This window comes from Suncus etruscus, chromosome 4, assembly GCF_024139225.1.
Source record: "Suncus etruscus isolate mSunEtr1 chromosome 4, mSunEtr1.pri.cur, whole genome shotgun sequence".
In the NCBI taxonomy this organism is placed as follows: Eukaryota; Metazoa; Chordata; class Mammalia; order Eulipotyphla; family Soricidae; genus Suncus; species Suncus etruscus.
The window spans coordinates 150,933,135-151,221,492 of NC_064851.1; the positions used below are offsets into that span (position 1 = coordinate 150,933,135).

A 288,358-nucleotide genomic window follows, 5' to 3' on the forward strand; every position below is an offset into this window, starting at 1 on the left:
GAACAAGAACTGGGTGCTGAAAGGAGATCAAGTGATAGGCACAATATCCTTTTAGTAATTGCACTGAAACAACAGTGTCTAAAAGGGAAAAAAGGAGGCAGGGTTGGGGTCAGGAGGAAAACTGGGACATTAGTGGAGGAAAGTGGAGACTGATGAAGGAATGGGGTATTGTATAACTGCAGACTAAGACTGAATCATGAACAACTTTGTAACTCTGTAACAATGACTCAAATTAAAAAGAGAATTTGTGATATATTTACATAATGGAATATTACACAGGTATAAGAAAGGATAAATGATGTCATTAATTACAACATGACTAGAACTGGAGGGTATCTGGTTGAACAAAGTAAGTCGAGTGAAGAATGTCACATACCTGATCATCTCACTCATCTGGATAGTTAGTAGTACAAAACAAGGAGGCAGGCAGCATATAATAATGAAAAACCCTTGGCCTTGAATTATAAAACACAAATTACCGAACAGTGAGAGGAGGGAGGAGAAATGAAGATCAGATCAGAGGTAACATAGGACAATGGTAAAACAAGGTCGAGGAACTTTGGTGGTGATGGTGGTGGTATGCGGTAATTTTGTACATCAGTGTTGTGAACTTTTTTTTTTTTTTTTTTTGGTTTTTGGGCCACACCCGGCGGTGCTCAGGGGTTACTCCTGGCTGTCTGCTCAGAAATAGCTCCTGCCAGGCACGGGGGACCATATGGGAACAGGGATTCGAACCAACCACCTTTGGTCCTGGATCGGCTGCTTGCAAGGCAAGCGCCGCTGTGCTATCTCTCCGGGCCCAGTGTTGTGAACTTTTAACATTTTTGTAAACATGTTACCTAAACTATAGTAGTTTTAAAATAAATAAAAATATTATATCAATAATCAGTATTTTTATCAATAGTAAGTAGTCACTTACCTACCTTTGAGGAAATTGGTAAGAAAAGCAAATTAGAGGAAGGTTCTGAGGTAGGGAAGGGGCATGGAGGACACAAGATAGAAGTTCACAAAGTTGAGAGTTCTGAAATCTAGGTCATTGAGCATGAAAAAGGGACTGGTCCATGCTACCTGGGTACCAGATGGGAAGGTGATGGGCAGCAGGTTGGCATAAAAGTAGGCAAATGTGTCACTTGGGTCTCACTACGAACTTCTCCTTCCACTGTAAGAGACAGCTTACTGACCATGGAATATGCTCTGCAGCTCCTTGAAAGAAGTATTGCCTTTTCTAGACAAAGAGCAGCACAAAATAAAGGTAGAAACAAATAGGAGCTACCAAAGAAAAATCTAAAAGACCATAAGATTTTTCAGTTTGGTCCAGCAGACCCTGCCCCTCACTAACTGTAAGTACTGGCAACTGAGCTGTTTGCCCAGTACCATCTAGTTTCATTTATCTTCAGCAGCTTTGAAGGCTAAGCTTTCATTTAGATTTGAGGAACTGCAGTGCAGTGAGACCCAATGACGTTTTTATGTATTCACAGAGGTAGAAGCCAAAGTCAGACCAGTCTGGCCCTAAAGCTATCATCTCAAGTAATTCAATGATCTAGAATGCTTAGAATGTGTAAGCAGGGCATCTCAAATCCAGTCACTGGTGCTAGCACATATGCCAATCATATTCCAGGCAGCTATGCTCTCTGAGTCAGGCAGCTCTGTGATTCTAGTGCCCAAAACAATTTCTGGCCATGTTGCATCTATATGTCAGTGCACCACAGAGTGAGAACCTATGTGGGCACTGCAGTTACTCCTGGTAGTGCTACAACCAGCATATACACAAGTACCACAAATAAGAAGAATGACCCCCAGGGAGGACACATGTAGCCACTCAAGTGAAGAGGAGCAGTCCTCAGGCGGCGTTTTAGCTGAATGAACACCAAAACTTGATGTGGACTCCTGGGAGCATCAAAGTTATAAATGGACAAGTAGCACAGTCCATTTGCTCAGCCCCTGGGCATTGCAACAACAACAACAACACCAAAGAGATGACAGTGGGATTGAGAAGAGCCATAATTTTCTTGTTCCTTGAGCCCATGCTGTCATAATAAGCTGGTCTGTCTAGTACACAACAGTCTACCAAGGTTTCCTACAATTTTCTTGACTTTTCCAGAACTTGTCCTTGGCTCCACAGACAGCAATGAAAACAAATGTTCATACTTTTTTCTCCTCATTAGGTAGTTGCTGTTTTATACAGATTAAATAGACCAAGCCCTACATTTAGAAAAAATTTAAGGTACTACAACAATAGAACAATGTATAGGGCATTTTCCTTGCAAACAACAGCCTACCTGAGTTTAATACTCAATATTCAATAATATACCCTGAACCTGTCAAGAGTAATTTCTGAGCACAGAGGCAGGAGTCACCCCTGAGTACTATCAGGAATGGCCCCCAAAACAACAATAATAAAACAAAAAAAAAAAAAAAGAAAAAGAAAAAATTTAAATTGCAAACCAAGAGCAAGGGGATTTTTTTGTTTACCTGAAAGTCGTCTTTGTTTTCATGGAATTCTCCTAGTGCATTCAAAAATAACATTCAATTTACAAAATGCATTTAACACTCAACTTTTTAGGAATATGATACTGTCAATTTATAAGTGTACAAAACTTTTTTTTTCTTGGCTTTCCTCCTGTTAGTGATATGCCAACGAAGATCAGGGTTTGCTGAAAGTTATGGATTCTACAAAAAGGCCCTGGCAACTTTGTTCACAGTGTATCTAGCATCGTGTTTAAATTAATTTCTGGAATTTCTACATAAAGGCAAAATAGAGGGAAAGAAACAGCAAATTTACAAATGTGCTGACAGGTGAAATATTGTTTAGATTTTTCCTCTGGTGTTAAGGACTGGAAAGACCGGCTTACATTACTGTTAGGGAAATAACCACACTAACAACCAGCATGACAATGTTAATGAATGAGATAAGTAGAATGCCTGGTGCGAATACATGCAGGGGTGGGGGAGTAGAGTAGGGGGCATTGGTGGTGGTAAGGATGCACTGGTGAAGGGGGGTGTTCTGTTTATGACTGAAACCCAACTATAATCATGCCTGTAATTATGGTGCTTAAATAAAATTTTATAAATAAGAAAAAGAAGAAAGAAAAGAAAAAAACCTGTTTAAAATACAACTTTGGGGCCCGGAGAGATAGTACAGCAGTGTTTGCCTTGCAAGCAGCCGATCCAGGACCAAAGGTGGTTGGTTCGAATCCCGGTGTCCCATATGGTCCCCCGTGCCTGCCAGGAGCTATTTCTGAGCAGACAGCCAGGAGTAACCCCTGAGCACCGCCGGGTGTGGCCCAAAAACCAAAAACCAAAAAAAAAAAAAAAATACAACTTTGATTCTTTTTTATAATTGAAACCCAATAAGGATATTAATTTTTAAAAAGAGAAAACAAAAAAATAAAAATATTATGTACATATAAATTGTAAAAAGTAAAATAAAATACGACTTTGGGAAGATTTTTTTCTCTAGTACCTAAACGCAGTGTTTTTCTTCCATAGGTCAATTTTTCAATTTGAAATTTTAGTATTGATTTTGCTCTAGCCTTTAATAATGTACTTTTTAAAATCCAAATTTATTTTAATGATTCTATCTTAAAGATAATAAAATAAGAGGAGACTAGAATAAACTCTTATCTTCTCTACATTTAGTGACCTCACACCTCTACCCTACCGCCTTGTAGCAGACATTATATTGACTGATGAATCAGCCTCGGCTTACATGAGACAAAGAGACAACATGATTGTTTCCCAGAAAGGTCAGTAATGCTTTCTCCTTATCAGGCTAACGTAATATCTAAGCACTAATTAAGTGTGGTTTAAGTACTTGTATATTTATTATGGCTTTCAATTTATCCATCTTGCTGCATCTCACTGCAGAGGAGAAAGGACTGTGGATAAATTCAATATAAAATAGGAAAGAAGGAAAAAAGAGGGGGAAATGTAGCTTGTATAATTGCCTGTTCTAATTTGGATTAAAATTCAAATCCTCTGGTATCCACATACTTCAGCTTGGGCCCCAATTCCAACGAACCAACTAGGTGTCTAGAGACCATATCACATGTCTCACAGAATCAACATGTGGCCTCATTGCCTAGAATTTCAGGAAAGAAGTGCTGCATAGCTTCTCTTTGCAATTCTAGGCTAATAAGAACAATATTCTACTTGATAAGTAGGTTTTTTTTTTCCTTACATACCATTAAATACATTAATCCATAGGATCCTCACAAAAATGTTGAGAAGATGGGACCAGGCGGTGGCGCAAGAGGTAAGGTGCCTGCCTTGCCTGCGCTAGCCTTGGACGGACCGCGGTTTGATCCCCCGGTGTCCCATATGGTCCCCCAAGCCAGGAACAACTTCTGAGCGCATAGCCAGGAGTAACCCCTGAGCTTCAACGGGTGTGGCCCAAAAACCAAAAAAAAAAAAAATGTTGAGAAGATAAGGGACCATGCTAAGAACATTTGACCCATATACTCTTCAAAGCATGGTGTTGGTCACAATAGCATCTGTTGGTATCATTTTAAACATATATCAGTCCAGGTTCTATCCGAAATCTACAACTCAGACTGTGCTCCTTAACAAAATTCTCAGATATTCTTATGCACTTTAATATTAAAAAAAACATTGCTCTGGTATCTAGAGCTAAAAGACAGTGTCTTATTCAACCTAGTTGCAATGTCAGTTACATATCTGATATTAAAGATATTTTAACTCTACAGATGATAGATACATAGATGAGCATAGAAACAAATACAGGAAAATGTATGAACAAATGAATGAGACCCCTTGTTATGGGATACAAAAAAGCTAAATGGCCAGTCATAAAGATATGAGAATTAAAGAGAATCCAGATCATCTTTAAACTCATTTTGCTTTCTTTTATTTTTTATTTCCAGGTGAATATAATGGGCTGTGGTATTAGTCCTCTCTTTAAGAACATGAAGGAGTGGAAAATCCTATATAACCACCACATGATGCAGAAGCATTTTACCTCTTGGGTCAACCTTTCAGATCAGTAGGCCATGTTTAGAGAGTCATGTGTGCAGTGACCAATAGATTTACTGTGATATGTTTTTCAATCACATTGGAAGTCAAATAATTCTAAGCATGAAAAATCAGAAAAAAAAAATTCTCCTCCTACTCAAGAAATTAGATTCTGTTTACATGCAAGTGAGCAACACCATACTGGGTGCATATGAAGCTGAAACTGGCTGAGTGCTTTCTGTACTTGGACATCATTTTCCTTTGGCAAGAACACCAGAATGTATTAACCCAAAAGGGCAGAGTTTCACTCAGACCAAACCCTTGTCAAATGAAAAATCTTACAGCTCCTTGTTCCTATGCCACACATATTCTGACATATCCAATTCATCACTAACTTAGGACAAGCTTGAAAAATTCAGTACCCACAGATATGAAGTCTTGACATTCTGAATCTAGAGTTTTAAGGGGACTTTGAGAGATTTTTTTTAAATTATTTTAACACCATGGTGGGTTGTTAATAATACAGTTGTTGGGCTTTTTTTTCACAATTACAAAGTGGTTCATGATTGAGTTTTAGTCATCAATGTACAATACTATTCACCAGTGCACATTTTCCACTACCAAATGTCCCCAGTTTCCCTTTTGGTCTCCATCCTGCCCTCTCCCCTGCCTGACTCTGGGGTAGAAATATTTCTTCCCCCCCTCCTCCCCTCCCTGTGGTTTGCAATATTGTTGTTGAAGGTGTATTATGCACATCATTTTATCTCCTTTCTGCACCCAGTTCTTGTCCATAGTGGTCATTTCCAACTGTCAATGTAATAGTGATCTCTTCTCTACCCTAACTGCATTCCATGGCTATTTGTGACAAGCTTTCTACAATGGACTTGTTCTGCTGGCCCTTCCAGAGATCTTTAGACCTTGCCTTCTCCTAAAAGCATATTAAATTCTAATGTTCAGGATAAATTCTCTCTGTCAGAAGACCATTAATAAAATTCACTTTGGAATATGCTTTTCTTTTCAAGAAAGTGGAAACAAAGATAAACAAATGGGACTATATTAAACTGAGAGGCTTCTGCACCTCAAAGGAAATCATAACTAGGATAAAAAGACTACCCACAGAATGATAGATACTATTCATCCAATACCCATCAGTTAAGGAGTTATATATCTAAGATATACAAGGCACTGGTAGTACTCAGCAAGAAAAAAAATCTAACCCCATCCAAAATTGTGATGAAGAAATGAAAAGACATTTCCTCAAAGAAGAAATATAGATAGCCAAAGATACATGAAAATTGTTCCACATCAATAAACATCAGGAAGATGCCAATTAAAACAACAATGAGGTGTCATCTCACACCACAGAAAATGACACATCACATAGAGAACAAAAACAACTGGTGCTATTATGGATGTGGGGAGAAAGGGACTCACCTTAACTGATCTTGGAAATTCTGGTTAGTTCATCCTTTTTAGAAAACTACATGGATATTCCTCAAAAAAACTAAAAATTGAGTTGATAGATTCATATGATTTGGATACTACTCCAAGGGATTTATCTTAGGAACCAAAAACACAATATAAAATGATTTCTGTACATAATTGAAAATGCCATAATTGAAAATGACCCAAGTGTCCAGAATCAGATGAGTGGCTATAAAGAAACTATGGTACATCTCCAGGGGTCCTCAAACATTTTAAACAGGGGGCCACTTCACTGTCCCTCAGACCATTGGAGGGTCTAAATATAGTAAAAACAAAACTTATGAACGAATTCTTATGCACACTGCATATATCTTATTTTGCAATGAAGAAACAAAACAGATACAAATACAACATGTGGCCCTCGGGCCATAGTTTGAAGACCACTGATACACAATGGGAAAAAATTAAGTCATAAAATTTGCTTATAAATGAATGGATATGGAAAGTATTATGCTGAGTTAAATGAGTCAGAGGGAGAGGGATATAGAATAATCTCACTCATTTGTGGGATAAAATAAAAATAAAAGAGTATGGTAATAATATTTAGAGACAATAGAAATGAGGATTGGGAGGACCAGTCCACAGTAGGAAGCTAGCCACAAATAGTGGAGCAATGCACTCAGAGTAGAGAAAGGACCACTATAACAATGACAATTGAAATTGATCACTCTGGACAAGAACTAGGTGTTGGATGGAGATATATAATATGCATGGTACCTCTTAATTAACAACAGTGCAGACCAAAGTGACTAAAAGGGAAAAAAGGAAGAGAGAGAGAAGTAAAATGTCTTCCCCAGAGATAAGCAGGGGTGATGGTGAAAGGGAAACTAAGGACACTGGTGGTAGGAAATGTTCATGGATGAAGGATGGTGTACATTGTAAGACTGAAACTCAATTATGAACAACTTTGTAATTGCAGTGTTTAACTATAAAGGAAGAAAAATGCTCCATGTCACTAATCATTAAGGAGATGCAAATCAAAACAACAATGTGGTATTATTTCACATCATAGAGACTGTCACACACACACACAAACACACACACACACACAAACAACCAGTACAAAGATGGATGTTGGGAGAAAGGAACTTTCATTCACTGATGGTGGCAATGTCAACTGGTCCAACCTTTTTCGAAAAGAATATGGATGTTCCTCAAAAAACTAGAAATTGAGCTTCTAAATGGCCCAGCAATACCATTCCTGGGAATATATCCTAGGAGCCCAAAACATGATAAACAGAAAAGTCCTCTGCATACCTATATTCATTGCAACACTAAAAAAATAGCCAGAAATAACCCAAGTGACTGAAAACAAATGAATGGATAAAGAAACTATGGTATATGGAAACAATGGAACAATACACAGCTGTTAGGAAAAATGTAGCCATGAAACTTGTTTATGCATGAGTAGACATGAAGAGTAGACAGGGAGAGGAACAGACATAGAATGATCACACTCATTTGTGAGATATTAAAAAATAAAAAGTATAGTAATAATACCCAAAGACAATAGAAATTAGAACCAGGAGGATTAGTCAATGGTATAAGCTTGCCACAAAGACGGAGGGACCACAGTGAAGGCCACTATGACAATGATATTTGGAAAGTATCACTCTGGACAAGAATTGGATACCGAAAGTAGGTGAAGTGATATATGTGATACTTTTTCAGTAAGAGTATATAGCAAGCCTATGTCTGTAAGAAAAAAAGAAAGGGCGGGAGAGAAGAAAAATGTCTGTATAGAGGCAAGTTGGTGGATGTAGAGCCAAGAGAGAAACTGGGGACATTGGTGGGGGTGGAGGAAAGCTGACTAGTGAAGGAATGGGGGCTAGAACACTGCATGACTGAAACTCAATTATAAACAACATTGTAACTGTATCTCACAGTAATTCAATTAAATTTTTTTAAAATAAAGCTACTTCACAGATTATTCTGAAGTTACATGAGATACTTATGGAAAATGTCTAGCATAGGTATGACAAAGCTATAACTTAGTAGATCATAACCAGTCTCATTGTGTGAGGCATGGCTGACAAAGAAGGTTGGGATGACTAATGAACACTGTCTATACAAATGAAAAACATAAAATAAAGTGGAAATGAGCACAAAAACAGAAATGGACGATCTCCCTCCAACCCTGTTCAGTGATATCACTGCCATCACCATCCACAGAGGGTCCCCCAGGGAACAATTCTAAGAGTTAAAACACTAATCGATGATCAATGGAATCAGATCCCAATAGTCATCCATCCAAAAAGGGCAGGTTTAGGGGTGGGGTGGGCACCCCACATGAAAATCTGTGACCCCAGAGAGTAAAGCTGGGTGTGCAGTGCATGAATAAAAGAGCCCAAAATACCTTCAGAAAGTTTCTCAAGGATTGGTCCACTGACAAGAACCGAGTTTCTTAAATCTATATTGCTTTAGTGACTACTTTTTTCTGGACAGTTATAGACTGTGCTCAATAAATACGTATTCATTGATAGATTTCTTCCTCGTTAATGTTACCAGAAATAACATTATTTGTGATCCATCTCCACACAGGGTTATGAACTTTCTTACCCTTGACCTTTAAGGACTTGGAGCATAAAGCATCCAAGTGGAACTGATGGTCTTTGCTTGATAAGTGACTCTGGTCCCAGCCAGCTAAAAGATTCGATGCAACCACAATCCGGGTTCTTTAGAAAATCCTTTGATTGGCCAATTCTCTGATTGACCAAAGATTTTCTCAGTAAAGAAGCTAAAATAAGAGACCTTAGACATGGTCAGTGAAAAAGACATAGAGCAAGGACACTCCCTCCTTCCTGATCTGTGCCATCAGAAAAATGATAAGACAGATAGAATCTGTTCAAACATTTATGACATGAAAAAAAGAGAAGACAAGTGGGGAAGAACACGCCAATGTTCTCAATGTGGACACTTTAAAATTCTGCCTCCTATCCAAAGCCTGAGGAGCCAAATCATTAAAATCTTGTCTCTGTGGACCAAGAATAGCTCAAGATTTATGCCCCCCGTTGCACAGCCTGCTGGCCTAGATGCCGGCTCTAAGCCAGTGGTGCAGTCTCTCGTGGCCTAGACTAGCTCTATCAGTGGCAAAGGCACACCAGGCCAGAGAAAGGAGCAGATCAGGAGCCAGGAAAGGGTTCAAAGGACTGGAACACATACTTGTGGGCAGGAGCCCAGGCACCACATGACATCCTGAACACCACCAAAGAGCAATCCTGACAGAAAGCCCAAAAAGGGAAAAAAAAATCAAGAACAGATATAACACATTTTATTAAAACAAAACTAGTACCAAAAAATGAAACTTATGAGTGCTGGTTGCAAGTGAAACTGGTTTTTGAACCTCTCTGACTCTCAGGTCTCTGATATGAAAAACAGGAGAAATAAAATTACCTCCCTCATAGGACTATTGTGAGTATATGTACTGTATATAGGGAATGGAGTTAGGGTGATAGTACAGCATATAGGACACATGGGGTTTTCGTTGTTGATTGGTTTATGTTTTTGTTTTTGTTTGCTTTTTGGGCCACATCCGGTGATGCTCAGGAATTACTCCTGGCTATGTACTCAGAAATTGCTCCTGGCTTAGGGTACCATATAGGATGCCGGGGATTGAACTGTGATCTGTCCTAGGTTAGCACGTGCAAGGCAAATGCTCTACCGCTTGCTCCACCGCTCAGGCCCCAGCACACATGTTTTGTATGTGGCTAATCCAAGTTTGATCCCCAGCATCACATATGGTCATGAAACACCACCAGGAGTGATCTGTGAGCACAGAGGCCAGAATAATTGCTGTTTATCAGGTAGTCACCTGTCTTGAATATTGGCAAAATCAAGAGTTTACATATAAGTATAAATACTGTTTCAGAGGTGGCCTTCTCAGTGGTGTTGAGAGAGAGAGAGAGAAGACAAAGGGTTTGTGAAAGTGGGCTCCAAAGCTGGAGTGGCACCAAGCTGGATTATACATTTATTTTTAAATTAATGGCAATGTTGCCCACAAAAACTAGACATCAGAGGTTGAATATTCCCCCACTAGCTTGTGGAAACAGTGACATTTGGACCAGAACCCACTTCAGAGCCAAGGCTTTTATGTGATTGAGGAGAGATGTCCTGAATATCACCAAGAGACTGACACCTAGAAAGAGGTTCAAGTTTCTGCATAAAGAAACTTACACCGAGGCATCCAAAAACTACAGAGGCTCGGCTGGGTCCAGAACACTCCGAATGCCAGGATTTCTTGGTGTGTTTGCCTGGTATGTTGGGGGCTCTGGGCAGGACAGCTAGCCATAGGACCCCTGGGCTGACCACTTAGTCCAGGCGAGCATGATTCCCCCCACACCAGGCGGGTCTTCAGGGCCACGCCTGGTTAATCGGGCCCTGGGGGGAGGGGTGAGAAATTCCTCCCTAGGCATCCAAAAACTACAGAGGCTCGGCTGGGCCCAGAACACTCCGAATGCCAGGATTTCTTGGTGTGTTTGCCTAGTATGTTGGGGGCTCTGGGCAGGACAGCTAGCCATAGGACCCCTGGGCTGACCACTTAGTCCAGGGGAACAAGATTCCCCCCACACCAGGCGGGTCTTCAGGGCCACGCCTGGTTAATCAGGCCCTGGGGGGAGGGGTGAGATATTCCTCCCTAGGCATCCTAAAACTACAGAACCGCGCGGGGGCTCATGCCCCCGCGCGTACTTCATGTACTTAATGTATTCAGAATATTCCTTATTCTTATGTTATGTTTTCTGTATACAGAATGTTTATTTTGTATTCTCCCCTTTCCCACACCCCTACAAAGCTCTTTTTTACTCCTTAACTCTCTAACCCCCTCTAAAACATCACTACCCTAGTTTACTCTTTTTAACTTCAGTAGTGTACAATCCTAATCACAATCCAAAACTGTGCATTGTGTGACAACCCCAAACTGTTTCAAGATACATAAAATTGTCATGTATTTCTTTAGAATATTTTGTGTTTTTTCTCTGACAGCTATAATTCTTACTAAATGTTGTCTTATACAGTGATGATTTTAACCACTTTTTATCGTCTCTTTTTGAGCTGTTTAACAAGGAATTTTGGTGGAAGAGTCCCCCAGTTTAATGCTTATGATTGAACCATGTCATGGGAATCATTGTAATTGTTCTTATGGCCCCCATATGCGCCAATAACACCATGTGGCATTGCTTCTTATTTGCATAGGCACATTAAAATGGGAAAATAGTATAAATACAAATAAGATCCTATCTAATAGAGATTGGAACACACAAATCTTGTAGTGCAAAGGGACCTTACACCCTGAACATTGACATAACGACCTGGCAAAGACCTCAGAAAAAAGGGCATATTCCATTCTCCCCTGAACCAGGAAAACCATCCACGAAACATCCAGGCTGGTCTATAACATCACCTGGAAGCAATCCTCTACCATGGAAGACCACACTGCTCAGACTTCGACCTGCTCAAAAGAGACTTCCCTTAACACTGAGAAGACTTAACAACAACAACGACCTGCTTACAGGACAGGGCTCCCTGCATTGCCCTTTGATTGTGAGGTGAAAGGAGAGGATGCTCCACGTCCTGACTTTAATGTAAGATATGCAGATTTCAGGATCTTTAATACAGAAACATGATACCAACAACAGAGACTGTGTGAAAAATAAAAGTGTGTTGGCACTACAGACAATGTATTGGATTGGACGATCTAGCTTGCCTGGAGCCTAGACTTGGTCTTGTGCCAGGAAACTTCAGTGGTCTGGTCTCTTTGTACTTAGGCCAAGGTTATTTCTTTCCATGTCCCTCATATTTTGGTGGGCCTATGCAAACAACAATTGCCACTCTAACACCATTCTTACTGTGCTCCTTTGACTCTAATCCTTAAAAAGAACTCACTTAAAATTTGAGGTTAACTTAAGCTAATATGCATGTATATGGAAATGTAAGAAAATACTATGCCTGTAATGTTTAAGGAGTTATGTAAGTTTTATGGCTTTAGATTGCCTTGTGTACTGTTAAGAAATATTATAATGTGTTACAATCTGGGGACTTGAGGGACAAAGTAATTGTACATGGATTCTGTCTTATTTATCTTAATGTTCTTTGGCTGAAATTTCAAAGTTAAGATATCAGCAAGGGGACTTCTGAGAATTATGTTATGGGTGATTGTCCTTCAACTGTAACTTTACCTTGTCCTCTTTCTTTGCACCCTTGTTCTCATAAATTAAAAATAAAAATTAAAAAAAAAAAGAAACTTACACCAAAAAAAATTTTTTTTGAAGAGAAACAGATGGACAAGACACTGCCCTCGGCTGGAGTTAACTCTCAAGAAGCAAAGCAAATAATGATGCATACTGTACAAAGCCCACAGTACATTTAATAGAAAGCAGTGTTTCACTGGCTTTCACATAATCCTAGAGAACAGCATTTCCTCCTTATCCGTGGGAACTGGCCCTCTATAGTTGTTGAATGGCTCCATCCTCAAAGTGTTGGAGAACACTGCAGAATTTTGTAAATGTGCCACACACACAATACAAGGTATGAAGAGCTCTGAAGGTAAGAAAGGCCAAGCATGTCTGAGCATGGATTGGATTTTGTTTTTTGGTAGAAACTTTAGCAACCCTGCTGGAGAGTTTTGACAGAAGCTCAGAGCCTCCACTCTGCTGTTCACTCAATTGCTTCTTCCTCCTTAGTGCCTTCATTTCCTGTCTATGGAACTCAGTGAGCTCATTCTTCTATGGAATCCCTCCCAGACTATCAGAGAGGATGCAGCCTGCACACCCAAACGACAGATCACAGGATTAACTGCAGCCCTCTTACCACAAGGAAGAGATGCTTATAAATAAGTGGAACAGAGAGAAAGCCAGCTACTTGACCTCAGTCCGATTTGCTGCTTCTCTTGTAAAGTCTTTAAGTCACATAATTTTCTGAGAAGACACTGCTGCTCCTAAATCTTTAGATGCACGTGCTCTCAGAAAAATAATCATACCCTCAAGAGCAAAAGGTAATTTCAAAACTATATTCACATTGGTGACTGCTCAGGCAGACATTTTTTGTACGCAAATACTTCTAAAAAAGATATAAAACAAAATATACATATATAATACATATCACAATAAGCAAAAGATAATTTAGGGTGGCCCTATATTAATATGTTAATATTGGTTACAAATGAATGCATTAACATGAATATTGCCCATTTATAAACGTGTTTATGGAATCTTACTTTTTGGTGGTTTAGGGCCTGGGTGGACTAGTTGAAAAATATTCCGAGTATCACCCCTGTTAATGAGGTATTACATTTCCAGTTAAAGCAACTGACATTCAGAAAGAAGATGTCCCAAGACCTGGATAAAGCAGCCGACACTCAGAAACATGCTTTTTGTATATTCTATCCGGTGTAATTAGGGCTGGGGTCCGAGGTTTCCCACCTCTGGGAATAGTAGACATATGTTACCCTTCCCCCAACTTCCTACCTATCTTACCTGGATAGAGAGACCCTCCCATATCTGGGAGGGGTTTGTGATTGGTCATTGTAGTCATCTGGAGAGGAGTTAAAGAAAAGCAGCAGAAAAAGAGACTCAGGGGGAAGAGAGAGATCAGAGATAGCATGGATGCAGAGGAGCAAGAAAGATGCTGTTTAGTTTAGAAATCATGTGAAATATGCACATGGTGGTTAGGGCCTTGTAAATAAAGCTGGATGTCTCCTGAAATCTGACTGCTATGGGTCATTTCCTGGCCACAGACCCACCAGGCCATATAAAGGCCTCACCATCTTCCATCCATCCATCCATGTACCACTAGGACTGTATAATTAATTAATAATTAATGTAACAGACATATAAGCAGATGAGTTCCCCTTTATCCATGGGGACACATTTCACAACTCCCCAGTTGTGAAACTGTGCCTGAAACTTCAGAAAAGTATTAAAATTATATATATATATATATATATATATATACACATATATATAATTGTTTCTGATTTGTACTTACCTATGATAAATTTAAAAATTAGGGACAGAAATAAAATAGTAACAATAACTGACAATAAAATAGAAAATTATAACAATAATGCTGTGTGGTCCCTCTTATAAAATATCTTACTCTACTTCATTTGTTTCAGATTCCAGTTCCCAATGGTAACTGAAAATGCTTTCTTTCCTTTGTCTATCTGAAAACTATACTATATTCTTGCCTTTAGATCTATTCCTACAGGTCTCAAGACCAAAAATTCTCAATACCAAGAAAATAAAGACCCCCAAAAAGTGAAAGAACAATTCTCATTTTTCCTTATTATGTGACATTAGTTGCTATGCCCGTTTACTTTATGTTAAGTGCTTTCTTTAAATGTTAAAGAGGACAATTCTCCAGGACTCAACATATTGCCTAATAGATTATAATTCCTCCCTTTGGATTAGATATGAAAACCCCACAGTAAAATGGATTTTGTAAGTACTGTGATAGCAGCCTGACCATGTGGAAGCACTAGCCCCAGTCCTGCAGGGAACCTGCAGTGCCTGTGCTAGATTCACTTGCAGATGGTTAAGGCTGGGTGTGTCCTCTGGAGACACCTCCTTCACTGCCCTTTCTACCCACTCTTCCTTTTTACATATGTGGTCACCTATATCATAGCCAGGTTTACTATCTGATAACCACTCTCAAGCGATGTTATAAACAGCAGCTCACAGCAACTGCGCCTGCTACAGTTATTGCCTAAAAGTCAAAATAATAGGGGATGTGAAGGAAAAAATAAAAAGGTCCACAGAGAGATCAGCACAGAGACAATAAAGCAGAGGGGGGAAATCATCATCTCCATCACCTTGGCAACAAAAACTGGTGTTGGCCATTAACACTATGGTGAAATGTGTGTAGAATCAATTAAACTAGAACTTCAGAATACTGTTCTCTGTTTTGGGGATTTACCTGGCATCAAACTGTGTGCACATGATGTCAAACTTATACATTTTTGGAAAATGTTTTCTAACAAACCTTCTAAAATTTAGGTAACTCAGTTTATCCTTTTTAAGCTTAGACCAGAAAGATCCATCTCTGTGGGAAAATGTTGGCTCAAAAAACAAGGTATAAGAAAGGAATACAGCAGGAACTAGGAACCTTTTTCAATCTGGAAGCCCTTTTAGAATGTCTTGCACCCTCAGGAAATTGGGAAATCATCTCTCAATCCTGCCAGCTCAGTCACAACCTGTTTTGAGTTTCTACATATATTCAGTGACTGGCTTGACCAGGGCTATGTTCCTTAAATCCTATGGTCTCCCAAAGACTCTAGGAACTTCAGATCAATGAACACATGTAGTCTAATCATCTAGTTTGGATTCCTAGACACAACCTCTAAGTTCAAGGTAGGTGGGCAAGCTACATTGGTCTTAGCAAAAAAGACTACCTTAGTCTTGGCAAAAAACACAAAAATTGAGAAGCAACTGAATACTGTACTTGTAAGGATAAGTATATTTTATTCTTGTAGATTAAAACTTGGCCAAGATCTCATAGGGTTTTTACTCTTTTAAAAGCATGGGAATTTATGGAGACCAGTAATACATTCAATAATACATCAGATAGGGCATTTGCCTTGCATTTGGCTGACCCAAGTTCAATCCACAGCACATCATATGGTCCTGGGATCCAGGAGTAATTCCTGAGCACAGAGCTAGGAGTAAACTCTGAACACACATTGAATGTGACACCTCCCCACAAAGAATAAGTAATTAGAATAACTAGATAATGAAATACATTATTTTAAGGGGGTGCCTAGATTACTTTTGGCTCCAGAATATTGAGAAGAAAAAAAATCAAGTGGAAAGGGGAAGATGAGACAGATAAGAAGCAACAGTGAATAAAAGTCAAGGGGATTCAGGTCCATCAATAGTGTTAAGTGATGATAGAGTTAAATATCTAAACCACAGAGTTAACAACACTGAAATTATAAGACCCAAACTTTAACAACCAAACTTAAAAAGGTGCCTGTCAAAGTGGCAGGTTGGAGAGGGATTGCTGGTATGGGAGGGAACCTGGGAACACTGGTGGAAGGAAGCTGAGACTAGTGTTGGGGTCAGTGCTAGAACAGTGTATGTCTTAACCTAACCAGGGATAACTTCGTAAATTATGGTGCTTTAGTAAAATTAATTACTTTAAAATAAAATATTTTGGATATAGAAACCATTATATGAACCTCATATTTCAGGGCTCCATTAATATTGGAGGTTCCCCATGCCTACATTACCCAAGCAAGTCTGAGGAAGAGCTTAATAGCTAAAATCGATGGTCTCCCTGATGTATGGCTTTTACAGGATCTGTTCTAAACTGAGTCTTTCTCCCAATTGTATTGCTTGGAAGGTGCCCTATACTATAGGAGACACTCAGCCATCTCACCTAGGCATGTTACTGAATTAAATCTTCCTACCTAGCAGTCTAGAGTCTAGATTTATTAATAGCTGAGACTTAACTACTCAATTTAGTCTAGATTTATCCACTCAAGAAGTAAATACTTATTGAATTAACAAATAACTTAGCATCTAGCTGGTATATGTGCTTCACATCTTACACATCTATTTCTCTGGCCTTGCCCTTTTTCTTTGGAGACAATTCCAAATGTCTCAGACATTATATGATCCTGGGGCACCATAAGCTGGACACATTTAAAAGGAAACTTATAAGCCTTTGCTCCACTACCTACCTGTTCCCCTCCTGCTTATGCATGACTTCCAACTCAACCCACACTCCTTTCTGTTTTTGTGCTCCCAAGGCAGTTGCATGTATGTCCTCAAAAATATTTCAGGGATCAATTCCTACCTCTCATTCACCTACACTACTTCCCATTGACTTCCACCATCTCTTAGCTGGATCATCTAGCCCTTACTAATTGCCTCATGATCTTTCCCATCACCATGATTTTCCTGTCTTTACAACAATCTCCCAAAGCCATTCTCTAAAGGAATTCCAGAAAATCTTTCTAAATGCAAGTGTGACTGCTACTATGTGCTCTCTACCTCCAGTTCTCATCTCTCTTGTGCAGAACTCTGGTTTTTGTGGGTTGACAACATGCTGCAGATGGAATCAGTGGAGAGGTTTCCTTCTGCTTTATGTTAAATATACAGGGTCACTGATAAACAGCCTGTATTCTCAAAAGTAATTTTCTTCTTCCTTTTTTTTTTTTTTTTTTGGTAAAGTTGTCTTCTTAGCCAATTTTAACTGGTAAATAAATTGAAAATCTGTCTCCATAAAACAATATTTCCCCCTTCTCTCAGCTGCTGGCTACTTCTATTTTACTTTCTGTTTCCATGAATTTTAGTCCTCTGCTTATAACATAAAATCATATAGTGCATGTCCTTATATATTTGCTTATTTCATGTAGCATGATGTCCTCAAGGTTCATCCATGTGGTGTCATGTGTCAGAAATTCATTCTTTTTTTTGGGGGGGGGTCGCACTCGGCAGCACTCAGGGGTTACTCCTGGCTCTTCGCTCAGAAATAGCTCCTGGCAGGCACCAGAGACCATATGGGATGCCGGGATTCAAACCACCATCCTTCTGCAAGCAAGGCAAACGCCTTACCTCCATGCTATCTTTCCAGCCCCAGATCTTCATTCCTTTTTAAGAATAAATATTTCACTAAATTTTTACACCAGAAATTGTTTAGCAATTCATTTGTTAATGATCCTGAGCACAAGGAAGAATGATCCCAACCCTAGATTTGGTAGCTGTAGTACAAATTGCTACAAGTCATGAAGGGGTCTTGGGAAGAGACTTCTCAGGACAAGGGTCTCTAGAAGGGCAAGTGCCAGGCTTGCCTCCATATCTGTTCTGTTGTCTGATGTCAATCTTGTTCAAGTGTTGAAGGTGGCAAATACTAGAAGTAGCTGTGAAATACTGCAAAGGAAGGGGACATTTTTCATACATCGAGGCTAAGGAGTGGAAGTTCATACCTTGTTTCCAAGTGCTTCATATATGCTATCATACCACCAATAAAAATCTCATATTGTGCTGTAAGATAGGCCTCTGGCAGCTTCTGAAAATAACATCTCCCTAGGTGTCCTCTGTTCCAGCCACAGTAAATGACTCATAAAACCTCAAAATACCAAGTTCTCCAGTCAGGACTTTGCATGAACTACTCTCTCCCTCCCTAGGTTCTAAAGCACCTCCTTCACCATGAAGTCATCTATAGATCTCTTGCTTCTCCATTACAATGCTCATGCCTGGATGTCACCTGGAAGCCTTCCTGGCCACAGGGCAAAATTAAGCCTTCCTCTGTGGTCTAAGAAAGGACACTTCTCTTTTGCTATGTTCTTGGTTTTCTTTTTCACACTCCCCTAAACTGTTTATTCCTATTGAAATGACGATGTTTTTGTCTCTGTGCACCCAATACAAGCATATAGTTGAATGTCTGAAAGTATTTGGGAATGACTAAAAATTTCTAAAACAGGTTTTGATGACAATAGTATTGGTGTCAGTATAAGGATAGGGTTTCTTCAACTCAGCACTATTAACATATGGGGTCAGATAATTCTGTGCTGGAGGAGGTCACTTTCTGTGTTGTAGGGTGTTTAGAAGAATCCCTGCCTCTAGACTCACTAGATACCACTTCTGAGTGAGACAACCTAAAGGTATATAGATTGTCCAAATTTCCCTGGGGTGGGAGGCACTAACAGAGGGGCAGGCCAAATAACTCCCAGTTTAGAAGTACTGCACCAGGATAAATTATGATTACTCAAGCAGGATTTGTCCTCTCAGGGACCTTCTGAAAGTACAAGGGATGAATGCAGATTTGAGACAATGTATGAATTCTCATCAGAAATATTCACATCTATTTCTATCTCCTGAATGATTTATAACTTTATATATCTTTTAAATAATTAAAAATGTGCCTGAGAACCTTGTCCAACGAGATCATCTAGTAGGAACCATAAATCATTTGTCATAAGATATTGACCCTGGTCTGTTTCATTATTTACAAACCTCACTAAACCCTGGGATAAGAAAATGCATCATCAAAACGGTCCCATTCAAAATCATTTCTTAAAAAGTTTTGGAGCAAAGAGAGAGCACAGGAGTTAAGGTACTTGCCTATATGTTGGCCAACCCTGGTTCAATCCGCAGCACAGCATATGGCTCCTGAGCACCACTAGGAGTGAGCACAGAGCTAGAATAAAGCCCTAAGCCTCCAAGTTTTATCTAAACCCATCCATAAAACGGGTTTAGATAGTTTGTAGGGAGAGAAGAGTAAAGACCCTGGAACAAAGTTGAAAATAATCATTAGTGGAGCTAGAGAGTTAGGACAGTGGGGAAGGTGCTTGGCTTGCATGCAACCAAACACTGGCATACTATATAGTTCCCCAAACCCCTGCAGGATGAGCCATAAGCATGACAGGTGTGGACCTCTTCCTCTAAAAAGTTAGTCATTCAAACGTTCACATGGAAGAAATCCAAATCTATGTAACAAAAAGCAAAAGTAAAAAAGAGAGAAAGAACAGGATTTCCAGCACCAGGTAAAGTGTCCTAATCAGAAAGGGCAGGAGGAATAATCATAAGTATATACATATACTTAGAAAAATTAAGTAAAATGTAAGGAGCAAAGTGAAGACTGGAGAGAGTACAATGGATAGAGTGTTTGCCTTGCACATGCCAACCTATGTTCGATCCCTGGCATCTTATATGGTCCCCTGAGCATAGCCAGAAATAATTTCTGAGTGCAGAACCAGGAGTAACTCCAGAGCAATGCTAGGATAGGTCAAACACCCTCCTCCCAAAAAAAAGGAGGAAAGTGCTGACACAGACACAACATGTAGTAGAATCTCAAGCATAATTGCCTCTCTCCTTTTATAAAGCTCCCTGGGCTGAGAAAACTAGAGGAAAAAATAAACCTCCTGTATCCAGAGTAATGATATTGTTCCTAATTGCTAAAATTGTTTAACTGCAGAAATGGGGAATGTAAAAGACAATTTAAAATAATAATCATATTGGGCCAGAGAGATAGCATGGAGGTAGGGCATTTGCCTTGCCTGCAGAAGGACGATGGTTCGAATCCCAGAATTCCATATGGTCTCCTGAGCCTGCCAGGAGTGATTTCTGAGTGTAGAGCCAGAAGTAACCCCTGAGCACTGCCAGGTGTGATACAGAAACCAAATAAATAAATAAATAAAATAACAATCATAAAGGGCAGAGACAGTGCAGCATGTATGGTACTTGCATGTGGCAGGCCCTGGTTCAATCCTTGTAGCCTATATGGTTCTTCAAGCACCATCAAGAGGTTCTTTAAGCATAGCTATGTGTGAACACAAAACAAAAATAAATAAATAACAATTACAAATAATATTGATAAAATGTATAAAAATACTAATATAAAATATTAACAACAAAAAGAAGAAAATTCATGGGGAATTCATTACCAAGGAAGTTGAATACATTGAAAAAGTTCTAAAAAATATTTATAAGAAAAACATAATGAATGAAATGAAAATCTCCATGGAAAGCACAAAATACTTTGTGAAGTCAGAGAGATAATCCAGGGGTAAGACACTTATCTTGTATGTTATCAAGTCCAGTTTGACTCCTGTGGTGCTCCAATGACAACCAAGAGTGATCCCAAATCACAGATCCAGGTTTATCTCCTGAATACTGTAGGATGTGGCCCATGCATACACACCAAATAATAATAATTATAATAATAAGGTGAGGATTTTTCTAAAACAGACAACTCCACTCAGAAAATGGACAAAGGAGAGGCAAGACCAATATATTGTAAGAGAAGCTGGCTATGAGTTAATTAGGGGTTTTACCCATGAGACAAAGGAGGTGAGACCAGCATACCATGAAAAGAACTAGCCCCAAGAAAAAAATGGAAGCTCAGCAGAAAGTGAAAGAGGACAGTCTATAGCACAGTAATGAGTTCAACACAACACATAAAAATACCACCACACTGCAAAGATCGCAATCAGAAAACAAAGCAGAACTCCATCGTGCTTAATGGATGAAGATGGTAATTCTGAAGACCAAACTAGTACCAGCCAACTCTACTAAGGATTTTAGAGGAAAATGTTGAGGATATTAAACAAATTCAAAGAAGCCATGGAACAGACATCCAACAAGATCCAAGAGGATATGAGAGGAGAAATGAGAAAACTTCAAAAAGAAATGATAGAACTGAAAACTTGATATAAAAAATGAAAAATTCATTGGGAAGGTCTCACCAGCAGAGGAAATGCTGCAAGGATAGAAATAGTAAGCTGGCAGTTGAGCTGTATAACACCTCTGTACAACAAAGAGATCAGAAAAGAACCTTAAATGATGAAAAAGGATCCTCAAAATAAGCAAACAGTTGACAGAAGAACTCTAGGATAAATGCAACAGAAACAAAATAAGAATCACAGGAGTACCAGAGACTAGGAAGAAAAGTCCCATGAGGAATTAACAGTCAAGGGCATTATTGAGCATGTGGTCCCACAACAAGGTCTTAGAGCATTGTTCCCAAAACCTGGATATCTGAAGAGCACCAGCTAAAAGAGATTCAACTACAAGCACTCCAAGGCTCATGATAGTCATAATAATGAAAGCCACAAAAAGAGATAAAATACTGAAAGCAGCAAGATCAAAAAGAAAAATTACAAGCTGGAGTGATAGCACAGCAGTAGGGCATTTGCTTTGCATGCAGCCAACTCAGGACAAGACTGAGTTTGATCGCCAGCATTCTGTATGTCCCCTGATCCTTCCAAGAGTGTTTTCTAAGCACAAAGCCAGAATGAACCCCTGAGCACCACCAGGTGTGACCCTAAAACCAAAAAAAAGGAAATTACATACAAAGAAGCATCCTTTATACATTTATAGTAGATTTATCACAAACAACCCACCAGGAAAAGGCAGCAGCATGATATAGTGACAAAACTCAATGAAATGAATGCTTCACTAAGAATAGTTCACCCAGCCAGGCTTACATACAGGTTTGAAGACAGGATACACAGTTTGATAGATAAACAACAACTCAGAAACTTTACAGACTCACAGGCAAAATTAAAAGAACTAAAGGGTCTACCTTAAGGAAAACAAACCCCACAAGAACACAAACTTCTATAAAAAGATGACACAAAATCCAATGACAATAATCTCTCTAAATGTCAATGGACTAAATAAACCAATTAAGAGACACAGAGTGACAGAATTATCAGAAATTGAATTCAACATTTTGCTGCCTGCAAGAAAGATATCTGAATAGTCATAGCAAACAAACTCAAAGTCAAAGGCTAGAGGACAATCTTTCAATAAAACCACTCCCGTACTAATATCAGACAACATAGACTTCAGGCTTACAAAGGTTATAAGAAATGGTCATTACTTAATAATTAAGGGATATGTACAACAAGAAGAAATCACATTCCTAACATGTATGCACTCAATGAGGGGTTATAAGAAATGGTCATTACTTAATAATTAAGGGATATGTACAACAAGAAGAAATCACATTCCTAACATGTATGCACTCAATGAGGGTCCATCAACATACTTAAAACAATGCTAATAGAAAAAAGACATCATTAGCAACACTGAGAGAACTCAACATTGTCCTGTCACCTTCATAAATCAACGAGGCTAACTCTTAACAAGTATATATGGGCTTTGAAGGAATAAATAAAAAAGAATGCCTTAGGAAATATATAGGGGGCCCGGAGAGATAGCACAGCAGTGTTTGCCTTGCAAGCAGCCGATCCAGGACCAAAGGTGTTTGGTTCGAATCCCGGTGTCCCATATGGTCCCCCGTGCCTGCCAGGAGCTATTTCTGAGCAGACAGCCAGGAGTAACCCCTGAGCACTGCCGGGTGTGACCCAAAAACCAAAAAAAAAAAAAAAAAAAAAAAGGAAATATATAGGTAGAGCTTTTATATCCCCAGAAAGTTGGATACACATTCTTCTTCAATGCACATGGGAAATTCTCCAAGATAGGCCACATGTTGAACTATAAAAAAAATGCCACTATAAAATTAAGAGGATAGAAATTGTATCAATTATCTTCTCAGATCATAATGCACTGAAAATAGAAGAGAATTACAAACAGAAATGGGAAATACTTTTATACCTGAAAATTAAACGACTCACTACTGAACAACCAGTAGGTCTGAGAGAAAAATAAAGAGGAACTTAAAAGATTCCTGGAAACAAATGAGAATAAAGACACAGTTTTTATAATTTCTGGGACACAGAAAATGCAGTATTAAGTAGAAAATTTCTAGCTTTGCAAGCATTCATCAGGAAGAAGAAAGGGCCTACATAAATAACATTGGCACGGGTTTAAGAAACTGTAAAATGACCCACAAAATGAGCAAAAAAGTAGGCAGTTGGAAGGAAATAATAAAACTTAGAGCAGAAATTAATGAGCAGGATACCCAAAAATCAATCCAAAAGATCAATGAAAGCCATAGTAGATTCTTTGAAAAAACAATCAAGATTGACATCCAGGATTATTCCAAATGGGGCCCAGAGACCATTCTGGGTACAGGGAATCAAATCTGGGTCAGCTGCTTGCAAGCTAAATGCCTTACCCACAGTACTATCTCTCTAGCATCCTTTTTTTTTTTTTTTACAATTGAATGTAGTTTTGTTTTTATATACTAGAAATGTAGAGAATTATTGATCATTTTGCACTGGGTAAAATATAAACTCTTTTTTGTTTGTTTGTTTGTTTGTTTTTGTTTTTTTGTTTTTAGGTCACACCCAACAGCGCTCTGCGCTTAGAATACTCCCCTGGCAGGCACGGGGGGGGGGGGGGGGAGGGGGAGGGGGCATATGGGATGCCGATTCAAACCACCGTCCTTCTGGATGAAAGGCACACGCCTTACCTCTAGGCTATCTCTCCGGCCCCTAGACTCTTTACTTTTCTAAATAGATAAAAATTTTTCATGATCCTCTAACATGATTTCACTCATTTTTGTTAATAAAGTAGAATGACCCCAAAAAAATAATCAAGATTAATAAACCACTAGTAAGACTCAAAAGAGAGGGAGAAACTCAATAAACCAAATCAGAAAAGAAAAGTGGGGTGTAACTACAGATAAAACAGAAAGTCAAAGGGTAATCTCAAAGTAATCTCATTTTTTTATTATTTTTTGTTATTTTGAGAATCTTTATGCCACAGAACAAGAAACCTGGAAGAAATGGATAATTATTGAATTCCTATAACCTCACAGGTTGAACCAAAATTATCTGAAATATCTGAACAGACCTATCATTGAGGAAATTGAAATAGTAATCAAAAGGTTTTCCAAAAATAAAAGCCCTAATCCAGATGAATTCAAAAGTAAATTATTTCAAACACTTAAAGAAACTTACAGCCAATCCTTTCAGGCTCTTTCAGAAAATTGAAGAAATAAAAACACTCCCAAATAGTTTGTATGAAACTAACATCACCCTGATGCCTACTGTAGACAAAGACAACACAAAAGAAACATTTATAGGTCAAAACAGATGCAGCAGTCCTCAACAAAATACTAGCAAATAGAATCCAACAGCTCATCAAGAAGTGTATTTACCATAACCAAGTAGGATTCATTCCAGAGAATCAAGGATGGTGTAATATAGACAAGTCAATAAATATAATAAATCATATATAAACAAAAGAAAAATAACAATTATATGATCATAGTGGTAGATGCAGAGAAAGCATTTGACAAAGTCCAGCACCCAGTCATGATAAAAACTCTCAACAAGATGTGTATTATATAATCAAAGCCATTGACAACTATCCCATTGCAAATATCATGGCCAATGGTGAAAAACCAAGTCTTTCCTCTAAAATCTGGCATGAGACAAAAATATTCCCTCTTATCACTTCTATTCAATATATTACTAGAAGTACTTGCCATAGCAATTAGACAAGAAAAATGATATCAAGGGTATACATATAGGAAAGGAAGAAGTCAAGCACTCACTATTTGTTTTCACTATTTAGAAAATCCCAAAGAACATCTATAAACAATAGATTTGCATAGTAGAGTGGCAGACTACAAAATTAATATGAAAAATACATGGCTTTTCTATATACAAATAATAAAAGTAAAAAAAGATATATTAAAGAAAATAAAACTATTCAAAAGTATGCCTCAGAAAATCAAGTACATCAGACTCAACATAAATAAAGAGGTGAAAGACCTATACAAAGAAAACTACAAAACACTGCTTCAAGAAATAAAAGAGGACACAAGAAAATGAAGACATATAACTTTGCTCATGGATAGTGAAAATTACATCATTAAAATGGCAATACTTCCCAAAGTATTGTACAGATTTAGTGCAATTCCTATAAGAATACCCATAACATTTTTCAAAGAATTGGATAAAACACTTTTGAAATTCAATTGAAACAATAAGTGTTTCAACAATAAGCAATCTTTAGGAAAAAGAAGATAGGAGGCATCACTTTCCCCAACTTTGAACTGTACTATATAGAACTAGTCATTAAAACAAAATGGTACTGGAATAAATTGAGAGTCTTATATGAATGAAATGGACCTGTCTATTCTTAGACTGACATATTATATTATCAATTATTTTTGATAAAGGATCAAGAAATACAAAGTGGAGCAAGGAACACCTTTTAAACAGTTGGTGTTGGGAAAACTGGTTAACTAAATTCCAAAAAAAGTGAACACAGACCTCTTTTAACAGTGTGCACAAATCTAAAATAAAAATGGTTTATGAACTCTATGTTGGACATGAAACTATAAGGAACATGGAGGTAAACATAGGCAAAACACTCCATGATACTAAAGCTAAAGGCCTCTTTAAACATGAAACACACTGTCCAAGCAAGTGGAAGCAAAGATAAACAAATGGTACATTATACTTAGAAGCTTCTACACCTCAAAGGAAACAGTGACTATGATACAAAGTCTACTCACAGAATAGGAGAAACTATTCACTCAACACCCATCAGTTAAGGGGTTAATATTTAGGATATACCAGGACTGATATCACTTAGCAAGAATAAAAGATCTAACCTCATCCAAAAGTGGGAAGAAGAAATAAACAGACATTTCTTCAAAGAAGAAATACAGATTGCAAAAAGGCATATGAAAATATGCTCCACAAAACTAACCATCAGGGAGATGCAAATCAAAACAACAATGAGATGGCATGTCATATCACAGAGACTGGCACACATCACAAAGAACAAGAAAAACCAATGCTGGTGTGAATGCAGGGAGAAAGGGCCTGGTGGGATTGTAGGCTGGCCCAGCATTTATTTATGGAAAACTACATGTAAATTCCTTAAAAAACACTAAAAACCGAGCTTCCATCTGATCCAACAATTCTACTCCTAGGGATATAACCTAGGAACCCAAAGCACAACTCATTTCCATGTTTGTTGCATTACTATTTACAATAGCCAGAATCTGGAAACAGCCCAAGCGCCTAAAAACCCATGAGTGGTTAAAGAAACTGTGGTACACAGACACACTGGAATACTATGCAGCCTTTAGGGAAAATGAAGTCATGAAATTTGCTTACACATGGATGGATATAGAGAGTATTATGCTGAATAAAATGAGTCAGAAAGAGAGGGATAGACATAGAATAATCTCACTCATTTGTGGGATATAAGTAAAATAAAAGATAGTATTGCAATAATATTCATAGACAATTAAGATGAGGAAATTTGCACTGGTGAATGGTGGTGTACATTGTATGATTGGAACTCAATAATGAACCATTTTGTAATTGTAGTATTTAAATAAAGTAATTTAAAAAATGAAATGAGCAAAGTACTTAAACAAACACCAAAGAAGGTACATAAATGGTCAATAAGTACATGGAAAGATGTTCATCATCACTAAGGAGGATAATGAAAAACAAAAACAAAAAAAAGTCAAATAAAAAAAAAAAGTCAATGAGAATCACCATTAGGAAAGGTCCTCTAAAAGTACAGAAAAAAAGACAAATGCAGTGAAAATGCAGAGGAACTAGGAACTGTGTGAAATATTGGTAGGAATGTAACCTGAGAAAAATAAGTCAGTTCCTAAAAATATAAAATAATGTAATCCAACAATAATATAATCCAGCAATCCTACATTTGCTATTTAGAGTTTAAAAGAGATATTAACAACAGCCCAGTAAATCTTTAGACAATGACTTTAGTAATACCAGTTATCTCAAATTGATTCTTGTTGATTTAAATTTTGATTATTTCATCTGCCTTTGTCTTGTAACAAACAATATGAAGTAAATTTGTTTGTGCCTGCAAGGAGACAGGATATGGCGCTGGGTAGAAAACTGGGGACACTGGTAAAGGGAAGATCACACTGGTGTCTGTACATTTAATGCCTGATATGACTATATTATGAATAACTTGTTAAATCACTGTGTTATAATACAAATATTTTAAGAGATATCAAGATCTATATTAGCTTTATTCACAGTAGCTAAAATGCAGAAGTAACAAAAGTGTCCATCAACATTAACAGTTGAAAAATAAAATGGAGAGCCTGTTTAGAGTACAGGCGGGGGTCTGGTGGGGAGGAGGGAGACTTGGGACATTGGTGATGGGAATGTTGCACTGGTGATGGGGGGTGTTCTTTACATGACTGAAACCCAAACACAATCATGTATGTAATCAAGGTGTTTAAATAAAATTAAAAAATAAAACAGTTGAAAAATAAGCAAAACTAAGTATCCACACACAATGGAATACTGACCTTTAAAAAGAAGTTAAGTTCTGACATGTAACACAAGTGTCATATGGGTTAACCTTGAAAAAATTATGTCTAGTGAAATAAGTTAGCAACAAAAAGACAAGTGTGGCATATTCTTATGAGTTGTTCAGAGAAGTCATAGAGAATGAAAATGATGGGGCTTCCGGAGGGAGAAATGAAGTTTTATTATGTGAAGGGAGCAGAGGTCCTTCTCATTGTGCGTGATCTAGGGATGGATGTTAGTCATGTCTGCACTATGTGAATGCACTCAATGCCACTGTAGCTGCATACTTCAAGGTGGTTATGATTTTGTGCTTTTATCACAATCAGAAAAAAAAACTGTAGTGGTCCTATCCAGATTAGATATTCTCACAAAAATTATATATGACATGACAGTATCTAATACACTAAAATGCCTTCTTCTTTTCCTCCAGTCATAGAACTCGCTGCACTTGGCACTTAATACAACGGCACAGGAGGCAGCATGTGGTGGCAATCTTATAGCTAAGGATGCAAACTTCTGTCCCCAAGGCTTCCCATCTCAGAACTTGTTTTCATGAGGATAAATAAGAGGAGGTCCATACCAGCACTGGGGCAAAAAAATTCCAGAGCATAAAGCTTTCCTCTGATGACAGTCAAGGATTTCTAGATGATTCTCTGTGGCACATAAGTTTGACACATGCCTACTTACAGATTGAACTGTGTCCCTACTTCAAATATATGTTGATTTTTTAATTCCTAGCATCATGACAAGTAGACTTATTTGGAAATGGGGTCTTCAGAGGCAAACAAGTTTTATTTGCTATCACTAACTTAGGTCCTAACCCAATATGATTGGTGTTTCTATACAAAGGAATGAATGGAAACATAGAGACATATACAGAAGGAGAATGCCATATGCACCCAGGCACAAATCAACTATAAGCATCATCTTGGTATCTGAAATTCAGGGAACAAAAAGCCACCAAACCACCAGAAGTCAAGAAAAATATCTGGAATGGATTCACTCACAGCCCTTAGAAGGAACCAACTCTTGCTTCCACCTCTCTTGTTGGCTTGTTTCTAGTCCCAGGATTGAAAGACACACATTGTTAAAACTGGAGTCACTCATTGGGTGAATATGAACAGCAACCTCAGAAAGATGATGTGCCAAGAGGCAGTAAAAGGACACAGGTTTAAAATCAGAGCTGCTCCTAGAGCTTAAGGATAGAGGTCATGGGCTTACCACGGGCTACTGATCTCACACAACCCTATGAGCCCTAGAACCCCACCCAAGGATCCCAGCTAGAAGGAGAGCACCCTGAGGGAGGAGAGGGGAGGACTCAGGAGAAGCAGGGCCTCTGCAGATGACAGGGCATCTGCAGCCCCTAATGAATTTATTATTTATAAGCTGCTGTCATCACTTGGCCCAGTCTAGCTCACTTCAAAGAGCTTTAATATTTCAGAAACAGACAAGCTTAGCATTGCCCAAACTGATTTGTGGTCTTAGTCATAGAGCTCCAAAAGGAAACTGCAGATAACTTTGAGTTCAACATCTCATCCACTGTGTAAGCAGCAGCAGCTGGCCCCCAGAGCTATACCATATCAGTCTGTGGGACACAGCCAAAAAGCCTGGCCTCAATGAGACCAGACATTGACCCTTATCTGTCCCCACCTGCCCTATCTGTCAGGGCTGCTTGTTCTCTTGTCACTTCATGTGTCACTGAATGAGGCCTTTCATGCACCCTAAATCATGAATCCCTCAATGTTGTTAGTCTTCCAGTTCAGTGAAAAGAAACTTGATCCTCAGAAATTTATGTGCCATTAATTTCAAAGGCACTATTCAGCAGCTGGGTTTGAATCAAGCTTGAATCCTCCACCCTCAGCTTTTCCCTATGAGACTATATTTCGACAAGGTCTTTACAGGTGAAGGTGAGAGTGAGAATCAAGCCAACATCAAGGAGCAGAAGGGGCACAGCCAGTTGTCCATGTGTGAGCAGGAGTACACCTGGCATGTGCCAAGTATGGAGGGGGGTCCTTAATTTAATCTGTATTAGAGTTAGAGATTTTGTTTGTTTTTAAAAATGATCTAGCTGCAGAGCTTTAAAGTCTCAAAGATGGGTGGTTTGTCACAAAATTTTCCTGGAATGAACATTAAGAGATTTGCTAGGGTCCTACTGGCCTGGCCTGAGAAACACTGAACCTTCCCCACACCCCACCTCAGCATAGTGAGGCTCAAAGCAATCTTCCTGACCCAGCTCCCAAAGGCAGGGAGTCTACTAGGGAACAACTATATGAGATAATAGAACTACCAGGTTTAAGGCAATCTACATAAACTCACAAGGCTTATGATGGCACAATATTTCACTGTCAGTCCTTCCCACTAAATAGAAACCTAGAGGTGGGCACAGCAGAGAGTGCAGCGTGCAGACATCCATCTTCTACCTGGGCACACACCGTGTGTGTGTGTGTGTGTGTGTGTGTGTGTGTGTGTGTGTGTGTGTCTTTTTTTTGGGGGGGGCCACACCAGCCAGTGCTCAGAAGTTACTTCTGGCTCTAAACTTAAAAATTAACCCTGGTAATAGGGCAGTGGTAGGGCTTTTGCCTTGCACATGGCTGACCCAGGATGGACGCTGGTTCAATCCCCAGCGTCCCATAATGATTCCCCCAAGCCAGGAGCAATTTCTGAGCTCATAGCCAGGAGTAACCACTGGGTGTGTCCCAAAAACAAACAAAAATATTAACCCTGGTAGATTCAGAGGACCATATTGGATGAGAAGAGTCAAACCTGGATCTGCCACATGCAAGACAAATGCCCTATCCACTGTGCTATCTCTCAGGCCCCTGTCCCTTTTCTTAGAGAAATTGCTATATTTTAAATGCACTTGATTGAATCTGTAAAGAAACAAGTGACTAAATTTTCTTCCCTGTTGCCTCTGAGTCATGTTTAATATCATTATCTCAATCCATGGATTTGGCACCTCCCTTTCACAACTTGATCCATCACAGCCTGGCAGCATCACTTTCTCTTTGGGAGAGCTCCTTGCCAGCTCTGCTGAGACTTCTAGTCTGCACACCAATGACAGACCTTGACATTCATGATCTCACAAACACCCACAACCACTCTACAGTGTGACTGGCTTCATTCCACAAGGGCTGAAAGTCTTGGAGTTGTTTTCTTTGCCAGACCCTCCATGTGAGATAACTATGTGATAGATAACCAAATTTTCCTTGATTATAGGCCAAGAAAGACAAGACACAGAGAGATGAACTGGCTAGTGGTAAGAGGTGACAACATAGGATTTGTAGCTAAGCTTGCCCTATACTTAAACCCAATCAGTATTTACAATGCACCCCATGAGGATTAAATAAGTAACTCAGAAAGACCAGGACACTATAAATTGGCAGTTGTTGGGCAGAGGTCTGCTGAAATTTTTGAGAGTGGTGTGGGGAGGGGAATGGGGAAGGGATTCCTGGAGCCAGATAGCACTGGATCATTGAGACCCGATCCTGTGGCCCTTCTCTTCCTTGAGATCTTTTGCCTCTCAGGGCAACAAGCAACAAGCACAGTTGTGGCAATGTCTCTGCCTCCTCTTGAGGCAAGTGCATCAGAAATAGATGACTGATGTACCTTGGCTGGAGAAGTTATTCCAGGAACCAAACTGATCTCTCTCTCTCTCTCTCTCTCTTGCATACACACACCACATATCCACATATTCACACCACACAAATATCCCCCTCTGTCTGTCTGTCTCACTCACTCCAAAAGAGGTAGGTTCCAAATTTTGGACATCCTATTAGTAGGAGATAAAATAGTAGAATATCACACTTAGAATATCAGCAGACCTTTCACTTTGGGGTGGAACAGGAATGGGAATTGTACCCTAAACTGTCTAAGTGAGACCACACTAAACTACAACTAGAACAGAAACAGCACCTCTTGTAGTTACATTAGACAAACTTAGCATCAAAAAATGTGGAGAAGAAATGAACAGACAATTTCTCAAAGAAGAAATACAAATGGCCAAAAGGCACATAAAAATGCTCCACATTAATAAATCCTCAGGGAGATGCAAACAAACAACAGTGAGGTACTATCTCATGCCACAGATATTGACACACATCACAGAGAACAAGAACAATAAGTACTGGCAGGGATGTGAAGAGAAAGGAACTCTCATTCACTGCTGGTGGGAATGCCGTCTCGGAAAACAATACAGAGATTCCTCAAAAGACTGGAAATTGAGCTCCCATATGATCCAACTATACCACTCCTAGAAATATACCCTAGGAACACAAAAACACACGTTCCTCACATCTATATTCATTGAAGCACTATTTACAATAGCCAGACTCTGAAAACAACCAAGATGCCCTTCAATAGATAAATGGCTAAAACTGTGGTACCTATACACAATGGAATATTATGTAGCTATCAGGAAAGATGAAGTCACAAAATTTATCTATGCATGGATGCACGTGAAATCTATTATGCTGAGTGAAATAAGTCAGAGGGAGAGAGATTGATGCAGAATAGTTTCACTCATCTATGGGTTTTAAGAAAAACAAAAGACATTATTGTAATAATGCCCAGAGATGAGGGCTGAAAGGACTGGCTCTTGATGTGAAACTCACCATGTACAGTGATGAGTTTAGTTAGAGAGATGACTACACTAACTATCATCACAATGTTAGTGAGTGAGAGAAGTAGAATGCCTGGGCCTGGAGAGATAGCACAGTGGCGTTTGCCTTGCAAGCAGCCAATCCAGGACCAAAGGTGGTTAATTCGAATCCCGGTGTCCCATATGGTCCCTTGTGCCTGCCAGGAGCTATTTCTGAGCAGACAACCAGGAGTAACCCCTGAGCACCGCCAGGTGTGACCCAAAAACCAAAAAAAAAAAAAAAAGAAGAAGAAGAAGTAGAATGCCTGTCTATACAGGCAGGGGGTGGGAAAGGAGGGAGATGGGGCTTTAGTGGTGGGAAAGTTGTACTGGTAAAGGGGAGGGGTTCTTTTTATGACTGAAACCCAACTACAATCATATATGTAACCATCATGCTTAAATAAAGAAGAATAAAATAAAGGAAAAACTTAGCATATGACATTTACAAAATATATTTCAGATCTTATTGTGTTCTTTTTTTATAATATCTTTATTTAAGTACCATGATTACAAACATATTTGTAGTTGGGTTTCAGTTATAAAAAAGGACACCTCCTCTTCAGTGATACCCAGAGACAATAGAGATGAGGGTTGGAAGGACAGGCCCATAATATGAAGCTTACCACAGAGTGATGAATGCAGTTAGAGAAATAATTATACTAACAACTATCATGACAATGGTAATGAGTAAGAGAAATAGAATGCCTGTCTAGAATACAGGCAGGGGTGGGGGAGGAGGGAGATATGGAGCACTGGTTATCTTATTTTGTTCTGATATCTGTTTGTTGTTTATTTCTACAGAATTGATTTTAATTTTTAAAGGTTCTTCTAGAAATGGACACTGTTAGAGTATGAACTGTGTGGCTGCTGGGTGCTTTCTGCCAGGCCCTTTGTCAGGAATAGCATTAAATGAATGGCTGTTTCCTAGAGTGCCCTTTTGAGGGGGCATTTCCTCAGCCTTTCCTGCTACCTGGGTACTACATACAGAAAGAAATTGGCACTTAAACCTCTAAGGCTACTGGGGGTGGAAAGAAGAGGGCTATAAGCACAAAAGCCCTGCTATGCGCCTCACATCTATCCTACGTCCTACTCAAATTCTGGCCAAAAAGAACAATTCTAATTCCCTGATGCCATTCCTTCAGGTCTGAGTTGCCCAGAAGATGGGAGTGCTACAGCCCTTGAGTATTCAGTCAGCCATGTCAGAATCTCAGCACTCAAGCCTAGAGAGAAGCTGGCAGACAGCTTCTTCTCATAGAAGAATATGGGGCAGGGAGGGTGAAGAGGACTTATCCATACAATGAGCCTAACTAGAAATAGGATTCCTTCGTCTAAGGCATCCTGAAGTCCCTGCAGGTAACTAGTGAACTATCTGCACAACATGATAAAGGTGATCTCTAAATATTAAAACTGAACAACTAAGAGGAGCCCTACAAGTGATCTTGTGGGGCCTAAGTGCCTACAACTCCAAAATCTAGCCCTTTCCATGGGCCTTCAAATGCCAAAGTTTGAACCTTCAAACACACACTATGTATACAGAATAGGGAGACACTGCCATGGTTCTGTTCACTTTAATTTTTGTGTCCAGTGTTCAGTAGCCTGACAGTGGATCTCACCATGAAAAAGGGCTAATCTTGCCAGATCACTGGCTGAAGGAAGTGTTGAAGGTTCCCTTTCATTCTCAAGAAGATATCTAGGGCTTAGCCTTACTAGACAAGCAAGAGATCTAATTCAGACCCCATCCCAGTTCTATTCCCAAACTTGGGTGCCTTCCTTGACATAAACAAAGCTATTGAAACCCAATATAGTACTTTTATGGATTGTTCCATTGTGGGCAGAGAGTGGTGGCAACACACTGAGGTGCTCAGGGCTTACTTCTGGAGATGCTTGAAGACTCGTTTGTGTTATGGGGGATTGAACCCATATTGGTATTTTCAAGACAAGTGCCTTTGCCATTTACTATTTTTCTGACTATTTCACTTTATTAAAAAATAAGTCAAAATGACAAGTTGGTTGGATAATAGTTAAATAATGGTAATAAATAATAGTTAATAATAATTAAACCTAGGTTTAATTCCTAGGTTACATGGGGTCCCCCAAATACAGCAAGGAGTGATCCCTAAATACAGTGCCAGGAGTAAGCCCTAACTATCACTAGTTGTGGCCAGAGGGAAAGGAAAGAAAAGGAAGAAAATTAAATAATGATAAAATAGTGGGCTGACTGCTTTGAGGTTGAGTTGAGAATAGGGTTAGCACTTCAAGATAGTCTTTTCTTAAGAAGTGACATTTGTACTGAGACCATGAAGAAAAGGAACCACACCTAGCTCTGGAATAAGCATTGAATACAGAATTTTTTAGCCCATAAGTCACCAAAGGAAAGCAAGTTATTCTGTCAGAGGCTGGTCAATTGATCCATCCAACTAGGGGTCATGACAATAATACTTCACATCCAATCAATGAGCAGTGATTTGGTGGCTTTTGTTACTCCTAGAGGAGCATAACCAATTAAACAAACACATTCTGAAGGTTCCAATTCCAACAGCCATAGTGATGCCCACTCTCTTCAAAACAGTAATGAGACCTATAACATATTTGCAAGTGCTCACTGCAGCAATGAAGTGAGTCTGCCCTACCCTGAAAAGAAAGGTGGATCTGAACACTTGCCTACTGGAAGGGAGTACCAAAAGGCTTTTTTAACTTCTAGCCTGGTTCCAGAGCCAGACAGGCAGGGGTTCTTCTTGCACCTTCAGCCTATGCAATGAGAAACAGTCCAGCAGTCCAGAGTCCATGGTCAAAAAGAGTAGGAAGAGTTGACCTCATGTTAGTTCACCAGAAGAGACATAAGAATCTCACCCTAGAGGATTTTATAAAAAGTGTGGGTTATTTATAAAAATAAAATAAAAGCTCAGTTGGCCCAACCAAGATAAAATAATATTCAAAGTTAATTTGGGGGGCGGGAGGGCGCGCATGGGGGACAAATTTAATCGTGTTTAGGGCTTACTCCAAGCTTTGATCTCAGGAATCATTTTTAAAAGGGCTTAGGGGTGCAAGTATCAAACACAGGTCAGCAGAGTGAAAGGCAAGCACCCTACCTTCTTTGGCCCCTCAACGTTAATATAGAAAGAAAAACACAGGTTCTGGCAGCCAAAGGATGAGCTATAGTGATTAAAACACGAGTATAAAGTGCCAATGCTCCAAGCATGATTGTGACAGACAAGCATATGTCAAGGACTAGCTACATATTATGTCTGGTTCAATACAAAATAAAAATATGAGTCCTTGCTTAGAAAGTGAAAAATTCCTTCAGAATGGTCACAGAAGAGCCAAGTAAAGGGTCATTCTAACACAGTTCTGCTGTTGCTAAAGCATAAAGTTTACCTCCTCTACAGATTTTTAAAATGTTCTTTTAAAATATATTTTAAAAAGATGGGCCAGAAAGATAGCATGGAGGTGAGGCGTTTGCCTTAGATGCAGAAGGACAGTGGTTCAAATCCCGGCATCCCATATGGTCCCCTGAGCCTGCCAGGAGCAATTTCTGAGCATAGAGCCAGGAGTAACCACCGAGCATGCTGGGTGTGACCCAAAAAACAAAACAAACAAACAAAAAATATTTTTTTAAAGAGATGAGATTTTAAAATCATAGCATTAGTAGAATAGAACCACGTGAAAAACAGTTCCTGTCTCAGCTCAGCCCCAAATGACTTGGGAAATGCCATCTTCCCTCCCCCACCTGACCTCCAGGGCTACCCTCCTGAGTTTGTTGTGAGAGATTAAATGTGATAATGAAGGTGGCAGTGCTGGGAATGGTGAGGCACTATCCAAATATAAGGGATTACTATTATTCACCAAGACGGCAGAGAGCTTGAATTTCTGAAGAACATTTGACATTCCCCAGCAATTAAGTCAAATTAACATAATTCAAACAAAACATCTAATTTTAGCTATGTGTAACAATTCCCCCTCAACAGAACAGACACGACTGCCTCTCATTCCAGGAGCTAGATGCCAGAGATGCAGGAAGGAAACCAAACCATTCTGACACAGGCCTATTATCCAGGCAAGCACCAGATTGTTTCTATTTTCACAACTGAAAGACTTGCTCCTGGATGCTTCCAGTACGTACACCCACTGCCAAGCAGACTGTGGACCCAACTCCTCAGAGCTTCCTCTAGTGACAGAAAAGGTTCAGCCACCAGATCAGACCCCACCAGGACCAAAGACACAACGACCTCAGTCTCCTGTCCTGGGGAACTGAAGTGATAATGCTTATCTAGTGCCTCATCCCTGGAAGGATTGCTTAAAACTTAGCGATCATTTTAAATTATATTAATTGCCAATGGTACAGATTTATGATATCAGAAATGCTGTGTTCAATGGAAGCACAGCCTCATTTATTTGGCAAACATGTTTTTTTTTTTGTTTTTGTTTTTTTTGTTTTTTGGGCCACACCCGGCATTGCTCAGGGGTTACTCCTGGCTGTCTGCTCAGAAATAGCTCCTGGCAGGCACGGGGGACCATATGGGACACCGGGATTTGAACCAACCACCTTTGGTCCTGGATCGGCTGCTTGCAAGGCAAACGCCGCTGTGCTATCTCTCCGGGCCCAGCAAACATGTTTTAATGGGGAAGAAAGAGTCAAGGCACAGCCTCTCTGCTGATAACAAGCACTTAACCCCAATGTTGCTGTCTGCACTCAAGGCTCAGATCTAGTCCACAGCCAGTTCTTATACCGCATATAAGTTGGATGTTGTTATTTTTTTTTTATAATCTTAAATGCTTGAAGGAGAAAAGAGTGATATCTTGTTACATGTGGAAATGAAATGAAATTCACATGTCAGAGTTGGTAAATCATGTCTTATTGGGATAGTGCTCTCTTTGCCTTGTCTGCAGCTGTTTTCATTATCATCTATTCCTTTATAATAAAATAAACACTCTGGTTTCAAACAAATAACGAGTGCTACAATTGTAAGACTAGTTGGCTCTACTAGAATACAACAGGGCAATTATTTTTGTTATTAAAAAGAGGAGAAGCCTTCCCAGAAGAAGAGATTTTCCTGAACTGTCAAAGGCGATTGGGCCTTGGCTGGGTCACCCAAGGGAGAAGGCTTTCAAATTCATACAGCACTGCCATCATGAATAAGGCATGATGGGCATAGCAGCATGTAGGAAATGATCTGGCATATAATTAGAGGTGAAGAGGAAGAAGGATAAAAGGGAAGATGGTAACACTGACAAAATAGGCTTAGGGAGTTCTGAAGAACGCAATGTATAGCAAAGAAGCTTTTCATCAGACCCTTTTCCCAAAAGGAAGCACAATAATAAGGTGATTATGAGGCTAGATAAATAGATACATGGAATAAAATAGGAGAATAGGTTAAAGATGGTTAGATAGATGGATAGAGAGATAGATAGAGAGATAGAGAGAGACAGACATTGATGAATACATAGATACATAGATGTATAGACTCACAGAAAGAGGGTAGATGGTGGATGGATAGATGGTTATATTCAGACTGTTTCAATAACTCAAAAGGCAACCAAACATTGCTTCCAAATAGTAATAGAGGTTTTAGGTTCTGGCCCTGCTTAGCAACACAAGTCTTAGGAAAAAAAAATCCTCCAATCTAGGACTCAGTTGTGCTACAGAATAGGCAGGTTGAACTTGATGAATGTTCCAGAGATTCACAGAACAGAGTTCACAGTCGGCCATGGCTAGCAATGTTTTAGGTCTTGGATGTGCCTGAGATGCAATTGATATCAAAGTGTGTGAAATAGGGCAGTGAGGAGAGGACTTATATAAAATAAATTCTTATTTATTAAAATAAATAAAATAATTTATTCAGCACAGGTCTCCTCCCTTTAAATTTTGGAGAGAGATCAAGCTTCTGCATCCAAACTCCAGCACTCTGGCAGCCTCCTTGGGCATCTGCTGGGCAGTCCTAAATAATATAACCCCTCCATCTCTAGGACAGAAGGGTATTAAGATCACCATTCTGGTGCCTTTCTGGAGAACTGTTTCCACATAGAACAAAAAGAACCAGTCCCTATTTTCTTCTTATAGTTCTTCTACCATGTTAAATACAAAGCTTGTAGGGGGATGAAACTTCTCTCCTGAGCTCTTAAGAGGCAAGTCTGATACCAGTTTCTAGTGTTTGATTGGCCTCTAAAATGTGTATCTGGGGCTGGAGAGATAGCATGGATGTAAGGTGTTTGCCTTTCATGAAGAAGGATGGTGGTTCAAATCCCAGAATCCCATATGGTCCCCTGAGCCTGCCAAGAGCGATTTCTTTTTTTTTTTTAATGATTTTATTTAAACACCTTGATTACATACATGATTGTGTTTGGGTTTCAGTCATCACCAGTGCAACACCACCCATCACCAGTGCAACATTCCCATCACCAATGTCCCAAATCTCCCTCCTCAAACCCTGCCTGTATTCTAGACAGGCTTTCCATTTCCCTCATACATTCTCATTATTAGGAGAGTTCAAAATGTAGTTATTTCTCTAACTAAACTCATCACTCTTAGTGGTGAGCTTCATGAGGTGAACTGTAACTTCCAGCCCTTCTCTCTTTTGTGTCTGAAAATTATTATTGCAAGAATGTCTTTCATTTTTCTTAAAACCCATAGATGAGTGAGACCACTCTGCGTTTTTTTCTCTCTCTCTGACTTATTTCACTCAGCATAATAGATTCCATGTACATCCATGTACAGGAAAATTTCATGACTTCATCTCTCCTGACAGCTGCATAATATTCCATTGTGTATATGTACCACAGTTTCTTTAGCCATTTGTCTGTTGAGGGGCATCTTGGTTGTTTCCAGAGTCTTGCTATGGTAAATAGTGCTGCAATGAATTTAGGTGTAAGGCAGGGATTTTTGTATTGTATTTTTGTGCAGGAGCGATTTCTTTTTTTTTTTTTTTTGGGTTTTGGGCCACACCCTGTGATGCTCAGGGGTTACTCCTGGCTATGCGCTCAGAAGTTGCTCCTGGCTTCTTGGGGGACCATATGGGACGCCGGGGGATGGAACCGTGATCCGTCCTAGGCTAGCGCAGGCACCTTACCTCCAGCGCCACCGCCCGGCCCCCCTCAGGAGCGATTTCTGAGCATAGAGACAGGAGTAATCCATGACTGCTGCCAGGTGTAGCCCAAAAACCAGATAGATAGATAGATAGATAGATAGATAGATAGATAGATAGATAGATAGATAGATAGATAGATAGATAGATAGATAGATAGATAGATAGATATGTATCTGAACTCATCGCTTCTTTTCTCTCAAATGCAGCTTTAGTATATAGAGAAGGGAGCAGAAGAGTTGCAGAACTGCTTCCATGATCTGATGTCAGCAAGCCTACTGGAGGCCATTCTAAGTGTGGAATATTAAGGCTCAGAGAGATGAAGAATTTTTCCCAGAATTACCCAGCTACTTCCTGCTGAGCAGTCAGGACCAGCATTCTCTGCTCCAAATGCTCCCATTATAATGTCCTTATCATAGCTTAATGTATGTCTTTATCTTTATACCTCTTTGTCTGGGCCTGGTATCTATATGAATGTGTTGGGTCTATCTATGACTAGGTCTGATGTCTATATGAGTGTCTATATCTGGGTCTATATCTCAATGTCTACATCTATCTCTGTGTCTATCTGTCTGTATCTGTCAATGTCTTTACATATATATTTATGTCTAACTTTATGTAGGTATAAATTTAGACATAAATATTAGTCTGTATAAAGTTATATATATATATAAAACTAAGTTTATTTGTCTATCTCTGCCTTTGTCTCTTTAAATACATATATATGATGCTGATTCTCTTTGCTGGAAACTGAACTGGTTGGATTTTTCTCTCAAGTGGATGGAGGTCCATACAGGATAGGGAAGATGTGGTACCTTGTATTTCAGTCAAGGTAACAGATATATAGATTTATCACCTAGCTCAACACTATGTGTATAGTGCTTTTAAAATAGTCTTTATTTTCTATTCTTCCTCTGCCCCTCTCCCCCTGAGGCACTTTATTTCATTTTATTCATCTCTACCAGAGCACCAGAAACAGTAGGTGACAGTTTTCAATGCTAGTTTGTGCTCTGATGGACAAGTAATTCAGCCTGTCTGAGACCTATAAGGGCACTATATGAGAAAGAGACTGTTCTCATGTCTGCCTTGGGCTCAGTGGACTGGAGTGAAGTGTATGACCAGGAGTCCTGGTTTTCCCTTCTTTCGTTCTGCCACCAACAACTAAGCTCCATTAAGAAGCTCCATTTCTACTAGGAGATGGGTAGGCAGTTGGTAGGAAATGACACACATTTCTGTCCACCACACTCTGCATCCACTAGTTCATAGTTGTTATTAAAAGGTAAATAGGTAAAGACTTCGTGGAGAGAAAGCATCCAAGGTTTCCTGCCCAGTGTGAACACTTAGTAGTGGTGTGAAATGCAGGAATCTTCAGAGCCTTCCTGGCCTTTGATATAGAAACCTGATCCATGCACCACAAAAGACTGTCAGGACACTTTTAGAGTTGAGCATTGCCTAGGCCCCATGGAATGCCAGGTGTTGTGCACTTGGTCTCCTCCTACTACACTCAGGTGTTCCTCCTCTTAGAAATGTCACCACTTGGGGCTGGAGAGATAGCATGGAGGTAAGGCGTTTGCCTTTCATGCAGAAGGTCATCGGTTCAAATCCCAGCGTCCCATATGGTCTCCCGTGCTTGCCAGGAGCAATTTCTGAGCATGGAGCCAGGAATAACCTCTGAGCACTGTCAGGTGTGACCCAAAAACCAAAAAAAAAAAAATGTCACCACTTTAGAAATGTCTAGTTCATATCCTAACAATGAGAATGTATGAGGGAAATAGAAAGCCTGTGTAGAGTACAGGCAGGGGTGGGGTGGGGAGGAGGGAGATTTGGGACACTGGTGATGGGAACGTTGTACTGGTGATGGGTGGTGTTCTTTACATGACTGAAACCCAAACACAATCATGTATATAATCAAGGTGTTTAAATAAAATATAAAAAAAAGAAATGTCTAGTTCAACTAGTCTGGTGGCACCCTTTTGGGGACAGTCTCCCTGCATCAGCTGAGAACCCACAGGGTAACAACACACTGGGTTTCCAGCATGTAAGATTTTCATTCAAACCAAGCATTGTGCATGCTTGAGAAGACAGGGCCTCTGAGCAGAGATTGATCTCAAAATTGAAAAAAAAAAAACTATTTTGCTAAGCTAAAGTGCCAACCTCTTTAGAATCAGTAAGTGAAAAACTGGCATTAAAAATATGTCATTCCTCCCTAGGCTAGGCGGGTCTGATAGCCATACTTCACATCATCTGTGAATCTGTGTCTCTTTGGGCCTGGGGCTGGTCAGCTTACCAGAAAAAAATGGGCAATGAGGGCTGCAGAGCCCCTTACTCAAGCTCTTTCAGGTTTCCTTGAATGAATGTTCGCTCTGCTCCTGACCTTGAAAGCAGTTCAGTGTATGACAGTCCCAGCCACCTGGCACTGAAAATAGAAGGCTCTTGCCTCCTGTCTCTCTGCTCACCTGCAGCAGGTGCTCCCTGCCCAGAGGAGGTTATTCTTTGTTAGGAATAATAAAGGTGGAGCTATTTTGGCCTTAGCTGAAGGTGCAGAGTCATGAGGGAACCGAACACAGCTTCTCCAAAAACATGCACTGAGAGGATGCTGCTGACCTCCAGTGACCTTTATGGTTCTTGGGTTCTTTATTAACACACTCCATTTTCCTTGATGCCAGTGCCCTGGAAGAGGCATGAAATGTGGTCTGGGACCAAGGAGTTAAACTGGAGCCTATGCTTGAAGGTCTTTATACTCTGTCCCCATTCTCATCAGAGCTCGCCCTCAGCCCAATATGACTTCATCTATCCAGGTTTCTCTTCTTGCACACCTTATGCTAAGAGAGCCAGCTGGCATCTAGGAACCATTTTGTCCTGTGATATTGTAAATTGACAGCATTATAGAATTATGGATTTCCCAAAAGGTACCTCAAAGCCTCTAAGCCATTACCTTTCTTCATGAAAAGTTGAATTTAGTGAAGTGTCCAAAGCTACAGAAAAGGAACAAGAAGGATTTAATCACTTCCACCTTGACTCTTAAGTCTGTTCTTTTTATCCATAGCAGGTGCCAAGATCCATAATTCTGGAAATGGTTCGGGAAGACAAGGCCCTTCCTGAGTTACAGTCAGCCTCCATGAAGTGAGAGGTACAGGGTCAGGAACTGGCATTCTCTCTGGACTGGCCCACACTACAGTTTCCTAATAGTTTCTGTTTGATACTCCACCATTTTAGGTAAGACTTTTCTCCAGCTGACATTATTTGGCTTCCAGAATGGAATCAGAGCCTCTTCTTTCCAGATAGGTCTCAGCAGCCTCCGTACACAAACTGTGCTATATTAAGGACACAGCTCTTATAGACAGATCTACTCAGCAAATTTTGCACTGTTCACAGTTATACTTCCTATCATCAGCAAGGACAGGCAGAAAAGAAGTAAAAATTCTCAACCTAATTCTTCAGTATCTTCCAGGTAGTCTAAAGTACAAAAAGTCATCCCCAGCACAGAAAAAAACCCACTAGAAAACCAATAGGGAAAACATATAGAAGCTCATCAAGCTCAATAACAGAAATGAAGATAGGTAGATAGTGATATAGTGATAGGAAGTGATAGGAAGGTAGATAGTAAGACAGGTAGGTGATAGTAAAAACTCAATAGTGGGACTATCCTATACAATGTATAGGATGCTTGCCTTGCATGTGACCAAATTGGGTTTGGTCCCTGACACCTCATATGATCCCCCGAGCTCTCCAGGAGTAATTCCTGAGTATTAAGCCAAGAGTCACCCCTGAGCACTGCTGGCCCAACATCCTAAAAGAAAATCCCAACCCAATAAAAAGCCCTTCCAAGATGAGAAGGAGGAAACCACTAGAAAACAACAGAAGGTGGAAAATAGTTGAATTAAAAAACTAGAAATTGAGCTCTCATATTATCCAGCAACACCACTTCTAGGGATACACACCTAGGGATCCGAAAATCACCATGCAGAAAAGTCCTCTTGCATTCCTTGCATTCCTGTGTTTGTCCCAGTATTATTGACAATAGTCAGAATCTGGAAACAATCCAAGTGCCCATAAACAGGTGAGTAGCTAAAGAAATTATTGTACATGTACACACTGGAAAACTACACAGCCTTTAAAAAATTAAGTCATGAAATTTGCTTATATGTGGATGGATAAGAAGACTATCATTTTGAGTGAAATGAGTCAGAGAGAAGGATAGACATAGAATAATCTCACACATTTGTGAAATCTAAGAAAATATGCAGTATAGTCATAATATCCAGAGACAAATGTGATAAGGGCAGGTGAACCAATTCATGGTAGGAAGATTGTCACAAGAGTGGTGAGTGCAGTTATGGTAGAGAAGGGTCTACTATGATAATGATAGTTGGAACTGATCACTTTGGACAAAAATTAGTTGCCGAAAGTGGATAAAGTGCATGCATGGTATCCCTTCATTAACAATAGTGCAAACTACAGTGTCAAAAAGGAAAGAGGAAAACAAAATGCCTGCCCCAGAAACAGGCGGGGGTGGATGAAAAATTTCATAATCACAATACTTAAGTTAATTATTTTTAAAAAGAAAATAGTTGAATGAGACTCTACAAATCAGGAGAGTATGGAAGAATTTAGTATAAAACTCATCCAAATGAACACCTCACTGAGAGTACTCTATCTATATTATAATTCATATTTAAAGTAACAATGCTAAACTTCATAGACAAGCAACAGTTTTGGTTTTGGGACCACACCCAGTGATACTCAGAGATTACTCCTGGCTTCTGCACTTACAAATCACCAGTGGCAGGCTGGGGGACCATATAGGATGCCAGGAATTGAACCAGATTCCTCCTGGGTCGGCCGCATGCCAGGCAAATGCCCAATCACTGTGCTATCTCTCCAGCCCCTGACAAGCAACAATTTTGGGAATACATAGTCTTGAATACATAGTCCTATTTTATAAGAACCCTTAAAATAACTCCAGAAAATGACAGCAAATATTCCCCAACATGTGGCATTGAATTTGGCACTCACTAATAGTGCGTATGGTTGTCCTCTACTAGATTAAGGTCAAAAACATAGCAACCAATCATCACAATTGACATTTATTGATTTATTTTTTGATAATTCCATTTGCTATTTAAGTTTTGCTGGAGTAAGTAATATGAAATAAATTGGCTTATAACATGAAAAAATTGGCTTATTTGTCTGCCAAAGAAGCAAAATGGGGGTTGGAAAGGAACCTAGGGGCCTTGGGGGAGGGAAGGGGATATTGGTAGTGGGACTGGTGTTAGATCACTGTATACCTGAAACAACTCTACTATGAACAACTTTTTAAATTATGGTATCTCTTTTAATATGTATAATTACTTTGTTTAAGCACTACGGTTACAAAATTGCTCATGGTTGAATTTGTCATAAAATATAGCCACCACCCTTCTCCAATGCATTTCCCACCACCAATGTCCCAGTTTCCCTCCCATCCACCCTGCCTACCTGCCTCTGGAGCAGCCATTCTCTCTCTCTCTCTCTCTCTCTCTCTCTCTCTCTCTCTCTCTCTCTCTCTCTCTCTCTTTTATTTTTTGACACTGTGGTTTACACTACAGATAATGAAAGAGTACCATGCATTTGTTCCCTTCCAGCAAAAACCATGGTGTCTTAATAAAAATAATTTGTTTTCTATTTGTGTTTTTAAGTCTTGAAACATTGATGTGTAGGTTTACAGTGCTAACATTCAACCTGTTTCCTATGATGTTCTTTTTAAATGCAGATACATTCTAGAAGGTAAAGGGCTATGATATATAACAAGCAAGAAGACCATGATTAAAGAAAGTCGGACTTCATTGTGGCTACTTGGTCTGAAGCAGAAAGTATAGCTCTTCCACAGGGGAATTCCAAACATGTTATGCACCTACCACAGGCTGAGTATCAGAAATGGGCCTGGAATCCTGCCCTAGTCTGCTAAGATTTCTAAATAGGGTCTCTCCTATAAAATCTTACATACCAGATCCAGAATGAACTGTGAAAGGATCCTACTTCATCTACTAGCACCACAGAGCCAAAGGTCAGCAATGCAGCCTTCTCATTTCCAGGCTGGCAAAGTTGTTTTTTTTTTTTCTGAAAACCATTCAAATGAATTTTCCAGTCTCTGCTTCAAATGAAAATCTTATGTCTCCATAAATCCAGTATAACTCTATAGTCACTTAAAACTTTAAAGCTATTCTAAGAAGCCAGTTCTGATTTAACGTAACTACAGTTTTAGATCAGGTTCACAATTCTCCAGTCTTTCCTAATTTAAGAATTTGGCAGTAATACTAAGTGAATATTAGAAAACTTGCCATGTAATCTTGATGAGAATGTCTGAAAGACTCATTATATCTAAATTACATACAAGGCGAGCATTTAACTAAGTAGGATCAGACTTTCACCTCTTCTGACATCCTCCTTAGGATTCAAAAGGAAAATCATGGTGTCATGTTTATGTGGAAATCATCATCGAGCCATTCAGCAATATTGGTATTGACATTCTTTTCTCTATCACCCCACCCTCTTCCCCCTGTTCTACTGGTTGCACTAGGCATGAGTGGGAACTGAGTCACTGGAAGAGGCAATTCTGGGACTTTACAAATATTAACTGCTTTAGTCCTAATATTCTAGCAAGGTAGCAATAGATACTACACTCTCTAATTTACAAATGACAAAAATAAGGCTTAAGTATGATTATTAATCCACATGTTTAAAAACACCCAGCTAGCAAACATCTGAGCCAGGATACTACCACAGTAGCAGACACCATTTAGCCCCCAAATCTACTTTATGGCTGCCAAAACATGTGCTTCAAAAATGGCCTCTTGGGCATACCTTCAATGCCTAGTCACCTTCTGCCTATTTTTTTGTTTTTTGTTTTGGTTTTTGGGCCACACCGGTGAGGCTCAGGGGTTACTCCTGGCTATGTACTCAGAAATAGCTCCTTGGCTTGGGGAACCATATGGGATGCCGGGGGATCAAACTGCAGCCTGTCCTAGGCTAGCACAGGCAAGGCAGACTCCTTACCACTTGCGCCACCACTCTGGCCCAGGAAGACTGTCTTAACTTGTTCTGACAAAGGGCTTGGCTTGGACATCAGAGATGCAGAAAACAGAATGATGTAAAGACATAGGGAAGTAAATATATTGAAGTTTTAGAAATTAAGACAACAACTGGTTGCAGCATGTGGGAAAGAAAGAGACAAGAAAGGCAACAATGGGATATATTTGAAGGCTAAGAAATCAGGTAAAAAGAAAAGACTATACTGGGGCCAGAGTGATAGTAGGGCATTTGCCATGCACTCATCTGACCCGAGATGGACCTAGATTTGATTCCTGGCATCCCATATGGTCCCCTGAGCCTGACAGGGGCGATTTCTGAGTGCAGATCCAGAAGTAACCTCAGCACTGCTGCTGAGTGTGGCCCAAGCCCTCCCATCCCCCTGCCAAAAAAGGCTGTACTAAACTCTAAAGGCATTTAAAACCTATCAAAATTCTGATATTGTTCTTTAAGGACTTAGGACAAACATTAATAAAATTTGTTTGGAATCATAAAAATCCCCAAATAGTCAAAGCCATTCTGAGAAAAAATAAGTTAGGAAGTACTGTATTTCCTGACTGTAAATCATATTATGAAATGATAATGATACTAATCAAAACACCAGACTACAAGAAAATCTACTATCTAGCCAATGAATTAAACTAAGAGCCCCAAAATAAAGAGTCAGATCTATAGACAGTCAATCTGTGACAAAGCAACTTGGTGGAACAAGAAAAGCCTTTTTTATAAACAGAGCTGGGAACACTGAACAATCACATGCAAATGAAATTTGACTTATTTGTACACCACATAAAAAGTGAATTCAATGTAGATTAAAGTATTTTAAGCTAGACTAGAATCTATAAAACACACTGAGGAAAATGATAGAACACTCCAAGATCTAAACCTCAAAGGTACTTCCAATGAATTGATACCATTGGCAAAAATAAGAAAAACAAAGTAAACAGATGTAACTATACTAAAATAAAAAGTTGGGGCTTGGGGCCGGGTAGGTGGCGCTGGAGGTAAGGTGTCTGCCTTGCAAGCGCTAGCCAAGGAAGGACCGCGGTTCGATCCCCCAGCGTCCCATATGGTCCCCCCAAGCCAGGGGCGATTTCTGAGCACATAGCCAGGAGTAACCCCTGAGCGTCAAACGGGTGTGGCCCAAAAACCAAAAAAAAAAAAAAAGTTGGGGCTAGAGCAGTGGTACTGTGGTAGGGCATCTGCCTTGCACACTGCTGACCTAGGACGGACCACGATTAAATACCCCCACATCCCATATGATCTCCCAAGTCAGGATTTCTGGCTTGGAATAACCCCTGAGCGTCACTGGGTGTGGCCCAAAAACAAAACAAAAAAATAAATCAAAAAATAAAATAAAAAGTTGCTATCATAGCAAAAGAAACTTAGGCTAAAATAAAAAAGCACACCTTAAGGTCGGAGTAATAGCACAGTGGTAGGACATTTGCCTCATGCAGCCAACTTGGAATAAACCCTGGTTTTATTTCTGGCATCCTATCTGGTCCCCCTAGTCTGCCAGAAGAGATTTCTGAGTGCAAAAAGTATCGCAAGAGTAACCCCTGTGCGCCACTGGGTGTGGCAAAAAAAAAAAAAAAACCAAATGAACAAAAAAAGCACACCATTGAATGGACAGTTCAACAGCAAATAAACTTCTTTGTCCATCAAAAAATGGGGAGAAAGGAAAAGTCCCACTGGTGAAAGGTGGTGTACATTCTGTGACTGAAACCCAACTATGAATATTTTTGCAACCATGGTGCTTAAACAATTACTTACAAAAACATGAGAGGATATAAAAGAGACACTTCCATGAAAAGGACATGTGGATGGAAAATAAATATATTCCCTCACTTATTCTCAGGGAAATACAAGTCAAAACAATGATGAGTTTCATTAGGTAGACCAATCCAGGCTAAAATCTTCGGAGCCTTCTCAGAATGGAGGTGGTCACTGTCCCCTGCCTATTTTTCTGCACAGCATGGTTCTACATCATGTTACTACACAGAGGTGTTGGGTGTGGCTTTCTGCATAGCAACCCAAAGCCACACTCAACACCCTTTGAGGTGAAATGGTCCAGCTCCACAACTGAACCTTATCAAGCTGACAAGTCACCAAATCATTCCAGCTGCATAGATTCTGGACTCTGCAACGCGTACAAATTTAGTACTGTCAGCCCAGTAGGAACACAGCAAATCTGATAGGAAAGTTGCAGAGAAGACCATCAGGCTCACTGAGCAAAAAGAATAACACGAGGCTCAACTAGCACTGACCTGCCCAGTAAATCCTCAGACATGAATTCAGTAACATTGCAGCTATAACAGTTATCACAAATTTATCTAAATTGATCTCAGTTTTAGTAATTCCATTTGCCTTTGTGTTTAACAAGCAATATAAAGTAAATCTGTTTGTGGCAGCTAAGGGAGTAGAATGGATGGTGGGTGGAAAATTAGGGACATTGACGGAAGGAAGGTTACACTAGTGGTACAATTGGTGTTGGAACATTAAATGCCTAAAACAACTATATTACGAACAATTTTATAGATCACAATGTTACAATAAGCTGAAAATATATACGTAGTGGGACGGAGCAATAGCACAGTGATAGGGTGTTTGTCTTGCACGTGGACGTCCTGGGACATTCCTGGCATTCCTGGCATCGATTCCTGGCATCCCATATTGTCCCCCCAAGCCTGCCAAGGGTGATTTCTGAGTGCAGAGCAGGAGTAACCTCTGAGCACCACTTGGTGTGACTCAAAATCCCAATAAATAAATAAATAAATATAAAATAAAAAATATATATTTCTTCTAGTTTAAGCATTTAAAAAATAAAGGCCAGAGATAGTACAGAGGGTCGAGCCTTGCATAAGGTCATTCTGGGTTCGATCCCCAGTATGGTCCCTGAGCACTGCAAGGAGCAACTCCTGAGTGCAGATCCAGGAATATTCCTTGAGCATTGCCAGGTGTGGCCCCCAAAATAAACAAAATGAATAAATAAAACCAGTAATTAGATATTATTCACACCAGTGAAAGTGGCATATATCAAGAAGACAAGAGGCAATCAGGTTTTGGGGTAGAGAAGATGGAGGAAGAAATTTAACGCACTATTTGTGAGAATGTTTGTCTGATTCAACCCCTATTAAAAAAAAACCAGAGACTTCTCAAACACCTAAAATTAGAGCTCTTAGAAAGCTCAGTGATTCCAGTATTTGTCACCTATAATACAAAAACAAAACATTAATTAAAATATATATGTACACCTATGTTCATTGTACAACATCCAGGACACAGAATTAATTCAAATACACACAATGGAATACCATGCAGTCATAAGAAAACATGAAATCATGTAGCTCACTGCAACTGAATGAAACTGGAGGATATCATAGTAAGTAACATCAGAGGAAGAAAGACACATACTGGAATTTTTTTTTACTGACATGTAGTATACAGAATAATAAGAAAAGAGAAAGAATGTTATCAAATTATGGCAAAACCATAGTCTTAGATTATAGAAATGAGAATGCCAAGGAGGAGGATAGGGAGGTAGAGAAGGGATGAAGAAGACACATGATATTGGCCAAGGATCTTGGACATTTCAGTGATATGGAGAAGAAGTAACTATGTACATCAAAATCACAAAAGTTAAAGTTAGTGTAAACAGGTAGGTAGAAACTAGTAGCACTGGCAGAGGTAAGTGGGCACTGGGAAAGGGATTAGTTTGGGGAACATTGTACTCCTGAAACTTAATACTGAATAACTTTATAACACTGTAATTTATGGTGACTAAATTAAAAAATGGTGCAAGCATGTGACTAAAAGCATAATAAGCAATAAATATTTTCCCTAATGAGTTCTCTAAGGAAGTGGGGTTATTGGTAGAGGGATACTGACACTGGTGGCAGATTTGGAGAGGGAATATTGAATACCTGAAACTCTGTTATCGATAGCTTTGTATATGACAGTGAATAAATAACAAATTCATTTAAAAATTCCTGCAGGCTTTAAATGAGGGACTGTGAAAATCATATTTGCATTTCTGGAAGCTTGCTCTGGCTACAGCATGGAGTATTCGACTCAATACACTCATTTTCAAGTTGATTTTCAATGGACAGACTCACATGCCAAGACCCAACTGCCCAGCCTTTTGGGACCACACTCCAGCTCCACTCTGAGCCAATACATTCTGCTACCTACTTGGCTCTAGTCCATATTACCTTGGATTCTTTAGGAGGAGTGTGATAACACCTATATGGCACAGAGGCACATAGGCAAAGAGGCCTGGTTATTCTATTATATAATCTTCTCTTGGTCTTTCTTTTAATTTCATTTATTTCTAATAACATTAGATTTAAAACAATTTTTAATTAGAAAGATTGTCTTAAGAACATCTTTAAGCACTTTTTTCAGTGAATGCAGAGCACTTTAGTAATAGGTAATGATGCCAAAGTTACATCTTTAAGAGTATTTTTGTCCTGCTTCCCTCAGCCCACCTCAGGCCCTGGGGTTGCTTTCCCTGATGCCTCGTGCTCCCTCAAGTCAGGTTTTTTATTTTTCAGTTACTACAAGGCCCTATTTTCTTGTCACTGTTAACACAGATAAAATGTTAACACGTAAAATGGAACCCTGGACTATTTACAATACCTAGTTTACTTGGTGAGTACCAAGGCCAACTTTTTCTACCACACAAAGTCTCTATTTCCTTGTATACACCCCATTATCAGTCTCTGCTTGGGCCAGACCCTCCCTCAGCATTTAGTCATGTGTTAAGTCTAATTCTTTACTGAAGGCACAGTACCCTTTCACAGTTATTCCTGGAGGCCCTCAAAACTTGTCCTGCCCATGGACCTTGTCACAGTCCTTCCCCAGCAATTCCTGTTCTCTCTCATTCTCTTTGGTCCTATTTGGTCACCAAGAATAAACATCTCCTCCTCTATGCCCTGCTTGCAAACCATACATAATACTCTGCTGAGCAACTTGCCCCTATTCTGCCAATTCAGTTCACTAAGCTAACTCTCTATGAAGGCTTAGCCATCATCCCTAAATCCTCCCTGTTCCCTTCTTCCTTCCAGCTCAGTCTGCCTTATCCAGACTTGCTGGCTTGCTTGCTTCCTAGCCACAGTGTAAGGAAAGTTTTTGCTTTGGGGAACTGGATACAGAACAAATAACAGTAAATGAAACACCCTGCTCCTTTACCTCTCTTCTCACTTCCTGGTTTTATCCTATGTTAAGTCTTGCCACATTCTCCAGGGTGTTTCTGTCACTGGGATAGAACAGAATTGAGAGGGTGGGAGAGGTTAAGTCTCTAAGCACCCCAGAAGGAAACTATGAGGCTATGCTAGTAGCATCTGGCCCCACCCACCATAGGACTCAGTAGAAGGGTCATGGGGCAGGTCACGAAGGCCCTTTCCCTCCAGGTGATTCCTCCAGCTAAATGGAGGGCCACTGGAGCCATTTCTTCCTTCAGTTTTTTGGTCAATGTCAGCTTGAATATTTGGGCTCTTAGAATGGGTTTTAAGAGTTCTATAGTGTGAGTCAAGAACAAAAATACCTTCTCTGACACTTCCCCATAGTAATGCTTCCTCCCACTTTGATCCCTCTTTCACAATTTACTTAATGGTCTTCTGTATCTTCTCTCCTTTTCTTTTTATTCTGGGTCTCACAGAAGTTTTCTATCACTGTGCCAAATCCCTGGCCTTGGCCTAGTACTTCTTTGAGCCTGCTCTGTGTTAAATGACAAGAGATTAAATTGCCTTCCTTGAGTCTCATTTTGCAACAGGTTAGCAGACAAGACCAATCAGGAAATAAAGTCACAGAGAGCAAGACAAGGTGCAAAAACCATGGAAAAGGGCCTGGTATGCTCATTTATATTCTCACCTATCCAGATCACAACAAAAACACAGGTCTAGCCCCTGACAAGTGTTTTCTCTGGGAGAAAAAAAAGAGAATACCAGGGACTCCTCTGTGCACCTACATAAAAAATCAAGTATTCTAGATGACTGGGAGTAATGAATAGATGTTTATGGCAGAATACTCTCACTCTGTGTTTTCATGGGTAAGCGCATAAAAATTATGTGAAGAAGATGCTTACTATGTGGTAGAAAAAGAAATCTCAAGAAGAGAAAGGGAAGCTGAGTGGTAACAGGTAGGGTGTTTGCTTTGCACACAGCCCACCCGGGTTCAGTCGATCCCCAGCATCCCATATGGTCTTCCAAACCTACCAGGAGTGATTTATGAGTGCAGACCCAGGAGTATCCCTTGAGCATCACCAAGTGTGGCCCAAAAATTTAAGAGAGAGGGAGAGGGAGAGAGAAAGAAGGGGGGGAGGGAGAGAGAGAAAAGGGTAAAGGAGGAAATAACCATTAATGAGAGTAAAGAGAGTAGTAAATCTGTCCTTCTGTTTATCCTTTCTTTTTTTGGCTCCTTATCTCAACCCAAGTACCTGACATGGTTGGGTTTTTTTTGGGGTGGTTGGTTTTTGGGTTGCACCCGGCAGGTTCAGGGGTTACTCCTGGCTTCATGCTCAGAAATCGTTCCTGGCATGCTCAGGGGACCATATGGGACGCCGGGATTCGAACCATAATCCTTCTGCATGAAAGGCAAACGCCTTACCTCCATGGTATCTCTCCGGCCCCTATTACATGGTTCTTAATATCAATGCACAGATTGCTCCCGAGATGGTAAGAGGATCCTTTGCACACCAGGTTCATCCAGAATTGAGAGGCATCATTTCTGTCCTAAGCCAAGCACCTGCCATATTTCTTTGCCTTAACTTTTTCTCCTCTGACAGCTTTCCCCTCATTTCTAAGTAATACATTTGAAAGCTAAGAATAGCATGTCCTTTCAGAACTGAGCACAGGCTTAAACATCCCTCAGGTCTGACATTCCTGAGAAGGTATCAGTATAATGGTCTGTGGGTCAGTCTGAGAGTCAGGTCTGGGTGTAAGTCCCTGTTCTGTGGTACCATCCTCAAGACAATTTTGGCAAAACCATGGAGAAATTTTCTCTGTGGAGAACTATACACAGTACACTGGTAGCAAAAGAGGCAAGGTGGTTTTATCTTTATTTTGCTGGCCAAGATTTTTGCTTTTATTTTGATAATCCAAAATGCAAATTTTCTTAGAGGATATTTATGTTTGAATACCAAGCATGTTCCATAGAGGGGCTGGCCTCTAATTCCATGGATTCCATTAGCGCTGATATTTTTGGACTCCCCATATTTGGTAGCCATGGCCTAACAGAGCTGGAATTCTTAGAAAATGCAATCACCGCTTTTATATTCCTCCTTCGATATACAGCAATAGCTTCTTGTATATCAACTCTGAATGAATGTATTGGTAAATATTTGGCTAGTTTGGCTTTGCCTTCAAGGAGCTATAATTTAGTAGAAGGAATAAAATAAGAATGTGGTTCATACATACATACATACCTGAAGACATTTGCTTTTGCATGTACATGCACAGACTGCAAGCTTGTACCAACACAAGGGCACAAGTTAGGAATGCAGAGGAGTGATTGAGGTGGGGCTAGAGATGTGGGTTTGGTGGTAGACAATATGCCTAGCATGCTAGAGGCCCTGAATTTGACCCCTGGCACTGCATGACTCCCTGAGCATTGCCCGGCATAGTCCTTGTGGCTTCTGAACAGGCCATACGTGGCCCTAGCGGACCCTTCAGTACCAAACCTAGCACACCACCAATCCAAGTATCATGTATATCCCTGGTTGATCATTTCCTGGAGTGGGTCTTATAATAAAGGAGTTCTTTACAAAAAAAAAAGTAATGGGATAAAGGGGAGCATCAAGAAGATTTCTTGGGTTGGAAAAATGACTCCAAAGATTGAGCACATGGTTTTCATGTGGAAGAGAGGGGTGGGTCCCTAAAATTGTACAGTTCCCTAAGCACCATTGGAAGTGGCCTGAGCACTGAACTAGGAGTAGCCTATAAGCACCACCAGGTGTGGCCAAAACCATGCCCCTCTAAAGAAAAGAAAAGGAAGGCTTTCTTTTTATGGTATTTTTTGTTCATTTATTTTTGGGTCACAATGGTTATGCCCAGAGATAACTTCTGGATTTGTCTCAAAAATCGCTTTTGGAAGTGTTTGGAGCACCATAAGCGCACTAGGTTTGAATCCGAGTTGGTCATATGTAAGGCTTCATCCACTTACTGCCTCTCTGGCCCAAGAAAGGTTTCTCAGAGGCATCAATGGGATTTTACAATGGAGGATAAATAAATGGTTAAAGAAGAGCTTGTAAAAGGCATTATGGAACAAAACACGGGATGATCCCATCTACTTGTGTAGAAATTCCAAGAAGCACTAATTATCATTCACTAATACTTACTCATTGTTATTAAGTGAAGAAGAGGTGTGAAGTTTGGGGTTTTTTCTTTGTTGGGGGACACATCTGGTGGTACTCAGGACTTACTCCTGGCTCTGCATTCAGGAATTACACCTGGAGGTGCTCAGGAGACCATATGGGATGCCAGAGATTGCAGCTATGCACAATGCAAATGCCTAACCCACAGCACTATCACTCTGGCCCAAAGTTGTGCTTTTTAAGTACTGCCATTACTGAGAAGAGGAGAATGTGTACTCTGTGGTGAGCAAGGGAAAATGAGTCCAGAGAGTTGGTTCAAGAAATCCCATTTCAGAAAGGCCACTTGCTTCAGTCTCTAAATTTTGGCCACTGTTCCCACTCCTTTGAGCAGGGGCTGTGAAGGACAATGATGTGCAAATCTTACAGAGTGAGACACGGCAGGACAAATAATATCTTCTCTGCCCATCGGATCTTGCTCTCCTGGTCTAAAATTGGTTGATGTGCAAGGACACCTGGGAACAATCCCATCACCACTCCTTGGCATCAGAAAAGGAGGAGCTGGGGCAAAGATGGCTACAGAGCAGGCTGTAAAAATTTCATATTTTGAGTTACTAGTATCTCCTAAGGGCAGGCCATTTTCATTTTTGAGGCTCTTGAATTACTAAAATAAGAAACAATGCCAAGGCAGGGTTACCAATATTGTGGGGGTATTTTAAAGGTTTGCAACTTTTTATTAATATTAGTATTTTATTAATATTGCATGTTAACCAGCATGCAGTACAATATAATCATGCAATTCTAAAGCCAAAATAGAAACTTTATCAAAAAATTATAATTCAAACTGCAACATACCCTCATGATAAGATTGAGCAATAGGACCAAGATTTCAATTTGGGTGAAGAAACACATTTCCTTTTGGTACTGTAAGTAACTCTTGAAGTGAATTAATTTGTAAGCTTACTTTTCTTGGAGATTGCAGCAGCTAATACCTAAGACTCTTTACAAATGGGAGTTGTGGGCCCTCATGATGCTCTTGCCTTCTCTTTCCCTTTCTTCCCCAATGCCCATCTTTCTAGCTCTAAGCCTTGACTGTCGTGATGACTATTCCACTCAGAAATATGCTCTGTAATTTTAATCACTTGACCAATCAAAGACATGTCTGCAGTTGAGCTGTGAAGAGAGGCTGAGGTGCTCAGGGAATCACAGAACCAAGAAAGGCAGCTGGCAGCACCTGTGCGTCAAAACAGGGAGGCCTCTATCCACTCCTAAACTGACTGGACTTCTTTTTCTTTCTGTACCCACCTCAAACCCCTGAGCAAACGCAGTTGTTGTTCCAAATTACTGAAACCACTTGACATTTAGTGCAGTAGGGCCTTGCAAAGAAACAAACTACACATATAGTGGTGGAATTCACTGCACCAAAAAATTATGTGGTTCCACTGCCTGCCTCCAAAGCTCTGTTGCTTTACAAATGACAAGAAAATAAGTAAATATCATGCTATCTTCTCATTCCCCGTTAAGACAGTCATTCAAAGAGCATATATATTGTTCACCTGAATACATGCCTAAGACCAAAACAACATCTAGTCAAGGCAAAATTAAAACATGAATCCACTCATTTTACATTGACTGCATGGTCGTGTGTGTCAGGTACTGAGAAAACTGTTGTGTTCACAGTTACAAATTACACATGATCTTTTTCTCAATCAGCATCCTAGAATGGAATAGGTAGCCAGAATCAAGGACAGGTAGTGAGGCCAGCACACCCCATTCTGAGGCACTTCCAGGCACTGCAGGTAGCAGACTCGGTGTAACCCCTTACAGTCAGGTTGAGACGCAATCTCCTCTCCACCTCTTTGCCTCCCTCCCTTTCTTTAATTCTGCCCCTCTTTCTCCTCACCCATTCCTAGCCTCACTTGGACTCCAAGTGTCTTGTCCTCCTTTCCAAAAACAAGCACATTTTTTATGCCCAAAGCTTCCACAGCCCTAGAAAGCTTTTGCTCTTAATTCAAATGCCTACTTTAAAAAAAATGCCTTGTAATTTAATTCTTTCTATTCTTGCTTTCAGAAGCAGGAGCCGGGGAGACATCAGTGAAAGTCATAAATACAGGATTTTATTTTTTGTGAAGCTGTAGCACTAACAGCAAGCATCTTATGAGGAGAGGATGTGTGTTATACCAACAGAAAAACTGAATGAAGTCCCAGAAGAATGCAGGCAATTTTAAAGCCCAGAGTTTTAGCTCAATTCCCTGTGTCGAGGTGGTTTCTATCTGTGTCAGTCAGTGCGTCACAACATCAGCCTCCATCCCCTGAGCACAGCACCCTCTTAGCGAGTGCCTTCCCACACAATAGCATCAACTGTAAAAACTGCAACCACCACTGAAGTTACAACTGCGATGATTTCTACAAACGGGGAAGGATGCAGTGCTGCTCAATCAGTCCTGTTAAGTAGGTTAGCAGGAGGGACAAACACCTTTTATATCGTTCAATCAGAAGGCCCTGGGTTCAACTCCACACTCACCTGAATAACAAAACCTACCAGAAGAAAATGTTATTTCATGAATTTCTTTCAATCTACAATAGTGGCCCACTGGAATATCCTCTGCTGCTTGATTTTATTATGACTTGTCTTGAGAAATAACTTTCTTAGTTAGACTTTACCTTATCTGAACCTTCAAACACCCCCTCCATTTGGACTAGTGTTTTCCTGTCCCTCTGTGAACTTACCCTGCAATTTCTCTTACAATTTCTGCTGCATTGCTGGCCTCCCCCTGGCCTCCCCCTGTCCCCTCTGAGACCTCTATCTGCTACACTTGATCTTAGCCAAAAGGCTGAGAAGTGATGGAACTTCTGCCTTCCACAATTTTGTATTTTGCTATAAATTCTGTTAATTATGTTCTCTGAAAGGGAGCTAGCTCAATTATGTAAATTGTCATGATATGCAAAACTGTCCCATACCCTCTACTATGCCTCTCCTCCAAAGGAACAACTCTTAGAGTTTATGTCATCACTCTCATTTTGAATGAAAAATTTTAATTTTGTTGTATCAACTATAGCACCCAAAGACACTGCATAAATCAGTATGATGTATTTTTAATGCTTGCTGATGCAGTGTGCAGCAACCAGAACACAATTCAAAGGAAGGTTAATATCTTCTACAAAATGGAATAAAGTTTACTAAGGAAGTCATGACTAAAACTACAGAAATAAAAAGAATGTTGAGACTGACACTTCTATATGTGTGCATTACCATCAAAATTCAGTTACATGGAAACACCAGGAAAAATGGAAATAAACCGAAGAAGGAAGACTTAATTTGACTCAAAAAAATATGGTATTTGCAGAGTCAAGGTAAAAGATCCAGATCAAGAAGACGGATAAAAACATTTTGTGAGCCATTGGGGAAAGGTAGGTTTTCCCCATTGGCTTAAGCAAATGCAATAGACCTAGATGGACTGACAGACTATGCCTTCCTAACAATTCCTATCATGCCAAGAAAGTGGGTGAATACCGTCAGATATCACCAGACTTCCCCTTGTGTGATTCATCGGATGGGCTCTGATATTTCAGACCCCAGCAGAAGGAACTGATGAGATTTCCTCCCGGAGTGACACCCACCCAAACTCTGAATCACCATCGGTTTGAGAAAGGCCTCTTTTTCTGTGCTGCTGAAGGGGTGTTACCTTATGAGACTACTATTTACACTCAAGACAGCAATCTCTTATAGGAGAGGTGGCCTTCCCATCTTTAGATGGGAACGGGGAAGCCTGGAGCAAGTTGATGACTTCAGTTAAGTCACAGGCCAAGTAGATCCCTAGATCTTATCTTTAGGAAAAGGCTTGAGGTTGTCTTGCTGAGCCACTGGGGAGTGTCACCAGCAAGCAACTTGCCCCTGTCACACTCTGTTGTCAGCCACAAGCTCCAAACTTCTTTCCCAGAGGAAGTAATTGGGGGTTGGGGGGCAAGGAATGTTTGCTACTCAACTAAAACCACCCTGGCTGGTTGGCATGCTGAAGGGCTGTTTCCTGAGAAGGTCACTAGCAGGCCATGCCCCACAACACCTCCTCAGGCTAAAATGGCCTGAGGCTGAGTTCAGTTCAGTCTCCAGTTCCCAGAAATGACTGCTGGCCTGCTCCACGGGGGGCTCTAAAACACTTCAGCCCCATGCCCAGAATTGGCCCCTGCCTTTACACGCGAAGGTGATAAGGACGTCAAGGAGTTTCCTACCTAAGGGATATTTCTAAAGATGCTTAGAAGAACCCAGTCTCAGGAAGGAAATGCTGAACCCAGCGTGGTGTTTGAGTCACTGTGGGGATGTGGGGAAGATGTGGTTCTGCGCTCCTCTGCAAAAAAGGCCTGGACCTGGGACCGGACTAGACAGCCCCCATGCCTGGCCTGGAGCCTCTAACGGAACCCCTTCTCTTGGGCAGAGGTCTTGAGAGGGGGGAACCTGGGACGGTGCTGAATGCCCCTGAGCCAGCACCCTCTCCCCCAAAATCCCTGGCCCAAAGGCTCCAGAACACTACGGAAGGAAACTGAGCCCTCTTAGATCGGGGACCCCGCGTTGAAGAGTGGGTCACCGGGAGGGCTGGGTTTCCCCCAAACCATCTTCTGCGGAGAGCCGGGAGGGGCGAAGTGAAGAGAGGAGCGGCCCCCAATTTAGCCGGCCGGCGGGCCAGAGGCCAGAAAAGTTGCTCCCGGAGCCGCGAGGGCCTGGATCTGTCCGAGGTGCTGAAAGGGCCGGGCAGGCGCGCGCTTCGGGGCGCACTCCTGGCCGCTGCCCGCGCCGCCCCCTGTGCCCTTCGAGCTCCTGCGGGGTCCCCCCTTCGCTTCCCCGCCGCACCCACCAGCCCATCGCCCTTCTCCTCCGGGCCGCGGCCGCCCGGGATCCGCCGGCTCCGGGGGCCCTCGCAGCCCGGCCGGCCGGCCATGCCATGCCATGTTCCTCCAGCCAGGCCTGCGCGGGCAGGCACGCGTCCCGGGGGGTGGGGGGAGCCCGCGCCCCTCTTTCTTCCTTTCTTACCTTCTTCTTGCGGTCGCGGGAGCGGTTGCGGCGCTTCCTGTTGGACTCCTCCTTCTCCTTCTCCTGCAGGGCCTGCGCCTCGGTGTCTTTGATCTTCTTGAGCTGCTTGGCCGCTTGCGCCATGGCCGGTCACTCCGTCCACTCCACTCCAGTCCAGTCCACTCCCGCGCGCTCGGGTCCCCGCCTCCAGGACCGGACCCCACCACGCTCCGGGCGATGATGATGATGCGGGGGGCGTGGGTGGGGGTGACACCCCAGGAGAGGGCCGTGGGGGCCCAGAGGCGTCTCCGCAGGGCCGAGGGCGGGGAGGATGCGGCGGCGGGGACGCGGCTTGGCGAAGGCACGCGGGGCCACGCCACGGCTCGGCTCGCTCGCACGGCGGGGCGCGGGCTTCTGCTGCCCCTCAAGGCCAGAGCTCGCTCCTGGCGCTTGGACGGGCTCTGGCAGGCAGGCTTCGGCTCGCTCCGTCCCTCTGTCCGTCCGTCCCTCCCTCCGATCGCTTGGCTTGGGCTGCGGCGCGGGCGGCGGGGGCGGGAGGTGGCGGTTCCGCAGCGCGCGGGCCTTCAGCGCCGCCGGGGTCCCCGAGGGAGGCTCAGCCGGGGTCCGAGGAGGCTCGGCTGGCCCGGGCGGCGGGATCCGGAGCGCGATCTCCCTCCGCCGCAGCGAGCCGAGCCGAGCAGTCCGTCGGGCTGCGGGGGGACAAAGCCGGCCGCGCGTCCAGGGCGAGCGCTAGCGGGGCGCCGCGCGCGGAGCACCAGGGTGCGGGAGTGACACTGGCTGGGCAGGCTGCGGCGGCAGGCCCCGCAGCGGGCGCAGCGCGGAGCAGAGGCTCGGCCCCGAGGCCGGAGGGATGGGGGCTGGGCGCGACCGGGCTCCCCAGGGACTCGAACCTCCGAAGCTAGCGGGCCTGGCATGCAGCCCCCCCGGGAGGAGACGTTTCCCCGCGATCGCTGGTCCACAGCAGCTGTTTTTTTTTTTTTTTTTTTTTGGCCCCCCGCAGACCGGCAGCTAAAGGTGGGAAACGTGTCCAAGATGGAGCACTTTTCCCCTGAGCCTTTCTTGGACACACGGGAGTAGAACTAGGTCTTCGCCCCGCGGACCACCCAATCCCCCTTCCCGGCATTCACTCTCTTTGGTTCCACCTGCTTTACCTGGTTCGACTGGACAGAGTCACACATCTGACCGGGTCACAAAGACACATACATACGGGCTGTGACAAGGGGGAAAGGGATTCGTTCTAACCATCTATCTCTTCCATTGACAGGTGGGGAAACTAAGGTCTGGACTTGAGGTCTCCAGTATGATGCTTCTCCCAGTCCAGCCCTGAATTCACCATCCATGGGGACAAAATGTTTGCTGCTGACCAAGTCATCAGAAGGAGTTTTGGAAAAACACATTTTAGAACTGGAATGGTTATTATGAAATAAATGTTCTATTTTCTTCAGCCCTCTCTGAATTGAGAGCTTCAGCTAAACCGAATAAGAGGCTGAAAACGGGGAACTATTAATTAGGGGAAGTGACCCCTAAAAGGCTCTGCATGCCAGCTCCCCATCACCATTCAGTGCAGTCTTTGGGGGGTTGCTGCATCACCCCCTACCCTTTCAGCCTCCACACTTTGCTCCTTACTAGAACCTTCCTGTCAACTGCCTCCATTCCAATTCCAGCCGCAACCCTCTCCACCTGGGTGTTTGCAGATAATTAAGGTGCAATGTAAGCCTGAACTTAACATATGGGAGCCCCAAATCCCAATCTCAAGATGTAATTACATTTTGAAATAACCACATTTTTTAAAGCAAATAAAATGGTTACAAACTTAATTTTGAGAGAGAAATAGGGAGTAGGCTGGGGATGGAGGAGAGAATGGAAGGGAAACTGGGGAAATTAGTTTCAGGAAATGAACATTGGTGAAGGGCTGGGTGTTGAAACATGGTATGATTGAAGCTTAACTATCGACAACTTTTAACTCTCATGGCAATTTACTTAAAATATTTTAATAATTCAGTTCATTAATATCTACAATATTTCATCGTGTAACTAATACTAAATTGTTGAGTTACTCAGCATTTCTTAAGGTTGCAAAATTCAGTGTTTTTTTTTTTTTTTAATTTTTTGTGTCACACCCGGCAGCGCTCAGGGGTTATTCCTGGCTCTACGCTCAGAAATCCTCCTGGAAGGCTCGGGGGGCCATATGGGACGCCGGGATTCAAACCAATGACCTGCATGAAAGACAAACGCCTTACCTCCATGCTATCTCTTTGGCCCCCAAAATTCAGTGTTTATCTTATGAGCTTAGAGCACAGGTATATTCAGTTCAAACGCATCTTTGTTACTTGAGAGCAGAGTCCTATAGGCTAGCTCACCATTGCCAATTAGGCGCAGATTTCATGTCCTGCACAGATCCCTCCTCTGAGAACCAACCCCCTGTACCTGCACCCCATCTACCCATTGAACCACATACACACACTTAAGCTGGACTGAATTCCTTGCCTCCTGCCAATCTGTGTCCCTACACACACCCCAGCAGTCACATCAACACGGGTATAATTATTGTCTTCTCAGGTTACTGTCTTTTATATAGAATTCTAGACAAATCTTTTCTATGGTTTATAAGGTCAGTCCCTCCTCCCTCTAGCTTGTCTTCTCATGTATCTGTACAGTGCACCAGCTTCTACAGCCTTTGAATGTGTCAGTGTTGTCACCCCCTAAAGACTTATCCCTCCTGTCCCCTCCCCATATTTTTCTGTTCCTACTCAACACCACACCACAAACTAACCAATTCAAACTCACTCATCAGTCCTCCGTTTAGTCGTCATTTCCTCAGGTAACCCCTATGGAACCCAAAGTTCTACCTTATTCTAATAACCTTTTTCTTAGAGGGTCACACCTGGAAATGTTCAAAGGAAACTCCTGGCTTTACACTTAGGAATTACTCCTGGTGGTACTTGGGAGACCATATTAAATGCCAGATATTGAACCTGGGTTGGCTGTGTGCAAAGCAAGTGCCCTACCCACTATACAGACTATCTCTCCAGCCCCTGATAACCTCCATTAAAACACCAAATCTAAGTGATTGATTCCAGTCTTCTCCCAAAAGTCTTTGGCTCCAGAGCAAAGGACAGTGTCTGGTTTAACTTACCGTTGTATGTTCAGTACCTTCCATGGTACTTGATACCAAGTAGATGCACAATAAACATATGATAAAGAAGCTAACAAGTCTACTCTGTGTTGACTCAAAAACCAGCAATAAAAGTTATTGTATTGATGATTCTACCATCTTAAAGTGCAGCACAGAGATGTTAAGAAACTTGCAGAAGGTTACACAGTTAGCAAATAGTAGAATTTGAGCACTAGCAGTGAGCTCCAAAGTGCATATTGTTTATTGTGCATAAACAATTAGCAATAGTTACCATGCTGTATAGTCTATTTATCTATTAACAAGGGTGCTGATAATACATCCCATAAGGGAGAGTTGGGAGGAGGGCGAGGGAGTGAGTGAGCATGGCATGATCCTGAGTGATGTCAAGTGTTGTATTGACTTCAGTTTCTTGATGTGGAGGTGAAAAGTTTGGACAAATTGCTGCTTGAGGCCTCTTGCAGCTCCAGGATCTTGACATCTTCTAAATATCTAAACCCTTATAATAGCAATTTTTGAAGATTAAAGGAAAGAAAGAAAAGGGGAAATATTATCACTCATAGATGATAGGGTGTGGGCTGAATGGCCCTGACTCTACTTCCCTTCAGTCACCACTTGAAAGTAGCTCTGGCCCTGAATTTCCAAAGAACTTGCTAAGGGTCAGATGAAAATATGATCTCTGCCCCAGGATTCACTAGTGAGCTAGCTGTCTTGGTAATTATGCCAACAGACAATAATAACAATCACTACCATTTATTGACAGTTTACTATGCCCCAGGCACTGACCATCATTTTTTCTTGCCCTAAGAGTACTGCCATCCCTTTTTTTCCCATGGAAGGAAGCCAGATGTGTTTTTATGACTTCCCTGAGGTCACAGAAGAGAAAGAATGCAGAAGAGTCATAATTCAGACTCAAGTGATCAAACTCTCAGTCTGACCGAAAAGAAGTTTCTTTCGCTTCAGTAATTCAGCCTTCCCTGTCAGTGAAAAGTAAGAGTGGTCATTTGAGTTAGACACAAACAATAATACCTCAAGGCGGGCAACCACTGGCCACTCTGAGTGACATAGTTGGAGAGACTGCCCCTCAATGGTCAGCAAGGTTGCCTCTTCACTGCTTCCCAGTTATATCTCTTCACAGTTATATCTGCCCTGAGGGTGAGGGTGTCTAGGCACATGCTTCCTTCAGAAGACTAGACCTATAAAGCCCTGAGTGCACCCTTAGTGAAGATGTGTTGCTTACTCAGGTGAACAGGATATACATAGAGGAAGCAAGTTGAACACTCAGTGCACTCAGGAGATAATCCTAAAAGCGACTTTCGTTCTCTCAGGGACAATTATTATGTAAATAACTATCATATTAAGGCAGTAGATCTTTTTATTTAGTTGCTGAGTAGAGAGTAAAAATCTCTTTAAAAATTTTTTTAAGTTTGGGGCCATAGCAATAGCACAGTGGAGAAGGAATCTGCCTTCCATGCAACTGATTTTGGTTTGATCCCTGGCATCCCATATGGTCCCCCAAGCCTGTGATGAGTATTTCCTGAGCAAAAAGTCAGGAGAAGTAACCCCTGAGCAAGCCAGTTGTGGCCAAAAATTTTTATTAACTTTTTTAATTTGTTATTTGAAGCCACATCCAGTGGTGCTCAGTGCTACTCCTATCTGTGTTAAGGGATTGTTCCTGGGGTACTCAGGGGCCATATGTGGTGCTGGGGATTGAACCCAGGTTGTCGACTCTCAAGAGAAGTACTCTACCCACTGTACTATCTCTCCATCCAAAAGATATATTTTTACATTAAATTTAATGTATGGAGAGCACACTGAGTGGTGCAGAGTTGACTCCAGATGGTGCTCATGAGTCTATGAAACGCTGGCTTAAACTTAGAAATCCACAATTCTAAATACAAGCTCTAGTCCTTTGAGTCATCTCCCAAGGCCCAGATTAGTTTCATATTTTTGCTCTCCACTCTAAGATTTCCAACTGGTTCCTCCAACTCTAATATGTTATTATACATTTATATAACTAGATCTATTTGAGTCCTTAAAAGAAACATTATTAATGATTAATAAAACTTTCCGAGCTGAAAGCTGCCTCCTGTCCTAAATAATGTATATAGTTAAAATATATCAAGTGTACCAGACCTTAAGCATATTAAACCCTAATGATATGGGTGCCATTATGTATTTTATGAGTGAGAAAACTGAGGCATCAAGAATGAATCACTTATTCAAGATTAAAGACTAGTAAGTCACGGAACTTAGAATTTGAGCCTCTTTCTTAGACGATGGGCCACAACTGACTATGCTCAGGGGTTACTCCAGGTTCTGTGCCAAGAATTAATCCTAGTAGTGCAAGGGCACTGTATGAGAGGTTCTAGAGACTGAACTCCAGCTGGCCTCATGCAAGGCAAGTGCTTCATTCTTGTACTGTGTCTCTAGCCCAATATATACCTGTAGTATGTACTTTTACTATAATGCTAGAGGTAATGTTCTAGATTATGGATGGGGATTTAGGCATTCTCTCCTCTCTTGGGCCTGCACTCTAACTTCTTTTAGGCAAAAAGCCAACAGGTATTGTCCAACTGGCCATTTAACTCTACAACTGTTCAAGTTTGAGTCAGGAAGGGCCAGTTAGTCATGTGGAAGAGTATAAGAAAGTCAGAAAAGGTCCAAATCTGGAGGATGGCCTTCTCATTTCCCAATCAAGAAGATAATTAGGCTCCTTGGCTCACTCTCATTTTCTCTGACCAAAACTCTTCAGGAAACCTACTCAACAGGATGGATTTGGTGCTCTACTTGGAGTCCAACACATTTTCCTGGAGTATACATACCTCATACCACACCATGCTTTGCCTTCTAGTGAATGAGTAGACACTAGAAACTTATTCTTGTCCTCCATAGAATTTTTAGGCCTGTGTTCCTGCCTTTCATATTGAGAAATGTTCCTGTTTTCAGTGTTAAACTAGGTGCAAATCTCAGATAAGAGGACAAGAACAAACACTGAAATACAATCCCTGATGACATCACAGAGACCACAGAAAGCATCATGACATGGTAGTCTTAACTCATATAAATAACAGGCCAGCATGTCCTAGTGATGGCATCAGACCACTGTTGTTACTAGCCCACTGATATTGCATGACTAAACCCCTGTTCTCCACAGGCCATGCCCCTTTTCTGTGTTCTTACTTTCCTAAATACCAAGCCACAGTCGGAGAATAAGATGGGTTGGAGGACTTCTTGGGTTGCTAGAACTGACTAAACTCGTTTTTCTCACATCAATCCATGTCTCTCAAGAATTGACCTTCAGGTAGTAAGCAACCAGACATTGGCAAAACATAAAAATTACTCAAATGCTTTTCTTGTTAGATATGTCTCACCTATTTGAGGAGATATTTTACTCCCCCATACTGGTCTAAATTAATGTCAAAAGTTCACAGAGAGAGTTGGGGAGGTGGCACTAGAGGTAAGGTGTCTGCCTTGCAAGTGCTAGCCAAGGAAGGACTGAGATTCGATCCCCTGGTGTCCCACATGGTCCCCCCAAGCCAGGGGCAATTTCTGAGAGCTTAGCCAGGAGTAACCCCTTTGCATTAAACCAGTGTGGCCCAAAAAAACAAAACAAAACAAAAAGTTCACAGCAAATGTGAATATTGAGCTCAAGGATTCTTTATTTCCTTACCCATAGTTTATAAATGAAGATAGCATATTTTTTAATAATAATTACATTTTCTGGGATGGAATTTAAAGAGATAAAGTATATAAGCTAAAAATTGTTCTCTCCTCTTCCTGGAGCAGTCTGAATTCTTCTTCACAGCACAGAACCTATAGTTTGTTACACTCTGGTTTGAATTTTATTACCCACACATTTGATCTGTTGCATGCCACCATAGTTTCTAAGATACCACTCCTCCTTTTTATTCTTTTATCTCCTGAATGTTCTTTCTAGGGCTATTTGATCAAAGCCTCTGGCCTCATACATATGTCATATCCTTTTCCATGATCTTTGGCCTCAACTAGCATCTACATGCCAGTGACACTGAATGTGTAGTTTCAGATTCCATTGCTCTCCTCACACTACACCAATCAGTCATGATAACTTCTCCTAGCATTTCAATCCCTGGTTAATGACACTATCATTCACTCAGGCAGAGATATGTAGTTCTGGAATAGTTTTCCTTCCTTCCTTCCTTCCTTCCTTCCTTCCTTCCTTCCTTCCTTCCTTCCTTCCTTCCTTCCTTCCTTCCTTCCTTCCTTCCTTCCTTCCTTCCTTCTTTCTTTCTTTTTCTTCTTTCTTTTTCTTTTGGGGAGGTTGGACCTTCTCCTGGCTATGTGCTCAGGAATCGCTCCTGGCTTGGGGAACAATATGGAATGCCGGGGATTAAACCAAGGTTTGTCCTGGGTTAGCCTCGTGCAAGGCAAATGCCCTACCACGGCACTATAGCTTCAGCCCTGTTTTTCTTTTGTTAAAAACATTTCCTATCCTACTGTCTGCTAGATTCCAGTTTTTTTCGTAACTGTTTTTTAATTCGACAGTGTATACAATGTGAATGTTCTGATCACCGGGGGTTTTCTTAAATTTCCAGTTCTGATTTGGTGGGCATGGACAAGTGAAAACAATGGGCTTAATCCCATTAATCCTAATCCCATCAGTGGACAGCAACCATTTAGATGTGGACATCTTATGTAATAACACTTAAGCTAAAACAAGTAACTTTTTATTTAAAGAAAATGTATCACATAGTTGACATAGTTGATCATATGCATTTGTTTCCAATGAAACACTTTTACTGGAAATGAAAGGAAAGTTATTGAAAAATGGAAAGAAAAAATAAAATGAAAGAGAAGAGAAAAAAGAGGGAAAAAAAGATGAAGTACAGCAGTAAGCTCATTTGTGAAAATTATTGTATCACCAATGAACTCATTAGTACTGTGGCAGGTTTAGTAAACTCTTCTTGTTATATGTCTGTTAGATTGGAGATGTTCCTTTAGGGATGATAGCATCAAACAAATGGATGTGTTAAAAAAAAAACTCAAAGCTACAATACAACGAATTTTAGGGGGATATATTCAGCTGTAGAGCCTCTGAAAAAAGGCCTGTTTCGAACATGGTGACTGCATTTGTGGGCGTGGTTACTGCTGCCAAGCTTTCTCTCGAGAAGGAAGACACAAGGGAGGGTGCCGGTACTCGGTCCCAAAAAAGCCCTGGTGATATCAACCCACAAACCAGTCTATCTGAAGTGTGGTCAGAGGAGAGTCTCCACAGGGAATTGTAGAGGGTCAATGATGAGGCAGGCCATCATGAAGATGGTGATTCTGGGTGATGGAGGAAGCAAGCGTGGCTTAGGCATGTGGGAGGCTGACGCACCTTCTTCTCCTGAGATGGTCAAGTAATGTTTTCTAACAGCTCAGAATGTTGCCGTACATTCCTCTCTTAAAAGTAAACACCCTTGGGGCCGGGCGGTGGCGCTGGAGGTAAGGTGCCTGCCTTGTCTGCGCTAGCCTAGGACGGACCGAGGTTCGATCCCCCGGCATCCCATATGGTCCCCCAAGAAGCCAGGAGCAACTTCTGAGCGCATAGCCAGGAGTAACCCCTGAGCGTCACAGGGTGTGGCCCAAAAACCAAAAAAAAAAAAAAAAAAAAAAGTAAACACCCTTAATTCCTCTACTACATTTGATTGATTTTCCTAGGCTTAAAATACAATGAGATGGGCAATTATGAACAACTTTATAACTATGAAAAAATACAGTTATAATACGAACAACCTTGTAACCATGGTGTTTAAATAGTCACTAAAGAAAGAAAAATAGGGTCGGAGAGATAGCAAAGCGGTAGGGTGTTTGCCTTGCAAGCGCCGACCCAAGACCAACGGTGGTTCGAATCCCGGCATCCCATTGGTCCCCCGTGCCTGCCAGGAGCGATTTCTGAGCACAGAGCCAGGAGCAACCCCTGAGCGCTGCTGGGTGTGGCCCAAAAACAAAAAAATGAGAAAGAAAAAGAAAAGAAAAATACTGGGAATTTTTTTTTTTATGTTTTTTGGGCCACACCCGTTGACACTCAGAGGTTACTCCTGGCTATGCACTCAGAAATCGCTCCTGGCTTGGGGGACCATATGGGACGCTGGGGGATCGAACTGCCATCTGTCCCAGGCTAGCTAGCGCTGGCAAAGCAGACACCTTACCTCTAGCGCCACCACGCCTGCCACCCTGGGAAAATTTTTTAAAGAGAATGAAACATACTAGATATATCCTTTTGTATAGGACTTCTTTTACTCCACAGTGTTGGATATGTTTGTTCTTTTCCATTACCATGATATGAAATTACAACTTATTTTCCCATTCTCATACTGATGGCTGATAGGCATTTAAGTTGTCACTATGGTTAAATTTTTTATGACTATAGCTGTTATGTATATAGCATTTTTTGGTAGACAGAAGCATTCATTTTTATGGTGTAGCTATCTGTCCAGCAGTGATATGGCTGGGTCATAAGCATATACATACAACATTTTAGAAATGCTTATATATGTAGTTCCAACAAGAAATGAGATATAGTGTAAGCATATAACAGTCTATGACATCCAGGCTTGTGTAACTATAATTTTACACAATGACAAAAATCACAAATATAGCAATACAATTCTCAGAATGGGTCTGTCATTAGGGGACATATGGCTGTTTTTATTATAGTAGATACTGCCAACTATTTTTACAAAGTGCTTTGCTGATTTTTATTTCCACTAGCAATAAATGAAAACTCCAGTTGCTCCAGTCCTCCCAGTGATGAATGTTGTCTTACTTTTGGTTTGGGACATGCTTGACTGTTCTCAATGCTTATTTTTGAGTCTGCACTCAAGAATTACTCCTAGTCAGGCTCAGGGGATTATATGTGGTCTGAGAAACCAAATCAGGGTCAGCTATGTGCAGGACAAGTGCCTCAACCCTTGTATTATCTCTTTATGGATGTCATTAGTTTTTTTGTTTTGGTCTTTCCAGTAAATAAGCAATCCTAAGCTATGTTGACTTCCAATTTATTTTCTAATAAAGAAGTATGTACCCTTTTACGTACTGACTGGTCAGTTCACTATTTCTCTTCCATGAAGTATATTTAAACCTGTGTTCATGTTTTGACTGAATTGGAGGTCTTTTTCTTTTCACCCTCAGTCCATTGAGTGCCTTTGTATTCAGTTCTCATCTAGTTCCTTTCCAGAAGCTCCTGCAAAATTCTAGATTGTTGCAGGCTATTTCCCCAATATGCCTGCCATCAAAACTCCTCTTATGGCCCAGTGTGAACCTCTCACTGTACTCACTTGCTGTGGTATTTTCCAGAGCTGCCAAAATGTGGTGCTACAGATTGTGTGGCAGCCTCCACAATAGAAACATGAGTGGAAGCTGTTAGCCCAACATCAGTGTTGCCAGTTGGTTCCCTCCGAGGACAGTGAAAGGGTTCCAGATCTCCCTCCCGGTTTCTTGGAGCTTAAGCATCTTGACTTGAAGGCAGTGTCACCATTCATCTTTATATCTTTTTCCCTGATGCATATCTGTCTCTGAACCTACATTCTTCCCACACATACACTTTTTAATTTTTGAGTCACACTTGGCAGTGCTCATGTCTTACTTCATGCTCTGTGTTCAAGGATCACCCCTGGTGGGCATCAGGGTACTATATGGGATGTGGGGTACCAAACCTGTGTCAGATGCTTACAAGGCAAATACCCTAACCCACTATATGATCACTGGCACCTATATTTTTTCCTTTTTTATAAGGACTCCAAACAAACTGGAGTAGTGTCCACTCTAATGGGATGCAATTTAACCTAACATTCATTTCTCTCCTTTATTAAAAACCTTTAGCACTTTCTTCCCATCACCTTACCAGTGAAAGGGTTCTTTAAGGAGATTTCTTTGGCTTCCCATGGTTTGGAGGATCTTTCTCTTCTTCCAGTGTATTAACTTATTCCTCCCTATTCTAGACTAGGCAGAAATCTTTTTGTCCCAAAACCTTCTAGCTTTTGGTATGCTCTGCTGGAATGGACCTGCTCTGCCCCTGCACTTTCCTAGCTTGTCCTTTCACTGTAGTTCTATCCAACTATTCATGCAAAGGTTCAGAAAGACCTTCCCTCGACAGATCCATCTGTATGACTTACTTGTTGATCCTCTGTCACAAAAGTTAAGTCTTATGCTCACCAGATCTACTTTCTCCACTGCACTGCTCACCCTTAGTAAAGCTCAAGAACATTTGCATCCACTCCCTTTTGCCCACAAAGCAAAACTGAGGCCCTGTTAGGGACCAGTTTGGGGTTGCGTGTGATGGTTATTCAATTTCATAACCATCCACATTACCAGAAGCTGTGATACTAGTATCAGCTTCACTTGAGTTAGTGGAACCACCAAGTAGGATTCTGCAGGTTTGTCTGTGTTACACGTCCAATTGTATGTAATTGTGTAGACGAGGGGTGGCGAACAGGATTTTTACCCTCACTCAAAATGGCAAAATGCAACATGTGTTTAATATATTATTGTTAAAATTATATGCTTTTGTGTGAGTGTTTGTCTGTTTTGGCGTGGTGTGGCTCTCTGACTCTCACAGTTTAAAATTTTGGCTCTTTGTGTCGAACATGTTTGCCACCCCTGGACTGTAGACTCTGAACCCACCAAAGAATCTGAGATACCGTTTTTTTTTGGGGGGGGGGCCACTCCTAGTGGCTCTGCTCTCAGAAATTGCTCCTGGCAGGCTCGGGGGAACAAATGGGATGCTGGGGATTGAACCCGGGTCTGTCCTGAGTTGGCCGCATACAAGGCAAATGCTCTACCACTGTGCTAACATTTCAGCCCCAAGATTCTGAGATATTTTGAAGTAAGGCAGAGGAAAGAACCCCGAGAACACAGCAGTCAGAGAGGAACAATGACATTTATTTAGCAAAATGACTGAGAAGGGCTGCACAGACTAAACTACAAAGGAGTCAAGTGGCTCAATGGACAAAAAAGGATATGGGATCAGTTAGGCAGGGGGAATTGTTCATCTGCGTCTCCTGAAGCTTGAAACACTTTATCTGGCTGGAGAATGTATCAATCCTGATTGACCAGCACCTGCTGATTAAGAAAAGGTGGGGAGAGGCTGGAACAATGGCGCAGCAGTAGGGCGTTTGCCTTGCACGCAGCTGACCCAGGACGAACTGCGGGTTGACCCCCCAGCATCCTATTAGGTTCCCCAATCCAGGAGTGACTTCTGAGCGCATAGCCAGGAGTAACCCCTGAGCATCACTGGGTGTGGGCACGAACCGCCTCCCCCCAAAAAAATATTTCAAATTTCTAGTTTGAATTTCTAATTCAAAGGAACATTCTCCTATTTAAAAAAACCTTCGTAAGTTTTCAGCATTACTTACCATAACTTCTAATATTAGTCCCCCACAGATCCTCCTGCAGTTCTCTCCTAGCCTGCTCTACTGGTCTTTGCCCTATAGCTTAAGTTAATTTTTGGTCCTTTGATTTGGTCACCAGCAACATTCCATGCAGCCTATCAGTTCACTTTCTGAAAGCATTGACCTCTCTTGAGTTTTAAAATATCCTTTAGCCTGGTTCTTTCCCAATTCTTCTGTTTCTGTTCATTGCCTCCCACCTTTGAACTCTGGGTGTCTTCAAGTCTTCCTCCAGGATCATTTTCCTTCCTTCTCCACATCTACAGCTGCATAGGCCAGTGGGTTTACTTTTAAAAGCCTGAAGTCTACCTTTTCAGGCTCATTCTTCCCTGAATGTAACTCCAGTAATCCAGCTACGGACATCGCTTATCTAGTTAACTTCCAGGCATCCATTCTGAACCCAAGACTTTTAACTTGCCCAGAGCTCCTGCTATTTTCCCACAAACTGTTCCTTCTGATTTTTACACTGTTTTGCCCGCTCCATTAGAGGAAAATTCAGTAGCATTAAGCTTCCCTTGGATCTTCTAACTCATTCCATGTTTGGTTTGCCTGCCAATATTCCTGCTGCTCCTTCAAGATATATCTAGATAAATTGTACCTTACCCATCTCCTTCCATATTCAAACTACCATCAAAAATCATTCAAAAAACTTATCAGTCTCCCAATTCCACTCCCCACTTTACTCCCTGTATATCCTATAGACAAATTAGCTGCCAGAATGATTCTAGTAAACACAAATTCAACCAGGAACAATCCAAGGTGCTCTTCCAGCAGTTTCCTGTCTCAGAGTAAAAGCCAAAGTTGTTCCCCAAATTGTATTATTTTCTGACCTCTCCTGCTACTCGATTCCCCCAGTCTACCTCAAAGACTTTCACTGACATGAACTCCTTGCTAATACCAATGTTCAGTTCATTCTTACAACTTCTCATCCTTATTCAAAAGTTATTTTTTATAATGTCTTTGTATTGATTTCTTGAAGTTCCCAAAGTACCACAGAATGAATGATTTAAACAAGAGGCATTTACATTCTTACACAGCAGTTGCACAGTAGAAATCCTAGATCATTGTATTTGTAGGATACTTTTCTTCAGAGACCTCTGTGCTGGGTCTAAACAAGGCCACTATCCCGTGCCCTCTCTCACCTTTCTTTGCCTGCCTTTTTCCTATCTCTTCTTCACATAATACACCAGTCAGACTGGAATAGGGAACACACTATCTCATTTTAAAACAATACTTTCTTAAAAGGTCCTGTCTCCTAAGAAGTCACTTTCTGAGGCAATGGGAGTGAGAACTTCAATACATAATTTCCCAAATGTAGGTGACCAGACCAATCCAGACTAGTGTGCCCCAACCCACTTTGTCTAAAATTCAATTTCTCTCCCCTTTCTGGCTTACATTTTGCACCTCACATTTATCACTATCAGTCACATTGTGTCATTTTTTTCTCATCTGTATTCCCCATTGGGATGGAAGTCTATGAGAGCAGAGATGTGAATCTATTTTAAGCATCAATAGACCCTGGACAGAGCAGATACTGTGTTAATAGAAACCACATAATTAACATGCCTGTTTGTACAAGGCTACCAGAGCTTGCTAGTGCTCAAATTTCTTTTTTTTTAATATTTTTATTAAAGATTCTTAATGAGTTTTGAAAATGAATTCATCATCCCAAACAGTTGACATCACCCATTAATGGCATGCTTTTGCTCATTTATGAGCAGACTGTTTTCTCCCTAGAACATTTTTCTCAATCCAACTGCAGATAAGATTCTCATTTCTTAACCTCTTTTTGGCACTAAAAGGCATCAGATTTTTTCCCATTCATGCCCTTATGTTTTTTACTTTAAAACATAGCTCATGAGGGGCCAGGGCAGTGGCATAAACAGTAAGACATCTTCCTTGCCCGCGCTAGCCTAAGATGGACTGCGGTTCAATCCTTCAGTGTCCCATATGGTCCCCCCAAATCTGGAGCGATTTCTGAGCTCATAGCCAGGAGTAACCCCTGAGCATCATTGGGTATGACCCGAAAAACAACAATAACAACAACAAAAATAGTCCATGATGCATAAATGAAGCTTTCCCCCCTCTAGTGAATTGTCTGTAATAGTGAGATTTGTTTTAAAAAGATCATATATGAAGTCTAAAATGTCAAAAATATCAACTAAATGAAGGTAAAGGGGAAAGAGAAAGATGACTTACTAAAACATCCTTTTATTTTAATGATTATTATTGAGGCGACATACATAAGTTGCAATATTTATGATTTAGACATACAATGTTACTGCACCATTCCTATCACCAAAGTACTGATATCTCTTCACCACTGTCCCCAGGTCCTTTACCTGTTTCTTTTATTGGCCATTTTCTATTACTTTGTTTTGTTTCTAATTATAGCACATATGAATGAGAAAAATCTAGTTTTGTTCTTTCTTTACTGATTTATATCATTTAACATAATACTGTCTCATTCAAGTTGAAGCAGAATGCAAGGTTTTGTCTTTACTCATAGTTGAGTAGTATTTCCACTGTGGAATACTATAATTTCTTTCTTTTTTTTGTTTTGTTTTGTTTTTTTGGGTCACACACGGCAGTGCTCAGGGGTTACCCCTGACTCTATGCTCAGAAATCGCTCCTGGTAGGCTCAGGGGACCATATGGGATGCTGGGATTCAAACCATTGACCTTCTGCATGCAAAGCAAATGCCTTAGCTCCTCTCTGGCTTCTTTTTTTTTTTAGTTAAAAAATTTCCCATCACTAATGTCTCAAGTGTCCCTCCTACCCACCCCACCCTGGCCTATGCTCTAGAAGGCTTTCTACTTCCCTCACTCATTCACATTGTTATGATAGTTCTCAGTGTAATTATTTCTCTAACTGCACTCATCACTCTTTGTGGTGAGCTTCTTGTCGTGAGCTGGACCTTCCAGCCCTCCTCTTTTGTCTCTGAGAATTATTGCAAAAATGTCTTTTATTTTTCTTAAAACCCATAGATGAGTGAGACTATTCTGCATCTATCTCTCTCCTTCTGACTTATTTCACTCAGCATAATAGATTCCATATACATTCATGTATTGGAAAATTTCATGACTTCATCTCTTCTGACAGTTGAATATTTCCATTGTATATATGTACCACAGTTTCTTTAACCGTTCATCTATTGAGGGGCATCTAGGTTGTTTCCAGAGTCTGGCTATTGTAAACAGCAACTGTGATCCCCCCCAAGCCAGGGTATTAGCTAGGAGTAACCCGTGAGCGTCAAATGGGTGTGCCCCCCCCAAAAAAAAAACAAAAAAAAAATTTTAAAAAGAAATAAAATTTCAAGTCATTAAAAAGTCTTGGAGGAAACTTAGATGCCTATTATTAAGAGAAAGGAACCCATATGAAAAGTGAATAATACTGTAGGATTCCAGCAATATTACATTCTGGATGAGTCAAACTATGGAGGGATTAAAACAATCAGTGGTTGACAAGAGTTAGGGAAGTGAATATGAATAGCAGAAAACAGAGGATCTGTGGGGCAGTGAAACTTTTATGTGTAACACTACAATGGTGAACATATCATTCCATAGTTTTCAAAACCCATAATGTGTAACAACAGGAATCTATTATGAATACAAGTTGTAAGTGCTGATATGTCAAGACAAGTTCAGATCGTCTAGCATAGAGAAGAATGTGCATGTGGGGTGATGAAAGGGAATATGGAAGCTTACTATACATTTTATTCAATTCTGCAGTGAATCTTAAATTGTTCTAATAAACAAAGTATGGTAATTTAAAAAGAAATCACACTATGACTATAATTCTTTTAATTTTCCATAATTATGCCTTTTACATGTTTTGGAACAACTTATATTTATAAGCATGTTATTTAAAATTTTAATATTTTACTAGTGAATTAAACGTGCATCATTATTGAGCTGGAGAGACAGCTCAAAGGACCGGAGTACATCTTTTCATTCAATTTGACTCCCAAGCATCAGAGAAAGACACTGAGAGTATCCTACCAGCTTCTAACACCAATGTGTGTAACCCCAAGATAAACAAAAAAAATTAAGTAACCCTATTTGGTAACTCTTTTTGCCTTAAATTCTATTTTTGCTTTGATTAGCAATTTTTTTTAGGTGTCAGGTGATGTCAGTCCAAATACCTGCATACCTATAGTTTAGTCAGATTGGTGTCTCTGCAGAGAGCTGTAGATGAGTGGTGAAGATGGATCATTGTCAAAGCAGTGGTTGTGGGTGGTGAGAGCAGCTGGTGTGGCTTTGGCAGAACAGGGTCTTGGCTTGCTTTCTCCTTCCAAGATTTCCTTTTTCAGTTGTACAGCCTGTGTACCCATGGTTTTTTATGACATGGTATACATCTCTTTTGAGAAAAGAATCTGGCCAAATACAGACATGGTGACCTCATTGGCATGGTTTCAGCTGCCAGGGCCTTCAGGAGTACATGAGGGCAGAAGGGAAGGTGTGCACTCTCTGAAGGTATCAGGATTAAACTCAAGATCTTGGGATATGTTCATTTCATCCTGTATATTTTGTTTTGGGACCATCGAGAAATGCTTGGAATACTCCTGGAGGTGCTCTGGGGATCATATAGGTTATCAGGGATTGAATTTGGGTCAGCTACGTGCAAGGCAAGCACTCTATCCCCTGTAAGTATTCTCTCTACTCCTCCCCACTTTTTTTCTCATAAATTTCTACCAGTGGCTTAAATTTTTTTTGGATATTATGCCTGTCAAAGGAGTGGTGGAAAATAATTCACTCCCAGTCTGTGGAGTGTCTTTTTAGCCATCATTTCTTGTGTAATGCAGAAGCTTTTTGGTTTGTGTAGTCTCATTTACCTGTTTGTTTCCTTGATCAATAATACTGAATCAGTGTAGATAGCTCTCTGCCTATGCTTTTCTCCATTTAGTTAATATATTTGGGTCTTGGGCCCGGAGAGATAGCACAGCGCTGTTTGCCTTGCAAACAGCCGATCCAGGACCTAAGGTGGTTGGTTCGAATCCCGGTGTCCCATATGGTCCCCCATGCCTGCCAGGAGCTATTTCTGAGCAGATAGCCAGGAGTAACCCCTGAGCACCGCTGGGTGTGGCCCCCCCAAAAATATTTGGGTCTTATATGGAGGCTTTTAATCAATTTTTATTTGACTTTAGTGCATCATGTTAGAAAGGGATTTGATTTTTTTTTTGCATGTGACTGACAAGTTCCCAGCACCATTATAATTTCCATTCTCCACTTCATGTATTTTGTTCTTTTATCAAAAATTAAATGTTCATATTCTTGGGGGTCTGTATCTGGGTTCTCAATTTTATTATATTGATCTGAGACCTTGTCCTTCCTTATTCAAAAGTATCATATTCTTTGTTACTACAGCTTTATAGTATAGTTTAAAGTTGAGGAAACAGAAGCTCCCCATCTTCTTTCCCAGGATTGCATTGGCTATTTGGGGGTTATTAACCCATATAAAATTTAATAATATTTGACATCTGTCTTTAAAAACTGTCAGGGTTATCTTTATAGTATAAATTCCTAATACTTTGGGTAAGACTGTAATTTGTAATATTGATCCTTGTAATCCATGAACAAGAGATGGGTTTACATTTCCTTGTATTCCTTTTATTTTTTAGTGGTGTTGATCATTTTCTCTGTATAAATTTTTTTCATTGTACAGTTTTTTTTTGGTTAAGCTTCTTCTCAGTTGTTTTAATGTAGACAATTGTGAGTGGCATTACTTTTTATTTTTCCCTTCAATTGCATTATTGGTATATAGAAAGTCATAAATTCCTGTTGTTTCTAGCTTTTTTTTTTTTTTTTTTTTTTGGGTTTTTGGTTTTTGGGCCACCCCGGCATTGCTCAGGTGTTACTCCTGGCTGTCTGCTCAGAAATAGCTCCTGGCAGACACGGGGGACCATATGAAATGCCGGATTTGAACCAACCACCTTTGGTCCTGGATCAGCTGCTTGTAAGGCAAACACCGCTGTGCTATCTCTCCGGGCCCCATTTCTAGAAGGTTTTTAAAGGAGCTTTTAGGACATTCTAAGTATATTAACATGTCTTCAGTACACAGCAAGAATTTGGCTTATTTTTTTTCAGATCTGAATGCCTTTAATATCTTACTTGTGTTATTGCTATAGTAAGGACTTCTACTACCATATTGAATAGTAGTGGTATGAATATCCTTGTCTTGCACCTGATCTTGGAGGGAAGGCTTTCAGTTTTTCACTAATGAGATATTTAGCTGTGATTTTGTGGTAAATGGATTTACAATGAAGAAAGATCCTTTTACCCCTATTTTATTGTTTTTAAAATTGCATGTGGGTATTGGATCTTGTCAATGCTTTCTATGCACTTTTTGATATGATCATATGATTTTAACTTTTTCTCGATATGAGCACTATGTTGATTACTTTGCATATATTTAACTATCCTTGTATCCTCGGGATGGACCCTGACTAGTCATTGTATATGACTGTTTTGACGTGTTGGGTTAAGTTTGCTAATATTTTGAAGATCTTTACATTTATGACCATCAGGTTTTCTTATTTTGTGATGTTTTTGCCTACTTTTAGTATCAGGGTAATGTTTGCCTCATAGAAACGGTGTTGGAGGATTGTTTAACTTTTTTTTTTTTTTAAAGGCTGGAAATTACTTATAGTTAAGTCCTCTTTAAAGGTTTGGAAGAACTCACTAGTAAATTCATGTGTTGCTTTTGTTTGGGGGAGATTTTGGATTATCATTTTGGGTTCCCTGATAGTAATTGGCTGGCTCAGGTCCTCTTTCCTCTTGATCCAACCTTGGAAAGTTATAATCCAAACATTTATCCATTTCTTCTAGGTTCTCTAGTTTCATGGCATAAACATTTTCAAAATCACCACCAATGATCCTTTGACTTGATGTGGCATTTGTTGTGGCATCTCCTCTTTCACCTATTATTAAGTTTACTAGGATTTTTCTCTTCCTTTGTAAGTGTAATGACTTGTCAACTTTGTGTATTCAAATAATCAGATCATAATTTTGTTGATCTTTTGAAATGTGTTTCAATTTTGTTAATTTCTGCTCTAAGCTTTATCATGTTATTGCCTTCAGTGCTTTGGGCTCTTTCTGGTGGTCTTTATGTGCTTAAGCTGTTAAATTATTTTTGTTTCTTTTAATGAACATATGAATTGCTGTAAACTTTCCTCAACATTGCTTTTGCAGTGTCCTATATGTTCTCATAGTTTGTATCTTCATTCTTGTTTCCAGAAATATTTTGATTTCTTACCCTAATTTCCTCCATCGCCTACTGGTTGGTCAGTAGTGAAGTGTTTACTTCCCAAGTGTTTGAGTATTTTTCTTATATTTGTGATTAACTTCCATTTTCAGAACATCGTGAGAATGTCCCATGTGCATTGGAGAAGAATGTCTTTTTGACTTTTGGGGGATGTATCGCCCAACATGTGTCTGCTAATCTCATCTCTCCCATTTCTCTTGCAAAGCCAGGATTTCCTTGTTTAATTATAGTTTAATAGATCTACCCAGTGACAAAGTGCTGAGGTTCTACTGTTACCATAAATATCTTCGTTCACGTTTGCAGTCTTTTTAAAAAGTGTTTTGATGGTCCATTACTAAGTACATGTGTTTAGGATCATGTGCTCTTTGTGTATAAACTCTTTTGGCCATTAAGAAAATGACCACCCCTATCCTTTACAGCTTTTTTTAAACGTGTAATCTATGTTGTCTGATATGAATGGGCATTCTGAACTTTGTGAGGGGATTGTTTAAAACTGTTTGCCTTTGAGATCCTGTGTCTGCCTTAAGTTCTCAAATGTGCCTCTTTTAAGCAGCAGAAAGTTGGGTTCAGTTTTTGATCTATCTCTTGATTAGTGCATTTAGGCCACTGGCTTAGAGTGAGATTAACATTAGATTTTTTTCTTGCCATCATTCTGTGGAAGTTGTTAAGTTTTGAAATATCTCTTCTTAAAGAAGCCCTTTAAGAGCTAGAACAGGTATCGCAGGTAGGGCAGTTGGCTCTGCATGCCACCAACCTGGGTTTGATCCCTGGCATCCCATATGGTCCTTGGAGAAATGCCTGAATGCAGTCAGGAATAACCCCTAGGTTTACTCTGGAGTAAACCATGAGCCTAAACGCTGAATATTCTTGGTGTTCACTGAGATTTGGGGGAGGGGGGCAAGCCAGGTGACACTCAGGGGTTACTCCTGGCTATGTGCTCAGAAATCGCTCCTGGCTTGGGAGACCATATGGGATGCCAGGGATCGAACCGTGGTCCGTCCTGGGTCAGGTATGTGCAAGGCAAAAGCCCCTACCACTGCGCCATGGCTCCAGCCCCAAGTGTTCACTGAGTTTTAAAAACACACAAAACACACACAAAATATCTCACCATTTTATTCTGGCCTGTAGAATCTCATTTGATAAGTCCTATTGTGAATCTTCAGATAATTTCTTTACATGTAATTTCATTCTTTGATATTACTTTCAATATATTTATTTGGCATTTTGTATTCTGATGTGCGTTGGATAAATTGTATTTGGGACTCTTATGGTTGGAACCTTTCAGGCCTCTTGAATCTGTCTGCCTTTACACCTACGCCTTGAAACTCTTTAATCATGAAATTATTTTATTTTGCAAGAGGTCCCTTCATTAAGTAAAGCTGTATCGTTGATTAATATACAAGGTTTTTCTTTTCTTTTGAAAACTATGATAGTTAAATTATTTTGATATATTAACTACAATAGCTTTTTTAACCTAAAAAGAAAGAAAATTAGAGCCAGAGTTATAGTATAGTTGGTAGTATAGATAATACAGTTGCCTTGCCGAGTCAATCCAGGGTCAATCCCCTCACCTCTGGGCCTGCCCAGCAATGTCAAAAATGACTCCTGAATAGAGCCAGAGGTAAGCTCTGTCAGGTATATGTATACATATATTTATGTATATGTTTATATATACACATAGGAGATGTATATAAATTTAAAAAGAAAATGAAATAAGCCACTCCATTAGAAAGGGCAGTCTTATTTATAGCACAGAAAATTTTGATATGGGTTTTTCTTTTTACAAGAGATTTAAAACTTCAGATGCCAGTTAAGATATTTTCTGTGATATTTTGGGGGGAGAGATGGCATGGAGGTAAGGCGTTTGCCTTGCATGCAGAAGGACGGTGGTTCGAATCTCAGCATCCCATATGGTCCCCTGAGCCTGCCAGGAGCGATTTCTGAGCATAGAGCCAGGAGGAACCCAAGCACTGCCGGGTGTGACCCAAAACCAAAACAAAATTTTGTGTGTGATATTTTAAAAAATGGAAAATTTTGTGGCTCAAAAGCTTTCAGACCAATTTGAATAACCTACGAGGCAATATGTTGGCTTTTCTCCCAACATTAAACAAAAGGCAGTTCTTCAATGTATAGTCAATGAAATTCCACAAATTCCAAGAAGCTATGCAAGCACCCGTAGTTCTATTCTTTAAGGATAAGTGATCCAATATTATCAACTTATTGTTAATCTGTTTCATCTTCAACTCAAGAGGTCTGGAACTAAGAGCATAAAACACATGACACATACTCTGAATTTAATCCCCAGCACTGTTTTATTTCTTCCCCAGCCCACATAGCCCCCATAACCACTAGGACCGAGATAAATTGCATTGTTAAGGCTCAACGCTGAACACACCAACATGCAAACATTGCTAAGTAGCAAAAGTGGCTTCTCGACCACATTGAGAAATACATCTGATTAGGGGTACGGCTCAAGTAGGACACATACCTGACATACACAAGGTGCTGGACTAGGTCTCTGTCGCTGTATGGCCTTCCTCCCTGAACACTGCTGGAAGTAGCCCCATGATAAAATAAAAAAAGCACATCCAAAGGATAGCTTTCTCCTTTAAATGTTGCTATGTGCCTTTCAGAAATGTCTTTTTAGGGGCTGGAGTGAGAGCACAGCAGTAGGGCATTTGCCTTGCACACGGTCAACCTGGGTTTGATTCCCAGCATTCCATAAGGTCCCCCGAGCCTTCCAGGGGCAATTTCTGAGCACAGAGCCAAGAGTAACTCCTAAGCGCTGCTGGGTGTGGGCCCCACTCCAAACATGTCTTTTTAGTAGTTAAATGTTAAAACATTTTTTTTCTTACTAAAAAGAAAGCACATTTCACCAAAGCAATTCATTGTAGTCACAGGAAAGCAATTCCTTATGACTACCTCTGCTTAAGTGTTCTATTATTTATTATATGGGGGTTACTGAACCACCCTCCAGTAGTGTTCAGGAATGAACCATTTGTGATTTGTTGGATCATATGTGGTGCTGGGAGCAAACGAGGGTCTGCCAGATATGCAAGAAAAGCACCATAACCCTGTATTTTTTCTGGTTCTGTGCACAGAAGTACTTTTTCCTTTTCTTTTTAAAATCTTTCTTTAAACACCGTGATTACAAGCATGATCATAGTTGGGTTTCAGTCATAAAAATAACCCCCTTCTCCTGTGCAACCTTCCCATCACCAATGCCCCATCTCCTTCCTCCCCTACCCCCTGTCTGTATTTGAGACAGGCTTTTTTTTTTTTTTTTTTTGGTCCTAGCACTGGCAAGGCTTACCACTCCTCACCACCCCTCTAGTCCCAGGCTTTCTACATCCCTCACTCACTGACATTGTTATAATAGTTTTCAGGGTAGTTATTTCTATTTCACTCTTTGTGGTAAGCTTCATATCTTGATCCAGTCCACAAAAGTATTTTAAAAGATATCAAAAAAAAATGTCCAAGGACTTTTATTTCAGGCAAAAGTGATCCCCATAATATTTTTAATGTTTCAGGTATCAGTACTTAAATAAAATGAGGAATCTCAATTAAGCCCAACCTTTCCTTTTTGGTTTTTGGACCACACCTGGTGATGCTCAGGAGTTACTCCTGGCTATGCGCTCAGAAATTGCTCCTGACTTGGGGGACCATATAGGTCGCTCGAGATTGCATGGAGGTCCGTCCTGGATCAGGTGCGTGCAAGGCAAACACCCTACTGCTGTACTATTGCTTCGGCCCCCAGCCCAACATTTATAAAGAAATCCATGGGGCTGTAATAAATTAATTAGGTAACTATACCAACTATTTTTATATAAAGTCCATCCTATTCATTATCAGAAATTAATACAATAATTGGACTTTGTAGGTATAATATAGGGTAAGGTGGTTGTCTTGGTACATAACCAACTTGGGTTAAATCCCTACACCCTACCTTGTCCTTAGCTCCACCAGGAGTGATTTGTGAGTACAAAGCCAGGAAAAAAGCAAGGTGTGGTTCAAAAAGTAACAAATTAAAAAAACATTTTATTTTGCTTTGGGAACAAGCTTTTATTTGAGTACTCAATAATTCTATACGGGGGCACAGTGGGGAGTGTATGCCTTGCAGGTGGCCAACCTGGGTTCGACCCCCAGCATCCCATATGGTTCCTAGAGGACTAACTGCCAGTTGTAATTCCCAAGTACAGAGTCAGAAGTAACTGAAAAATGAACAAAAGAATTCTATAATTTTTGTCTTAAATTAATCTGCAGACATGTTATGTTGTTATGCATGTTTCTTTCTTAAAATGTCTCCGCCATCCCCTACATAGATAGTAATTCTGCTTAATCTATTCTATCAGCAAAAAGTTACTTGCTGAGGCCAGATAGTGCAGGGGATTTGCATGCACATGGCTGGGTCTGATTCCAGTATCCCATATGGTTCTAAGAGCCACGAGGGTGAGCACAAAGCCAGTAGTAACCTATGAGCACCCCTTGGTGTGGCCTACAAACAAAATAAAAAGTTACCTGTTTCATTATGCTTTCTCATCATCACCTTGGACACTAATCGACTAGAGGATAAACCAAACAGACAACATACTGCCCAGTTTGCAATTTGAAGAATCTGAAATAATCATGCCTAAAGAACTTGAATTTTCTATTTGACTCAACCACCTCAAATGCTTAGCAAATCCTCTAGGAATAATTCCTGGAAGCCTGTTACTGAACTCATGGCAATACATTCAAACTCTCTACAATATTTTTGATTCTGGGCCACACCCGGTGATGCTCAGGGGTTACTCCTGACTATGCACTCAGAAATTGCACATGGCTTGGGGGATCATATGGAATACTGGGGGATCGAACTGCAGTCTGTCCTGGTCAGCCACTTGTAGGGCAAACGCCCTACCCCAGCGCCATCGCTATGGCCCCATACATTAAGGTATCATATTTTTATGTCATTTTTGTTTTGTTTTAGGATCACACCCGGAAGCGCTCAGGGGTTACCTCTGGCTCTTGTGCTCAGAAGTTGTTCCTGGAAGGCTTGGGTGACCATATGAGATGCCAGGATTCGAACTGAGGTCTGTCCTGTATTGGCCAAGTGCAAGGCAAATGCCCTAATGCTGTGCTATCTCTCCGGCCCCACACTATCATTTTTAATTCTATGGTGCTTTATGCTTACTGAAGTTTTATAATGCCACTTCTTTGGAGCCCATTTTTACACACACACAAATGAAAACTGTAAATTCAAAGCAAAGACTGTCAACTTATACTAGTGACATAAAGAGGAACATGACAGGCTAATATTTCTAAGTCTGTGTGTGTAGCTGAATTTGAAAAACTTGTAGTAGGATTTGGAAAAATTTCACATGCAAGACAGACATCCAAAATGGCTCAACATAATTTATTTTTTATGTTAAAATGTACAGAGTTCTTTTGAAAGTACTTGCTAGAAAGGGGGAAAAAAGGTGATATTACATACAAGGAGAGGAAGGGAGACCAACTGGCCCAGGAGCGCATGACATGAAGAAATACAAAGGCATCTAGGCACCCCTTCCCCTTAGCTTACAAGTCACCATGAACAAAGTACAAAGAAGTTACAAAACAGGAAAAGCAAATATAAACAGACAGGAATAGACTTAGCTTCATTTGTACATGCGGCTTTTAGAGGCATCTGGAGCTCTATTCACACACTCTAGAGATCTCTTTAAAGAGAATTTTTATCTTTCTTAAAATAGTTTTTAATATTCTACAACAAAGATAAAAAATTTTAAAGATGGAATGAAATGAAAAAGCTCTTATTTTAAAAGGCATCAAAGTCACTAACAGTGAGTTTTTAAATTTCTTTTTTAGAAGATTACCCAAGTTGTCTTGCTAAAAATACATTTTTTTAAAACAGAAGTGAAAAAATGACAGGTACCAATATTACTGTGTTGGATAATTTCTTTTATAATATAGAAAAGAACATTTTTCTCTACAATAGTTCTACAGTCACAAAAAGGCTTGTGAAAAAGGGAGCTGCCCGATTGAAAAAAATTTTTTCCAAAGAAACAAAAATAACCAAACACAACCGCAAATCAACAGAAATTGAATTCACGGCCCTCATTTCAACAGCTTCTCCTTCTGCCTTGACCCACCCTCCTCCCAATATACCGCCCTCCCAACCCACCCCATCCCTACCCCAACCAGGAAGCAATGACATAGCTGAAGATGTAGGGGAGAGGGCAGAACAGTGCACTTTCTACATAGATGACTGGGAACTGGAATAGTATATACAGAGAAACTGGGTCCTACGCAGCCGGCACATGCTCAGAATTGGTAGCGGTAAGATGTGAAATCCTGCCTTTTTCTAACTAGTACATTTAGTTGAGAAAGTCAATTAAAGTGTATAAAAAAACAACAAACCTGTGCATTTAAAAAAATTTAATGCCTAATTAGTACTTCAAAAATTTATCTATATAAAATGTACAAATAAAGGAGAGAATTTAATGCTTACAGGTATTTCTTTAAGCAGTACTTCCCCCTTTTGGATATTTGACTGCACATACCAAGTGGTATAATAGATAGTTTCCATCTTCTAATGATGGAACATATATATATATATATATAGATATATATATAAGATATATATAGATTTTTTTTACCTATCCCTGGAGCAAGTAATAGGAAGAAAATGGATGAACTGGCTATATAAGAGAAAAGAGAATGAGTTGGGAGCAACATAGAAGCCTGCTAAAACCCTGCTGTCCAGATTTGTCCTACTATGCTGGTGGTTAGTTTATCTTCTCTTCTCTTTAGCCACTCACAGGAGAGGGGCTGGTGCACTCTGATTCACAGGGGGGAGAAACTCAGGTTCTCAAGACAAACAAAAATGAGAGGTATGTATCATTTAAGTAGTTATAAAATTCACACCATGATCTTCCTTATGACACACATTTGGCATCAACTTTTCCAATATAAAATAACCAGTGTCAAAAGTTTGTCAAATAATTTTCAAATCATATCATGTACAGTCATTCACCAACACTTTATGAAAGAATGTAAGAGGTTAATCACTGGGGACTGCTATTTGAGTTTAATCAGAGTCAAAGGCTCAAGAATCAAGACCCTTAGCATCTCAAAGTACATACTAAAATCAAGAGGCTGCATGGAATATGTGCATTATGGCTGATTTACCAGGTGGTAAAAAAAAAAAAAAGAGGTTCATTTCCTCTTTTTGATTGTAAATTGACTATTTCTATTCCTCCAAGGCTGGATTAGGAATGCAAACAGCGTTCCACTGAGATACTGCTGTTAAGTGAGACTTACAGTATTTTTGTGTCTCTGAGTGCTGAGTGGGAATAGTAGAAACAAATTAAATTACACTTGATTTAAGAAAAACAACACTTCAATGAAGTCCATCTATAATGAAACATTCTTGGGGAAAGGTTTCAAGAGTTGTATGACTGTGTTTGTGTGTATATATATGTGTGTGTGTGTAGGGAGTGGAGGGGATTTTAAAAGGAGAAGCATTTTCCTGCCTCACTTTAATAATAATAATAATAATAACAATAATAATAATAATAATATTAACAATAAGTTTAAGGAGCTTGGGTTGTTCTCCATGTCCCCATCCTAGTCTCCCATAAGTGCCTCCTGCTGGAATGAAGTAGAAAATGAAAGGTTGGTTTTGGAGGAAGGTAAGGGTGTGGTTAACCCTTGAGATGTATATATAACATTTAAAAATGACAAAACTGGGAGCTTCAAACAAGGAGGGGAAACATACATTTTAAAATAAAATAAAGGTAATTCACTTGTACATAGATTCTGTCCATGTGGTGTATAAAGAAAGTAAGGCTCTTTTTAATTATGAAAAGATTGTGTGCATGTTTCCCCATCCCCAAATCCATTTTCAGATGAGTTCTATTGTAAAATGTTCAAGATTGTGAAGAAAACCAAAACCCAGAACAAAATGAACCCCCCCCCCAAAAAAAAGACCAGATTTTCTAAAAAATAAAATAAACCAAAGAAAAATTCCTCTAAATCTACAGCAATATTTTAACTGGAAAAAAAGGTCCATTTTTCTCTGGTTTGTCAGTATAAAAGGTTCCTTTATTTATATATATTTGAGTTTTTAATCGCAAGTCCATCTTGCTCATCTTCTCATGTAAGGTCCATTGAGTGACTGCTTCGGCACACCAGCAGCATTCATGTAACTGTGATGGGAGGGGCCAGTGTACATCATGTTTCCATGAGGGTTTGGCTGCATAGGCTGCTGGGTATAGGCCTGGCTCCCCATCATCCCCATCTGCATCTGCATAGGATACTGTGCTGTCTGGTTCATGTAGGCAGGGTTACTATGGTAACTGCTGTTCATCATCGGCTGTGTCATTCGATAGCTGTTCATGGCATTCAAAGTGTTCATATTCATGGAATTAACATTATAGGCAGGGGTTGGCATCAAATTGACCCCCATGTTCATCCCACGCTGAACAGCCAATGCACGAGGACCAGCCTGCATGGCAACTGCTGGTGTGCTGCGGCCATAAAGCTGCTGCTGGTGAGCAGCTGCAGAGGGCAGTGGTGCGGATTTGGAGCGAATGGAAATGTGCCCCTTGACTGGCATCTGCCCTTGCAACCTCTGAGTGTGTGGAATGCCAATGTTAGTGGCAGACATGTTGCACTGCAGCAGAGGTGATGTGAGATTCATGGTGGTGGATGCCAAATTTGGGGGAGGTGTCATGGTGGCTTGTGCTTGAGGTGTCCCAGCTAATGGATGAGATGGAGCTAGCTGAGCCAGTCCTGTATTCGACAAAGAAACACTGGTTGCATAGGAAGTCACAGCAGGAGAATGGCTATAAGGCATGGCATGAGGGTCCATAATGGTGTTAGTTAGCTGCTGCAACTTAGCTAAACTGAAAGTGGCTGATGGTTGAGAATAGCTGCCGGCACCAAAATCCCCTGGAATCCTCTCATAGATACTTATGTTCCCAGTGCTTCCGGATTCTGGTATCTCCATGATCATAGGAGCTGGAGTGAAACTGTTATTCATACTACACTGCGACAGGGGGGGCTGCTGTTGTGGTGGGGGTGGGGGCTGAGGTTGCTGGGGCTGAGGTGGTGGAGGTTGCTGCTGCTGTGGTGTCGGTTGCTGCTGTGGTGGCTGCTGCTGCTGTGGTGGTGGCTGTGATGGTGTTGGCTGTGGTTGTGGCTGTGGCTGCTGCTGCTGCTGTGGCTGCTGCTGCTGCTGCTGTGGTGGTGGCTGTGGTGCTGGTTGCTGTTGCTGCTGCTGTTGCTGCTGCTGTTGCTGCTGCTGCTGTTGCTGCTGGGGTGGTGGTGGAGGTGGCTGCTGCTGGTTACTGGGAGGCCTCTCCACTACACAACTTTGAGGTGATTTGATGTTGCAGTTGGCAGCAGCCTGAACATTATTTTGCTGCATCATGCTGCAGCTATTTCCCATGTTTGCCATTTGCTGAGTGACAACACAACTGTTCTGGGTGAGGCTGCTGGAGGATGACAACCCACCATAGGAGCAGCTACTTTGAGAAGAGTTATTGCCACAAATGCTACTACCCATTGTGGAATCGTAACTGCTCGGGTTCTCATAGTTCTCTGTGGTACTCTCAATGCTGCCCAGGTCACTGAAGCCACTGTCCACCACCTGCTGAGAGTGGTCTGATACAGAAGGCACATCCATCATGGGGCTGGTCTCCATGTTCTGCATAGAAGGTGCGGACAGGGATCCTTGTTCTGAGCTGATCTGGGTGTAACCACTTTCAAGGGCAGGCACACTGGGACTGCTGACAGAACGGACTGACTGGCTGGGATGAGAATGAACAGAAGATATTGGGCTATTATGTTCTGAAGCATGGCAGTCTTCAACCATTGACATTTGAGGGTCTTCATCAGCTTGAGTGTAACTCTGCAAGGTTTGACAAGCTGCAAGAGTTTCTTCGCAATCCTGATACGCTCCCTCATGTTCGCTGCTTTCCTCTTGAGTCAAAGACTGCACTGCTTGTACTGTTTCCAGGTCGAGTTCACTATGAGGAATCTCTTCTTCCTCTTTCAATTCAATTAATCCTTCTTTAGAGTTTGAGTCTTCCTCATGATCATCCTCAGAGCCTGGTATATGCTCTGATACCACAGACGTTTCGTGAGAAGTCTGCTCCTCTTCAGAATCTGGTTCTGTTTCATCTTTATCCTTTATAGTCTCCCTACTATTCTGCATGTTAGTATCTAAAAAAGAGTCCTGGCCACCAGGTGGTTCTTCCTTGACATCCTCTCTAATGGGCTGTTCCTCTAGTTCGTTTTTCCTTGTGGATTCTAGGTGACCATCATCTTCGTCATCTGCATCATGATCTTCATTTTGGTTGTTCTCTTCAGTCACTTCATCCTCTTCCTCTGGTTCATGCTCTTCTAGTTCCTGTTGCTCTTCCTCTGACTGCCTCTGCTCTTCTGAGACACGGGGTTTCTCTTCTTCCTCTTCTACCTCAGGTTCTTTTGTTTCTGTCTCGGGACTATTGGTGCTATCCACTGGAGAAGCTGCTCGAACTTCACTGCTCATTGTGTCTTCTTCTTCCCCATCTTCAATCTCTTCTGCTTCCAAATGCATTTCCTCCACTTCTTTCCTTTCCTCAGTGAAAGTTAAGTCTTCTTTTGGTTCAACAGTTTCTTCACTCTCTTGAATTTTGAGTTTACGTGTAGGTTTAGGAATGGAGATAATGGGCTCAATGATGCATTCTTGAGTAGAAACAGGCAGAATCTCCCGATTCAACTTATATCCTGGTTTGCGACCAGGTCTTTTCTTCCAGTGGATTGGTTTGCGACTTTTGCCTTTGGGCCACCCCTTTTTCTTTTTCATCGGTGTGGATGTATCAGGCTCAAGTGGAGAATCCTTCACCTCACATTTCCTCAAGAGAGATACTGGCTTTAAGATAGGAGTGTCTGTACAGGGGGAATTAAAAATAAAAAAAGTTATAAGACCTTATATTTTACAGTACTGTTTGCTGAAAAATGATTAATATTTAGTCATCAAAACTTCTAATATCTTCAAGTTATGGATTTGAAAAAGTCTTAATTAATGGCATCTTCAAATACATCACAGTAAATTACTTTGCAGGACAATGAAAGGACACTTGGCATTAGTTAATTAAAACCAGTTCATCATCCAATCTGTATGGTTTTGGGAAATTATTCTAAGGTTCAGTTTTATTATTAGTAGAATGGAGATAAACTATGCAGAGATACAAATAATAGTTTTATAACTTTTACAGTTAAATTGTCTTTATTGTGTAAATTACAAATCTTTTCCCCCCTTGTAATTTCTATTACTTCAAGTACTATCATAAAAACCAATTACTCCAGGCCACAATAGACCAATACTACATAAAATAATTCAATCAATATATATGCATGGGAATCATTCTAAGACATATACTAAACAAATACTGGCCTAAAAAATGAACATTTTTCTTTTGAGAAGGAAAACATCTTAAGGAAATAGAGGGGCCACTCAAAGCAATTTTGGCCCAACTGAACAATTGTTCAATAAAAGAAGTGAAACATCTGATACTGTTTAGGTCAGGAGTTACCTGAACACTCTAACATTGTCTGGGGAATTTTCTAGGGCTGCATACAGCAATGCTTGGGGGCTGTTATTCTGAGGATCAAACTCAGGCTGGATGCAAGCAAATAAGTTTGCCTTTTAGTTTTGTTTTGGGGCCAGACCTGGAAGTGCCCAGGGGTTGCTTATGGCTCCTGGCTGGCTTGGGAGATCTTATGAGATACCAGGGATTAAACCCAGATACATTACCTGTTGTACTATTGCTCTAGCCTTGCAAGGAGCCATATTATATCTTTTGGAGCCCAAGAAAAATTTAAGCACCAATATATAATAATTAGAAAATATAAAATTAAGATTCTTTTCTAATCATTACCTCAAATACTATCATAAAAACCAATTACGCCAGGTCACTATAGACCAATATTACATAAAATAATTCAATCAATATATATTCATGGGAATCATTCTAATTTGTGTAATCTTTTATGTTCAATGTAGACTTTTAATTTGTAGTAAAATGTATAGAGTAAAAATTTTTTACCATTATAAACAAACATTTTTCTTTTTTTGGGCCACACCTGGTGATGCATAGGAGTTATTCCGTGCTCTGCATTCAGAAATCGCTCCTGGTAGGCTCAGGGGACCATACGGAACGCCGGGGACCGAATCAGGTCCTTCCTGGATTGGCTGCATGCAAGGCAAATGCCCTACCACTGTGCTATCACTCTGGCCCCTTAAACAAACATTTTTAAATGTACAGTTTTTCTTTCTCTCTCTTGGGTCTCCCATTAGTTTTTTTTTTTGGGGGGAGGGGGGTTTTGGGTCACACCCAGCAGTGCTCAGAGGCTACTCCTGGCTGGGGGACCATATGGGACACCGGGGGACCATATGGGACACCAGGATTCGAACCAACCACCTTTGGTCCTGGATCGGCTGCTTGCAAGGCAAACGCCGCTGTGCTATCTCTCCGGGCCCTCCCATTAGTTTTTAAAGGCAAGAAAAAAATTTAAAGGCAAGTACAGGAATTTAGGAAGCAAAAATTTTTTAAAGGCTACAGGTATGGCTTAACAGTTGAGTACTTTCTTTGCATGTGTGAAGTCAAGTTCAAACCCTGGTTCGAATTCTTTTAAGAAGAATTTTAAAAGTATATTTAGTGGCAATAACTTGAATAAAAGAATGAGTACAACAGCAAAAATTTGTTCATGGAAACAGGGACTAAATAAAGGTACTATTTCAGTTTGCAATGATCCAAGATAGCAGTACCGCACCGATACAGATTTAAATTTACTAAATGAGGCCACTGATCACCACTTCAAGCGTCTGCAGCTGAACATCACTGTGGATGCTGGGACCAACTCCTGCTCAGAAGCCCTTACTTTGCGGCAGCACACATCTCCAACCCCATGAACCCCACCACACATGCAATAAAAACCACACTACAAGAATGTCAATGGGGAAACAACGCAGGGCAATAGCATGTATAAAGAATGAAGATGGCAGCTGATAACCCAAAAAGTATTAACTACATAGTTAGCCTCCCCGATTAAGGAGTTTAGAGTACAAATATGGAGGATGCTCATACAAGTCAAAGAAAGCATTGATCAAGCTGAACAGAACAGAAAGGTAGAAATCATAAAAATTCAAGCTGAAATAACAGGACTGAAAAACTCAGTAGATGAAATTAAAAACTCAATAGAAAGCCTCTCCAACAGAATAATAGCAGCTGAGGACAGAATGAGCAAGCTGGAAGATGAGATGCAGAACAACTCCATATAGCAGAACAGACTGGAAAAGAACCTTAAAGCAAATGATCAGATAATGGAAAAAATACTCAAAGAATGTGAACAGATGAAAATAGAAGTTCTTGACAAATTCAGTAGAAACAACATAAGAATCACTGGAGTCCCAGAGACCCAGGAAGAAAATCCCCAGGAAGCATGTCAAGGACATCATTACAGAGCTAAAGACAGAATGGAACCAAATCCTGCATGCCTGAAGAGACCTGAAGAAAAGCGTCCCCAGACACATCCTTGTTACAATGATGAATCCCACAGACAGAGATAGAATACTGAAAATAGCAAGATCAAAAAGGGAAATTAAAATCAAAGGAGCATCCTTAAGATTTACAGCAGACCTGTTACAAAGCCAATTACAAAAGAACTGATACCCAATCTACAACAAGCTAGACACAGAGGGCAGCCCAGGGGGCAAAGGAAGGGAATATGGGATGCATACTGGGAACGGGGGCAGAGGGAGGACAACATTGGTGATGGAAATGCCCGATTCAATGTCACTATGTACCTAAAATATTACTGTGAAAGATTTGTAATCCACTTTGGTCAAAATAAAAATTATTTTTTTAAAAATGGGGAGAATAAATGGACACTTCCTCAAAAAGAAATATTAATGCCCAAAGGTAACATGAAAAAATGTTCCACAATATTAATTAACAGGGAGATGCAAATCAAAACAACAATGAGGTACGATCTCACACCACAGAGTCTGGCACACATCACGAAGAACAAGAACAGTAAGTGATGGTGGGGATGTGGGGAGAAAGGAACTCTCACTGCTGGTGGGAATGCCATCTAGTCCAGCCTTTATGAATAACAATATGGAGATTCCTCAAAAAACTGGAAATTGAGCTCCCATATGATCCAGTTATACCAATCCTAGGGATATACCCTAGGAACACAAAAATGCAATACAAAAATCCCTTCCTCACATCTATATTCATCACAGCACTATTTACTATAGCCAGACTCTGGAAACAACCAAGATGCCCTTCAACAGATGAATGGCTAAAGAAACTGTGGTACATATACATAATGGAATATTATGCAGCCATCAGGAGAGATGAAGTCATGAAATAAGTCAGAAGGAGAGAGACACAGAATATTCTCACTTATCTATGGGTTTTAAGAAATATACAAGACATTATTGTAATAATGCCCAGAGATGAGGGCCAGAAGGACCGACTCACGATATGATTTATCTCAAGGAGGGATGAGTACAGTTAGAACACTAACAACTACCATGACAATGTTAATGAGTGGGAGAAGTAGATGCCTGTCTCGAATATAGGCAGGGGTGTGGGTAGAGGGAGATGGGTGTATTGGTGTTGGGAATTTTGCACTGCTAAAGGGAGGTATTCTTTTTGTGACTAAAACTCAACAATAGTCATGTTTGTAATCATGGCATTTAAAGATATAAAAAAATAAACTTACTAAATGAAATGATAGTTTCTTAAATCATAAACCTCGGAGGCAGGAAAGATAGTACACAGAGTAGGGAACTTGTTTTGCATGTGACTCACCTGGATTCAATCCCTAGCACACTTATACTATCCACCACCAGGAGTGAGTTCTGAGTGCAGAGCCAGGAGTAACCCCTGAGCACTACTGGATGAGGCAGAATCAAACAAAACAAAATCCCACAAAACAAAATTATATACACATAGTGGTGCTTAGCAACTACTCTTAGCTCTGTGCTCTGGGGTCACTCACAACAGTATTCAGGTGGTACAATACCTCACTACCACCAAAGTGGCCAATACTTTCCATCAATGTCCTTATGCTATTGTTTTTGTTTTGAGGCCATACCTGGTGGTGCTCACCTGGCTCTGCACTTAGGGATCATTCCTGGCAGGAATTAAGGGACCATAATGGAAGCCAGAGATGGTGCCTGGGTTGGCCATGTGCAAAGCAACTCAAAACTACCTATTTCTCTGGAACCTCACCATCTCAACCTGTTTTTTTTTTTTTGGGGGGGGGGAGTGGAGGTTGGGGAGCCACACCTGGCAGTGCCCAGGAGTTACTCCTGGCTCTGCACTCAGAAATCACTCCTGGCAGGCTCAGGAGACCATATGGGATGCCAGGAATTGAACGCGTGTTCGTCCTGGGTCAGTCTCATGCAAGGCAAATGCCCTACTGCTGTGCTATCTCTCCAGCCCCCTCGACCTGTTATTTCTAATCTAATTCTTTGGTCCTCCATGCCCCTTCCCTACTGCTTGATAATCTCAATTTTGTTATCCAGGAATAGGTCCTTAGTTGATACTGTTTATTCCCTTTCTTTACCTTCCTCTATGTTAGGCTAAGTAAAATCATTTGGTATTTGTCATTTTACTCTACCTTGCTTAACATAATATCCAAGTTGAAACAAAATACAAGATTTCATCTTTTCTTCCAGCTGTTGAGTGTTCCACTGTGTATGTATACCACAATTTCTTGAGCCATTTATCTATCATTGGATAACTGGGTTGCTTCCATAACTGCTATTGCACTAAGCACTACTATGAATCTAGAGAACACATGTTTTTTTTCTAGCTAATTAGGTTTTTAACTGTGCCAAAAATTTAACTTATTTTTAGGCACTGTTACTTTGGGGGTTGGGGAGCTACAGTGCTCAGGGATATCTTCTGGGTCTACTCTTAGAAATCATTCCTGAGGGACCGGAGAGATAGCATGGAGGTAAGGCATTTGCCTTTCATGCAGAAGGTCGTTGGTTCAAATCCCGGCATCCCATATGGTCCCCTGTGCCTGCTGGGGGTGATTTCTGAGCATAGAGCCATGAGCAACCCCTGAGCACTGACGGGTGTGACTCAAAAACCAAAAAAAAAAAAAAAAAAAAAAAAAAAAAAAAAAAAAAAGAAATCATTCCTGAAAGGCCTGGGGGATCATATATGATCTATATAATCATATAGATTATAGGGTGTCAGGGATTGATTGATCATGGGTCAGCTGTTTGCAAGGCAAGTGCTGGCCCCAACATTGTTAGCATTTTTATTTAAAAACTTAGTACCAATTGAAGAAGGTATATTTAACAAAAGATTAATAAGGATTCTTGAACAAATCCAAAGTCCTCTTACAAAATGTAATCTTATTTAAGAGCCTCCAGGTTAGGAATGTATCTTTGTAGTAAAGTACTTGGCCACAGGTTCAATTCTTGGAATAACCAATAAAATATTGAATAAAGCATTTTCTTAGCATACATTCATTTAACAAATATTTGAGTGTCTATTTTAAGTAGTTAGCAGACAGAAATTAGTGAAACATACTTAAATCTACAAAGGAGAATTAAATATCTTCAATTTATTCATGGAAGATTCAGATTAAGGCTGAAAAGGAATAGGTTAAAAAAAATTCCTGCCTCCATTTGCTGCTTCACCATTCCAGGTGAGGTCTGCTCCAGGTGATATCACTGGCCTTGTTACTGAGCAGTAGGCAGAGCCCCTACCTATCTGGTGGGTCCCAGCAGCCTTCACAATGGACCTGTGCCTTATTAAGAATCTATATCACGGCTCCTGAAGTGCATAGCTGCTTATGCAGTTGCACAACAGATCTGTTCAGCAAATTACATGCTTCTGACTGTTATTCTTCCTGTCATCATATGAGAATGGGCAGAGAAGTCAAGAGTTTTAGTAACTTTCACCATATCATCTTCTGGGGGACTACTAAAAAAAAACACCCCTTGGAGACAGCAAGAGCACTAAAAAAACTATGGGGAAAACAAAATTCAATGAGTGAAAATATTATCACTGAAGACATAAATAACAGTAAATGCTCAGACAACATCTTTAGTAACAATCTGCTAATACCATTCAATGAATTCAAAGAAACGATAGCACAGGTAGTCAGCAAAGCACAAGTATAAAAGTTGGAATAAAAAATTACTAATTAACTAAAGGCATCTTTAAGGAGGAGACAGCACTTTTCAAACAAGTGGAAGCAGAGATAAACAGATGGGACTATATTAAGCTGAAAAGCTTCTGTATCTCAAAGGAAATAGTGCTCAGAATACAAAGGCCACCCACTGAGTGGGAGAAATTATTTACCCAATACTCATCAGATAAAGGACTAATATCCAAAATTTACAAGGTACTGACAGAACTATACAAGAAAAAAACAACTAACTCCATCAAAAAATGGGGAGAAGAAATGAACAGACACTTTGAAAAAGAAGAAAGGCAAATGGCCAAAAGGCACATGAAAAGATGCTCAACACCACTAATTGTCAGGGAGATGCAAATCAAAACTACTATGAGGTACCACCTCATGCCACTGAGATCGGCACACATCACAAAAAAGGAAAACAAGCAGTGCTGGGGGGATGTGGAGAGAAACTCTTTTTCACTGCTGGTGGGAATGCCATCTAGTACAACCTTTATGGAAAGTGATATGGAGATTCCTTCACAAACTGGAAATTGAGCTTCCATACAATCCAACTATACCACTCCTAGGAATATACCCGAGGAACACAAAAATACAATACAAAAATCCTTTCCTTACACCTATATTCATTGCAGCGCTATTTACAATAGCCAGACTCTGGAAACAACCAAGATGCCCTTCAACAGATGAGTGACTAAAGAAACTGTGGTACATATACACAATGGAATACTATGCAGCCGTCAGGAGAGATGAAGTCATGAAATTTTCCTATACATGGATGTACATGGAATCTATTATGCTGAGTGAAGTAAGTCAGAGGGAGAGAGAAAGATGCAGAATGGTTTCACTCATCTATGGGCTTTAAGAAAAATGAAAGACATTTTAACAGTATCTCAGAGACAAGAGAGATGAGGGCTGGTAGGTGCAGCTCATGACATGAAGCTCATCACATAGAGTGATGAGTGCAGGTGGAGAGATGACTACACTGAAAACTATCATAACAATGTGAATGAATGAGGGAAGTAGAAAGCCTGTCTCGAGTACAGGTTTGGGGGGGTGAGGAGGGGGGAGATCTGGGAAATTGGTGGTGGGAATGTTGCACTGGTGAAGGGGGGCGTTCTTTACATGACTGTAATCATACAACTACAATCATTTGTAATCACGGTGTTTAAATAAAGATAATTATAAAAAAATTACTTATTAGAGGCCAGAGTAATAGTGTAGTGGTAGGGCGCTTGCCTTGCATGTAGCTGACACAGGGCGGACCTCGGTTCAATCCCTGGCATCGAAGCCAGGAGCAATTTATTTATTTATCTTCCTTTTTTATCTTCCTTCCTTCCTTCCTTCCTCCTTCCTTCCTTCCTTCCTTCCTTCCTCCCCCTCCCTCCCTCCCTCCCTCCCTCCCTCCCTCCCTCCCTTCCTTCCTTCCTTCCTTCCTTCCTTCCTTCCTTCCTTCCTTCCTTCCTTCCTTCCTTCCTTCCTTTTCCTTCCTTCCTCCCTCCCTCCCTCCTTCCCTTCCCTCCCTCCCCCTCCTCTCCCGCCCCTCTTGATTTTTGGGCCAGGCCTGGTGACACTCAGGGGTTACTCCTGGCTATGCGCTCAGAAATCACTCCTGGACCATATGGGACGCCGAGGGATCAAACGACAGTCTGTCCTAGGCTAGTGCATGCAAGGCAGATGCCTTACGCCCTGCACCATTGCTCCAGGAGCGATTTCTGAGGTCATAGCCAGGAGTGAACCCTGAGCATCATCCTTTTTTTGGGTGTGCCCCCCAAAAAAACTACTATAGTTAGAAATAAAAGAAATGAAGAACATGATAGGTGATACTAAAAAACTAAATAAAAGCTCTGAATAGCAGAATGAAGCTGATCAAAAGATCAAGCAGCTCCAAGATGATAAGGAAACCACTAGAAAACAGCAGAAGGTGAAAAATAATCTGCAATGAACAGCATATCACAAAACTATGGAACGAATTCAAGAAAAACACTGTAAGAATCAGCCGTGCTTGAAGAACAGGTAGACAATATGAAAAGGAACAACAGTTAAAGAAATTATTGATAAGAACTTCCCAGAGTTGAGGATTACAGGCACAGAGATCCAAGAGGCCTGAAGGGTCCGAAAGCCAATTAGGAAAACTCTAAAACACATTATACTCAAAATGATAAAATCCAAAGACAGAGACAGAATACTAAAACAGCAAGAATAAAAAAGAAATTTACATATGCTGAGAGTCCATAAGATAAACAGTAGAGTTTTACCAAATGAGACTCTTTGAGTCAGAAGAATAGGGAAGGATAAAATGCAAAAACTCAATGCAATGATACCACCAAATTTATTCTTTTTTTTTTTTTCACCAAATTTATTCTATCCAGCTAAATTATCATTTAGAGTTGAAGAAATTTTACAAAACTTCATGGACATGGAACAATTTAAGGGAATTCGTAGCCCTGAAAACAGTTTTGTGAGGAGCATTCAAAGAGCCCTTTTAAAGGACAGGAGAAACTTCTATCATGTGGCACTCATTAATGGAGCATATGATTGTACTCTACTAGATTAAGGAGGTTAAAAACATATACAAAAAATCATCACAAATTGCCTTTGATTTATTTCTTTATAATTCTATTGGCCTTTCCTCTAAGTTTTATTGGACAAAGTAACATAAAATAAATTTGTTATATGCCTGCCAAGGGGACAGGCTGAGGGTGGGAGGGAACCTGGGTATACTTGGTGGAAGAAAGGAAATATTGTGGGTGGGATTGGTATTAGAACACTGTATGCCTGAAACAACCCTACTATAAACTTTGTAAATCAAGGTCTCTGAATAAACATTCCTGAAAAGCAAAACAAAATAATTTCCTCACAGTAAGAAACTAGACTAGAGAAATAGTATTGCAGATAGGGAGCTTGCCAGGTAGAGGGCCAACCTGGGTTCAATCCCTAAACACAGAGGCAAGAGTAAGTCCTGAGCACTGATGAACATGGCCTCACTTTCAAACATATATGTACTATATATGTACATGTATTAAAATGTATAAATAAAAGAGGAGAGAGAGAGTAAGAGGGAGGGAGGGAGGGAGGGAGAGAGAGTAAGAGGGAGGGAGGGAGAGGGAGAGGGAGAGGGAGAGAGAGAGAGAGAGAGAGAGAGAGAGAGAGAGAGAGAGAGAGAGGAGAGAGAGAGAGAGAGAGAGAGAGAGAGAGAGAGAGAGAGAGAGAGAGAGAGAGAGAGAGAGAGAGAGAGAGAGAGAGAAGGTTGGACTTGTATGCCAACAACCTGTGTTCAATCTCAATCCTGGGTACCATATATAGTCACCAGTGCACCGTCAGGAGAGTCCTCAAGCATAGAACCAGCAGTAAGCCCTAAGCACTATGCTGGTTGTAGCCCAAGCTCCCCTTCTTCCCCCCCCAAGAAGACAAAACTAATGAAAAGATGAATATATTTGTATCGTTTTAGAGATTTCCAGGTAATCCCTTTTGTCAGTGGGTTATGTTGATTTTTTTCAGCCTTTTCCTTGAAGTCTTTGATATTATTCCTGAGGTAAAAAACAAAAAAACATACATACCATCAGCATCATCTGACTCTTCATCTTCTTCATCTTTAGATTTTCTTTTGGAAGAAGACTGACACCTGAGAACATCTTGTGAGGACAACCGATGGAAATACCCTCTAGGGAAAAGTTCGTTTTCATCTTCTTCCTCCTCTTCTTCATCAATTTCAAATGTGGGTTCCAATCTTGGCATAGGCCTCTCAGAGTCAGAGTCTTCAAAAGGTTCATCCAATACCTCAGTAGTCTCAGAAATCGTCTCTGTGACTACACTGCTATTGTGGTGTTTGCGTTTTCGGACTTTCCTCCTTCTGTGAAGAATTGGTTTCTATTCAAAACAAAGTATTTACTGTAATGAGTTCTGTTAGTGACATGATTAATAGTTTTTAAGTATAAAAGTATTAGCACATATAAAAGAAGCTGCTTTCCAAAATACGTTCTGATTATTATTTCAAAATATTATATAGTAAGATTATTTTATAGATAAAAGATACTAGATAATTGAATCCAAGTTTGTAAAACATCAAATGAGAATTCTAATTTGACATGTTTAAAGAACACGGATTATAATTCCCTTATTAACAGTTCAGTTAAATTTGACACACTAGAAAGTTGCCTAATTTAATTTTCCAATAAGAGAAGTTAGTCTTTTAACTTCTCCTTTCCTAGAGAAAAAGAGAAACAAAATCATATTCTATTTTGTCTCCTAGCTTTACTCTAACAATCAGAAGAACTATTAGTAAAGCTTTTTGTGAGCTATCTAAAAGTTGTAATGGAAAATAGAAACATGGAACAAATATGTATTTATCAATTGTTAGTGAGGCATTTCAAAAGTAAAACAAATCTACAACTAGAATTTGACACGCTAGACAGAATACTATAATAGGGTTGGCGTAATTAATACCTGAAATAAAAAATAAAATGGTGGTGCCAGAGAGATAGCATGAAGGTAAGGGTTTGCCTTGCATGCATAAGGACGATGGTTCGAATCCTGGCATCCCATATGGTCCCCCAAGCCTGCCAGGAGTGACCCCTGAGCACTGCCAGATGTGACCCAAAAACCAAAAAAATAAATAAATAAATAAAATGGTGTACCAAAGTTGATCCAATTCCTTCTGTTTACAAAAATTAGAAAGGTTAAGGACTTGCTCAAGTTTTTTTCAAGAACTTCAAAAGCACTTTGTATTTATCTCACTGCTTGTCGTAAAAACAAAAAAACATAATCAGCGGCCAGAGCAATAGTATAGCGAGTAGGATGCTTGCCTTGCATGCAGCTGACTTGGATTCAATTCCTGGTATCCCATACAGTCTCCTGAGCTTACCAGGAGTAATTCCTAAGGGTAGAACCAGAAGTAACCCTTAAACACTGCTGTGAGTGACCCCAAAACAAAAACCCATCCACCAAAATAGGAAAACTTAAGTCATCTAGTACAGAAAAGCTGTATTCTTCATAGTCATGTAATGAATAGTTAAGTTACGCAATGTTTATTTATTACTCAATTCAAATTTATTAGCTCTTCCAGTTAAGAGTGCAACTTAAAAAGTAGATAAAACTACTCTAAAAAATTGGTTGACTCTAGAAATGGGGCAAGAAATTATGTAAGAGAAAACTTGAACATTGTGTAATAAAAGTAAGGAAGTTTTAAAAACCAAATAAACTAAAAAAAAAAAAAAACCTCAATAAAAAGTATAAATTTAAGGGACTAAGGAGTGAATCTGAAGGAACTTCTAGTGATCAAAAACTGGAACCTAAGTAACAAATTAAATTATCTCAAACTACAAAGTAAAAAATTCTATATTCCATATTGATGTTAATGAATGCTTGAATAGATGGGGAGGAGTGGCAAAAATCTCCTAATTATTCTAAATAATTCACACGGAAAAAACTAATTAGTAACTAATAAATAACTAACAGAAGAAATTGTTTTTAAGGAGTAGAGCATAGCTGCCCATATCATTTTTTTGTTTGTTTGTTTTTGGTTTTGGTTTTTGGGTCACCCCAGCAGTGCTCAGGGGTTACCACTGGCTCTACGCTCAGAAATCACTCCTGGCAGGCTTGGGGGACCATCTGGGATGCCGGGATTCGAACTACCGTCCTCCTGCATGCAAGGCAAACGCCCTAACTCCATGCTATCTCTCCAGCCCTAGATGCCCATATCTTAACATGAACAGTGAACACTGACTTCCTTCCACATATCAGAAAAGAAAAAATAGGACTAACTCTATAGTGGAGAAATGTGACAAAATATGACACCGAAGCCATAATTAAGCTTAACATTACAGAGGTTAAGACACCTGCCTTTTACATGCCTGACTCCTTTCAATCCCTGGTACTGCACATGGTATCCCCAGAAAGCTGCTAGGCATGATCTTGAGCACAGAGCCAGGACTAAGTTCTAAGCACAGCCAGGTGTGGCCACAAAACAAAAACAACCAATCAACTTTGTTTAATTTTATAAACAGCTTGTTCTCTCTCTCTTTTTAAAAAGAACTTGCTATTGAAAAGTTATTTCCTTTATGTTGACAGACACTGCTAATCCAGTAATACAGGTTAACTTGACTCATTCGGGGTTCTTAGAAACACAAGGCTGTTTCTTCCAAGTCTGCCTGGCTTGTTGGCAGTGCTTAAATTAAAGTTCAGTGAGTGTTTAGTCAGGGGTATTTCTGGTAAGCAGTTGAATAGAATTATCATTATTATATTAATAAACTCAAATTTTGTATGAAGTATTGTTTGTAAATAGTTTTTTGTTTGGTTTTGGTTTTTGGGACACACCTGGGGCACTAAAGAATTACTCCTGATTCTGTGCACAGAAGTTACTCCTGGCAGGCTCGGGGGTTCATATGGAATGCCAGGGATAAAACCTAGATGGGTTGCAAAAAGGTAAAATGCCCTACCCACTTTGTTATTTATCGCTCCAGCCTTGTATTTCTTTTAATAGGGGTCATACCTAGTGATACTTGGGAGAACCCAGGGCCATTCCCAGCAATGTTTGGCCCAATGATATGATGCTTTGGTCTGGTAGAGCTCGGGTGCCAACAGGGCTATATTTGCAATGCTCAAGGGCCCAGGATTGAATCCACACCCTGGTACTTGACAATCATGTTCTGTATCACTTGAACTATCCCTCCAGCCTTAAAAGTATTTCTAGAGTAAAGTTAAATCAAACAACAGAAGGGGTATGGGGTAAAGTAGACAAAATAACATTTCTCAGGGTAAAATGAATGACCTACTTTGAGCACTCTGTTGGAACACCACCGTGTCTTTTCATTAAGGAGTATGAATAGTTTCCTTTCTAATATAAACATTTTTATTCTTAGTATACACTAAAATAAAGTATTTAACCCAAGAATGATTCACAGACCTGAATTTCAAGGGCAGAGGGTGTAGGAACTAAGACCATAGTAAAGTGAAGTGGATACTGGTGGAAGACCTGGTGAAATCCTATCATTAACCATAAGTATTGTAAATCATGATGCTTTAAATTAAAAAATATTAAAAATAAAAAAAAGGGAGTGCCCTTTAATAATGCTCTAGGTGGAAATTTTGGCAAATAAATACATTTATTTTTGTTTTCAATTAAAAAATTAAAATAATTGTTTTGTTTTGAGGTCACATCTGGTGATGCTCGGGGGTTACTCCTGGCAATGCCAGAGGTACGTACCATATGGAATGCAGAAGATTAAACCCCGGACGCCTGCATGCAAGGCAAGCTTATTACCTGCTGTACTATTTCTCTGGCCCTAAAATTAGAATAATTTAATTCCCTAATAGTTATCATGTATAGTATAACAGACTGTAATTGAAGAAAAAAAAGTCACATCCAAGAAATGCTTTACCTTTCGCTTCAATGTGGGCTTTGTAAGAATTGGTGGTGAATTGGACCGAGGACTTTCTGGCTCCTCTTCCTCTTCACTACTCTCACTGAAACCCTTAAAGAGAGCCCTGTCACCATCACTGTAGCGACGAGGCAATCTATTATTGCCTTCAGTTAATCGACATTTCAGAGTCTCAGGACTTTTCTTCAGCTGTCCTCGCCATCGCTCAACCCCTTCACTTAGTCTGCGTTTGGGAATGTCTGTTCTTCCATCCTGGACTGGCTGACCCTGAGAGGCTGCCAACTGTTCCTCATTTTCAGTGTACTGTTCTTGGGAGTATTCTGATTTTTCCACACATTCTCCATATTGATCCTGAGGAGCTGATGTCTCCTCCAAGAGCAGTTTAGAATCTTTATCACTAAAACGTTCCTGGGTTTTTTTGTTCTTTCTCCCCCAGCGACCTCTCCGAGACGGTTGATTATTTGTAGGAAGACTATCACCAGGAAGAACTTGTTTGTTGTTCGTACGTGCAGAACTGGCTGGCACCGTAACTTCTGGTTTCTTTTCACTTTCTACTGAGGAATAAGAATCTTGGTCTTTGCTTTCCCGGGACGCAGACTTTCCTACCTAATTTTAAAAAATAAAGCCATTATTAGTTGATTTTTCAGCTTTTAGTTCTAATACTTATTCTGAACTTTGAATACTGAGACAGAAAATTAGTTTTAAAAATATTAATTTAGTAGTTAACATGAATAGTTCCAGCTAGACATTATAAATTTTTAACTGTACATTTAATCCTTATAACAACCTTTTATTAAGCAGCACTGTTATCATTAAATTATTACTGTTCCTGAAAATATTAAATACTTTAATTTTTTCCACAAAATAAAAAATTATAAACAGAAAATTAATTTTGCAGTGGGACTACCAAAAGGGGTATTTGAAAAAATAAAAAATAAGTAACTGAGTAGCAGACATAGCTCAATGGACTGAAGTGCAGTAAGCCTGGGTTTAATCCCTTGTACCACATAATCCTTCAGGCAACTGCAGGAGTACCCTCCTAAAAAAAGAAAAAAGAAAAAACCAAATACATACATGAAAACAAAATGTAACTAATTTTCATCCTGAATGTAATTTCATATTATAAATCATACTTAACAGGAAGGAGCATGAGTGGGATTATGTTTATTCAAGGATACAGGTTTAAGAATAAAAACACTAGGGCCAGAGCAATAGCACAGTGGTCAACACAGGACGGACTGCAGTTCAAATCCTGGCATCCCGTATGGTCCCGAGCCTGCCAGGAGCGACTTCTGAGAGAAGAGCCAGGAGTAACCCCTGAGCACAGCCAGGTGTGACCCCCCAAAAAGAAAACAAAAGCACTGCTTAAAAAAAGAGGGGCTAGAAAGACAGTACAGTTGGTAGGGTGCTTGCTATGCATGTGGCAAGCCATCCTATATAGTCCCCCAAGCTTTGTCAGTAGTAACCCCTAAGCACCACCATGTGTAGCCCCTCTCCAAAACAACAAAAACAAAAAAAGGAAGTATACATGAAGAAAAATATTTAACATCATAAAATACACTGAGCTTTTCTTGAATCTACTAAAGATACCCATTAAACTCTATCAGAAAACATCCATGTTTATATTATTTCCTCAAGGTATTGTACATTTTATTAATTTTCAAACAATGATGAGATTTATATTCAATTCTGATTTCTCAGTTATTATATAGCTTAAAATTTAGCTGCTCTGGGGGTTTGGAGATAGTTCAAAGAGCTAGTGAACAGTGATTGGCACATGGAAGGGCTAGATCTGATTCCCAGCACGGCATGGTCTCTTGAACATACTGTGAAAAACACCAGAGCATCGAGTGCCTCAACAGGTATGGCCTCAAAAGATGAAACAATGGCAAACTTTTTAAACAGGGGCCAGTTCACTGTCCCTCAGACCATGGAGGGTCTGACTATAGTAAAAACAAAACTTAAGAACAAATTCTTATGCACACTGCATATATCTTATTTTGCAATGAAGAACCAAAACAGATACAAATACAATATGTGGCCCGCGGGCCATAGTTTGAGGACCACTGATTTAGATGATCTGATGAGAAATAGTCCAAAAGAACAATAAATTTGGATCTCCTAATGATTCAAAGTTCAAAATATACAAATAAATAGAAGTGTTCCTGAAGTTTCTATCACTAAAATAAGCTAAGATAATGTGAATTTAATTAGATGGTGTATGTTATCACTATATAATGAAAACCAAGTATCTAATACTAATAAAAAGTGTCAGTTTGTCTTAAAAAAACAAAAACAAAAAATTCATGCCCTTACATTAGTCTCTAACTCTCTTTCTTGAAACTGTGGCTCTTCATTTTCTCCCTCCTCAGCCTCCTCTTCCTCCTCCTCTGAGACAACAGAATTACAAACAATAACAGGAGTCCAGCGCAAACATTCTGGATCTACATCTACAGGTCGCAAATTCAGCTGGAGCTTTGCCATGTGATCCTGGATAAGTTTTTCCCGGCGGATAATCACAAATCTGGAACCAGAGAAAAGTTTATAGCAATCAACAATGTATGACGAGTACCCAGAAATGACTATGTAGCTATAAAATCCAGAAACCCAGGAGGATGATAATAAGTGCTTCAAAGATAGCCCGTGAGGGATGGTTAAAATACAGAAATTAGGTATTTAAGAAATACGAAGTCAGACAAAAGTCACACTGAAGGATAGCAATGAATAAAATTATTTTATTTATCATCTCGTTTTTCTCATCTTTAAGTCATTGCTCTTCTCCTATTCCCCCATCAATACAGCTGAAATTACTATTTTCCTTCTGACCTTTCTCTGGATAGTGGAACACTGCTTTTTCTTTACCCAGTATTTCACATAATAGCATTATATATTAAATGGGTACATTTTACTTAACATTATTTCTATTATTGCTCCTTTGGAGATTGCAGAGAAGGTGCCAGTAACAGAAAATTAAAAATTTAGTAGTTAATTAGGCAGAAGATCAGAAAAAGTTAAAGAAATATATAAGTACTATCTATAAAATATCTTAGAAAAGAAGTTGATGTCTCAGGATCACATATAACATCCGTCAATAATCAGTAAGTTGTATTGTGCTCGTTTCGGCAGCACATATACTAAAATTGGAACAATACAGAGATTAGCATGGCCCTTGCTCAAGGATGACATGCAAATTCGTTAAGTGCTCCATATTAAAAAAATAATAACTTGGTTGTCTAACTAAAAAACATGTACCTTGGGAACATGTACAAAGGTATGTAATACTCACTGGTCACTACGAAAGTCCAACATACGGAGGTGATGGAGTGTAGAAGTAATATCTTGAGGACAGATTCCAGTCAACTTGCTTAACTTTTTAATGCTGATTTGCTTATCATTTTGGTGATAAAGGCACTCCAGTATTACACTTTTCCAATACGCCATGTAGGAAAGACGACCTAAATCAGATAATGGTTTCTCTGGAGATCCTGCTTGGCCTTCACGTTTTGATAACAAATAACCTAAAGAAACCCCCAAATTACAAATATGTCAGAGATAAGAAAGCAAGCTAACGCATAATAACAACAATATTCTTTGCCAAAACCAATCCAACTATTTTGCAAATTCCTTTAAGAACAAAATTACAATATTTTTTTAAAATGTAATTTTTATCTCTGAACATCAGGTTAATATAACTTTGCAGTTATTATAAACTACATTATTAAAATAGTTAAAATTGTTAGAAATCAGGACTTCATATTAAAAGGCTGTATTATTATGATTAAGGCAATAATGCTTTTCTAAACGTGCTGGGGGAAGGACTATTGTACTTGCATTATTTTTTGGGCCACTAGATGGCAAGAGTTACCTAGGAATTGAACAATAAAAAATGCCATTTTATGTCACATTAAAAGAAAGTAAGAATCTTTCATAAATAGAATTTGTAATGTGGCAAATTGTAGTAAATTAAGTAAACAAAATGAAAATAAGTATTATAATATTACAAATACTTTGACCTCTGCTTTGCTATTTAATGGAAAACATTATTTAATGGAAAACATAATTAGTTTAAATTCAAAACAACATATTGGTATTAAAGAAAATATTTTACTTAGAAGACCAAGAAAATATATAAAATAACAAATAGCATCTATTTCTAAAAATATGGTCAGGGCTATGGTTTGAGACTAAGTAGAAAACAGTCTTGTTGATCCATCACTCTAACAGTGAGTGATATAAGTATTTAATGCTTATATTAAAAAAAAATAACTTAGTTTGGACTTTTATTTCTGCCTCTCTTCCTTTAAATATTTTTAGCAATATCTAAAAAGTATTTTCTCAAATAGTGCTATTTTATAAATTACATAACATTTACTGCAAACTTAATTCATTTTCTAAGATTTTCAATGTTAATTAAAAACAAATATTTTTGCCTATTTAATTGTGGGCCACACCCATCTCTGGCTCTACACTAAAAAGGGTTCAATATGGTTGGCTGAGAAACCACTCGCAGTGCCAGTGATCAAATGGGTCAGCTGCAAGCAAGGCTAAGTGCATTATCTACTATATCTGGCCCACAGCAACTTCTTTAAAGTATTAAGGGTTCTAACAAGTTTTGTTGTGTTCTTAATATAGAGACCATACTCAGCAGTGACGGGGACCTGGGCATTGGCCCAGCATGTGTCAGTGGTGCATGACCCCAAGTGCTAGGGTCACACTGGTTCCTACCTAGTGGTATGAACTCAGAGCTTTTCACATTCCAAACATGTGCTAAACGCGTGAATTACCTTATTTTATTACTAACTGGCAAATTATTTTTGTGATAAACTCTTTTGTTTTGTTGAAAAGTTAGGCATGATAATTATGTAAGGGAGTGGGTTTCCTGGACCATATCTGGTGGCACTCAAAATATGGAGTGTGTTGAGTAAGGAGTGTTAAAATCATGAAGTTTCAGAGTATCAAATTAGGTTCGGCATCAAGCAAGCCGCTTGCCTTAACCTCTATACCAGGAGTGGGCAACCTGTGGCTCCAGAGCCACATGCGCTCTTTTGAAGCTTTGCAGTGGCTCGGACATCAGGGCTGATGGGGGGGGAGGGGTTTGGGGGGCAAGGAGCAGTATCACTTAAATATTTTAATTGGCTATTAATTTGCACAAATATATTTTACATTGTTAAGTGAAAAGGTTCTTTTTTTTTTTCTTCAGATCAACAGCTAACTTCACAATCCTGTACATAGCAAAGATAAGAGACAAAATATATGCAGTGCTATATTTGTTTTAAATGTCAGGATGGTTTTGCAGCTCCCAGGCTTTTTTTTCCTTTGGTTGTGACTCCCAGGTTTTTTCTTCCTTCAGAAAAGAATCTAAGTGGCTCTTTATGTCTTAAAAGTTGCAGAGCTCTCTGCTCTATACTAGATCTTTGTCCTAACTTTCAAATTTTTAACTCGGACTAGTTCCTACAACCTATATCCTCTACTCTTAATATTTTAAAAGCATAATGCATGTTTTTAATTGAGATGAATTTGTAGTTATAAGTTATGCACATTATAAATAAGAGTCATAAGGCACTGCTTTTCAGATAATTGGTGACAAAAGTAGAATATGTGTGGTGTAATTCTCTATTAAGTTATTCAATGTGCTTAAAATTATTAGGATTACTACATAAATTAAATTCTGTTACAAAGTAACAGTGGAAAATTATAGGCAATTGCTATGTATCACACTGTTGTTTAATATTAGCTATTTAATATTTTACATCCAGTCAAAAGATGAAAGGCTGTTGTGTTTTTCAGTGCCATGTGACATGACAAAAATACAAGCATGTGTCACTGGGAAAACATTAAAAAATCTACAGAAGGTCCAGAGAAAGAGATTAGAAATGATGCTATTATAACCCTTACTGAAATCGATGAGAAACCGGCCATAGCCCTTACGCTGGTACTGGGGAAGTATCATTATACAGGAAACATTGTATTTCTGCTGGCAGTGTTTTTCCTGGCAAAGAAAATGGAAATGGAAGTCAAATTTTAAAATACCAACAACTAAGACTAAACAGCAATGCTCATTTTTAAGAAACAAAGGCTAGCAAAAACAGTTGAAACTAGTACTCTGGCCCTTTTGGGAATACAATGCACATCAAGAAATAAATACCCACTGGGAGGAGAAAGACAATGTTAAGTTGCTGCAATTGCTCACAAAGAAATCAGTACTAGGGGAAAAAATAAAACAAGATGAGGCCATCTGACATATTCTGCAACTGGCAAACAGCATGTCAAGGAGCAAAGGCATCTGAGTCCCAGTCTATGTGAAAAAAATTACAAAATGTAAGTCAGTATGAGAGTAGAGATTGGGGAAGACTCAGCAATTAATTTGAAGTTTCTTTTATTTTCTGCTCTGATGTACATAGGGCAGAATTCCACCTCCCCGACGCATTGTACCAAACTACAAGTCTCAAAATGTTAGTGTAATACATTTAATATACTTGGTAAAATAAGTTATTTTATTAAAATGAAAGTATCATACTTATAAGATACTTATGAAAATTATCTTTGCAATTCTTAGGATTCTAGCAAGTTCCACAGATAAATTACATAATTAAATTTTATTGTGAATTCATTTGAATAAAGTACATATCTTAAATAATTTGCCTAGAAAAAAAAACTTTTCTCCATAAAAATAAAGAATAAAGAAAATAAGAAGATAACCTTTAAAAAATGCTTCTTTCTTTTTTTTTTAATTTCTATAACCTAACTTTCAAGTTAGGAAAGGAGAAGATTTAAACAGAAAATTTGAGTGAGGTAACGGCTGTTTATTTCACAGGTTCTATCAATAATCACCAGGGGAACAGAAGTCATTTAAAAATGTTTCCTCTGGAGTATAATAAGCCATTCATTTTCCTAGGAGAGCAGAGCCTCTCCTAGGTACTAGGTACCTTTCACTCTTGGTACATATCTGCAATGTTCTATTTTTCATTCCAAAAAGCTGATGAAACTTAGTATTTGTTGTACACTTTAATGCCTCCTCAGGAATGCCAGTGAGAACTTTGTTAGTGAGAGCCTGCAAAACTGTTTCAGAGTTCTATATGAATTCAAACAATTGTTAAGATGATATACTTACTTTAGAGAAGTATCCAACAAGGTGGCAACCCTTGACATCATTCTGTGTTAGTACATAAAAAAGAAATGGCTCCACATCGTAATAGAGTGTTTTGTGGTCAAGGAACAACTTAGCCAAGAGACACAGGTTCTGACAATAAATGGTACTCACATTCCCATCAACCTAGTAGAAAACAAAACAAACAAATAACAAAATGTTCAGTAGAATATCTAATCTTACAACATTGTGTTTAGGTCACATTCACCACTGGGTAGCTCTAAAGAGAAGCCGCCGATAATCAAAATATACTCTAAGACATAACTCTTGTAAGGATAAAATCATGATGATTAGTGCTTTCAAACAAAATATTTAAAATGTAATACTTCAATAAAGTGTGACTATGTCGATACGGAGGTGATGACCATTTAAAAATTAGCATTTTCTGGACCAGAGAAATAGTACAGGGGTTAAGGTCTTTGCCTTGCCCATGGCTGACCCTATTCTACATACGGTATCCCTAGCACTGTCAGAAATGATCTCTGAGAACTGCAGGATGTGACCCAAACTACTTCTTTCCTTCCCAAAAGTTCCATCTACATTTTTATTTGAATATGCCATACCTACTCAGGGCTTGTTGTATTAAGGGCTTATAACTGGCTCTGTGCTCTCCTTGCAGATCTTAGAGAAACTTTATAGTGCCAGGGATTGAACTTGGATTGATCACATCTGAGGAAAGATCCCTATCTAACATAGTGCCTCTCTGCCACCACTTTATAACACGTTTGAGTGCAGAAATTATACAGATGGGAGGTTGTTCTTATTCTTCTTTATAAATATAAAACTGAGTTGGGGCCTTAGAGAAAGTACAGTAGGCAGGGCACTTGTGTTGCAGACTGCCAACCCAGGTTTGATCTCGGGAAGCATATATGGCTCCATGAGCCTACCAGGAGTGGTCCTTGAGTGCAGAGCCAGGAGTAAGCCCTGAGTTAGTCAGGTATGGCCCCCAAACAAAACAAAAGTAACTAAATGAAAGATCTAAGTGAAAATTCATGGAACAAGACAGTTTGAAGGGCTGCAAAATTACAAATGAGAAGCTGATCTGATTATTCATTTAAAAAATTCAATGAAAGATATGAAAACTCATGTACCAGGAAGACTGCTAAAAGGGCCTGAGTGCATACTTTAAATGCAGGAGGTGTGGTCAGAGAGATAGCATGGAGGTAAGGCATTTTTGCCTTGCATGCAGAAGGACAGTGGTTCAAATCCTGGCATCCCATGTGGTCCCCTGAGCCCTGCCGGGTGTGACCCAAAAACCAAAAAATAAAATAAAATAAAATAAAATAAAATAAAATAAAATAAAATAAAATAAAATAAAATAAAATAAATGCAGGAGGCCCAGGTACTTGGCAATGCCAGGGTTGACCACATCACAGTGCTGAATATAGTCCCTAAATACTGCTAGAAAGAAAAGAAATAGAAAAGATAAAAATGGTCTAAAATACATTTGTAAAGCAAGTTGTAAATATACTCCAGAATATGCCAGCATTCAGAAACAATGTAGTTTAAATGTCAGGATCAGACTTATATCCATGTAAATCTACTTATAATAGTATTAACAATTCTTACATGCACCAACTAGACTACTATAGATTTACAGCCCTTATGATGGCCTTGGATGGTAGAGATGGGCCTTTGTTCTTAGGCCCCTGCCGGCCACGAGACTCCAGAAAAACCACAGGTATAGAACTCACTCACAGGCAGGCTTCCAGAGAGATAGCATCTTTATTGAGCCCTAGCCAACAGATGTGGCTGCTAACCATTTATGCATGCCATTCTTAGCTAGCCCTGCATCTTACTTCTTTCATCCATGTCACCTCCAACCTCCATCCTGGCAAAAGACCAAAAGGCCAAAAGACCTTAATTCCCTGGGTCAAAGGCCTTATATAACCTTCCCAAGACCCCTCCCAAGAATGTGCGAGTCTCAGGTAGATACACCTAAATCCAGGGGGGAGTCACAGACTACCTAGATACCAACCTGGCAAATTAGGTTTTCTTGGGATTCCAGTGGCTAATGAGAATTATGATGAGCATTATGCATTGGAGGATATGTCCTGTTATCACTACATTTTTAAGAGTTGCAAAAGCTTGCTTTTAGGAAAATGCCAATGGATACCCATGTTAAACCCCAAATCGTTATATTTCAAAACTGAAACTTCCTCAACATTTTAAGTAATTTAATATTATTATTTTAATAGAACATATGCATAAGTTGAGAAGCTTATGCCAAATACCACATGCTGCCCTCTCTTACTCTCTATTCCTCACCTAAAACAAAAATCTAAGAAAAGACAAAGAAAGTAAGAAATTGATAATCTAAAAGTCTTCCATTGTAGCAACCAATAAAACTGACAGATCTGAGCAAGAACCCATTCAATACTTAGCAATTAAGCAAAAGAATTGAGAAGCATGAAATTAAAAACCACTAATAACAATACAAAATCATAAACAGAACAGGTTTTATCATAATGAAATCAGGTAAAAACACTAAGTTTATCACATTATTAAATAAAACCTATAAAACCATTCCTTTTAAACTGAGCAACAGAATTATTTCTTTTCATGTTAACATTTCATATATTCTCAATTTAATACATGTAAACATATAAAATCAGTTGGTAGTTTATAATAAATCATTATGAATTGTAATTAGCAATAACTTGTTTTTCTTGGTGATAAAATAAAATACAATCACTATCTTTGACCTAATGAAATACAGAAGTTAATCTGTTATCAAGTTTGTAAACTTGGTTTCATTTAGATTTATTTAATTTGCTTCTCTTAGAAGTTTAATTGCCTGACTTAACAGTGAGAAAAAAAATAGTAAAACATTTTTTCAAGAAATCAAGTTGCACAATAAGCTACTTTATTGGTAGCACTGCACTTGAAATGGTTATAAACAAATCTACCAAACATCTTCTACCTTACCTCAAAAACAGAAATATTGTTTTTTCTGTAAATCTCATTGGCAGGAGGATGGAACCAACCACATTTCTTCATGTGCTGCTGTAGAATAGTTCTACTTTTCATATATTTTAGGCAGAATTCACAAAGATACAATTTAGGCAACCTATAAATTATTTTTAAAAAGACAGATGTTATTAAATTATTGAAATATTAAATTAAAATCATATTGTATAAGATTTGAAACCTTCACATCATTTTTATTTACTCATATAAACATAAAAATGCATCAATATCTCCATTAATCAAATGAATGATTAATAAAATTAAACAAATTTGAGTAAAAGATCCAAACGAAGGAGAAAAAAAATAAAGACTTCCACATCAGTGTTCTTCTTATTAGCTGAAGACGTCCTGTTCCTGAACTTTTAAAAGTTCCTGTTTGACAAACATAAAAGCCTCCTATTCTCTCCTCCTTTATAATCACCATTAGTAGAAAATATTGTCTTCAGAACACACAAATAAGCAAAGATTTTGTCAATCCGTATTTATTCTTTCTTATATTCGCCACTCATTAATTTTAGAGAATAAATATTTACTGAATACTTACTGTGCTAGATATATATTGCTGAGTAAAATGGATATAGAGTAAATAATGTAAAAGCAGGTTATACTTTTTAAAAATATAAAATTATAATACTAAGTAGATTTTCCAATTTAAGACATATACTATGTTCTTCCCTTCACTCCTAAATTCTTGATTTCCTCTAGTTAAATATCATATTAAATCCCAAAGTTATACTATTTAACAGTGGTTCAAGATAGCTTTTAGATGTTTCCTGTTATTAAATTGTATGTAATCAAAGTCTTGCTTTTTTAGCCAGACTAACAGGACCTCTTCATTATAATGTCCCTTTCTTAAAGTGCTAAACAATAAAGTAACATGATTAGATCAGTTTGTGAAGTAATAAAGGAACAAAAATTAAAAACCAGAATTTTTTATCCCTATACTAGTCTGAATTCAGAAAGTCACAGGGCTCTTGTATTATAAACTCCATACATCATCACATATCAATAGCACAATATTTTCCTACATCCTCAACTGTGTCAAGAACAGGTATACTTTGGTAATCTGAGATCTGACACTATTATCATTATATTGCATGAGAAATATATGTGCATCTCCCAAGCATATTAATATTGCATGAGAAATGGGAGATTATACAGTGGTTAGAGCATATGCCTAGCATGCATCTGACATAGATCAATTCCTGGCACTGTATGATTCCAAGAATCACAGGATATTTGTGCTCTGGAGGCACCCAGCATTGCTGGGGTAGCCCAGATATTCCCAGCACAGGATCCAAACAGTATCTCCTTCTTGGGCTTTGTGCTGACTTTGGCTAGGAAAAACTGGTAGGCCTCAAGACTTCTGACTAATACTTGGAAGACTAAACAACAAAAAAATGCATGAAAAAATTACAATCCAAAATATTATTGTATTCTTCCTCACGTAAATAAGTATCAAAGGTAATGGGTAGGGCTATAGTACACTAGGTAAAGCATTTGCCTTTCTTCAGCTGATGGGGGCTCAATGCCTCACACCACAAGTCCTAACCTCCAGTAGGACTGATTCCTAAGCATAGAGCCAGGAGAATATAAGCCCTACAACAATCAAGATGTGGCCCAAAAGCAAGCCATCTCCCCACAAAAAAAGCAATGGGAAAATATCTGAAGACTTTTAATACACTGGTGTTAACATTCCCACCCCTGCTCCATATCTCTGTAAATTCCAAAGTAATAATGATAAATCAAACATGACATAATAAAAATGCACAGCATAAATACCTAAGATAGGCAAGACTGAATGCTGTTTGACTTTCTTTTTGCAGGGAGGGGTGGGTGGGAAGGATTTACACCTGGCAGCACTCAGGAATTACTCCTAGTTATGTGCTCAAGTTTACCCCTGGCAGGGATTTGGATCACATGGGGTGCAGGGACTCGAACTTGGATCAGTGCATGCAACCAAATACCCTACCTGCTGTACTATCACTCTAGTCCCTACTGTCTGACTTTTAGCATATAGAAACTGTGGTCATGATTGTACTGAGGAAGGAAAGGAGGAAGGTTGGGGAGGATGGAAGAGGGAGAGAGAGGAAGAAAGAAGGAAAGTAAGAAAATGAAAAATAAGAAAGTAAGAAAAAGAATTTACTATCTTTTCTTTCTCCCTTCAGGATTCAAATCGTGCGTTACTTTTCCATACAATCTTCTTTCTTATCTTTGTTAATGTCATTTAGGAATTCAAAGTTCTCAAAGAACTGCTGTGATTATGCTGTTTCTGAATGTCTAATATGCAATACTATTTTCCATAGTATCAGAAAAACCAAACAATCTGAAATTATATCATTAATACAAAAGTGATTTCAAAATAAAATACTGAGACAAATAATTGACATTAAAATTAAAACAAGGAGTAGGAGCTGAGAACTGGGAAAAGAAAAAGTATTCTAGTCATATGTAGACCAAAACAAAAACTAACAAAATACTCCTGGTAAAGCCCTTGTACATATTATAAAACCACTTAGCATTAAAATAACTTTTTGCTATTGATTTGAAGAACCAATGTGACTAGGTAGGTAAAAAGTCTATTATCTACAAAATGGAATCTAAGGCACAAGTACTTTACATATTTAAGAAAGCATCAAGTGATTGACTTGCTTCAAATGAGAAATTGCTGTTATATTTTTTCCTTTTAACAAAATCTTACTTTACTTCAACTTTTTCCCTTTTAATCCTAATGAAAAACAATGCAAGAGGTATATGCACTTACTATTTTCTAAGCAATTTAAATATTTTGTTTCTTTTATTTATTTTTTGGGGGGGACCATATCCAACATTGCTCAGGCATTACTCCTGGTTCTGCACTCAGAATCTACTCCTCGATGTACTCAAGAGTCATATGTGTTCATATGGGTATTGAACCTGATTCAGGCAAAGCAAAGAGCATCACCCGCTATATTACTGATCCAGCCCCTAAGGTGAGGAACATTTGAAGGAAAAAAAAACAACTATGTTTTATTTATCTACTTTTCAGTAAGTTTTAAATCCTTGAGGGGCATCACACAGATTCTGTGACCAACTGCCTTGTGATAAAGGTTTGTTTGAGATTTGGCTCCAACCATGCAACTGTTTCTATGGACACAAGTTATCTCTCCACAATTCACTCTAGTTTTGTTAGGTTGCCACCAAGAGTAACTGATTGTATTTTGCTATATATATGTAAGCATACCTCTTGTCCAGATAATTTGCTTCATCTCAAGTATAAATACCTTCAATTTTAAAAAGATCTGGTTCTGGAGATCCTGCTTAATAGTAAAATTGGCTTTGGAACCATAGCCTTCCAGCCATTTCTGTCATTTAGACAGATCATCATATGATCCAACATAGGGAAAGGAACAATATGAGGAACATTTAAGGGAAAATATCCACTTTCATTCAGATCATGTATCAGGTTTCCAACTTCAAACAAAAGATTTGGAGAGGGTTGAAAAGTTAGTAAAGCAGGTAGGTACATGCCTTGCATCCCCTATGGTCTCCTGAGCATCTCCAGGAGTGATTCCTGATGCAGAACCAGGAGTAATCCCTGAGCACTGCCCAGTATCTACGCTGCAGCACAACCCCTTGCCACACCCTTAAAAAAAACTTTTGGAAAGCTACATAAAGAAAAATCGAAAGCAAATAGAATTAAGTCCTACTACTATAACTATATTAAAAGCTACCAGTTTCCTTAAATGTAAAGATGTAAAATGAACTTAAAAAAATCTCTAAAATTTCTTCTAATTTTGAGTCCAAACACGGAGAATAAAAGGCTTGTCAAAACATACCTTGAGTATTCTTGAGGATAGGGGGAAGAGTACCATGTATGAATTTCATACTTCCCAAATTCAATAACAGAGGGACAGCGGACTTGTGGATCAGGGGGACCAGTCACTCCAACTTTCTGTAAAGTCAAAAATTACATTACAAAAGCTTATATATACTAATATAACAAAACAAAAATCTGAACTTTATTATTCCAGAATTTCACAGAAAAAAACATGGTTAAGAATAATTTAACATTATTTTTTAATAGAATAGGAACACTAAATTTCTTAAAACCAAGTAAAAAGCTGGGATGAAGCAATAGCAGGATATTTGCCTTGCACATGGCCAATCCAGGTTTGGTCCCTGGTGTCCCATGATTCCCCTAACCTGCCAGAAGGGGCGATTTCTGAGTGAAGAGCCAGGAGTAACCCAGAGTGCAACCGGGTGTGGTCAAATAACAACTACCACCCAAATACAGCTGATACTTCATTTTTCATACCCAATACTGTAGGTATGAAACTTACTTAATGCCTTACACTTTAAATAGGAACTAAGAGCATATGAGACTATACGAGCAAGAACAATTTTTGTAAAGTGCTACACAATTGCCAAGCTTGACTAACAACAACAGAAATAGCCTACTAAACATGTACGTACATATAAAAGATATTTTTCTGGTTTTGGAAAGTAGGTATTTAAGAAAAATATTAATTATTAAGTACCAAGAAGTCTTCATTTCACACTGTCCCTATTCCCTGGTGAATTCCCTTCCCCAGTTCTCCACAGATTTGGCCCAGAGGGGGAAATGCTGTTACAAGTATAGTTATCTCTTTTACTGACTTTCTGTTTATAATGAAAATAATTTTCAAGTAGTCTCCAATCCAGCAAAAATAGGAACTTAAAAAAAAAAAAAAAAAAGGTGCTTAGTGACAGTACAGTGCCTAAGATTCTTACCTTGTACAGAGCTAACCTAGATTTGATTCCAGGCATCCCTGAGCACGGGCAGGAGTAATTCCTGAATGCAAAGCCAGGAATAACCCTGAACATTGCCACAAACAAACCCAGTAAAATAAAACCAAACAAAAAAGTTGCTTTCAGAAGTCCTCACTAATAAGCACAAAGATCATATTGTGAGACCTTAAATTTAGGGGCCATTTAATTTGTCCTGTAATCAACGCAGTAATAGATTCATACAAACATGCACATATATTGTATTCATGTTTATATGTTTATGAATACTCTAAATATTAAACATTTTAAAGCCTTTCCCAATTTTTTAATTGTGGTGCTGTGACTTGAATCTCTTCCCATCTGTCCGATCCCTAAAATTTAGTCTTACATCAAGAAGAAACATTAATAAAACTTATTCAAAAGATAATCAAAATTATCTTTCAACATTATGCTTTAAAACCACTGGGAAGGGGCCGGGAAGGTGGCGCTAGAGGTAAGGTGTGTGCCTTGCAAGCATCCCCAGCGTCCCATATGGTCCCCCCCCCAAGCCAGGGGCGATTTCTGAGCGCATAGCCAGGAGTAACCCCTGAGCGTCCCCAAAAAAAAAACAAAAACAAAAAACCACTGGGAAATTAATGGGACCGGAGAGATAGCACAGCTGTAGGGCATTTGCCTTGCAAGCGGCCGACTCAGGACCAATGGTGGTTCGAGACCTGGCATCCCATATTGTCCCCCGTGCCTGCCAGGAGTGATTTCTGAGCAGAGAGCCAGGAATAACCCCTGAGCACTGCCAGGTGTGGCCCAAAGACCAAAAAAAGAAAAAGAAAAAAAAAAAAAAAAAAACACTGGAAGATTATTAAAAATCTCTGATAGAATCAAGCTTCTACCTCAACATTTTTTTGTTTGTTTTCATTTTTGGGTCACACCAGCAGCGCTCAGGGGTTACTCCTGGCTCTATGCTCAGAAATCGCTCCTGGCAGGCACAGGGGACCAATGGGATGCCGGGATTCTAACCACTGACCTTCTGCATGCAAGGCAAACACCCTACCCCCATGCTATCTCTCTGGCCCCGTACCTCAACAATTTTTATTATTTTCATATTAATTCATTTTTAAGACCACACTCAATGAAAATTCTTCCTGGTCTTTCAACAGTTCCCTTGTATAAAAGGCCAAGGGATTTATCTCAGGTTTCATTCTGGAATGTAGCCAGGGGAAGGAATATATCTATTCCTTAGATACCACAAAACAAAAGACAAACATCTATTAGTTAAACAAATTATGCTATGATATCGAGTCCAAATGTAAAAATCAAAAGGACTATACAAGACACAGTTAAGGTTATTAGTCTTTCCCCTAATCAAGCTTTGTAAAAAAAAAAAAAAAACATTTTAAAAACATTCTAACTGTATTTCAGAATCTACTCCAGTTCATATCATACTTTAACCTATATTCAAAGTTCAAAGTAAATATTTAACAGTATAGAAATTACAAAGAACAAAATCTTAAAAACCAAATCTAACATCCCAAGATCAAATAAGGAAGCAAAAGTTGAAAACAAGAACCTGCTGTGGCACTGCATATTGTTTGCGAGTTTTCTCATCAGCTGCCTGTTGCTCTTCCAAGTGGATGCCCGATGTGAAAGTGGATATCCAATTCCAGTATAATTGTTTACACATCACTAAAACTTAAGAGAGTCTTTAACAATAGACTCACAGTAGCATTTCCCCACTGCCTTCACCAACCCTCACCTTTTTGCACTGTGAAATAGGCTGGTACATGAGTTCATCCACCTCTCTCCTCCACCGCCCTCCAATTCCCCCATGAAAGTCTCATGAGTCAGTATGTTTCCAGTTAACTAAGACTTAAAGGTTAACAAAGGCTCTGTACAGTGAGGAAGCCACAGCTGTGTCTAAGTCTCTTGTTAACCCAATCCTTGCCAAAATCAAATCGTCAATTATGAATTTAAAAAAGGTCACCTTTGTTAGACCATTTTGTTTTTAAATGTAAGCAAAAATACTCTTTAAATAAGTCTGAATCTTTACAAAGCACTTAAAAAAAGAGCACAAATCTTTTAAAACTTATAATACAAAAATAAATAACACATCACTCCTCCTTTGGGTTATTTAAATAATCCAATTGGGCGTTTTAATCTGAAATGGGCAGACACTAAATACACTAGCACTAAGCAACAGCAACCAAAAAAAATTCTCTAAATCTTCTATTTTTTAATTTTATTTTTTAAATAAATAATAAAAAAAATAGTTGGGGTGGAGGGAGGACATCACTGGTGGTGGGAATGCCCTGGATTTATTGTCACTATGTACCTTAAATATTGCTGTGAAATATTTGTAGTTTACTTTGGCCACAATAAAAAAATTAAAATAAATCTTCTATTTTATATAATAAAACTTTTATGACTAGCAATTTACAGACAAGAAAGTTTGGACAAACTTAGCTTCCATTAAATGTATGAGCCTTGCAGATATCCTAAATAAAATACATCAGACACAAAAGAACAAATAGTACAGGACTCCACTATTCAAATAATTTAATTCATTAATAAATAAAATGGTGACAGCTAGGGATTACAGAGGAAAGATGAGTGTTTGTGATTTTTTGGCTTTTTGGGCCACACCCATTTGATGCTCAGGGGTTACTCCTGGCTAAGCGCTCAGAAATTGCCTCTGGCTTGGGGGGACCATATGGGACACCGGGGGATCGAACCACGGTCCTTTCTTGGCTAGTGCTTATAAGGCAGGCACCTTACCTCTAGCGCCACCTCTCTGGCCTAGTGTTTGTGTTTAATGAGGTCAGAGTTTTAATTCTGCAAGATAAAGTAGTGATTGTTGTACACAATACAAATAAGTTGTACTTAAGTTGTGTAAATTGTTTTTAAGGCCACCAAACTATATTACGAATTATGATAGCAATTTTTATGTATATTTTATCACAATTTAAGGAAACTTTAGAATTCAATTTCAAAATTGTAGTTTTGACTATAGATAACTTTGTTTTTTTCCCTAAGCCTTTTTTGCTTGGTTTGGTTTGGGGTTTACATCCTGTGGTGCTTAAGACACCATCTGTGGTGCTGGAAATCAAACCAGAAAAGAGCAATAACTAATAAAATCTGTCTCTCCTACACCCAAACTCTTCATTTCTCTATACTTAACATTTCTTTTTTAATGTCTTCTCCTTTATCATTAAACAGTGGTAAATCCTAAAATCTAAGATTCTGTCTTCATCCCTCTGGTTATCCCTAAAGAATTTATAATCCAGTGCTACTATCAGCTTTAACTAAGGCTTTTCTACTCTTATTTTTAGTCTGTATCCTTTAACTTCTTACCTCTCTCCACCTGAACAATAAAATCACTACTCTGAATTCTACTATAATCAGTTAAATTCTACACAATCCAAGCTATCATCTTCTATATCTGAACATGGGTTAAAAAAAAGAAAAAGAACTGAACTGAACTGTACTAATACTCAGAATACTATAAGTAGTATTCCAGAATACGTAAATCTTAAAATTCATAATCAATCATCTTTTTGGGGTATAGTGTGGGGTTTGTCTGATTTGGGGTGGGGCTACATCAGGTGTTGCGCAAGGGTTAGTCCTAGTTCTGTACTCAGGAATCACTCCCGGTGGGCTCAGGGAACCATACTGAATGCTAAGGACTGAATCCACGTTAGCAGGATGCAAAGCCAAGCCTTATTTGCCCTACTATCTCTCGGGTCTCATAAATAGTAATCTTAAATAAACCCCAAGTACCTCCTTATTCCTTACTCAGCTTAACTCTCCTTAATTCTCTCCAAAGACATTTCCTCCTGTTAATAAAAGCCTCCAACACTTTTTTTACCCTATCTTCAAAAAATTTTAGCAGTAGCCATACCTAGCAGAGTTAGAGAACAAGGGCTCCAGTAGGACCACTACTGGCGGCCAAATAATTCAGTGCTTAAGCCAGATGATATAGGGTAATGTTGTGTTGCTTGGACAGGGATCACAAGGCTACATCCAACAGTGCTGAGAGCACATGTTGTACTAGGGATCAAACACAGGAACTTGTATATGCAAGATGTGTGCTTTACCATTTGAGATAGCTCCCCCATCTTCACTTTCTATTGATGCCTTTGCCTACTTCTATAAAACTAGAAACAATCAAAGGGCATTTTCAAAGCTTTCCACAGAAGCATCTGCATATCTACCCATTGAGCCCCATACTCTTGCCTTTTCTTATTATGTCTGTTGTTTCTGCTTCCAATCAAAAGCTAGTCAATGTGCAGTAATTATGTCTCTCTCTTTTTTAATTTATTTATTTATTTGGGGGGGGGTCACACCTGGCAGTGCTCAGGGGTTACTCCTGGCTCCATGCTCAGAAATTGCTCCTGGCAGGCTCGGGGGACCACATGGGATGCCGGGATCGAACCAATGACCTTCTGCACGAAAAGCAAACGCCTTACCTCCATGCTATCTCTCTGGCCCCAGTAATTATGTCTCTTAACTACTCAAAGATATTTCAATCTTACCTTCTCATAGATCATCAAACTTCTACTATTTTAATCTTATTAGCAAATAACCCATTACTGGGAATGATATACATCATCTTTTGCCCTCCATATCTCCAAAACATGTTTTTTATTTCTCTGCTGCCTTTTGTATAAGTAACTCAAGAATAACCATCTAATGCATTTCTTTTCACTTCATGAACACATTCTAATTATTTTCACTCTTCTCTTTCTATTGTAAAATTTGTTTCTCAACAGTCATATTACTAGATTTGAAGGTCAATTTTCAGTGTCTAGTTTATTTCACCCTTTTGTAGAACTTTCTATTCATTCCTTAATGATAATTTTCTTCCTTTGATTTTAAAGAACCATAATCTCTAAGGTTTGAGGAATTCTTGGTCCCTTACCCCACCCCACTTTACTAGCCATATGGTCTCAGTTTCTCCAGTCATCAAAAGTATGAATATCCTCGTACTATTCAAAATCTTTTTTTTTCCTTTCCCGTTACCATTTTTCAACAGTCCTAAATTGAAATGTTTAGCCCAGACCTAATATTTGTAGACATTTATATTTAATGCCTACTTTATGTCTGCTTCAGAAATCTCAAACTTATAGCATGTCCAAAAGATTTCATAACTTAACCCTCCCAGCCTGTCCCAAATATGGTCCTATATTCTGACCATGTCTATAAATGGCCAACTTCCCCCTCCAACTGTGTGGGGTCATTCTTACTCTGCTTTCACTGCCTTCTAAGCTACCAGTGTATTCTAATGCATGACCCTTAAAACTATCTCGAACTATAATTCCATTTCTACCACTACTACTATTAGTAGTAATGTCAACTACTTAGTTAGATATTTCTATGAGAATTATTAGGCTCCTAAATACTCTCTGTTCTATATTTTTTCCCTCAATTTTCTACACAGGGGTCATAAAAACTGCCAAACCTATATGAGGTATTAATAACTCTTTTTTCCTTTGGGACACACCCAGCCTTGCTCAGGGGTTACTCCTGGCTTTGCACTCAGGAATTATTCCTGGCATTGCTTGGGGGACCATATGAGATATAGTTGAACTCAGGTCAGCCGCAAGCAAGGCAAAATCCAATCTGTTGTGCTATCATTATAGCCCCCTATCTTTCTTTGCTTATAGGTATCCTCCAAGTACTCCTATCTCACAGAGAGTAAAAACCAGTCCATATAATAATGACTTAAGACACAAAAATCTGGCTGCGCTCATGACCTCTCTGATCTCATCACCTAATTTCTACTCTCTTGGGTCACCAAGACTGGCCTCTCTATTTCCTTGATCACGACAAACTCTAATTCAGATTCAGATTTTGTTTCCCTATCTGGAATGCTAGTCTCCCTCTCCAACATAAGATCGCCCCTGCACCCCAGTCTATATGTTTCATTTCTTCAGCTCATTCTGTTTTTTATCTAAATAGAAACTTCCCACTCCAACACTAGACAGTACTTAATCCAACAAATTTTTAATAAATTAATCCTTTATCCCAGTTTTCTCCTTATTTTCCAAAATATTGCTAAACAATATTTATTTTATCCGTTCTCAACATTAAACAGTAAACTTCTGCAGCCATGGCCCAACTTCACTGGTTCAAAACTAAACTCTGCAGAGATGCTAAACAGTAGTAAAAAATTTCAGGTATGCTGGTTTTCAGGCTAAAAACTCTGGGGTCTTCTTCTCAGGTTAGCCATATCAAGGTGAGTGCCTAAAAACTTGTATTATCTCTTTCGTGCCAATATTGCTTTCTTTTAATATAGAGAGTGGCTTAAGTAAAGGGACACCTTCAATAGCCACTTGGCCTCAGTTATTTGCATATATATATATATATATATATATATATATATATATATATATATATATATATATATATATATACACACACTCAACTGGATGGCAAAGACACATATCTATTTAGCAGATTTGATCCCCAGCATACTAAATTATTCTCCAAGTACCCCAGGAATAATTTCTTTTTTGAGGAGGAGAGTTTGGTTTTTGGGCCACACCCGGCGGTGCTCAGGGGTTACTCCTGGCTATCTACTCAGAAATAGCTCCTGGCAGGCACAGGGACCATATGGGACACAGAGATTTAAACCAACCACCTTAGGTTCTGGGTCGGCTGCTTGCAAAGCAAACACTGCTGTGCTATCTCTCCAACCCCTAGGAATAATTTCTAAGCAGAGTTAGAAAGACCTTGCTCTCTTGTAATATTTTACAGTAAAAATCATTCTGCATATTTCAAGATAACTGTTACGCTGTACCAGAATAATCTGAATGCAAAGAATGTTTTTGTTGTTGTTGATACTACTGGCTCTGCACTCAGGAATCACTCCTGGCTGGCTCTGGAACCAAACGGGAAACCAGGGATCGAATCCAGGTCCGCGGTGTACAAGGCTAACACCCTTCCCACTCCAGCCCCTAAATACAAAAACTTTTAAGCTATAAAAACACCGGGGGGGTGGGGGGGGGAGAACCTGGGGGGGGGGGGCGCTGAGCGGTGGTGCAAGCAGTAAGGTGTCTACCTTGCCCACACTAGCCTAGGACGGATCGCAGTTTGATCCCCACCCCCCCACTCCCAGTGTTCCATAAAATTCCCCCAAGCCAGAAGCAATTTCTGAGTGCATAGCCAGGAGTAGCCCCTGAGTGTCACTGGGTGTAACCCCAAAACAAAAGCAAACAAATAAAAAACCAAAAAACAAAAATATACTGTTGACGGGCCGGGATGGTAGCACAAGTGGTAGGGCCTTGCCTTATGCATGCGTTAACCTAGGATTGACCTCGTTTAGATCCCCTGGCGTCCTATATGGTCCCCCAAGCCAGGAGTAACTCCTGAGCGTCAGCATCACTGGGTATGGACCCCAAAATAAAAACTGTTGAAACATAACTTTAGAATAAATGCTACCCTATTAAAATTTTCTATTTCTATTATAGAAGAGTTCACAGTATTGATGGACATATTACCCAGAAAATTATAATGGATACCAGTACCAAGAAATAGCATTCATACTTCACCTGAAATTGAAAAGCAAAACAATTAATGATCATTTTAGATAAAAATTTAGCTCTTTCAATAATTCTTTGATTAGATTAACAAACCACATACAATTTAATTATTCATGATATACTTAGACCAATTATCATATTTACTTTTCAATTTTTCTAATAGATCATATATTTTGGAAAATGACAGCTGTTTTATTTTACTTGTAGCTCCTTGGTGGGGAAGGAGGGTGGGGGGGATTGGTGGTGGGAATGTTGCATTGGTGAAGGGGGGTGTTCTTTTATGACTGAAACCCAACTACAATCATGCTTGTAATTATGGTGCTTAAATAAAAATGGTTTCTAGAAAAAAGGTATCCAGTAACTGATTATTGGTTAGATAGATTCTAAAAATACCTCCTTTATCACTTATCTCTTACTAGTTAACAATAAAGATGCTGTGATAAAATTTCCCTGCAAAATGTTATACAAGCCGACGCTGGTATAAACCACCAGTGGTTCATACTTAGATGTAATTTACCTAAATAAATTGCTGTCAATGTCAATGTGTAAACCTACTACACTAGTAAAAAGAAATAAGTGACTCCGAGAATAATTATTATTTATACATTCCTATTTAGATAAATAGACCTTTTCGATTCTACTTCTTATTGGGGCTGGAAAGATAGTAAAAGGAGTAAGCCTTGTATATAGCCAATGCAGGTTCAATACCTGCATCACATATGGTCTTCCAGATGAATAGGAATAATACAAAAATTGAGCAAGGAGTAAGCCATGACCAATGGTTGGTGGGACCCCCCCAAACAAAACAAAATAAAACAAAACAAGAAATGTCACCGTTTCTTCATATTGTCAGAAAATCAGGTGTCATTTTAAAAAGTGGTTTCAGAAAATCAGACATCTCTTATTCCTTCAAACTACCAGTACATATCATAGTCTACTAATATTCTAGGCATCTGAATGATGATTCAATGCCTTAAGGAAATTGCCTGGAAGTGTAAGGTAATGAATTCAAATCTGATGCCATCCACGAGAGCTAGGGCTTCTTGATAGCTCTGCTGTTAGGGATCTTCTTTAGAGAGGAAGATCCTGGAAGATGATCAGTGGCTTAAGAAAAGACTAAAGGGAATGGGGAGGAAAGTTAAAAAATAAAATAAAATAAAAAGAAAAGACTCAAAAGAACCCTCCACCGGCTCACAATATGAAGCTCACCACAAAGAGTAGTGGTGCAGTCAGAGAAATAACTACACTGACTACTATCATGACAATTTTTTTTTTGGGCCACACCCGTTAGATGCTCAGGGGTTACTCCTGGCTACGCGCTCAGAAATTGCCCCTGGCTTGGGGGACCATTTGGGACACCGGGGGATCGAACCGTGGTCCTTTCCTTGGCTAGCGCTTGTAAGGCAGACACCTTACCTCTAGTGAGATAAGTAGATAAGTGCAGTCAGAGAAATAACTACACTGACTACTATCATGACAATCTTAATAAGTGAGATAAGTAGAATGCCTGTCTCAAATACAGGAAGGGGTGGGGAAGGAGGGAGGGGGCATTGGTGGTGGGAATGTTGCACTGGTGAAGGGGGGTGTTCTCTTTAAGACTGAAAGCCAACTACAATCATACTTGTAATTATGGTGCTTAAATAAGAATTAAAAATTTAAGGGGCCAGAGAGGTGGTGCTAGAGGTAAGGTGTCTGCCTTGCAAGCGCTAGCCAAGGAAGGACCGCGGTTTGATCCCCCGGCGTCCCATATGGTCCCCCTAAGCCAGGGACAATTTCTGAGCGCTTAGCCAGGAGTAACCCCTGAGCATCAAATGGGTGTGCCCCCCAAAAAAACAAAAAGAACCCTCAGTCTGCCAGTTTGGGGCTGACATCTCCAGGGAGCTGTGAAGACAAGATGGGCCACTTGCCCTGTGCCTCGTACTTCCAGAAGGCCCTGGAACCCATGCTCATGATCCAGAGCCTACTGACAAGTCTGCACAAGCAGCCAATGCCACAGTCACCTAACTCTCAAAAGAGAGCCCCAACTAGCAGAAAATTCTCATGGGTGTACTAGCCTCGCAGCTGATTGCACTGGGACCCCTGATGGACCTACAAACCACAGCTGTCACCAAGTGAGCTCATTTGGCCCAGCTCCACAGATCTTCAAAGTTGTAGACTGCATGGCCACTTATGCGGCTGCAAGACACCCCCATAATTTTAATATTTATTTCCAAGTAGTATACCAAACTAGATGCGAAATGATCATAGAAGTCGCATGACCTCAGAAAACAAAATCAACAGAATGCTCAAATGAATACATAAGACCCCCACTGTAAGATATGACAATTTTCAAGTTTGCTTTTAATGCATTTTTTCCAATAATTTCTTTACCATCCATATAGTTGTACCAAGTAAAAATAAGTAAACTATTCATGTCTGTCAAGGGGCAGGTTTGAAGAAGATTGGGAAACTAATGAGCAGGGTAAAGGGAATGTTACATTGGTGGTGGGACTGGTTTTGAAATATTAAATGCCAGAAGTAACTGTATTATGACTAACTCTGTAAACCAGTGTCAAAAAAATAATAACAATACAATGATGATGATGATGATGATGATAATGATAATAATAATAATAAAAGGCTCAAGAAAAGTGTTAAGTTTTAATCCCCAATGCCACATTTGTGCCAAATCATCCTAACCACTCCATGATCTGGGACCACCTCCAAGGGAAAAATTTTAAAATGTAATATATATATTCTATATGTGTATATACGTCCACATTATACATTCTAAATACACTCCTTCCCGCTCAAATGCCAAGTCTCTCTTCTAAGCTTCATCTTTCAATGAGATATAAGAAAAAAATTTATATGAGTGAATTCCCCCCACAAAACCTAAAAAGCCAATCAAAAAATGGGGAGAGGAAATGAACAGACACTTCTCTGAAGAAGACCAACAGATGGCCACAGGACATGAAAAAAATGCTCATTATCACTTATCACTAAGGAAATCCAAATCAAGATGGCAATGATACATCATCTTACACCAGTGAAAAAAGCACTTATCAAAAATACGGGGTACAATTTGTGTTGGCAGGGCTGTGGAGAGAAAAAATTCTCCTCCCTACTAGTAGAAATGCTGTCTGGTCCAACTTTATTGAGGGTTCAACAGTATTGAGGATTCTCAGTAAACTAAGAATCAATTTGTCATTTGACTCAGAAATCCCGCTTTTGGGTATCCCCAAGACAGAAAAATACTGATCCAAAAAGAAGTATGCACACTGCTATTCACTGCAGCACTCAGTACTGCTATAGCTAAGTACAGCAATAGCTCAGAACTAAAATTAACCTAGATGTTCAACAGCAAACAAGTGGATCATGAAGATATGGTACATATCTACGATGGAATACTACATAGCTATAAGGAATGATGCAACCATGCAATTTGCTATAACATGGACAGAACTGGAAGATATCAAGTTAAATGACAAAAATGAGAAAGATAAATACAGAATGATATCAGTAATAAGTGGTATTTACAATAACTGACTGAAGAAAAGCAATGGTTTAAATGGCAGAAGTCACGAACACTCTAGGCCTCAAAGTATAGTGAGAAGAAGGAAAGAAATTGAGTGGAGGAGGAGAAACACAAATATCAAAGGATGGAAGCTAGATGCCAAGTGGTCTTAGGTGCATTAGTGGCGTTACAACAGGATAAAACTAAATATCCAAGCCAGAGTCGAACGTAATCATGAAACCTAAACTTTAACAATTGAAACTTAAAATGGCCCTTTTAAGCTGGCAGAATGCTGAAGGTAGTGGCATGGGATGTACCTCGGAACACTGGTGGAGGGGTTGACACTGGTGATGGGATTGGCCCCGAGACAATGTATATCTGAAACCCCATTATGGAAAACTTTGTAGATCACAATGGTTTCAGTAAAAAAAAATTAAAAATTAAAAGTGGTTTCCCTGTTTGTACTTTTGCTAATTACAATAGAATTTTCAAATGGTCACTAAGGTAAATAACTCAATGTAAATCTATCCTACTATGTTTCCCACTGCACTTATAGCTAATGTTCTATATCCTCAGCTATTTCTTCACTTTTATTTGGTGTGATTTTTTTGAGGGAAAGATCATAAAGTTCTTATCATAATTTATGACGGCATTCTTATTTTTGATTACTTCTACATTTGTTATTACAGATTTTTTAAGACTGTCTCATTTAGGAGAAAGAAAGCTTAATGCAAATATGCCTTACTGTTCATCTTCCAATGCAGGGGTCCTCAAACTTTTTAAAAAGGGGGCCAATTCACTGTCCCCCAGACCAGTAGGCGGCTGGACTACAGTCTAAAAAAAGAACTATGAACAGTGGTGGGCTACAAACCATAGCTTGAGGACTCCTGCCTGAGACTGAAAGGAAAAGTCAAGAGACAGAGAGAAAGAGTAGAGTCACTTTCCACACACATGCACTATGGCTCGGGATGAGTTGGCTGCTAAGCAAGACAGGCAGCAGTGGCAAAAATATCTGGCGGGCCAGATAAATGTCCTTGGCAGGTGGCATGTGGCTCCTAGGCCACAGTCTGAGGACCCTTGCTCTAATGCAAAGGGCTAAAAAAACATGTTGTACATGCAGGAGGCCTATCTTGAATCACTGGCACTTTACAGTCCTTTAAAACACCACCAAGAGTAAACCCCTTACCCAAGGGGTCTCAAACTCAATTTACCTGGGGGCCACAGGAGGCAAAGTCAGGGTGAGGCAGGGCCGCATAAGGGATTTCAAAAAAAAAAAAAAAAAAAAAAAAAAAAAAAAAGTCCTCAAACATCATAATTAACAGTTTTAATTATTTATTATGAACATGAATAGAACATTGAGTGAAGATCATGAACAGTTCTTCTGAACATGGCATCTTTTGCCTATTCCTTGCTGCCAGAGACTTGACAGCACTTCTTCTCACAAATCTGAACCACATCTGGCATTAGAGAGGAAACAGTTGAGCCCCTCAGTATGGCTTGAAGATGATCATCATTAAGTCTAGACCTGTACTTTGACTTATTGAAGTTCAATGTGGAGAATAACTTTTCACACAAATATGTGCTCCCAAAAAGGCACATGGTGCGCTTGAACATTCAGGAAAGCTCAAGGAAGCTGGGGGACAATTCTTTCAAAAATTACCCATGCAATGTCTGCTTTTCCACTAATCTCCCTGAACTTGGCTTTGAGATCAGAGTTGCATTGCAGGTCAATGAGCTCCATTTGAAGCACAGGAGGGGCATCTTGCACATCAAAGGAAAAGGGGTCCACAAAAATTTGGAAAGTGGCTCTGTGCTTTGTGAAGTCTGCAAATCTGTGATCAAATTCCTTCTCTAGATTAAAAAGAGCATCAACATATTTCTCACCACTGAATGTTATGCCTGTATCCACAAGTTCCTTGCATGCTGGGAAATGACAAAGGTTTGTCTGAGAGAGCTGGGATTTCCATAACACAAGTTTTGTGGAGAATGCTCTCACGTTGTCATAGGCAGCACTGATAAGCTGCCCCGGGCCTTGTAACATCTTGTTTACGACATTCAGCTTATGTGTGATGTCAACAAGAAAAGCTAAGTCCATGAGCCATTTGTGATCACTCAACTCAGAAACAGGATTCCCATCCTTCTCCATGAAGGCTTTCACTTCTCTCAACTCAAAAAATCTTTTCAGGACATTTCCCCTGCTGAGCCAACGTACCTCAATGAAATAGAGCACATCTCCATATTCTGACTCCATCTCCTCTAAAAAAGCACGGAACCTCCTGTGCTTTAATCCCCTGGATCTGATTTGGTTGATGCATTTCACAACAACAGACATTACATTGTCACACGGCAGTCATTTACTGCAAAGAGCCTGCTGATGGATAATGCAGTGAAGACCAATGGCCTTCTCTACACCCTCCTCTTTAAGTTTTTTTTGAACAAGTGCCACCAGTCCATTTTCCTCCCTGTCATCGATGGCGCCCCATCCATTATGATCCCAACAAACCTCTTCCATGGCAAACCTGAATTCTCAATGGCATCACACAGGTGCCGAAATATCTCATTAGCGGTGGTCTGGCCATGCATTGGAATTATTGTGAGCAGCTCCTCTGTCAATTCAAAATTCCAATCAACACCACGGACATAAATAGTGAGCTGCGCAGTGTCTGTTATATCTGTGCCCTCATCAAGAGCAACTGAGTATGCATCAAAACATTTGGCTTTCTCACACAGTTGATGATAAATGTCACTTGACATGTCAGAAATGCGCTCTGTCACAGTGTTGTCAGAAAGGCTGATTTTGTTAAACTGACCTTTCTTTTCCGGACAGATAATACTTGCAGCCTGTAACATGCATTTTTTAACAAACTCTCCTTCTGTGAATGGTTTCCCTGCCTTAGCAATCATCTCACTAACCATGTAACTAGCTTCAACTGATGCAACATTCTCTTTGGTTGCTTTCTTGAAGAAATCTTGTTGCCTCATTAGACATGCTTTAAGACTGGCAACCCGCTTGGCTCTCATTTCCTTGATATTTTGTACATTCCTCAGCATGTTTAGTTGAATAATGTTGTATTGTGCACTGCAACTTTCTCTGAGCAAATCAGACATGTGGGGATGCCCCCATGCTCAACAAAGAAATACTGCGTCTCCCACTTTTCCTGAAATTGTCTGTGCTCATCATCAATCTTTCTCTTCACTGCAGGCTTTGATGAAGTCATGATGAAGGTATGACAAAATCTAATTCTGTAATAAAATTCTCTACCCTCTCTCCCTTTGGCCTCCGATAATGCAAGGGACAGCGGGCAGGAGCAGCGGAAATGATGTCTGCACTAGGCGCAAAGTATTCACAATTATTCACTTACCGAATATTTGCAATAAAAAAATTGCATTATTAAGAAAAAAATTGCAAAAGATTGCATTAAACATTTGCATACCCCGAACGGAACTGCTCAGGGTATGCGAATGTTTAATGCAATTTTTTTGCGTTTATTCGGTAAGCGAATAATCGCGAATACTGCAATATTTGAAGGCCAGCCGTGGGCCACAAAATGTTGTACAGAGGGCTGCCTTACCCTAATACTGCAATGGAAGAAGTGCCCGACCAATGGCCTGAAAACAACAAATATTAGAACATTTACTTTGGCCCTTGTGTGAAAGAGACTAGAGTTCTGTTCTATGTTGTGTGACAGGCAAAAACAGATACAACAAGATTATGTAGTTGTTATAATATTAAGAAATGATGTTGGCTTGGACTAGTCTTCTTCAATCCTTTTAGAACCCATGAAAGGTACCTGTCCTGCATATAATTCCACAGACCAGTAGTTATAAAAAAGCTAGTAGACCAGAGTTTTCAACTTTTCTACATTTGCAGACTGGCACTAATAGCTGGTTGAAGACCATTGACTCCAGATGTAAAATTGGAAATGGTAAGTAAATATTTTAAAGGTAGGACCATGAGGATTTACTGAGATTTACTAGGATGTATAGGTGATACAGAGATTGAGACTGAGACAGGAATTCTAGAAAGAAGAGAGTAGTATAAAGAGAAAGAGGAGACACAGAAAAAGACAGAGATTTACTAAGGATAAGACCTTTTTGAGCCCACAAAAGTAAAATGAAACAGTAAAATAAGTAAAGAGAATATTTACTCCGAAATCTTAGTAAATTAGGCAATTTATAGATTAGGCAATTCATAGATAAATGATAGAATAGTAGGTTATAGAACATATTGTCATGGCCAAAAGCAAATAAGAATGACAACTATAGCAGTACCCAACTTACATGTCATGGCTTGAAATTAATATATCTCAATTTTTAAAATGACCAAAAAGTCAAATAGTGTTCTGTCTCCCTTTCTCACACACACATTCAATCACTCAACAAGGTAGAAGTTAAAATGACAGTAAATGTTCTCTATCTTGAAAAACTGAACAAAACAGCAAGAGATATGTCAAAGGATAGAAATAAAAATAATTACCAACTATAAAACAAAAATCTGTAAATCTGAACAAAATAAATGGTGAGAAGAAAAAACTTTTATAGTAGAATGCCAATTAACAGCAAAAACAAACTGTTTTCAAGATTGAATCATGCAGTATACTACAACATGCATGGCCTGACATGCAAAATAAGTCAAAAGGAAGATAATAAAATACTCATCTATGGTATGTAGAAAAATAAAATATAGAAATAGATTCTATCAAATGGATGAAACCCAAATTGAGATTACTTAACAGGGAGGGAAAATGATAAGGTGGACTAGAAATTACGTTAGATCACTAGTGAGGTTCTTGGACACTTAGGCTGTGTACTTTGTGGTAGCTTTGTGGTATACAACAAGATCATAAACATTACTACTACTGTCAACATGCTACCTAACTATAGTAATAAAGACTAATTTAATAGTTATAGAGCTTTTGTATACATCTAACCTGAGTTTGAACCCCAGGATCCTATATAGTCAACTGAGCACCTAAATGAAGAGCTAAAAGTTAGCCCAGAGCACAGCTGAGAATAACTAAATATCAATTAAAAAAAAAAAACTAAAAAAGAATAAAAACAAAAAAAACACCAATTCAGCAACCAACAAAGTAATACTTTCAGGCAAGATTTATAACTGGGGTAGATAAAAACAGCTCAACTCCTCTACCAAGCTCCAAAAGAAAATAATGGCTGCCAATAATTTCCAGGTAGTCCAATCCAGGCTAATATGTCTGTGGCTCTCTCAGAAAGAGGTGGCACTAGATTTCTTTTTATGTGGACTACAGCAGCCTAACACCATACCCTACACCCTCCAATAGAAACATCCAGCTCAGCAACTGAAATCAAATAATAAAAGCAGCTAAATCCTCTCAGGTGAGACTGGCTAACAGGGCTAAAAATTCTGGGTCTTTCTTTTTGGAATGGGTTTTGGTCAAAACCTCCACATCTACCCTGCCACCATCTTCCCAGTAGATAAACGGCCAGGCTCCTCCACCAAGCTCTCCCAACAAATAATGGGGCCAGAGTGATAGCACAGGGGGTAGGGCTCTTGCCTTGCACATGGGTGACCAGGTTTGATTACCACACCCCCAACCCCTGAGCCCACCAGGAATGATTCCTGAGCACAGAGCTAGGAAAAAAATCCCCTTAGTATCAACAAGTCTGTGCAGGTTCCCCTCCTCCCTCCCACCACCCTGCAAAAGAGAATAGTGGCTGCCTCGTAGCCATGTCCAGGCTAACACCTCTGTGGCACACTCAGAAAAGGGGGTAGGGATGGAGTAAGGCACAGATTCCTCTTTCTGCATGAACTACACAACCCAACACCATACCTTAACAGCTCCAAGACTTAAACTCATCAAACTGCCACCAAATTTGTTTCAGACCTAGAGATTCTGGACTATGCAGCTCTTTGCCAACACCTGAAAACTTCATAGTACTGCCAACCTAGTAGTATTATAGAAAATCCAATACATAGAAAGTTACATAGAAATTTACCAGGCTCAGGGAATTGAAACAGTAACACATAACTTTCAACTAATACCAACTCCAGCCCTGTAAATCCTTAGACATCTTGGAGAGATATAACAAAATTGTTTCAAATTGACCCATGTTGATCTAAGTTTTGATAATTCTATTTACCTATGTGTTGTAACAAGCAATATGAAGTAAATTTGTCTGTACCTGCATAGAGATAGGTTATGGTGGTAGATGAGATTAGTAAAGGAAGGCCACACTACTGGTAGGATTGGTATTTTAATATTTAATGCCTGAACAACTTGGTAAATCACTATTATAATAAAAATTAGGAAAATAAATTATCACTGGGTTCTAATTATCTAGAAAATAACAATTTGATGAGAAATTATGTGTTTTCATGGTCTCAAACCATGTTCCCACAACATACTATACTGTGGAAAGAAATGAATTCAGAAAAGCATGCCAGATTACCACTTACAATCAAACAAATAAATCCTTCATGACTACAGATAAAATGCACATAAGGGGGATACATCAATTCTGCTATTTTTACCAAAAGTATTCTCCTGAATCTAATCATAATGAAATATGCACAATACAATGGACAATCTACAAAATAAATGACTGCATACTTCAAAAAATGTTAATATTATTAAAGACTAAAAAAACTGGGTAAAAAAAGACTGCCTAAATGAAAGGTTCCTAAACTTATCTGCCCAAACTCCCTTTCAAAAAAATTATTTAACACACCTCTGGAAATCAATCTAAAGTAAACAAACAAGAAAATACCCTCCAAATTACACTAAGATTTATACTTTATACTTAAATTTAATAACTTATACTCAACCTTAAGACTCATACTTGAAGAAAAAATATTGTCAATGACTTTGGCATCTCTAAAGCCTATCATAAAAGAAGGTTCTTTGTATATCCATCTAGATCTTGCTACATATCAGAGAAATGAAACAGAAGCATTTACTATTCCCTGAATTAATTAACCCGGGCATTTTAGCACTAAAGGAATACCCTGACAAAAAAAATTATGTACATACACAAAAATATTACAAACTCACCCCAGTATACCCACAATATAATTAATCTTATTTGTCAACCATAAAGAAATTGCTTGACTGCCTAATCTGGATAAAGAAATTTACCTGTAGTGCTTGTTCTTGGATATCACGAAATAATTCCATATCTTTTTCAGTCATAATTTCCTGACTTCCAAAAAGTCGTTCCTCACTTTCTTGTTTGCCATCCCAGCCTTCCTGATTGTCTGCATGTAAAGAACTATGTTATTAATATTAATCTTATTTAATACATGAACTAAAATCTCTCAATTCTCTACTTCACTTAAAGACCTCTTATTTGAAGACCTCAGTATTATTTAACAGTGAAGCATTAAAGAAATTGCTATATAAATATTAAATATAAACATTATGTATTACAATAAAATTAAGTCCTAAAGCATCTTAAAATATTACATGACAAATTAAACTTCGTTACAAAATTATACTTAGTACGTACACGTATACACACACACACACACACACACACACACACACACACACACACACACACACACACACACACACACGGGGCGGGGGGTGGGGTGACTGCAGTGAGAGCCCAATAGGTTGAGCATGAGTTCCAAGTTAGGATTTTTGGCATCACATACTCTTCCCAGTACACAAGGAGTGATCCCCTAGCAGAGTCAGGAAGAATAAAACTCTTCAGTCCTGCCAAAGGTAGCCTAAAGACAAATTTTAGAAACACAAAACTAGAGGCTGGAGAGATAACAAGCAGATAGGGTGCTTGTCTTCAAAGTGATTGAACAAGACTTGATCCCCAGTTCCTAAATGATCCCCTTCAGGAGTGATTCCTGAGTGCAGAGTGAGGAGGGAGCACTAAGCATGGCTGATTACAGCCCCCAAACCAAAACCAATTCAAAACAAAAATATTTTTTTTAATTTTTTAAAAAATGAAAGAGAATCGGGCCCGGAGAGATAGCACAGCGGCGTTTGCCTTGCAAGCAGCCGACCCAGGACCAAAGGTGGTTGGTTCGAATCCCAGTGTCCCATATGGTCCCCCGTGCCTGCCAGGAGCTATTTCTGAGCAGACAGCCAGGAGTAACCCCTGAGCATCGCCGGGTGTGGCCCAAAAAAATAAAAAAATGAAAGAGAATCAGGACTGAAAGAAAAAAAGGATAGGAAAAATGAAAAACTCACTGGAAAGCCTCACCAACAAAGTAACAACAGCTGCTGAGAACAGAATTGTGAGCTGGAAGATGAGCTGCATAACAACTCCATTCAATAGAAAAAATTGGAAAAGAGTCATAAAATAAATAAGCAGAAGATGAAAAATATCCTCAAAATAAGTGAAAAGATAACAATAGATCTTTGGGATAAGTTTAACAGGAACAATAAAAAAAAGAAAAATCTAAAGAGTATAAAATTTATCTTGAAATTATATGAACATTTTTACTATGACTTAAACATAACATCAAATATTACTTTTCCAATCTTCAGCAATATGAATTTATTCTAGAGAAAAACATAATATTCATCATCTGGGATCTCCTTTTAAATTTTTCAAAGATTCTGAAAATGTGCGTAAGGCCAAAACATTCTTTTAAATAATCTTTCAAAAGGCTGCTGTAAGTGATATTAAGTACTAATTATGTTCAAGTTCTGCCGTAACCTTTAAAGCACAAACTCCACAAACTTGAGGAGTACAGATGACAATTCTCAGAGTGAGTATGTGAAATAATAAGCATCAATTAAATAAAAACCTTCCTCAAATAAACATGAAATTAGTAAGAGAAATACTGGGAAATTATATAAATCTTTATCCTTTACAAGATGTTACTGCTGATAAACTGATTTCTTCCTGGCTAAAAAGACCACTTAGTAACAGTTCTTTTCAAATACATTGCATGAATAAATTCTTTTTCACTTAGTTTAGAAAAAGGAAAAGGAGTATTACTAAAAATACTGCCAATTAAAATGTATATGAAATCTAAAAAGGCTATATAAGGCTATAATGCCCTCTAGTGAAGGAAGGATGCAAACACAGATAAAGTATACATTCAGTTGTATCATATCAGATGGTACAAGTTTCATAAACCTAAAAGCAAAGCATAATTTCCATCTCTAAACTTTCGAGGAGATCTAATAATTCATTTATGGTACATGTGATTAATTAAAAAACTGTTTTTATGAGACTTTTCCTAAGTCCAACCTAAATGGCTTTCATATTTTCTTAAACATTTTCAGATAAGCTTATCTGCAGTCTAAAGGGAGGAAAAAACACCAAAAATTTTCAAATAAAACATGTTAAAATTTTTTAAGCTGTTTCCATGTCTCAACATCACTCCTGGCCTCCCTGCTGTCTCTCCACCCATCTCAGGTTTGTCTGCAGAGAGAGGGGCCTTCCAGTCCCTTTCATCAACCCTCCTCTTCCCGAATTATGAGCCAATGTGAGCATGTCCGAGTGAAGACATTCAATTTATATAGATATTTCAGGCAGATTGACCTAGCACTTCTTTTTCTTAGAAAATGTACAACTCAGTTAAAAAAACCAATGAATTGGCTGCAATAGTTTATCGTACTTAGGTAACCTCGCTTAAAAAAATAAGCTCTAAAGCAGATATATCTCTAGTCACCTTTTATACAATCAATTCAATGGATCATTTTCTTAAACAGTTTAAAACTCCAGCAATCCAATCCACTAAATGCAAAGAATAATGGGAAAACTAAGGAAGACAACTGCAAGGGGGGATATGGAGAGAACCCTGGCAAATTTCCAAGCCCACCAAAACTCCAGAGTTTTAATAGATAAGGATCTTAAATCAACACTTACTATTTGTTTTAGCAACAAATCAAAGAGTCAGTAGCCTGCAAAATTTAGCAATCTATAGATGAACAATTCAAGCAACTCAAAAGAATTCTTTCACAAGATGAGAGAATCCAAACAAATTGAACTGAAGGAACTAAAAATCATGTTAGGAAACCACTGTAGCAGAATTACACGGGTGGAGAATCATAGATGAACTTGAAGACAAATTACAAGCCAGCAGTGATAAAAATAAAAAAGGAGAGACAAAACAATGAAATAAAATATAAGGTACTTAATAAACAAAGACAAAAGAAAACATTGCAAATTATAGGAATTCGAGAAGGGGAGGAAAAGGGGAAAGGGGAAGAACAAGTAGTGAGGGAGATAATAGCAGGAAACTTTCCAACTCTGGAAAGCTGCTCTAGAAAACCAAGAGGCAAATAGAGTGCCAAACAAAATAAACCCTAACAGAACACCAAGATATGGCAATCCAAATGGCAAAAAACAAAGAGAGAGATGGACTCTTTAAAGCACTAATGGAGAAGAAAACCTTTAAATATAAAAGAAAGAACTTAAGACCCAGAGAGACAGCATAGCGGCGTTTGCCTTGCAAGCAGCCGATCCAGGACCAAAGGTGGTTGGTTCGAATCCCGGTGTCCCATATGGTTCCCCCACCCCACCCCCACCCCGAGCCTGCCAGGAGCTATTTCTGAGCAGACAGCCAGCAGTAACCCCTGAGCCGGGTGTGGCCCAAAAACCAAAAACCAAAAAAAAAGAAAAAGAACTTAGGAATCAATCAGATCTCCCTTTTGAAACAATTCAAACTACTGAAAGAAAAGAAACTTTCAACCTAGAGTGCATTATCCAGAAACCTCTATTTGGTAGGGAGGGATAAAAACATTCTCAGACAAAAAAGAACTTGCAACATTTGTGCTAACCAAACTAATTATAAATGAACTTCTCAAAGATCAAATATATAGAACAAATATCCAATTGTAAGAGCAATAATCATACACAATATAATGGTACAATTTCTTTCTGTCAATAGTTTCCTTAAATGTCAATGAACTAAACTCTCCCATCAAAAGACAGAGTAGTGGGTTGGATCAGCCATCCTCTTCCTAGAGGAAACACACTTAGATGGTTAGGATAGACACAGACTCAGAGAAAAAGGATGGAAAATAATTATACAACTTATGGGAAAACAGAAAAAAAGGCTGGGACAGCCATACTTACATCAGATCAAACTGCACTCAACTTTAAGAAAATACTTAGAGATAAAGATGAACACTACTTGTTGATCAGGGGAACAATAGACCAAGAAGTACTAACTGTGATCAACATTTCTGCACCAAAGGTAGAGTCAGGAAAATATATAAGTCACAAACCTAGAGAGACACATGAATAGAAAGGTAATAGTAGTGGAAGATTTCAACACTCCACTATCGCCATTGGACAGAGTCACTAGCTCTAGCAAATATATAAGAGCCCTAAGTGAGAAACTAGAAGAGCTGGGACTATTAAATCTATACAGGGCCTTCTCAAGTACAGAGAGAATAATAGGATAGAACACACTTTAGGACACAAGTCTACATAAATTCAGAAATATAAGAATTATACCAAGCACCCTATCAGACCACAATGCCATAGAGATCAAGACTGATTGTAAAAAGAAGATGTGCAGAAAATTCAACACCTGGAGACTAAGCAACACGTTGCTCAACAGCAGCTGGAAATCAACAGAGAAAATCAAGGAAGAAATAAAGAGATTTTGAAACTAGTGATAAAGAACAAACAATTAACAAAATCTATGGGGCACAGCAAAAGCAGCAATTAGGGGGAAATTCATAGCAATATAGGTCTACATTAGAAAAGAAGAAAAAGACAAAATCAACAATCTAAAGGCACACCTTAAATATCTAGAAAAACAATAGCAAAGGAATCCAAACACAAGCAGAAAAAAAGAAATAATGAAAACCAGAGCAGAAATCAATGGTATAAAAACAAAGATCATGGGGGGTGGGTAACAATACAAAGAATTGATGAAACCAGGAGCCTTTTTTTTTAAGAGAATAAACAAGATATACAAACTGTTGGCAAGACTCACAAGGAAAAAAGGGAAATACTCAATAAACCAGATCAAAAATAAAAGGGGAGAAATTATACCAGAACCCCAAGAAATTCATGACATGAGAGCTTATTATAAACAACTGTACTCTGTAAAGCTAGAAGAAATGAACAGATTTCTGGAAAAATATATCCTATTACTGAATGAGGAAGTGGAAAGCTTAAACAGGCTAATCACAAGTAAGAAAATTAAAACAGTAATTAAGAAACTCCCCAAGAATAAAAGTCCAGGGCCAGCCAGGTTTACAGTTGAGTTTTATCAAACATTCAGAAAGATTTTCTTTTATGATCCTTCCAAAATATGAAGAGACAGCAATCCTCCCTAATACCTTCTATGAAGTTAACCTCACGCTCATTCCTAAAGCTAACAGAGATTCTAAGAAAGAAAACTACAAACCAATCTTACTGATGAACACTGATGCAAAAAACCTTAACAAAATCTTAGCATACCAAAATAACAACACATCAACAAGATTATACACCATGACCAATGGGTTTTATCCCAAGTGGGATGCAAGGATGGCTCATTATATACAAATCAATCAAAATCATACAACATCAGTAAAAGGAAGGATAAAAACATCATGATCATAAAATTGATGCAGAGAAAGCATTTGACAAAATACAACACCCATTCATGATGAAAACCCTCAGCAAAATAGGTGTGGAAGGAACCTTCAATATAACAGCTATCTATAAAAAGTCCACAACCAACATTATTCTTAATGATGAAAAACTGAAAGCATTTCTACTAAGGTCATGCACTAGAGGCAAAGATGTCCACTGTCTCCACTCCTCTTCAAAAAAGTATTAGAAGTTCTAGCAATAGCAATCAGACAAGAGAATACAAATTGGAAAAGAGGAAGTCAAATTATCTCTATTTGCAGATGACATGATGTGTCCACAGAAAAGTTCTGATACGGGGCTGGAGAGATAGCACAGCGGCGTTTGCTTTGCAAGCAGCTGATCCAGGACCTAAGGTGGTTGTTTCGAATCCTGGTATCCCATATGGTCCCCCGCACCTGCCAGGAGCTATTTCTGAGCAGATAGCCCGGAGTAACCCCTGAGCACCACTGGGTGTGGCCCAAAAAGGAAGGAAGGAAGGAAGGAAGGAAGGAAGGAAGGAAGGAAGGAAGGAAGGAAGGAAGGAAGGAAGGAAGGAAGGAAGGAAGGAAGGAAGGAAGGAAGGAGGGAGGGAGGGAGGGAGGGAGGGAGGGAGGGAGGGAGGGAGGGAGGGAGGGAAGGGGTAGAGGGAGGGAGGGAGGGAGGGAGGGGTAGAGGGAGGGAGGGAGGGAGGGAGGGAGGGAGGAAGGGGTAGAGGGAGGGAGGGAGGGAGGGAGGGAGGAAGGGAAGAAGGGAAGAAAAGAAAAGAAAAGAAAAGAAAAGAAAAGAAAAGAAAAGAAAAGAAAAGAAAAGAAAAGAAAAAAGTTCTGATACAATAAACCAATACAGCAAAGTGGCCAGCTACAAAGTCAATACACAGTTGCATTCCTTTATACAAATTATGAATCAAAGAAAGAGATCAGAGTCTATCTCATTTAAAATAGTGTCCAAACTATCAAGTACCTAGGAATCAACCTAAAAAGAGAGGTAAGAGACCTATACCACAAAAACCTCAAACCACTTCAGAAAGAAATTGAAGGAAATGGGAGAACATTTCATGCTAATGAACTGGAAGAATCAGTATCATCAAAATGACCATCTTACCTAAACTACATATTGTAGTTTATATAAAATTAAATCCATATAAAGTTCAATGCAATCCCTATTCATACTCAGACTACATTCTTCAAGGACTTAGAACAATCAATTATAAAGTTTGTGTAGAACCATAAAATACCTAGGATAGCCAAATCCATATTGAAAAACTAGTAACTAGGAGGCATCTCATTACCTAATTTGAAGTTCTACTACAAAGTCATAGCAATCAAAACAGCATGGTATTGGAACAAAGACAAGACTTTCAGACCAATGGGTCAGAATAGATTATCCAGTGACAAACCCCAAATATATGGTCAATAAATCTCGTCAACAAATGGTTTTGGGACAGCTGGATAATCATGTGTAAGAAATTGAAGACTGATTCATATCTCACACCTTATACAAAAGTCAATTCAAAGTGGACTAAAGACTCTGAGATTAGACCTGAATCCATAAAGTTCATTTAGGAAAAAATTGGCAGAACACTCCAAGACTTAGATCTCAAAGAAGTCTTCGATGATAGGATGCCAATGTAAGAGCCCAAGAGCTATCACCACCAAATCTGAATAAATGGGACTACATCAAACAAAAAAGTTTCTGTATGGCAAAAGAAACACGGACTAAAATTAGAAGACAACTAACTAAATGGGGAAAAAATTTTGCACTCAACATAGATGAAGGTTTGGTGTCTAGAATAAAGAACTTACAAAGGTTGACTACACAAAACCTAAAAACATTAAAAAATGGGGAGAAGAAATAAACAGACACTTCTCTGAGACAGACCAACAGATGGCCAATAGATACATGAAAAACTGCTCATCGTCACTTATCATTAGGGAAATTCAAATCAAGACGTCAATGAGATATCATCTTACACCACTGAGGATGGCACAAAATACTGGGAACAACCTTTGTTGGCAGGAATGTGGTGAGAAAGGAACTCTCATCCACTGCTGGTGAGAATGCTGCCTGAGCCAACCCCTATGGAAAACAGTATGAAAGGTTCTTAGTAAACTCAAAATTGAGCTGCCATACGACCCAGCAATCCCTCTTTTGAGGATCTATTCCCAGGACAGAAAAACATTCATCCAAAAGGATGTATGCACAGTGCAATTCATTGCAGCACTCAGTACAATAGCTGGAAGTTGGAATCAACCTAGATGTGTAACAACAGACAAATGGATCATGAAGATTTGGCACATATATACAATGAAATACTACAAAGCTGTAAGGCATGACGCAATCATGCAATTTTCAGCAACATGGATGGAACTGGAAATGTGCTAAATGAAGTAAGCCAGAAGAAGGATAAATACAGAATGATATCACTTATATGTGGTCTTTAGAATAACTGTATGAAGAAATGCAATGGTCTAAATGGTAGTTGTCTCAAACACTATTTAGCTATAGAATATAGTGAGGAGAAGGAAAGAAACTGAGTGGAAGAGGAGAACCCCAAATATAAAAGGGGCCAAGTGGTCTCAGGTGCATTGGTAGTATTAAAAAAGGACAGAATTAAATATCCAAGCCAAAGGTAACAACAATGGACTCAAGAGACCAAACATTAACAATCTAAACTTAAAATGGGCCTGTTACAATGGCAGGATGGGGGCATGTAGGGGTGTGATATGGGATGAAACTGGGGAACATTGGTGGAGGGAGGTCAATACTGGCCCTGATCCATTGAATGCTTGAAACCCAACTATGAATGACTTTGAAAATCACAATGATTTCAATATAATAAAATAAAATCTTTTTTGAATGTTTAAAAACTGATTGCTACGTTGAAATCGATCAGGAAAGCACATACAGAGGATCCTTTGGATGAAGAAGACTTTCTGTCATGTCAATTTTTAAAACCAAAAATGAGAAAGAGAATATAAACAGTTATGCAATATTCACTGAAAATAAACCAAAGTTAAATTCTCTTGCAGTACATAAGACAATCGTATCTTTTACACTATAACTCCCAATACATTTTTATCCTACTTTCTTTACTATTTTAAGTTCATTTCAAATAATGTAGTTTTGGAATATTTTTTGTTTCTATAAGAACAAAACTTTACCTGTGGGCCAATCTGAAGTGCTTGATTTTCTGTTGCCCTTTTTCCTGATTCTATATTGCTCAGAGTAATCTACCACTTCCCCTCGAGGTTTCCGCCCATCAGGGGAAGGAGTGAAGAATTTGGTAAGGCCATCAATGAGCCCTTTGGTTTTCTTGTTGAACTTCAAGGGGACACTACTGTCTGTGCAGAAGTCCAAGCCATCTATTCGTTCTAAATATCCTTCTTCTGATGATGAGGCTGATTGGCTGGAGAGGGTGATTTTACGTTTCCGACCCCTTCCAGGGCCAGTTCGAACTTTGCTGAAGGGAGCTTTTGATCTAAAGAATCAAACAGGGAAAGGATTGACTACTGAAAATAAATATTCATAGGGTTTTTACTTAATACAGAATTCATAAATAACCTATAACTTGTTTTTTTAAGATTATATATTAAACAATATTCCAATTGTGGGATATTCTATAAACTGGAAATGTTATATGAGGATACTGATAGAAACATTATTTCCAGAAAACTTAGTCATTCATAGTAAAAAGTATCATGCCCAGAGTCTGAGGCACATTTGAATTATATGTTCAAACTAAATCATTCTGCTGCTTAGTAGTTATTTATCTTGAACTAAGGAGAATCTTTCTAAATACCAATTGTTTTCTCCTTTATAAAAATGAGTTAGGCCAAAGAGAACCTAAGATCCCTCCAAATATAAAGTCCTGAGACCTTGCACAAATTAAAATTATGACTTTTACTTCTAAATGTAAAAAGATCATTTTCTGAAAGTCAGAAATCAAAGAAAAATTAAAGATTAATTTAAAATGGAAAATATGAACTACAATATTAGTTATTGTATATTTCCAAGTTCCTAAAGTCCATTCATTTCAATTATGTAACCAGGCAGTTTTGAGAATAAAGGGGTTCACTGGTCTATAGAAATTTTACATATCAAAAGTAAATTACTACAGAGCTTTAAAAGGACATAACTACTGAATCTTGCTCCACCTAATAACACATAACAAGAATATTACTTTACATCAGGAAATATTAATAGGCCTTACTACAGCCTCAGTGGAAGCTATCTAGAGATTTGTATACTTAAGAAATAATATTTAATTATTATTTAAATTTAATTATTAATACTTAATAAATACTTAAATTACATAAAAAATCTATAAAATGCCTCAATAAAGTTTTTAATCATTTTTGTAAAAGCAATCTAAAGCAAAGTTTCCTTCCTTCTCTTTGCTATACTCTGGTGCAAGACTACCTGGGTTTTAATGTCAGTTCAAAACATATTATAAATTTGTATAAGTTAATTTCTCTATGATGTGTAGTTTCCCCCTAGAAAAATAAGAGTAGCAGAAATACTATATTATGGTTTGTTGTGAAAATAAAATGATTTAACATAAAAAGCATTTGAAACAGTATCATGGCATTCAACTATGGCTCAATAAATGTTAGCCATGGTAATTTAAAAGTGCCAGTTATAACAATAAAATATTTCTTAATAAAGAAAATAAGTGAATCCTACACTATAGAGAAGACCCTAACCTTTTCTCCCCTCACCTTGCCACAAGTACAACTTACACCATGTTTTGTTTCTTTAACCTGTTTTTTGGACGTCCTATAGGGTTGGCATAGCGCCGTTTTATCTGTGCTGCCTTCTTCTGTAGAAGTTTTCGTCCTTTTTTCCTGGGGCGACATATTTGACATATCCACATGCCTATAAAGAAAGAAAATTCCACATAAAAATAAAATATATGTGAATACATTGAAATATTTTAGATATCCTAAACCAGGAATCCTAATTTCTGATTAAAAAAAAAATCTACAAACAACTGGAAGAGAGCACACATGTTCTAAAATCCACACATGGCTGAAATTCACTAATTCTCAGTTAAAAACCCCCACCATAGGGCCCAGAGTGGTGGCGCTAGAGATAAGGTGTCTGCTTTGCAAGTGTTAGCCTAGGACTGACTGCGGTTGATCCTCTGGCATCCCATATGGTCCTCCCAAGCCAGGAGTGATTTCTGAGCACATAAGCCAAGAGTAAGCCCTGAGAGTCAATGGGTGTGGCCTAAAAACAAAAACCAAAAATAATCCCTGCCATATACCAGATATTGATTTATAATCACCATTCGATGAGAAAAGCTAGGTCTTTACAGAATAATTAGTAGTAAAATAATTAGTAGTAAGGGTAATAATACAAGATAACCTGGAACTTTTGTGGTACCAGAAAATAAAGAATCACCCAAAAGATGATGCCATATCAAAAGTATACAGGAGCCAATTTGAAGGAGCTCCCATGAGCTAAATAAGGGTTACTCTGAATAAAAATAAAATAAAATAATAGCAATAAATTAGAATCCATAGAACAGAGTATCCACAAGTCTATAATGATCATAGGTAGAATGCCTGTCTCGAAGACAACAGGGGGTGGGGGAGGAGGGAGATGGGGCGCATTGGTAACAGGAAGGATACACTGGTTAAAGGGGATGTACTTTTTATGACTGCAACCCAACTACAAACATGTCTGTAACCATGGTGCTTAAATAAAGATATAATTAAAAAATAAAATAAAGCAATGAAATGTTGAAAATATTTTTTCAGTCCTATGTATTTCAGAGTTGAAAGATATTAGTGGTCTAATGGCCACTATAATATCAGTTGTTTCTTAAATAAAATAAATAAGTGGGATAAATGGATAGCTCTTCCCTATAGCAAAATTTCAACCAAAGAAAATAGAAGTAATACGGAAAAAGGAAATTCATCATTATCAACTACAACAAAAGAATCATTCAATTCTTAGATAGATTAGTTGCGAAGAATAGTAACTTTAAGGTGTCTCTCAGAAAATCGCCACTAAAAGCAAGTAATAGGAGTTAACATTACTACTAATAAGTTACATTGGAATTATATTTTCCTGTGATAATGCAGCAGTCAGACAAAATTTCACTCAGATATCAGCCATGCTAATTTCATAACCTCAATCTTACCATATGAAGCAAGATTCAACTTGTAATGGTTTCTAAAAATAATCATTTACCAGATAATTTTCCATACTGTGAAAATCAGGAAAGAAATATAAAAGTATAGTTAATTAGGTCTGGAGAGATAGTACAATGGGTAAGGCACTTGCCTTGCACATGGCTGACGCAGGCTTGATCCCTGGCATCCCATATGGTCTCTGAGCACAATCAGGAGTGGTTCTCCTGAGCACAAAGTCAGGAGAAACCCCTCCCTGAGCATTGCCAGATGTGGCAAATAAATAAAGAGTGTGAGGAATTAGTACATACTGGAAGAGACTAAGGAAGTAAGACAACCAAACATAACAGAAGATACTAAATTAAGTTTAGGACTGAAGTTCTATAGGTAAGTTAATCATGTTTGTTAACTTCCTGATCTCAGTAGCTACATTAAAGGATTGTAAGATGCTATATCCGAATAGGAAACTGAGTCGCGGGTACAATGAGAACAATTGTGCACTGTTGTTTTTTTTACCACTTTTCTGTAAGTCTGATATTATTTCAAAATAAGATACTTTCAAGCTGGACAGATAAAAGAAGTTAGGTGCTTGCCATGCATCCAGTCAAACATAGTTTGATATCTGGCACTAAATATGTTACCCTAAGCACTAGCAGGTCACGCCAGAGTACAAAAAATGGATTCTGGATCAGCCTCTGAGCAACCTACCACCACCACCCCCAAAAAACCCCAAAACAAAATTAAAGAGGTTTTCTGCCATTAGCTACTATAGAAATTATTTTGTAGGCATTAAATACACTGAAATTCAGTCCTAAGAAAATAAATCCTTAATATAAATTATAATCTGAGATAAGACAGGGAGATCTAACTGAATACTTTTGTTTGTTTGTTTTTGGGCCACACCCAAAGACGCTCAGGGGTTACTCCTGGCTTGGGGGACCACATGGGACGCCGGGAATAGAATCGGGTTCCGTCCTGGGTCAGCCGTGGGCAAGGCAAGTGCCCTACCTGCGCTACCACTCCAGCCCTAACTGAATACTTTTTAAACAAACTATAAGTATATGATACCATAAATTTCAATCAATATGTATCTTACATGGGACAAGAGTCAAACAGTATTAAGGTTTTGTCTCATAACTTGAACATTTATTATTTTATAGTTTATAAAGCTTTGGATGAACCAGGTATTATAGCTTGATATATACAATATCATTTTTTCTTGAGAAAGAGATTTTGAGCCATATAAGGCAAGATACTTTTATTTTCTAGCTTAGGGAAAAGCAAAAATTGATAAATGAGCTATATACCAAGAATGGATACTTAGAAATTAAAGATTAAAAATATGACCAAAAAAAGGCTAAACAGAAAAATTATACCCACTTTTAATGTTATAGCTCTCTTCCTACTTCTATAAACCCAAACTGAAACATGCAAATAACTATTTCATTTTAACAAAGTAGATAAAAATGTTTTCACTTTTTATCTATTCATCCCTTTGAATTCAGAATGTATTTCTAACCTTTTGGCATCCGGGTAAGTGGTGGATCACAACACTCCATATGAAATCCTCGGTCACAGGAATCACAAAAAAGCATGTTATCCTGAAAAAGAATAAGGATGGTATTGCTTAACCTTATGAAACAAAAAAGGGGTCATGACTGTGTAAAACCTAGAAGTTATAACAATCTCATAAAAGAGCTGAGTTACTTTACTGTAATAGTAAAAGTTTTCTTAATTTGAACCAAGAAAATGGATATCTGAAAATTTAGAAAAAAGAAAAAAAATTAGAAATTAGAAAAAAGGTTCTGCTTTCTCCAATTTTAATACTTTCAAATTTATTTAGCTACAGATATAAATTTAGTCTGTTGATAAAAAAGACAATTCCAATAGCTATATATTACTCATATTTCACAAGTATTTCTTTAAAGTAACCCCAATTTATCTGCCACTAATTAAGATGTTTTTAGAAGCAATCTAGAAATAAAATTTTGAAAAGTATTTACAAAATCATGTACAATTCAAAGATGCTACTTTTTCTTTATGTTTTAATTAAAGTAACTTGATTTACAGTCATTACAGTTATTATAGTCCAGTCTTCTAGCACCAATCCCACCTCCAGTGTCAACCTCTCTCAGTCAATTATCTTAGTTTACTTTCCATACCTCTCCCTCCCAGTCTGTCATCTTGACGGGCACCTTTTGAAGTTTGGTTGGTAAACTTCGGGTCTAACAATCTGTTGTTGACTCCATGATTTGGATATTGAGCTCTGTCCTTTCTTAACACCACCAAATGTACCTGAATACCCTTTCCCATTATTTCACAAATTTCTCCCCCTCTACTCTCCTTCCTTCTCCTTCTTCTGGCTTCTCCTTGAAGCCAGGAGTGATCTAGGAAACCCCACATTAAAGGACTGTATTCCCTCATCCAATTATCAAATACCAACATATAAGTGATATTATCCTGTATTTATTCTTCTTTTTTGGCTTAAATGGAATCTTCCAGTTCACGTTTCAGTGACTTGTATTTCTTACACTATGTAGTATACACAGTGACTAGAGGTGTGCATACATCGTTTTGAATCATTTTCTATCCTGAGGACAGATTAAAAAATGAAATTTCTGGGTCATGTGACAGCTCAATTTTGAGTTTTGTGAGAACCCTCCATAGTGTTTTTCACAGGGGTTGGAGCAGACAACATTCTCACCAGCAGTGGATAAGAATTCCTTTTTTACTATATTCCCCTCATCAGATTGTTGCCAGTATTTTTAGTATCATTCTCACTGGTGTTAAGATGTTATCTCATTGTCATCTTGATTTGGAGTTTCCTAATAAGTGATGATGAAAACGTTTTCACGTATCTGTTGGCAATGTTGCCTCAAAGAAGTGCTTGTTTATTTTTCCCATTTTTTTGATGGGGTTTTAGTTTTGTTTTTTTTTTTTACATTTCAATTCAGCTATTAGTTTTAGCCCATGTTTATGCTGAAACTTTTTAGTCTGATAAAGTTCCTTGTTAGTTTTGATTCTGTAGCCTTTACCTACCATTGACAAAGGCTATCGTAAAGACTCCTTTGAAGTCTAGATCTAGAAGAGCTTTCCTGAATATACTTTAAAGATTCAGACCTGATCTCAAGGTCTTTGATTCACTTTGAGTTGACTTTTGTGTAAGGTGTACTTATAGGCACAGCTTTAATATCTTACATGTAGTTATCCAATTGTCCCAATACAATTTGTTGAAGAGGTTATCTTCATTCCATTTCATGTTCTCAACACCTGTCAAAAAAAAAAGCTGACCAAAGACTGTAGAAATAGCATAATGGGTAGGACTTTTGTCTTGCATGCGGCCATATGATAGAAATTTTTTTTTTTTTTTTGTGATTTTTGGGTCACACCTGGCAGTGCTCAGGGGTTATTTCTGGCTCCAGGCTCAGAAATTGCTCCTGGCAGGCACAGGGGACCATATGGGGCGCCGGGATTTGAACCGATGACCTCCTGCATGAAAGGCAAACGCCTTACCTCCATGCTATCTCTCCGGCCCCAAGAATTTTTGATAGAATTTTTTATCTCTCTATGCTATCATTCGTTATTTGTATAAAGAAAAGTAACCAGTATTTTTGCACTGACTTTGTAGCTGGCCACTTTGATTTATTGGACTATTGTTTCTAGGAGGTGTGTAGTTGTGTGTCTGTGTCTGTGTCTGTCTGTGTGTGTGTGTCTGTGTGTGTGTGTCTGTGTGTGTGTGTGTCTGTGTGTGTGTGTGTCTGTGTGGATTCTTTAGGGTTCTTCAATGTATATATAACATCATGTCATCTGCAAAAAGAGACAATGTTTTCCTCTTTTCCAATTTGGATCCCTTTCATTTTCTTTTCTTGCCTGACTGCTATCTCTAGGACTTCTAAGACTAGCTGAATAAGAGTAGATAGAGACAATGGATATCCTTGACTTGTGCCTATGCAATGCTTTCAGTTTCTCACCATTAAGAAAAATATTGGCTATGGATCGACAGCAATGAACTATCTTGAGGAAGTCTCCTGACACCCGTATTTATTGAAAGTGTTTAATCATGAATGGGCATTGGATCTTGTCTAAAGCTTTCTCAGCATCTATTGATATTCTCATATAAATGTTATCTTTTCTTTTACTGGTATGGTATAATGATATGCATTGATTTGTATATATTGAACCATCCTTGCAACTCAAAGAAACCCACTTGATTATGATGGTATTTTTTTTTTGATGTGTCATTGAATTTGGTCTATTAAGATTTGTTGAGTATTTTTACATTAACATTCATCAAGAGACTGGTTAGAATTTTTTTTTTATAGTATCTGTCAGCTTTGAGTGTAATGTAATGTTAGCAGTGAATGTAATGTTAGCTTCATAGAAGCTGTTAGGAAGGATTCCCATTTTGTTGATATTTTGAAAAACTTTTAAGGATCAACAACAGTAAATTATCTCTGAAGGTCTGATAAAACTCACATATTAACCCTGGGCTTACACATCTGGGCCTGGGCTTTTATTCTTGGGGTTTTTCTTAATTACTGTTTTAATTTCCTCGCTTGTATTGGCCTGTTTAGGCTATCTACTTCTTCCTCACAGTCTCAGGTAATAACATGTTTCTAGAAATCTGTCAATTTCTACTAGGTTATTCAAAGTAAGATCTCATGACATTTTAGCTTTCTGGAGTTTCTGCTGTGATTTCTCCTCTTTCACTTCTGATCTAATTTATCTGACAACTTTCTCTCTCTTTGTTTTGTTTTGTTTTGTTTTGTTTTGTTTTGGTCATTAGTCTTGACAATAGTTTGCTACTTGTCTATTCATTTGAAGAACCAGTTCCTGGTTTCACTGATTCTCTGTATTGCCTCCTTGGTTTCCATATCGTTGATTTCTGCTCTGGTTTTAACCATTTCTTTTCTTCTACTAGTGCTTGTGTACATTTTTGTTGGTTTTCCAGATATTTTTGTGAATATTTAGGTTGTTGATTTTATTTTTTTCCTTCCCTTATGTAGGCTTGTACTGCTATGAGTTTCCCACTAATTAGTGCTCTTGCTGTGTACCACAGATTTTGGTAACTTGTTTCTTCATTATCATTAGTCTTATAGAATCTTTTATTTCTTCCTTGATTTCCTCTATAGTCTATTTATTATTATTAAGCAGCATGTTGTTCATTCTCCAGACATTACTAGTTTCTCCACATCTTCTTCTAATGGTCAATATATATCTATATAGCATTATAGGGCGACAGGATGCTTACTTAGTATCATTCTTATATTTGTGAATTTATGTAAAACTTATGTCTAAAAATGTAATCTATCCTGAAGAATGTTCTAGTGTGCACTAGAAAAGAACACATACTTGGCTTCTGAAGATGAAAGGCCCTAAATAAATCTATTAGTCCCAACTAAGAAGCTATTATTTCTAAATACTACTAGACTCACTGAAAATTCACCAACCATTTCTCAATGGAAATGCGAGTTGTACACACTACAGAAATAGTGGTAACATGAAATATTGATATTGGAAGACAAAGACACTCACTGCATTTTTGCCTTGATCTCGACAGGAGCTACACGTTTTACACTCAATGCACTGCCACCGTAAGGCCTTCACTCTAACCGTTAGTTCAGGAGAAAACTTTAAACAGGATGGATGACCTATGAAGAGGGGAAAAGTCACAAATCAAATTATCAAAAATAATTTTGCGACTGTTATTAAATACTATAAAGGGAAAATTATCTAAGTCAAAGCATGTATCAAAAATAAAAACCAAGATACTACTTAATGTATGCTATATATGAACCTGGCACTACAAATGAGTTCTATTATACTTACACTAAGTAGAATTTAGAACACACACACACACACACACACACACACACACACACACACAATCAATGTGATCTTAAAAATCTAATGAATTCCAATCTTTTACTAAACCTGTATCAGAGCATTATGTGATATAAGTACATAATTTATAATGGCAGCATTCTAGTTTATGAGTCTGTAACACTTTTAGAGATAGGATTTTATGTTTCACTTTCTACTGTTCAATGCTCTGATTCATTGGGGATGGGGAAAACTACACTTGACGGATTCAAGAACTGGCTCTGTTCTCAGAAATCATTCCTGGCAGGCTTAGGAACTATATAAGATGGCAGGGATCAAACCCAGATCAGCCCGTGTACAAGGCAAACACCCTACCTGCTGTGCTATCACTTGGGCCCCAGTATTCTGATTTTTAACAATAAATTTCATTACTTTCATTAACCAACAAAAATAATACAGATCCTAATTATTTAAGGCAAGTTTTTTTTCTCATGAGTTAAAAACATGCAAAAGTACTCAAGCTAAAACAAATCAAAGCAACATTTCTGTGATTAGAGTTAACAGACCAGAAAAAGTTTGCACTAATAGGAGTATCAGTTTGATTTTCCAAATAGTGAGAGTAGCCAATTTATCCTCAGCTCTAAAATAATTAGTCCTTTTCCTAGGAAGGTTGATCATTAATTCCCTTTGGTGAAGGAAGAGCTTGTTAAAGAAGCTCTCCTTCCTTTATCACTGCTACAGAATTTTCTAAGATGATTAAGTCGTCTATCAACAAAACATTACTAATTAAAGAATGAGAGGGGAGAGTGAAAATCTCATTCATAATTGTATCATCCTAGTTGGAGCTATTACATGCTTTTGCATGTCTATTAATAGCTATCAATGCTTTTGTTGTCTACAACCAACTGGCCTCAACCCACAGCATCCCTTATGGTCCCCTGAGGATCATCAGAAATAATTCCTGAGTGCAGAGCCAGGACTAACTACAGTGTCAATAGGTGTGGTCCAAAACCAAACCAACCAAACAATAACAAATAAAAAAAAAAAAGTCTCTTAATGTTCTACTTTTCTATTTAAAACTACATTTAAAGGAGCTGGAAAGGTAACAGAGAGAATAGGGTACTTGCCCTGCATGTGAGTGACCTGGGACAATCTCAGACACCTGTAAGATACCCCAACCCCAAGCCCTGCCAAAAGTGATCCCTAATCTCAGAGCCAGAAGTAAGCCTGATCATTACCAGGTGTGGACCAAAATAAAAAAAATAAAGGGCCAGAGAGTGCTGGGAGATAGTTCAGGAGTTTGTCTTGCATTGATGGACCTGGGTTTGAACTCCAACACCACATATGGTCCCCAATCACTCCAGGGATAATCCTTGAGCAGGGAGCCAGGAGTAAGCTCTGAAGATAATAAAGTGTAACTATTGGGCCCTTCCCCCAGCTAAAAAGTTGTGTGCCCTTTCCAGCAAGCACTACAACTGAAGTATAGGATCTTTACAACCATATATGTGACTCCTAATCACAGCAAAAAGAAAGGTGTATTTTAATAAATAAACTGCCTCTTCATAGGCTCTGACCCTTACTTAGACTTTATGCTCAGAAAATACACTTTTGGCCCTTTACCATACTTAATACAATTATTTCTCAAAAACTATTTGTTATCTTAATTTGGGAGACATTAAGCTTCAATTTGGAAAATAAATTTCAAATATATCAAATCCTTGATAAATATATGGCTTTATGGTGTTTTATCAAATTATTTTAAAAGTCCTCTATTACTGCTTATACGACCACCATGTTCTTCTCTTTTGCCAGATACTCTGGTTTCTCTCACATCCCCAAAATGTGCATATTAGGTTCTTCAGCATGTATCAATTGTTTCAGTATGGGTATGAATATGATTGTATACTTTAATGGAAGAGAATTATGCTGGTTCTAGCCTAAACTGCCAGGAGATTTCAGCAACAGCAATAATAAACTGAAATGACTGGGCTGAATAATAAATGATTGAAAATTACATTTTTATATTAGAAATGTTTCTACTGATTTAGAAGTTTGATATTTTTGTGATCAGAAAAATGCAGTAGTAACTCAACTCTTCCTTATAATAATTATTATATGGTAAAAGTGGAGTTTAATCTAAGAGCCTATAATGACCCTGAGGACCAAGTTCTTAATTATATCCATACTTTCCTTCTATTATGACAGCTAGGTAATAAGATAATATTTATCCCCAGACAAGAATACCTTTTATGTAGTCCCCTCCCTTCCCACAACTAAATAGGGTTGATCTAACTAATAAGATGCTGAAATGACAATGTGACTTATAAGGCTAGATTATAAAAGGGTAGTATAGATCTCTTACTATTCTTTCTGATGTGCATCCTGCTGCCATGATAAAGTCTAAAGCAAACCTATGAAGATGATTACATAGAACGAAACTGAGACTTCCTATTAACAACCAGCATTAATCTGTGAAGCAGGAAAGTGAGTCATTAAAATTCTGCATGGGGCCGGAGCGGTGGTGCAAGCAGTAGGGAATTTTCCTTGCATGCGCTAACCTAGGACAGACCGAGATTTGATCCCCCAGCATCAAATATGGTTCCCCAAGCCAGGAGTGATTTCTGAGCACATAGCCAAAGTAACACCTGAGCATCACCGGGTGTGGCCCAAACACAAAAACAGTTTCTGCAACTGAAATTTTGATTGCAATCTCATGAAAAATTCCCTATAAAACCCACCCAGGTAAGCAGCTTCCAAATTTCCAATTCATAGAAATATGAAACTCAACTTTGTAAGTAAGCTGTTGAACAAAAATGTTTCTTTTAGCTACTTCAATGTAATTTAATTTCTAGAGCAATAGAAATTAGTATTTATTCTACTAGTCATTAAAAGTTCCCTCTCCGTTAATTGGTTTTAAATTATATTCTTTTCTATCTTGCAGAAAACAAGAGACCTTCATTGCAAGGCTTCATAAAAGCCAGGGCTATAACAAGTTTCCCCTCTCCCTATAATTTCCTCACCTAGAGCAAACTTCCTTGCTTGTTTGGAAGTCACATTCCACAGAGCTGAGGAACTATCTGGCTTGGTGTTTGGGGTCACTGCAGGCAGTGCGCAGGTAACCACGCAGTGCTAGGAATCAAACTCAAGTCTACTACATGCAGTTGCCAGCAAATTCATTTTTCTCTCTTTTATATCTTTGGCTCCCATAAGACTTCACTGAAGGAACTAAAGTAGTTTGGAAATCACTGCATCATATGACAAATCACTCTCTTTAAGCAAATCTTAAATGATTTTTATCATTTATATGTAACTGTGAAGTACTGAGTTCATTTCTGTTTGTGATATAATACTGAGCATTATTACTTCAGACTTATTTCCACCTCGCCTGACATATTCAATATATAAAAACTGAAGGAAAAAACCCTTTATTTCCTAAATAATGCCTTTACAACTAGGCTCCAAATATTAATTTGTCTACTAACTGAATGAGTGATTTCTAAAATTCATAAATGAAACAAAGATCATCTTCCTGGTACCATTTTAATATACTAAAGTCATGACGATGCCAGTCTCCATGGCTATTGAGAATGGCTGTGACTAACAAAAATTACCAAACTTAGGACTTGAGATTGCAGTTAAAAAGACTAGAAAATAGTTAATGGGCTAAGTATTTGCTTTGCATGCAAGTGGGCCCAAGGCTAGATCTCTGGAAGCAATTCCAAGCACAGAGCCAGGAGTAGCACACTTCCCTCAACTACCCAAAAATGACATCCAGTTTCACATTAGCCTCTTGCTTTCATCTCTTTCAGACGGGAAGATTTATGTGACTCCTGGGGGTCAATTATGCTAAAACCTGATTATTACTGATAATTAAGTCAAAGAGTAAAGATAGAGAAGATACCAAGGCCTTCCTGCGAAGCCTTAGAAATTCTTAAAATGTAAAGCAAGATTATCTCTGGAATTGACAAATGAGAAGATTCCTCACAAAATCTTTTTCTTAATCCCAGAGGGCTCAAATTACATCAACTCCAGTTCTCAATGTGACATATGTGTTTTTTTTTTTTTTTTTGGTTTTTCGGTCACACCCGTTTGATGCTCAGGGGTTACTCCTGGCTAAGTGCTCAGAAACTGCCCCTGGCTTGGGGGGACCATATGGGACGCCAGGGGATCGAACCACGGTCCTTCCTTGGCTAGTAGCGCTTGCAAGGCAGACACCTTACCTCTAGTGCCACCTCACTGGCCCCGACATGTGAGATTCTATCAAAATAAAAAAAATTTATCATCCTAGTTCTATTTATAAATCCTGAGGCTTCCTATCAAGAAAGAAAGCAATGATTATTTAAAAAACAAACAAACAAACAAACAAAAACAGCAAGAGGGGCCTGAGCAGTGGCACAAGTGCTAAGGTATCTCTGCCTTGCCCGCACTAGCCTAGGACAGACCGTGGTTTGATCCTCCCGCATTGCAATCCCCACCAAGACAGGATCAAATTTCTGAGTGCAGAGCCAGGAAAAACCTCTGAGCATCACTGGGTATGGCCCAAAAATCAAAATCAACAACAACAACAACAACAAAAAAAACAGCAAGAACCTCAAACTGATTTGACAATGTTTAACAATGAAATATAAAAAGCAAAATGAGAGAATGTTTTTTCTATTAAAAATGATTTAATAGGGGGCCGGGCGGTGGCGCTAAAGGTAAGGTGCCTGCCTTGCCTGCGCTAGCCTTGGACGGACCGCAGTTCGATCCCCCGGTGTCCCATATGGTCCCCCAAGCCAGGAGCAACTTCTGAGCACATAGCCAGGAGTAACCCCTGAGCGTTACTGGGTGTGGCCCAAAAACCAAAAAAAAAAAAAAAAAAAAAAAACAATTAAAAATGATTTAATAAAACCTGATTTAAATTAAGCAAAAAAAATTACAGCTATATACTTAAATTCCACTTTTATCTAGAAACTCACTTCAGTTAGCTAGACTTACTTCAGGATAAAATTAAAAGCTTTTCATAAAGATCAAGCATACAAACTCTGTTAAAGGTATTTCTATCAGGGCAAAGACAACAGTACAACAATTAAGTTGCTTGCCTTGCATATGGCCATCTCTGATACAAATTTCCTGCACTGGAGACCTGCATGCAGATCCTAAGCACTACCAGGAGAGATTCCCTGAGTGCAGAGCTAGGAGTTAAAATTTGAACATGACTGAGTTCCCCAGTGTCAGACAAAAGATAATCCCTTTTGCTTGGTAGCATTTCAGAGGGAATATAGGGATCACATACCACTGTTGCCACAGTCTGCACAGGAGATGAGTTCCTCTGGCTTCTTTTCTCGGTTTTGTTCTTTTGTACCAAGACAAAAACTACAAATGGGAATTGGTTCAGCAACTGGCTGTAAAGAAATACAGAATTCATTCAGATAACAGTACTTTTTCTTTTTAGTACTAACATAAAAACATTACATTTTAATTCCTGTAGTTTGCATACAGCTTTAGAACTACATCACTTCCCTAAATTTCCAACCAAGTAGTAAGTAAGCTCTTACAAAGTCTTCCATGAACAACAAATGATGCTTGTAGTGACAACTTCAATCCAAAAAGTCATATTCCATATATATGAGATCACCTAGAAGCTAAGTGACACAATACAAATAAAACAAGGAAAATTCTTCACCTAAACCTTTTTTTTTTCATGGGCCTGGAAACCTAAGGGGACCAACATCTCCTGGCCCAATAAGTAGTAGGACAGTTCACTGCTCAAATCCTCTATTGCTAGTGGCAACCAGAATACATCTGGTAGCCTCAGGATCCGCCAATTCTTTGAGTTATCTCCTCAACCCATGTGCCTAAAGTTTTTTAAATGAAACTGACAGGGCAATAGTACAAAGGGTAGAGCACTTGCCTTGCACATGGCAAGCCAGGTTTGATCCCAGACACCCCATATTGTCTCCCAAGGATACCAGGAGTGGCTCAGAGCCAAGAGTCACCCTTGAATAATCCTTTAATTTATTTCATTTGAAAATAATAAAAATGTATGTAAGTGAGGGCTGAAGAGAGGGTAGGATTTTAGGTTGTTGCCTCAATCCCTGGTGCTCAATATGGTCTCCTGAGCACTGTCAGAAATGAGCCCTAAGCACAGAGTTGGGAGTAAGCTGAGTACTGCAGTATATGCCCAAATACATATTCTAATTTTTTTTCTCGATAGAATAAAATGCAGAAAGCTTCAGGACTGACCCCTAAAATGCATATGATAAAGATGAGTGGTGAAGCAAAAGCAATAGTACTGTGGATAGGGCACCTGAATCCTATATGGTCCCTTGAGCACCACTAGAAATAATTCCTGAGTTCAGAACCAGGAGGAATCTCTGAGCATTGCTGAGTGTGGCACCAAAACAAAAAGATGTCACTAAATTCCATGACAATCATCTTTCTCTCTCCCCCTCCAGGTGACAGCAAGTCACAACACAATGCAAAGGATGCAATAGAAAAACAATGCAGAACACCAACATGCTTAGAGAATAAAGAAGGGGGCCCGGAGAAATAGCACAGCGGCGTTTGCCTTGCAAGCAGCCGATCCAGGACCAAAGGTGGTTGGTTCGAATCCCGGTGTCCCATATGGTCCCCCGTGCCTGCCAGGAGCTATTTCTGAGCAGACAGCCAGGAGTAACCCCTGAGCACTGCCGAGTGTGACCCAAAAACCAAAAAAAAAAGAGAATAAAGAAGGTAGCTCTGCTGACCCAACAAGAACCAACCATCTATAGCCTCTCTGATAAAGACTTTAGAGGGAAAATCTAAACAATGATCAAAGAACTCAAAAACAAAACAAAACAAAACAAAACAAACAAAAAAAAAAAAACCATGAAACAAACCAAATGAACCACAAATAAGAATACAGAAGAAGAAATGAGAAAATGCCAAACTGAAATAACAGGACTGAAAAATTTGGCAGGCAAAATGAAAAGCACACTAACAGAGAACAGAATTTGTGGGACACCACAAAAGCAGTACTAAGAAGAAATTTTATAGCTTCACAACCACTCATCAGAGAGGAAGAAGGGGTCCACATAAATAATTTAATGGCACAACTTATGAAACTGAAAAGTAATCAAGAAAATAAATTTAAAAATAGGCAGACTTCCTTTACAGGAGTGCTGAAAGAACCAAAAAAATTCATTCAGCATTTGGGGTGTTTTTTGTTTCTTTGGGTCTTTTGGGGGAGTCACACCTGGCAGCGCTCAGGAGTCCTTCTGCAAGCAAGGCAAATGCCCTACCTCCATGCTATCTCTCTGGCTCCTTGAGGGTGTTTTGGTATTCAGAGGACTTTCAAGTGGGAATTTGCAGTGACAACCAACCTAATGACAAGATGTGAATGACTTTATTTTTTCATAGTTCTCACTTCCTTGTCAAAGGAAAGTCTATTGGATTTTTTTGTCAGCCCTGCAATATATGATTTTGAAATTAAAAGTAATTATATTTCCTAGGTATCTTGAGTGACAATGGAAAGACCTTGACATATTGTTTGTTTTGTTCAATAAATAAATGGCACTGGGCATCTCTAATGACTTATCAAAAAAAAAAATAGGCAGACTGAAGGAAAAAATAAAGCTTAACACAGAAATTAATAAATAGCCATTCCAACAATATCCAAAAACAATTTTTGTTCTTTCAAGAATAAAAAACAAGAGCGGGCTAGAGAGACAGCACAGCGGTAGGACGTTTGCCTTGCATGCAGCTGACGCAGGATGGTTAGTGGTTCAAATCCTGGCATTCCATATGGTCCACCAAGCCTGCAAGGAGCGATTTCTGAGTGCAGAGCCTGGAGTAACCCCTGAGAATCACCAGGTGTGACCTAAAGCCCAATCCCCCCCCCCAAAAAAAAAAAAGAAAAAAGAAAAATCAAGATCAATAAACCTTACAAAACTTACAGGGAAAGGAGGAAACACTTAATAAACCAAATTAGAAATGAAAAAGAGAGGTTACTATAGATACTACAGAAAGCTAAGAGGGTGTTAATTGTTCCAAATGAATTTCAGAAGTGTTTGATCCACTTCATTGAAGAATGTCAAGGGTATCTTTAGAGGAATTGCATTAAATCTGCACAATGCTTTGGGGAGTACTGCCATTTTAATGATGTTAATCCTGCCAATCCATGAGCAGGGTATGTTTCCATTTCCATGTATCCTCTCTTATTTCTTGGAGCAGGGTTTTATAGTTTTCTTTATATAGATATAGATCCTTCACGTCTTTAGTTGACTCCAAGATATCTGAGTTTATGTGGCACTAATGTGAATGGGGTTGTTTTCTTAATGCCCATTTCTTCCCTATCATTATTGGTGTATAAAAGGGCCATTGATTTTTGTGTGTTAATTTTGTAGCCTGCCACATTGCTGTATGAATCTACTGTTTCTAGAAACATTTATGTAGAGTCTTTAGGGTTTTCTAAGTAGAGTTTAGGGTTTTCTAAGTAGAGTATCATGTCATCTGCAAATAGTGAGAGCTTGACTTCTTCCTTTCCTATCTGGATGCCCTTAATATCATTTTCTTGCCTAATAGCTATAACAAGTACTTCCAGTACTATGTTGAATAGGCGTGGTGAGAGAGGACAACCTTGTCTTGTACCAGAATTTAGAGGAAAGGCTTTTAGTTTTTCTCCAATGAGAATAATATTTGCCATTGGCTTGTGGTGGATGGTCTTAACTATATTGAGAAAGGTTTCTTTCATTCCCATCTCGCTGAGTTTTTATCAAGAATAGGTGTTGGACCTTAACAAATGCTTTCTCTGCATTTATTAGCATGAGCATGTGATTTTTATTTTTCTTGTTGTTGATGTTGTGTATTAAGTTAATAGATTTATGGATGTTAAACCATCCTTGCATTCCTAAGATGAAACCTACTTGATAGTAGTGGATGATCTTAATGAGACATTGAGTCCTATTTGCCAGGATTTTGTTGAGGATCTTTACATCTATGTTCATCAGGGATACTGGTCTGTAATTTTCTTTTTTAGCAGCATCTCTGTCTGGTTTTGGTATCATAAACCATAGCTTCATAAAAGCTATTTGGAAGTGTTCCCTCTTTTTTTTTTTTTTTTTTTTTTTTTTTTTTTCAATTTTATGAAAGTCTGGCCAGGATTGGTAGTAGCTCCTCTTAAAAGGTTTGAAAGAATTCATGAGCAAATCCATCTGGGCCTGGGCTTTTGTTTTTGGGCAGACATTTGATTACCATTTTAATTTTCTCAATAGTGATGTGGGTGTTTAGATATGATACATCGTCCTTATTCAACTGTGGAAGGTTATAAAAGTCCAAGAATTTATCCATTTCTTCCAGGTTCTCATGTTTAGTGGCACAGAGTTTCTCAAAGTCGTCTCTGAATACACTTGATATCTCTGCAATATCTGTAGTGTTCTCCCTCTTTTCATTTCTAATGCGGGTTATCAAGTTTCTCTCTCTTTCTTTGTTAGTTTTGCCAATGGTCTATCGATCTTGTTTATTTTTTCAAAGAACCAATTTCTGCTTTCATTGGTTTTTCAGATTGTTTTTTTGGGTTTACACTTCATTGATTTCTGCTCTAAGCTTTTTTATTTCCTTCCCTATTTGTGGTCCCTTTTGTTGATCATTTTCTAATTCTATAAGCTGCATCATTATGCTTATTCAGGTATGCCCCTTCATCCTTCCTGATGTGTGCTTGCAAAGCTATAAATTTTCCTCTCAGTACCGCTTTTGCTGTGTCTGTCCCACTTGTATTGGGTCCTGTTATCTAAGTATTCCTGCCTGTTCAACATATCTATGCTATATCTGTATGCATATGTCCTTAAAGGGTCCTTAAAAAGGTATTTAAGCTGGATCTTGTACTTCAATAAAAACACTGGAATCCTCCCATTCTTATCTGTCTCTGTGTCTGTTAATTGTTCTGTGTGTGTCTGTCTTTGTCTGTCTGTCTCTGTGCCTGTTTATTCTTTGTGACGTTCCCTCTGAGAAGAGTAACCCACATTTTGACTGGTGTCCCCCGCAGGTCAGGGCACCCACACTGTAGCACTACTACTCAATTTTTGTATTGCTTTAAACACCATGGTTTACCTACTAGCTCATAATACAGTTATTTGTGTCATTCAATGTTCTAACACCAAGCCTACCACCACTGATTGTCTCTAAGTTTCACCCATCCCCAAATCTGCCCTTTTTTCAGGCATGAGATAATTTACATGATATTGTTTTGTTACAATTGGATGGTAATAAATTTATTTAAAAAAAGTTTAGTGGGCCCGGAGAGATAGCACAGCAGCGGCGTTTGCCTTGCAAGCAGCCGATTCAGGACCAAAGGTGGTTGGTTCGAATCCCGGTGTCCCATATGGTCCCCGTGCCTGCCAGGAGCTATTTCTGAGCAAACAGCCAGGAGTAACCCCTGAGCTATTGCTGGGTGTGGCCTAAAAACCAAAAAAAAAAAAAAAAAATTTGTGAAAATTCTTATATCCAACAATGGGGTCATTAAGCATTGCTTGAAGGTTTACTAAGCTATTTGTGGCTAGTTCAGCATTCTGTGTTATGGTTTTGTTTGCTGAGCATTTTTTTATTTGGCTTCCATGCTACTTTCGCATCTAATTTGGTGAGTTAGGAATTATTCCTGGCAGTGCTCGAGAGACAATATGGGATATGAGGGATCACATCTCCAGGTCAGCTGTGTGCAAGGTAAGCACCTTACCAGCTGTACACTTGCTTTGGCCTCCATTGATACTTTTAATATCAATTATTTATATTACTGAATTTTATCGATCCCAAAACAAAACAGCTAGTCATTCAAATCTCACTAAACTTAAATTGGGAAGAGGAGTAGCAGTAGTGATATAGTCCAGTGTTTCTCAACTACTACTACTGGAACTCCTGTAGGTACAAGGATATCCCAACGGGCCAGAGAGATAGCATGGAGGTAAGCCATTTGCCTTGCATGCAGAAGGTTGGTGGTTTGAATCCCAGTATCCCATATGGTCCCCCGAGCCTGCCAGGAGCTATTTCAGAGCATAGAGCCAGGAGTAACTCCTGAGCGCTGCCGGGTGGGAGTCAAAAAAAAAGGATATTCCAAGGAGAAAACTGATATAAATAGAATGGGGAGTCAGGACACGAAACTAGGAAGTCAACCAATAGGGCAGCAAGAACACAGAAGAAAAAAGAGCGAGAAACACTGAACAACCTACCTGCCCAGTTAGTCAGAGCTGTACAAACAATTTAAGTAAATTATTTTGGTACTTATCAAATGACCATAGTCTTAAGGCTGCCTACTCACTATAAAAATCAATTTACTAATTATTTCTCCCAAATAACAACTTATATTTAAGTTTAAACACTGTGATGTTCATAGTGTGAAAAATAAAGCTGAAGAGAAATTTGAATACCAAGTAGTTCAAGACACGAGTACAAGCATACAAATTGTATAGAATCAGTTAGTAAAACATGCAGTGTTAATTTTGATGCAAAATATTTAAAATTTAAAGATACATATTTAATATTATAAAAAGATTATTTTGGGGCCCAGAGAGATAGCACAGTGGTGTTTGCCTAGCAAGCAGCCAATCCAGGACCAAAGGTGGTTGGTTCGAATCCCGGTGTCCCATATGGTCCCTCGTGCCTGCCAGGAGCTATTTCTGAGCAGACAGCCAGGAGTAACCCCTGAGCAATGCTGGGTGTGGCCCAAACACAAAAAAAAAAAAAAAAAGAAGAAGAAGATTATTTTCAGCTACCACAACCACTGAGAAATGCTTTTAGTCATATTATGATATTCTTAACTACCTAATAACTGTACTTAAATACATTTTTAAGTATAATTTGGTAAAGAATTGTACTTAAGAATTAGTCATTTTTATTACTGAGTGTACACATACATACATACACACACACACACACACACACACACATTTAGAGGACAGAGAGATAATACCATGGGTAGAATGCTTGCCTTGCATGCACAATCAACCATTATCCAGGAGTACATATGGTAGCCCTGAATACTACCAGGAGTAACCCGAGTGTAGTCAGAAATAAGTACAGAGCGCTACTATAACCTATAAGATTCCTTTTAATAAGATAGCACTACTAGCAAGTATAAAGTGATTTGTTTTTACTGTCTAAGTATATTGCTGAATATAAACAATTATAACTCCAGATCACTTTCATTCAAAATATTAAAATCAGTGAGAAAAGGCTAAAACCACAATGAGTTCATGGTATTATTGAAAGAAAATCTGTGGGATGATTTTAGAACAATTAAGAAGTATTTATGACACTTTGCAAATAAAATGCTATAAGCCGATTTCAATTACCCTGTATTATGATAATAAAAGAGTAAGCTTTAAATATAATTTTAATAATCTATATAAATATGCCATTATAATAATGTTATACAAATTACGTCTGTTCCCAGACTGTCAAAACTTAGTCCTTTATCTTATAGTTCAAATATCTATATAAGGTAAACATTTTTTTGTGGGGGCCACACCTGTTTGATGCTCAGGGATTACTCCTGACTAAGCGCTCAGAAATTGCCCCTGGCTTGGGGGGACCATATGGGACGCTGGGGGATTGAACCGCGGTCCTTCCTTGGCTAGCGCTTGCAAGGCAGACACCTTACCTCTAGCGCCACCTCGCAGGCCCCAAGGTAAACATTCTTACAGCTAATCAAATAAAAAAATACCTCATAACAAGTGTTTTCTTAATCTCATTTAAACACAGCAAAGTGAACCTAATAAACATAAAATCAGAGCATATCACTGAGCTGCCCAAACCCAAATCCAGTCCATACCGTCTATGTCAGAATAAACTCTACAAGGTCCTATCTGATTAGTGAACCACTTACCACCACCATCAGTTACATCACTTACATCCTCTCTCCAGTGACTCTCAGCCTCATATATTCTGTTTTAATTTCCATGCTTGCTTTTACAAGTCAGGTGTTTTAGTCATATAACTTTCATTTGTTTTCCAGAATCCTTAAGTTTCTTCCCTAGATTCTTCAGATCTCTATTCAAAGTAAACATCCTCTCAGTAAGGCTTTTTTTAAATCTAAATCATTTAACACCAGAATACATCACTCCAAATAGTAATACCTACCCTGCCTGGTTTCTTATATTTGCACTACTAATTTACATTATATATAGCCTATTGTTTGACCTCCAATGCAATGTAAACTATGTGTCTATAAGAACCAGGCCTCACATAGTTAGCATTCACTCAATATATTAAAGTAACTAAATAATAAATTAATAAATAAACTAAATTACTTCTAGATTCAATAACTAAAAATAACTATATATATTTTCTTTTGGTTTTTTTTGTTTGTTTGTTTGTTTGGGTCACATCTAGTGGCACTCAGGGGTTACTCCTGGCTTTTTGCTAAGAAATTGCTCTTAGCATGGGGGGCCATATGGGATGCCAGGATTCGTACCACCATCTGTCCTGGATCAGCTGCGTGCCAGGCAAACACCCTACTGCTGTACTATCTCTCCAGCCCCTAAAAATAAACTATATCTTAAGAGATAGCAACCATGAATTGGTATGTTTATAAACAAAGTAATGCATATATGTTATATACAAATGCTTATATTTACAAATAATCTCATAAAATAATTTCGTTGTCTGAATAGCTAAGGTTTCTGCCACTGCATTAAATTTCTCAAAAGTAGGGTGAAGGGGCCAGAGAGATAGCACAGTGGTAGGGTGTTAGCCTTGCACACAGCCGATCCAGGACAGTCAGTGGTTCGAATCCTGGCACCCCATATGGCCCCCCATGCCAAGAGCAATTTCTTAGCAAGGAGCCAGGAGTAACTCATGAGCACTGCCAGGTGTGACCCAAAAAATAGAAAAAGAAAAAAAAAAAGTAGGGTGAAATCTGTGACAAATGGGTAGGAAACATATAATTTATAGCTAAGAGTGGCACTAGGTTGTCTTAAGCAGCATGTTGAGATGTCCAAAATAATCACCAGGTGGCAGCATTGAGGCAAATACAAAGTAGTTTCAAAGAATGAGTTTGGGAAATGGTTTATAAAACTGGAAGTGTAAAGATTTTTCCCTAGGGATCTCTATTACCATAGGTTTATACCTTGAAAGAATATAACTTTAGACATAGTCATTTAAGGCATTTAAAATACAATGGCATTTTCTAGAGATGAGACAATGTTTGAGATAACAAAGTCCAATTTTCATCCCTTCTTCCCAAGATCTACTTTTTTTTTTTTTGGTTTTGGTTTTGGTTTTGGTTTTGGTTTTGGTTTTGGTTTTGGTTTTGGTTTTTGGGCCACATCCGGCGATGCTCAGGGGTTACTCCTGGCTGTCTGCTCAGAAATAGCTCCTGGCAGGCACGGGGGACCATATGGGACCCCGGGATTTGAACCAACGACCTTAGGTCCTGGATCGGCTGCTTGCGAGGTAAACACCGCTGTGCTATCTCTCCGGGCCCAAGATCTACTTTATTTAACTTTATTTTTTTAAAAGCAGTTTGTTTGTTTATTGGTTTTGGGGACACACCCTGCAATGCTCAGGATTTACTCCTGGCTCTGTGCTCAGAAATCGCTCCTGACAAGCTCAGAGGACCATATGGGATGCCAGGAATCGAACCAGGTCTGTCTCGGTTGTCCACATGCAAGACAAATGCTATCTCTCTGGCCCCACTTTAATTTTGGGTTTTGCTATTTGGTTTTTATTGGGGGGGGGGGGGACATACCTAAGAGTTCAATGCTTAATCCCAGCTCTGTGCTCAGAGAACCATATATGGAATGAGTAATTGAGCCCAGGTTGGCTGTGCACAAAGTAAATGTCTTACCCACTAAACTCTTTCCAATCCATCTTTAATTTTTTTTTTTTTTTTTGGTTTTTGGGCCACACCCGATAACGCTCAGGGGTTACTCCTGGCTATGCGCTCAGAAGTTGCTCCTGGCTTGGGGGACCATATGGGACACCGGGGGATCGAACCGTGGTCCGTCCAAGGCTAGCGCAGGGAAGGCAGGCACCTTACCTTTAGCGCCACCGCCCGGCCCCCCATCTTTAATTTTTTTTTTTTTTTTTTTTTTTTTGGTTTTTGGGTCACACCCGGTAACGCTCAGGGGTTACTCCTGGCTATGCGCTCAGAAGTCGCTCCTGGCTTGGGGGACCATATGGGACGCCGGGGGATCGAACCGCGGTCCGTCTCCTAGGCTAGCGCAGGTAAGGCAGGCACCTTACCTCCAGCGCCACCGCCCGGCCCCATCTTTAATTTTTTAAGCCTCTTATTCATTTATAATTGTTCTTAATTTCATAATCTTCTAACGAACTCTAATCTTTTTATTGATCTCTTAAATTCAACTGTTTTGTTGTATGCAATTATTTCTAGTTATCTTTCAAGACTGAATCAAAATGATATTCTAGAGGCTGGATAATACAGAGAGCTTAAGCTGCTTATCTTAAACTGGCAAACCTGATTTGATTCCTGGCTGTCAGAGTGAACCCAAAGCATCATCAGAAATGGCCCAAACCCACTCTCCCATTCTTCTAAAAAGAAAAAAGAAAAGTTAAAAAAAAAAAAAGGAATTACTACTAAATATGTAGTTTGGGATGATAAAAGTTATAAAAATAGTAATAAGGATTGCAGAACAATGTGAGTATACTTATGCCATTGAGCTTTACACTGAAATGTTTTAAATGATTAGTTTTGTCATATAAAATCTTAGAACAAAAAAATTAGGTGAGATTTTTTACTATTTTCAAAAGTTGGCTGGTTCAAGTATTAGGCAAAAAATTCATACAATGAGAATCAATTTTATCCTCATTGTGAAAACCTGCATCTTTCAACTATGAAAACCACCTGTAGGTTACTGTGGAACTCCCTGTTATATATGTTAAGAGAAGTGATTAGACTTAAAAGAGTCTTGTTTGACTTGGGAGACACATATGGAGGCATTGAGGACTCCTGGCTCTGCACTCCCGAATCACTCTTAGTGTGGCTCAGGGGACCATAAGGATACTGGGAATTGAACCCAAGTCTATGTGTAACATAAGCACCCTGTCCACTATGCTATCACTCCTATCTCCTAAAGAGTTTTATCCCCCTACAAAATAAAAAAAAGAACAGGAGACTCCTAAAAGGGCTGGACTGCACACATAACATAACCAAGGTATGCATTCAATCACTGTATGGCCTCCTGATCATTCCTCTGTAATAACTAGCCCTATTGACAATCCAGCACCACTGGGGAAGCAACCCAAGAGAAATTTATTTTTAATCACTAAAGCAATTATAGTTATTAATTTTAGCTATGATTTTATTCTCTATCTTGAGAGTTATACCAAAGCAGTTGCCCGTCCTTAAGTCTTTGTAATTTTTGTGTGAATCAAAAGTTTAGTAATTAAATTCTACTAATCAAATACCATGTAGTTTAACCTCTTTCTGGTCACACTGTATTGATTGATATGAACCAGTCTCTTCAACAGGTGATGTTGGCACAACTCGTTAGTCACTTGCAAAAAAGCGAATTCAGACCACCACCCCCCATCAAACACTATGCACAAAGGTCAAATTCAAATGGATTAAAGACCTTGATATCAGGCCTGAAACCATAAGGTATATAGAACAACACTTAGGTAAAACACACTCCATGACATTGAGACTAAAAGCATCTTCAAGGAGGAAAGAGCACTCTCTAAACAAGTAGAAGCAAAGATTAACAGATGGAAATATATTAAGCTGAGAAGCTTCTGCATCTTAAAGGAAACAGTGCCCAAGATACAAGAGCCACCCACTGAGTGGGAGAAACTATTCATCCAATACCCATCAGATAAGGGGCTAATATTCAAAATATACAAGGCACTGACAGAACTTTACAAGGAAAAAAAAAAAAAACAAAACATCTAATCCCATCACAAAATGGGGAAAAGAAACGGACAATTTGACAAAAAAAATACAAATGGCCAAAAGACGCATGAAAAAAATGCTCCACATCACTAATCATCAGGGAGATAAAAATCAAAACAAAACAACGATGAAGTACCATCTCATGCCACAGAGACTGGCCTACATCACAAAGAATGGGGATGTGGGGAGAAAGGAACTCTCATTCACTGCTGGTGGGAATGCTGTCTAGTCTGGCCTTTATGGAAAACCATATGGAGATTCCTCCAAACTAGAAATTGAGCTCCCATAATGATCCAGCTATAGCACTCCTAGGGATATACCCTAGGAACACAAAAATACAATTCAAAAATTTCTTCCTCACACCTAATATTCATTGCAGCGCTATTTACAATAGTCAGACTCTGGAAACAACCAAGATAATGTTCAACAGATGAATGGCTAAAGAAACTGTGGTACATATACACAATATTATGCAGCCGTCAGGAGAGATGAAGTCATGAACATGGAAATTGAACATGAAATCTATTATGCTGAGTGAAATAAGTCAGAGGGAGAGAGAGACACAGAATAGTCTCACTCATCTATGGGTTTTAAGAAAATTTAAGGACATTATTGTAATAATGCCCAGAGACAATAGAGATGAGGGCTAGAAGGACAGACTCACAATATGAAGCTCACCACCAAGAGTGGTGAGTGTAGTAAGGGAAATAACTACACTAACAACTATCATGATCTTAATGAGTGAGAGAAGTAGAATGCCTATCTGGAATACAGGCAGGGGTGGGGAAGGGGGGTGCATTGGTGGTGAGAATGTTGCACTTGTGAAAGGGGGTGTTCTGTTTATGACTGAAACAACTATAATCATGCTTGTAATTGTGATGCTTAAATATTTTATATTAAAAAATAAACACACATACACACGTCTTCCTACTTTACTTTCTTTACCCTATGTCAAGGACTGAACTCAGTCGACTGGCACAAGGTACTAAACTCCTGTACACCGTATTTTCTCTCCAGCCCCTCACTACCTTTTAACTTATGTTCAAGTAATAATCTTGAAAAAGGTAAAAAAAAATTTAATAGGTTACATACTCAGTGATGCTTGGGGTCTGGGGCTACTCTCAGCAATGCTAAGCAGGTTGAGCAGATTGACATTTCAGTATTCAGGCTGGCGGTAGGTACTCAGGGGCAAATCTGTGCCCAGCAGTTGTAGGAATTATGTATTGCCAGGGATCAAACTCAGGGTCCCACACATTCTTGGCATATGCTTTAACACTTAGAGACATATCCCAGACCCCTCTTTTCAATTTCTTCTAGTAGTTTCAGAGTGTTTGTTTAAGCTGCCCTCTATTGCCCCCCACAATTATGTTTAACTGAAATTAACTTTAAGTATAATTAATTTCACAGAATTGAAAACTTAAATACTTTACAGATGAGATATAATTTATTATTTACCTACTGCCCAAAAAACTACTACACAAAAAAAAAGCTAAAATAGCTCTGTATACATAATAATCAACCAGGGAATAAAGAGTAAGTATGTCTTAGCTTTTTAAACAATAGAAGATTGAGGGCTAGAGACTATTCCACATATAGATTACTTGCAAGTGGTCAATATGATTCCTAGAACCAAATAAAGCATCCTGAGAAGAAGCTCTAAATATACTGGAGTGTGAACTAAAACAAGCAAAAGTTGAAAACCAAATGATTCTGTCAAGGAAAGGAAAAGCATTTTCAATGATATAAAATAAATATTACTATATTTTCAAAATACTATCGAAAGCATAAGAAGCCTAATTGCTATTATTTGATGGCCATTGTAATAGAAAAAATAACTGGGAATACCATACAATACACATTCAAAGCATTTTTAGAATTAATTTCCTTAGAGAGGGGAGCTTGGGAGGGTTCAGGAGTCTGTTCTCTGTCCTCTATATCTCTGTTCAGGGGTCATTCATAGAGGTGCTCAGGCAGCCATGTATGTAGTGCCAAGATCAAACTAGGGCCTCAAATATGAGCTCAGCCTACTGAGTTATGTAAGGCTCTCAAATCTCATTTAACTGTCTGTAAATATAAAACAAAATCAACTGGAGAATGCTTAGCAGGTGAGAACTTGCCTTCACACAGATGACCAAGTCAGCATGTAGCCAACCGGGGTTCAAGTCCCAGTTCATTATTACATATGGTCCCCTGAGCAACACCAGATGTGATCCCTGACTACAACAAGGTGTGGGCCTCCCCTGCCCTCCCAAAAAAAAAAATCTACATAAAAATTAGAAACTAATTAAGACTACTCTTTATCTAGACACCAAAACTTTCAAAAGCCATAAATGAGAGAATATTTGTCCATCTATTCAGAATATTATCACAATAAGAAAACAAGGTGACGTAAAGTGTTTACTTCAGGAAATGCATCATTTTGGGAGAAAAGAAATAAAAATACTTTGCATTTATACCTGTTGGAAAAAATTATTCCCCTCCAACAAGGCATATTTTCTCAATTTACAAGTTCATCAATTGCTTCAAGAAATGGCCTTTGTTGAACTCTGTTCCTTCTGAACCTTTCAACAGTTCAGAAATGAAACATTCTTTTCTTTTTCCCAAGAAAAGGAATCCTAGAAAAGTAAAAACCACCCTTCATCTCCTAATTCATCTCATTAGTGTTCTACACATAACATTTGCTGCCCTAAAAATACAACAAAATCATGTTTAGCTCCAAATTAATTAATCTCTATTGTTTCTCCTCCTAGATTCAGTAATCTTTAGGACAGTGCTTCTCAAATAGTGGGGCGTGGTCGGGGGGGGGGGCTCGAGGTTCTGTAAAGGGGGGCACATTCGACCTCGGCAAACACTGTCATAACAAGCTAAACCCCATGTTTATGTCTCTATGTCTCTGGAGCTGAGAGTCGCTGTGTCCTGCTTCAAACCCCACTTCGAAAAGCTATACATTGCAAAACGTGCTCATTGTAGCCATTAATCCAGACATCACCTCTGATTTTAAAAAATCAGCTCAAACTATTTTATATATTTTTGTTTTGCAGGTTAGTTTTTTTTAATAAAGATACTATTTATAGTCGCGGGGGGCACGAAAAATGTTTTCTTCTTCCTACGGGGGCATGACAGAAAATAATTGAGAAGCACTGCTTATGGGGAACTATATTTAAAATAGAGTAAATCTCTTTAGCTATTTTCACACTACCTATGATGGCAACTTATTAAAAAATTTTAAAATAGGGGCAATCGATAACTAAAAGTTCTCAGGGGCCACAAAAGCTATATCTAACTGTACGTGAGTGAACAAAGCTTTCACGTCACTTTAGCTAAGTTAACAAAATTCTGGGTATACAATGATATAAATTAAATTACCTTTCTTACAAATTACTGAGGTTTAAAAGGGTATAATTCAAACAGAAGAGAGAGGCTGGCTTCCTACATTCCTGAAAAAATATAACCTTCAAATTTTATCTTGTTTAGAGCTACTGATTGAAAGCCAGAAAGACAACTCAACATGTCAAGTGTACGCTTTGAATGTTGAAGGCCTCAATTGATGTCTAATACTACATAGCCTCTTCCCACCCACCCCCAAGCACTGCCAGAAGTGACCCCTAAGTACTTACAGGGAACAGTAACCTCTCAGTACTGCCAGGTCTGATCATAAACAAAATAGTTAAATTACCATTTAATTTTTAGTATTCCCCAAAATAAGTTAACTAAAATATTGTATACATGATATTCATTTACAGCTAATGTTTTTAATCTCTTTGTACAAAGACATTCTAAACATTTGTTGTAGAAATAAAAAGATTTCTTAGACCAGAGCAACAGTATAGCAGGTAGGTTGTTTGGCTTTCAACCCAACATCTTATATGGTTCCTGAAGGCCATTAGGAAAAATTCTTCAGTAATTCCTGAGAACAGAGACAAGAATAAATCTGGTTCTTTACCATCACACTTTACCAGAGAAAAAATTATAGTCAGGACATTCCATAAGGTCCCAGTGCTAGGTAGGAGTGATCCCTATGGGAAGAGCCAAAAGTAAGCCTTGAGTACTGTCAGATGTGGCCCCAAACACCACAAAATCATAAAGGATAATGGTTAATACCATGGCAAATAAAGTGATTAAAGTGGTATTCAAAGTATAGGGGAAATTTTTTTTGTTGTTGTTGTTTTTGGGCCACACCTGGTGACGCTCAGGGATTACTCCTGGCTATGTGTTCAGAAATCGCTCCTGGCTTGGGAGACCATATGGGATGCCAGGGGATAGAGATAGAACCATGGTCCGTCCTAGGTCAGTCACGTGCAAGGCAAATGCCCTATCCCTGCGCCACAGCTCTGGCCCCTTGGAAGATATTCTGACTCTAAGTTCAATACTCTAAATAGCTTCAACTCAATCACTTATAGCCTAGAGATAAAACATCTGAAATAGAGACCAGAGAGATAGCATGGAGGCAAAGTGTTTGCCTTGCATGCAGAGGGACGGTGGTTTGAATCCCAGCATCCCATATGGTCCCCGGAGCCTGCCAGGAGCGATTTCTGAGTGTAGAGCCAGGAGTAATCTCTGCGCGGCGCCCAGTGTGACAATGCTAGAGCAGTGTATCCTCTTGGGAGGTTAGCATTCCAAATTCCAATTTACGAGACCATCCCCAGGTTTTAAAAAGCAACTAATCAGCATAGCTTTCTCATTTACTTGAATCTACAACTCTACGGTATGGCTTTCTCATTTATTTAAATCCAAACTCCACCATCCACCTCCTCTAAACTTCTAGATTCTAACCATCCAAAGTTCTACTGTTCCCCAACCCCAGAGAAGATAGCTGCTTCCGGAAGTTATAACCCCTTATCATTGCACGGCTCTAATTATTTCAATTTGCTAGCATTCTGCTTTGTGATTCCCTATACACCTACTCTCATGGCTTCTATTTTTCCAACTGTATCCTCATGGAAATGTTATATAAGAGTAATCTAACAGGTGAGTGTAATGAAATGCTGAAGCCCTAACCCATAGTGTGCCAGCCACTATTTGAAAATAGGACTTTTAAGCAGCTAACTAAATGAGGTCTTAAGGTGGGGCCTAATCCCAACATAGGGTTGGGTTATGATAGGATAGGTGGGTGGGTGGATATGCAAAAACAGGTCATGTGAGACAAAGCAAAAAATGGGTTAAAAACAGTGGTAAAGAGCTCAGGAAAACCCAACTCTGATATTAGCATGATTATGAACTTCCTGTCACTAAGAAGTGTGAGAAACAAATTTCTACTTTTTAAGCCATCCAGTCTGTTTTAATGTTAGGACAGTCCCACATGTGTAAGTCAGATGGGGAATCACCTCACAAAATTCGCATCTTCAATATTATCCACACAATACTATTTATTATTCTAAGGACTTTGTTAGATGTCAGAGTAACAATAGGAAAAAAAACTAGTTTCCTACTGCTTGTAAAAACAGAACATGTGTTAAAAATGCATTACAAAATAGTACATGCAATACAATGCAATGAAAATATTAAAAGCACCCAAATAAATGTATTCAAACTAGCTTTCCTAAAGTAGGTTTGTTTTTTTAAAACAGCCATAAAGCTTTAACAGCCAACTCATTTTTTTGTTTGTGGGCCATGCCTGGCAGTATTCAGGTCTGACTCCTTGCTCTGCGCAGGGATCATTAAAGGTGGTGGTGCCTGGTGACTCAACAGAGGTTGGTAGAGTACAGATTCCACTCTTAAGATTTCTCCAGGTCCCAAAGCCTATTTTCAGAGGTATAATAAGCAGTCTCAACAAGTTTTGGAAAATGTAAAGCTATCTGAAAAATAAAAGGCTATGTCTTTTTCCTCTAAAACTCCTGATAAATCAAAAATATGCATTTGGGGATACTCAACTTTATTAGTATCTTGACAACAGTAAGCCCAACTTTAAAAATCTAATAATAGCTTAATTCAATAGCAAGTAAATGAAAATCTATTCTTAAAATTATGGCTGACAAATGAAATTCACTAGTTTTCTATGCTGCTTTCTTTGTAAGTTCTTTGTAATTCCTCCTTCCTAAATTGGAAAAGTCTTTTTAAAGCACTTTATAAGTCTCAGATAGTACCTTTTCTTTTCTAGGCTACATATTCATATACTAAAGTCAACATTACAAGTTAAAATTTCTAAGTTGATTAGAGCAATAGCATAGTGAATAAGACATTTACTCTGCATGCTGTAGACCCAAGTTCAATCCATGGCAACCCATATGGTTCCCAAGAACATCAGGAGTAATTCCTGAGCACAGAGCTAGGAGTAACCCCGGAGAACCTCCAGGTGTGGTCCCCCCTCAAAAAGAATTCTAACTTAAATATATTTAATTTTTAATCTTAGCTCCATTACAGTATAGTATTCAGCCTTGCATACTTAATAAGTTTAAAGTATGAGGAGTAGGGCTTTAAAGACAACATTGTACTGAGGGTAGAGAGTACAGTGACGTAATGCTCAATAAGGAAAGCCCTGACAAGTGCAGACTGCACCCACACAAGAGATCAGGAAAGCAATGCAGGAGCAAGCAGCCAGCTTAGCTTTGTTTCCTTCTGCAAAAATTTGGCAGACATTCAATTCCTTCTACTGCTTTCCTAACCAGCACATTCATCTATGTAATGTCACCAGATATAGGGAGGGAGTATGATTGAGGAAAAGAGCAGATAAAGAAAAAAATACAAGCTGCCAATCCTTCCACACACACTGTTACTACACAAAAGATGTCTAGAAAGCCAATGTAATGCAAAGATCCAAATGCTTTTACTCTACATACCCCACATCCCGTGTATGTATGTGTATGCACAAAATTCTTTTCAAAAGTAGGAAACTTGGGGCCGGTGAGTTGGCACTAGAGGTAAGGTGTCTGCCTTGCAAGCACTAGCTAAGGAAGGACAGCAGTTCGATCCCCCCAAGCCAGGAGCAATTTCTGTGTGCTTAGCCAGGAGTAACTAACCCTGACATCAAACGGGTGTGGCCGAGGGAAAAAAAAAGTAGGAAACTCATATTCCAGTGAGAAAATGAGTATCCTACATTAAAAAAAAAAAAATTGATTCTGGGGCCAATGCGATAGCACAGAGGTAGGGCGTTTGCCTTGCACACTGCTGACTCAGGATGGACCTGGGTTCTATACCTGGTGTCCCATCTGATTCCCCCAGCCAGGAGCGATTTCTGAACGTATAGCCAGGAATAACCCCTGAGCATCACCCGGTGTGACCCAAAAACCAAAAAACCAAAAATAAATAAATAAAGCCCTGATTCTGCCACCTACTAGCACTTGCTATCAAATAAATAAAACAAGAATATCTTGGAGCCAGACAGAATAAGGAATAAGGAAGGTATCTGCCTTGTAAGCATCCAACTGCATTCAATCTCTAACACTGCATATGGTTCCAGAAGTGATTCTTGAGCACAGACCAGGAATAAATTGTGAGCACAGCTAAGTGTACACACACACCAAATTAAGAGCAATAATATTTCTAAGAAGCAAAAATTCTGCCAAATAACAATTTAGAGGCATGTTAGAAAGTGTTTTGCCTTGCATGCAGCCAGTCTCAATTCAATTTCTAACATTACATAGGCTCCTGAGCACTAACAAAAGTAACCCCTGAGCATACAGCCAACAGTAAACTCCAAGCACCACCAAGTGTGATCCAATTGCCTTTCCAAATTACATAATGTAGACTTTCCAAGGAACTACAAAGAATAAAAATAATTTTTTGTTTGTTTTTGTATCACACCAAGTGGTGGTCATTGGTTACTCCTGGTTGGTTCTGAGCTCAGAAATCACTCCTGGTGGGCATGGGGGATCACATGGGATGCCTGGGATCCAATCCAGGTCCACCACATGCAAGGCAAACTCCATTCCCTAAAATTGAATTTTTAATAAAGTATATGTATCTTAGAAACACATACCATTGTGCATGCATAGTAATATTTTGTTCTTATACTCCTATGAATGTGTCTATGTCTATGTAATATGCACACAGTAGTACTGAAACTGAAACATAAAAGAAGATATCTAAATTTAGAGTACATAGAAACAGTCAGAACTATTCATGTCTATAAATGGGCACTTTTCTAGATTGCTACTTCCAAATACAATATATGAAAATAGAAATGCTGAGTATATTTTCACCTAAGGAATCAATCTAGTTTAAATAAATCTAAAACTAAAAGTACCCCTCAAAATCAAAATGCAGTATATAACTTACCCTTAAGAATGTATCATTAAAAAAAAAAAACAGAAAATATTGTGTTGAAATTAGGAATGACAAATAACTTTATTCTACACTGACATAGTCTATACACATATTATTACAATATTGTTGTTTCAAATACCACTGTACCCAGAACCTCCTAAAAATTAATTTTAACAATCAGCTAGATAAATGGTTGATTTAATAGAAGACTATCCAAGATCCCTAGACTGTTTTCAAACTATGGGTAGCTTAATCATGGTTCAACATTTGCAAAATGAAAATACTTTATATCATCTCCTCTGAAAATCACTTAGTTTTTGATTTCTAAAATTGTAGGTATTTTAGACAGAACAGATTTCCTATTTTCAAGAAGGTCTTAATTTAGTCAAGGGTAATCATAATGAATAACTAAAAATGAACTAATAAACAATGACTGAAAGTCTTCAAACTATGTGTTCAACTATGTGAGAGTCCTAACTTTAAGGATTTAGAATTTAAAGGAAAACTGAAGTTAAGGTAACTTTAAAGTGAATCAAAGATTTATGGGGGGACACAAGGTTCATCAGGATTCCTTATGATCCAAATCAATCTATTCAAATTCCATGTAGTCATTGTCTCATTATGATGTTATTCTACTGATGATAGAATAAAGTATTAATGCTTAAAGCCTATTAAGTCTTAAAAACATAAAATACACATTGGCAAATCTGTATTGCTAAGTCCAGTACCATAAAGAGAAATAAAATACTAAAATGAGTAAGATAAGCTTAATACTAGTGAATCACAAAACTCATCTCACCAGAATAAATAATCTAAGTCAAATTTTGGAGAGAAGGGTAAGCTATACCCAGCCATACTCAGATCTTAGTCTAGAATCTGTGCTAAGGGGAATTCTTCTATGTATGCTTTTTATACATTTTATATAAAAATATATATTCATATATATGGGGAGGGAGGGGGAGGGAGGGAGAGAGGGAGGGAGGGAAGAAGAGAGGGAGGGAGGGAGGGAGGGAGGGAGGGAGGGAGGGAGGGAGGGAGGGAGGGAGGGAGGGAGGGAGGGAGGGAGGGAGGGAGGGAGGAGGGAGGGAGGGGAGGAGGAGGGAAGGAAGGAAGGAAGGAAGGAAGGAAGGAAGGAAGGAAGGAAGGAAGGAAGGAAGGAAGGAAGGAAGGAAGGAAGGAAGGAAGGAAGGGTGGGTAACTCATTCACAGAAACAAAATTAACTATTGATTTTAAAATAACTAAACTTACTAAATGTGAATGATAATAACTGCTGTGGTACAGTTCTACAAAGTATACATAGAGAAAAAAAAGAAGACTTTTTGCCTTTAGGGCCATATCCTAAGTGCTTGGGAGAAGACTTCCATCACTGTGCTCAGAAATCCCACCATTCTATGATGCAACAGAACCTGGGGCTCCCACTTCCAAAGCATATATTTCAGTCATTTGAGCTTTCACCCCTGATGAAACCATTTTAAAAGTGATTGCTAAAATCCTGAAAGTTGATGAACAAAGCAATATAAAAAGCAAACAATGTCCATATAGCAATTTTCATCCTGAAAAATAATTTATAATAAATACTCTATAATGTTATACCACATTAAGACTGGCTTTTATAACAAGCAAATTCACAACAATAATATATCATCTCTCATGTTTAATAGTATTGTTTCAAGTTGGAAAGATAGTGAAGGGAATAAAGTGCTTGCAACATGCCCCAACACTGGTTCAGGCTCCATACTGTTTCCTAAGCAACATAAAAAGTGAAACCTAGGGGCCCGGCGAGGTGGCGCTAGAGGTAAGGTGTCTGCCTTGCAAGCACTAGCTAAGGAAGGGCCGCAGTTCAATCCCCCGGTGTCCCATATGGTCCCCCCCAAGCCAGGGGCGATTTCTGAGCGCTTAGTCAGAAGTAACCAGAGCATCAAACAAGTGTGGCCCGAAAAACCAAAAAGAAAAAAAAAAGTGAAGCCTGATCACAAAGTAAGGAGCACACTGTGGGTGTGGCCACACACACACACACACACACACACACACACACACACACACACATATTCTCTCAAAGTTTGATCTGTAGCTGAAAATATAGTAACTAGAACTGATTTGATTAAATGAAATAAAAGGAAACTGGGCCCAGAGAGAGAGCACAGCGGTGTTTGCCTTGCAAGCAGCCGATCCAGGACCAAAGATGGTTGGTTCAAATCCCGGCATCCCATATGGTCCCCTGTGCCTGCCAGGAGCTATTTCTGAGCAGACAGCCAGGAGTAACCCCTGAGCATCGCCGGGTGTGGCCCAAAAACCAAAAAATAAATAAATAAATAAATAAATAAATAAATAAATAAATAAATAAATGGAAACTGAATAATTTTATAAATCATGGTGCTTTAATTAAAAATATTTAAATAAAAATGTAATAATAAATCTAAATAATGTGGAAAATGAGTTCATTCAACAGATAAAATTACCCAACATTTTAAATGAGAAAAAATATAAAGGCAATTCCCTAGCTGTTAAGTGAACATATTTAAAGATACTCAATATGATTAAGAAAACTAAAACCAAAATCCAATGCTTTCTTTCACTGAACTATTGCAATACCTTTTTTTTTTTTTTTTTTTTTTTTTTTGGTTTTTGGGCCACACCCGGTGACGCTCAGGGGTTACTCCTGGCTATGCGCTCAGAAGTCGCTCCTGGCTTGGGGGACCATATGGGACGCCGGGGGATCGAACCGCGGTCCGTCCGAGGCTAGCGCAGGCAAGGCAGGCACCTTACCATTAGCGCCACCGCCCGGCCCCTGCAATACCTTTTTTATTAAATTGCTTTGTAATTTTATTTTAGTACTGAGAGAGGTGGGCACAGCCCTTATGCACTCAAAGACTAGCCATGGCTCCTATGCTCAGGAGTGATCCCTGCCTGGTTGTGCTCAAGAACATGATACCAAAGATTCCAATCAGGATTAGAGCCACCACAACCAACCACACTTAAGGCAAGTGTTTTATCTCCTATACTCTCTTCTGGCCCTAAATTACCTTTTTTATTTGGGGGTGGAGAGAACAAAGACTACACTCTACTATGCTTGGGGCTTACTCCTGGCTATGCACTCCAGATCACTGCTAACAGGCTCAGGAAACTCTAAAGAATCAAACTGGGTCAGCAGAGTTCAATACAAGAACTTAGTCTTGTAATTGGGCTCAAAATCCCTTACAATATATTTTTTTATTTGGTTGGTTTTGGCTTTGGGGCCACATTTGGTGATGCTCAGGGGTTACTCCAGGCTATATGCTCAGAAATCGCTCCTGGCTTGGGGACCGACCATATAGGATGCTGGGATGGGCTGTGTGAAAGGCAAATGCCCTACCACTGTACTATTGCTCAGGCCCCTTGGTTTTTTTGTTTGTTTGTTTGTTTGTTTTAAAGAAGTGTATGTATTCCTCCCACACTGGATAAACTTTCAAACAGCACAAATTCATACATAAATGAGTTTCCTTCCCTTCACTGGTGGAATGCAGTGACTAGGGGTGCTATGTAGGTTCATACACCTGGTTGTGGAGCTCCTAAATTCAGCTGTTGGGGCTGTTGCCTTTAATTATGATAGTACTTATCAGGGAGTCACTCTGGATTTCATCCACATGCTCACCAGGGGTCATACTTTGTGACACATACATTTCAGTTACATTGCTTATCTAGAGTCATACCCTGTATACTTGTGATGCTCATATACAGTGTTATAGCAAAATCACTTTTGGTGCCAGGGATCAAAGACAGTAGAGCTGCCAGGATCAGACTGAGCATCACGAACTGAATCCAAGATCTAAGGCTTGCAGTACAGATGCCCTAAACAAGTGTTTCTAACTGGAAGCCATATGGTACCAATGTGGCCCCAGGATATTTTGTGGGGAGGCTAAGGTGAAAAACTGAATAAGTGGGGAATTTACAGCATGACACCCACCAATTGGTGGGAGAGAGATGACTACAGGAAGCAAAGTCTGAAGAGTCACTGTAGGAAAAAAATTGAGAAACATTGTCTAAATTATTGAGCTATCCCTTCAACACCCCCCATAATAAACAGCACTTTGAGCACATAAATGACATCCCAGTAATTCTGTTAATAAGCACTAGAAATAAGAATAGCCTCTATGGGCCAGAGAGATAGCACAGCAGGTAAGCGTTAGCCTTGCACGAGACTAACCCAGGTTCAATCCCCAGAATCCCATATGGTCCCCCACGCTTGCCAGGAGTAACCCCTGAGCAACACCAGGTATGGCCCCAAAAGAAAAAAAAAGGCTAACACTATACTGAATTTCCATAAACAGAAATTTTCTCTTCATTTCCTCAATCTCTCCCTTTCATCTCCTCTATAAACTCAAAGAAATTAAAAAGGTAGAACAAAATTTAAAATCTCCTCTACCTAATCTTTGAAGAAAAGTAATCCTCAATAACAAGTGTGTGTGTGTGTGTGTGTGTTTACTCCTGGCTCTATATTCAGAAATCACACGTGTGTGTGTGTGCATGTGCGTGCGGTGTGTTGTGTGTGTGTGTGTGTGTGTGTGTGTGTGTGGGTGTGGTGTGTGTTTACCTCCTGGCTCTACATTCAGAAATCACTCCTGGCAGGTTTGGGAGACCATATGGAATACCAAGGATCAAACGTGGGTCCATCCCAGGTCGACCACGTGCAAGGCAAATGCCCTCCTGCTGTGCTATTATCACTCTGGCCCTGACCCCTAACATTTAAAAGAAAATAGGGTGAGATAGAATATGGTATGCTTCCTTCGCACCTGAAATTTGCTAACTACACATCATGACAAAAGCTTAACAGTCAGAATCTGTATTTCGAACTGTATACTAACACATCAAAATCTTGGATATAACCATTTAAAGAGAAAAGAACACGCAAATTAACAGGTTACAGATTCAGGATCTATACCTAGAAAGCTGTGTGACCCCATCAGATTAATAAAGACTTCTAATTCGTAATACAAACTATAAAATTAGCGAGAATTTAATGTTCCAATTCTAAAAATATTATTTATAAAAATTACTAGAGAAGACGCTTACTAACCTATAAACAACCCAAAAAGGTATCTATAAGTCAGCATTTTTGTAAAGCAGGAATGGGGAACATGCACCCTATGGTATGAATATGCTCTGCAAAATAATGAGATCTGGACATGGCATGTGATGGGACAGAATATGCTTCTACTGGCTGGCTGCTTGTATTTTTATGGTCTATAAAAGATGTTATAAGTATTCAAATGGCCTTGTTTGTTTTTCAAACTATATCTGGCAAGGTACAGGGGCATTACTGGCAACTCTTGTGCTGTGTAACTTTAAGATGCCAGAGCTCAAACCTGGCATACAAACCAAAGTATGCATTTGAGTCCTTTGATCAATTGCTCTCCTGCAAGTACGTTATTGTTGTTATGGGGGGGGAGGTGTATGGGGGGGGGTGGACACTGAGCACACCAGGCTCTGTACTCAGTAATGGCCCCTTAGAAGATAATGCATTGCAAGGGATTCAAACATAGTCGGTTGCATACCAGACAAGTACCTTACTCCAATATACTTTTTGGCTTTTCTGGCCCTGTTTTACATTCTTTGAAGTATTTTGTTCATTTTAATCTCATTCTCTGGTCAGTAGAGAAAAACCTCATTGGTTACACTCTTGGTTACTAGGAACCAGTATATATTCTTGGTTCTTTATTATTTTTTCATTTACCAGTTACAAAGTTGCTCATGATTGAGTTTCAACTATACAATATTCAACACCGTTCACCTGTACACATTTCCTGCCACCAATGTCCCCATTTTCCACCCACCCCCAACTCTCCTCCTTGCCCACCTCCATAAAACACTAGGTTCATATCATCTAGAAAAGATCTTTTAACATTTTTTCCCACTTGATTCCTTTTTTCCTCAGAAATAAATTTTTCAGTGGGCCACACCCAGCAGTGCTCAAGATTTATTTTTGGCTCTGTGCTTACAGATTAATCCTGGTGAGCTCAAAAGACCATATGTGGTGCCAGAGATTGAACCCAAACAACCATGTGTGAGGCAAGCATCCTACTCACTGTACTATCACTCTGACCCCGTGCCTAGGAACTTTTTTAAGTGACCCTTAAAAAGAAATATATAAAACAGCCATACAAATCAAATATTTAATAAAGTTTGATGGTAGAATCATAAAGAAATTCATTTCATTTAAAACACCGTTTTTGCAAAGTTAGATAACTCCTTTGGGTATCATGACCCACATCTAAGAAGCTAGAATTTAGAGCTCTGGATCTAGAACAAAGTCTGGTTTGGGTTCTTTTGTTTTTTAATAACCCTTTAAATATCTGAAATAGTTGAAAATCCATAGTTTCTGACATAGTTTCTGAATTTGGGTCGTGGACAGATTCTAATTTGCTAATCTTGTTCTAAATTAATTGTTATGGGCATAATTTTGGATTAAGAAAGAGAAGACTGGGCCCGGAGAGATAGCACAGCGGTGTTTGCCTTGCAAGCAGCCGATCCAGGACCAAAGGTGGTTGGTTCGAATCCCGGTGTCCCATATGGTACCCCGTGCCTGCCAGGAGCTATTTCTGAGCAGACAGCCAGGAGTAACCCCCTGAGCACTGCCGGGTGTGACCCAAAAACAAACAAAAAAAGAGAGAGAGAGAGAGAAGACTGATGGATAAGGAATTTTGAATAGATTCCTTTAAGGACACTCATTTTGATGTTCTGGGGTTCTTTTTGGTTTTGGTTCTGAGGGCACACCAGCAATGCCCAGTGTGTGTGTTTCACAGTTCATGCAGTGTTTGGTATCAAAATAGGTGTGGTGCATGAAAGGCAAAAATCATATCCCCTACATTATATATTTGATACCTGGTTATTCCCACTTAAAAGTTAGATATCCAGACAGTATTTAAATAAATCACTGAACATAGGCTTGTTTTTCCTCTCCCATTTAGTTATTCCCTGGCATCAAGATTTTTTGTTTTGTTTTGTTTTGTAAATATTTTTTAACATTTATTTATTTATTTAGGTTTTGGGGCCACATTTGGCAGCACTCTGGGGTTACTCCTGGCTCTGGTGCTCAGAAATCAGCTCCTGGTAGGCTCAGGGGACCATGTGGGATGCCGAGAATCAAACTTCAATCCGTCCTGGTCAGCCACGTGCAAGGCAGTCATTACCACTGTGCTATTAATCTCCACGCCCCAGCTATCTTCTTAATACCTTTTTTGGTATAAGCACATCATCATAAAATGCTGCTGTTCCTCTTAGCTTCCAAATATATTACCAATAAGGTTATTTCTTGTTAAGAGGCAATAAATACAACCAGTAATAAGCAAAAATATAAATTCTACAAACAAGGAATTAAATACAGGGATTATCAACACACCTAGATTGACTTGTTTCATAAATACTTATGAACACTAATGCCAGACACTAAAACAAAAACAGAAATCAAAATCGGAACTAGGATTATAGTACAAAGAGATAAACAAAACATAAATTTAATAGAGAATATCAGATGCAACTAAGGATGTATACCAAAAAATGCCTCGGAATAAGTTCCAGGTGCAGTAGAAATATGCAATTTTATATTATCAGGAAATGTGAGAGGTAAATAAGCTAGTGCAAATATTTATTTTGGGGTCTCTCTGCATACATGTCATTTATCTAAAAGATCTTTCATAATACCCTCTATTTTTTCAATTGTATAACACAGTAGATCCATTATTCAATTTGCTCTTCTTTTTTATGAGCTATACACACAAAGAAACACAGAAAGAACTATGTATTTCAGGTTTTGCTTACAGATAAATCCCAAAAGTTGGTAAATAGCAAGTACTCAATAGATACCAAATATAGAAGAGAAAGTATTCCAAAGCAGAAGAAAAGCATATGCAAAAAAGCCCTGGACAGGAAAGCACCTAGTGATTAAAAAAAAAGTCAATGTTGGCTTGGTGGAAAGTAGAAGGAAGTACAGTAAGAAGTAAAATCACTAAGGTATGTTTCTGTGAAAAAGAACAAGGATTTATGCTGGAGTGACAGTACAATGGGTAGGATATTTGCCTTGCAAATAGCCAACCCACGCTTTAGATCCTGGCATCCCATCTGGTCCCCCTTGCCCACCAGGAATGATTCATGAGTGAGAGCCAGTGTAAGCCCAAAGCATCATAGAGTATGATCCAAAAACAAAATAAAAACTAAAGAATACAAGGATTTGGAAGGCTTTCAAATTACCTAGAACAGAAGTCAACATAACATAAAGTTCACTTCAGGGTAAAGAATAAGTAGAGAACCTGGCTTTGCAGGCATGAGGCCACAAGTTTAAATCCCAGCACCACTTCATACAACAGTGTTGCCATTTGGCATCTCGTGTGTGCAAGCACTGCAGAGTATGTATAAGCTCTAGTCATCTGATCAGGAACAATAACAAGAACAACAAAGGGGAGGGGAGGCAAAAATAAATCACTTCAGTGGCTGTTATGTTTAAGAAGGATAAAAATAAATTGTTGAGGCAACAACAATAGCTGTCATGTTTAAATCATATAGTAGCAGTAGAGGCAATAAGAAGCCTCTCATATACTCTAGAGCAGAGTTTGGCAAACTCTTCTGTAAAGAATCAAATATTAAGTACCGTATTTTCAGGCGCATAAGACGACTGGGCGTATAAGACGACCCGCTAATTTTGCAGTTAAAACATAGGTTTAGGCCTATATTCGCTGTATCAGACAGAACGTTCCTGTGCTGCAACTGTATGTATCACAGTGAGCCAATCACAACAAGCAAAGATTCAAAGGTTAGACTGTCATAAACTTCCTCTCTGACTCTGGCCAATCTGAGCAGGCTTTACACAGTGTAGATTCGGTACAGAACATTGTCTAATTTGCAAGCATAAAAAGCCTGCTTGGATTGGCTGAGTTAGAGAGGCGGTCCGAGCAGCCTTGCAGTGATTGGTCCCTTATCATAGGCACCTTTTCTGGCAATTCCCTGGTGACGTCAGTTAATCTCCCTCACTATATGAACCAAACAACACCCCATCCTCGGACCCTAGCACTGAACCACCAACACGGTTCGCTGGGTTTTGCCAGAAGTGGCCCCCAGATCTCCTGAGTACTGTTTGGGAGCCCCCAAGAAAGAGATTTGGAAACTCTGTGGCCTGATTTTTTTTGTTTGTTTGTTTCGTTTAGTGGCATATTGAAACATTTTTCGGATATACTCCGCGTATATATACATATATGACGACCCCCGATTTTCGGTTGATTTTTTTTGTTTCAAAAGTCTTATACGCCGGAAAATACAGCAGTACTTTAGCATTTGCAGACCACAAAGCCCCTATTGCAACTACTGCTGGTGTTGGTGTAAAGTACTAAGAAAGCCAATAAGTGTAGATGTTTTAAATAAAATTGCATTAACCAGGGGCCAGAGCAATAGCACAGCAGGTAAGCATTAGCCTTGGGAAAGGCTAACCTGGATTCAACCCCCAGCATCCCATTGATCTGAGTCTGCCAGGAGTAATTTCTGAATGCAGAGCCAGGAGTAATCAACCCATGAGCACTACCAACCCATGAGCACTGCCAAGTTGTAGCCCCCTCCAAAATAAAATGCCAAGAAAATATTGAAATTACCACAGATACTGAAACTTGAATTACATTAATGTTCATAAGTATGAAACACATTATTGTGTTTGTTTTACACATTTATACTGTAATGGTGATAACTCAAAGGCTGGAGGTCAAGACTTACACATATGAGACCCCAAGTTCAAACCCTGGCACCAAATGGCCCCAAAACTGCTTGGTGTATAACCTGTGTGTGTGTGTGGTGTGTGTGTGTGTGTGTGTGTGTGAGTGAGGAGAGGAGAGAGAGAGAGAGAGAGAGAAGAGAGAGGAGTGTGAGAGAGAGAGAGAGAGGAGAGGTGAGAGAGAGAGAGAGTGAGAGGAGAGAGAGAGAGAGAGAGAGAGGAGAGAGAGAGAGAGGAGAGAGAGAGAGAGAGAGAGAGAGAGAGGAGAGAGAGAGAGAGAGAGAGAGAGAGAGAGAGAGAGAGAGAGAGAGAGAGAGAGATTCCAACTATGTGACTAGTTTTCTTACTACAAACCTTTTCATATTCAGTATAAGGCAAAACAATTTCCAGACTATAAATCTAAAATCAGCTACTTTAGGCCATTCAAAATTACATACATCTATTCCATAGCTAGCTATCCAACACCAAAAACCATATAAAAAAAATTAGACAAAGGATTTTTTTCCTTGATTGGAAACTCTCATTACCAGTGTTTTCAGTACGCAAAATTAGACAAAGTAGTCTGTGGCAGGTCATCACCTAGCTAAGTCTGGATAAAGTCCACAGTTAATATCCACTGTGTTGGACACCTGCATTTTATATAGAAATATTTGTTTCCCTCAAGCTGCCAAAAAAATTATTTTTAATCTTTATTACTTGCTTATTGGTTTGGATATCACACCCAGGAAGAGGAGTAGGCTCCCAGAAGTCAGCCATATATTACTAGAAAAGATATACAGAAACTAAAGGTTAGAGCAGTAGGGATGGTGCTTTACACCGAAGTTTCCAAACTTTAGGAAAGGACTTAAAAATTACTTAAGGCCCCAAAAACCCCAAATATACTTACATGGGTTATATTACCTACCACAGTTGATGACTAGAAATTTAAAATAAAACTTCAATGTTAAATTTACATAACGATATCCATGACAAGTTAATTATTTTTATGAAAAAACACTATTTCCCAAAACAAAAAAATGTAGTAATAATGTCATTACCCTTTAGTAAATTGCTTTGACTGCTGGTTTACTGAGACAGCTGCACTATCACATCTACTATCTACTTCTGTTAAAAAGTGTACGTTAAAATACAAGAAGGAAATGACATCACACAAGATAAAGTTAGAAAAATTTATTTTATGTAGTGCTAGTAAAGGGTATGAGTGGAAACGCATAATGCTAGGGATCAAAGATCCCTAATTATATACTAAAATATGCTAAAAATATGCTCTACTATTTAAGCCATATCTCTGGCCATAAGAAATGTTGTTATAAAAATATTTTAGCAAGCTATATATATTCTCCTTTGGTACTCTACTAAAACTTGGCATGTGATCATTTTATAGTGCTTGGAGGTGTTTCTTTTGGGGTCACATCAAGAGATGCTCAGGAACTCAAGCATCATTAGAAGGTATGTTTCATATTCGGGGGACTATAAAGTGTCAGAGACAGAATCAAGGATTTCTACTTGCTAAAGCATGTACACTAACCATTTGAGCTATCTCTCTAAAACACATGATAATTTCTTAAACTTTATTTGAATATAAAATCAAACCATATCAAATATCTTCCCATACTTGGTTTGTGAAAATTAATTTGTCTATCTTAAACAAATGAATGAGTCAGTGATTAAATCTTCAATGCACAAACGAGTTTTAATTTTACTTTGGAATGGTACAGAAATCAAAACAGCAAAAGATTAAAAGACAAGAAAAAATGCAGGGCAAGGGTGACTATAGATGAGCATATATAGCTTATATAGCTACATAAATACAAATATAAATATACATAGTTCATTCTTGAGCACATGGTCTGAATACACAAATCCATTTATAAACAATTACTTTTTCTACATAGTCCTGAATTCACAAATTCAAGTTAGTTGAAATTAGATGAATTTTGAACTTGGGACAGTTTCAGGGTCCTTAACCTATGTTTCTATGGAATCAACTGTACATAAAGAAATCCACAGATGTTACTCAATTAGGATGAGCAACCTTAACTACAAGGGAAATGGGAACTGAAATAGAAGCTGGGACAGTATGTGGTAACAAGATACTTTCGTACATGTAGTGATTAACTTTAGTTATAGGTTCAGGACTAGATTAGATTATAGGTTCAAGTAGCTAATTAAGAAATCATTTCATAATTCTCCAACTGTTCTTCAGCCTTAGGTCTCAAGAGATTCTATTTAAATAAGTGGTTAAATCATAGGCATGAAGGAAAACATTAAAATCATGAAGAAAATACAGTAAAATAGACTAGAAAAATGTCAAGTAAAAGAGCTGCTCCACCATGTTATACACAAGACATTTAAAACTTGCTGCTGGAGCTGAAGCAATAGCACAGTGGAGAGAAAGGGTTTGCACTGCATACAACTAATCCAGGTTGTATCTCCTGCATCCCATGTGATCCTCTGAGTCTGCCAGGAGTATTCCATAAGTCAAGAGTAAGCCTGAGCACAGCCAGGTAGGGGCCCAAAACAAAACAAAACAAAACAAAGCAAAACAAAACAAAAAAACATTCCTACTCTTATCACTGATATGTCAAAACACACAAATAGTCTACCCAGTAAGATCAAGTCCATGGGGTCTTGTGTCTCTTCTGTACTAAAGAGTACTAATCTCAAATTAACACTCCTACTATAGAAAATCAAGATTACTGCAATTCACAGCCAGATCTTTTTTGGGGGAGTGGGGGATACAGTAGGGTACAATCTGGGAAGTAAGGAAGTAAGGAGAAATTATGAATCAGAAGATAACAATTCAACTTTCCAAATACCACAATAGCATTTAATGATCAGTCCCAGGTGGCTAACTGTCAAATACACAGGTACCACTTTGTAATTAAATCTTAACTTATATTCAGACACAAATTACAAGCAAAATTGAGCTGTGAGCAATATAAGAAAAAAATCAGTCAGAAGATTGTATAGGGGTTAGGTTGCATGTGTCTGAACTGGGTTAGATCCCAGACATCACATGATGTAACTATCACCACGCATGACCCAAAGCACAGCCAGCATATTACCAGGGAGACACTGGTGGTCCTGCATTCCAGAGTACAAGCACCAATGCAATTTCTGGCTCTATTAAATCTCTGGCTGAAATGGAATCTAGAACCTTTGAGCATCATTTGGGATGTCTCCTCAAATAAATGAACACTTCATACTTTTAAGATGCTCAAAAATTAGATCTAGGAAACTTTAATGCCAACTCAATTTCCTTTAGACATTTGTCAATTGCTAAAATCTTACTAACATAGCAACAACCCAAAAAGAAAAAAAAAGGCTAGTTAAATACACATGGTAAATATTATTTTTGTTAATTTGGAAGTCATTCATTTAAATTAAGTCATTTTAAGGAGCCAGAGTGAAAGTACAGCTAACAAGGCCCTTATCTTACATGCAGATAACCTGGGTTTGATCTTGCCACCCCTTATGGTTCCCTTAGTCCCTGCCAGGAATGATTCCTGAGCATGGCCATGTGTGGTCCCAAAACTAAAAATTAACCCCAAAATCAAAAAATAAATTGATTTTAGTAAGACATTTTGATGATGTGGCTAACCTGAGTTCAATCCCCAGTACCACATACGGTTCCCCAAGTCCTGCCAAGAATTGATCCCTGAGCAAAAAGCAAGAATAAACCCAGAGCACCATGGGGTGTGGCCCCAAAAATAAAATGATAATATGATAATAAAGGCATTTATGGGCCAGAGGTGTAGCTCACTGGCAAGGTACTTCTCTTTTGCATGTGTGAATTTGTCTTTGCTTGTACCCTGAGTTTAATCCATGGCATTACAAAAGGGGAGGGGAATGTGCTATTTGGGGGTACAAAACTGGAAAAGCCCAGGGACTGCTCCAGGCTTTGTACTTGAAAGTCACTCCCAGAAGTGCTCAGGGCCATGCAGTGATTAAGAATCAAACCCAGGCCTCCTGCATGAAAAATAGGAGCTCAGCCCATTAAGCTATTTCTCCAGCCCCAATTTTGAGAAAGCAAAAACAATTCAATGGCATAGTCCCAGCATTGTGTATAGCTACCAATTCAATCTCCAACACTATCCCACATGCACTATAACTACCCTTTGGGATATCTAACATGTGTGAGCAATGTAAATTAAAGTGGGGGAGATATGTGGTAAGTATATATGCGAGCAACCTCCACAACAAAGTCTATAAGCACTGCATCTAAGTATGATTCCCAAATCATCATAGCAGAGAAGGGGAATAAAGAGGATACAGTGGGTAGTACATTTACCTATAGATGCCAATCAGGGTCCAATCCCTTTTCTGTATCCCATATGATCCCTTAACACTACTAGAAGTGATCCCTGAGCACTGAGCAAGAAGCTAGCCCTGAGCAGTGCCCGTGTGGAAAAAAAAAATTTTTTTTAAATCATTCCCTTTGTTTGGGAGCTACTCATAGTGATGATTAGAGCTTACTCCTGATTCGTGCACAGGTATCACTTTTGGAGTGCTCAGGGGACCATAGCTGTACCAGGGATCAAACCAGGGTCAGAAAAATGCAAGGCAAGTGCCTTAACTCCTGTACAATCTCTTGTCCAATAATTTTTTTAATAAAAGGGGGAAAAGTCATTTGAAGATAGGGAGATAGCTCAAGTAGTGAGGCAGATACCCAGCATGTGGAAGATCTTGAGTAAATAATAGTAACAGGATGGGAGAAATAGTACAAACAGGCAGAGACCTTGCCTGTACATGACCAACATGGGTTTTATCCCTGGTATTCCAGAATCTACCAGTAGTAATTCCTAAGCACAGAGTCAGGAACAAGCCCTGAGCACTACTGGAGGGGACCCAAAATCCAAAGAAAAAAAATAACAACATATTTTTGTCTTAAATCTTTTTATATTTGGGGGAGGGTTGGTTTTTGGTTTCAGGGTGCTAAGATCACTTCAGCAAGCAAATACCCAGGTTGTTTCAAACCTTACTATAGCTCCAGCCCCATATCTGATCATAAACCCAAAATTTATAATTTGTGCACAACTGGGTTATCAATTTAACTATTTCTACTACAAAATTCAAAACAGTCCAGGAAGTTGAAGTTTCATATCAAAAATAGAATCTAGGGGGCCAGAGAAATAGCACAGCGGTAGGGTGTTTGCCTTGCACACAGCCGATTCGGGACTGATGGTGGTTTGAATCCTGGCATCCCATATGGTCCCCCAAACCTGCCAGGAGCGATTTCTGAGTGCAGCGTCAGGAGTAATCCCCGAGTGCCACCGGGTGTGACCCAAAAACCAAAATTAAAAAAAAAGAAAAGAAAAAAGAATCTATTATTCAAAATATTTTAATATTAATACTAAATTCCTTTTAGTCTTAGTAAAAGGAATTAAGAGGTAGACTTTTCCAACAGAAATATAATAGTTCTTTTTGTCCCTTTATGTAGCCCCCCCACAGATAGTTTACAATAGTCAAATGCAAAGATGTATGTTTGTTTGTGGGATACACCTCTTGATGCTCAGGGGTTACTCCAGGCTCTGTATTCAGTAATTACTTCAGTTGGGTTCAGGGGGCCACAATGAATGTCAAGGATAGAATTTGGGTCAGCCGAATGCAAGGCAAGATTCCTACCTGCTCCAGCCCGTCGAGTACAAAGACTCTTTTTTTTTTTGGTTTTTGGTTTTTGGGCCACACCCGGCGGTGTTCAGGGGTTACTCCTGGCTGTCTGCTCAGAAATAGCTCCTGGCAGGCATGGGGGACCATATGGGACACCGGGATTCAAAACAACCACCTTTGGTCCTGGATGGGCTGCCTGCAAGGCAAACGCCACTGCCACTGTGCTATCTCTTCGGGCCGAGAACAAAGACTCTTATCAACAAACCACTAACCTCCCAAAATAGTCTAAGAACAGAAATTTTTAAACAGATCTTAAGCTAGAACAGGTGGGAGAAGGGGAATTGTTCCCTATTAAGATTCCAAATAAACCTACTTAGCAAAGTTCAATGTTATAGAGACATGAATCCCACATTCTGTTAACATACTCATGAGAACTATAAATATGCACTACTTCCTCAAGTTATTGGTGACACAAGTTCAAAAAAAAATTGTACCTGATTAGGAGCATCAAAGAAGCAATTTGGGAAACACAACTTACTGTTTTAAAATAAGTTTTAATATCCCTCCAGCCTCCATCAAAACAGAAGGAGAGAAAAAGAAAAGAGAGAACAAAAGAGAAAATTAACAGCAAGATTAAATCTTTTTTTCTTATAACAAATACATACACAGTATGTTTAGTTACTCTTTCCAAAACAGATTAGTATCTATCCATTGAAAACATCAGCATGAAGAATAGGATGTATTTCTAGGATCTAAGAGAATATCTATTTCTTACTTTGATTTACTGAAACAATCCAAATAACTCAGAAAACACAAAACACTTAGTGTCTTTAAAAACATAAAATAATTGAGACCGGAGCAACAGCATAGTAGGTAGGGTGTTTGCTTTCACGCAGCCAACTAGGTTTGATCTCCAGTATTCATATGGTCCCGGAGCCTGCCAGATGTAATTTCTAAGCACAGAGCCAGGAGTAGCCCAAGAGCCACTGGGTGTGACCCAAAAACACAAATAAACAAAAAAGATAGAGTGATTTATCGTTATAATTGCAAAGGTGTAATACCTATAAGTCAAAATGAAATAAAATGTGAAAATAACTGCCGGGAGAAGCAGACAAGATATTTCCTCCAGTTATAAGCTAACGTACAGCTTTACTGTAAGCTGAAAACAAGCAAGCAACTACAAGACTTAAGTTTTTAAGGTCATATACAATTAGTTCAATAATGGTAGAGTTATTCAAAATATATTTGCATATTAATAATTTGCGCAAAAGAGTTGGAATCTCTGGAAGGTTACAAAATTATAGTTCAGTTTTCACTCATTAGTTCTGGTTTCTTCTATGGGGGGGGCACAATGAAAATGCTCAGAACTTATTCCTGTAGGCGGGGGGCTCAGAGAATAAAACATGGGTCTTCCATATGCAAGGTAAGTGCCCTGACCATAGTAGTATCTCTCCAACCATCATACAATTTTTTGGACCAGTGCAACAAATAAGCAGTCAGTACTCAGGAGGTTCAGACACCACTCCTCATGACTATCAGCAAACAGGGCCAGTAAGTTCAATACTCTGGCCCAGCAAAGCAGTGCAATTCACCAGCACAACCCCAGTGGTGCTTGGTGCTAGAACTACTCCCAGAAGTGTTGGAGTAAGAAAGAAGAGGGCCAATGTTGTGTTGAGATTCAAATTCAAACTCAACTTTCTGTGCATTCAATGTGTGCACCCTTGATCACTCGAGCCCAGCGTCTGAAATTTTTAATGTAAACTAAATGAAAGTGCTTACACATTTTATATTAATCTTGTGCAAACAGAAAAGAAAAACATAAATAAAATAAAGTATTTTTATTTATTGGGGTGGAACAGTTGGGTCACACCTGGCAGTGCTCATGATATTTCTAGTTCTGTGCTCAGGAGTTATTCTTGGCAGTGCCTAAGGGAACATATATGTTTTGTGGGAAATGGAACCCATATCAGCTACATGTAAGATATCAACTTCTGTATTACCTCTCCAACTACTACTTATATTTTATTAAGGAGGAAAGAACAGCCCAAGTAATACTCAGGAAGTATAGGAACCCCACTCGCAATTCCTGGCCAACCAGGCCAAGATTCTTAGTAAACAGGGACAGGATTCAATCAAGGTCCCTGGAGTAACAGGAATATCCTGGGCCACTCCAAGGATGCTATACCAGGCGTGTCTGGTAGAGACTCTCCAAAAATACACTGGGAGTGCTTGGGAGGCCTTTAGAGCTGAACTTGGCAATGCTCTGAGGGTCATGTAGTGTCAGAAACTGAACCCAGACCAGGAACATGGTAAGCATGTGCAATAACCAGTGCATTATCTCCTGGCCCCTGCTCTAAATCTTTAATTGAATTAGTTCATCTCTTCAGAACTGTTTATTAAATTTTTAATTCAGGAATCACTTTATTATACTATTGAAATGGTTTTAAAGTTGAAGAGCTACTACAACAATCCCACAACCAGTGCTTAAATATCCTTTCACCATTATCTCACAACCCTTTCCTTTCCACCTATCTTCATTTAGAATCATTTTTTTCTTTCAGTCATCAGTGTTCGTTTTCTGTTGTTCTTTGGATAGTCATTCTTTGAACTACTATGGATGTCATAATGACATAGCAATTCTTTTTGTGTGTTTGTTTTGCGACTCTATCCAGCAGTCCTGGAAGGAGGGAAGGTCACTTGTAAGGTGATTAGTCGGGACAGAAAGATAGTACAGCAGGTAGGACACTTGCCTTGCATGTAGCTAACCTAGGTTCCATCCACAGATTCCCACATAACAGGCCCCCAAGACTACCAGGAATGATTCCTGAACAGGCAGGAGTAACCCCTAAGCATTGCCAAGTATTGCTCAAAAAAAAAAAAAAATAGTGTTTAAAGGACCACCTGATAAAAGGGTTTTAACCTCGATCTCTCACATGCACAACAACTCTTGAACTATTTCCCCACCCAATGTAGTTGGGGGCAGGAGAGGTGGACTAAAGGGGTGGTAGGAGAGAGGCATTATCCAATGGTTCCCAGGAGGTCTTCTCAAAAACAAAAACAAAGAAAAAAGTTAATCATCTTGGGGCCAGAGCGATAGTTTAGCAGTAGGGCATTTACCTTGCATGCTGCCAACCCAAGATGGACCTTTTCCAATCCCCAGCATTCCACATGGTCCCCCAAACCTGCCAAGAGCAATTCTGAGTGCAGAGCCAGGAGTATACCTGAGCGCCACCAGGTGTGGCCAAAAAAAAAAAAAAAGAAAGAAAGAAAAATACTTATGACAAGCTCAAGAGACCATATGGGATGCTGGGGATCAAATTGGGGTTCCAATACAAAAGCAAACAAAAAAAATAGAAACTGAAAGCATCCAAGTCCACACAATCAGTTAAGTGGTAAAACCAGAAAACAGCAAACACCAAAGTAATTTAAAAATCAAACAAGAAAACAATGAATACTTTAAATGACTACCAAGTTAGTGGAATTTTAATCTGTTTCAACACTGAATTCATATTAGTTTTTCCTTTTTCTTTCTTATTAAATTATGAAAGAGAAAATAAGATATTTGTTTAGAACTAACCAGTTGGATTCAGTTTATTTATTTGGGGAAGGATGGGTTGGTCATACCCAGCAATTCTGAGGGGTATGGTTACTCAGGAGATGTCAATATGGTGCTAGGATCAAAGGAGAGAAAGCTACATACAGGGCAAGCATCTTAACCCTGTACTATTTTACTGGATCCATGACTCAAGTTTAGGACAGTACTCTTCAAAAATTTTACAGTTGATGGGGCCGGAGCAGTGACACAAGTGGTAGGGCATTTGCCTTGCACACGCTAACCTAGGACAGACCACAGTTCGATCCCCCAGCGTCCCATATGGTCCCCCAAGCCTGGAGCAATTTCTGAACACACAGCCAAAAGTAATCCCTAAGCATCACTGGATGTGGCTCAAAAAAACAAAACAAAAAAAAAAATGGGGGCCGGAGAGATAGCATGAAGGTAAGGCGTTTGCCTTGCATGCAGAAGGTCATTGGTTCGAATCCCAGCATCCCATATGGTCCCCTGAGCCTGCCAGGAGCGATTTCTGAGCATAGAGCCAGGAGTAACCCCTGAGCGCTGCCAGGTGTGACCCAAAAACCAAAAACCAAAAACAAAACAAAACAAAAAAATATACAGTTGTGGCCCAGCACTTACCCTGCATGCTGTTCCACAGACAAGCAGGTATAACCAAGACAGTAGATATCAGTGGTCTTTTGACCTTTCTACACTGTCCCTGGTCCATGCCAGTGGTTGAAGAGCACTGGTTTAAATTATCCTAACTGTGGGGCCAGATTATATATAGCACAGCAGTAGGGCATTTGCCTTGCACGCAGCTGACTCAGATTCAATCTCCAGCATCTCATATTATCCGCAAAGCCTGCCAGGAGTAATTTCTGAGTGCAGAGCCGTGAGTAATCATAAGTGCTGTTGGATGCGGCCCAAGCCCTCCCTCTAAATCCTAACTTGTTAACAACATACAAAGCATCATATCCAGGAGTCAGCCAAACATAGGTCATCTCTCCATCAGGACTGATCTGGTGTTTGTTGGTCTTGATATCCACAATGAACATGAATACTACTGCCTGCTGTTTTCTCCCTTGCTCAACAGAATGAGGGAACACGATGAAGGCCCAACGGTTAAACTTGTTTCTCTTGGGAGCATTCTTCAGAGGATATTTGGGGTGCTTTCTCAGTTCACAATCTTGAGTTTTCAGAAGGTAGTTTACTGTGTGTGTCTGTGTGTGTTGGCCGTGTGTGTGTTGGCCGTGTGTGTGTTGGCCGTGTGTGTGTTGGCCGTGTGCCAAAGGCAAACTCCATACAGCCTGTGTTATCGTTCCAAAGCCCCCTTTGCAGAGCCATTTTTCATGAAAAAAAAAAGTGTTTTCTTTAGATAACTCCAGGAGATCATTACATTCTAACAAGTATACTGCAGCTGTAATAATTTCAGGTAAATTACTTCTCTGTGAGTTTTATTTCATCTATATAATGACAACTTTAAGAAGCCAGACATGGCCCAATGATCAAAGGACATGCCTCACACTGTGTGAGGCCTTGAGTCTGATCCCCAGCACCACAAAAAAAATAGCTTTCTATTTTAAATATAACACATAGGGGGCAGAGTGATAGCACAGCGGTTGGGGTGTTTGCCTTGCACACGGCCAACCCAGGACAGACCCTGGATCAATTCCCAGCATCCTATATGGTCCCCTGAGTCTTCCAGGAGCAATTTCTGCATGCAAAGCCAGAAGTAACCACTGAGCACTGCCAGGTGCGACCCAACAACCAATAGATGTATAATATATATAACACAAAAATGTAATATTTAAGATAACAAATATAACTATTATATGGCATATACATTTGATGTAGTAACAAACCAGAGCATAAATAATCTTTTATATAGTGTTTTCATGCTATAGTAGAAAAAGTTAAGAATGGGAGCACACGGGAGTTCATTCACATTAAAGAGGAGGCTCCTTCTACAGGAAGTCGAGTGTGAGATAACAGAATTAAAAAAGCAGCAGCAGGAAAATTTTTTAGCTAGATCGAAAGCAACATAACAATAGTTTAAAAAACCAATCAAGTCTTGTCAGGTTAACGATATAGTGGTAGATACTTGCTTCGCACCTGGTTGATCTCCAGCACCACATAAGGTCCCCTGAGCACCTCCAGGAATAATCTCTGAGTGCAGAGCCAGAAGTAAGTACTAACTACCACTAGATGTGGGAAAACACACACACCACACCACTACCACCACCACCACCAACACCACCACCAACACAAGTGATGGCACAAGTGGTAAGGCATCTGCCTTGCCAGTGCTAGCCTAGGATGGGCCGCAATTCGATCCCCCGGCATCCCATATGGTTCCCCAAGTCAGGAGCAATCCTGAGCGTCACCTGGTATGGCCCAAAAACAAAAAACAAAGACCAAAAAAAAAAAAACACTACTCAACAAATTTCTGATTATCTCTAAGAACTGAAACTTTTCAAGCAGCCATACTTAAATTAGCCTAATAATACAAATGCAGAGCTGTTGTCTCATGATCCTGAAAGAGCAAATTCTACTGAGTGAAAGTACAGAGTCAAAAATGGCTCTATTTTTGGAGCCCTTAATTTATCAGATAACAAAAAATAATCCTAAACTCTGATGACAATCTTTTTCCAATAAAACAAGTACTTTTGGTAAGTATTTCTGAAGGAACATCAATGTTAAAATGACATACACATTTTGGCTTAATTCTATTCTACTTACAAGAAAATAATGTATAAAAGGTTATTCAGTTGAGAGGTATTCATAATAATCCTTCAGAAAAAAATTCTAAAACTTATTGTATAATAAAAATTAGAAGAGAATGTCCATCAGGATCTGCTTGCACAAAACGTAATATAAACATGCATTACATCACTAAGGGGGGACAAAAATGGAGGGTAAAACAAAAATATCATACACAAAATGCTTATAAACACACAAAACAATACTGGAAGAAAGAAAGAAAAATGGTTGTCTTTCTCGCAGAAGGGAAGGAGACCAGTTGTGTGATTTATACAATAACTTGAAGAATAAATTTCAAAAATATTCTCATACTTTTTCAATTTTATATACTAATGGAGGTATTACTGAGAAACAACAATAAAAAAAAAAAACCACATAATACTCTTAAAAAAAAAAAAGAAAGCAAATGGTACTTTTACCCAAAAACAATCATTCTCAAAACACATCTGAAGCTGGGGCCGGAGGGAGATAACACAGCGGTAGGGTGTTTGTCTTGCACACAGCAGATCCAGGACCGACAGAGATTCGAATCCCAGTGTCCCATATTGTTCCCAGAGCCAGGAGGGATTTCTGAGCCCATAGCCAGGAGTCCGTGTGGCCCAAAAACAAAACAACAAAAAAAATCTGAAGCTCTAGCTCCCTTGTCAATCTACAGAAGATAACAGTTTGAGAGGATAAACAGTGGTTTCTACACTTATTATGAGTTAACACTTTGGGGGACAGTCCAGACCAAACTCAGTGTTGTTCAGAATTTACTCCAAATTCTGTTCTAAGGAAACATTCCTGGTAGTGTTCAGTAGTCCATATGTGGTGCTAGGGATCAAACCAGCATGTCTGTGTTCAAGATAAGAGCCTTAACTCCTGCAAAATTTCTCCAGCCCCCAAGTTAATACTTTTTTAATTTTTTTTGTTAATACTTTTTTAAAAGGGGGGAAAATACTTCTCATTACCTCGTCCAGTTTAATCCTAACAGTTTCAATTCAACAAACATTTTCTCAGCATCTTACAAAATACCAGATCCCAGTTCCAAAGATTATAATAATATGACTTCTAAGTGCTTTAACAGATTTACATAATAAATGTTAAGGAGCATTCTTTTTTTTTATAATGCTTGGCCATTTCCATAAACAAAATGCTATCTGATGTGGCAATAGCTGGGCTCAAAAGAGACCTGAGGAATTTATACCCTTAACTAGTACTAATTCCCTTAACATTATTTAAACCTACTTAAGTTAAGCCTAAGTAATGCCTAACAATTAGATTGTCTATCTTAATACAAAATATCAAAAGGAAAATAGTATGTGAAATCAAAGCTGTTTTTATCAGTGAAATATTTAAGAAAAATGTTAATAACATCACATAAAGTTTGGGGGGGGGGACTTTATTTCCCTTTTTCTTGTAGCTTTTTTGTTTAATGTAGGCTTCCACATAGCTGTATATATTGCAAAAGGGATAAATGTGTATTGTTATTCTTTCAAAATGAGGTCACAGTTAACCATTTGTCAAAGAGAATTCTAAAAAAGATACAGTTTTACTAAAAATTACCTAAAGTCCAATCCATACAAAAGGTATTGGACAACAGGTAGTCAACAGGTATTCAACAATTAGAAGTTGGAGTATGCAAAAAAAAAAAAAAAAGAAGAAGTTGGAGCATGCAAAGCACATCAAGCAAAACTACAAGCTCTTACAATGGGAGGTTAATGAGAACAACGCAAAGCGTAAGATGATGGCAACAAGAGCCAGGTAACAAAGTGACAACAGTTGTGCTTGTCATGTTGGCCACCTTTCAACCTTCTTAATGATATATGCCTTTATCAATGCTTTAAGAATAAAACTGCTTGTGAAAAATGTTGGCCATAAAATGGCACGTCAAGAAATCACAGGAATGTGTCTACCTCTGCCATTACTAATAATGTTCCTTGCCTGTATTCTATTATTCTAAAACAATTCCTTTCTTCTACTAATAAAAGAGCAGGAGCACAAATGTATTCAACAACTTGGAGATTACTGTATCTATCATATTTTAATCACTCATGCAAAAAAAAAAGCACCAAGTATAAAAAAGATCTCTATAAAATGCTGTTTGCCAAGTGAGGCCAGTGACTTCAAAACAAAGATCTAAAAGCTAAATATAAAATTTGTTTTTTATTCATATTCATTAAACATGGTGTGTCTACAATGTTTTGCTTATCTTTGTACAAACTGTTCTCTCTGCAGGAACTACTTTATTTCCTACCCCACCCCTATGCTTCTCCACCTCTCTAACCTCTCTCATCTCTCACTTTTTGACTTCCTCTGAGATTCTCATGACTTTCCCTACCTGTTTCTACAGCACTGTTACCACATTCCTGCATTTACAAGTGTGTGTATAAAATACAGACTGTGGACCTAATTGCTCTACTGACACCTGGAAGATGTTTAATAAATAGCCGCAAAGCGTAACAGACATTGAGCTAAATGTACGAGGGATACAATAAAAAGTAAGATAAGAAATTCACTCTCAAGTAGGAGAAACACAATAAACAATAAAATGACAATATTTATACAATAAAGTATTCATATGATATCAGAGACATGACAGCTTAGATGGAAGATAGCTTAGATGAAAGCAGGATGAATATGGTGGGAAGGATTAAAGAAAGATACAGGTTTCCCTGCTATGAAATACTCCAGACCCAAAAAAGTAAGTTAGCAAATCAGATCAAATATGAAAATTTTACTTTTGGCAAACAGAGAAAGCCTTGTATACCTAAACTAAGTCTGCAAGATAAATAGGTGCTAATCAGTGAAGAATGGAAAAAGCAAGAGAAATAAGAGTGTTCTGGTTGCATTCTCTGCTATCCACCGCTGATCCTTAGAACTTTTTTTTTTAATATTTCAGAAGTCTAGGAGATAGTACAGGAGATACTTGCCTTGCCCAAGCCTAGTTTGAACCCTGGCACCATATATGACCCTTGTGCACCAGCTTGGGTCAATTCTGAGTAAAGAACCAGAATAGTCTCATAGAACACACCACTGGGTGTAGCCCAAACTCCCCTAAAAAACTTTTCTGCATCCTCAGCTTGGGTCAAGGTTCAAAAGGCCAGAGTTCATGGTTTTCATTTCAGAAGCCCAGATTCAATCCCTAGTACCACATGTACCGTTGCTCACTGCTGACAGCAAACCCAGCTCTAAAGCCAGTAGTGTTCCCAAGCACAGTTGAGGGTGGTGGCACCCAAAACATCAAACATATAAAACTAAAAGCCTGCTTCTTCAACTAGCTGAGTATTGCTAATGGCTACTAAATAGAGTACATTCGTTTTAGAACATTAATCTATCATCTACAAAGTTCTGACAACAGATATTAACTCATTAGATTTCATTTTGAGATACTCTTATCTCCATTTTATAAGATTAAAAATGTGACAAGAAAAAATAAATCACCCAACATCACTAAGTAGTGCCAACATAGAATGTAAATAAGGATGTCTGGTTCTTTCCCACGTCTTCTCCCTCCCAGACCAAGGAAACTTATATTCCTTGAATCCCAGGGTTCACATATGGAAATCAATGTTCTGCCACTAAGCCACATCCCCGGTGTCTAGTTAGTTATTGAGTCTGAGTTCTTACCTAGCTGTGCATGACCAGAAGCTATTGCTGGCTTTTCTCAGGAGTAACCCCTGGAGGTACATATATGTGGTGCTAGGGTTGGGCAAAGCAGCTGGTACTTTGCAAAACTCTTAGCTAAACTCAAAAAAAAAAAAAAAAAAAACTTTATAATCATTTGGATCATAAATTAAAGGAATTTTAAATTATAATAGGTATCAGACATAAAAGACAACTTTATATCACTAAGTTGAAGAATACAAAAGGGATGGGGTTTTTTTTGTTATTGTTGTTTTTCGGACCACACCCATTTGATGCTCAGGGGTTACTCCTGGCTAAGCACTTAGAAATTGCCCCTGGGTTGGGGGAAGCATATGGGACGCAGGAGATCAAACTGGCTAGCGCTTGCAAGGCAGACACCTTACCTCTAGGGCCATCTCGCCGGCCCCAGGGATGGATTAAGTTTTAGAATCTTAATAGTGTCACACAGGAAGAAAGAAAGAAACAGAACATTTGAACAAGCTAATTATGAGAAAAGAAATTTAAAAAAATAATAATGGTGATTGCCACTGTCACACCTTTACTATTTTGTTTAACCCTTATCCTTTAAGAAAAAAAAACTTGGGGCCGGGAAGGTGGCGCTAGAGGTAAGGTGTCTGCCTTACAAGCGCTAGCGTAGGACGGACTGCGGTTCGATCCCCCGGCGTCCCATATGGTCTCCCCAAGCCAGGGGCGATTTCTGAGCTCATAGCCAGGAGTAACCCCTGAGCGTCAAACGGGTGTGGCCCAAAAACCAAAAAAAAAAAAAAAAAAAAAAAAAAAAAAAAAAAAAAAGAAAAAAAAACTTACTGAACTTAAAAGCAAATAACTAGTAGAATGCCTGTCTCGAATACAGGTAAGGGATGGGAAGGGGGAGGGGGGCATGGGGAGGGGGAGGGGGACATTGGAAGGGGGGAATGTTAACACTGGTGAAGGGTGGTGTTCTGTTTGTGACTGTAACCCAACTATAATCATGTTACTTATATAAAAAATATATTAAAAAAATAAATAATAAAAAGTCCCAAAACAGAATCTAAGGCTCAGATGAGTTCATTGGTGAGGTATATACCAAGCCTTCAAAATTGTCTTATTACCTATCCTTCAAAAATTTTAGAAACAGAATTCTCCCAAATAGTTCTAGACATTACCCTGATACCAAAAACACAGACATTCACAAAGTGTTTAGTCACTAGTTAAAAAAAAAATTTTTTTTTTCAGAAGACCTAAGAAAAAGGAAAATGCTGTATTTTTGGCCCCAAAGTGGTCACTGTTAAAATGACCATACTGGAAACAGAAAAAAAGTGTCAATGGCCTAATGCTTGTTTATCATTTAGGAAGCTGGGGGTTCAATTCCTGACACATGATCCCCCCCCCCCAAGAACTGCTGGAAGTGGCCTACAGAACAGAGCTGGGAATAACCCCCAGCATTGCTGAGTGGGCCAAAATAATAAAATAACTATCCTACTCAAAGTATTACATAAATTGAATGTAATCCCTATCAAAATTTTTCAAGGACACTATTATTGAAGTTGTGTTTAAAACCACAAAATACCAGGGCAGCAGCAATAGTAGGGAGGTTTGCCTTGCATGCAGCTGACCCAAATTATGATCTCCAGCATTCATTTATCAATGAAATAAAGTGGCTTAAGAACTTGGAAGTTTAGAAATAATACCTGCTGTTAGTTTAATTTATGGTAAAGGAGTTAAGAACATAAAATGGAGGAACGAAAGTTTCTTAAATGGCACTAAGAAAAGTAGTCACATGATAAAGACTGAATGAAAAAGGACCACTAGCACAAACACAAAATATAATTCAAAATGAATTTATAACTTAAATGAATGTCAGACCTGATATATCAATGATCTCACTAGCAGGAACGATATAAAAAGGAATGGACAGTGTCTAAGGAAAATCCACATTATGACAAACAGAACTGAGGGCACCTAAGGATTGTAGAGTAGGGCAGATTTGTTTTACTAAGTAGTGGTAGTGGTGGATTAGTAACACTTTGTCAATAGGTGTGGTACAGTAACAATGTAATCATAAAACAAGCATTTACACAACTTTCATGTGTTACCGCAATAAATTAATAATGGTTTAGTGCTAAAGAAGTAAAAAAGACTGGAAATGGAAGAGAAATGAATCCCAAAAAAGTACTAATAGATGATGAAGTTCTTATTTTGGAGAACTGTGTCAGAGTCAAAGGCAATTCATCTCACAATAAAAAAAATCAAGAGAATAATTAGAATTATTAGAAGAGGGTGATAATTTCCATTTGATTCTCATGAATTTGGTATGACAAGACACTATACACCAAATAAGCCTAGAGTACATGAGAGGTGCTAGGCTTAGGATATGAAATTAGACATCATTATAAAGGATCTAAGTCTAGAGATAACTCAGGAAGGTTGAGACAATACGCGAGGAAATAGAATTTTAGGGAATGAAGCATGAAAGATACATGCAAAGCAAAAAAAAAAAAAAAAAAAGCCATACCAGAAAGTAAGGAGGAGCAAAAAAAAAAAAAAATCTAGGCAACAATTAGTCTAGAATCTAGATAGTAAGAGGAGAGAATGGCAGAGGGCTAATGTTGCTGAGAGTGCTGGTGAGATGACAGAAAACTGTTCACAAGAGCTGTTTTGAATGAAGTTTGCTCTGGGGCTATATTATAACAAATTATAACAAATATGGATATATATTATAACAAATTATAATAAATATGGACCTAATATAGATTTTCAAAGTGATGGGAGGGGCACACAGTGTAGATAGTAAAAAGGTTTAGTAGCAGTGTTATTAGACATCTGTAAAGATAATAAAGGGGGCAAATAAGTATAATAGGAATGCATTCAAGTTAGCGTGACAGGGATGCATTCTGAATGAACTTATAAATCAGGCTCAACTTTTTTTGTTTTTATTTTTGTTTTTGTTTTTCGGGCCACACCCGTTTGATGCTCAGGGGTTACTCCTGGCTAAGCACTCAGGAATTGACCCTGGCTTGGGGGGACCATATGGGACGCCGGGGGATCGAACCGTGGTCCTTCCTTGGCTAGCGCTTGCAAGGCAGACACCTTACCTCTAGCGCCACCTCGCCGGCCCCCAGGCTCAACTTTTAATCTAAGATGTCCCCTGATTCCCTCATTCAATTCCCCATAAAGATATTGGTTCTAAGTATTTAGTCTTTTTTGTTTGTTTGTTTGTTTTGGAGGCCACACCCAGTGACGCTCAGGGGTTACTCTGGCTATGTGCTCAGAAATCGCTCCTGGCTTGGGGGACCATATGGGCCGCAGGGGGATAGAACCGCGGTCCATCTCTGGTTAGCCACGTGCAAGGCAAATGCCCTACCACTTGCACCACCGCTCTGGCCTCTGGTTCTAAGTATTTAGAGAATGGTTTTCAACCCTGGCTGTGTATTAGATACAAATAGAGACTTTAAAAGAAAATTTGAAATCCAGGCCCCATTGCTAGAGTACAATTTAATTAATTGGGTGTTTTACTTTAAGGCCCCTAAGACAATTCAAAAGTGAGTCTAATGTCAAGAACAATACCTTTATAATTAAAGGGAAATGACAGGTATGAGAAGAAATAAAGCAATTTAAACAGGAGAAGAGTAACATAGGATCTAGGTACTAAGTCAAATTTGTATTTCAAGAGATTCTAGAAAGATTGGAAAATCATTGAAAAAAGCATTACACTTCAACGTACATACAAAAGGACCTATCATTTCTGAGAGTTTGAAGTTCTAGAAAACTCATGTTTTACGCAATAACTAAGAAAGAAATTCTATATTAGCTGAAAGCATTAAAAACCAACACTCAACCCAAATTCTTGAGGTAAACTACAGATCAGAATTTCCTAAAGGAAAAAGTAAACAATAATACTCTCCATTAATGGAATTCACCTCATACAAAAATGTTCAAATGAATTGATTGCCTACTTTAACATATGAAAGATTTTTAAGTTTTTAAGCTGTAAGACTACTAATACAGCCAGCATGCATTCTTTCTCAAATAAATTCCACGAATAATCCCAAACCATCCAATTATTTTGTAACTATCCCCAATTTCAACATGTAATGCTATCTTCTTTATCTATTTATTTGGGTTTTGGGGCTATACCCAGCAGTGCTCAGAGATCATGTCAATCATAAAAACTAAATAAATAAAACACATATTTCAACCTTCACTAAAAAAAGTTTGTTTACTGCTATGAAAAATCATTTGTAGGAGCAAAGTGGCAGAACAGATATCTAGCATGCGCAAGATCCTGAGTTCAATCCTCAAAATCTCATGACTGCCCTCCTCCCCAAGTAGCATCAGATTTATAGGAACAATGCCAGAGCATCAACACTGAGCATTTAACAAATGAGGTCCACATGCTGGATGGAACATCTGGCCAAGCACCACCAGGAGTAGGCATAGTATCATTCTTATGATATGCCCTAATTTTAAAAGTTCTGGGACTGGAGTAAAGGACCAGCAACAGCAGGTGGTATTACCCTACCTTGCCAGAAAGAAGAGCCAAGCTCAATCCTAACCCAGCAACTCATATATTACTCAAGTCATTGAAACATCATGTTAGACTTTCTGAAAAAGATTTAACTGTAGTGGACAATACAGTTAAAAACTCAAGAAATATTTTTCCTCCAATATGTAGGAAATTCAACTAAATTTAACTAATAACATAATAAAACTAATTCCTCATATAATGGCTGTAAATAAGCCATCTCCATGGTTCTTGCCCCCTTCTTCCAAAAAAAAAAAAAGTTTCAACTGCATCTCTTCACATTAAAATAGGAATATTCAAATTTATTGTGGCTTACAAAAGAAAAACACAACAAATTGTCAAGGATTTGGGCTTTTTCCCATTATTGTTCTTTAATACTATAAAACAGTATTTAATTTTATTTCCAGAAGAGCAAAAGGGTACTGGAGAAAGAGAACAGAGAGTACAGCACTTGCCTGCTGACCCAGATTTGGTGCCTAACACCCCACTTAGTCCCAAGAAATAAGTCCTGAGCACCACTGGTATTACCTACCACACCTCACTCGGGGGAGGGGGGGGAGATTCAGTGGTATGAATACTTGCAATGTAAGCAGCCAACTCTAATTTCATCCCCATTGGATCCCAAGCCTCACAGATGGTCCTCAACCAAGAACACAGAGCCAGGTATAGACCTTGAACATAATCAGGTGTGGCCCATCCCACCCATCCAAAAAACTTTTTAAAGCCCAGAGAAGCCCAGAAGGGGCTACTTCTTGGATATATAATTAATCTGCTGTGTGGTACATCAAGCAAGGCCTTAAATACCTCTGATCCTCAATCTCTCTCTTTGTGACAAGTCTAGCATCACTGTTATTCAAGATTATGACTTACTCAAGAATCTTTTTTATTTTTTTTAAATGCAGAAGATGGTCAAAGTGATAGGACAGCAGGTAAGCCTTGCACACATTCAACTTGGGTTTGATTCAACTTGGGTTTGTTTCCCAGCACGCCATCCAATCCCTTGAGCATTGTCAAGAGTAATTCCTGAGTATCAATGGGTGTGGCCACCAAAAAAAAATAAAGATTACATTCTTCTTCCTAAGAATTATCTCTTTGTGAGAATATCATAAAAATTATACCTCAACATTACTGATACTTTTTCCCCTTTTGACTCAGCTTCACCACTCAATCATGGAGCTCTGGAGAGATGCCAAACCATCCAAAACTCCGGGTATGCCAGTATTTGGGCTGACACAACCAGCATTTCGGGGGTGGGGGGTGGTTTGGGGGCCATATCCAACAGCGCTCAGGAGTTATTCCTGGCTCTGCACTCAGAAATTGCTCCTGGCAGACTCAGGAGATCATATAGAATGCCGGGAATCTAGCCCGGTTCTGTACTGAGTTGGCCATGTAAACACCCTACCACTACTGTGCTATCATCTCTCCAGCCCCTTCAGTATATTTTTGAAGTGAGTGCAAGCACATACACACACACACCCAAGTCCACCTTCTTTTTACTCCCTGAGGTCCTGGCAGCCAATACCAATACCCACAAGAGCCACAGTATCACCCACAGAGCTTGGAATTCCTGGACACTGCATCCACATCAACTCCAAATTTTTTTCAATACTGTCATCCCAGAAGGAACACACCAATTTAGACATCAATTTGTGTTCAAAGCCACGTCATGTTCAGAAATAAACAGAAAATCAACTAGCAACAAATTGCTTAGCAAACCTTCTGACAATGACTACATTAATCTTCACAAATTTTCTTATTACTATATTTTTAAAGTATAATTTCATTTCCACTTACCTGTAAACAATATAAAATGTATTATTTCAGTCTGCCAATTGGGGAGACTTAGAAATGAGTGGGAATCTGGGTGGAGGGAGTTTTGCATTGATGGTGGGATTGGGCTTAGAACAAATGCATTATATGTATATATATATAGTACATGGTCTTTAAATAAAGTAATTTATAAAAAATTTTAATTACTAGCAGTTAAAACCTATATTGACCTCCTTTGTTCCAAATTGACATCCTGAAAATCCAAATGTTAAATTACTGTAATCTCATGTTTCATTTCAATCATTAACAAAATTGTGAACTGTTTTTTCACCTGTTTCCTAATGGAGCTGAAGTAATTGTTTTTGGAAATGAATTTACAGTTATGTACTATGGTGATGAAAACCATCTATTAGGAACTTTGACTTGCCAACCAAAGGGGAATAAACAAAACAAACAAACAAACAAACAAAAGAAACTGTGGAGATATTTTTCTGGGAACCAGCTGCAGATGAATGAGTCCTAATCCTGCTACAGCTGGGAAAAGCTGAAGGGTTGAAGTTACTACTGGTCTAATTCATCTTTAAATCTTTTGTGAACTAACTCTTACCCGAAGTAGAGCCAATTGATAAAACAATTTTACCAGAATTGAAATTCTAATTCTAACATTTATCTTATTTCCTTAAAAACACTCTTAAATTAGAACATTCAAAGTATTTATTATTATAATTTCTATTTGTTTCCAGGCCACACCCAGTGGTGCTCAGAAACTCCTGGCAGTATTTGGGAGATCATATGCAGTACCAGGAGTCAACCAGGATTGGATTCCTTCAACATATTTGGACTCCTCAACCGTGCAGTGGCTCTCCAGCCCCGAACAGAGTAATTTGGTTTTTGTTTTGTTTTGTTTTGTTTTTTTTTTGGTCACACCTAGTGGCACTCAGGAGTTACTCCTGGCTCTGCACTCAGAAGTCACTCCTGGCAGGCTTAGGGGACCATATGAGATGCAGCAAACTTGGCAACTATACTGAATATAGTCCTCTTGAACAGTTAAGAACCAATTTAAGTGTCAAAAGTAATACTTTCTATATAATCTAAATAGAAAGGAAAAAGTCAATGAGATTCTTACAACTTCAAGAGGCAGGAGAGGGGTAGAGACAAACTACAGCAGGAAACTACAGTTGTCATGTAAATCGCTGGCCCAGTTTCTGACCTCTACCCATCAGTGATCCTTGAGCACAGAGCCAGGAATAAGTCCTGAGTGCAGGGGCCAGAGAGATAGCATGGAGATGGGGTGTTTGCCTTGTATGCAGAAAGACATTGGTTCGAATCCCGGCATCCCATATGGTCCCCGAGCCTGCCAGGATCGATTTCTGAGCGTAGAGCCAGGAGTAACCCCTGGGCGCTGCCAGGTGTGACCCAAAAACAAAAAAAAAAAAAAAAAAAAAAAAAAAAAGTCCTGAGTGTACCTTAGTCAAAAAAATAGGGGTGGGGGGTGAGGGAGGGGCCTGAAATTGACTTCTAGTTTTTCCCAGGCCCAGAGTGATATAGTAAGTACAGTGGGTAAGAAGCTTACCATGCATGAGTCAATGTGGGTGTCAACCCCAGCATGCCATGTTTCCCCAAGCCCTACCCCACCAAGAGTGATCCTTGAGTGCAGAGTCAGGAATAAGCCTTGAGCATACCTGAGTATGCAAAAATAAATAAATAATCAATCAATCAATCCACAGCTGGAGCAAGAGCACAGTGGGGAGTGTGCCTTGCATGTAATCAACCTGAGTTCAATCCCTGGTATCCCATATGGTCCCCTGAGATTGTCAGAAGTAATTTCTGAGCACAAAGCCAGAGTAACGCCTGAGCGCTGCTGGGTGTGGCCCAAAAACAACAAACGGAGGGGGTGGGAACTGTACTGGGCAAGAGACTGGAGGAACTGGAGCACATGTTTTGCAAGCAGATGTGGGTCCAAGTATCACATGATCCTCCAGCATCTCTAGGAGTAATACCACTAAAAACTGAGCCAGGAATAGCCCCTCAGCTTCTCCAGGTATGGCCATCCCTCACAAAAAAAAAAAAAAAAAAAAAGCTATTGGCCCATATATCAAAATGAACTAAAAATTTACAGAAAGCAAGGTTAAAAAGATCAATCACATAATAAATGTATTTTTAGTATTTCCCATTTGGTTATGAGAAGTCATAATAAACTTTCATTATTAAATACTATTAAATATCAGAAAACATTAGTTATATACATTATATATACATTATGCCTACAAAATAAAGTTCTTTTGCAAATACTTGCTAAAGCACTTAGAATTGTGCCAAAGCATGGTTAACACTTAACAAATAGATTTCTATGATCAATTGTTTACATTTACATTCCTTTGCATACTAATAGTGTAAAGGACAACTTAAAAAGTTAGATAATAGACTAGATTAAAGTACATGCACTACAATGTAAAATTTAAAACTTACCATTTTAAAAAAATTTCCCAATAATGACTACACAGAGCTTGCATGGTCTCATAAAGATTCTTACACACTTACAAAACTTTTTCTACTACTGACTACAAGTTTGTCTTAACTTTTTGGTAGCCTTTCGGTTTGCTTTTTTTCAGGAGGCTTTTCTGGTTGTTTTAAGGGAGAAATCAGTGGTATCAACTTATGTTTTTTGAGGTTTTTGTTCTTGTTTTTGAACCATATCCAGCAGTGCTCAGAGTTCACTCCTGAAGGAACTCAGGTAACCATAGACAGTGCCAGAAATTAAATCCAGGTCAGCTGTGTACAAGGCAAGCTGTACTATCTCCTCAGACCCAATTCTGCAAGCAACTTGCATGCCGTACTGTCTCCTCAGCCCCAAACTTAAACAGCATAAAAACAAAAGGATAGCTGAACTTGAAATTCCCAAGCATTTGTAAGTATTTTATAGTGCCACTTTTCTAGAAAATACAAAAAATAAATTTAAAGCTATTTCCAAAGAGCTAAACATCTGAACAATTTTATTAACTCAGTTAATAATAACTGTGAAAACACAGTTCCATCTCAATCTGTATTTCTACATCAAAAACCTAAATTCCTGGGCCGGAGAAATAGCACAGAGGTAGGGTGTTTGCCTTGCACGCAGCTAATCCAGGGCAGACAGTGGTTCGAATTCCGACATCCCCGATGGTCCCCCGGGCCTGCCAGGAGTGATTTCTGAGCACAGAGCCAGGAGTAACCTCTGAGTGTGGTGTTACACTGAGGTGTGACCCAAAAACCAAAAACCAACTAAAAAAACAACCTAAATTCCTATAAAGCAATACCAATTATACAAATTTAAAATAATAAATTCCAATAACAAAATAATTCAAACTCTTTTAAGTTTAATGTAGTGAGATATAACTTGTATTAGATGGCAGTAATTGTATTTATTTCTGGCCCGGTTAATTTTTCACTTTATTTTTCTGTTCCAGGTTACCTAGTTAGCTAAATAAATGACCTTCGTAATAATTAAGGTCAGAGAAAGAATACAGCAGGAACAACACTTGCTTTCAAAGTGGCCAACTCTTGTTGACCAATTTGGTCCTCTGAGCCCCACTTGGGAGAAACACTTAGGAGTGATTCCTGAGCACAGCCAGGTCTAGCACAAAAACGGGGTATCGGGAGATATTTAGTAAGAATAATAATTAGTTGGCATTACCTTCTTTTCCCTTTCCAACTGGAGGGTTTCATTATTGACATGTGTACACAGAAAGTTTAAACACTTCAGTATTCTGTACATTTAAATTCAAATTCAAGTTCACATAGTCACACACATGCATAACAAATATTTAAGTAAATTATTCTATGAAATAAAGCAAATAGTTTGAAATTAAGGTAAAATTATTCCCAAACGGAATAATTCTTTAGATTCCATGTCTAAAGCTTTTTTTTTTTTTTTGGTTTTTGGTTTTTGGGTCACACCCGGCATTGCTCAGGGGTTACTCCTGGCTCTATGCTTAGAAATCGCTCCTGGCAAGCCCGGAGGACCATATGGGAGACCGGGATTTGAACCGATGACCTTCTGCATGAAAGGCCTTACCTCCATGCTATATCTCCAGCCCCTCTAAAGAGAATTTTTAAAGAAAAATCACAATCTCAAATATTAGCCTTACCCAAGAAGTAGCTCACTATTTCTAAAAAATTCACAATACCTGAATTGTCATGAAAAATGAATGTAAAAAAGTAAAAGTTAGGACCTAAGAGATTTTCCAAGAATCAGTGTTTAAAAAATTTTTTTTTCCTTTTTTGGTTTTTGGACCACAGCCGACAGCACTCAGGCATTACCCCTGGCTCTGCACTCAGAAATTGTTCCTGGCAGGCTTGGGGGACCATATGGAATGTCGGGGATCGAACCACCAAACGTCCTGGTTTGGGCCCATGCCAAGCAAACACCCTAACGCTATGCTATCAGTCTGGCCCCTAAAAATAATTTTTTTTAAGGAATAATAAATTTTTAAGGAACAACCATAATCTCAAATATTAGCCAAACCCAAGAAATATCTCACTCTTTCTCAGAAATTCACAATTGTTATGAAAAAAAAAAATGAATGTAAAGAAGTAAAAGTTAAGACCTCAGAGATAGCTCAATAGATTGTGTACATTTTCAGGTTCACCCAAGACCATTCAACCCCATCAAGAAGGGAACTTCCACAAGCCTCCAAGTTCAAGCATAAAGCCAAGAGTAACACTCAAACACCACTGAGTATGACCCAAAAACACAAAAACTTTAAGTAAAAGTTAATCATAGTCAAAGGACTGGGGGAAAGTACCTTATGTTTTTCCTGCATTCTCTAACAAGACCTAATCCTACAGCCATCTAAATGTTTGATGAAGGTCAGGAAGATAACTCAAAGATCTAGTATATCCATGCTTTGGATGCAGGAGACCTAGTTTGATTCCCTAGACTACATGGTCCCCAAGCACCTCAGAGAAACCTTGAGTAACAATCCAGAAGTAGCTCCTGAACAGCACCAGGTGTGACCAAAAGAAAAAAAAGTTTGATAAACAATGAATAATAAAAATAAGCTGTCTTACAGTCCTATGTAGAGCTCAAAAAGAAATTTACAAGGAAGAAGTATTTAAGCTATTAGCACCATCTTCAGAACTAGAGGGAAATATTTTATTTCAAAATAAAGAACTCAGTTATAGCAATGCAGCCAAAAGCAAACTGGCCAGGGCCAGAAAGATATTACATTGGATAGGTGAGTTGCCTTGCATGTGTGGCCAATCCCGGTTCAACATAGTTATATATGTTCCCCCAGCCCCACCAGGAGTAACAATTGTGCAGAAACCGGAGTAGGCTCTGAGAACTCTGGGAAGGAGGAAGGAAAGAGTAAAGAGGAAGAAGAAAAGAAGAGGGAGGGAGGGAGGGACTGAAGGGAGGGGGAGGGAGAGAGGGACAGAGGGAGACATTATTTCAAGGAAAATTTAAATAAAAATAGTCATAGAAACTATGTTCCAGAACAGTGTCATAGGGCTGGAGACATAGTACAGTGGATAAAGTGATTGCCTTGTACCAGGCTTTATCATCAGCAACCCATATTGTTCCCAGAGCCCTGCCAGGATTGATCTCTGAGCATAGAGCCATAAGTAAGCCCTGAGTACAGCCAGATGTGGCCCAAAACCAAAAAGAAAAAGAAACCAGATATTTATTCATAATCTGGTTTCTAATATACTTTTATCACTGGTTCAAAGTCAGTTTTAGAACACACTCTATGACAAAATAAGAACACAGTTAAAAGAGAAGAGGGTAATTGTGCATGTAAAAGCGTTGTTAGAAATATGATAACATATAACAAGACCACTTTCAGTTAAGTGCAAAGGTAGGCATTATACATGACAACATCCTAAACCCAGCAAGCAGATAAAGCCATGACGGGATTCTGCAATACAAGTGCTAAAGTTCATATACTAATCACTTTATACCTTTGTTACTAGAGGAAACTTATTCTTTTATGCCTCAGTTTGAAGATACTGATTATTATATAATATAAATGCCTTGCCAGAGAGAGTACAGGTGTTAACAGTGCTTGTCATGTATGAAGTTGGCCCAGTTCAACCTTCAGCATCAGGGAATCACTCCTGGAGGGTTCAGGAGTATCAGGAATAGAATTAGGTAGGCTGCATGACAGGCAAGTGCCCTGTCTGCTGTACTATGGCTGTAGCTGCTAGTCTATAGTCTTTTCTCTCTGTGCCCGTTTCACCTTGCTCCCAAGCAAATGAGCTCTGTAATTGATATAGCAAAAACAAGCCTCACCCCAAAGTTAACCATTCTAAGTCCAGAATACATACTCAATAACTAGTTACAGAATTAAAGTCTAAAAGAGGAACTACCTCTGGACTACATTTCCTCTCTTCATACTGTTACATACACAGTACCTACGTTTAAGAATATCTAATTTCATGCACTGGTGAAATAGTACAGCAGGTAAAGCAAAGCTGAGTTCAATCCCAAATCGTCCCACAGAACCGCCAGGAGTAATTCTTGAGTGAAAAGCCATTACTGACCATTACTGGGTGTGGCCCATAAACAAAAGATTCATAAGTAGCAAGCTAATCAATTCCACAAAGAAAGGTATCAGTTAAAGGAGAAGAAATGTAGTTAAAATACAATAAAATTAAAAGACATGTAATCTGTAAGAAATAATTTCCACACACTAAATAACTTCCACATTAAAATCTGCAAATGTCAGAAATAATTGCCACATACTAAAATTCAAAGTATAGTGGTATTAAGTATGAGCTACTTCATATCTTTAGGGAAAATTATTCAGGAAATTCACAGTTGAAACAATATCCACTTAGAACTGGGAAGATATCTCAAAGGGTTGGAGGATACTAGTTCATTACAAGCAGCAGCTGGTTCAGTTCCTCATTCCTCATGGTCACCCAAGTACCACCAGAAGCAGCTCCTGAGCACCATGCATGCTCTTTTTTCCCTCTCAAATAAAAAAGAAAGGGCCAGAGGTTAAGGTGCATACCTTGCATAGAAAGACCCATTCGCACCTGCTATCTATGAAATATAAGTCTACCAGCACCTCAGGTTGTGGCAAAAAAAAAACCAAAAAACTACAAACATTAAGAGAGCTCATCGGGGCCAGAGATATAGCATGAAGGTAAGGCATTTGCCTCTCATGCAGAAGGTCAGTGGTTCGAATCCCGGCGTCCCATATGGTCCCCTGAGCCTGCCAGGAGCGATTTCTGAGCGTAGAGCCAGGAGTAACCCCTGAGCGCTGCCGGGTGTGACCCGAAAACCAAAAAAAAAAAAAAAAAAAAAAAAAATGAGAGCTCATCAATTCTAATTTAGCAGATATAACCACGAAAATGTTATTATCAACCTATATTTCAACAAAACTTAATTTTCCCAATGTTTTCTTTAAATGTAGTTACTTTGGCTAACACTATGTTTTAGTTATTTAACAAAAAAGGAATTTCTAACCATAGTAAATCAGCAATTTACACTGGACTAAACTTTTTCCAGTGTACAGATCTCAACTCAGATGTTAAGTAATAAGGGTGCTTGCCTTCCACAGGCCAACCCTGGGTTTCAGGGTTTCATCCTCAGTACCCCCTATGGTCCCCTGAGCCTTCCAGGAGTGATCTCTGAGCACTGAGCCAGGAGTCAACCCTGAGCACCACAAAGTATGGTCCAAAAATCACACACAAAAATTTTTTAAATAAAGTAAGGATTGTTAAATGAGATTGTTCCCAAGGTTCTTTTTTTATTTTTTGCAATGCTTGAAATCAAATCAGTGGCTCACTCATGCAAGTGCTCTGCTGAGCTACAGCCCCAGATGAGCATCTGTTTCAAAAGTAAAAACCAAGGGGGCCTGAGAGACTGTTAACAGGGGATAAAGTGCATGTTCCCCAGCACAAGGTTTCTGAGCACCACAAAGAGAAATCCAATACAGAGTCTGAGGCAGCATCTAAACATCAAAAACAAGGTATGGTACAAAAACAAAACAAAAACGTTAAAATCAGAACTATCCTATAGTGTGTCCTAGTAACTGCCTCTATTTTTTTTATTGTGGGGGCCACACCCAGTGATGAAGATTACTTCTGGCTCTGTTTGGCTCTGCGCACAGAACTTTTCTCATGACAGGCTCAAGGAACCATACGAGATGCCGGGGATCAAACCTGAGTCTGCTGCACTCAAAGCTCTTTGTCTCCCTACTATACTATCACTCAGGCCCCTGCCTTTTTAAATGTGCGTAACTGACTCACTGTGGCTAATATTCTTTTAAATTAACAGATCTAATTCAATCAAGAGAGTATTATAAAAAATAAAAACCAGACTTTTTTTTTTTTTTTTTGGTTTTTTGAGTCACACCCAGCAGCGCTCAGGGGTTACTCCTGGCTCCACACTTAGAAGTCACTCCTGGCAGGCTCAGGGGGCCATATGGGATGCCGGGATTCGAACCAATGACCTTTATCTCCATGCTATCTCTCCGGCCCCAAAACCAGATATTCTTAAATGAATTTACAATGCCCAATGATTTATAGCCAAGATAAAATACTGAAATCATTTAATTATAAATAACTTCTTGCTTCCACATCACTGGTGAACCTGTAGCTCATTTGATAGCTACTATAAGAATCCATCATTATTTTTCTTTTTTTTTTTTTGGCTTTTTATTTGGGGGAGGGGGCACACCCGGTGACGCTCAGGGGTTACTCCTGGCTTGGGGGACCATATGGGACGCCCAGGGATCGAATAAGGTCCATCCTGGATCTGCATGTGCAATGCAAACGCCCTACCGCTGTGCTATCACTCCATCCCTGCCACCATTGTTTTTCATGTGTTGTTAACCACACATAATAAAAAATAGTTTTCGCAGATAAAAGTAATTATTATAGCACTGAAATGTAGAATAAAGCAGTTAATGTACTTTCTACCTTTAATGTTTAATACCACACTCAGAAATGATCAATGATACAGAATTATTTTCTGATGAAAATGGATAATCAATTCATTGACTTATCAGACTCATTTTAAAATGTTAATAACAGACAGGGACTAGAGAGCACAGTGGTTAGACCGCTTTCCTTGCATGCAGCAGGCCAGCCTAGGTTAGATTCTCAGCACCCAGGTGTGGTGTTGAGTGTCCCATCCGTCCCCCCACCAGGAGTGATTCCTGCTTGCAGAGCCCGAAGTAAATCCTAAGCATCCCAGAATGTGGCCCAAACTCTTCTCCCAAAAAAGAGGCAATGTTTCTACTTTAAAGGTCACAGAAAAAAAATCGAATTTAAAATAGATCTCAAAATTTTTGAAGAAAAATACTAATTTTCAATTGCAACTTAAACAGAAATTTATAGGTGGGTTACTAGTAGCTAAAACTTTAGACCAAATAAGTATATTTTTAATATAGTCAATGTAAAGTTTATAGTTTCATTCTAAAAAGACTATAGCAGGTACCTCAATTCTCCAAAAAATTTAGAATACCTGAGATACCTTTACAGCTAAGACACCAAATCAAAGTAGAAAAAGCTACTAAACAAAATTCTACTGTCCTTGAATATCTAATTAAGGGTCAAAATTTATTATTAAGGCATACTTCCTGTTGTACAAAATAACCGCATAAAACACACAGCACAACAAGAAATGTACGCTAAATATCAAAACTACCAACTCCCCAAAACTTGAACAATAATGTATTTCTCATCCCTACAGAGTCATAAATAACAACACTTAGAACTTCAATTGCAAAGGATACAATATAGAAAGAAAAAACTAACAACACAAACCAAAAAAGGCTAAGTTTGCTTAGTATTATGGGACAAATCTAATTCCAGTCTAATGATACTCTGGGGAAACAAAAAAAGACAGGTTCTTAAGAGAGATTTTGCCTTTTTCTAGTTCAAATCTTCAGCATGTGGCAGCTCATAAACTTCTAGCATTTAAGAATTGTCATGCAACAGTTAAATTTGTAGACAATTTTTTATCTGATCTAAATGTGTTATTTAAGTAGATGAATTCTATACTCTGAATCTCAAGCATCAAATATTTCAGTGTATCAGAAGCATCAGTATCCATTCATTTCTCAACAAAAAGAAAATGAAGTAATCATTCCATTCCACTAGTCCTCAAACACAAAGTTGAATGTAGTCATCCTTAAGCAACTTCTAGTAATGCCCTATAAAATCACTGAGGCACATATCTTTCTTACCTTATCCTTTTCATGTGGAAGCAGTGACACTGGAGGTAAAGAGGAAAGAGATTCACAACTCTCTTTCCCATCCACATTGGTTGCTTTAGTGTTGAGCCGATAAAGAGGTCCATCCTTGAGGAGTCTGCCATGGCCAACGGCACGCTTAATAGCCAATCGTAACTGCTGGTGAAAGCCAGAGGCAGCACTCCCTCCGAATAGCGCAGACACATCTTTCTGACCTTTCAAGAAACGTTCGATGCTTTTCAGAGTGGAGCCACCAGACTCTGCCAAGCCGTCAACTGCCCTCTTGATCAGTTTATTCCAATCTACGTTTTGCTTATTATCCAGTTTTCCATGATTTCGGGGTTTCGGAAGTGCAATTCGCCCAGGGTTATCAGGATCTTTATAGGAATTAAGACCTTTATTTGACACTTTTAAAATCGTTCCATCTTTGACACTTAATTCCAACTGTTCTAAAACAGTTTTACGATCCAAACCATGGGATGAAGACACCGCATTGCATATCCTTTCTTCGGAAGGACGCTGTTTCTGCTTCTTCACTTTTTTGATGGCCTCCAAAATCCACTCCGTATACAGGGGGTTAGCGAGTTTTACCATGGTGAAGGATTCTGTATATCCATAGAGTCGTTATCCTTTATCCTGATGCTGAATAAGTTTTACACCATGGAAAACAATATTACCGGAGGCTGGGAACCAGTTAACCATAGCATACAAGTTTTCTGTTCTGAATCCTTCCTCCTTTACAAATCAGAATGCCTCCTCACGATTACCATAAAAACTTTACCAATCTGACATCTCAAATGTCTTCGAGCGCTGCAACAGATTTCTCAATAGCACCAAATTCACATGGGTCTCTTCATAAAACCGTAAGAACTCAAGAACTTCTCATTCCCAGCCAACAATGCATCTTATGCCTGAAAAAGAATTTGAAGAAAGTCGGTTTTCTATCAATTCCATTTTTTAAGTAAACCATAGGTGAAATAAAAAAGAAGAAAACCCCTAGACTTTAAAACAGTTAACTGGCAACTGCTTGTTGAACATCTTTGGAAGTTCAGACATATTCTCACAAAATTCCCAAATAATCACGTATGTAAATCACTGAATGAGATATAAAATAAATTATATTTTTTGTTTGTTGGTTTTCTGTTTTAGTGTCACACCCAGCAGCGCTCAGGGGTTACTCCTGGCTCTATGCTCAGAAATCGCTCCTGGCAGGCTCGGGGGACCATATGGGACGCCGGGATTCAAACCACCGTCCTTCTACATGCAAGGCAAACGCCCTACCTCCACACTATCTCTCTAGCCCCACAATAAATTATCTTAAACTACAATTAATCAAAGGGATGCTTTCTATCTGTATCCACAATTTCCTAACCAGTCTAGAAATTAAAACTTTTTCTTGACATCTTTCCCCAGTAAACTATTCAAGACTTCAACAAGTATCTAAACTAGCTGAAGGAATCCCACAATGAAAGTAACAGTGCATCTTTCATCTTTCAAAATTCCAGACATTCAGACTGGTCAAAGCAGAAAACAATTGTGAAAAATCTCAAGAATGTCACCTGATAAATGAAACAACACATAAATACAGACCAAGCTCACACTTAAGCACAATATTAAATATTCCAAATGGAAACATATTAAAAATAGTTACGTGTAAAAAGTGCTTAAGGAGTTTCAAAATAATGCTATTTCACTGAAGAGCTCAAAGTAGTTAGTGGCAACTTCTCCTAAGTCAAACTAAAATACTAATATCCATTATGCGAAGGAAGAAACAACTGTCAAAATGTTCATAACCAATTCACAGAGAAATGGAAAAGGCCTAAAATCACTAACTTTAAGTTTAAAAGCAACAATCTGGAAGGGGGTGTGGTAGTCATTGCCTAAACAGCGTGGATCTAAGGAGAAAACCTCAGAAAGGGTCAAGACTGCTGTCCTGGAACAAACATTGATAAATGAACCACAAACATATTACCTCTCCAGAATCAGAGCCAAGAGGCAAAACAATCTGCAGGTACAAAATCTTTCTTTAAAAGCGCCAAAACAATTCCATCGGAATCTAAATAACCCCTCAGCTTCCAAAAGTTAAGTGTAGGTGCTTTTCTAGCAGCGCTTCCTCTGACAAGCCTTCCCAGCATAAACAATGATACAAAAGCTGGCTTCCCACGGCAATTAAGAGTGACAATGAAATCCAGAGAGAAAACGACTGAATAATGAGAAAAGCGACAGATAGTAAGTACTTCTTTCAAGGTGGCCGAGAAAAGGCTGAATGAAGCCAGCGCTGCCAACGTGAGCCAAGAGATTTAGATTTATTTTTAAATGAGAGGACTGAAAGCAGGCCCCCTGGGAGAGCATCTCCAGGGGCTAGAAGTCACCGAATTATCATCAGGCCACGAAAGATCCAGCTCTGGGACGGGAAGGCTAGAAGGTGTGGCCTGAGTTGCAAGCAGATGACAACCTCCAGGAGTGATCAAGTCTGCGGGTCGGGTGAGTGAGTGAACGAATGAATCAGTGAGTGAATGAATGATTGCGTGAATCAGTGAGTGAATGAATGAGTGAGTGAATAAATGATTGAATGGCTGAGTGAATGAGTGAATGAATGAATGAATGAATGAGTGAGTGAGTGCATGACAGTTCCTCAGCCTCTCCAGCCAGATTTGCAGCAAGGCCGGGTCAGGTCGGTCTCCTGCTCTACACTCCTGTTGCACGAGCCCCCCCCCCCAAGGCGGGCGCCCGACAGCCGGCTCCCGCACAGCCGCTCCGTGGGGCTGGCGGCTCCCTCCGTCCCTCCCGCCGCCGCCGCCGCCGCCGCCGCCGCCGCCGCCAGCCCCAACTTCCCGCTCGCCGGCCGCTGTCGGTCCGCGGGCCGAGCGAGCGGAAACTTCGGCGTCAACTTGCCAGGCCGGCCGAGCTCCGCCGAGGCAGCGCAGGAGGCGTGAAGGGGCGGGCGGCGAGCCGAGCGTTCCGAGGCCGGAGCCGCCGAACCCGGCGCAGTTAACAATGAGATCACGTGCGAGGGCGCGAGCGGGCCGGCGGCCACTCGAGTCCGAGGCCACAGCGGAGCGGAGCGGAGCGGAGCGGCTCGAGCGGCTCGAGCGGCGCGGCGCGGCGGCTTCCAAGTTGCGGCGCGCGGGCGGCGCTTCCGGGGAGGCGTGCGGGCGCGCGGCGGCAGAGCGGCGGCGGCGGGCGGCTGCCGGCCTGACAGCGGCGGCGGGAGCGCCTCCTGCGCGGTCGGGGCGGGCGGCGGGCGGCGGTGACAGCGGCCCGGCCTCGGCGCCCCCGTCGCCCGCTGACAGGCGCCGCCGCACGTGCGGCTCCCCGCGCCGCCGCCGCCGAGCGAGGCGCTCCGTCTCCCGCCCGCCGCCAGCCTGTCACCGCGCGCACGGCCGGCCGGCTGCACCGGGTCGCTCGCTCGCTCGGTCGGTCGGTCGGTCGGGGCCGGAGCGGGCCGGGCGTGCGGGCGGGCGCAGGTGGGGCCCGGCGGGCGCGGGTGGGCGCGCCCTGAGGCGGAGCGGCCTCGGCCCGGCTCGGCGCGGCCCGGGGGAGGCGCGCTCTCCCCCTCCCTCCCCCCTCCCTTCCTTCCTTCCTTCCTTCCTTCCTTCCGGGCGCGCGAGGCGGCCGGGCGGGCGGTGGGGCGGCGGGCGGGCGAGGCGTCCCAGGCAGCGCGCTCCAGGCCCGGCGCGGCGCGGGGCGGCGGGAGGCGGCGCAGGCCTCGGCGGGGCCTGCGGCGGCGGCTCGGCGCGGCGCGGGACGTCGGAGCGGGGCGGCGGGCGTCCGGGCCGGGCGCGGGCGGCGCGGGGCGGCGGGGCGCGGCGCGGCGCCGACTCACCGGCGGGGCGGCGGGGCGGGCTCCCGGGGCGGCGGGCCGGACGGCGGCGAGGCCCCGAACTGACACGGCCGCCATCTTGGAGACGGAGCGCGCCGGCGGGGGGAGGGGCGCGGGCGGCGGAACAGCCGGGGGCGGGGCGGGGCGGGGCGGCGCCAGGGAACGGCGGGCGAGGGGAGGGGGGAGGAGGGGGAGGCGCGAGCGCGGTGGGAGGGGCAGAGAGTGGGAGGGGCACGCAGCCGGAGCCGCGCGAGGAGCGGGAAGAGCCGAGCGATCGCCTCGCTGGGGCGGGGCGGGGCGGGGCAGGCCCGAGCGCAGCCGGCCGGGCGGGTCACGTGGGGCGGTACAAAAGGCCAAAGCCCGGCGGGAGGGAGGGAGGGAGGGAGGAGAGAGAAGGAGGAGGAGGAGGGCGGCCGCTGGGGACCGGTCGGCCCCTCGGGAGCCGGCCTCTCGCTTCTGGGAGAGACCACAGAGGAGAGGGAGGAGAGAAGAAGAGAAAAGAAGAGGAGAGAAGAAAGCGAATCTCTAGTCAACAGCCCGGGAGAAGAGGAAGGAGAAGAAAGATGAAGAAAGGAGAGAGAGGAGGAAGAAGAAAGGAGAAAAAAGATGAAGAAAGAAGGAGGAAGAGAAGAAGGAAGAAGAGGAAAGGAGAGGGAGGAGCAGAAAGAAGAGGAGGAGAAGAAGGATAAAGAAAGGAGAGGGAGGAGGAAGAGAAGAAAGAAGAGGAAAGGAGGAGAGGGAGGAGAAGAAAAGGAAGAGGAGGAGAAGAAAGATGAAGAAAGAGGGAGGAGGAGAAGAAAAAGATGGAGGAGGAGGAAGAAAAGGAAAGGACAGGGAGGAGAAAGAAGGACGAGGAGGAGAAAGTTGGAAGAGGAGGAGAAGAAAGATGATGAAGAAAGGAGGACGAGAGGGAGGAGGAGGAAGAAAAAGGAGAAGAAGAACAAGAACAAGAAGAAGAAGAAGAGAGAAGAGAATTTCTATTCAACAGCCCAGGAATCACAAGGCACAGAGGAGGAGGAAGAAAAGAGAAGAAAGGGAAGAGAAGAGAGAAGAAAAGGGAGAAGAAATGAAGAAGAGAAGAAAAAAATGAAGAGAAAAGAGAGAATCTCTATTCAACAGCCCAGGAAGCACAGGGCAGGCCGCGTGGGTGGGATGCTTCAGGTGGACCCAAAAATCCGGTAGCCCAGCGGGATCTGAACTCTTTTTTTTTTTAATATTATTTTTATTTTAATCATAGTGGCCTACATATCGTTGACTATGGTATTTTAGGTACATATTAACATAAAGTCAGGGGAATTTCCATCACCGAATTGTCCTCGCTCCACCTCCGTTCCCGTCCTACCTCCCATATCCTCCTCCCTCACCCCCGGGGCTGCCAGAATAAGTGGTCCCCTCTGTACCTAGCTTACTACTTAGTGGTCCTACACCTGTTTGGTCTTGGTACCTCCCTTATTCCCCCCCCCTAATTGGGAGTCAGGACTAGATAGTTCAAGTTATGTGGTTTTGTTTGAAGAAGAGAAAAGTAATAAACTGGGGGGAAAAATCAAATACGCTGAAAATGGGCGGAGTCCTTCTGGAAGCTCACATCCTAGATTTGAGACACGAAGGGGAAAAAGGAAGTGGAACACCACAATAGTACAAAAAGAAGTGTCAAATAAAACATCCAGTGAACACTCCAACAATAAAGATAAGCACCACATAAAGGCCATGGTCTTGAGATAAAAAAAAAATGGCAGAGCACATAAACAAAGAAAAATAAATATGAATGGAGACAACAACTTCAATAACCACACCAAAACAAATAAATCAGCAAAAACTAGATAAATAAATTTTAAAAAATTGTGCTTTTGCCTTTTTTTTTCTTTTTTCTTCCCTCCTTCACAGGCACAGTAAATATTGGGGTCATTCGAAAAGGAATTTCTTTGGCCTAAGAGAGACAGGGTTTCTCCACCCTTGAAGTATATTGTCATGCGGGACATCCTTAATACTGCTCGGACATAAATAAGTGCCAGCTCTAATATGACATCCTGACAACAAGGAAACTGGGAACAACTTGACCTAGAGCAGGTTATCCTACCTCACCAGCTAACAATAAGACAAAATCAGAAGACTTGTCACCCTTTGGTCTGTCCAAATGCCAAGATCGTGATTTACCGATGACTGGCTGATAGAACCATGACCGGACTGTATGTATCCTGGGACCAATAAAAAAAAGCCCTAGTCTAGGGTTTGAGCTACGACCTGCACAACAACCATGATCTCTAGTTCCAGAGGTCTGTCTGAGACAATTGCAACGGAATGGGTCTTCTAGAAACATAATGAAAGACGCTATCCCAGGCCTCATCCTAGGATCAGCGCAAAGACCAAGACCACCAACCACAGAAAATGGATTAAAATGACACGGAGGGAACAGAACTTCTAGAACCACAAAGAAAGACTTCATCATAAGTTCCACTCCGTGACCTGTGCAGATACCGAGATCTCTAGATACAGAGGTCTGATTTTATCACCCAGGATGGAGCAGAAGTCTCCCATACACCACAAAAGCACCAAGGGGAGAGTAAATGAACCTGAAAGGGATCTGAACTCTTGATGGAGTGTGCCTGTGTCGACTGTGCGCTGAGAGTCTTCACTTGGGTCCCTTCCCCAGTGACTTTCCGGAATGACCTGGGGTGCTGGTTGCTGGAAGGGCCTGCAGGAGGAAGTTGCTAGCCTCCTTCATTCTCTTTCTGCTCCCACCATGAGCCACACTGGGATGACAGGTGGGGCCCTCAGTGATTTCAACTAATATTTGCTTTCCTCACTGAAGTCGTTCATAGAAAAAACATCTCAGACTCTCTGTGACTAGCATCAGGTCACACAGCTTGTACGAAACACACATCTGAGGATGGAGCCTCAATCTGGCTTTCACTCCAGCCTTCACCACAAATGCTCTTGTCAGAATCTATGCTTGCACCTTGTCTTCCAAACTTTCAAATGGTCTTCCCAACTTCCAACTTAAAAACTGATTAGCTCTCTGCTTTTTTGTGGGTTTGTCCTGTCTCTTGTTTAAATTCCGTGGAGCATGGTTTGAGTCATACTTTTTCTGGCACTCCCCTCTCCACCCTCTCCTTCACTGGAAAGACGATAAATGCAGAGAAAACAAATCATGCTTAATTTGGGGAACTATAAGTGTTTCCCCAGTTTTGAACTTTTTATAACCTTTTGAAGGCCACCTTCTCACTCACTAACTTAATTTCCATTTTACTTCCTTCCTGAACTTTTGTTGTATTGATCATTTAGCAATTCTGTTCATTTAGCACTTGATATGTGACCCTTACATTTTATGGATATATTCCTAGATATATGCTGACTGCAACTCTAGCCCTGTCTTGATAACAGTTTAGCTAGACTTATCTACTCTTGTGTCTTATTCTATAATAAGATTTGCTAGACATTTTAATGGTAATAACACTAATACTGTTACATTTTTATATGGTGGTCCAGCCAACTCAATAGACTTAATTCAATATCAGTAATGACTGTGTTGTGGTGACTACCTATCATTATTTACTTCTAAGCCCCATCACCAAGAAAGATTTGGTTAGGAAGAAAATGTTTTTCTATCCTAGATGAAGTAGACTCATGTCTAGATTTAATGGCGACTTTTTATAGTGTAGGGGAAAGTTGGGGGGGGGGGGAAGGGGTGAGAATAATTCTTTCAGAATAATTTCCCAAGATCAAACTGATAGAAAAGTATTCTTTCTCTTTGGCCTTCAAAAGAAATTAACAGAAAGATAAGTTGTGTGTACTTTTCGATAATTTGGAAGAAAACCAGTCATAGCCATTCCTGATGGGAAGAATCAAATTAAAAGTTAAGTACAAAGTGGCAAGAATTTAAAATTTGCAACAAAGCACAGTTTAGCTTTTCAAGCAGCTTCCATAGAGAGTCTTTGCTTTATATTTGTATAACTTAAGGGCTCTCACAGGAGGTCTTCTCAAAATAAAGAATTTGCTACAAAGACATTAAGGACCTCATCTTTTGCATGCTAAAAGAATACCTACAGCACTGAACTAACATTCTTTAGTTATGTCTTTCCTTAGTGCAAACATCTCAACTCTGCAGATCTGGCAGCTAACAATTACTGCCCCCTTTCTACTTAGAAATTCTTCCATTTCAGTTGTATTGTTAACTACATTCTATGCAGTCCAGCCAAGCTTAAAATAAAAAAAAAAAAACTGCTCTATTTGATAGAAAGTGTTTCTAATCCATTTATATTTAATATAATTATGGCTATATTTATATTTCAGTACTTTGAATTTTAATTTATACCTGCCATCTTACTATTGGTTTCTTGTTATCCACTTTATGTCCCTTATGCTCTTCTTTCTTGCCTTCTTGGAATTAACTAAAACATATTATTAGCTCTACTTTTTTTTCTTTTTTTTTGGGGGGGGGCCCACACCCGGCATTTCTCAGGGGTTACTCCTGGCTGTCTGCTCAGAAATAGCTCCTGGCAGGCACAGGGGACCATATGGGACACTGGGATTCGAACCAACCACCTTTGGTCCTGGATCGGCTGCTTGCAAGGCAAACGCCGCTGTGCTATCTCTCCGGGCCCTTTTTTTTTTTTTTTTTTTTTTTTGGTTTTTGGGTCACACCCAGCAGTGCTCAGGGGATACTCCTGGCTCTATGCTCAGAAATCACTCCTGGCAGGCTTGGGGGATCACATGGGAGGCTGAGAATTGAACTATCTGTCCTGGGTTGGCCACGTGCAAAGCAAACACCTTACCGCTGTGCTATCTCTCTGGACCAATAAAGAACATTTATTTATGTAAAATGTACTTATAACATTTATATAACAAGTATACAACTAATGTTATACTTAATAAAGATTAAATTATTTCAAGAGATGATCAAATCCATATATTACTCTTAATATATCTATTCAACAATATGTTCTAGATTCTAGCCAGATCAATGAAACCAGAAAATTAATGGTCATTCAATTGGAAAGAAAAACTCTTTTTTCATAAAATAGCATAACTGTTTACCTAGAAAACTGTACAGAATCTACTACCAGCTACTAGAATTAATGTTCATAAGGTCACAGAGGCTAGAAATTAACACAAAGATTGAGCCACTTGCCTAGCCTATCTAGCATGTGGCTGCAGTTGCAGCACTGGTTCAAATCTCTGCACTGCATATATTTCCCTGTACATTGACCCAGGTATGGCCCTTGAGCACTGTCAGATGTGGCCCCCAAACCAAAAATCAAATAGGAGCTTTTAGAAGAAGAAATGGTTATATGGATTGAACTAAGGGGATTAATTGTATGATGGAAATATAGTACATAGAGATATTAAATTAATCATATTGTATACCTGAGACCTATGTTATAAACAAATGCAGCTTTAATAATAATTTTAAGCACAAAACATCAAAATATGGTTAATTTTTCTTAAATAAAGCAGTTACTATGCCTTTAAAATTTGCTTTTGAGCTATATGACTGATGCTTACAGACTATTCCTAACTTTTTATGCTCAGGAAAACATGTAGTGCCAGGGATAGAACCTGGGCCTCCATGTACAGAGCATGCACTTAGCTTGTTGAGCTATCTCTCTAGTTCAGTATAAGATTTTTGGCCTTGTAGTCTTGTCTAAATCTAAAGTTAAATATTTAATATTTCAAGAATTCTAGCACTTAGTTTTTAACCTATACTTAGCAGTGGTCAGGGTCACTCCCAGTATGCTCAGGAAAAGAACCGTGTGGTACTGGGAACTCTCCAGACTCCGTAGATGATTTTTGCGAGAAGACACACCTAGCAATGGTCAGGGCTTACTCCTGGCTCTGCACTAAGAAAGAGATCAGTAATTGTGGGTTAGGAGACCAGATGGGGTGTGAGATTAAATCTGGGTCAGCTTGTGCAAGGCAAACTACCTGTTCTATTATCTCTCTAGCCTTTCCAATGTTTATGTTTAATAAAGGTTCACCTGAAGGCAGCAGACAAAGAAGTGATTGTCCTTAGTGTTCTTCTCATAGGGAGGATTTTTCTGCTTCACAATTCTTCTGGAGAACTTCTGAGAGGAACTGTAATAGCACATACACCTTCTTTAGATTAGGCTGAAAATAGTTCCTCCTCAATCAGCTGGACTTACACAATTCCAAAGGATGATTTAGTGGTGTCCCCAGTCAAGTAGGGCCTGAGTGAAGCATGAATATATACATGCAAATAAGAGTCAACAGATCTATTTAGTTCCGGTCCTTATTATATTTACTTTTCCTTCTTTTCATGTAGGGTAGGAGTAGTTTAATGGATAATGGCAAAAGCTTGCCTGTTCTTAGGAACCTGAATATTAACTTATACTTGCAATTATATCTTATTGGGGCCCACAGTGTATTCTGGTCTGTCCTAGAAACATTGATGAAAAAGGCTAGCAGAAGGAAAAGTCACTGGACACAAATAGCTCCACAGGTTTTATTGATATCTCCTTGCTGATTAATCCTTTATGATCCATCATGGTATGACTTCTAGAAATCTCCTGCACTACATTACATCCATCCTTCACTCAATCCTATGGAATTCCTTAACTATTTAAAAATGAAATTTTGGGGCTGGGAAAAAGAACACAAAGAGATAATAGGGAAAATATACTTTTTTTTTGTGCTGACCCTGATTAAATCAAAAGGTGCCATATAGTCCCTGAGCAGTACAGGACTGATCTCTGGGCACAGGAATAAACCTTCAGCAAAACAAAGAAAAAATGTCTAAGGACCATGAAAATTTCCTAAAGAAAAATATACTTTAATTAGTCTGCAAAGTATCTATAAAATTAAGGAAACATTTTTTGAGCAAATGCTCATGATTTTCTTGAATTTGTTTGTTTTGGGACCACACCCCTGATACTCACAGGTTATTTTTGGCTCTATGCTCAGGTAGCGTAGCATTGAAGGGACCATATGGAATGCTGGGATCAGCTCAGGTCAGCCACTCCAAGTGCCCTACCCAAGTACCTACCGCTCTGGCCCTACTGGTTCCCTTTCAATGAAATTTTTGTTTAAAATATAGCCGAGCACATAGATTTAAATACAAATAAATAATATAAAACGCATAGTTTACACAATTACACACAAAACATCTATGAGTACCCCCTCTTCCCTCTCACACACAAATACTTGTTTCTGGTACCTTTGGTATTTTACTCTTCCTCTTTTTTTTCCAACTTCAAAATTTTCAGTATCCTTTGTTGACAATGTCTTTGTTTTTCTTTATAGTTTTTTGTTTGCATTTGTAAGAAAACAAAATATATAGTTTTGAAAAAGTGAGTAGCAATTAGAAATTTAGAGAGGTCCACAGTTCATTAGTTTGGGTCCTTGGGCATGAAAAACCCTACCTCTGCTCCATTTCCTGTGAAGAAATGTTTTAAAAGGTTAAATAGGGAACGAAAGAGATAGTTCAAGGGGCTGTGGATGTGGTAAATCCAGGTTCAGTCTCCTGCACATATGATCCCCACTCTAGCATCCACAAGAATAACGCACATACACCCCAATAGCACAAAGCAGGAACAAGTCACTGAAGTTTCTCTCCTGACTACAAATAAAAGTCAAGCTGAGGGCAGGAGAGATAGCACAGCCTTGTATGTGGCCGACCCAGGACAGGACTGAGTTCGCTCCCTGGCATTCCATATGGTCCCCTGAGCCTGCCAGGAACGATTTCTGAGAGCAGAGCTAGGAGTAATCCGAACAATGCCAGGTATGACCCCCCCACCCCAAAAATAGAGATGAGGGCTGAAAGGTCTGGCTCATGATAAATGCTTACCACAAAGCGTGGTGAGTGCAGTTAGAGAAGTAATTACACTAAAAACTATTATATAAACAATGGAAATAAGTGAAAGAAGTACAATACCAGACTCAAATACAGGCAGGGAGTGGGGGAGGAGGGAGATAGGGGTGGGAATGTTACACAGGTGAAGGGGGCTGTTTTATTTTTAATTACAGGCCCAACTGCAAACATGTTTGTAATTTTGAAACTACTTTAAATAAATTAATAAAAATTTTATTTGGGGGACAGAGCAATAGCACAGTGGTAGGGCATTTGCCTTGCATGCAGCCAACCCAGAACAGACCCAAGTTTGATTCCTGGCATCCCATATGGTCCCTTGAGCCTGCCAGAAGCGATTTCTGAGTGCAGAGCCAGGAGTAACCCCTGAGCACTGCCGGGTGTGGCCCCAATATATATATATATATATATATATATAATAAATTTATTTTGGACTAGATGGATAGTTCAATGGGCTGAGCACATACTTTAAAGATGGAAGGACAGCATTAATCTCTAGTACTGTATGATTCACCCTGAGCACTTCCAAGAGATGCTTTCTCAGCACAGACTAGCAATGGTCCTCAAACTACGGCCCGCGGGCCACATATTGTATTTATTCCCATTTTGTTTCTTCACTTCTAAATAAGATATATGTAGTGTGCATAGAAATTTGTTCATAATTTTTGTTTTTACTATAATCTGGCCCTCCAACAGTCTGAAGGACAGTGAACTGGCCCCCTGTTTAAAAAGTTTGAGGACCCCTGGGAGTACAGAGTAGTCACTGAGCACTGCTAGGTCTGGCCCCAAACAAACAAAAATAATAACAGTTTTATAAGAGCAACTTCTGGTAGTGCTCAAACCTATTAAGGATGTCTGTACTTGGGAGCCACTAAGTGACCACTAGGGTTATCTGAAGTGCTGGGAAAGATCATCCAATGCCAGGAATTGAACTCAGGGCCTTGATACTTGAGTAATCCAAGATTCAATATGTTTTACACTCTCTGGTAAATCTGATATGGCCAGTTTGGCTTAAGTCTTCCTTATAGTATTGTGTCTCATCTACTTTTTTTTTTATGATCCATCCTAACTTGTCTTATGGTTTCTAACCTTAAATGAAAAAGTGAAACTACTCCCAGATTTAGCTAGCTTCATAAGGCATTTTCTAGTCTTCTTCCCTGACTGTAAAGGCTTCACTTGCTTTAATCCAATCCTGGACGAATTTATCTGAAACAGGGACACCATAAGGATTAGGAAAAAAACATAGATTTTAAGGGAGGAAGCATGGGTTCAGGGGGCTTCCAGCAGTGTTACTCCTGGCTCTGCACTCAAGAATCACTCTCAGCAGGCTTAGGGGACCATATGGGCTACTGGGGAATTGAACCTGGGTTAGCTGTATGCAAGGCAAGTGGCCTACCTGCTGCATTTTCATTCTGTACTCTTTCCTAATTTGTTATTATTATTTTTTTTTTGGTTTTTCAGTCCACACTCGTTTGATGCTCAGGGGTTACTCCTGGCTAAGCACTCAGAAATTGCCCCTGGCTCGGGGGGGGGGGGGGACCATATGGGAGGCCGGAGGATCGAACGCGGTCCTTCCTTGGCTAGCACTTGCAAGGCAGACACCTTACCTCTAGCGCCACCTCACCGGCCCCCATTTGTTATTTTCTACTCTGTGATCTGCCTACTTAATGTTGGAACTCCTCACCCTTTTTTCACCCTAAATTCATTCATTCCCATGGATCTAATAGCTGTTCATATATTAATAATTCCCAAACTGGTATTTCTAACCACACTTTTAGCTGCTAGATCTTTAAGTTCAAATATGAGAAGTTGCCTGTTGAATGTCACTTCATTCTTTTAAAACAAAATAGTTCCATATGAAATTTACAATCTATTTTAGACAAATTGCTCTCAGGCCTGACTTCATAAGTGTATTAGTTCAGACTTCAATAAACACCATAGACCGAACTTACACAATAGAAGGTAATTTTCTCAGTTTTGGAGACTGTGAATCTGAAGTGTGCCAACAGGTCAAGCTCCAGCGATGGCTCTCTTCTGGACCTGCAGGCAACTGCTTCCCATGTGCTCCCATAGCCTTTCCTCCATGTGTCCTATGCTCCACTTCTGAAAAAGTTTCCAATCCTATTGACTCATACCAGACACATATGATATAACTTAACTACATTAAATTTAATCTGCTGAAAGCTCTATCTCCAAATACATTGGGAATTGGATCTTCCATATTAAATTCTGAAAGAACCAAACATTTGTATAGCCCATAATAACAGGTCTGTAAACAGTGAAAAATATAGAGGTTTGAACTCAGAAAGGATCTATGATTTAAAAAAAATGTTTAATACTGGGGCTTGAACCTAGGGCCATAGCCATAATCCTAATTAATTTTTGGTGTTTGGGTCAGACCCGGCAGCACTCAGAGGCTACTCCTGGCTCTACATTCAGAAATCGCTCCTGTCAAGCTCGGGGGACAATATGGGATGCTGGGATTCGAACCACCATCCTTCTGCATGCAAGACAAATGCTCTACCTCTATGCTATCTCTCTGGCCCCTAATTAAATATTTTTGTTTGTTTTTACTCTTGGGGTGGCCACTTCTGACTATACTCAAGGCTTACTCTTGGCTCTGAATTCAGGGATCACTCCTGATAAGGCTTGGAGGCCATATACAAGTGGTGTCATGGATTGAACCTAGGTTTTCTGCATTCAAGGGAAATACCCACTGTATTATCTCTGGCCTCTATTTGTGAAATTATTAACATTTTAACAGTTTTTTGTTTTGGTTTGGTTTGGTTTGGTTTTTGGGCCACACCCGGCGTTGCTCAGAGGTTACTCCTGGCTGTCTGCTCAGAAATAGCTCCTGGCAGGCATGGGAGACCATATGGGACACTGGGATTCGAACCAACCACCTTTGGTCCTGGATCGGCTGCTTGCAAGGCAAACGCCGCTGTGCTATCTCTCTGGGCCCAGTTTTTTAATTTTTTAATCTTTTGTTTGTTTTGGGGCCACACCTGGAGGTGCTCAGGGGTTACTCCTGGCTCTGTGCTTAGAAATTACTCCTGGTAGGCACTGGGACCATATGGGATGTTAGGGATTCAAACCATCGATCCTGGGTTGAACGCTTGCAAGGCAAACTCCCTACTGCTGTGCTATCTCTAACAATTAATTAAAAATTAACTAACTTTTTTTTTTTGGTTTTTGGGCCACACCCAGCGATGCTCAAGGGTTACTCCTGGCTGTCTGCTCAGAAATAGCTCCTGGCAGGCACGGGGGACCATATGGGTCACCGGGATTCAAACCAACCACCTTTGGTCCTGGATCGGCTGCTTGCAAGGCAAACACCGCTATGCTATCTCTCCGGGCCCAAAAAATTAACTAACTTTTTATCTCTGAAAATAAGAGTATTTTTTAATCTTAAAGTTATGAATGTATGAATTCTAAGTGAAGGCCTATGGCACATTGGAGCTTGTCCTGGGGCTTAAAGTATCAGCCCTCATATAGTCTGCCTCCTATGGCTTCCTGTCAGTGAGGGTCTTTCTTCCCCATTTCCTTTGACTGTTGCCCCCTTCTGTGCCCAGTGATCTGATCTTAAGTTTAGGTACCAGTAGTCTCTAAATTGGTAAGATTCAAACTGAAGTATTTTGGAGATTAGTAGAGGCATGTTCGGAGGCAGCTCTAAATTGAGCCTCTTGCTACCCCATTCATGAACATAATAAATACATCTTGGAAATGAAGTAATAGTATTACTTGGGTTATTTGTCTTCTATAGATTAACACAGGGCTTGATAGAAGGAGGAGATGCCTATCTTAATTTCTAGGGGAGTTGTCCCTGTCTGCAATTATGTGTCTAGTCATGAGTTCAAAAGTCTATTGAGAGCTGGAGAGATAGCATGGAGTTGGGCATTTGTCTTACATGTAGAAGGACGGTGGTTCAAATCCCGGCATCCCATATGGTCCCCCGAGCCTGCTAGGAGTGATTTCTGAGCGTAGAGCCAGGAGTAACCCCTGAGCACTGCTGGGTGTGACCCCCCCAAAAAAAAGTCTATTAGTATTCACTCACCCTACAGGTATTTCTGCGCCCAATAGTGTTTGAGATTAAGTAACAAGTCAAGAGAAAAATTATGAAAATATTGGAGTTGGGGCCTGAGCCATAGCACAGCAAGTAGGGCTTTTGCCTTGCATGTGGCCAACCTGGGTTCAATCCCCAGCAATCCCATATGGTCCTCTGAGCCTTCCAGGAGTGTATTTTGAGCTCAGAGCCAGGAGTAATCCCTGAGCACCACTGGATGTGCCCTCCTACACACACACACACACACACACACACACACACACACACACACACACACACACACACACACACACACACAAAAGAATAAAGAAAATATTGCAGGGAGTTGTTTTCCTACAGTTTGAACTGAAAGTTCAAATGATCAGTTTGTCTATTTATATCTCCCATAAATTATGCAGCTGGTCCTGCCTTCTCCTCTTTTTTTCTTATTTCAGTCAGGGATGCTACCACTCCCACAACAGGTTCAGGAGATCAAATGGGATTCCAGGGATCAACCTAGGCCCATCCTGGGTCAGCCACATGCAAGGCAAATACCCGACCACTGTGTTATCACTCTGCCCCTAGCGTTTATTCTTGAATTTGTGTTCAGGGTTGAATACTAGAGTAATACAGCAGGGACTTTATGTGACGCTGGGGATTAAACCCAGGTCAATTGTATACAAGGCAAGCACCTCATCCATTGTACTAGCTCCCTAGTCCATGCTATATTTATTTTATTTAGCTGTGCTTGGGCTAGAGAAATAGAATAGTAAGGTTCTTGCCATGCATGTAGACAGCCAGGACTCTATCTCCAACTCTATCTAATATGTATGTTCCTCCAATTTATTTTTTAAGGTCTTTCACTGCCATTCTCAATTTCCACTGAAGTTCAGAAAAGTAAAGGTTTTGGCATCAGTTGATGGTGCTCAGGATTACTCTTGTCTTTATGCTGATGGCTGATGTATCAGGCTTGGAAGTGCTCAGGGGACCAGGACCATCTATGGTGCTGAGGACTGAACTTAGGTCAGCCATATACAAAGCAAATTCTTTACTCTCTATCTCTCTCGTTTAATTTTAAAAAATTGGAACGATCTTTTTTGGGTTTTTTTTTTTTTTTTTTTTTTTTTTTGGTTTTTGGGCCACACCCAGTAACGCTCAGGGGTTACTCCTGGCTATGTGCTCAGAAGTTGCTCCTGGCTTGGGGGACCATATGGGACACCGGGGGATCGAACCGCGGTCCGTCCAAGGTTAGCGCAGGCAAGGCAGGCACCTTACCTTTAGCGCCACTGCCCGGCCCCAGAACGATCTTTTTTGAGGGGTAGTGGTGCATATGCAGCAGTGTCCAAGGGCACAATGGTCTTGGACCCAATTTAGTGCTTGGATCATGAACCAGTGAGCACGGTGCTCTGTGAACCCAGCTGAGGAGTTAAATCTGGTGAGGATTGGTGGGTCATGGGGAATGCTGAGATATAGCTGAGGTTGATCACAAGCAAGGTAAGTCAAGGTCTTACCTGCTGTGCTATCTCTCCTGAGCTTGCTGCACAATATTAAAAATGCAGTTTTGTGTTATATTTAAGACTTTCTTGGTTTTGTGGGGGTTGTTTTTTGGGGTTTTTTTGGGGGGGTCACATTTGGCAGCTCTCAGGGGTTACTCCTGGCTCTATGCTCAGAAATTGGCAGGCTCGGGGACCATATGGGATGCCAGGATTTGAACCACTATCCTTCTGCATGCAAGGCAAATGCTCTACCTCCATGCTATATCTCTCCGGCCCATATTTAAGACTTTCAATGTAGTTCTTGGATCTTAGAGCTCATCAGGTGGAAATAGCTCCCAAGGTTCACTGAATGGCAAAGAATCTGATCGGATTAATCCTTACCTGGACTTCACCTGCCACATTGAGATAGATAATATTCACTGACAAAGAATAGCTTGTTTTTGCTCCCAAAGAGGAGCTTGTACAGAAAGAAAAATGTCATCTTAGAAGAAATTAAAGAGTCTCGCTTTTTCTTATTTTTCCCCCTTTCCCCTTTTCGTTTTCTCCTTTTTTTCCTCCCTCTTCCCCCTGTCCCCCTTCACCATTTAAAAGAAAGGAAAAAAAAAAAAGAAATTAAAGAAGCAAAAGTGTATGGCTTGGGAGTAAATCCATAATAAATGTAAAAGACAAGAAAAGCAATCTTCCAAGGGAACAGCCACTTTGCCAGCATTGAGAGGTTCATGCTACCATCCAAAACTCAGGATTTAGGACAGATTGTCATTGTTTTGGGACAACACCCAGAAGCATTTGGGAATATTCCAGCTCTGTCCTGGAGGTTACTTCCAGTAGAGGCTCAAGAGACTATACAGTGCTGGGAATGGAACCCAGGTCTCCCACGTGCAAATCATGTACCCCATCCCCATCCCATTTAGATATCTCTCCAGCTCCAAAACTGCCATTTTGGACAAGAAAAATGTCAGGGAGTTATTAGAGAATGCTATATTGTACCTGTGGCTTCTAGTTACTAATTGTTGATTGATATCCCTCTGTCACGATAACCCAAAGTATCTCTGAACTTGGCTAAGTGAATCCTGGGTACATAGTAGTTACTGACTGAGAAACATTACTTTAGAACAGGGCTCCTCATACTTTTTAAACAGGGGGCCAGTTCACTGGAAGGCTGGACTGTAGTTTAAAAAAAAACTATGAACAAATTCCTATGCACACTACACTTACCTTATTTTGGAGTAAAAAACAAAATGGGAACAAATACAATATTTAAAATGAAGAACAAGTAAAATTAAATCAACAAATTTACCAACATTTCAATGGGAACTATGGACCTGCTTTTGGCTGATGATATGGTCAGTGTCCAGTTTCATATTTGTCACTACTAGTCATAACAAGTGATGTGAGTGTGCATCAGTTAGTTTAGATCTGGACGGAGATTTCAGATGTTTCACTCTAGAAAAAAATCTGTTCACAGACATAAGTACTGCCAAAGATGGTTGCCATTTTGAGTGCATGGTTCCTGAGATTAGGTTGAGACTAAGAGGAGAAGTCGAGAGACAGACAGGAGGAGGGGAGTCGGAGAGTCCGGTGCACGTCCCACACATGCACGCTGTGGGCCTGGAGGAGTTGGCTGCTAAGTAGAACAGGCAGCAGTGGCTAAAACATCCAGCAGGAAGGATAAATGTTTTCTGTGGGCCAAAGGGAGCCCATGGGCCATGGTTTCGGAATCCCTGCTTTATAGTATAGTTTTTAACTCCATATTGGGTCTAATAATTGTGTGTGAAATATTTGACAACAGTAAAAGATTTTTGAATGCAGAACAACAAAAATGCAATTCAGAATCAAATATGTCATGAACATAAGGTGTTTTTGTTAGCACTTTCGTTTAGCATTTCTCAGCTGAAAAGGTATCACTGAAAGAAAAAGTTTAAGAGCGCCTGCACCAGAATATAAAAATCTTAGCCTTAGAAGTTCAGACAGCTATTGCATTCTTATTATTTCTAGCTGAATGCTACTTCATGGTGATCTTTAGGTTAACAACACACATAAATAGTGTTCTCCAAAACAAAGCCCACCTGCTGTGGGGCATGCCCCAAAAGTAAATCCCTATGGTTCCCTTTCCACTTAGTTTCAAATTCAGTTATCGCACAAAGACATCTGTTTGGTAAGACCTAAATCCTTCCAGGCACCAAGCTCCAAGGGAATCCAAGGAAGTCATTTAATTTTTAAAATTCTTACAGTTTTTTGGTTTGGGGGTTTACTCCCATCCCAGAACATGGTGGAAGTTGTTCCTGGCACTGCTCAGGGGACCTTGTAGTAGCAGAGATCAAACCTAGGCCTCCTGCATGCCAAACATATGCTCAAGCATATGTTGAATTATATCTCCAATCTGGGAATGACATTTTGGATTTTCTAGTTTTGTAGTAAAAGAAAACATCGTTCAAAGCAGGGTGAAATATTTAAACAATCAGTCCACTGTATTTATATTATGTCTTACAAGGTGTTTTTTGTTTGTTTGTTTGTTTTTACTTTTAGTTTTGGGTCACACTGGGTGGTTCCTACTCCTGATTCTATGTTTAGAGAATAACACTGTTATTGCCTGGGGTACTACATGCAGTGCTGGATATTGAAACTGTGCAAAGCAAGCACCTTACCTGCTGTACTATCTTGCTTGCCCACATATTTTAATTCTTGCCAAATGAACAAAATAAGATGAGATACTTTTCTATTTAAGTGAAAATTGTTTGATTTGTTCTCTTTATAATTTTGAGGGAGGGAGAAGGATAGTACAAAAAAGAGACCAGAAACTCTACTAGTATTTGTTACCAGAAAAAAGATAAATTCTGGACATAGTATTTTCCCACTCATTGTCAGAACATCTGAATATTAATACTCCCCTTGTGAATTTTATTTCATATATACCAAAGTATTGTCTCCCTGAAAACCTGCATATTATTAAAGGGTTAAGACTATGAATTTACTCTTTCTCTCGTCTTCCTCACTCTAACCCTCTCTCTCTCTCCCTGTGCCTCTCTCCTCTCTCTTTCTCTCTCAAAAAAAATTAAAAAAAGACTATGAATTTACAAAATTCTTGAACATATTTGTAGTTATATTGTGGATAACAGTATGAATGATTAAATCTTTTTTAGCAGTTAAGTTTAAAATTAATCATAAGAAATAGAGTTTGAAGTATTTATAACCACTGTTCTTTAGCCAGAATACACACACACACACACACAAAAAAAAATAAAAAACAAAACCCTTTTCTGGCCTGGCATCTCATATTATCCCCTGAATACTCCCAAGAGTCACTCCTGAACACAGAACCAGTATTTCCTGAGCACCACTGGATGTTCATCCACAAAAGAGTTTATCCCAAATACCAAAAATGAATCCATCTTATCTCTTAGAATCATTTCATAATTTCATAACCAAAACATTATGGGGTCTTTAACATACCAATTAATGCTATTGAATCTGAGTTGAGAAATGCTTTGAGGAGTCAGAGTTCAGAATTGAATTTTTTCATCTTTGGGCTGAAGTGATAGATAGTAATAGGAGTAAGGAACTTGCCTTCTATGCAGCTGACTCAGCTTCGATCTCTGGCTCCCCATATGTCCCCCCAACAATGCCACTTAGAATGGTCCTTGAACACAGAACCAAGAATAAGTATTGAGCACAGCAGGTATAGCCTACAAAAACAAAAACAAGAAAATTTATTAAATTGTACTGCTATTATTCTATTTCCATCAACCATGGAGTAGCTAGGACCAGATTTACCTTTCTGTCTGATAAAAGTAGTAATAAAATCAAACAAAACATGTGACACATAATTTCAAGGCAGTGGATATCAGGTAACAGATGTGTATGAGCCCTGGAAAAATGAGCTCATGAAAAGTAATGAGCTCAGCATTGCAGCAGTACTATGGTCTCAGGTCACTACCTAGAAAGAGTTGCCAAGCCATAGCACAGGGAAAGGGGAACCAGCAGATTATCTGGGTCAAAGAGGTGGAGGTAGAATTGGGAAGGTCCAAATCCATTAGAATTGTTAAGACAGGGGCCGGAGAGATAGCATGGAGGTAAGGCGTTTGCCTTTCATGCAGGAGGTCAGCGTCCCATATGGTCCCCCGTGCCTGCCAGGAGCAATTTCTGAGCCTGGAGCCAGGAATAACCCCTGAGCACTGCCGGGTGTGACCCCCCCCCAAAAAAAAAAAAACACCAAAAAAAATTGTTAAGACAGAATTCCAAAGAAAGGAAAGGTTCTCCTGAGACTTCTGTTGAGTTCTGCATATGGATGATGAATCTTAGCTACAGGGGAGAAAAAAAAACAACAAGAAATTGACAAGTCTCATGGCCAGGTGTTCACAAAGGAACAGTTCCGGTGTCTGTTTCCACTAGCCAGAGGAGGGGCTTGCTGAGTCACAGACTTGGAGTAGAGTAATCAAAGTTTCAAGAATGAAGACTAAACAGTCCTATTTTGGTTCACAAATACTCAACAAATTATAAAAGACTCAAACACAAGCTGTTTCCAACTATTTTAATTTGAATCCCAGAACAAAACTCAAGACTAAAATATCTATCATCTAACAAAGTAAAATTTACAATGTCTAACAATCAGTGAAAAAGTATCATTCTGGTAAGATGACCCCATAATGAGAGGAAAAGTGTTAGCCAAAACAAGTGCAGAACTGACATAGAAGCCAGAATCAGCAGGTGAGGGAATTAAAGTTATAATTATATTTCAGACATTCAAAAAACTAAAAGCAGACATCTCTTGCCCTTTAATTTTTTTTCTATTTGAATGATTAGTGGGGCCAAATATTGTGAAGGGGCTGGAGATAGGGTTATGGCCTGCATATCATCACATCCCTGGAAGTATGAGGAGAAGGTATTGGCATGGTTTGGACATTGATAACATGAGATTAATTATACACAGTGAGGTTGGTTCACAAAGAAAATATATTGAAAAAAAATCAACCAATTTTCTTTATCATAAAAGGGAGTTAAAAATTACATTGAATATATTATTATAAACACATATTTTAATAGAAATATAATAAAATTAATACAAATGTGGATATATATGTGTATATATAAATATATTCCTGTGTCTACAAAGAGAATCTAGAAGCAGTCTTACCCCAATATCATAGTGATACATCTGAATAGGTGTCAAAGAAGAACTATATCCATAGAACAAAACCTTCAGATCCTGTTTATATTCATTTATTTTGGGAGCTTCCTAAACAGTGCTTAGGGGATCCTCAGATCTCTTCTGGTTAGGCTCAGTTATCTGAGATGGGGGTTCAGTGTTAGGGTTCAAAGATGCAGTGCACTTTGAATACAGTACAGGCACTGTATTTAAGGTTGTCAAGGGTTATGCCTGGCAAAGCTCAGGATGAGTTTCTGAGTATCAAAACTGAGTATCTTGTTTATACCCTAAGCCCTGTACTATATCCCTGGCCTCTGGTGCTGTTTTAACTTGGTAATTTGAGAAGCTTGTCTTCAAAGAATATCTTTAATAAGTCACAAAAACAAATCATGTGTCAAAACTACATTTTTATGTTTAAATTTTTATTTGATAGACACTTATTTATCACAGATAAAATCTTACTAAGTGCGGACTTTGGGTTAGTTTTGGGATTCCCTTTTAGTTTTGGTTTTCTGGCTCAAAACCAAGGCTTTATATATGTGGTCAAATGTTACCATTGAACATCTCTAATCTAAACAAATGACTTTTAAGTAGGAACTGATACTGTTGAGAGAGCAAGAAGGCTAGGAACAAAACTCGAAAATGAAGATTGCCAAATATGTGTAACTTATGCGTACCTAGGTCTGACTTACATTAAGGTACAAAAAAGAGGTGTAGAGAAAATTAGCGTACCAAGATGATCTGCTCCAATTATTTATTTGTTTGTTTGTTTGTTTGTTTATGCATTTTGGGGTTTTGAATCACATCCAGTGGCACTCTGGAGTTATTCCTGGCTCTGCACTCAGAAATCACTCCTGGCATGCTCAGGGGACCATGTGGGATGCCGGGATTCTAACCACCATCATCCTGGGTCCCTTGGTTGGCTGCATGTAAGGCAAACGTCCTACTGTTGTGCTATCTCTCCGGCTGGCCCCATGCTCCATATTATTTATTGTTTTTAATATAAACTAAGCCAGCCAAAGAAATTGTTTCTTGTATTTCTAATTTATTTATAGTATATAATGACTCTTGTATTTCTGATTTATAGTCTACTAGACTCTACTATGTCTAGATTTTTCTGTTTCTTTAAACTGTTGTTAAACTTATGTTTATAATATTGTTAACAATTATGGTGGCAATATATAGTTATCACATCTAGATACCATCGAAGTGCCCAATATCCTGCCAATTTTGTTCTATTAATTGAAGTTCACCTCTTCCTCTCTTTTCCCCACTAATACTAGAGCTTTCTATCAAGAATAACATCTGATTTCGAGGAATTACAGATTAAAGCATGCTGTGTCCACTATAGGAGGTCTCCTGAAACCTTTCACTTTTCCAAGTGAACTCTGTTTTATTGTTGCTGGTATATTAAAGATGTATATTTAAAGTGAGGAGTTTTTGTTAATATAAAGTTTAATAAATGAACTGAGTCCTGGAAGTGTACATTTATTAAAGATCCATAAACTGTGACTACCTTGCTATACTTGTCACATACATATCTTAAATTGCATGAGGGGAATGCAAACTTAGGAGAAATAGCACATACAAGAAAAAATGAATTTTCAAAAAAATGAAAGGAACTAGAATTATTTCATGTTAAAAGATAAGGCACTAATATTTCCTTCAAACAACAGAGCAAATAAAGAATTGGATATTGAGATTGTATACCCTTTTGCCATAATTCAAATTTGATATAACTGCTCTGGCACTACTATCAGAACTACCTCCAAAGGAAGATATTTATTATTGGAATATCTATTATTGAGAATATAGATTAGTGCAGCCAATTTAAGTCTTCATGATGTTGTGTGTGCAGTAGGATTAAAGGACACTAAAAGTACAGGTTTCTACTCTCAAAGCAATATAAAGGCAAAACTAACTATCATATTTGAAACAAAAATACAACACTAATATTTACCATGAAAAGTAGAACTTGGGGTTGGAGCGGTGGTGCTAGAGGTAAGGTGTCCGCCTTGCAATCACTAGCCTAGGCCAACTGCGGTTCGATCCCCACGTCCCATATGGTTCCTTCAAGCCAAGAAAGATTTCTGAGCGCATAGCCAGGAGTAACTCCTGAGCGTCAATGGGTGTGGCCCCAAAACAAAAACAAAGCAAAAGTAGAACTTGCTCCTCCTCTCAGAAGTATAGGGTGGAGATGGCACTGTTTCTCAATTGGTGTATCTTGCACTTCTGTATTTAGTGCTCCTGGCACCTTGCTTCTGTATACCCTACTTTGTACATTTCTGTGCAAGAGAAAGAAGCAGACATTTTTTTAACTACTAGAGAAAGAGACTTAGTAGTTAAGTGTCCTGGATCAACCTAATTAACTTCTCAGTGACTCGAAAATGAGAGTTCAATAATATCTACCTTATGGGATTGTTCTGGACTAACAGAACTAATAAATAAACTTTTATTTTGAATTGTGCTGGTCATATAGGAAGTATAATATAAATGTTTGATACTAGAGGCTGGGGAGTTCTGGTAGGTTTTTACTGAAAGATGAAGAAATCTCATCACTCCTACTAGTATTTAGAATACCTGAGAACTCAGGGACACTTTATTTCAGGGTTAAAAAAAAAAAAAAAAGAATACCTGAGAACTGGGAAGAATTTGGAGAAAAAAAGGAAGGAAAATGTTATGGTTTCTGTGTCAGATTTGGTGATGAGCGTACTAACAATGTCTTTTCAGGCATTCTGACTTCATCACTGTAAATTCACACCAGAGGATGGGAGGAGAGAATTCTTTCCAGTGCCATCACAGGGTCTTGGGCAAGAGTTGTGCTTAGTGGAAAGATTAAAAGGCACTTTCCTTACAAGCTGGAATCAACAGAATCCACAGGAAGAGATGTATGTGGAAAATCATGTACTAGCTTGCTTCTGGGTACCTGTGGTATGTGCCCCAGACTTCTAGCAAATGATGGAGGGATTCTTTGAGAGAAGGTCTGAAATCAATGCTCTACAGTCATGAGGCAGAGACTAAAATCCAGTGTGTGTGTGTGTGTGTGTGTGTGTGTGTGTGTGTGTGTGTGAGTGTGTGTGTGTGTGTGTGAGAGAGAGAGAGAGAAAGAGAGAGAGAGACAGAGACAGAGACAGAGAGAGATAGACAGAGAGCAAGAGTGAGAGAGGAGAAAAATGTTTCCTATAGAGACAGGCAGGGGGGAAGGCAGGAGAGAAATGAGACATTGGTACTGGAAATGTGCACTGGTAAAGAGATGAGTACTGGACATTGTATGACTGAAACTCAATCATGAACCACTTTATAACTCAGTGTTTCAATAAAAATTCTATTTAAAAAAAGAATTATAGCAGACAGATACTATTTCAAAAGATACAAAATTAAAATAACATAATCATTTATAAAAATAAACAAAAGCCATTGTAACATAAGCATTCATGTAAAAGTTACTTAAATGGCTCCTGGAGAGCATTCATATTATATAACAAAATATTTGTAGCTGCTATTTTAGAATGTTATAAAATTATGTGTGCATTTCAACTGAATTTGTTACTGATACTTTCCAGAAATATTGTTTTTTTTTTTTAAACTTTATTTACTGGTCATCCTAGCGATTCTCAAGGGCTGGGAGCCACTCCTTGTGATATTCTGCCCCACTGAGTGGGCTTGATGTTTCAGTACTCAAGTACAGCACTCCTTATAACTCTAGGGGTCACCAGCACTAAACTCAGTGATGCTCAGGGGGGTATGTGATGCTGGGGATTGAACTAAGCCTAGCACATGTAAGGAATGTACTCTAACCATTTGAGCTGTCTCCCCTGCCCAGTTTTTTTTTTTTATAACAGGTATATAATTGAGAAAAACATTGGTTAATATGTTTAGGGACTGGAGAGATTACTCATAAAGCTTGAGTTCATGTTTTACATGCTGGAGTCCTTTGTCTGATATCTGGCATTACATGAGTCCCCCCAAACAAACCAACAACAAACAAACAGAAACAAAAAACCACAAACCTCACCCTTTCATTTCCACTGTTGTAGTTGTTGCAGTGACCAGGTTCACACACACTTGGTTGCTTTACCTACATACTTGGCTGCAGTGCTCAGTCAGACTTTTGTTATGGTATTGGGGATCACAAAGGAATCACACTGGGCATGCGAAGTAGTATGAAAAAGCCTACGTTTTATTTGGGGATAAAACTTGTGATTTCCTTTCTCCAAAGTAAATATCACTGAGCCACATACCCATGTTCCTTAGTAGAATTTTTTGTTTGTTTGTTTTTGTTTTTGGGTCACTCCTGGCGTCACTCAGGGGTTACTCCTGGCTCTACGCTCAGAATTTGCTCCTGGCAGGCTCAGGGGACCCTATGGGATGCCGGGATTCGAACCACCAACCTTCTGCATGAAAGGCAAATGCCTTACCTCCATGCTATCTCTCCGGCCCCCTCCTTAGTAGAATTTTGTTAAAGAGTTTCAGGGAATGAAATGAGCTGATCAATGCTGATTGTGGAGAATTAGAGTGGGTTATAGATGACAGCAAAAACACAGTTAAGGTGATATTTGCAGTACAGTACGAGAGACAGGATTAATTCTTTGGTTTTTTGTTTTTGTGTTTTGGATTTTGGGGCCACACTCGTCAGCATTCAGGGGTTACACCTGGCTCTGCACTCAGAAATCGTTCCTGGGGAATCATGTGGGATAACAGGGATTGCTAGGTCATCTGCGTGCAAAGCAAACACCCTACTGCTGTGCTATCACTCCAGCCCCAGGATTAATTCTTTGAAGGTAGTAATGGAGGAAGAAAATATGACAAGAATTGGAGTGATGGATTATACAAGAAACACTTTTATGTGTAGTGGAGTTAGTTTATGTAGATCTCATGGTATGGAAGAGAAGACAGAAAAAAGGCAGAAATAAATCTTCATAACACCCTCCCTGGGCTCCCGTTCATGGAATTCTGTTCATGGAATCCGTTCATGTCCACTTTTATGATGCCTTCTGAAGATAGTATATACATCATTTTGACTAATGGAGATTTGAATTCCATCATTTGGCACCAGATGTAACTTTGTCTAAATGGCACATATTTGTGAGCAAGATCATAGATGAGTTTGCTGCAGCTACTTATACTCTAAGGACAAAATATACTTCTACAAATTATCTCCTCATCTTAACCATGTCCTCAGTCTACCTTCTTGGGCTTCCATTATCGTGGTTAAAGATTTAATACAATTTAGGATTTTTTTTCCCAGTACAACTAACAATCTCTGTGAAGAGTGAATTTCTTTAGCAGTTACTCAAGTCATGTTCCTTAGCAACTGTTGGTAGCATAAGCCAGGAAGATGGGTGTATCCACATGCATGAACATGCAAGACAAAATACTCTGTTGGGTTAGTTTGTGTTTCAAAGCAAACCACAAGTTTCACAGGACTTCACAAAGCAACTCAACCTGCATAACCAGGTTCAAAGAGGTGTGGTTCCTCTTCATCCTAGAGAAAGCTAACATTCACAGATATGGATGCATTTTAAAACTCCATCTAATAGACTTTTAAGGACCTCAAAGTGCATTTATTTCAGCATTTATGCAGTATCTCCCTTCATATAAAATCTTTCACAAAATCCCATATGTAATTATGGCATTAAATGGCCACAAATCGACTCAATTAAGGAAAATACTTTATGGCACATACACATGATATGAAGTGATTAAACTTGAACAGAGATTAGCTTCTATTTGTAAATAAGTTGATAAGTTATCTTTCTTTTAATAAATAGATAGACAAATCTCTGAATTGCTCTCATTTCTATGTTTAGATCTCTATATTTTTCCAGAGTACCATCCTGTGCTTTATTTTGAAAGTTGCTTGGAGTTTTACCCAATGAGAAGGCTTCTCTTCTCTTCTCCCACAAGTATTTCTTTTATCTGGGTTTGGCAATAAGCTTATATTTTTCTAGTCTTATGAGATGAGCTTTCTCTTGATACCTGCTTTTCTCACTTTGTGTCTTGTTATCCCCAATCCTAGTTCCTAGTTCTCTTTATCAGTAGCTAAAGTCTAAGCCTAAAAGTTCATGAAGGAAAGTTCCAAGCACAATTTTTTCTGCTCATTTGGCTCACCTGCAGAACTACTACCAAAATTAGTCTTCCAGGACCTTTATTCATGCCATTGTGGAGTTCTATTAGGCCTTGCCACTAAACTTGGTGCTCTCCAATTTTCTAGATCTGCTTTAGGAGGCCTAGGTTCCTATAAAGTTTAGCTGGTGAACTTTTCATCTAGAAAGGATCTATTAAATGATAAATATAGCAGTTCATAAATAAGGAGCAGTTTTTTAATCAATGTCTAACCACAGATGTGTTCTAGAGCAGCTGATCAACTTCTCCCTTGCCTACAAAGCTTAAAATATTTTGTAGTGTTTTCATCATTCTAGAATTCTATCCATACTATCATATCTATCATATCTATACATATTGATTTAATATGAAATCTAGGCTGCTAAACAAGATTAGTAGTTGGCATCCAGGACAGATATCTCATACTGTTCAAAGCTCACTAAATATTATGGGATTATGCATGAGACATTCAACTGCTTAGGACTAAGACCTCATCTGTAACTCAAACCAGGAATCTATTTGTCTTCTTTTGATCACAGACCCTAAAACTGTCTTCCTTCCACAGTTTAACTACCATGTCTTAAGGCAGGGGTCTCAAACTCAATTTACCTGGGGGCCGCAGGAGGCAAAGTCGGGGTGAGGCAGGGCCGCATAAGGGATTTCGCTTACCGAATATTCGCAATAAAAAATCGCATTCGTAGAAAAAAAATCGCATTAAACATTTGCATACCCCGAACGAAACTGCTCGGGATATGCGAATGTTTAATGCGATTTTTTTCTTACGAATGCAATTTTTATTGCGATTATTCGGTGAGCGAATGATCACGAATACTGCGATATTTGAAGGCCAGCCGCGGGCCACAAAATGTTGTAGGGAGGGCCGCAAACGGGCCCGCGGGCCGCGAGTTTGAGACCCCTGTTGGATTAATGAGCTTTTTCTTAGTCTCCTGTTACCCCTCCCCCAACTTCCTGCCTATCTCACCTGGATGGTGAGACCCTCCAATAGCTGGGAGGGGTCTGTGATTGGTAATTAAAGAGTTGCCTGGGGGGGGGGAGAGAAGGAGACTCAGCTAGGAGAAAGACAGGATGGTTGAGAGCAGCAGGAAAGATCTTGGCTGCTTAGCTTAGAGTCCAAGGCAACTACCTTACCTGCAGCACTTTTTCTCTTGCCCCATTCTTATGCTTACTTCTTCACATATTTTCCCTAAAAATGAACACGTTGAATTTGGGGGCTTAATTTTAATGTTCAGAGGAAGTGGAGATGTTAAGAATGTTAGAAATTGGGTCACCGGTGGCATTTATTGAATGTGCTAGGAACTTCACTGAGAATGCTGGAAATTTCTTTCCCTTACTTTTATTTACAGGATCGTCCTTGTCTCTTCCTTCTCTTCTCCATCTCACAGAGCCCCAAAGTGCTTCTTGGAAATGACTTTCCACAATAAAAATGCAATTTGAGCAATGCATATTTTTTTGACTTACATTAAAGTTTTTATTTCTAGATGTGGGTTGGGTGGAGGATGATGAAGCATGTAAACACTGGTGATGAGAGTGGCCACTAGTGATAGGATTGTATTGAAGTACAATATGCCTAAAACTCAACTATAAATAACTTTGTAAATCATGGTTAATTAAATAATTTTTTTAATTTGAATCCTCCGAAATTGTCTCTAAAGTTTTCTTACACCAAATATTTTTAGTATTTTTGTTTTGTTTTGTTTTGTTTTGTTTTTGGGCCACACCCGGCGATGCTCAGGGGTTACTCCTGGCTGTCTGCTCAGAAGTAGCTCCTGGCAGGCACGGGGGACCATATGGGACACCAGGATTCGAATCAACCACCTTTGGTCCTGGATCAGCTGCTTGCAAGGCAAACGCCACTGTGCTATCTCTCCGGCCCTATTTTTAGTATTTTTACATAAGGCTTTCCTTACAAAATATTTGGATGCTAAAGGCAGAAATGATTACTTTTTTGAGTTAGATTTTTCTGTTCATAAGCGCTCATCTTTCTGAAATAGGAGTAACTATGATCTGTGCCATCTATATTTGCTTTAGGTTCTAGGATGAAGTTAATAGAGCACTTAACATTTTAGTAGTTTTAGTAATCAGATGGTATTACTTTTATTTTTTAGTTTACTAGTGTAATAGTTGATATAATAAAATAGTAAGGATTATGAATATTCTAAGATTAAGCTAGACATTGATTCATTTTAAAGAGTTTTGTTTAAGGTCAGGAGATAGTAGTGGTTTGGACACAAGTCTAACTTGCACCTGACTTAGTTTGATCCTGAGCAATACATGACCTCCGAAGTATTGCTGGGTGTGGCCCCAGTGGTCTCTTGCACCACATAGCTTGTACAGAACAGCATTTTGGGGCCCCATCACAACCACTGGTCTAGTTTGCTGAGGATCTTTGGGAATGGGCTCCGAATTTCCTGAGCACAACATGGCCAGCAGCAGATGATGCAGCTTTGCTCCTGAGGATTTCCCATTACCAGCATGTTAGCCTGGACACTTCTATTGGGTTGGATGGGGGTGGGTTGGGAATAAAATGCAACAAGAGAGAAGACAGCTCCAAGAACCCAGCACTTTTCAAATCTCTAGGTTTGAAAGATAATTATTTATCTTTGTTTTGTTTTGTTCTGTTTTTTGGGGGGGACACACCCAGCAGTGCTCAGGGGTTACTCCTGGCTCTGCGCTCAGAAGTCACTTCTGTCAGGCACGGGGAACCTATGGGATGCTGGGATTCGAACCAACATCCATCCTGGATTGGCTGCGTACAAGACAAACACCCTACCGCTATGCTATCTCTTCGGTCCCAATTTCTTTGTCTTTTATTATCCTCTTAGCTAGAGCCAGCTTTATTGTAGGAAGAGGTGTGGGTGGTTGCAAGTTAAGGGGTCCTGGGAAGCAGAAAACAACAGAGGAATTTACCACACAAATAAAATAGATAATTTGTTACTGTTTAGTCAGGCACCCTAGTTCTAATTCATACATAAACAAAACGGGAGAGAGAAAAATTGACTGTGCTAGATCCCCTTCTTTCCTGAATGCCTCATGGACAGGCAACCAAGGTTTTTCAGGGCCATAATGCCAGTGAGTCCAGGTTATTTTTTTTTTCAAGCATCTTTTCTTACAGGTAGTATTTTTCAAGCTTCCTCTCTGCAAGTACAGACTGCTTTGAAAAAGTTCCTGTAATAGCAGACTGCTTTTTAAAAACCCTCCCTTAGGCAGTTAGGGCCTTTTTTAACTTGGTGCCTTCCTAGATGCTGCCTAAAAAGAAAATTATGACCAATATCCCTGATGAACTTAGATACAAAGATCCTTAACAAAATCTTGGAAAATAGGATCCAATGCCTCATCAAGAAGATCATTCACTATGATCAAGTAGGTTTCATCCCAGGAATGCAAGGATGGTTTAACATCCATAAATCAATCAACATAGTACACAATATCAACAACAAGAAAAATAAAAATCACACGATCATATCAATAGATGCAGAGAAAGCATTTTTTTTTTTTGGTTTTTGGGCCACACCTGTTTGACGCTCAGGGGTTACTCCTGGCTATGTGCTCAGAAATCGCTCCTGGCTTGGGGGGACCATATGGGATGCCGGGGGATCGAACCGCAGTCTGTCCTACACTAGCACTTGCAAGGCGAGCACTTGCAAGGCGACACCAAGAAAGCATTTGATAAGGCCCAACACCCATACTTGATAAAAACTCTCAGCAAGATGGGAATGAAAGGAACCTTTCTCAATATAGTTCAGGCCATCTACCATAAGCCAATGGCAATATTATTCTCAATGGAGAAAAACTAAAAGCCTTTCCTCTAAATTCTGGTATAAGAGAAGGCTGTCCTCTCTCACCACTCCTATTTAACATAGTACAGGAGTACTTGCTATAGCGATTAGGCAAGAAAAAGTTATCAAGGGCATCCAGATAGGAAAGGAAGAAGTCAAGCTCTCACTGTTTGCAGATGACATGATACTCTACTTAGAAAACCCTAAAGACTACCAAAAAGCTTCTAGAAACAACAGATTCATCTAGCAAGGTGGCAGGCTACAAAATTAAGACACAAAAATTAATGGCCTTTCTATAAACCAATAATGATAGGGAAGAAATGGACATTAAGAAAACAACCCCCCAGGCCCGGAGAGATAGCACAGCGGTGCTTGCCTTGCAAGCAGCCGATCCAGAACCTAAGGTGGTTGGTTCAAATCCCGGTGTCTCATATAGTCCCCCGTGCCAGCCAGGAGCTATTTCTGAACAGACATCCAGGAGTAACCCCTGAGCACCGCCGGGTGTGACCCAAAAACCAAAAACAAAACCAAAAACAAAAACAACCCCATTCACATTAGTGTCACACAAACTCAAATATCTTGGAGTCATTTTGACTGAAGATGTGAAGGACCTATACAAAGAAAACTATAAAACTCTGCTCCAAGAAATAAGAGAGGACATGAGGAAATGGAAACACATACCCTGCTCATGGATTGGCAGGATTAACATCATTGAAATGGCAATACTTCCCAAAGCATTGTACAGATTTAATGTGATCCCTCTAAAGACACCCATGACATTCTTCAAAGAAGTGAATCAAACACTTATTTTTTTGTTTTTGTTTTTGTTTTTTGAATCACACCGGCAGCACTCAGGGGTTACTCCTGGCTCTACACTCAGAAATCGCTCCTGGCAGGCTCGGGGGACCATATGGGATGCTGGGATTTGAACCACCATCCTTCTGTATCTAAGGCAAATGCCCAACCACTATGCTACTTTCTGGCCCTGGATCAAACACTTCTGAAATTTATTTGGAATTTGGAATAGCTAAAGCAATCCTTGGGGGAAAAAATATGGTAGGCATTACTTTCCCCAATTTTAAAATGTATTACAAAGCAATAGTTATCAAAACATCATGGTATTGGAATAAAGGCAGACCCTCAGATCAGTGGAATAGGCTTGAGTACTCAGAGAATGTTCCCCAGACATACAATCACCTAATTCTTGATAAAGGAGCAAGAAATCCTAAATGGAGCAAGAAAGCCTCTTCAACAAGTGGTGTTGGCACAACTGGTTAGCCACTTGCAAAAAAGCGAACTCAGTTTCACTCCTAACACCATGTATGAAGGTAAAATCCAAATGGATTAAAGACCCTGATGTCAGACCTAAAAACATAAGGTATATAGAACAACATGTAGGTAAAACACTCCATGACATTGAGACTAAAGGCATCTTTAAGGAGAAAACAGCACTCTCCAAACAAGTGGAAACAGAGATAAACAGATGGGACTACATTAAGCTGAGAAGCTTCTGCACCTCAAAGGAAATAGTGCCCAGGATACAAGAGCCACCCACTGAGTGGGAAAAACTATTCACCCAATACCCATCAGATAAGGGGCTAATATCCAAAATATACAAGGCACTGACAGAACTTTACAAGAAAAAAACATCTAATCCCATAAAAAACTGGGGAGAAGAAATGAACAGCCACTTTGTCAAATAAGAAAAACAAATGGCCAAAAGGCACATGAAAAAATGCTCCTTATCACTAATCATTGGGGAGATGCAAATCAAAACAACCATGAGGTACCATCTCACACCACAGAGATTGGCACACATCACAAAGAATGAGAACAAGCAGTGCTGGTGAGGATGTGGAGAGAAAGGAACTCATTCACTGCTGGTGGAATGCCGTCTAATCCAACCTTAATGGAAAGCTATATGGAGATTCCTTCAAAAGCTGAAAGTAGAGCTCCTATATGATCCAGCTATACCACTCTTAGGTATATACCCTAGGAACACAAAAATACAATACAAAAATCCCTTCCTTGGGGCCAAAGAGATAGCATGGAGATAGAGCGTTTGCCTTGCATGCAGAAGGACAGTGTTTCGAATCCTGGCATCCCATATGATCCCCTGAACCTGCCAGGAATAATTTATGAGTGTAGAGTCAGGAGTAATCCCTGAGCCTTGCTGGGTGTGACCCAAAAACCAAAAACCAAAAAACAAATTCCTTCCTCACACCTATATTCATTGCAGTGCTATTTACAATAGCCAGACCCTGGAAACAACCAGGATGCCCTTCAACAGATGAATGGCTAAAGAAACTGTGGTACATATACACAATGGAATATTATGCAGCCATCAGGAGAGATGAAGTCATGAAATTTTCCTATACATGGATGTACATGGAATCTATTATGCTGAGTGAAATAAGTCAGAGGGAGAGAGATAGATGCAGAATAGTCTCACTCATCTATGGGTTTTAAGAAAAACAAAAGATATTTTTGCAAGAATTATCGGAGTTTAGTTAGAGAAATAACTACATTTTGAACTGTCCTAATAATGAGAATGTATGAGGGAAATGGAAAGCCTGTCTAGATACAGGCGGGGGTCTGGTGGGGAGGAGGGAGATTTGGGACATTGGTGATGGGAACGTTGCACTGGTGATGGGTGGTATTCTTTACATTACTGAAACCCAAACACAATCAGGTATGTAATCAAGGTGTTTAAATAAAATATATGTATTAAAAAAAAGAATTATTGGAGACAAAAGAGAGGAGGGTTGGAAGGTCCAGCTCACGATATGAAGCTCACCACAAAGAGTGATGAGTGCAGTTAGATAAACAATTACACTGAGAACTATCATAACAATGTGAAAAAAATGAGGGAAGTAGAAAGCCTAGAAAGCCAGGCGGAGGTGGAGTGGAGAGGAGCTAGATTAGGGACACAGGTAATGTGAATGTTGCACTGGTGAAGGGGGGTGTTCTTTACATGACTGAAACTCAAGTACTATCATATTTGTATAAAAGGTATTTAAAGATATTTTAAAAAAGAAAAAAAGAACTAGAGTCATACAAGGTTAGTCATCTGTGCAGAGGTTCAAAGTTAGATTCCAGAAAGTTACCTAAGGATCAGAGGGATTTGAAATTTCATTCCTTTCCCCATCTGTAGTCTCTAACACACTGAATATTTGAAGTGTAACTCACATCTATTGAAGGGAAGAATACACCAAACAGGTTTGCATTTGAAAACTTGATTCCAATACTAGAATTGTTTAGTTGTATATACCAAGTTGTTCAAAATGTAAGGTGTAAAATAACCATTTTATCATATATTTTATGTGAACCTGCAATTCAGACAAGGCACTATGGGAATAATGCTCTATTTTGCATTGGACCTCAGTGGAGTATTAAAATGGCTGATACTTTGAAAACAAAAATGTTTGTTTTTTTTGTTTTGTTTTTTGTTTTTGGGTCACACCCACCAGCAGCGCTTAGGGTTACTCCTAGCTCTGCATTCACAAATCACTCCTGGCAGGCTCGGGAACCATATGAGATGCCAGGAATTGAACTGGGGTCTGCCTGAGCTTGGCCATGTGCAAGGCAAAAGCCCTACCACTGTGAAATTCCTCAGGCCCAAAATGGCTGATACTTTTATTTATGACTGAGAGCTTAAATCATTCACCACATAAGTGGTACTTAGGCTAGAAAGTCTCAAAGACTGGTCTCTATTGGGCCTCTTCACAAAACGTCAGCTAATCGCACCTTGAAACTCCATTTCCCTAAGAAGAGCAATGGTTATAGAGAAGCAAAAGCTGCTTGATATTTATTGACCTCACCTTGGTACAAGATCAGGCAGCTTCACCTCCACCTCATTCTTATTATTGGCTACACATGAGTTGTAGAAATTCAAGGGGACTCAATTCTCCACAAAATAGTGATATATCACACTAAAAAAAAGTATATAGGTTCTCAAGTAAAGAATTATAAAAGGCCCACATCTAACATGTGTGTGAGTGTGAAAGAATGAATACTTTTTTTCTAAGACCAAGAACAAGGCACCTATCCATTTTACTTCTTCTATTTGAGATTATACGGAACGTTGACGATTAGGCAATAACATTAAATAAAAGGTACTCTGCTTGGAAACAAATAAGTAGAAATATCTATTTGCAGATAGTATTATTTTGAATATGAAAGTCTAACAAATCCATTAAAAGAACTATTAGAATGAGAAAATGTAAAAAGTGTGGCACAAAATCATGTATGTAAAATCAGTTATTTTTTTATAGTTGCAATTAGTAATCTGGAAATGAGTGGCTCAGTGTAATAACAAATTTCTTGCATGTGTAAGACCCTGGTTTAGTTCTGGGTTTTATTTTTGGGCCACACCTAGCGGTGCTCAGGGGTTACTCCTGGGTCTGTAACTCAGGAATTACTCGTAGTAGTGCTTGGGGGGCCATATGGGATGCCAGAGATCAAACTCAGATTGGCTGCTTGCAAGACAAATGTACTACCCACAGTACTATTGCTCTGGCTCCCTGATTTCAATTCTTGACACTGCCATAAACACACACAAACTGAGATTAGATAAGAAAAGTGCAAAAATTATGCAAATCAAAACAATGAGATATTACCTCAGATATTTGAGGTTGGAATACATCAAAAAGAATAAAAATAGCCAGTGTTGGCCTGGATATGGAGAAAGAATCCTTAAGGAATCACAGCTGGTGGGAATTTCAAGTGGTTCAACCTTTATGAGAAACAATATGAACACATCTCAAAATACTATGAGTTGAGAGTTTATTCAATTCAACAACTCTATGTATTGGCATCTACCCCAAAAGATGTCAATGAACTAAACTTTTCCACCAAAAGAAATGCAATGGCAGGATGGATCAGGAAACAAAATTCACTCATTTGCTGCATGCAGAAAACATCAAAAATCAGAGGAGAGACACAGTCTCAGAGTAAAAGGATGAAAAATTATTATACTAGTTAATGAGATAAAAAAAATACTGGGATGGCCACACTTTTATCATGCCAAAGTTGCATTCAATCTAAAGAAAATAATTAGAGACAGGAATGAATACTATTTATTGATCCAGGGAACACTAAATAAAGGAGTACTAATTCTAATTAATATATACACACAAATATTGGATCAATTAAGTTAATATTTGGTATATACTGAATGTTAAGTCTTATCTAAAGTGCTGAATGTGAATATTTTTTCCATTTATTTGCCTGTTAGGTTAGCCCATATTTTTGTTGCAGAATCTTTTATTTTATGTGATCCTTTTTTTTTTTAATTTTGTTGTCTTTGCCAATTGTATCAGATCATTGAAGACATCTTTGAGGTACAAATCTTGAAGCACTCTAAGTTTTATATTTTCTGGTAAGATCACTAGCTCTTAGACACATTTTGAATTCACTTTTGTCTAAGGTGTGAGATATGGATCAAACTTTAATTAAAATTATCCATATCCATTTTCCCAATAATTTTTGTTGAAAAGAAAATATTTACTGCATTTCATGTTCTCAGCTCCTTTATCAAAAATAAACTGCCCATATATTTGGCATTTTGTCACTGGATATTTAATTCTAAAGCCACTGATCAGAGAGTTTATATTTATTTCAGTATCATGCAGTTTTAAGCAGTAGAGCTGATAATAAACTTCCTAATTTGATAATGAGACACGTCCACATTTCTTATTTTTCAGCGTGGCTTTGACTGTTTGTGGTCTATTTTGATTCTTTTTTTTTTTTTCTTTTTCTTTTTCTTTTTTTTTTTTTTTTTTTTTTTTTGGTTTTTTGGCCACAACTGGCGGTGCTCAGGGGTTACTCCCGGCTGTCTGCTCAGAAATAGCTCCTGGCAGGCACGGGGGACCATATGGGACACCGGGGTTCGAACCAACCACCTTTGGTCCTGGATCTGCTGCTTGCAAGGCAAACGCCGCTGTGCTATCTCTCCGGGCCCTGATTCTCTCTCTCTTTTCTTTTTTTTAATATATTTTTTATTTAAGTAACATGACTATAGTTGGGTTACAGTCACAAACAGAACACCCCCTTCACCAGTGTAACATTTCCCCCTCCCAATGCCCCCCTCCCCCCTTCCCATCCCCTGCCTGTATTTGAGACAGCCATTCTACTACAGTTATTTGTTTTTAAGTTCAGTACATTGTTGTTGTTTTTTTCTTAAAGGATAAGTGTTAAAAAAAATAGTAAAGGTGTGACTGTGGCAATCACCGTTGTTTGCCAGAAAAAATATGGGGAAAACGGAAAAACATCCTTGACCTGTTTACAAGAAGGCCTCACCCCCGAAGTTTATTGGCATAAGACCGACTCTGGGCTCCAGGCATACAGTCTGTCCAACCCGAGTCATTTTCCTCATTTTCCTCATTTTCCGTGGTCTCGGTGAAACTTTTTCACACTTTAGCTGTTGTTGTCCTATAGTTAAAGATTCTGGATTCTATGCATTTCTTTCATCGAAGTCAGGCTGATGTAGAGCATCCTCTAGTCTATTTTGATTCTATACAAACTGTATTACTTACTTTCTAGGTCCTTGAAGAATGTTGTCTGAATTTGGATGGGGATTGCATTGAATCTATATAGCTTAGGTAGTATAGTCATTTTAACGATATTGATTCTTCCAATCCATAAACATCGCATGTTTTTCCATTTTCTAAGGTCTTCTATCTTTTTAAGCGATTTAAAATTATGATGATGTAAATATCCAATTTTTTGTTTTTGTTTTTGTTTTTGGGCCACACCCGTTTGATGCTCAGGGGTTACTCCTGGCTAAGCGCTCAGAAATCGCCCCTGGCTTGGGGGGACTATATGGGACGCCAGGGGATCGAACTGGCTAGCGCTTTCAAGACAGACACCTTACCTCTAGCGCCACCTCACCAGCCCCAAATATCCAGTATTTTAGATGTACTTGGATACTCCTTTAAATAAAATAATCTCCTTGATCACTTTCCCTTCTGATTAATTTTTGTATATTATAATGCAACTAATTTTTGTATATTAACTTTGAAGCACGTTACTGTGCTGTATTTGTTTCTCGTGTTGTTGTTTTTGCTGTAATCTTTAACGTTTTCTATGTATATTTGTTATCTTTAAATAATAATAATTTGACTTCTTTTTTAATTTGGAATCCTTTGATTTGTTTTTCTTGCATGTTTACTATATAGAAACCAGAACTTATAGTACTGAATAAATTGAATAAAAGTGGAAACGGTGGGCATTTTTGCTTTCTGCCTGGCCTCAGAGGAAGTGGTTTCAGTTTTTCACCATTAATATTAATACTGAGTGGGGGCCGGAGAGAGATAGCATTAAGGAAAGGCGTTTGCCTTGCATGCAGAAAGTCAGTGGTTCAAATCCCGGCATCCCATATGGTCCCCTGAGCCTGTCAGGAGCGATTTCTGAGCATAGAACCAGGAGTAACCCCTGAGCGTTGCCGGTGTGACTCCAAAACTAAACAAACAGCAAAAAAAGATGAATTCTTTGTGGGTTTGTTATAAATGACCCTTACTAGCTTAAGGAAAGTTCCCTGCATCCCTATTTTGTTGGGTGTTTTTATTATGAATGTATGTTGGATCTTATCCAAAGCTTTCTTTGCATTGATAGGTATGATAATATGGCTCTTATTTTCATTTTAGTAATGTAGTGTATTATATTAATTGAGTTATGCCTATTAAACCATCCTGGCATCCTTGAGATAAATCCTACTTGATTGAGGTGTATGATTTTTTTTTGATATGCTGTAGGATTCATTTAGCTAAGTTTTTTATTTTATTTTTTTTTATTTTTTGGTTTTTGGGTCACACCAGCAGTGCTCAGGGGTTACTCCTGGCTCTGGACTCAGAAATTGCTCCTGGCAGGCTCAGGAGACCACAAGGGTTCGAACTACTGTCCTTCTGCATGCAAGGCAAACACCTTACCTCCATGCTTCTCTCTGGCCCCCAGCTAAGATTTTGTTAAGGTGTTCTTCACATGACTGAAACCCAATCACAAACATGTTTGTAATCAAGGTATTTAAATAAAGATATTAAAAAAAAGAATTTAGGTATCAATATTAAAGTAATTGGTCCAAAGTTTTTCTTTTCTGTAAATATCTTTATATGCTTTGGATATTAGTGTAATGTTAGCTTCAGAAGGTGTTAGGAAGGATTCCTGTGTCTTAGATGTTTTGGAAGAACTTAAAGAGTAAAGGCAGTAAATATTCTCTGAAGATTTGGTAGAATTCACCGTTGAACCATCTTGCCAAGGTTTTTGTTCTTGGGGAGATTCTTAATTACTGTTTTGATTTCCTTATTTGTGATTGATCTGTTTAGGCTTTCTACTTCCTCCTTATTTTATTTTGGAAGATTATATGACTCTAAGAGACTATCTGTTTCTTCTAGGTTTTCCAGCGTAAGAGCATAAGGTTGTTCATAGAAACCTCTCCTTATACTAAGAATTACTGAAGAGCCTGTTGTAATCTCTCCCTTTCCATCTCTGATCCAATTTATTTGAACTTTTTTCTCATGAGGCTAGCTATAGCTTTGCCTTTCTTGTTTATTCTTTCAAAGAACACCTGGTTTCATTGATTCTTTGAATTTTTTTCTTGGTTTCTATATTATTGATTACTGTTCTCATTTTTACTATCTTCCTTTTGGGTTTGTTTGCTATTCTTTTCAGATTTTTGAGCTGTGTTTAGATTTTTGTTTTGTTTTGTTGTGTTGTGTTTTTGGTACTTGTGTTTAGGTTTTTGATTTGTTTTTTTTCTTCTTTTACAAAGTCGACCTGCAGGGCTATGAATTTCCTCCTGTAATAAAGCTTCTGATGTACCCCATACATTCTGACTGCTGTCTTCATTGTCATTAGTTTCCAGGAATCTTTATTTTTTCCTTAATTTCCTCTTTGTGACATTTTATACAGTTACATGTGTTGAAAGTTTTTTTTTTCTGTCTTCTTTCAGTGGTTAAATTCTACTTTCATAGCATTATGATCTGTAAAAGTACTTTGTACAATTTCTATATTTGTAAATTATATATGCTTGAGTTATGTCAAAATATGTACTCTGTCTTGGAGATTGTTCCATGTGCACTAGGAAATAATGTGTAAAGAGCCTTGTATATATCCAATAACCGCATTTTTTTTTTGTTTTTTTTTTGGGCCACACCCGGTAACACTCAGAGGTTACTCCTGGCTATGCGCTCAGAAGTCGCTCCTGGCTTGGGGGACCATATGGGACGCCGGGGATCGAACCGCGGCCCATCCTAGGCTAGCGCTGGCAAGGCAGACACCTTACCTCTAGCGCCACCGCGCCGCCCCCCCCCCTTTTTTTAAACGCATTTAGTGTTCTTATCTCTTTACTGATATTTTATCTGGTTGATCTGTCTAGTGGTGAAACTGAGGTGTTAAAGTCTCTCTCTACTATTGTGTTTCTGTCAAAATGTTTCTTTAGGTTTGTTAGCAGAAGCTTTATGAACTTTGTTGGGCCTTCACTCAGTGCATAAATGTTGATTATAGTGTTTATTGATCTACTCTTCCTTAACCAGTAGGTAGTGTTCATCACTGTTTCTAATTACCCTCCCTCTATTGAATGCTATTTAGGCTGATATAAATATGGATGTCCCAGCTTATTTTTCTTTATTTGTTTGTATGATTTTTATCCATCCTTTCATCTGAATTTGTATTTTTCCTCTAGATTTGGGTATGCTTCCTGTCAGCAGCAGTTGAATGGATTTTATTTCCTGATCCATCAGATACTTGCCTCTTTGTAGGAAAGTTGAATCCACTGACATTAAAAGATATTGAGATAGGGGCCGGGTAGGTGGCGCTGGAGGTAAGGTGTCTGCCTTGCAAGCGCTAGCCAAGGAAGGACCGCGGTTCGATCCCGGGCGTCCCATATGGTCCCCCCAAGCCAGGGGCGATTTCTGAGCACATAGCCAGGAGTAACCCTTGAGCGTCAAAGGGGTGTGGCCCAAAAACCAAAAAAAAAAAAAAAAGATATTGAGATATAGGGCTGTGTTGCTGTTTCTCTCTCTCTCTCTCTCTCTCTCTCTCTCTCTCTCTCTCTCTCTCTCTCTCTCTCTCTCTCTCTCTCTCTCTCTGTGTACCCCTCCTTAAAGTCTAAATGATAGCTTTGCAGGATAATGGACTTTAGGTTGGAATTTTTTTTCATAATTATGCCATTCCACTCCTTCCTAGCTTGTAAGATACATGAAAAGTCTTGTGATTCTTACGTTGTTTCCCTTATATGAGGTTTTTTTTTTTCTCTTGCTGCTTTAGTAATCTGTCTTTGCCTTTTGATTTTATTATTTTAATTACTATGTATCTTGGTCTTGTTTTGTTTGAGTTCATTTTGTTTGAGTCTTTGATCTTTGGATTATGTAGGATCCTCTCTCCAGAGATCAGGAAAGTTCTTGATGATTATTTCTTTGGCCAGTCGATATTCCCCTTTCCTTTTTTTCTCTTTCTGGCATTCCCATGATTTAAGTACTATTTCTCTTGCTATTATCTATCTCAATATTACACACTCTTCAATTCATGTATCTCTCTTTTCTTTTGTCACTTCTTTATTGGTGATGGCCAGTGTTTTGTCTTCAATATTACTAACATGATCCTCTGCATTTTGGATTCCGTTGTTATGGCTGGCTATTGCATTTTTAACTCTTTAATTTCCATATTTTGACTGATCCTAGATCAGTTTATTTTTTAGATGGTTGAATTGCTCTCCAAATTGCTGCCCTATTTTTTTTCCTAGCCATTGCATGGACCAATGATTTAAGTTCCTCATTGATGAAGCTTCAGGTTTTATTTTATTTCAGTGATTTACCAGAACCTGTGTTTACCAGAGCATGTGAATTCATTTGTTTCTTCATTGTTCTTAAAGATTTGTAGGTGCTGTGATTTGAGCTTCAGATTTCAAATTGTTTGAGATCTGAACTGTTTTATTTATTTATTTATTTATTTATTTATTTATTTATTTATTTATTTATTTTGGTTTTTGGGTCACACCCGGCAACGCTCAGGGTTTACTACTGGCTCTATGCTCAGCAATCAATCCTGGCAGTTTCGGGGGACCATATGGGGTACTGGGATTTGAACTGATGACCTTCTGCATGAGAGGCAAACGCCTTACCTCCATGCTATCTCTCTGGCCCTGAACTGTTTATTTTTATATTTCAGAGAACTCCTTATAATCTGTTAATCTGACAATCTCTGTACCTTAAATACTATGTCAGTGTTCATGCAAGTGAATATCTAATAACCCTATTTGCATAGTGGGTAATTTGAAACAAGATACCCAAACCAGAAACACTTGGAGTTAGTAGGCTGGAAGGGGTGAAGTGTTAAAAAAACATGCTAGCCTTCAAACAGCAGTATGGAGGCTTCCCAGTTGTAAGGCAGCTAAAGATAAATGGTACATGTTGCAAGGACAGTGTGGTGGCTGGGGAACAGTCCTGGATGTACTTAGATGACACAACAAGTCAGCTTCTTCATTATGGATCCTTGGGATATGGGGTTCCACAGGTGGGCCTAGAGAAGTGTGCATGACACTGGGACAGTGGCATAGAAAGGGACCAGAGCCCTGGGCACACCTAGATAACAAATTAGGCTGACATCTGCTTTATGATTTCTTCAAGGCATGTTCTGAGGTCCACAGTCAGATGTAGGGCTTTCCAGTGGAGGGCAGCAAGGCAGAAGTGATAACCAGTGTAGGACAGTGGAGCAGCTGAGAGTCAGAGTCAAACATACTAAACTTCTACAGAAAGATGGAACAAAACTCCATGACAATAATATCACTCAGTATCAATGGTCTCAAATGCACCAATTAAGATACAGAGTGACAAATTAATTTAAAAAAATGAATCCAGATTCATTATATATCTGAAATCCAACTATGAAGGAGTTCGTAAATCACAATGGTTTCATTAAAATAAAATTTAAAAACATGAACCCAATCTTCTGCTGCCTGCAAGAAACACATATGAATAGTCAGAGCAAAGACAAACTAAAAGTTAAAGGTTGGGAGACAATCTTTTAAGCAAACAACTACCCTAAAAAGGTTGGTATGGTTATGCAAATATCATATGACATAGATATCAGACTCAAAAGGTTACAAGAGACTGAGAAAGTCATTTCTTTTTTTCTTTTTTTTTTTTCCTTTTTGTTTTTGGGTCACACCTGGTAGGGCTTGGGTTACTCCTGGCTCTGCACTCAGAAATACTCCTGGTAGTCTCGGAGGAACATATGGGATGCCAGAAATAAAACCGTGGCTCATCCTGTGTTGGCCACATGCAAGGCAAATGCCCTACTGCTGTGCTATCGCTCTGGCCCAGAAAGTCATTTCTTAATAATCAAGGGATAAGAATATCAGAAAAAAATCACACTCCTAAACATATATACACCCAATGAGGGGCAAGAAAAGTACTTAAAACAACTGCAAATAGACTTTAAGGGCGATATTTATACTTATAATATAGTAATAGTATATAGTAGTAATAGTAGTTGGAGATTTCAAAACTGCCAAATAATCTCTTGATAGATCAATTATGCTAAAATAAAACAAGTAAATATTGGCTTTAAAGAAAGAAATGGAAGAAGCAGGAAGGGCCTGCCTGCCACGCGATTCACCACTCCAAGGGCCTGCAGCTAAATATCGCTATGGATGCTCAGACCAACCCTTGCCTAGAAGCCCTTGCTGAAGCTGTGTAAGTGGAGGTTTTAACGGAAATGGCCAAGCAGCGTGGAGCGCCACCACTCCACTTTGCTTCATTTTACTGCTGCACACATCTCCAAGCCCATGAAAACCACCACAACACACAGTAAAAGCCACACTACAAAGATGTCAATGGGGAAACAACGCAGGACAACAGCATGTATAGAGAATGAAGATGGCAGCTTTGATAACCTGAAAAGTATTAACCACATAGTTAGCCTCTTAGATAAGGAGTTTAGAGTAGAAATATGGAGGATGCTCATACAACTCAAAGAAAGCATAGATCAAGCTGAACAGAACACAGAGATAGAAATCAGAAAACTCCAAGCTGAAATAACAAGACTGTAATACTCAGTAGATGGTATTAAAAACTCAATGAAAAGCCTCTCCAACAGAGTAACAGCAGCCAAGGACAGAATCAGAGAGCTGGAAGATGAGATGCAGAGCAACTCAATACAGCAGACTGGAAAAGAACCTTAAAGCAAACGATTAGACAATGGAAAAAGTACTCAAAGAATATGAACAAATAAAAATAGAAGTCCTTGACAAGTTCAACAGAAACAATATAAGAATCATTGAAGTCCCAGAGACCCAGGAAGAAAATCCCCAGGAAGAATCAATGGTCAAGGGCATCATTACAGAGAAACTACCAGAGCTAAATATGGCATATGGTTGTATCAATAGATGCAGAGAAAGCATTCAGTTAGGTCCAACACTCATTCTTGATAATAATAATAATAATAATAAAAACTCTCATCAAGATGAGAATGAAAGGAACTTTTCTCAATATAGTCAAGGGCATCTACTACAAGCCAGTGGCAAATATTATCCTTAATGGTGACAAACTAAAAGCCTTTCCTCTAAAATCTGGTACAAAATAAGGCTTCCCTCTTTCACCATTCCTATTCAACATAGTGATGGAAGTTTTTGCCATAGCGATTAGGCAAGAAAAGGATATCAAGGGCATCCAGATAGGAAAGGAAGAAGTCGAGTTCTTACTGTTTGCAAATGACATAATAATATATTTAGAAAACCCTAAAGACTCTACTAAAAAGCTTCTAGAAACAATAGATTCATATAGCAACCTTGGCAGGCTACAAATCAACACACAAATATCAATGGCCTTCTTATACACAAATGAAAGAGAATAAATGGACATTAAAAAAAACCATTTACATTAGTGTCACACAAACTCAAATATCTTGGAATCAACTTAACTAAAGAGGTGAAGGACCTATACAAAAAAAAACCTACAAAACCCTGCTTCAAGAAATAAAAGAGGACACAAGGAAATGGAGACACATACCGTGCTCATGGATTGGAAGGATTAATAACGTTAAAATGGCATATTCCCCCCAAATTGTATAGATTTAATGCAATCACTCTAAGGATACCCATGACATCCTTCATAGAAGTGGATCAAACACTCCTGAAATTCATGTAAAAGAATAGACACCCACGAATAGCTAAAGCAACCCTTGGGAAAAGGAGTATGGGAGGCATCACTTTTCCCAACTTTAAATTGTAATACAAAGCTATAGTCATTAAAATATCATGGTATTGGAATAAAGACAGAACCTCAGATCAGTGAAATACACTTGAGAATTCAGAAAATGTTCCACAGACATACAATCAATTAATCTTTGATAAAGGATGAAGAAATCCTAAATGGAACAAGGAAAGCCTCTTCATCAAGTGGTGTTGGAGCAACTGGTTAGCCACTTGCAAACCTCCATCTAACACCACGCACAAAAGTCAAATCCAAATGGATTACAGACCAATATCAGACCAAAAACATAAGGTATAATTGAACAACCTGTAGATAACACATTCCATGACATTGAGACTAACGGCATCTTCAAGGTAGAAACAGCATTTCTCCATACAAGTGGAAACAGAGATAAACAGATGGGACTATGTTAAGCTTAAAAGCTTCTGCACCTCAAATAATATAGTGCCTAGGATACAAAAGCCACCCACAGAATGGGAGAAACTATTCACCAAATACCTATCAGACAAGGGGCTGATATCTAAGATATATAAGTTACTGACAGAACTTAACAAGAAAAAGACATTTAACTCCATCAAAAAATGGGGAGAAGAAATGAACAATTTTTCAAAGAAGAAATACAAATGGCCAAAAGGCACATAAAAAATGTTCCACATCACTAATCATCAGGGAGATTCAAATAAGAACAACAATGATGTATCAGCTCACGATGCAGAGACTGTCACACATCACAAAGAACAAAAACAATTAGTGCTGGCAGGGATGTGGAGAGAAAGGAACTCTCATTCACTGCTGGTGGAAATGCTGTCTAGTTCAGCCTTTATGGAGAACAATATGGAGATTCCTCAAAAAAACTGGAAATTGAGCTCCCATATGAACTAGCAATACCACTCCTAGGGATATACCCAAGGAACACAAAAATGCAATGCAAAAATCCCTTCTTCACACCTATATTCATCACAGCACTATTTACAATAGTCAGACTCTGGAAACAACCAAGATGCCCTTCAACAGATGAATGGCTAAAGAAACCATGGTACATATACAAAATGGAATATTATGCAGCCATCAGGAGAGATGAAGTTATGAAATTTTCCTATAGATGGATATACATTAAATCTCTTGTGCTGAATGAAATAAGCCAGAGGGAGAGAGATAGAAACATAATAGTCTCATTTGTCTATGGGTTTTAAGAAACATAAAAGACATTATTATAATAATGCCCAGAGATGAGGCTGGAAGGACTGGCTCACCATATGAAGCTCACCTCAAAGATGGGTGAGTGCAGTCAGAGGAATGATACACTGACAACTACCATGACAATGTTAATGACTGAGAAAAGTAGAATGTCTGTCTTGAATACAGGTAGGGGGTGTAGGTAGAGGGAGATGGGGACATTGGTGGTGGGAATGTTGCACTGGTGAAGGGGGTTGTTCTTTTTGTGACTTAAACCTAACTACAGACATGTTTGTAAGCACAGTGTTTAAATAAAGATATAATTAAAAATATGATGCAACAACTTCATCCTTCAGCATTTAACCACAGAATCTAAAATAACTATTAAAAGGTATATAAACTAATATACTGAAACACTAAAAAATACTTTAACAGAATGTATTAGTTTTATGCAGAATGCATTTATAGAATTTGTTGTGATTAAATTAAAAAAAAAAGAAATGGAAGGTAGGGGCTTATATATATATGTATTTATGTATGTATATTTTTATATTTATATATATATATATCTTTTTATCCCCCAAAAGCTGAATACACAACCTTCTTCAGTGTTCATAGGACATTCTTCAAGATAAGCAACACATATAACGGGACACAAAGCATACCTACATAAAAATCAAGAGGATAGAGGGGCCGGAGTGATAGCAAGGTGTTTCCTTGCACGCGACCAACACAGGACAGATGGTGGTTCAATTCCCAGCATCCCATACAGTCCCCTGTGCCTGCCAGTGGCGATTTTTGAGCACAAAGCCAGGAGTGACCCCTGAGCACTGCCAGGTGTGACCCAAAAACCAAAAAAAAAAAAAATCAAGAGGATAGAAATTGTATTAACTATCTTCTCAGATCTTAATGTATTAAAATATAAGTTAAGTATAAAAATAACTGCAGAAATAATTCTAATACATTGAAATTAAACAGCTCACTACTGAACAGCCAGTGTGCCGAGAGAAAACTGAAGAGGAAATCAAAAGATAACTGGAAACAAAAAAGAATGGGGATACAAGCTATCACAACTTGTGGTATACAGCAAAAGTAGTATTAAGAAGAAATATATAAATTCCTGGCTAAATTGTGTTTTATCTGTATAGATCTTATTGTTTTGTTCTAAGCCCCATTGCAAACAGAAAAGTTTGTATCTAACTTTAGTGCTTTAATATTTGTTTACACAATTCTGGGGAAATGCATGTTAGAGTTTTGAAAGTTCTCAGCTATCCTTGTGAATGTTTCCCAATTGCTATGATGTTATATTGAGTATCTTATGTCGCTGCTTATTTTCAAACTGTATTATCTGCAAAAAAAAATGTTCTTGTGATTTTGTTTAGAGAAGCTTATGAAAAGAAACTTGGATGTTCTAGACTTATTGTTCTTAGTATAATAATACAAAAATGTGGAGAATGTGGGTATCCCCTCCCCCAACTTCTTGTTTATCCCACCTGCATGATCAGAACCATCCACACCTGGAATGGGCGGGTAGAGGAGTCTCCCTGGTATGAGAGAGGGGATAAGAAGGAGAGTTAGAGAGAGAAGAGAGAGGCATCAAGGAAGTTTGGAGAGTAGCTGAAAGAGAGCAGAGGCAGAAGGGATCATAGAGCAGCAGAATAGAGGCTACTTAGTTGAGAAGCCATGTCGCACGTGGTGGTTAGGGCCTTGTAATAAAGCTGGATTTCTCCTGAAACATTATCTGACTACCTGTGATGATGACTATTTCATCTGCCATTACCCTGCAACCTACAGACCCACTGGGCTAAGAGGCTACATGCACCAGGCCAAGCAGAAAAAGGCCTCACCATACCAACACTAACGACTCATTAAATTTATAATTAAACAACATACAACAAAAAGAAATCACACTCCTAAATATATATGTGTCCAATGAGAGATGAGCAAAAATTTTAAAACAACTCCTGAAAAACTTGAAGATATCAATAACAACAAAGCAATAGTGAGAGACCTCAACATCACCCTATCACCCCTTGATAGGTCAACCAGGATGAAACCTAACAAGAATATGCTAGCTCCGATAGGAGAAATGAGATAAAGTAGCCTAGAGTGTGTGTATATATATATATCAACCCACAGAAAGCTGGCCACACATTTTTTTTTTATCAATGCACATGTGTCATTTTCCAGGATAGAACACATGCTGACCCATAACACATACTTCCATAAAAATCAAATAGATAGAAATCATACAAAGTACCTTCTCAGATCATAACACACTGAAATTAGAAGTGAACTACAGGGCCTGGAGAGATAGCACAGCGGCTTTTGCCTTGCAAGCAGCCGATACAGGACCTAAGGTGGTTGGTTCGAATCCTGGTGTCCCATATGGTCCCTTGTGCCTGCCAGGAGCTATTTCTGAGCAGACAGCCAGGAGTAACCCCTGAGCAATGCCGGGTGTGGCCCCAAAACCAAAAAAAAAAAAAAAAAGAAAAAGAAAAAAGAAGTGAACTACAAAGAGACACAGAAGAAAAATGTTAACACCTGAAATTTAATAGCTCACTATTGAACAATCAATGGTTTAGAGATGAAATCAAAGAGGAAATCAAAAGATTCCTGGAAAAATGTGAACGAAGACGAAAATTACCAGAATTTGTGGGACACAGCAAAAGCTGTATTAAAAGAAAAATTGTGTGCAATTTTTAAAAATTGTATTAAAAAATGTGTGCAAGCACACATCAGGAAGAAAGGAGATGCCTACATAAATAACTTAATGACACAGCTTATAAAATTAGAATGTGATAAATAAAATTAATAAAAATGGGGAGACAGAAGAAGTAATAAAGCAGAAATCAATGAATTGGAAATCCAAAAACAACCCAAAAGATCAATGAAAGCAAAAGATGATTCTTTGAAAAAATTTACAAAATCAATAAACCACTAGCGAAACTCACAAAACTGGAGAGAGAAACATAATAAAATTAGAAATGAAAAGGAGGAGATCACTATACATAAAATACAGAGATTCAAAGGATAATCAGAGACTACTTTGAGAAACTAAACTCCATGCCACAAAACAAGAGAACCTGGAAGAAATTAGTACATTCTTGAACTCTTAGAATCTTCCACCGTTGAATCAGGAAGATCTAGTCTATCTATACAGACCCACCACTAGTAATGAAATTAAAGTGGTAATCAAAAGTCTTCCCAAAACCAAAATTTCATGCCCAGATGGATTCACTAAAAAATTCTTACAAACATTCCAAGAGGACCTACTACAAATCCTTTTCAGGCCCTTCCAAAAATTGAAGAAACCAAAACACTTCCAAATAGTTTTTATAAAGCTAACATCACTCTGATACAAAAACAGACAAAAATGCTGCAAAAAAGAAAACTACAGACCAATATCCCTGATGAATACAGACGTAAAGATCCTCAACAAAATCCTAGCAAATAAGATCCAATGTCTTATCAAGAAGGTCATACACCATGACCAAATAGATTTCATTCCAGACATGCAAGGATAGTTTAATCAACATGACACATTATACCAACAAAGGAAAAAATAAAAACCATATGATTATATTGATAGCTGTGGAGAAAGCATTTGATAAGGTTCATACCCATATGATAAAAACTCAACAAGATTGGAATTGAAGGAATAATTCTCAATAAAGTAAGGCCATTTATGACAAGTCCATTTATAGTCAATGGAGATAAACTAAAAGCCATCATATCATCTAGATAGGAATGAAAGAAATCAATATCTCACATTTTCAGATGACATGCTATAATATTTATAAAACCCTAAAAACTACCAAAAAGCTTGTAGAAAAAATAGATTCATATAGAAAAGTGGCAGGCTACAAAATTAACATGTAAAAATCAATGGTCTTCCACACAAATAATGATAGAGAAGAAATGGACAATAAAAAAAAATCCCATTCACAATAGTGCTATAGAAACTAAAATACCTTGAAGTTAACTTAACTACAGAGTTGAAGAACCCCTACAAAAAAAACTATAAAATACTGCTTCAAGAAATAAAAGAAGACACAAAGAAATGGAGACACATACCATCTTCATGGATTGGGAGGATTAACATCATTAAAATGACAACACTCCCCAAAGCATTGTACAAATTTAATGCAATTCCGCTAAGGATTCTTAGACATTTCATGACATTCTTCAAATGAGTGGTTCAAACACTCCTAAAATTCATTTGGAACAATAAATACCTATGAATAGCTAAAACAATCCTTTAAAAAAAGAAAACAGGAGGCATCATTTTCCCCAACTTTAAATTGTACTACAAAGTAGTAATCATTAAAACAGCATGGTATTGGAATAAAGACAGACTCTCAGATCAGTGGAATAGACTTGAGTATTCAGTGAATGTCTCCAGAATACAATCAATTAATCTTTGATAAAGAGGCAGGAAACACAAAATGAAGCAAGGAAAGCCTCTTCAACAAGTGGTGCTGGGACAACTAGTAAGACACATATAAAAAAGCAAGCTTGGACCTCTCATTAACACTATGCAAAAAGGTCAAATCTAAATAAAGTCATGAAATTTTTCTATACATGGAAGGGCAATGGAAACTATTGTGCTGAGCTAAAATAAACAGAGGAAGACAGACATAGAATAGTCTCACTCATCTGTGGAATTTATGAAAAATAAAAGACAGTGTTTTAATAATACCCAGAGAGAATAGATAGGATGTTCAGAGATTAGGAATAGAGATTAGGAAGGATCAGCCCATGATATGAAGTTTACCACAAAGAATGTTGAGTATCCTTAGAGAAATAACTACACTAGCAACTATCATGAAAATGGTAGTGAGTGAGGCCAGAGAGAGCATGGTGGTAGGGCATTTGCCTTGCATGCAGAAGGATGGTGGTTTGAAACTTCACATCCCATATGGTTCCCCGAATCATCAGAATGATTTCTGAACATAGAGCAAGGAGTAACCCCTGAGCGCTGCCAGGTGTGATCCAAAACACACACACACACACACACACACACACACACACACACACAGAGAGAGAGAAAATGATAGTGAGTGAGAGAAAAAGAATACCAGTCTCAAAGAGAGGCAGGGAGTTAGGAGGAGGGAGATGAGGGCCATTGGTAGCTGAAGGTTGCACTGGTAAAGGGTGTACTTTTTCTGACTGAAACTCAACTACAAATATGTTGTAACTATTGTTCTTAAATAAAGATATAAAAAAGAAACAAATGAAGACCTCAGGAAATGGGAAAAAAAATCCATGTTCATGGATTGGAAAAATCAATATTATCTGCTTTGGTTTTTATTATTTATTTTTTCTGCTTGTGCTTTGTTACTTTGTTGTTGGATTTCTAGATATTAAGGTGTGCCATTAGGGTGTTCATTTTGATCTTTTTCTTTTTTCTATATGTAGTCCTGTATGACTATGAATTTTCTTCTAATTACTGCTTTTGCTATTTCATAGATTTTGGTAATTTGTTTTTCATTTTTATTAATAGTCTTTAGAAATCTATTTCTTCCTTCTTTTCCTTTTGATCCAGCTATCATTGAGGAGTCTGTGGTTTAGTCTCTAGGTGTTTGATTTTTCTTAACATCTTTTTTTTACAATCTTTTTGTTTGTTTGTTTGTTTGTTTGTTTGGACCATACCTGGTGGCACTCAGGGGGTTCCTTCTATCTCTTTGCTCAGAAATCGCTCCTGGCAGGCTTGGGGGACCATATGGGAGGGATGCCGAGGATCAAATCCAGGTCTGCACTGAGTCAGCTGCATGCAAGGCAAATAACCTACCACTGTACTATCACTCTGGCCCTTTTACAATCAATTTTGATCTCTGTGGTATTGTAGTCTGATATGATGCTTTGCATGATTCTTATAGTGCTTTTTTGTTTTGTTTTTGAGTCACACCGGTGGTGCTCAGGGCTTACTCCTGGCTCTGAGCTCAGAAATTGTTCCTGGCAGGCACAGGAGACCATATGGAAAGCTAAGATTCGAACCACCTTCTGTTCTGGATGGGCAGTGTGCAAGGCAAATGTTTTACTGCTGTGCTATCTCTCCAGCCCCAATTCTTATGCTTTGTGGGTTTTTTTTATGGGGGGTCACACCCGGCATTCAGGAGTTACTCCTGGCTCTACGTTCAGAAATTCCTCATGGCAGGCACGGAGGACCATGTGGGACACTGGAATTGGACCACTGTCCTTTAGTGTGCAAGGCAAACGCCCAACCACTGTGCTATCTCTCTGCCCTCCCCCACTTCTTATATTTTTAAATCTTTTGTAAATTAAACATATGTCCTAAAATGTGACCTATCCCATAAAATATTCGTGTACACATGAGAAGAATGTATATTCAGCTTTTTGAGGATGAAAAGCTCTGTATAAATACATTAGCTCCAGCTTTTATAGTTTCATTTAGGATCTTATATCTTTTCTAATGTTCTGCCTAGTAAATTTATCCAGTTATGAAAGTGGCATGTTGAAATCTTTTACTACTATTACTACTATGTTTCAGTTCATATGTTTCTCTAGTCTGTGAGCAAAAGCCTCATATACTTTGCTGACCCTATATTTGGTGTGCATATGTGGATCAGATTTAATATTTCTTGATCTATTTTTCTCCTGATCAATAAATACTGTCCATTCTTGTTTCTAAGTACTGCCTTGAAGTTAAATGCAATCAGGTCTGATATAAGAATGGCTGCCCCAGCCTTTTCTCCCCCTATAACTTGTATAATTGTTTTCTATTCTTTTACTCTGATCTGTGTCTATTCTAAGAACCTAAGTGTATTTACTGAAAGCAGCCAATGGTTCAGGTTTGTTCCTGATTCAACCCCCTACTCTGTGCCTTTTGATGGGAGAGGTTAGAACATTGACATTAAGGACACTATTGACAGAAAGGGCTGTGTGCCATTATATTGTGTATGGTTGTTGCTATTACAATTAGGTATTTGGTTTATATAATTTATCTTTCTTTTTTTTGGGGGGGGGCCACACCCGGCATTGCTCAGGGGTTACTCCTGGCTGTCTGCTCAGAAGTAGCTCCTGGCAGGCTCGGGGGACCATATGGGACACCGGGATTCGAACCAACCACCTTTGGTCCTGCTTGCGAGGCAAACACCGCTGTGCTATCTCTCCGGGCCCTATATAATTTATCTTTGAGTAGTTCTTTTACAGTTAGTTTAGTTGGAGCAAATGTTGCAAGTTCTTTTCTGTCTGTGAATGTTTTTAATCCCTTCTTCCCATATAAATGCCAAGTTTGCTGGGTAGTGGACTCTAGGTTGAAAATTTTATTCAGTAATTTGAATATGTCATTCCACTTGTTCTTGCCAGAATCACTTCAAATGAGCAATTCTTATGTTCTTTCCTTTATATGTAAGGTATTTCTTCTTCTGTTTGTTTTTAAGAGTCCATCTCTCTCTTTGTTTTTGTTTTGTTTTGTTTTTGGTATTGCTTTTTCCAATTGGATTATTTCAATGTTTCTGTTAAGTCTATTTTGTTTCAGGTTTTTTGGTTAGGTCTATTTTGTTTGATACTCTTTGCCTCTTGGATTTGTAGAGCGGCCTCTTTCCGGAGAGTGGGGAAGTTCCCTGCTATTATTTCTCTTATCTCTCTCTCAGTACTTATTCATCCCCTTTTACTTTTTCCTTTCCTTCTGGTATTCCTATAATTCTGAGAATATTTCTCCTGTCTTTGTTAATTAAGCACTCTACATTTTCTTCCATTGTTTTGTCTTTCCTTTCTTTTTTGACTTATTTACCAATGCTGACTTGTAATTTGTCTTTATGTTTACCTAGAGAGTTCTCCATCTATGTGATTCTGCTACTATGGCAATTTCATTTATCTTCTATTTATCTTCTTTCTTTATTTTCGAGTTATTTGGGGGGGGCACACCAGGTGACGCTCAGGGGTTACTCCTGGCTATGTGCTCAGAAATTGCTCCTGGCTCAGGAGACCATTTGGGACACTGGAGATCAAACCCAGGTCTGTCCTTGGTCAGCCATGTGCAAGACAAATGCCCTACCACTGTACTATTGCTCTGACCCCATCATCATCATCATCATCTTCTTCTTCTTTTTTAATATCTTTATTTAAGCACTATGATTACAAGCATGTTTGTAGTTGGATATCAACTTCTTCCTCCTTTTCCTTCCTTCCTTCCTTCCTTCCTTCCTTCCTTCCTCCTTCCTTCCTTCCTCCTTCCTTCCTTCCTTCCTTCCTTCCTTCTTTCCTTCCTTCCTTCCTTCCTTCCTTCCTTCCTTCCTTCCTTCCTTCCTTCCTTCCTTCCTTCCTTCCTTCCTTCCTTCCTTCCTTCCTTCCTTCCTTCCTTCCTTCTTTCCTTCCTTCCTTCCTTTCTTTTCCCACCTGGAGGCACTTAGGGGTTACTCCTGGCTCTGTGCTCAAAAGTCACTCCTGGCAGGCTCGGGTAACCATATGGGATGCTGGGATTAGAACTGGGGTTGGCGTGCCTTACTGCTGTGCTATCACTATGGACCCCAGTGTCCTCTTTTATTTCTTGAAGAAGTATTTTGTAGTTTTCTTTGTATAGATCCTTCACCTCTTTAGTTAAGTTGACTTTAAGGTATTTGAGTTTGTGTGGCACTAATGTGAATGGTTTTGTTTTTTTAATGTCCATTTCTTCTCTATTATTATTGGTGTATAAGAAGGCCATTGATTTTTGCATATTAATTTTGTAGCCTGCCACGTTGCTACATCAATCTATTGTTTCTAGATGCTTTTTGGTAGAATCTTTAAGGTTTGCTGAATATAGTATCATGTCATCTGCAAACCATGAGATCTTGACTTCTTCCTTTTCTAACTGTATGCCTCTGATATATTTTTATTGCCTAATAGCTATTGCAAGTACTTCTAGTACTGTGTTGGATATGTGGGAACATCTTGTCTTGTGCCAGGTTTTAGAAGAAAGGCTTTTAGTTTATCTCCATTGAGAAAAAATATTTGCCATTGGCTTGTGGTAAATGGCCTTAACTATATTGAGAAAAGTTCCTTCCATTCTCATCTTGTTGAGAGTTTTTATTATGAATGAGTGTTGGACCTTATCAAATGCTTTCTCTCATCTATGGACATGATTATATGGTTTCTGATATTTCTTTTGTTGATATGGTGTATTATATTTATTATTTATGTATATTAAGGCAACTTTGCATTAAATATTTGCTGGTCCCTCTTTGGGTGCATATGTTTGGGAATATTATTTCTTCCTATTGTATATATCTTTTGATTATTATGAAAAGTTCATCTTTGTCCCTTATAACCTTTTTTGTTTGTTTTGTTTTTGGTCACATCCGATGGTGCTCAGGGTTTACTCCTGGCTCTGCACTTAGAAGTCACTCCTGGAAGGCACAGAGGACCATATGGGATGCTGGGATTTGAACCACCATCTGTCCTGGTTTGGCTATGTGCAAGGCAAATGCCTTACCACTGTGCTATCTCTCCAGCCCATGTCCATTATAACTTTTCTAAGTCTAAAGTTTGAGTCATCTTATATTAATATGGCCACTGCAGCTTTTTTACTGGCATCATTTGCTTAGTTGATTTTCCTCCAACCTTTGATTTTGAGTCTATGTTTGTTCTGACTATTCAGATGTGTTTCTTGTAGGCAACAGAATGTTGGATTTGACTTTTTGATTCATTTTGCCACTTCGTTTTGTTTCTTAACTGGTGTATTTAGTCTATTGACTTAGAGAGAGAGAATTATCATGTAGTTTAGTGTCATTTTATGTAGGAGTTTGCTGTGTCTGTTGGTATGTCTTGTCTTAAAGTAGACTTTTCAGTTTGTCTTTTAAGCATGGTTTTGAGTCTATAAATTTTCTGAGCATCATGTTGTTTATCTGTAAAGCTATGGTATGCTTTTACAAACCTAAAATTGAATCTGGCTGGGTGCAGTATATTAGACAAAACATTTATTTTGTTAACCATTTGTCACTATATCCCACCATTGCCATCAAGCCTTGAGAGTTTCTTGTGACAGGTTTTCTATAAATCTTAAAGATTCTCCTTTGAATGTAATTTTTCTTCTTGATCTTGCTGTTTTCAGTATTCTATCCCTATCTGTGGAATTCATCGTTGTGACTAGGATGTGTTTTGTGGTGTTTTCCTTCGAGTTTCTTTTAGCTGGTACTCTTTGGGCATGCAAGATTTGGTTGCATGTACTCTTTAACTCTGGGAGTTTCTCTGCAATGATGTCCTTGGCTGTTGATTCTTCCTGGGGATTTTCCTACAATGATATCCTTTACTATTGATTCTTCATGGGGATTTTCTTTCTGGGTTTCTGGGACTCCAATGATTCTTTTGTTTTTCTGTTGAGTTTATCAAAGACTTCCATTTTCACCTGTTCCCATTCTGTGAGGATTCTTTTCATTGTTTGATCATTTGTTTTAAGACTCATTTCCAATCTTTTCTCTTGTATGGAGTTGTTATACATCTCATCTTCTAATTCACTAATTTTGTCCTCAGATGTTCTTACTCTGTTAGAGAGGCTTTCCTTTGAGGTTTTCCTTTAATGTACCAAGTTTTTCTGACCTATTATTTTAGTTTGGAGTTTTCTGATTTCTGTTTTCATATCCTCTTGTTTCTTATCTGTGGTTCTTTCAGCTTGATCCATACTTTCTTTGCATTCTATGAACATGGTCCATGTGAACATCCTTCTTCTCTAAACTCCTTATGAGAGGTTAATAAGTCGTTGAGACTTATTACAGTTGCTATTTTCATTCTCTATTTGGTGTTGTCCTGTGTTGTTTCCCCATTGTCTTGCTTTTAGTGTGGTGTTTTCTTTGTGTTGTGCTAGGGTTTATTAGCTAGGAGATGTGCATTGCTGCAAAGCAAAGCAGAGCAGTCGCTCCTCAGACCCCACCCTTAGTGGGCTGGGACAGCTCACCTCTGAAGAAGTGCCCTCAGGGAACTTCTGGGTGGGATGGTTTAAGGTCCAGCAGAGTAGTCACAATGTCTGCTGTGTGGTAAAACACCACGATTTTTTTTTTAACCTTACAAATAAGTGCAATCATTCTATGACTATTCCTCTCCCTCTGATTCATTTCACTCAGCATATAGTCTCCATATTTATCCGCATTTAAGCAAATGTCATGACTTTTTTTTTTCCTAACAGCTGTGTCATATCCCTTCATATCCATTCATCTGTTTGTGGACACGAGTTATTTCCAGATCTATTGTAGTGCTGCAATTAACTTATAAATACAGATATTTTTGGGTTCCCAGGAGTGGTATTTCTGGGTCATATGGAGGCTCAATTTCTAGGGTTTTGTGTGTGTGTGTGTGTGTGTGTGTGTGTGTGTGTGTGTGTTTTTAAGGAATATCCATATTGTTTTTCAAAAAGGCTGGACCAGGGGCCAGAGAGATAGCATAGCAGCAGGGCACTTGCCTTGCATGCAGCCAATCCAGGACGGACAGTGGTTCAAGTCCTGGCATCCCATATGGTCCCCCATATGGAGTGATTTCTAAGTACAGAGCCAGGAGTAACCCCTGAGAAGCACTGGGTGTGACCCAAAAACAAAACAAAAAAAACAAACAAAAAAAAGTCTGGACCAGTCTACATTCTCACCGGCACTGAATGAGTGTACCTTTATTCCTGCATATATATGAACACTGGTTGTTCTTTGTGATGTGTGCCAATCTCTATGGTGTGAGATGATATCTCATTGTTGTTTTGATTTGCATCACCTGATGATTTATGATGTGGAACATTTTTTCATTTGTCTTTCATGGATCTTTTGGCCATGTGTATTTCTTCTTTGAAGAAATATTTGTTCGTTTTTTTCTCCCCATTTTAGGATGGGTTTAGATTTCTTTTTCTTGCTAAGCTCTACCAGTGTCCTGGTTGCATCAGTTTTTTTATTTCCACTAACAGTCTGTGAGTATTCATTTTCTTTGCCATCCTCATCAGAAATTGTTACTAAAAGATCCGGAGCTATAGTAGAGCAGGTAGGGCTCTTGTGTTCATACAGTTGCATGCAGCCACCTGGATTATATCCCCAAACACTTCCAAGAGTAAGTCTTGAGTGCAGAACCAGGTGTTGCCCAACCCCTCACCCTAAAATTGTTGCTAGTATTTTTTGGTCTGAGTTAATTATCTCATTGTGGTTTTTATTTGCACTTAATAAGTACTAATGATGAGGATTTCCCTCCATATATCTATTGACTAGTTATATGGATTCTTTGGAGGTGTCTACTTAAATTTTTTGCATATTTTTTATTACAATGGCAAAGATAAAAATAAAACAAAACAAACAGTGGGACTATATCAAATTTAATTTCTTTTATATGGGATCAGAGAGAGTACAGGGGTTTAGGTGCTTGCCTTGCATATAAGAAACTGGTTTGTTCCTCAGAACTTCATATGGCCCCCTAAGCAACACCAGAACTAATCCCTAGGTACAGATACAAGAGTAAGCCTAGTGTGGCCCAACATTATCTCACCCTCAAAAAAAAAGAAAAAGTTTGCATGTCAAGGAATTCTGGGGAAAATTTTTTTGTCATTCAATGCACATGAGCCTTCATTAGTGCATATTTCCCACTCCCAATGTCCCCAGTTTCCCTTCCATCCTCTCCCCACTTCCCCCTGCCTGCCTCTTGACAGACACTTAATTTCTCTCTTCCTTCCCTCTCCCTCTCTCTTTTTTTCCCCTTTATTGACACTGGTTTGTACTATTATTAATGAGGGAATATGTATCATGCATATCACTTTAACCTCTTTTAGCACTAGTTTTTGTCCAGATGGATCATTTCCAATTGTCATTATCATGGTGGTCACCAACTGTACTGCTCTACTATTTCTGGCAAGCTTCCTACCATGGCCTGGTCCTCTGGCCCTCATCTCTATTTTTTTCTGGCTGTTATTACCTTTCTATTTTTTCTTGATTCCCACAAGTGAGTGGGATTATTCTATGACCATCTCCTCTGACTCATTTCATATTGTTTTCCAAAAGGCTAAACCAGTCTACATTCCCACCAGCAGTGAATAAGAGTCTCTTTCTCCCTACACTCATATAAACACTGGTTGTTCTTGTTGTTTGTGATGTGTGTCAGTATCTCTGTTGTGAAATTATATTTCATTGTTGTTTTTATTTGCATCTCTCTGGTGATTCATGATGTGGCACTTTTTTTCCTGTGTCCTTTGGCCATCTGTATTTCTTCTTTGAGAAAATGTCTGCTTATTTGTTCTCCCCATTTTTATAGGGTTAGAATCTTTTCTTGCTAAGTTCTATGTTACCTTGTATATCTTAGATATTAGGCCCTTATCTTATGGATACAGGGTTGATAATTTCCCTCATTATGTGGGTAGTCTTTGTACCCTAGTCACTATTACCTTTGAAGTGTAGAAGCTTCTTAGTTTAATGTGGTCCTATTTGTCTACCTTGACTTACACTTGCTTGGACAGTAGTGATTCAGCCTTAAAGATGCCTTTAGTTTCAGTGTCAAGGGGTATTCTGCCTACATTTTTTCTCTATGTACCTTATGGTTTCAGGACTGTTATCAAGGTCTTTAATCCATTTTGATTTGACATTTTTACATGGTATTAAAGAGAGATCTGAGTTCACTTTTTTGCATGTAGTAGACTAGTTTTTCTCTTGTTGAGGAGGCTTTCCTTCCTCCACTTTGCATCTCCTTCGTCAATATCAAAGATAATTTATCAGTGACATGCCAGGCAAACACCCTACCCCTTGTACTTTCTCTATGAATTCTGTATACAAATTAAATGATTTTTATTGCTTCATAGGATTTTTTGTATATATGTGCTTAATGATAATTTTATACTTTTTTTATTTCAGTGTTTGGCTACTCAGGGTTACATCCAGCTCTGTGTTCAGGATATTTCCACTTCTCTTCCAATTGGATTTTTATAATTATTTAATTGGTTTTTGGGCCACACCCATCTGTGTCCAGGAATCAAATTTGTTGCTGGCTTGGGGAATTATATATATATATATATATATGGAGCTAGGAGAGCAAACCAGGGTTGGCCATATGTAAGGCAAGCTCCCAATCTTAGGTACTATTGCTTCAGCCCTGGATTAATTGTATTTCTTGTTATTATTTTCTTTAAGACTATATTTTTTGTTTGTTTTTGGGCCATACCCGGTAACGCTCAGGGGTTACTCCTGGCTATGCGCTCAGAAGTTGCTCCTGGCTTGGGGGACCATATGGGATGCCGGGGGATCGAACCGTGGTCCATCCAAGGCTAGCGCAGGCAAGGCAGGCACCTTACCTCTAGCGCCACCGCCCGGCCCCTCTTTAATGCTAAATTAAATAGAAGTGGTGAGAAAGTATAACTACTTTTTTTCTGATATTATTAAAAGTTTTAATATTAAGGGCTGGAGAGATATCACAGTAGTAGGACATTTGCCTTGCATGCAGCCAATCCAGAACAGATGGTGATTCGAATCCTGGCATCTCATATAGTCCCTTGAGCCTGCCAGGAGCCATTTCTGAGCGTAGAGCCAGGAGTAACCTCTTAGCATGCCAGGTGTGACCCAAAAAATAAAAAAAAAAGTTTTATTCATAAGGGCTGGGGATGTGGTTCAATGTTAGGGCACTTCCCTCAAATACATGTGGTCCTAAATCTGGTTCACAGCACTGCATAGACCCTGGTGGGTACAGTGAGGAGTAGCCCTCAAGCACCACAAATTCAGTTCAATTCCCCAAATAATAAAATTTTTTTATCATAAATGCATACTAGATACTGCAGGCTTTTCTCTCTCCAGATATTTTAAAGACTGAAAATAGGCACAGGTTCTTTGAAGGTTTAGTAAAATTCACTAGCAAAATCATATGATACTGAACTTTTATTTTGGTGAAGTTTTTTTTACTATTGTTTTAATTTCCATACTTGTCATCAGTCTATTCAAGTATTTTTGCTTCTTCCTGATTCAGTCTTGGCAGTCAATATTTTTTCATTTATTCTCTAGACTATCATTATAGAGGTATTAAGTCAGTTATTCAGAGTAGTTCTGCATAATATTACTTTGGCATCTGCTGTGACTATTATTTCATGTCTCATTTTAGCTATTATAGCTTCAACTTTTCAGTCAGCATAGATAAAGATTTTATGACTTTATTTTAATTTTGCGGTATCAGAGATTGAACCCATTTCCTTCACATGCAAGGAGGCATGGTATCACTGTCCAGAATCCTTAATTTGTTTCTTTAATTTCTTTAATTCCTTTCCTTCCCTCCCTCTTCCTTTCATTGTTGTTCTCGATGGTGTTGTTGCTGTCTCACTGTTATGCTTGGTGGAAGTTGCCCATCAGTTTGTGATGCGCATATACTTGACCATTATGTCCACCAAAGCTGGTATGATTTTATTAATCTTTTAAAATAATTCTTAGTTTTATCTTTTGCATTTTCTTTTTCTTTTTATTATGCTCTAATTCCTTTTATTTAATGTTTTATTTAAACACCTTGATTACAAACATGATTGTGGTTAGGTTTCAGTCATGTAAAGAACACCCTCCTTCACCAGGGCAACATTCCCATCACCAATGTCCCAAATCTCTCTCCTCCCCACCCGACCTCCGCCTGTACTCTAAACAGGCTCTCCATTTCCCTCATACATTCTCATTATTAGGACAGTTCAAAATGTAGTTATTTCTCTAACTAAACTCATCACTCTTTGTGGTGAGCTTCATGAAATGAGCTGTAATTTCCAGCCCTACTCTCTTTTGTCTCTGAAAATTATTGCAAGACTGTCTTTCATTTTTCTTAAACCCCATAGATGAGTGAGACCATTCTGCATCTTTCTTTCTCCATCTGACTTATTTCATTCAGCATAATAGATTCCATGTACATCCATGTATAGAAAAATTTCAAGGTTTCATCTCTCCTGATGGCTACATAATATTCCATTGTGTATATGTACCACAGTTTCCTTAGCCATTTGTCTATTGAAGGGCATCTTGGTTGTTTCCAGAGTCTTGCTATGGTAAATAGTGCTGCAAGGAATATACATGTAAGGAAGGGATTTTTATATTGTATTTTTGTGTTCCTAGGGTATATTCCTAGGAGTGGTATAGCTGGATCGTATGGGAGCTCAGTTTCCAGTTTTTGGAGGAATCTCCTGATTTTTTTATTTTAGATACTGTATTTTACAAAGTTGTTCATATTACAATTATTTCTGTAGTTTAATATTCCATCATGAATACAAAATTCCTACAAACCTAGTCATTGGTTTAACAACCTTCCCGAAGCCTACTTGGCAAGCAGGAATGATTTACTTAATATTTTGTGTACTACTACTGTGAAATCAGAATTAAAATTATGGGTGTCCTCAAATTTGAAGATCTGCAGTATTGGGCTGAAGAGCTCATAGGGTTTATTGCAGTGGTTCATAAGGGTCCTCTGAAGAGCTCCAGTGCAATAATGGGAGTTTTTTGTGCTAGCTGGGCCTCTCTTTTCAGTTACATGAGCCTATGGCTTTGGCCACTTGCACAGACATGGAGAGAAGGATCTGGTTTGTGTGTGTGGCTGCCAGGGCATGTAGAAATACAAGGCATGGATTGGTGGTGATTAGGGGGTAATGGGAAGTGTGTATGTGTCGGGGAAGTGGCCCAGTCCTTGGAGACATCAACCATAAAATAGGCATTCCTGGAATATTTGGTGGCTATGAATCACCACAGTCACTCATCTCATGCAGAGATGAATGTTGGGCTATTGATGTAGGGGTATGGGGATAGTTGTAGGATTGGTCTCAGGCCTTCAGCAGAGTGAGAGACTTGCCCCACTCCCCTCCAAAGGGCCCCAATGAGATCAGTTGCAAGGCTGGTATGTCCATTAATGCCCAAATTTTAATTCCTTTTTCCTTTCACTATGCTTAGCTTTGTTCTTTTTCAAGTTGCTTTAGGTTTTTTTTAATTGTTTTATTTTTCATTGTAGGACTGTGTTGCTATTAACTTCCCCCTTTCTGCTGCTTTTACTGGAGCCCACAGGTCTTGATCACTCATGTGTTCGCTTTTAAAATTCTTCATATATTTTTAATTTTCACTTTAATGTCTTCATTTATCCAAAAAGTATCAAGAAGCATGTTATGTTATATTTTTAGTTTTCTTTTGTAGTTGATTTTTTTTGTTTTGGTTTTGGTTTTTGGGTCACACCTAGCAGCGCTCAGGGGTTACACCTGACTCTATGCTCAGAAATCGCTCCTGGCAGGTTTAGAGGACTATATGGGATGCCGGGATTCGAACCACCGACCTTCTGCATGCAAGGTAAACGCCTTACCTCCATGCTATCTCTCTGGCCCCATTGTACTTGATTTCTAGTCTTACAGTTCTGTGATTCATAAGGATATTTGCTATGATTTTAGTCCTCACAATTTAATCCACAATTGTTTTGTTTCCTACATGGTATCCTTTAGAATCTTCATTACACACTTAAGAAAAATGTAGATTCTTCTGTTTATGGTTGAAAAGTTCTGTAGGTATTTATTATATCCAACTGGCCTTGCTAAACATTGAAAACATAATAATTCTTTTGTTAACTTGATATAAAGCAGTGCTTCTCAAATAGTGGGATGCACCCCCCAGGGGGGCAGGAGTCTCCGTAAAGGGGGGCACGTTTGACATTGGCAAACACTGTCATAACAAGCTAAGCCCCGTGTTTGTCTCTGTATGTCTCTGGAGCTGAGAGTTGCTGTGTCCTGCTCCAAACCCCCCTTCGAAAAGCTATGCATTGCAAAACGCACTCATTGTGGCCGTGAATCCAGACATCACTCTGATTAAATAATCAGCTCAAATTATTTTATGTATTTTTGTTTTGCAGGTTAAAGTTTTCTTTTTAATAAAGATACTATTTACAGTTGTGGGGGGAGGGGCTCGACTAGCATTTCCACTCCTGGCAATATATTCCCAAGGGACCAAAATATATCCAACACTTGTATGTTTTAGATTTAAGAATTATGTCAGTATACATAAGAACTGTCCAATGGCCAGAGGCATCCTTGATAGCAGAATGTAGTGTGTTATGCCCTCCAAACCTGACTCCCAAATTGATTTCTAGTATGTGGCACCTACCCTTGCTGCCATCTATTTGTTCTCACAGTTCTGTGGATCTATGAATCTCTGCTCCCCAGGAATTTATTGCTTCTGGGAAAAGTTCTCTTTGTTCACCATGCCTGGTTGTCTATGCCTCTCTCACCAATGCCAAGGACTAGGGTCTCTGATATGTTTGAAGAACTGCCATGCCTCCTTGAATCACAGGTTTTTCCAGGTAAAATTACATTTATTTTTCTTTATATTCTCCATTATCCCTCCTCTGAAGGTGCTAATTCCCAGTCATCAGTCTTTTCTCAAGGAACATTGTTTGGAATGTCTATTATTTTATTGCAGATGTGGGGAGGAGGTATGTCTAGTATGTGTACTATTTCTCCATCTTGATGAATATCTTACTTTATAAGAGTATCCTTTTTAATTTAGCTAAAGTTCAAGTCATCTGTTTTTTTTCCTTTGGTTTTGTACTTTTGTTAGTGTATCTAAAAAACTGTTGCTAACCAGATAATTCAATATCATGAAAATAAATACTTAAGTTTTCTTCTAAAAGCTTGGTAGTTTTAGCTTTTACAATAGATCTTAGATTTATTTTTTATTAAATTTAAAAAGTTTAATATTAGGGCCAGAGCAATAGCGTAATAGGTAGGGTGTTTGCCTTGCATGTGGCTGACCCGGTTTCAATCCCCAGCATCCCATATGTTCCCCTGACCTGCCAGGAGTGATATTTGAGTGCAGAGCCAGGAGTAGCCTCTAAGCACAGCCAGGTGTGACCCCAAAACAAAAAAGTTTAAAATCATGGTAAAACATATATAAGATTTTATAAAATCTTAGTTTTATTGTTTGCTAATTTAGGTTTCTTTCTTTTTTTTTTTTTTTTGCCATGCTTAGTGATGCTCTGGAATTATTTATT

General features: G+C 39.1%; 2 protein-coding genes and 1 non-coding gene across 5 annotated transcripts in view; 1 reads left to right on the forward strand and 2 right to left on the reverse strand.

Annotated features, from left to right (window-relative positions):
* ANK1 (ankyrin 1) overlaps window positions 1-60,487 on the reverse strand; it is a 272,521-nt gene extending 212,034 nt beyond the window's left edge. For all 3 annotated transcript variants that reach the window (XM_049771795.1, XM_049771796.1, XM_049771793.1), the window contains exon 1: window positions 60,247-60,487. In XM_049771795.1, coding sequence (XP_049627752.1) covers window positions 60,247-60,369 — 123 coding nt within the window. In that variant the 5' untranslated portion in view covers window positions 60,370-60,487. The remainder of the gene's footprint in view (window positions 1-60,246) is intronic.
* A 26,896-nt stretch (window positions 60,488-87,383) lies between these two features.
* KAT6A (lysine acetyltransferase 6A) lies at window positions 87,384-225,733 on the reverse strand. Its single transcript, XM_049771792.1, has 17 exons — window positions 225,650-225,733; window positions 221,818-222,734; window positions 160,294-160,402; window positions 154,731-154,846; window positions 150,715-150,796; window positions 147,798-147,933; window positions 146,220-146,536; window positions 137,646-137,764; window positions 118,569-118,684; window positions 114,709-114,850; window positions 111,745-111,906; window positions 110,529-110,622; window positions 107,920-108,151; window positions 106,950-107,157; window positions 104,634-105,239; window positions 100,815-101,124; window positions 87,384-90,966 (listed from the first exon to the last, which is right to left on the reverse strand). The coding sequence occupies exons 2-17, from the start codon at window positions 222,415-222,417 to the stop codon at window positions 88,178-88,180; spliced, it is 6,138 nt and encodes a 2,045-aa protein (XP_049627749.1). The 5' UTR covers window positions 222,418-222,734; window positions 225,650-225,733; the 3' UTR covers window positions 87,384-88,177.
* LOC126007491 (U6 spliceosomal RNA) lies at window positions 107,744-107,847 on the forward strand. Its single transcript, XR_007495056.1, has one exon. It is a non-coding gene; the product is annotated as a U6 spliceosomal RNA (small nuclear RNA).
* Window positions 225,734-288,358: the final 62,625 nt, after the last annotated feature.

Coding starts and splice junctions, on each gene's coding strand:
- KAT6A (XM_049771792.1), bottom strand. CDS start 222,417: ATGGTAAAACTCGCTAACCCCCTGTATACGGAGTGGATTTTGGAGGCC. Junction 137,765..146,219: donor CACTTCAGATTGGCCCACAG/GTAAAGTTTTGT, acceptor CTTTACATGCAG/ACAATCAGGAAGGCTGGGAT. Junction 90,967..100,814: donor AGAGTCAGATGATGCTGATG/GTATGTATGTTT, acceptor CCCCCTGTACAG/ACACTCCTATCTTAAAGCCA.